This window comes from Schistocerca nitens, chromosome 8 (assembly GCF_023898315.1).
Source record: "Schistocerca nitens isolate TAMUIC-IGC-003100 chromosome 8, iqSchNite1.1, whole genome shotgun sequence".
Lineage (NCBI taxonomy): Eukaryota > Metazoa > Arthropoda > Insecta > Orthoptera > Acrididae > Schistocerca > Schistocerca nitens.
Genome location: NC_064621.1, coordinates 155,668,294 through 155,956,651, shown reverse-complemented (window position 1 = coordinate 155,956,651; position 288,358 = coordinate 155,668,294). Strand labels below are relative to the sequence as shown.

Genomic DNA, 288,358 nt, shown 5'->3' with positions numbered 1-288,358 from the left:
AACAAATTTTTCTTCTTCAGAAACGCTTTCCTTGCCATTGCCAGTCTACATTTTATATCCTCTCTACTTCGACCATCATCATTTATTTTGCTCCCCAAATAGCAAAACTCATTTACTACTTTAAGCGTCTCATTTCCTAATCTAATTCGTCCAACATCACCTGATTTAATTCCACTACATTCCATTATCCACGATTTGCTTTTGTTGATGTTCATCTTATACCCTCCTTTCAACACACTGTCCATTCCGTTCAACTGCTCCTCCAGGTCCTTTGCTTGCTCGGACAGAATTACAATATTATCGGCGAACCTCAAAGTTTTTATTAATTCTCCATGGATTTTAATTCCTACTCCTAATTTTTTTTTGTTTCCTTTACTGCTTGCTCAATATACAGATTGAATAACATCGGGGACAAGCGACAACCCTGTCTCACTCCCTTCCCAACCACGCTTCCCTTTCATGCCCCTCGACTCTTATAACTGCCATCTGGTTTCTGTACAAATTGTAAATAGCTTTTCTCTCCCTGTATTTTACCCCTGCCACCTTCAGAATTTGAAAGAGAGTATTCCAGTCAACATTGTCAAAAGCTTTCTCTAAGTCTACAAATGCTAGAAATGTAGGTTTGCCTTTTCTTAATCTATTTTCTAAAATAAGTCGTAGGGTCAGTATTGCATCACGTGTTCCAACATTTCTACGGAATCCAAACTGATCTTCCACGAGGTCGGCTTCTACCAGTTTTTCCATTCGTCTGTAAAGAATTCGCGTTAGTATTTTGCAACTGTGTCTTATTAAACTGATAGTTCGGTAATTTTCACATCTGTCAACACCTGCTTTCTTTGGGATTGGAATTATTATATTCTTCTTGACGTCTGAGGGTATTTCGCCTGTCTCATACATCTTGCTCACCAGATGGTAGAGTTTTGTCATGACTGGCTCTCCCAAGGCCATCAGTAGTTCTAATGGAATGTTGTTTACTCCCAGGGCCTTCTTTCGGCTTACGTCTTTCAGTGCTCTGTCAAACTCTTCACACAGTATCATATCTCCCATTTCATCTCCATCTACATTCTCTTCCATTTCTATAATACTGTCCTCAAGAACATCGGCATTGTATAAACCCTCTATATACTCCTTCCACCTTTCTGCTTTCCTTTCTTTGCTTAGAACTGGGTTTGCATCTGAGCTCTTGATATTCATGGAAGTGGTTCTCTTTTCTCCAAAGGTCTCTTTAATTTTCCTATAAGCAGTATCTATCTTACCCCTAGTGATATGCGCCTCTACATCTTATAGACCTGGATATGTTACAGAAATTTTTGATACCACACATCGATGAGGATGACGAAGAACGAAATGTTTACTTCATGCAGGATTGTGCACCACCTCAATGCCCCTGGCTGACGTCCGGGATTTTTTCGTGATCGCTTTCCAGGTTAATGGATTGTCGGTGAAGCGCCAATTGCATGCCCCGCCCCCCCCCCCCCCCCCCCCCCGTTCTCCAGACCTGACACCACTCGACTTTTTTTTATGGGGATTCATCAAGGTTATCGTGTTTGTATCTCCTGTTCCGGCTCCTCTATCTGAAATTAAGCAAGAATTTACGCCGCCACGGAGCAAGTTGCACCTGCAATGCTACAGCGAGTTTGTGAAGAAACACACTTATGATGGGATGTGCGCAGGGTAACCGACGGAAGCCACATGCGACATCTTTAGTTTAAGGCAAAAAATTCGATGTGTTTCCCTACAAAATAACACTATACCCTGCTCTATATCCTATTTCAATAAATTTATATGAATTTTTAATGTTGTAATGTCTTTTTTGAAACTCCCTGTATATGGTATCCCTTACAGACGACCAAAACTTTCTTAAAATTCTGCCAGTAAACCGAAGTCGACCAATTGTCTTCCCTATCACAGTCCTCACATGCTTGTTCTATTGCATATTGCTTTGTAACGTTGCGCCAAAATATTTAAACGGCTTGACTGTGTCAAGTGGGACACTAGTAATACTTTACTGAAATATTCCCACATTTAGGGCTAGCTGCCATTCATCACAGGAACTGGAAATTTTGTCTAAGTCGTCTCGTATCTTCCTACAGTCACTCAACTTCGGCACCTTACCGAACACCACTGCCTCATCAGCAAACAACGGCAGTTTGCTGCCCACACTGTCCGCCAAAGACATAGAGAACCACAGCCGTCCTATCACACTTCCCTGGGGTACTCCTGACGATGCCCTTGTCTCTGATGAAGACACACTGTCGAGGACAACATACTGGATTCTATTACTTAAGAAGTCTTCGAGCCACTCACATATCTGTGAACTTATTCCACACTCTCGTACCTTTGTTAACAGCCTGTAATGGGGCACCATGTCATATGATTTCGGGAAATCTAGAAATATGGAATCCAATTTTTTCTTCATCAGTATTTCATTTGAGAAAAGGTCAAGCTGAGTTTTGCACGACCGATGCTTTCTAAAACGATGCTGATCCATGGACGCAAACTTCTAGTTCTCAAGAAAATTTATTAAATTCGAACTGAGAATGTGCTCAAGGATTCTCCAGCATACTGACGTTACGTACTGGTCTGTAATTTTAGGGACCGTTCTGTTGTCCTTCTCATATACGGGAGACACCTGCGCTTTTTTCAGTCGCTTGGGGCTTTGCAATGGGCGAGAGATAATACTCAAAGTGTTAGAGGGGAACAATACATACTATTCATCGGAGTGCTACCCCTGAAACGGATACTACACTGCACAATAAAAATTGGCCAATCCCAGCAAAAATTTATTAAATAGTGTGAGAGGCACGACGAAGCCAGTGGGGAAATAAGGTAGGGTTGAGAGTTCCCCAGACGCAGCATGTGGCGGGAGACCGCCTATCCCAAACACGCGGCAATCTCCCCTCCCCCCTCCAACCCCCCTCTGATAGCAGCTCCAAACGTTATATCTGTAAATGAAAACCACTTTCGTAGAGAAAAAGGAGACTTATTTCAACTACACTCCTGGAAATGGAAAAAAGAACACATTGACACCGGTGTGTCAGACCCACCATACTTGCTCCGGAGACTGCGAGAGGGCTGTACAAGCAATGATCACACGCACGGCACAGCGGACACACCAGGAACCGCGGTGTTGGCCGTCGAATGGCGCTAGCTGCGCAGCATTTGTGCACCGCCGCCGTCAGTGTCAGCCAGTTTGCCGTGGCATACGGAGCTCCATCGCAGTCTTTAACACTGGTAGCATGCCGCGACAGCGTGGACGTGAACCGTATGTGCAGTTGACGGACTTTGAGCGAGGGCGTATAGTGGGCATGCGGGAGGCCGGGTGGACGTACCGCCGAATTGCTCAACACGTGGGGCGTGAGGTCTCCACAGTACATCGATGTTGTCGCCAGTGGTCGGCGGAAGGTGCACGTGCCCGTCGACCTGGGACCGGACCGCAGCGACGCACGGATGCACGCCAAGACCGTAGGATCCTACGCAGTGCCGTAGGGGACCGCACCGCCACTTCCCAGCAAATTAGGGACACTGTTGCTCCTGGGGTATCGGCGAGGACCATTCGCAACCGTCTCCATGAAGCTGGGCTACAGTCCCGCACACCGTTAGGCCGTCTTCCGCTCACGCCCCAACATCGTGCAGCCCGCCTCCAGTGGTGTCGCGACAGGCGTGAATGGAGGGACGAATGGAGACATGTCGTCTTCAGCGATGAGAGTCGCTTCTGCCTTGGTGCCAATGATGGTCGTATGCGTGTTTGGCGCCGTGCAGGTGAGCGCCACAATCAGGACTGCATACGACCGAGGCACACAGGGCCAACACCTGGCATCATGGTGTGGGGAGCGATCTCCTACACTGGCCGGACACCACTGGTGATCGTCGAGGGGACACTGAATAGTGCACGGTACATCCAAACCGTCATCGAACCCATCGTTCTACCATTCCTAGACCGGCAAGGGAACTTGCTGTTCCAACAGGACAATGCACGTCCGCATGTACCCCGTGCCACCCAACGTGCTCTAGAAGGTGTAAGTCAACTACCCTGGCCAGCAAGATCTCCGGATCTGTCCCCCATTGAGCATGTTTGGGACTGGATGAAGCGTCGTCTCACGCGGTCTGCACGTCCAGCACGAACGCTGGTCCAACTGAGGCGCCAGGTGGAAATGGCATGGCAAGCCGTTCCACAGGACTACATCCAGCATCTCTACGATCGTCTCCATGGGAGAATAGCAGCCTGCATTGCAGCGAAAGGTGGATATACACTGTACTAGTGCCGACATTGTGCATGCTCTGTTGCCTGTGCCGTGCGTGTGATCATTGCTTGTACAGCCCTCTCGCAGTCTCCGGAGCAAGTATGGTGGGTCTGACACACCGGTGTCAATGTGTTCTTTTTTCCATTTCCAGGAGTGTATAATTTATTCAATTCCGAAGACTACAACTATTTTTAAATTTTTTTTGAAATGTGTTCTACATGGGCGTGACCCACTGTGGCGCTGTTAAACTGCTGTCAAATGGTGTTATTACTAACGTCCGTGTTCATCAGGTACATTTTAGTGATGTGAGATAAAGTATGTTTTGTGGCTAACCTGTGATGGTTCAATATATATCGCTGGTGTGATTGTCGATTGTTTCATGTTTATTTACTCTGTCGTTATCTCGAAAATATTCGTAATTAATTCTGTTTCTTGAGTCTCTGTTTTGTTGAAGTATAATAAAGAGTAAATGTAAAGTTATTAGAAATCCTCTGAAGGCTTTTAAGAAAAGGAGAAATGTTGGAAAGCCAAAGGTATTTAGAAATATGGGAATGAAGATAGGTTCTAACATGGTACGAGCGATGCTTGCTTTAGACAAGGAACGCCTTCGGGCTGCAGACAGGCCTGTAAAGAGTCTAGAAATACAAGCAAGAGTAAACAGGAGGAGGAACAAGAGGAAGCTGGAGGAGGAGGTTGCAGAGAATGAAGATAATCCATCCTATGGACCTGGAATGCACTAAAAAGTTAATCCAATCTTTGTCGCTCGATTCCCAAAACTTTTATTTTCTCATACTAATTACATGTTTTCTAAGGATCTTCCAAACATATTTGTTTCAAACTTTCCGTAAATGTTACACAGTACCTTCTGCATAATTTAACACAGCCTTGTATATTTTTGAATATATAAATAAAAAATTGCAAAAAGTGTTGTGAATTTTCATTACAATTGAAAAAAAATCATCTTTAATAACTGAACTAAAATTTTGTAAAATCCCTGTGTTAAGTTGTAGCCCATATTCCAATAAATAATCTGTAAAAAGTTCAACTTCGTACCTCAAATACTTTGTGAGGAAAGATGTAATTTAGATGTAATTTATAAGCGTTATTTTAACATTGCAAGTATAGGGCGTTCCGGAGCCCCTTAAACTATGCTTCGTGGTTCCATAACAGCAATGCTGGCCTGCAGTTGTGCATACATTCTTTTACGTTATTTGTAAACAGGAGTGACCTGCGATCTTTTTCAGTCACGTGGGACGCTTTGGCTGCGCGCCGGCTACACGTCTTTCGGTCGCTGTCCTGAGGAAGTGTAGTGTGTCGGGGAAGAGGCGGCGCCTGCGCAGCTGTGGGCAAACTGGGGAGGGCCCTGAGGGAGTTATCTGACGCGCGGGCGCTTTCAAGGGTCACGTAGCGTCGCCCGCCGGCATCCAAAGTTACGTGCGAGCGGGCACGACGAAACAGTATCGCCAACTTGCCAACAGACTCAAATTTAGACCCATCGGCCTGCTGCTCATAGACAAGGTTACTCTAAATGATTGCTTTCCAATACATGTTGTTGAGTTTGAATTACAACTCCCAATTTTTTTTTACGCTCTGTTAAATGTTCTTTGTTTGTGGTCGAAACAATCTTGTGACACAGAACAGACTCTGCAGATGACATGACAGCGATCTATGCTGGTGGGCGGCCATAATCATGTCAAATATGCCGCCGGAACACCCTACTACTTCTCTTCTTGTTACACTACTGAGTTTTCCCTGAGGCTTCTCCAAATCTTCCCCTCACGTGACTAATTTTTGTGTCCTTTTTGACTAGAAAATCGGCATTTCATTACCAACTAAGTAGCAGTGACATGGTATCCACTGAACTGCAATCGTCTTGTTCTTCTGCTGAACTAATTTAATTACTTCTTACTCTTCTTTCAGTTGAATGCGTTTTTAAATCTCGTGTGTTGCTAACTGCTGATATTGTTCCTCTGTAAGAATAAAATATGACCTCCTTGTCGACTCTGAATAAAAAGTTACTTCGTTGAGTTATTTCAATTCCGATGTCATCATCTTCATCTCCAAAATTTGCGCGGTGTGGTCCTAAAGTTTGATAGAAGGAGAAAATTTGGCTGGATATTACTATGAAAACGTTCTCTTCTTTTTCTGTCCCCAATTCATGGTCTAGTGGCGCCGGCACGGTAGCTCAGCGTGTCAGAGAGTTGATTGGCCTCTGTAATAAAAAAAACTGAGTGGAAGGATCAACAAACGAACTTGACCGGATGTCATGTGACGTCCGCAACGACCAAACACAACGATCAAAAACGAACAAAATGCAGGGAAAAAAAGTGGCTAGCGTTGCCGCCTCTAGATCACGGGGTCCCGGGTTCGATTCCCGACCGGGTTGGGAATTTTCTCTGCCTGGGGACTGGGTGTTTGCGTTGTCATCATCATCATCATCATCATCATTTGTGACAGTGGCTCGACTGGACTGTGTAAAAAATTAGGACTTTGTACGGGCGCTGATGACCGCGCAGTTGAGCGCCCCATAAACCAAACATCATCATCCTCCTTTTCCTATCAATGGGGAATCTGTGTAGATGTGGTGCCACTGATCGTCAAGGTATCTCAGGTTTATTGTTTCCAATGCTGTAGCTCTCTGTTATTAATTTATCTGTTCCACGTTTCTTGTGATTATCCATGCAACTACGGCTAGTCACTTACAATTTTATTTACATGAACTACTTTTACATTTTCTGGTTCATGTTCAGATGAGGCATGCACAAGAATACATAAATTTCTGCATACTTCGTCTGAAGGTGATACTGAAATGGTTCGAAAAGTAGTTCATGGAAATAAGAAAATATTTCAGTAAGTCACAATTATCTGCACCTATATTGAAATAATTCACAGTGCAATTGATGTTATTTTATTGTGTACTAATTTCTAACGCATATATTATTTTATAAATTTTTATAAAATTTTTAGATGTATTACAAATGCAGTTGTTAGATCGGTTTCTGCTGCTACAATGCAGGCTATCAACATTTAAGTGAATTTGAACGTGGTGGTATTACAGTCAGGGCACGAGCGATGGGACACAGCACCTCTGAGACAGCGATGAAGTGCGGAGTTCCCCGTACGACCATTTCAAGAGTGGATCAGGTAAAACATCAAATCTCCGACATTGCTACGGCCGGAAAAGATCCTGCAAGAATGGGAGTAACGACGACTGAACAGAATCGTTCAGCGTGACAGAATTTCCGGAAGGGTTCCACATCTTTCCGCAAATTGCTGCAGGTTTCAATGCCGGGCCATCAACAAGTGTCAGTGTGCGAACCATTCAACGGAAGCGAAGGCTCGCTCGTTTACCCTTGATGACTGCACGACACAAAGCTATACGCCTCACCTGGGCGTATCATCACCGACATTGGACTGTTGATGACTGTAAACATGTTACATGATAGGACGAGTCTCGTTTCAAATTGCATCCGGCGGATGGACGTATATGGCTATAGAGCCAATCTCATGAATTCATGGACCCTGAATGTCGGCAGGGGACTTTTCAAGCTGGTGTAGCCTCCGTAATGGTGTGGGGCGTATGCGGTTGGAGTGATATGGGACACCTGATACGTCTAGATACGACTCTGAAGGGTGACACGTACGTAAGCATCCTGTCTGATCACTTGCATCCATAGATGTGCTTTGTGCATTCCGACGGACTTCGGCAATTCCAGCAGGACAATGCGATACCCCACACGTCCAGAATTGCTACAGAGTGGCTCCAGGAACACTCTTCTGAGTTTAAACACTTCTGCTGGCCATCATACTCCCCAGACATGAACATTATTGAGCATATCTAGGATGGCTTGCAACGTGCTGTTCAGAATAAATCTCCATCCACTCTTACTTTTAAGGGTTCATGGTGTAAATTCTCCCTAGCACTACTTCAGACATTAGTCGAGTCCATGCCACGTCGTGTTGCGGCACTTCTGCGTGTTCGCGGGGTCTCTACACGATATTAGGCAGGTGTAGCAAGTTCTTTGGTTCTTCAGTGTATAATACCAACAACACAAGCATCAGTTCACACTTTCAGCCTATTTTCCCCTACTTAAATCCTCAGTACTGTCGTGGCTCCTGTACAGCGTCTTAGAAGGAACACAGAGACTTTCATTCCAGAATAACTTTGTGGATGAAGGATCACTGTGGACTTGTAGTGGAGGCAATGAAGACATAGACACCCTGGCTGGGAAACCAATGGGCGGCGGATTATCAAAATACTACAAAGGACCACCTTACGACTTATTTTTCTTTTCATGCCCCAAATTAGGAATTATCGGAATTACACGATACCAAATATGAACGACCGTGATACGAAAGTAGGGGAAGAGATGATGCCGCTATGTCCACCACTGCCGAAACATGGTCAGTATGACAAAAGTAATTGCAACAGTAACTTCGAAGATAAAATATTGAACCTCAGATTTTATCAAAGGAAGCGACGGCAATACCCATATCAATTCAATGGGGTCCCAGTTCCGTACAGTGGCTGCAGCTTCTAGGGAAACCCCACCCGTATTTACTTCGATTGTCACCGAAGAATTCGGAGGACCACGAAATTCCTGCAGGCAGTGGAGGCATTGGGAAATGAATCCCAAGCGAACTTGAAAATCTTATTAACGACAAACAATATAGGCATGTACTCGTACAGACACCTATGCAGCTGTCTGCCTCGATAGGTGTGGCGTCAACGTGGCTGGATGCCCACCGAAGATACCCGCGTTCGATTCTTCGCCGAGTCGATGATTTTCTCCGCTCTGGGACTGAGTGACGTGTTGTCCTTATCAACATCTGATCGCAACCGACGTGCAAGTCGCCTAAATGGCGTCACCCAGAAGAGTTGCATCCTGTGGCGGGCCGCCTCACGATGCAGACAAACCTATTCGACTTCATAGTAGTGTCAGAAAACGATAAAGACAAAGTTTCAGCTACATTACTTAGGAAGTTGTTATAATGCAACAAAATAATCATACTAAACTATGATTTTATGTAATATTATTTTGCACTATGTACTGTCAGAGACACAATCAATGACACCTGAACAAAACGCACAATGACTGACCCGGAAGCCAATAAATAAAAAAAAATATAGCAAAAAAGAAAAAAGAACCGGCTAACACACCTGGGAACGCGCAGATGACATCACTATCTCGAAAGTGAAGTTGGTTTTCTGATGCATATCTACACTCCTGGAAATTGAAATAAGAACACCGTGAATTCATTGTCCCAGCAAGGGGAAACTTTATTGACACATTCCTGGGGTCAGATACATCACATGATCACACTGACAGAACCACAGGCACATAGACACAGGCAACAAAGCATGCACAATGTCGGCACTAGTACAGTGTATATCCACCTTTCGCAGCAATGCAGGCTGCTATTCTCCCATGGAGACGATCGTAGAGATGCTGGATGTAGTCCTGTGGAACGGCTTGCCATGCCATTTCCACCTGGCGCCTCAGTTGGACTAGCGTTCGTGCTGGACGTGCAGACCGCGTGAGACGACGCTTCATCCAGTCCCAAACATGCTCAATGGGGGACAGATCCGGAGATCTTGCTAGCCAGGGTAGTTGACTTACACCTTCTAGAGCACGTTGGGTGGCACGGGATACATGCGGACGTGCATTGTCCTGTTGGAACAGCAAGTTCCCTTGCCGGTCTAGGAATGGTAGAACGATGGGTTCGATGACGGTTTGTATGTACCGTGCACTATTCAGTGTCCCCTCGACGATCACCAGTGGTGTACGGCCAGTGTAGGAGATCGCTCCCCACACCATGATGCCGGGTGTTGGCCCTGTGTGCCTCGGTCGTATGCAGTCCTGATTGTGGCGCTCACCTGCACGGCGCCAAACACGCATACGACCATCATTGGCACCAAGGCAGAAGCGACTCTCATCGCTGAAGACGACACGTCTCCATTCGTCCCTCCATTCACGCCTGTCGCGACACCACTGGAGGCGGGCTGCACGATGTTGGGGCGTGAGCGGAAGACGGCCTAACGGTGTGCGGGACCGTAGCCCAGCTTCATGGAGACGGTTGCGAATGGTCCTCGCCGATACCCCAGGAGCAACAGTGTCCCTAATTTGCTGGGAAGTGGCGGTGCGGTCCCCTACGGCACTGCGTAGGATCCTACGGTCTTGGCGTGCATCCGTGCGTCGCTGCGGTCCGGTCCCAGGTCGACGGGCACGTGCACCTTCCGCCGACCACTGGCGACAACATCGATGTACTGTGGAGACCTCACGCCCCACGTGTTGAGCAATTCGGCGGTACGTCCACCCGGCCTCCCGCATGCCCACTATACGCCCTCGCTCAAAGTCCGTCAACTGCACATACGGTTCACGTCCACGCTGTCGCGGCATGCTACCAGTGTTAAAGACTGCGAAGGAGCTCCGTATGCCACGGCAAACTGGCTGACACTGACGGCGGCGGTGCACAAATGCTGCGCAGCTAGCGCCATTCGACGGCCAACACCGCGGTTCCTGGTGTGTCCGCTGTGCCGTGCGTGTGATCATTGCTTGTACAGCCCTCTCGCAGTGTCCGGAGCAAGTATGGTGGGTCTGACACACCGGTGTCAATGTGTTCTTTTTTCCATTTCCAGGAGTGTATTTTTTAAAAATGTGGAATCCATACTTACTGTGTGGACAAATAGAAAAGATGCACCATCTACTTATGGTTTCAGAAACACTATTTTAGTTCCACTTTACTTAGTTCCTATTGTTCAAAATGTGCCTGAAAAATGTTAGATGCTTCTGGTGGCAAGGAAGTCATAACAGTACTGTGAGGTTGTTCATAAAGTTCTTCTTTACGATTAGAAAGCTCTGAAATTGCTAGAAATTTGCCTCTACACATTTCGAGGCCGCAGGTAGATACCTCCAAGAGAAACACGGTACCGCGTTACATGCATTTCCTGACCATCAGGTATGCACGAGCCTGATAAGCGAGAACTACAACGTCGGTATGGTGACCCACAGAATGAAGACGTATCACACTGTTGTTGAACGTTGGTCCATCTGTTGTTAGCCTAAAAGACACGTACCTCTGCTGTCTTCTGACAGTTCTGAGCGACAAGCAAATCCCTGCCCAAGGCAGGTTGTTTGCTTCGGATCAGCTCTCAAGTAATTCCACAATTGTTGTTAAACAGCATAGGTACCTGCAACAAAAAATAGTAATTCTCAGCATTTTGAGCCAAACTTCATTTTTGTCCACATAATTCAAATCAAGGATTAATAATGATTACACAATCACTTCATAACAGTAGGACGGACAAAAATTCCTTAACTGTGTACAGTTTAAGATATTTACTCTTCTTTTATCTGTATTCCTAAGACAGCAATAATGAGCGACACACAAATCGTTCTGAAATCAGTCAGTTACAGAAATCGGAACAAAAGAACAAATAAATACTTTCCGGAATTAAATACAATGAAAATCAAATGTGGGAATAAAAGTTCACATACTGATTACATACTGAAAATAAAACAATTGCTGATTCTCTCATGTCAAGGAGAATGGAACGAAAATAAAAAAAAAAAACATGGGGTAAAAGCTATGCAAGTTTACAGTTGCCTTGTACCAAGACCGGCATGGTTTGGAAAGTACAGAAAAAACAAGAAAAGTAATTGCATCCATTGTGCGAATGCCTCTCAACCATGGATTTCTCCCCGGCCTTTTAAATAAAATCCATATATTGGACACACCCTACTGCCAATGTGACGACGTAACAATTGGTATAAATCACATATTATTCAGTGCAATCATTATGAGAAAATAAGAGTCAGTTTTTTAGTTTTTTAAAGGACCCTGTGGTCTAGGGGACAGTCTGCTTTAGGCAGTGGCGCGGCACGGACCTGCTGTCCCGGCCGCGGGCGCGCGTGAACGAGGAAGTGTTTACACCGCCGGTACTCGCGCGTGTTGTTGTCTGATTCGATCGCCATGGCACACAATTTTCGAAAGACTACGCTCCAATTTACGTTCGACAACGAATATGCCAGACCCAAAGCTTTCGAAATAGAGCGTTTTTTGAGGGACGAAGTTCGTTTACCTGCTGCAGACATAATTGGAATACACCTGTCCATTGTAAGCAGTACAATGTACATAAAGATGACTGATGAAGCTGCGTGTGAAAGAACTCTCTCCGCTGCTCAAAGAGGATTTAAATTTCGACACTCTGATGGCCATATCAGCGATGTAACAGTAGCTCCTTCAGGATTGGGTGTGAGGGTCGTTCGGATCTTTGAATTGCCGTTTCAGGTGCCAGAATCGATGGTTACTGAATCGCTGCGACCATATGGAACGGTACTTAGTCATACGCCTGAACGCTGGGCTAGTTTTAATACCTATCCTGTGCTAAACGGCGTGCGACAGGTGCGGATCGTCCTTACTAAACATATCCCGTCTTATTTATACATTGGCGGATGTCGAGCTATTGTGATCTACGATGGCCAGCCACGCACCTGTTCTGGCTGTGGTGGAGAAGGACATATCCGCTCGGAGTGCATACAACGCCGCGTCGTGCAACTGCCACATGGAGACGCGTCACAGCGAGAAGTTCCCACGCAACTGCCGATGACGTACGTGTCGGTGGCCCGCCGGGAAGTGTTGCCAAGTTCGGAGCGTGACAAGGACGTGTTTATGCAAGAGCAGACCGAGTTACGGGAGCATGGAGGTGACTCGGAGAATGTCCCTACACCCATGTCACGACAGTTGAGGGAGGAACCTTCCGAAAACTCACATGTAGCACGTGACGTGGAAGTGGAGGTCCAGACGGTGGCGCCGGCAACGGACCAACGAACGACCGACGAACACAGTGAGGCAGCAGAGGGCAGGGCACGCAAACAGCGATCGCCGAAGCGTCGCAAAAAGCGTCGCCATAGATCGGGCGACACGTCCCCCTCTAGCCTAGGGGACACGGAAGGTATCCTAGTGGAAGAACTGTCTGACACAGAACACATGCCTTTAGAGGACGCTGACAGGATTCCGTCCGATGGTGACCGGATGTCCTGCCCTTCAGATGGTCCCTCTTCATTGACACCGACTGACCCAGCGCTGCCGACGAAGGAGTCAGGGACACCAATGTCCCGGCAGCCACGTCGAAATACATCAGAGGACGTTTCTCGGATGGATGACCACTGCGACTGGGCGGAACCAGTCGAAGACCTACAGGAATTGCTACCCCCAAATGATGACCACTCACCTACAGGATGCACACCACGGAACGACAACGAAGGAGGGCAGCCCGTTGGTGGGCACCCCTCTGAGCACGAATAGTGGACTAAAGCCCTTGGAGTTCTCAATGACATGACACGAGCATGACAACGACAACGAACCAAGCATATAAGGTGGGCACAGTGAACATTAACACCGCACGTTCGCTTGCAAAGATGCAACTTCTCCGGGACATGATTTACGCCACAGACGTTGATATTCTGCTGATGCAGGAAACCTTCAATGCTGCTTTTCCCGACGTGCATGGATACACCACTTATCCAGCGCCGACTCCAGATGGAGGACGTGGCACAGCGATACTAGTCCGGGAAGGGATTCCGATGTGTGACCTCGATTACCTTCCTTCGGCTCGGGATTTGGCTATGACCGTGAACGGCATTCGTATCGTCAACATCTATGCACCCTCCGGATCTGACAATCGACAGGCGCGTGCACGATTCTACTCGGAGGAGATTGCCCCCCTATTCCGTGGGAGGTATGACCACATCTTGGTAGGGGGGGATTTTAACTGTGTACTCACACCGAAGGATCAAACTCCTAATTTCAGCTCCTGCCACGCATTGAACACGATCTGCCGGGACATGGCCCTTATGGACACGTGGGAAAAGATCCATGGGCAGCGAGAGGGCTACACGTATTTTACTAGCCACTCGGCGAGCAGGCTGGATCGGATTTATGTTTCTGACGGATTAAGAGATCACGTGTTGGCTGCTGAACGTTGGCCCACAGCTTTTACGGATCACCTTGCGTATTTATGCACGTTAACCCTCCCACGGCAGCGGGTCTGGCGGAGTCGTAGTTCCTGGAAACTTAATTCCTCCTTATTGGTGGATCTCGAATGTCGCCAGCGGATCGAAGAAACATGCCAGACTTGCACTCGCCGTCTGCCGCTGCACCGTACGGTTCTTTCGTGGTGGCTGCAGTGTGCAAAACCGGCGATACGAAGAGCTCTCATAACGTATGGCAAAGAAAAAGCGAAATGGCTCCGAGATACACTTGACTATTACTACATGGTGCTCCGCGACCTGTCCTCCAGGGCCCCATCGACTGAACGTCAAGCGGAAGTCCATCGCATTCAGGCCTGCATTTTATCGATCATGAGACGTCGACTGGAGGGACTTTCGATCCGTGCTCGGTGCTTGGACAACGTCGATGGAGAACGTATTGGCATGCATCATGTGTCCAAGGGACATGCGCGTAATCGCCGATCCCTAATCACAGTCCTCCATGATGACGATGGTCGGCCCTTGACGTCACAACAGGCCATTGCTGCTGAGTTTCTGGAGCATTACCGCCTCCTTTTCACTGGGACGCCGACGGACAATCGGACAGAAGAAGAAATTTTGCGACAGATGCAAACGGAGGTGGATGGTCCAGATGCAGAGGCGCTATTGGAACCCCTAACGGAAGATGACATCCGGGGCGCACTAGCGAAGGGTGCGGTGCATAAATCCCCTGGGCCAGATGGGTTGACACTCGAATTTTACCGCGCATTTGCGGATTTAATGATGTCCCAGTTGGTATTGATGTATAACGAGTTATTGAGCCCTGACCCGGACGTTCCGTCGCAGTTCATGGCGGGACTGCTAATACCAATACCGAAATCGACAGCGAGTGACAGCGCCCATCAATTTAGACCGCTCACGATGCTCAATACTGACTATAAGATCTTTGCGCGAATGTTGGCGGCAAGGCTCAAGATTGTAATATCCAAGACAATACCACCAGACCAGGCTTGTCTAGGGGTTCGGAGCAACATACATTCTATCCTCGGCGAATACCGTGACGTAATTTCCCTGACGGAAGCTTGTCGCATGCGAGCGGCGTTCGTATCGGTGGATTTTGATCGTGCCTTTGACAGGATCAACCATGATTTCCTTGACTCGACCATGAGACGTATGGCGATACCACAGGATTTTATTACCGTCCTCATGCGCCTCCTTCGCGGCGCTTCTTCGACGGTGAGAGTCAATGGCAGGGAGGTAGGAACGATTCCTGTTCGCAGCTCCGTTAGGCAAGGATGTCCCTTGTCGATGATACTGTTTACAATAGCGCTCGAACCATTGATGCAGACTCTTAGACAGACTCTAACAGGCGTCCGACTCCGTGCGAGCTCCTTCACGTGTCGTGCATATGCCGACGACTTGATGATACTCGTCCGGTCGGAGAACGAAGTCAGTCAGGTGGTTACCCTTCTTACTACGAACGGGGTAGCTGCGGGAAGCAGGGTCAACACGAATAAAACCAAGATCATGCACATCGGTAGAGGGCTGGACGCTCTGCGAAGTCCGTTTACGACGGTGGACATCTTGCGATGTTTAGGTGTCTTGTTCACCCGATCGCTACGGCAATCAGCGGCGGCGAGCTATCGACGTCTCCTCCAGAACGTCCGACTGCACATACGCAACAATTCACTCCGAACGCATGACCTGCTCCAAAGGGTGGACTACACTAATGTTCACCTGGCCTCGCGACTGCCGCACTTGGCACAGGTACTGCCAATGCCACATGGTATCGCTGACAGATTAATGGCGGCCTTTGGATACTATGTCAGCCAAGGAATGTTGTTTAAGATCAAATACGAGACTTTCACTCTCCCACACCATTCTGGAGGACTTAACCTCACGGATGTGCGGAACAAGGCTCTAGCTCTATACCTGCGAGCGACGCTACGAACTTGGAACCAGCGGCAACACGCCATCACGTCGGCCATCCTGGATGTGCTTCTTCCAACGTCCTTTGAACCACCGGTAGCAGTAGGCACCATCTCGCCCTCGTTTTCTCACGTCGCGCGATTTTTTGTTGATTTTAGTTATGTTCAGTTACAGATACCTTCTACCAGAATCCCCACTACCCGTGAGATATATCGATACTTGCGGCGTCATCATGGCAGCAATGTTGTCGAACTTAAATACCCAACAAGAAACTGGCGACAGATTTGGCGAGCTGTCCATACACCACTCCTCACCACAGCAGCGCGATCGTCATGGTATACATTAATCAACCGAAAGACGGTCAACCGCCAACGATTGTACGACATTCGCATGGTGGATTCCCCGCTCTGCCTTCGATGTGGCATGCAGGACACCGACGAACACTCTCTGCAGTGCGGTGAGGCAAAGGATGTTTGGCGGCTGACGCAACGCATTATGGCCCTCCTCCGACACACCGACGAATCAACGATCACGACGGACGCTTTATTTTTCCCTGACCCTGTCTTTTTCCCCTCACAAAAAACATCGGCAATCCGATGGATTGGAGGACACGCATCGCACTACGTGCTCTCGCGGACCTTGATATCGGTCATGGACTATTGGCATTATCTACTAGAACAACACGAAATCATCAGACGCCACTCTAAATATAAAACGCATTTTGCGAACTTTCTAGGCAGCATGTTTCATAACCCCCCGACGCGGTGGGGAGTCCCAGGTTTACGTTGTTTCGAGGGATAGGATTTACTCCCAGTGAAGTGACGAGGATGTCACTTCGGCCCTATATTTATTTCCCTTCTTTTTTATATATGATTTTTCTTTTGGGACATTAAAATTAAATGAATAACTAAAATATTATTGTTACTAAAAAAAATATCAATGTTTCCTTCCTGCTGCCTCTCCCTTATCCTGTCAGGAGACGGGGACACCGTGGCCAGGCCTCCAAGTACGACCCCTGCCCACTCTGCCCCCTGACCTACTCTAAAAAAAAAAAAAAAAAAAAAAAAGGGGTAGCGTCTTTGATTCATAATCAAAACGTCTTCGGTCCCGGGTTCGATCCCCGCCACTGCCTAAATTTTGATAAATAATCAGCATTGGCGGCCGAAGACATCCGGCATAAGACGTCAGCCTCATTCTGCCAACGGCCTTGTCAAAGAGGGCGGAGGAGCTGATAGAGGTTCAGGGCACTCTCTTGTCCTAGGGGTGGGAAATTGCCCCTAAAGGCGGAAGAATCAGCAATGATCAACGACATGAGGATGCAGAAGGCAATGGAAACCACTGCATTAAAGACAGGTAACGTGTATCCACAGGACATGTGGCCTGTAATTGAAGAAGTGTCATGATGATCTCTCCATTGGCAAAAGATTCCGGAATAGTCCCCCATTCGGATCTCCGGGAGGGGACTGCCAAGGGGGAGGTTACCACGAGAAAAAGATTGAATAACCAACGAAAGGATAACGTTCTACGAGCCTGGCGTGGAATGTCAGAAGCTTGAGCGTGGTAGGGAAACTAGAAAATCTGAAAAGGGAAATGCAAAGGCTCAATCTAGATATAGTAGGGGTCAGTGAAGTGAAGTGGAAGGAAGACAAGGATTTCTGGTCAGATGAGTATCGGGTAATATCAACAGCAGCAGAAAATGGTATAACAGGTGTAGGATTCATTATGATTAGGAAGGTAGGGCAGCGGGTGTGTTACTGTGAACAGTTCAGTGACCGGGTTGCTCTAATCAGAATCGACAGCAGACCAACACCGACAAAAATAGTACAGGTATACATGCCGACGTCGCAGCTGAAGATGAACAGATAGAGAAAGCGTATGAGGATATTGAAAGGGTAATGCAGTATGTAAAGGGGGACGAAAATCTAATAGTCATGGGCGACTGGAATGCAGTTGTAGGGGAAGGAGTAGAAGAAAAGGTTACAGGAGAATATGGGCTTGGGACAAGGAATGAAAGAGGAGAAAGACTAATTGAGTTCTGTAACAAGTTTCAGCTAGTAATAGCGAATACCCTGTTCAAGAATGACAAGAGGAGGAGGTATACTTGGAAAAGGCCGGGAGATACGGGAAGATTTCAATTAGATTACATCATGGTCAGACAGAGATTCCGAAATCAGATACTGGATTGTAAGGCGTACGCAGGAGCAGATATACACTCAGATCACAATATAGTAGTGATGAAGAGTAGGCTGAAGTTCAAGACATTAGTCAGGAAGAATCAATACGCAAAGAAGTGGGATACGGAAGTACTAAGGAATGACGAGATACGTTTGAAGTTCTCTAACGCTATAGATACAGCAATAAGGAATAGCGCAGTAGGCAGTACAGTTGAAGAGGAATGGACATCTCTAAAAAGGGCCATCACAGAAGTTGGGAAGGAAAACATAGGTACAAAGAAGGTAGCTGCGAAGAAACCAAGGGTAACAGAAGAAATACTTCAGTTGACTGATGAAAGGAGGAAGTACAAACATGTTCCGGGAAAATCACGAATACAGAAATACAAGTCGCTGAGGAATGAAATAAATAGGAAGAGCAGGGAAGCTAAGACGAAATGGCTGCAGGAAAAAATGTGAAGACATCGAAAAAGACATGATTGTTGGAAGGACAGACTCAGCATACAGGAAAGTCAAAACAACCTTTGGTGACATTAAAAGCAACAGTGGTAACATTAAGAGTGCAACGGGAATTCCACTGTTAAATGCAGAGGAGAGAGCAGATAGGTGGAAAGAATACATTGAAAGCCTCTATGAGGGTGAATATTTGTCTGATGTGATTGAAGAAGAAACAGGAGTCGATTTAGAAGAGATAGGGGCTCCAGTATTAGAATCGGAATTTAAAAGATCTTTGGAGGACTTACGGTGAAATAAGGCAGAAGGGATAGACAACATTCCATCAGAATTTCTAAAATCATTGGGGGAAGTGGCAACAAAACGACTATTCACGTTGGTGTGTAGAATATATGAGTCTGGCGACATACCATCTGACTTTCGGAAAAGCATCATCCACACAATTCCGAAGACGGCAAGAGCTGACAAGTGCTAGAATTATCGCACAATCAGCTTAACAGCTTATGCATCGAAGCTGGCCGGCCGCGGTGGTCTAGCGGTTCTAGGCGCTCAGTCCGGAACCGCGCGACTGCTACGGTCGCAGGTTCGAATCCTGCCTCGGGCATGGATGTGTGTGATGTCCTTAGATTAGTTAGGTTTAAGTAGTTCTAAGTTCTAGGGGACTGATGACCACAGATCTTAAGTCCCATAGTGCTCAGAGCCATTTGAACCATCGAAGCTGCTTACAAGAATAATATACAGAAGAATGGAAAAGAAAATTGAGAATGCGCTAGGTGACGATCAGTTTGGCTTTAGGAAAAGTAAAGGGACGAGAGCGGCAATTCTGACGTTACGGCTAATAATGGAAGCAAAGCTAAAGAAAAATCAAGACACTTTCATAGGATTTGTCGACCTGGAAAAAGCGTTCGACAATATAAAATGGTGCAAGCTGTTCGAGATTCTGAAAAAAAGTAGGGGTAAGCTATAGGGAGAGACGGGTCATATACAATATGTACAACAACCAAGAGGGAATAATAAGAGTGGACGATCAAGAACGAAGTGCTCGTATTAAGAAAGGTGTAAGACAAGGCTGTAGCCTTTCGCCCCTACTCTTCAATCTGTACATCGAGGAAGCAATGATGGAAATAAAAGAAAGGTTCAGGAGTGGAATTAAAATACAAGGTGAAAGGATGTCAATGATACGGTTCGCTGATGACATTGCTATCCTGAGTGAAAGTGAAGAAGAATTAAATGATCTGCTGAACGGAATGAACAGTCTAATGAGTACACAGTATGGTTTGAGAGTAAATCGGAGAAAGACGAAGGTAATGAGAAGTAGTAGAAATGAGAACAGCGAGAAACTTAACATCAGGATTGATGGTCACGAAATCAATGAAGTTAAGGAATTCCGCTACCTAGGCAGTAAAATAACCAATGACGGACGGAGCAAGGAGGACATCAAAAGCAGACTCGCTATGGCAAAAAAGGCATTTCTGGCCAAGAGAAGTCTACTAATATCAAATACCGGCCTTCATTTGAGGAAGAAATTTCTGAGGATGTACGTCTGGAGTACAGCATTGTATGGTAGTGAAACATGGACTGTGGGAAAACCGGAACATAAGAGAATCGAAGCATTTGAGATGTGGTGCTATAGACGAATGTTGAAAATTAAGTGGACTGATAAGGAATGAGGAGGTTCTATGCAGAATCGGAGAGGAAAGGAATATGTGGAAAACACTGATAAGGAGAAGGGACAGGATGATAGGACATCTGCTAAGACATGAGGGAATGACTTCCATGGTACTAGAGGGAGCTGTAGAGGGCAAAAACTGTAGAGGAAGACAGAGATTGGAATACGTCAAGCAAATATTGAGGACGTAGGTTGCAAGTGCTACTCTGAGATGAAGAGGTTAGCACAGGAAAGGAATCCGTGGCGGGCCGCATCAAACCAGTCAGTAGACTGATGACAAAAAAAAAAAAAAGGATCTCTCTTCACCTAGTCACTGCCTATCGCTTTGCACTGTCCTAGTGCTTGGAGATACAACGAGGCGTCCATACGACGCCGTAGCCAGATTTATACATAGCACAAGAAAAAATGGGTATCCACAAAGAACGATGGACGTCGAAATTAATGAAGTAATTGAAATAAATATTTTAATACAAAAAGGTTGCTAACAATCACTTTACATCTAATAACATAAATGTACGTGTATAACAATTTCAACCTGACGACAAATTTAAGAACGAGTGCCATAAAACGTATGAATGTAGATATTATTTTACAATATTTATCAACTCGAGATGGGAACATATTAGATATCTTGGCGACGACAAACAGACCTGATCTTTTCGAGGAAGTTAATCTAGAAGAAGGTATTAGCGACGATAATGTCGTTGTGGCTTCCATGCCAGTGGAAGTTGAAAAAAAAAAAAAAAGAAAAAGAAACAGCGTAGAGTTGGGAAAGCAAATAAAAGTGTCATTAAGGAATATCTTCATAGTCAGATCCAAGCATTCACCGCGGGACGCAAAGATATTGAGCATCTTTGGTCGGAATTTAAATGTATTGTCCACCATGTGCTAGAGAAGTATGTGCCCAGCAAAAGTACAGGGGGGGGGGGGGGGGGAGGATCCACCTTGGTACAACAAACATATTAGGAAGTTGCTGAGAAAGCAGAGAATTTTGCACAGTCGTTTTAAACGTAGTCACTGCCCCGGTGACAATCATAAATTATGTGAAATGAAAGCAGTTGTCAGAAGGACAATGAGAGACTCTTTTAACGAATTTGAAAGCAATATTTTATCTGCAGATTCTAAAAGTAACCCCAAAAAATTTTGGTCGAACGTAAAATCTATGAACGCCACAAATAATTCATTACCTTCTTTTGCTGACAGTACGGGTAATGTAACTGATGATAAACAGAAGGCCGAAATTCTAAACCTAGCTTTCAGAAACTCGTTTACGATAGAGGACTGCAGCACCATTCCCCCTTTCAATTATCGAACAAACGAAAGGATGGCTGACATAGTGTTTAGTGTATCTGGGATTGTAAAACAGTTAAGATCCTTCGACACCAGAAAGGCATCTGGCCCAGACGGTGTCCCCATAAGATTTTATGTTGACTGTGCTACAAATATATCCGTCATGTATCAGAGATCATTTGAACGGCGGAAGTTCCACGGGACTGGAAGAAGGCCGAGGTCATAGCAATGTATAAAAAGGGTAGAAAATCGGATGCACATAATTACCGGCCAATTTCACTTTCATTGGTTTGTTGTAGAATCATGGAACATATTTAGTGTTCAGACATAATGACCTTTCTAGACTCTTAAAAGCTCATCTGCAGAAACCAGCACGGTTTTAGGAAACAGCGGTCATGCGAGACACAGCTGGTCCTCTTTGTGTATGATTTAAAACAGGCTCTAGATACTGGCTCCCAGGTTGATGCCATATTTCTCGACTTTCGAAAGGCGTTCGACTCAGTTCCGCACTGCCGCTTGCTACAAAAAGTGCAAGCTTACGGTCTATCCAATGACATATGCGATTGGATAGAAAGTTTTCTAACAGACAGGGAGCAGTATGTCGTCCTGAAAGGGGTAACTTCAACAGAAACAAGAGTAAATTCAGGTGTGCCCCAGGGCAGCGTAACAGGTCCTCTGCTGTGATTCTTGAGTTTCTCCCGGCGTATTTGATAATCAAAATATCCACGGGTGTACTGCCGGTCTACAGTGTCCAACGGGCACAATATTTCGGCGATCATACATGTCGCCATCATCAGGTGAACTGACGGACTGGGCTCCTGTGAACGTGCCGGCACGGAGATCCGTACACTATGGCTGCTCAGGTGGAACTGGGTTCGGTCGCGGCGGCGGCGGATTTAAATACCCTCCGCCCGCGGCGCGCTCACTCCGCCGTCCGCGCCCCGCGCCACGGTCGCGCGGTGGAACAGATTGCGACGGCGTCTGAGATGACGTCGGTGTGATGGCTCCGTCCGCCGTGGTCGTCACAACTATACATTTGCTCGATTTACTCTTGATTAACCCAATCGCTGGTTCCCAAGCCTTGCTAAGATTATAGCCACAGTCACGATTTATGAGGTCGTCATTGGTGCGAATTTCGATGGCCTCTCTAACAACGCTGTCCCAGTATCTCGACGTCTGTACCAGAATCCTCGTGCGTTCATACTCCATAGCGTGATTTTCCGACAAACAATGTTCAGCGACCGCCGACTTGCTCGGATACATCAGTCGAGTGTGCCTCTGGTGTTCACGACATCGATCCTCGACGGTACGCATCGTCTGACCAATATACGACTTGCCACATTGACACGGAATCTGGTACACGCCGGCATTCCTCAAACCGAGGTCATCTTTGGCGCTCCCCACCAGTGCACGAGTTTTATTCGGAGGACAAAACACCGTTCCGACCCGGTGTTTCTTCAAAATGCGGGCGATCTTTCCCGAGAGTGCGCCTGTATATGGGATAAACGCAGTGCCTACCTCCTCCCTCGTGATTTCATCCATATCCACAGGTTGTGCTGTAGTGGTTGGGCGGAGAGTACGTTGAATCTGCCACTCTGAGTACCCATTTTTTCGAAATACAGTTCTCAGATGTTCCAATTCCTGGGGTAGAGGGCGCGCACTATCTCTGACGCAGAGAGTCTACCCCAGGAATTGGAACATCTGAGAACTGTATTTCGAAAAAATGGGTACTCAGAGTGGCAGATTCAACGTACTCTCCGCCCAACCACTACAGCACAACCTGTGGATATGGATGAAATCACGAGGGAGGAGGTAGGCACTGCGTTTATCCCATATACAGGCGCACTCTCGGGAAAGATCGCCCGCATTTTGAAGAAACACCGGGTCGGAACGGTGTTTTGTCCTCCGAATAAAACTCGTGCACTGATGGGGAGCGCCAAAGATGACCTCGGTTTGAGGAAGGCCGGCGTGTACCAGATTCCGTGTCAATGTGGCAAGTCGTATATTGGTCAGACGATGCGTACCGTCGAGGATCGATGTCGTGAACACCAGAGGCACACTCGACTGATGTATCCGAGCAAGTCGGCGGTCGCTGAACATTGTTTGTCGGAAAATCACGCTATGGAGTATGAACGCACGAGGATTCTGGTACAGACGTCGAGATACTGGGACAGCGTTGTTAGAGAGGCCATCGAAATTCGCACCAATGACGACCTCATAAATCGTGACTGTGGCTACAATCTTAGCAAGGCTTGGGAACCAGCGATTGGGTTAATCAAGAGTAAATCGAGCAAATGTATAGTTGTGACGACCACGGCGGACGGAGCCATCACACCGACGTCATCTCAGACGCCGTCGCAATCTGTTCCACCGCGCGACCGTGGCGCGGGGCGCGGACGGCGGAGTGAGCGCGCCGCGGGCGGAGGGTATTTAAATCCGCCGCCGCCGCGACCGAACCCAGTTCCACCTGAGCAGCCATAGTGTACGGATCTCCGTGCCGGCACGTTCACAGGAGCTCAGTCCGTCAGTTCACCTGATGATGGCGACATGTATGATCGCCGAAATATTGTGCCCGTTGGACACTGTAGACCGGCAGTACACCCGTGGATATTTTGATTAGGTCCTCTGCTTTTTACGACTTACATAAACGATCTGGTTGACGGTATTGTCAGCGGCCTTAGACTGTTAGCCGATGATGCTGTAGTCTACAGGAATGTAGTATCACACGAAGGTTGTGAACAAATCGATGAGGATGTGCAGGAAATAAATGCGTGGTGTAATGACTGGCAGCTATCTCTCAATATTAGTAAGCGTAACCTACTGCGTATAACAAGGCGAAAAACCCCATTCATGTACGAGTACAAAAGAAATGATCAGTCTTTGGAAGCGGTAACATCAGTCAAGTATCTGGGTGTGACTATTCCAAATGGAATGATCAGATTACACAAGTAACGGGTAAGGCGAACACTAGATTGCTGTTTATTGGTAGAATCCTGAAGCGATGCAGTCCTTCAACAAAGGAAATAGCTTACAATACGTTAATTCGTCCAGTCTTAGAGTATTGCTCGTCTGTATGGTACCCTTACCAGTTGGGTCTAATTCAAGAGATTGAGAAGGTCCAAAGAAGAGCGGCAAGTTTCGTGACTGGAACATTTAGCCATCGCGAGAGCGTTACAAATCTCATTGAAAGTTTGAAGTGGGACACACTTGCAGATAGACGACGCGCTAAACAGAAGGGAATGCTTACTAAATTCCGAAATCCAATCTTCACCGAGAATGTAGAGCATATATTATTACCACCAACTTTCAAACCGCGTAATGGTCATCATTCAAAGATAAGGGAAATAAGAGCTCGTACTGAGGCGTTCAGACAGTCGTTTTCCCTCGCGCGATCCGCGAGTGGAACAGAGGTGGGGGGGGGGGGGGGAAATGACTTTGGCGCGAATTGTGCCTACCGTATATATGTATGTATATATGTAGATGTAGATTTGTAAATCCTTATAATTTGTAAATCGGTAAAATGTATGTATGCTAGAAGTCATTAACGAATAAGTAAATAAATAAAATCATTTTTTTTGCTGGGAGCTACCGAAGCACATACAATTGTTTAGCCTGAACTGTTGTAGAAAATTCACTTCCTCTCCTGACCTCAAATGTTAGGTTGCGTATTTAAGAGAGAGAGAGAGAGAGATAGAGAGAGACAGAAATGGTAGGCGGGGGGGGGGGGGGGGGGAGAGGAGAGGTGTAGAGGGGAAAAAGAGAGAGTGAACATGAGATAATGCTCGAAGGTGGCAGATTAATCGGATGTTACAATAGACGTTTCTCCGTGAACACGTTTCCTCCAAATGGCCACAATAAATTTTGGTCTATGATGTAAATTTAAGTTTTTGGTAACGCGTGAGGCGTTGTTGTCGTTCCAGTTTGGCCAGTAAGTGGAGAATAACGCTGCCATTTAATTTTGGTTCTTAATTACACATCTCTCAGCAACGACCTTTCTTCACATTAAGGAGTTAACCTGAATATACCTAGCGATTTGAGCACCCTGTGATTGAATGGATACCATCGGGTAGCTGTTGCACACACGGCAGACTTCCACAAGAAAATTTAATCTCGGCCATTCATAAAACGCAACGTGCTAGAGGCATTAGTTGTACACAATTATTACCACCTACAAAATATCTCAATGAACAGAAACTGAATATAACAACTTGTGCCCGCTTGTGCAATACCGCAACAGTGATAAGTTAAAAGCACATAAAAAACCAACTGACTTAACAGAGTAGATCAATAGTAAAGCAATTTATATACAAATAAATGAAGTACTTTAGATTTTTATGTTACGGTTTTTAAGAAAAACCAAAGTATCATTAGTTTAGATCATATTAATAGTAATGAAACTGATATGCAAATAAATGAAGTATTTTTAGATTTTTGTGTAAAACTTTTTCAGGAAAACTTAAGTATTATCACTAACTGACAAACTATACTCACCATCCCTCGCCCACTATCTTCTGTGCCCTCTCTTTCTCGCTCTTCCCTTGGATCTCATATATGACTAATTCGAAAGATAGAATCCAAATACGTTGCAAAAATTGGTTTATTAATTGCTGTCTACTACTTGGGCAGGGTATGCAAAACCGATCGACATTTACAAATATCAAGAGAAACGGAGACCGGATGTTCCACTGATGCCGTGAAGGTGGCGTGATGCGGTCACTGGTACGGTCAGTGCTGAGGTTAAGGTCTGTAAGAGTGCAGTCTGTTTGTAAAAGCTGAAACGAACAATAGATCAGAATTTAACAAACATAGTTTACCTGTATGGACCAGCAAATGTAGACCGTATGGATGTGAGAGGGAATGCTGTTTTTGGGCAGTTTACGTCACAGATCGTGAATTCTCTGGACCTGCTCGAGCTTTTGATCGCTCTGCAATCTAGCGAACTTTATTGGTACTATCTTGACATTTCTTAGCGTTATTAGTGTACTGCTGATTTTAATAACGAAAATAACAGTGAAACACGGACTGTTGTATCACGTAGGGTACATGTCACAAACAAAAATGGTGATTAATTAATACATAAAGGATATAAATCACGATTCAGTCGAGTTCTCGAGCTTTCCCTTGTCCAGCCATCTAGCGACTTCTATTGCCACTATCTCCACGACGACCCTTGCTACTGCAATTTTATTGCGCGATCGCAATTACAATCTGTTTAACATGATTTATTTCGACTATTAAGTATTTAATTCTCGATTAATTTTCTTTGATGTTTCATTTTTATATTACCATGTTGTTTCCATGCTGATTAAAATTTAATCCACGCTGATTAAAATCTAATAAGTTTTATGTGTTATTCCTTTGCTTGTTTGTAACCCACTTACTGAATCAAAATTGTCGGTAATAATCGTATAAAATATTGTACTGGCTTTAAAGTCAAGTAATATCTTTTAAAGGAGAACATGTTCGCCTCTGTCTGATGTTTTTACTTAAAAATTACCAGACATGTTTTTATACTCATACACACTGTATGAGGTTCTTACAGAAAACTTATTCAAATACGACATGAGTTTTTACGATCGTTGTGGTTCCTCATGTTGCGTTTGCACTCAGCACTGCACAAGTCAGATGTCTCGTGGTTTTCGGGCAGCGCTTGATACCGCGCGGACCCCTGCAAAGTACAGGAAAATCTAGAGCTCCTTCGAAGGCGAGTTTCGTTTACCCAGCACTGCTGTCCGTCTACTTACTCCAAAATTTCCCAAATCTTGCTTCTTAAGCTACATCGGCGTGACGAAGTCGAGAATTCTGAACACATATCAGAGTGCACTGGCAGTGGTTCCGATCGCCATCTACAAAGCGCTGTAGTTGTAGATCGAAAACTTACATAATACTCACGATTTTTACAGAAAGAAGATGTCAAAACCAGCACCCAGATGAATGAGGCTCGTGTCGTACGCTGCAGCTGAAGCGCCGAGTAAGTTACGCATTAAAGTCTTGGCAGGAAGCCTTGGCAAGAAGCCTATCGCTGTGAAACATGAAGACAGACACCTGACGGCGGACAATGGCAACTGTCTGGGGATTCCTAACTACCAGTAGGTGTGTTACAGCAATGTCACCTACCCATGTCAGCTCTCTGGGGATGTCTACGACAGATTCACATTTTCTTTCAAACAGAGTTAAGCGTTTCACGTAAATAACTAATAAGAGCAGAGAGACAGACAGAGAGGTTGAAAGTGAAACAGAGTATATAAACCAGAAAAGAAAGAGAATATTTGCCATAGACTAGGAATATATATGGAGTCAGCATAGCGTAATGAGCAAGTGGCAAACGTCGAACCTAAATAATCAATTGACGTTAGTACAAATACATCGCTCTTGTTTATATTTTGCACCGAGGCCGAAACTTGAATATTACAGTTATTTGTACTAATTGTACGCCTCTATGCAGTGTGTTTCACACTAGGTCTTTTTCTGTGTAATTTACAAAATTATAACTGGATGGAATATTTATGTAGATAGGTAGGCGTAAGAAACGTTACTCTTTCTGAGGATATATTTAGTTATTTTCCAGAGAGCTCCCAGCAACGAGTTATAATTACATATTAATGTAACATTTTTCTATTATGTAGTTGATGTTTAGGGTCTCCACATCAAAACATCCCTGTTGTCCAAATTCAGTTCAAAAAGTACAATGAGGCATAGATACTTCCGGTTTGCGGCATCATTTAAGGTAATTCAAAAAGTTTTATTTACTTATTTTGAACGTTTCGTTTTGTTTTGTTTCTGGTGCTAAATCACTATCAGAAATGACTACGAGTCAAGAGGGAGCCTAATATGTGGTGTGGTATGTGAAAATGAAATCATGCGTTGCTGACAAGTCAACTTTTCGCATGAATTTCAAAGGGGACCAGTAGACGTCAAGACGAGTGAGGCTTGGTGCTACAACTTTCTAACCAATGGGAGTGTTTTCAGATGGTAAGGTTCTGGCAGAGAACGCATATCTGATGAAAATGTAGACGAGATCAGATACACCCTACAAAGAAGCCCTTCTTAGTTCTTCAAGCATCATTTGAGAGATGAAGATACGTCGCTCAACAGCTCACAAGGTGCTGCGTAAACGGCTTCGATTGCACGTCGAAGAAATTCAAATTGTGCAAACATTGAAGCGAAACGATTTGAAGCTTTGCCACGAATTTGCTTATGAAGTATTGAACCGGATCGGGAAAAGACCCAGTTATTTAGGAAATACCGTTTTCTCTGACGATGTAAACTTTTCGACATGTTGGAATGTTAATCAGCACAATATTCGCATCTGGGGGTTGGATGAAAACCACAGTTTCCGGTATCATGTGAGAGTCAGAGAGTTGATGAATGTCTGGTGCGCGATGATGAAAGACAGCATAGTTGGACCATTTTGCTTCAGCGAACAAACCAACAGGAACCGCTTATCTCAACATCTTGAGCAACATGCTGTCCCTCAGCTTCTTCCCCTTCCCAAATGTGATCCTTCATAAGGATGGTGCACCAGCACACTGGAATTTACACGTTCGTGGCTTCCTGGACTGAATATTTCCGCAGCGATGGACAGGACGTGATGGACCAACCAAGTGGTCATCGTGAACTTCTGATATAGCTCCTCCGGATTTCTTCCTATGGGGTTACGTGAAAGACATTATGTATGCCTCGCCTATAGTGACATTGGCGATCTCCGCAGAAGAATTGTGGATGTAATAACCTGCATCAGCTCTCACATGTTTGCGTGCACATCGGTTGAGATACAATATCGTCTAGGCATTAGACAGGTTACGAATGTAGCCCAAGTAATACAGATTTTTTTTGTACAAAACTTTTTAAGTTACATTACATGACGCCACCAACGGGAAGCACGTTGTTTCATAGTTTTTGTTCGTCGCATTTGGAAGTCAGGAATTTTATGTGTGGGCACCCTGTAATAAAACCAACTGTGAACAAATCAATTTAAATCATATTCCTGTCAATTACACGCGTTTAAAGTTTTAAGGGTGTATGAAGCATGATGTACATACTTGACTATGTTCAGATGGATGTTCGCGTTGCGGAACGTTCGTTTAAGCGAGGTGTTCAAGCGAGTGCCCATTTCCCTGAATGCACAAGTCAATACGCCTTGTCACTGAAGGTACGCGTTCACTGTGGCTCGCAAGAGTATAGTCGAGACTTGAGCTAGGGGTAGTTTGGGGGGAGGGGGGGGAAGGCAGTTCAGGTTCGTTTCGTGATTGAGATACACCAGCTATTAGTTCATTACATGTTCCATCTTTCTACAAACTGATACTGAATTAATACTTCTGTCTGTATTGCAGGATACGAGTTTCGCTTGCAAAGATTTTTTTTTTTTCTGCCGACTGTTACAGCGTCAACAACAGGAGTGCGTGCACCAGTCCGGGCCAAAATAAATGACCATCTAAAACAGCGGCCAGCATTGTTGATGAGACAACGCATTCGTCGTCCAAGTTTCGAGCGTAAGAAGTTGTGATATATGGACTGTGTTGAGTGCTTGAATGTTCAGACTGTACCGTGGAGTTTACCTGGAATTAAAGTACTTTCTAATGTGATTCTAATGTGAATGTTGTATTGTGATAGTGTATAGCAAATCTGTAGTCACTCACTTCTCTGGCTACATCGTTAATGCCAAAGGCCAATAAGTTATATTAAAAAAAAAAGAAAAAAACGCATTTGTCTTGTGCAGATGGTGTGGGTGACGTCACTGGCGAATTCCGCGTGCTGAACGTTAGGACAGGAATTACGAGCTGCGCGGCAATGCGGGGATTAGGTAACACGTAGAACAGGTGACATAACAGTTATCACTCTTGTACAAAATTATGAACAACTCTGTAATCCTAATAACACAGGAGTCTATAATCATCAATGACGAGGCTCGAAAGAGAGAGGAACAATGATGAGACCATCACTTAAGTTTGTCATTCTTCACACTATATAAAAAAGAGACACAAATTCACACTGATAATGTTAGTTATCCTTCACGATAAAGGATGACAGCCAAAAACAGTTGCAGGATAAAAATTTTATTAAAATTTCTTGACCAAGGTTTCGGTACATATAAATATACCTTCATCAGAAGTAAAAAATCCTGAACAGGAAGACACTTTCATTAGAAAAGCCATAGCATCGGAAGTGAGAAACAAAAGCTTAAGTAACAGTGAAATTACCAAAGTAATACAGGCACAAAATCTTTAGTTACTTACTGAAATTACATCACGTAATGGAGATTAATAAAACAATTATGCCAAAGGCGTCGTCAATAATTGAGACATCTTCTCCATTAGTACAACATGACTAAGGCACAGCGCCAAAGCGAACAGTTTAGCACCATTACTTCGCTTATGAACTATCGAGACAAGAGTGTGAAGGCACTAGGGCAGATGGTTTCGCCGAGAGAGGGCACTTGTATGTGCCAGACACTCGCGCATATTAAAATCCATGAATACATACATAAGCGCATAAAAAATTATTAAAAGTTGTGTTAATTCAAACTTTCTGTCATAATAAATAAAACGTATCAGGCCATTTAAAACATTTATGTAAAATAGAAAATATAGAACCAATTTACCTGTGTCCTAGTGTCAAACAGATAAAGCTTGCGCTATGGAACATCCAACGAGAGAGGGCACTAGTGTAATGCGCGAGAATCTCGCGTAACGTAGGCGGTGAAATACATACTAGCGAAAACAATCAAAATGTTATAATAAAACGAAACCATCTGTCGTTGTGAATAAAAACATACTAGTGAATTAACCACACATACACATCGAAAATCACAACCAACAAACATCGTGAAGAATTTCAATAGTTGCTATTGCAGCCATGTTTAAAATTTTGAAATGTTAGTTATCTATACATATTGTAAATTAAGGTTCGCCGCCGTGTTTTTCTTTCTGTATGTGGAGGTTAATCTCTCAGGAACCACTTCAGGGATTGTGATACAGTATTCACTGATAGTTACACTGATTCACGACTGAAGTTTGTGTCTATTATTAAATATTATACACATGTCGTCCGGCCGTAGATAGTGCTACCCGTGTGAGGCCATGGTGGATCGCTAGATTAGATATACTCGTACTTCGTAACATGGATTAATGTTGTCAGGAACCTAACGTGGCTCCATAATCGATGCCTATGTTACATGCATTAGATCTCGATGCATTTCTGATACTTCTTTGTCCTACAGCGTGAGTAAACTAGTTAGTCTTCAACAGTTATAAAAAATAAAAATTTTAAGACAGAAATGAACATATAACTTTAAATCAAATAAAAATTATTTCCTCACCACTACAAAAAAGGGAGAAAGGAAAAATTACATTTTTCTCTCCAAAAGAAAATTAGAAATAGATTTTTTAAAGCCACTAAACTTTGAAATTAAAACAATTTTATAATTAATAATTAAAATGGTGCTGTATAGTATTGTATTGTATGATTTGTCAACAGGGGGCCTAGAAACGGAGACGCTCTGTCCCTGCCGCAGCCGCGGTGGTCCACAACCCCATGACGACTACCGCAGTCCACTTCACCCCTCCACCGCACCATACCGAACCACTCTTTCAGGGTTATTGTGCGGTTCGGCCCCCAGTGGACCCTACCAGGGAACGTCTCACACCGGTCGAGCGTAATCCTGTGTTTGCGTGGTAGAGTAACGGTGGTGTACCCGTACGTGGAGAACTTGTTTGCGCAGCAATCGCCGACATAGTGTAGCTGAGACGGAATAAGGGGAACGAGCCCGCATTCGCCGAGGCAGATGGAAAACTGCCTAAGAACCATCCACAGACTGGCTGGTTCACCGGACCTCGAGACACGTCCGCCAGGCGGATTCGTGGCGGGGACCAGGCGCTCCTTCCCAGTCCGGAAAGCCGTGCGTTAGACCGCACGGCCAACCGGGAGGACTCAATGGTACTGTACCCCTCCTTCATACATCTCTGGTCAGATTTTAACATTGCAGACTAAAATATGTCTTGTCAGAGACCTAAGAACAGCGTTGTTATTCCTTGCTAGAATACTGTTAATGCTTGTATGAAATTGTACCCCAAGCTTTCTCATTTCTGAGAGGAATTGTTTTCCATGTTGCTGGAATTTGGAACAACCAAGATTAGACGATAAATATCTCCAACGCCTTAATTACTGAAATCACAAATGCCTGAACTTAAGCGATGCACACGAGCAATGAAACTACCGTCATTCAAATATCATCCTAATGATTATAGAGATAGCCCTGGAGTAGGTATACTGACACTTTATGAAAACAAATTAATCGAAGTGTGAGGAAATGAACGACATCTTTAATACTTTACTTTTTTACGTTTGCTGTTTCCGTTCCTCTTCCCACTGGGTCCTGACTTCCATTTTGACATTCTATAAGAAGTTGGTCAGTGGTAACTAGATACTTAGGTAAGCTCCAGATATAGCAGCTTCCTTATCCAGCTGATTTTATTCTACAAAATTTCTGTGTGAGGGTTCATCAAAAGCAGATAAAAATATTTATTTCTTCGAGATCATTCCCTTCCTACACGAGCAGTGTCGATAGTTTACTACTGTGTTTTCACCTGCTACTGCTACTATAACGATAGTTTACGAATAAGAAGCTCAAAAATGGCTCCGAGCACTGTGGACTTAACTTCTGAGGTCATCAGTCCCCTAGAACTTAGAACTACTTAAACCTAACTAACCTAAGGACATCACACACATCCATGGCCGAGGAAGGAATCGAACCTGCGACCGTAGCGGTCGCGCGGTTCCAGACTGTAGCGCCTAGAACCGCTCGGCCACCCCGGCCGGCCGAATAAGAAGCAATTCTACACCTACATCTACATGGATACTCTGCGAATCACATTTAAATGCCTGGCAGAAGGTTAATCGAATCACCTTCACCACTGCTTCCATTTTATAGGAAGAGGCTCATGATGGAAGTTTATAATGTTCATAGCGATCCTTTTTCGGTCACAAAAAAGCACACTCAGCTTTACCTTCTCACGCGAAATGAATTGTCTGTGTATATGAAGATCTTCGCTAATTTCGCTAATTTTTCATGGGGGCACGTGCTGGCTATCAAATTGAGACGCAAAGGAAATACAGACATTGGCTGCGAGTGGAAAAGTTAAACATTTGTGCTGGACCGGGTTTCGAACCCAGGCCTCTTGCTTACTTGGCAGATGCACTTAGCACTGCGACGACCGGTCACGGTCATCCAGGGACGGATGCGTGGACTACCCTAGCACGCCTCCTGTCAGACCCAATTTATCGACTTATCCACACAGTACCTCATTACTCGCAGCATTTCGCCGATTCCCGTAAGAATTCTCTTCAGTACAGATGCACACTGGGCTCGAAATCTTACGAGAATCGGCGAAATGCCCCGACTAAGGATGCTAATGAGCAAGGGGCACTATATAAGTAGTGTGTGGAAAAGTTAAGAATTTGGGCCCGACGGGAGGCTTGCTACGGTACTCCGTTCAGTTTCAGTCACCACTGTGCCAAGACGGCACAGCAAGTGAGCTGGAGATCCGGGTTCGAGTCCTAGTCCGGCACAAATTTTCAACTTTCGTCATTGATTTAAATCAATGCCACCTCGCAGTCAATGTCTGAAATTCTTTTGCGTCTTTATTCATAGTGCCTCCTGAACCAAAATGATTTCTGTTCTTTCCGACATGTCCGACAACTGAGGTGAAACGATAGACATGCAGAACCGGAAAGACCATTCATACATAGGAAGTCTCTTCGAAGAAATGGTACTGTAGACTTTTCAACGTCTGAAAACTTCCAAAGAAACTGAGGATAGATGTCAGATTCTGTTATCAAGAAGAGAGTAAAGTATTTCACATTTCTTAATGAATGGATGTGTCAGTGCTATCTTATGCGCTAGATATTTGCTGGTAAGCCACTGTTGCCTAAAAGGAATAGGCATTTTCAGTGTCTCTAGTAACATCGCGTTTGTGAGAGGTGACCTCATCGCACCAAAACAAGTACGCATACAGGTATACTGTAATGCATCTAATTTATGGATATACTGTAGCCCTCGAAACCAAGAGGGGGGACGGGGGACTTTATGCCGATATTTTGAAAATATTGTAATCCAGTCGTATGCTTTAAATAATTAAATTTTGAAAAATAATCATTTACGTTTTTAATTAATTATTCTACTTGATTCCATAAACGTTTTAAATTTTTCAGTAACGCTTAATCCAGAATTGTAAGTCTTACAAGGGCAGACCACAACGCTGGGATAATGGATTTCCTTAAAACTTTGTACTCCTTTAGTAAGCCATTAAAACAACATACTGTGCAAATAGTAAAGTGCACTACTCACGCAATTCCAAGAAATTCGCGAGAGAAGTTTTACACGTCTATTATGTGCTTTATGCTCCTGTGAATAGGTGCTAGAGGTTAGAGTTCATGGTGGTAAAGTAGTCAGCGTTCGAGGGTCATGAAAGGAACATGCCTGAGGCAACGAATCGACACCCAATCGAATTTAACTTTTAATCTAAACCATCGGAAGAAAGAGAAATTTCTCAAAATGTCAACGAAGTGTGTTTTCCCTTAGAAACCCTAAACATTCCCTGTAAATGCGGGAAAACTGCATTCGTTCCATTTAGTAGATGCCGTTTCAATTTATGCTTTCCATGTCTGTATGACAAAACCTCATTCACATCAGTATTTATCGAGGCTTGATTTGAGCTTTCCAAGCCCATCAATCGTCCTGGAAATTTTAATTAAAAATAATAAATAGGCAATAACACATGAAAATCACTACAACTTCATGAAAATGCACGTGGTTTTTTTTTACACCTTCAGTGTCATATAAATTACATAATGTGATCAGTGATGAAAGAATTTTTTTTCTGAGTCATCACTCTTTTGACTGGTTTGACTCGACCCGCAACGAATTCCTCTCCTGTGCCAACCTCTTCATCTCAGAGTAGCACTTGCAACCTACGTCCTCAATTATTTGCTGGATGTATTCCAGTCTCTGTCTTCCTCTACAGTTTTTCAGTTTTTGCCCTCTACAGCTCCCTCTACTACCATGGAAGTCATTCCCTGATGGCTTTAACACAGGGCTTAACAACTGGCCGGTTTTGAGCGCGAGTACTCGCGTCTGCTCAGGGACGTGCTCGCGAGCAGGTGCAAGGTCGAGGAGTACGGAGGGAGGGGAGGGAGGGGAAATGCGCGCGCACGTTTGAATAGGGCCGCAGCGTGCCTATTGAATTCGCGCCGACTGTGTAACGTTTAAAGTACTGCGATCAGCTCTTAACAGTCACTTCGCTGGTTAAGAATCATGTGAAGTCGCCGTTGTGTAACCCCAACCATGCTTTCGCAGTTCAACCCCCATTGGGAGGAATTGTATCTGTTTACTGAAAATGATGGTGTTGCAAAATATTTAGTATGTCACAAAACGCTGAATTCTTTTACGAAATTTAATTTGCAGCGACATTATATGTCATACCACGCGAAAGACTACGGACGTGGAAAATGTGATTGACCAGATCGTGCACAGGAAGTTATTAAACTTAAAAGGAAGCTACCCGAAGAAGATCTGAGGCAGCTCTCAGAGTGGGTTACAAAATTGCTTTGCTTTTAGCAAAATCCTTGCGCCCCTTAACTGATGGCGATTTAATAAAAGAATGTTTGGTAGTTGCAGCGGAACATTTGTGTCCATCTCAAGTTGAACAGTTTCGGATTGTGCCATTATCTAACATGACCATTATGCGTCGCATACAGGACATGGCAGACGACGTCCAGAGCCAGCTTGCAAATATCTGTTAAGATTTTATGGCGTATTCTCTAGCTCTGGACGAAAGTGTTGATATCACTGGAACAGCGCAGCTTGCCATGTTTATTAGAGGTGTTAACAGAGATATTCAGGTGAGGGAGGAGCTCCTCGATGTAGTAGCCATGAAGAACACTACAACCAGAGGTGATATTTTAAGTAGTGTTGAAGAAAGTGTTGAAAATATAGGATTGTCGTGGAATTCTTTAGTTTCAGTGTCTACAGATGGTAGAGGCATACACTAAGCTAACAAAATTATGCGGCACGTGTACATTCTCCTTTATTTGTTTCGTTTGTCGCAGTAATAATTCGTGAGTGATATCCCTGCAGGTGGCCGCGGATTTACATTGACTGGCGGCAGCTTTTTTGTACCCCACGTGACTCTCCCCACTCTCCGCTCTGGTCTGGTAGTGGGGGTAGAGTGCTCGCGCTGCTCCGTGCTCGCGCCTTGCTGCTCACAGCTTGCTCCGCGAGCACGTATGTTGTGAAGCCCTGCTTTAACACATGTCCTGTTCCTTCTTGTTGACAGTCTCCTTCTTTTGCTAGCTCCCTTGTCCCGCATCTTTGCGCAGGGTCGGCATGGTTAAATCGGGTTTGGCATGGATAATTTTAAGGGGTGTCCAGATGCCTTTCCTGCCGCCACACCATACCCCCCAGGATGGAAGTAGTGTACCCCAACAGTCTGCATCCAGTGCAAACAATGAAAGAGTGCGAACGTTTTTCAGATGTCTGTGAGGCGTGTAACTGAGGCGGAACGTGGGGACCAGCCCGGTTTTCACCTAGTGGGATGTGGAAAACCCCATAAAAACCACATCCAGGCCGGCCGGCAGTCCGGCCCTCGTCGTTAATCCGCCAGGCGGATTCGATTCAGGGACCGGCGCGCTTACCTGAGTCCAGAAAGCAGCGTATTAGCGCTCTTGGCTAACCTGGCGGGTGCCTTTCTCCTTGTCAGTGTTTTCCACATATTCCTTTACTCTCCGATTCTGACAGAACTTCCTAATTCCTTACCCTACCATTTCACCTAATTTTCAAATGGTTCAAATGGCTCTGAGCACTATGGGACTTAACTTCTGAGGTCATCAGTCCCCTAGAACTTAGAACTACTTAAACCTAACTAACCTAAGGACATCACACACATCCAAGCCCGAGGCAGGATTCGAACCAGCGACCGTAGCGGTCGCGCTGTTCCAGACTGTAGCGCCTAGAACCGCTCGGACACTCTGGCCGGCCGTAATTTTCAAGATTCGTCTGTAGCACCACATCTCAAATTCCTCGATTCTCTCCTTTTCCAGTTTCTCACAGTCCATGTTTCAATACCATACAATGCTATGCTACAAACGTACATTCTCAAAAACGTCTTCCTCGAATTAAGGCCTATCTTCGATACTAGTAGACTTTTCTTGGTCACGAATGGCCTTTTAGCCACTGTTGGTCTGCTTTTTTATGTCTTCCTAGCTCTGTCTATCATTGGTTATTTTGCTGTCTAGGTACTAGAATTCCTTAACTTGGTGTACGTTTCTCGCTGTTCTCATTTCTGCTACTTCTCATTACTTTCGCGTATCTTCAATTTACTCTCAATCCATATTCTGTATTCATTAGATTGTTAATACCATTCAGCAGATCATGTAATTCTTCTTCACTTTCACTCAGAATAGCAATGTCATCAGCGAATCTTATCCTTGGTATACTTTCACCTTGAATTTTAATTCCACTCCTGAACCTTTCTTTTATTTCCATCACTGCCTCTTCGATGTACAGATCGAACAGCAGGGACGAAAGACTACGTCCTTGACTTACACCCTTTTTAATCCATGCACTTCGTTCCTGGTCGTCCGCTCTTATTATTCCCTCTTGTGTCTCGTACATAATGTATATTAGCCGTCTGTCCCTATAGCTTACCCCTATTTTTCTCAGAAATTCGAATATCTTGAACGATTTTTCCAGGTCGACAATTCCTATGAACGTGTCTTGATGTTTCTTTACTCTTGCTTCCATCAGTCAGAATTGGCTCTACGATTCCTTTACCTATCCTAAATCGAACACATCGTCAGTTTCGTTTTCCATTCTTCTGTATGTTATCCTTGTCAGCAACTTGGATGCATGAGCTGTTAAGCTGATTGTACGATAACTCTTGTACTCGTGGGCTCTTGCAGTCTTCGGAATTGTGTGGACGACATTTTTTCGAAAGTCAGATTTTATGTCGCCAGACTCATACCTTCTACACACCAACGTGAATATTCGTTTTGTTGGAACTTCCTCCAATGAATTTAGAAATTCTGATGAAATGTTATCTATTCCTTCTGCCTTACTTGATCTTAAGTCCTACAAAGGTCTCTTAAATTCTGAGTCTAATATCGGATCCATTATCTCTTCTAAATCGACTCCTGGTTCAAATGGCTCTGAGCACTATGGGACTTAACATCTATGGTCATCAGTCCCCTAGAACTTAGAACTACTTAAACCTAACTAACCTAAGGACAGCACACAACACCCAGTCGTCACGAGGCAGAGAAAATCTCTGACCCCGCCGGGAATCGAACCCGGGACCCCGGGCGCGGGAAGCGAGAACGCTACCGCACGACCACGAGCTGCGGACATCGACTCCTGTTTCTTCTTCTATCACATCAGACAAATCTTCACCCTCATAGAGGCCTTCAATGTACTCTTTCTATCTGCTTTCTCCTCTGCTTTTAACTGTGGAATTCCCATTGCACTCTTAATATTACCACCCTTGCCTTTAATTTCACCAAAGGTGCTGAGTCAGTCCTTCCGACAATCATTTACTTTTCGATTTCTTTACATTTTTCCTGCAGCGATTTCGTCTTAGCTACCCTGTACTTCCTATTTACTTTATTCCTCAGCGACTTGTACTTCTGTATTCCTGAATTTCCCTGAACATGTTTGTACTTCCTTCTTTCATCGATCAACTAACGTATTTCTTCTCAGTATCCTTCTTTCTACCTATGTTTTTCTTTCCAACTTCTGTGATTGACCTTTTAAGAGATGTCCATTCCTCTTCAACTGTACTGTCTACTGAACTATTCCTTATTGCTGTATCTATGGCCTTAGAAAACTCGTCGTTCCTTAGTACTTCTGTATCCCACTTCTTTGCGTACTGATTCTTCCTGACTAATCACTTTAACTTCAGCCTAGTCTGAGTCTATATCTGCTTCTCGGTACACTTTACAATCCATTATTAGATTTTGGAATCTCTGTCTCACCATGGTGTAATCTAGCTGAAATCTTCCCGTAGCACCAGGACTTTTCCAAGTATACCTCCTCCTCTTGTGATTCTTGAACAGAGTATTCGCTATTACTAGGTGAAATTTGTGAAAGAATATAGACTAAAAAATAAATGTTAGGAAGACACGAACCAGCGCCTCACCGACGACTCCGTTGCTATGCGCAATCGCTAACCACCTTCTTTTTTAATCTCATTTTGTTGGTTGCACTTGTTCGGGGCGGACCTCCCCTGACACCCGTTGAAGTTTAATTGTTGATTCATTCACTCAGTTTTTTTAGTACAGAGGGCTGAGTTACCGTGCCAGCAGCACTTAACCACATTGACTTATGACAGCCTTCACACAGATACATCAGTTACATAATAGGCGCGTAAAGCTTCTCTTGCGAGTTTCTCGAAATTGCCAAAATATTGCAGCTTACTACTTACTCATTATGTTGTTTTAATGGCCCAGTAAAGGAGTACAAAGTTTGAAGTAAATCCGTGCTCCCAAGGGCGTAACCTCCCCTTGTTAGTAGTCCACAATGAATTTCGTATTCACTATTTTCAGGTTCATAACCTTACTTACAAATCAGTATCGCTTTAAAAAGTATGTTGTGAGAAAAATTCAACAGCAATTAACGAAATCTGCAATAATAAGATTTTTTAGGGTGGCATTAAAGTACTCCCTATTATCCACCCCCATCAGTACACCTTAATGAGATTACGCTGTTGTTTATAAGAGTGTGCTAAAATATTTTCATGTTCTGGACCTTACTAACACACCAGTATCTCTTTAAAAAGTATGTTGTTAACATAAATCAACAAAGTTAACGAATTTTGCTTTTTTAACCCCGCCCTTCTGATAATACACGTTATGGAAAATGCGTTGGTATTGCTAGGGTTAAGCTAGCATTAGCGTAAACAGTATAACCATATTCGATCCTGGTCATAATTAATTCCCGATATATGATCATTAGAGCACTGGTGTTGTCGATGCACCAGGCTCTGTCTTATGATATGAAGGTATTCATGATAGGGAGCCAAGTGTTAACAGTCAAATCAATGTGAGGAATATAGTAGAGCCTGGAACATAACGACATTCCCAAGAACTTGATTGTTTCTTAATCCGTCAGGCCGTCGATTTATTGAACCTCCTGATAAAATAAAAGAGACATCAGAGTCCATAATCAGGCCTACTGGTAGTTGTTCTTACTGCCCCACATTCACGAATGGAGCAGGAATGTGGAAGAAATGAAAATGGTCTCAGAAGTATCCTCCGATGTACACCGTAGGGTGGTTTGTGGAGTGGAGACGTAGAATTCAAAGCGTGTTTCATAACTTATTACTATGTTGGCAGCAATCAAATGAAATGTACATCTACTATATTTGATTATAACTTCAGTACGTGAGCAGGCAACGGAATCGGCATTCCTGAGGCATGCTTTATGAGAATGGCTGCTCTGTGTATTAAGCAGCCGGGCGGCGGAAGTAGGCACGTGGTCTCCTATTCAGGAGGGAGCCTACGCACGTCCTGTGAGCCTTTAATATTCCACGCTCAGAGAAAACCGGTTTTTAAATTAGAGAGCTTGACCGCCCGCGTGATATGCCGCCGTAATCGTTAAATTACCGACGGATTCAATAATAAGAAGCCCATCTCATAAGCGCTAAATGAGGTGTTAGGCGCGTCTCATTAATCACGCCACCGCGTTTCTGGTGAAGTGAAACATAAGCCAGGAATTTCATTTACATCTTAACGACCGCACATAAATTCTTGATAATATAACATCAGGGGAAAAATGCTCCTACTGGAGCACAAAGAAATGGAATGTACTCCTATTTAAGGGGCTCCGGAAAGGCTCAAAATCATGAAAAGTTCAATTTTTACTTCTCCTATTTAAGGGGCTCCGGAAAGGCTCAAAATCATGAAAAGTTCAATTTTTACTTTTTTGCGTTTTCTGAATCTGCAGACTATTACCTTTTAATAGATATATAATTTATTCAATTCCGAAGACTACTACTACTTTTAAATTTTTTTTGAAATGTGTTCTACATGGGCGTGACCCACTGTGGCGCTGTTAAACTGCTGTCAAATGGTGTTATTATTAACGTCCGTGTTCATCAGGTACATTTTCGTGATGTGAGATAAAGTATGTGTTGTGGCTAACCTGTGATGGTTCAATATATATCGCTGGTGTGATTGTCGATTGTTTCATGTTTATTTACTCTGTCGTTATCTCGAAAATATTCGTAATTAATTCTGTTTCTTGAGTCTCTGTTTTGTTGAAGTATAATAATGAGTAAAAGTAAAGTTATTGGAAATCATCTGAAGGCTTTTAAGAAAAGGAGAAATGTTGGAAAGCCAAAGGTATTTAGAAATATGGGAATGAAGATAGGTTCTAACATGGTTGCTTTAGACAAGGAACGCCTTCGGGCTGCAGACAGGGCTGTAAAGAGTCTAGAAATACAAGCAAGACTAAACAGGAGGAGGAACAAGAGGAAGCTGGAGGAGGAGTTTGCAGAGGATGAAGATAATCCATCATATGGACCTGGAATGCACTAAAAGGTTAATCCAATCTTTGTCGCTCGATTCCCAAAACTTTTATTTTCTCATACTAATTACATGTTTTCTAAGGATCTTCCAAACATATTTGTTTCAAACTTTCAGTAAATGTTACACAGTACCTTCTGCATAATTTAACACAGCCTTTTTCCAAAAAACTGTATATTTTTGAATATATAAATAAAAAATTGCAAAAAAATGTTGTGAATTTTCATTACAATTGAAAAAAAAATCATCTTTAATAACTGAACTAAAATTTTGTAAAATCCCTGTGTTAAGTTGTAGCCCATATTCCAATAAATAATCTGTAAAAAGTTCAACTTCCTACCTCAAATACTTTGTGAGGAAAGATGTAATTTATCAGCGTTATTTTAACATTGCAAGTATATGGCGTTCCAGAGCCCCTTAAAAGACTGGCCGAAAAGTGGGGTACGAGCTGCCTCATTCTATCTTCCTCAGCACCTTCTAAATGTTCCCAAAAATTTTAGCATGCGAACATATTCGCTCTCTTTTTAACTTGCAGCTCACCTCTCACACCTACGAGCTACCCTAACCGTATCACGACCACACCCACTAGTCGAACGCTGTTAAGTCGCTCATCCCCATCCCAATCTCTCGCTCACTCATTTAGCAAAAATCGGTCCCATTATCTCTTTGTGTCTCTCTCACGCTCATTGTTTCTTGTCTCACAACCACAGTCTCACTCGTTCTGTCCTAATACTAGTGTCTTCTCCCACTTTCACTGCGTCCCTCTTGCTACCTCTTACTGTTAATGTCTCACTCATTCCTTCCCACAGCTGCTGTCTCTTTTCACTCTCACTGCCTCCCTCGTTTTCACTGACATAGACTCTGTCTCTCATTATCACTGGCTCGGCCCCACTTCCACGATCTCCCTCTCTTTATTTCTCTCCCACTGGCACAGTGTCCTCCACTCTTTTCCTAGCACTGCTCTGTCACTCTGAATTATTTTCCGCTGCCGCTGTGTCCCTCTCTCTCTCACACAGTGCCATTCTCTCCTTCGCTCTTTCTATGTCACAACCACTGCCTACTATGAAATTATAACTAAATCAAGACACTACGCTGCCGACTGGCGTTGATATACATCAACGGGGACAGTTGAAAATGTTAGTTAACGCTAACCAGCCGTTGACCTTCTTCTTCTGTGCGGCTGCACACGTATTGCCCGAACTCTACGGGACTCACAAGGAGACGGCACGACCGTGGGGTCCGGGATTTGTCCGAAATTTTGTGTGGTGAAAGAGGACCCCTAACACCTCAAGTGGTTAAAATATTAGGACGCACTTCTCGGAAAATCCCTGGAAAAATCGATCCAAAGTTTCTTAGGTGTCTTATTTTTTTTCGATGTGTAAAGTGTACAACAAGTTGTGTCTGATGTTAAGTGTGTGTGAGACTCTACACAAATGGACCATTAGAAAACTTAAAATTCAACAAAATGAAGCAGACTCACACACACTGACAACATCAAAAGAAATCGCTTAATACACACCAAAAAAAGCACTTGAAAATGGGAATTATTTCTCGAAACGCGTCGTGCGAATAGTAAAATAAAGAAAAAATCGTGAGGGTAGCAGAAGATTTATTTATTTATAAACAAACCTATTGTATCTACAGTCGCAGGCTTTCAAAAACCATTTATAATGGATCAAATCTGGAAAATACTGGTAGCACATGCTCCCGAATGCGTACCGATTTCTAATTTCGTATTCACACTGGTGAATATTGTTACTCATCAGAGATTATTGTAAAAAGGCGACATGTACTTGGCCTTTTGTCGTGATTTGATTTTCAATTATTTAAACTTAACGGGTGGTGGTAAGTTCTATTTTAAATTTGTGGTAAGTTCTATGGGACCGAACTGCTGAGGTCATCGGTCCCTAGGCTTACACACTACTTAATCTAACGTAAACTAACTTACGCGAAGGACATCACACACACGCATGCCCGAGGGAGGACTCGAATCTCCGACAGGGGGAGTCGCACGGCTGCACCGTGCGGCTGAACGGGTTTTGGCATTTTGTGTGACCCCGACTTTTAGTACGTAAATGTAAGTGCGGTATTTGCTGCGTAGACTTGCATTAATAACACAAGGACGCACAAACTTAGGGTTTTCTTTTCCTTGTTTGAGTAAAATAAACATATTTTAACGATATTTAAATTCTTCTCGCTGAACATAATTCAGGGATTAGTTATATGGGGTGATTCAAAAAGAATACCACAACTTTAGGAAATTAAAACTCTGCAACGACAAAAGGCAGAGCTAAGCACTATCTGTCGGCGAATTAAGGGAGCTATAAAGTTTCATTTAGTTGTACATTTGTTCGCTTGAGGCGCTGTTGACTAGGCGTCAGCGTCAGTTGATGCTAAGATGGCGACCGCTCAACAGAAAGCTTTTTGTGTTATTGAGTACGGCAGAAGTGAATCGACGACAGTTGTTCAGCGTGCATTTCGAACGAAGTATGGTGTTAAACCTCCTGATATGTGGTGTATTAAACGTTGGTATAAACAGTTTACAGAGAATGGGTGTTTGTGCAAAGGGAAAAGTTCTGGACGGCCGAGAACGAGTGATGAAAATTTAGCACGCATCCAGCAAGCATTTGTTCGCAGCCCAGGAAAATCGACTCGCAGAGCTAGCAGAGAGCTGCAAATTCCACAATCAACTGTATGGAGAGTCCTACGAAAAAGGTTAGTTATGAAACCCTATCGTCTGAAATTGGTTCAAGCACTGTCTGCAGCTGATAAGATTAAAAGAATCGATTTCTGTGATTTTATCCTTGCTCAAATGGAAACAGATGAATCTTTCGTTTCAAAGATTGTGTTTAGTGATGAAGCAACTTTCCACACTAACGGGAAAGTCAACCGTCACAATGTCTGTATATGGGGCACTGAGAATCCGCGGGAAACAACTCAGTATGAACGTGACTCGCCTAAGGTGAACGTTTTCTGTGCCATTTCAGCCAATAAAGTTTTTGGTCCCTTTTTCTTCGGAGGTGCTACTGTAACTGGACTACAGTATCTGGAGATGTTAGAGAATTGGCTGTTCCCTCAGCTCGAACAATAAGCACAACAATTCATATTTCAGCAGGATGGAGCGCCACCACATTGGCACTTATCTGTCCATAACTACCTGAACGTCAACTACCCGAGGCGATGAATCGGCCGCCAGGCAGCCCGTGACAGAGCACTTCATCACTGGCCTCCAAGAAGCCCTGATCTTACGCCCTGCGATTTTTTCTTATGGGGGTATGTTAAGGATATGGTGTTTCGGCCACCTCTCCCAGCCACCATTGATGATTTGAAACGAGAAATAACAGCAGCTATCCAAACTGTTACGCCTGATATGCTACAGAGAGTGTGGAACGAGTTGGAGTATCGGGTTGATATTGCTCGAGTGTCTGGAGGGGGCCATATTGAACATCTCTGAACTTGTTTTTGAGTGAAAAAAACCTTTTTAAATACTCTTTGTAATGATGTATAACAGAAGGTTATATTATGTGTCTTTCATTAAATACACATTTTTAAAGTTGTGGTATTCTTTTTGAATCACCCTGTATTTACTATCTTATTACGGTAAACAGAAATCACAACCGAAGTACCAGAAGAATACAGTTTAATAGAGGAATATACCCTTAAACATTCTGTGAGCATACTGAGTGTTTAATCACTATAAAAACTTCCTTAGGCTGTGCAGTAAGATCCTACCTCAGAGACAGGATTGAGTAAATATTTTTGCGAATAAGTAATTTCTGAATTTAGGATATTTCTATGAACACTACTCACGGCTTTTACATTTCCCAAGCAACACACAGTGGTTACGAATAGCTATTTGCAACGAGCATTGTGGCATATTATTACAAACGTGGATCATTAGTACTTCCGCCTCACTATAAGATCAAAATTGACGAGCTGAATTTCCACTCATCACGTTGCTACTTTAAAGCTAACCTGAAACAGTCGTTTATGATTAACATCATCCATGTTATGTCCAATGTGTTTCGGGAACACTCATTACACACCGAGGTTCTTCGTTAACATTTATTTTCAGGACAGATGTTGCAGTGAGCAGTATTTCGAGCGGAGGTACATTTTTGTAAGGCGGTATCTGATCTTGGCTTTAACACGGAGAGTTAACCTGCTTTGTATCTGTCAGAACCACTACATCTTTATCGAAAGAGTGTTCATTAACAAAACAGTCGAAAAGAATTTGGGAATATTCCTTAAGTTATTATTTAATTGCATGACAGTACCGACAGTGTTTGGCATCCTTACACGTGTTAGGCAGATTGTACTCAGAGGAGCTTTGTTATACTGGTCGACTTAAGTGCTGCTAACAAGCAAAGCTTAATGCATTTAAATATCTTTACTGTGATATCTAGGACGACACTGGAACAAAGCTACCTTCATACCTTCTCATGAATATTGTAGTCATAAAATCAGTGCAGATGAGATAGCGTGTCTGTAAGAGTCACTCCCATCTAAGCCACACGGTACGAGACGGGGCACAGTGAAATCTCATAATTGTTCGATTGCATCGGACGAATAGGTGGATGACAACAGCTGAAATTCGGGCAGACGTCACAGGTAGTGTATCACCACCAATTTTCGCGAACAGACTACAGAAAGTAGTAAAGCTGAGCTGACACCATATCAGAGAAAACAGTCGCTTGCCTGTTATAGAGCCAGTAAACTGGGACTTTGATTGGCATTCTGCGGTCTTCATCAATGAGCCTCTGTTCTGTTTGTGGCGGTCCGATCGACGCCAACGTATCTGCATACGAGATGGTCGAGATCAATGTGATTATCGACATGCATACTTCTTCCAACCCTCGAATCATCGTGTGGGTAACTACTAGATAAGCCAGCAGGACTGATCTGGTAGTTGCTGAAGGGAGACTGAATGCTATATACAGCTACATCTACATGGATACTCTGCAAATCACATTTAAGTGCCTGACAGAGGGTTCATCGAACCACCTTCACATTTCTCTATTATTCCAATCTCGTATAGCGCGCGTAAAATACGAACACCTGTATCTTTCCGCACGAGATCTGATTTCCCTTATTTTATCGTTGTGATCGTTACTCCTTATGTAGGACGGTGTCAACAAAATATTTTTACATTCGGAGGAGAAAGTTGGTGATTGGAATTTGGTGAGAGGATTCCGTCGCAACGAAAACCGCCTTTCTTTTAATGATGTCCGGCCCAAATCCTGTATCATTTCTGTGAAACTCTCTGCCATATTTCGCGATAGTACAAAACGTGCTGCCTTTCTTTGAGCTTTTTCGATGTATTCCGTCAGTCCTATCTGGGAAGGATCCCACAACGCACAGCAGTATTCTAAAAGAGGAGGGACAGGTGTAGTGTAGGCAGTCTCCTTAGTAGGTCTGTTACATTTTCTAAGCGTCCTGCCAATAAAACACAATCTTTGGTTAGCCTTCCCCACAACATTTTCTATTTGTTCCTTCCAATTTGAGTTCTTCGTAATTGTAATACCTAGGTATTTAGATGAATTTACGGCTTTTAAGTTTGATTTATCGTGTAACTGAAGTTTAACGAATTCCTTTTAGCACTCATGTGAATGACCACACACTTTTCGTTATTTACGTTCAACTGCCAATTTTTGCACCATTCAGATCTCTTTTCTAAATCGTTTTGCTATTTGTTTTGATCTTCTGATGACTTTATTAGTCGATAAACGACAGCGTCATCTGAAAACAACCTAAGACTGCTGCTCAGATTGTCTCCCAAATCGTTTATACAGATAAGGAACAGCAAAGGGCCTATAACACTACCTTTCGGAACGCCGGAATTCACTTGTGTTTTACTCGACGACTTTTCGTCAATTACTACGAACTGTGACCTCTCTGACATGAAATCACAAATCCAGTCACATAACTGAGACGATATTCCATTAGCACGCAATTTCACTAGAAGCCGCTTGTGTGGTACAGTGTCAAAAGCCTTCCGGAAATCCAGACATACGGGATCGATCTGAAATCCTTTGTCAACAGCACTCAACACTTCATGTGAATAAAGAGTTAGTTGTGTTTCACAGGAACGATGTTTTCTAAACCCATGTTGACTGTGTATCAATAGACAATTTTTTTGGAGGTAATTCATAATGTTTGAACACAATATATGTTCCAAAATCCTGCTGCATATCGACGTTAACGATATGGGCCTGTAATTTAGTGGATTACTCCTACTACCTTTCTTGAATATTGGTGTGACCTGTGCAACTTTCCAGTCTTTTGGTACGGATCTTTCGTCGAGCGAACGGTTGTATATGATAGTTAAGTATGAAGCTAGTGCATCAGCATACTCCGAAAGGAACCTAATTGATATAGAGTCTGGACCAGAAGACTTGCTTTTATTAAGTGATCTAAGTTGCTTTACTACTCCTAGTATATTTACCTCTACGTTCCTCATGTTGGCAGTTGTTCTCGATTCTAATTCTGGAAAATTTACTTCGTCTCCTTTTGTGAAGGCATTTAGGAAAGCTATGTTTAGTAACTCTGCTTTGACAGCACTGACTTCGATAGTATCTCCATTGTTATCGTGCAGAGAAGGCATTGATTGTTTCTTGCCGCTAACATATTCCACATACGACCAGAATCTCTCTGGGTTTTCTTTTGATTTTCTGCCAAGTTTCTAGTATGTGGGTAGAATGGTAAATCCTTAATGACCAGCGTACGGAATAACGTATCCCAGCTGGGTGATAAAGCACCATGCAGAGCAGTTCACACCACAGATACCTTGAGGAATCTACAGGTCCTTGACTGGCTTGCTCAGTATCCTATTCTGTCACGTAATCTACATGCCTAGAATGCGGTAGGAAGACGTATATTTTTGTACCAGCAGTCTTCATGAAAATACAGATTATGACTTTCAGTCATGACAGTATTTTCCTTGAGATCATATTCAGAACTGTTTGCTTCCGTGTCACAGTCTGATGTTGAGGAACATCAATTCAGACTGGAATGTGAGTTTAACCATTTAATACCCTCTAAGTGATCAACACCTCCGCAGAGTTTGATAAATATCGCACTGGTATGTCACAGTGTAACACTTGACATTTCCGCTACCAGTGTATCACAGCATAAGCGTAAACAAGGGACAAAATCAATACGTTACAGATAAGGCGGTAAACAAATTCATGAAAAGAAGTGTTTACGCCGTCGAGCTGATGATGTTTTGTGCGGTCAGACGGCGTGGACTGGCGTGTGGGTTGCGGGCAGAGCGGAGCAGCATTTAGGCCGGCATTAGCCACGCCACGGCTCCAATTAGGACCGGCTATGCGCCGCCAACCCGTCATTACCAACCCGCGCATGCGCAGTCGCCAGCCGCCGGCCTCTGCGTCTCCATCAGCTACTGTGTTCCCCGCGCCGAGTGCAAAGCGGGCCGCAAAGGCACGGAAGGGCAACAACACAGAGCAGAGACAATGTGGACAGCACGCTGACGAACAACACGCACCAAGAGACTGCGGCACCGACAACGCCATGAGGGCAGCTCCGTACCATGTTGTGCATCCGAGATAAGTAGACTCCTACCAAGCTTTCCATTACAAACCACACAGGAGTGGCTGGCATTTAAGGGGACTTTTCGGCTACATCGGACCGACTGATACGGTACCTGTGACACCTCCCCCCTCCCCCCTAAACATGCGAGTCTTTTAAAGCATCGAACTCCTATGAATAAAACAGCTTCGGGCGTCAGATTACAGCTGAGTTAATTCATTAAATATCTGACATTAAGCATATATCTTCAGTGGTACAAGTGGATATTGTCTGCAAAATCAGTAGCGCACAGAGTTAAAAAATGGCTCTAAGCACTATGGGAACGATCACTTAAACCTAGACGTACCGTAGAAACTACACTCCTGGAAATTGAAATAAGAACACCGTGAATACATTGTCCCAGGAAGGGGAAACTTTATTGACACATTCCTGGGGTCAGATACATCACATGATCACACTGACAGAACCACAGGCACATAGACACAGGCAACAGAGCATGCACAATGTCGGCACTAGTACAGTGTATATCCACCTTTCGCAGCAATGCAGGCTGCTATTCTCCCATGGAGACGATCGTAGAGATGCTGGATGTAGTCCTGTGGAACGGCTTGCCATGCCATTTCCACCTGGCGCCTCAGTTGGACCAGCGTTCGTGCTGGACGTGCAGACCGCGTGAGACGACGCTTCATCCAGTCCCAAACATGCTCAATGGGGGACAGATCCGGAGATCTTGCTGGCCAGGGTAGTTGACTTACACCTTCTAGAGCACGTTGGGTGGCACGGGATACATGCGGACGTGCATTGTCCTGTTGGAACAGCAAGTTCCCTTGCCGGTCTAGGAATGGTAGAACGATGGGTTCGATGACGGTTTGGATGTACCGTGCACTATTCAGTGTCCCCTCGACGATCACCAGTGGTGTACGGCCAGTGTAGGAGATCGCTCCCCACACCATGATGCCGGGTGTTGGCCCTGTGTGCCTCGGTCGTATGCAGTCCTGATTGTGGCGCTCACCTGCACGGCGCCAAACACGCATACGACCATCATTGGCACCAAGGCAGAAGCGACTCTCATCGCTGAAGACGACACGTCTCCATTCGTCCCTCCATTCACGCCTGTCGCGACACCACTGGAGGTGGGCTGCACGGTGTTGGGGCGTGAGCGGAAGACGGCCTAACGGTGTGCGGGACCGTAGCCCAGCTTCATGGAGACGGTAGCGAATGGTCCTCGCCGATACCCCAGGAGCAACAGTGTCCCTAATTTGCTGGGAAGTGGCGGTGCGGTCCCCTACGGCACTGCGTAGGATCCTACGGTCTTGGCGTGCATCCGTGCGTCACTGCGGTCCGGTCCCAGGTCGACGGGCACGTGCACCTTCCGCCGACCACTGGCGACAACATCGATGTACTGTGGAGACCTCACGCCCCACGTGTTGAGCAATTCGGCGGTACGTCCACCCGGCCTCCCGCATGCCCACTATACGCCCTCGCTCAAAGTCCGTCAACTGCACATACGGTTCACGTCCACGCTGTCGCGGCATGCTACCAGTGTTAAAGACTGCGATGGAGCTCCGTATGCCACGGCAAACTGGCTGACACTGACGGCGGCGGTGCACAAATGCTGCGCAGCTAGCGCCATTCGACGGCCAACACCGCGGGTCCTGGTGTGTCCGCTGTGCCGTGCGTGTGATCATTGCTTGTACAGCCCTCACGCAGTGTCCGGAGCAAGTATGGTGGGTCTGACACACCGGTGTCAATGTGTTCTTTTTTCCATTTCCAGGAGTGTATAATCCACAGTCGGTCTTCCACATCTTCCAGATCATGAATATTGTTCTTTGGTGCAGGACTCTTACCATGTTGGATTAACGGCAAATATGGACGATATTCTAAGAAAAGCTGCGTTCTTTGTTACGCATTTCTTCAGTCAGTACGAGAATCTCGCACAAGTGTTCAGCCACCTTCGACCGGAGACGTTAAAACGAAGGCGTTGCGCGTTTCTGAAGTCCTCAATCTCAAAATTGTGGTAACTCACGTTCAGATGAGTCGAGAACAACACATCGTCTCCAGTTTATGTCTCAGGTGATGAAGTCAAGTGTGAAATCAGAACAAAATGGTTCAATGGCTCTAAGCGCTATGGGACTTAACATCTGAGGTCATCAGTCCCCTAGACTTAGAACTACTTAAGCCTAACTAACCTAAGGACATCACACACATCAACGCCCGAGGCAGGATTCAAACCTGCGACCGTAGCAGCAGCACGGTTCCGGACCAAAGCACCTAGAACCGCTCGGTCGCAGAGGCCGGCCGCATAGAGTTAGTATTAAAGAAATGCTTGATGCTAAAGTTTTTCTGCGTGAACAACAGACATTTGGTAATCGTTAACCTGTTTCACTTTCTTTACTTTGTGGGGCTGTAAGCGAGAAAAAGTTTGGAAAAGGTTGAAATTACGTTTAAAGTTATTTGTAAGTTTCTAAGCGTTCTCATTATGAAACACTGGATATAAATTGAAGGTGTACATGTCCGAAAGAACAGACACCACACATACTGTTGTGTACATAGTTCCGCGTAGTCAGCGCGTACACAACTTTCCCACTAGAGCGCGCCCCGCTAAGTACAACAGCGCAGGCGCAGCGCTCGTCCGTCTCCGCACTACGAGATGGCGCTGTCTTAGAGACGGACCAAATTCTGCTTCCGCCGATCCGCGTATTTATATGTAACGCAGCCAATGAGATTGCTGCTAATGTAGAACCTTTTCTCCTCGCGGATCACACTCGCGCAGTGATACATGAGAGCTCGAGGTATTATAACGAGTGTACAGACCTCCGATTAGTCAGTCTGCATTTGTCTGTACCAGTCTATAGTCAAGTTTCAGTCTGCGCCTAATAAGATTATCATATTCCTGTACATAGCCATGAAGAGAAATGTATAGACACTTTGTCAAGTATCAGAGAAATGTGAGAATAAGATTAACATACCAAGACCAAAGGAACTTCAGATTGTCAATTGTAAACAGCATCAAGAATCAAGTTACGTAATGTCTATGTTATTCATTATTTTAATAAATGTGTGTGAAAATTAATCAAGTTTAAAGTTGATGACCGTCAATCTGCTACTCTAAGCGTGCAAGTGGCGTTTCTATCGTCTGACCTAACGGCAGAAGATAAACACGCCACGATAAGACCACGAGACATATTGCTGACACTCGCCTACTTCGCTAGAGCGACAAGTCAAATAATCTGATGGTGTGTGTACCAAAGGTCTTACAGCACGCACACCACACATACATATGATCAGTTCACCTAGATCGGCAATATATCCTCGTTCTTCACTGCAGATGCACAAGTACATCCGACTTCCTGCGGGAATCTGAGTAGCGAGCATGAAGGAAGTGGACAGAGATTACAGATAGGTGGCGCTCTGTGCGAATGTGGGTTGACCGTGTGGCCTGAGGAGGTAGTCCATGCAATTTCCATGAACACTGTGTCTAGTAAGCAGGAGATGCCGGTTTCGAATCCCGGTCTGGCAGAGCCGGCTGGGGTGGCCAAGCGGTTCTAGGCGCTACAGTCTGCAACCGCGCGACCGCTACGGTCGCAGGTTCGAATCCTGCCTCGGGCATGGATGTGTGTGATGTCCTTAGGTTAGTTAGGTTTAAGTAGTTCTAAGTTCTAGGAGACTGATGACCTCAGAAGTTAAGTCAAATAGTTCTCAGAGGCATTTGAACCGGTCTGGCACAAATTTCAATTCTTCGCCTCTGGTTCTGCGTAACGTCCCGATGCTGCTGGAATCAGTAATCCCGTTCCTTACGTTTCTGCCTCCCCCCCCCCCCCCCACAATCTTCAATTTACATATAATGTATCACAGCTGCGGAGCCTGTTCTTTCGGACATGTCTGAAAGAGCAGACACCATGCTGCATTTATATAATTTATATAACTCTGGATCAGTATAGTGCGGGTAATTTGCGCTTTTATTTAAGAAACGCTAGTTTTTCACGCATCTCAGTGTTTATGAATTCATATCTCCTGAGCTATGCGTTGTACAATGATTAACTTTGAAGCGAAATTCAGTGGTACACATACTAAGGTGACAAAAGTCGTGGGATGGCGATGTGCAGATATACAGACGGCAATAGCGTCGCGTACACAAGGTATAAAAGGGAAGTACAGCTGTCATTTCTACGCAGGTGATTCATATGAGATTTCCGACGTTATTATGGCGGCACCATGTGAATCAACAAAATTTGAACGCAGAATGGTAGTTGGAGTTTGATGATTGGGATACTCCATTTCGGGATTCGTTAGGGAATTTAGTATTCTGAGATGCACAGTGTCAAGGGTGTGTCGAGAATACCAAATTTCGAGCATTACCTCTCATCATTGTAAAATTTCTGGCTTGGTCAGTCATCATATTAGTCTCCAAGAAGCTGTTCCCAGAGCAGTGGAGTTGCAAGAGGTATGTAGATGACGAGTTGTGGTGTGAGGTACCTGTGACAGATGTTAGATTCGGTACCATTCCCGTGAGAAAGACCGCCTGCATAACGCTACTGCTCTGTGATTGGCTGCTGTGTTCGGAGCAATGGCGCCAAAACGTTGAAGTATAGTTATTATTATTAGTTAAACTACTCATTGGAATGACTTCACTTTTTAATATATATATATCTCAACAGCTGACTATCAGTCAGTCATTTTAGAATTATTAAAAACAATTTGAATCAACATAAGACTGACAAAATTGCAGACGAAGCACTTCGGAAGCGTTCGGGTCATGCCTTTTCTGGTATGGCGCGCGAAGTGTTTCGGGCTGTTCGTCACTCTGGATTAGGCAGTCGAGAAGAACAGACATGTTGTCTGTAGTAGGATGTGTTTCCAAATTTTATTTAAGTTCCTATTCGTCACTCTGGATTAGACAGTCAAGAAGAGCAGACATATTGTCTGTCGTAGGATGTGTTTGCCAGTATTCAGTATTAAAATATTCACTCCGGTAGTCATGAGGCACAGACACGTGCCACAAATAGTGTAAAGATACATTTTCGTAAACATTGTGTTTGATCATGTACTTTGCTGTATCAGAAGGTATTAAGATCATGTAGTCTTCTCGTGTGGCTATATTAAAATACGCGAGTGGCATCCCAAAGAAGTGATACATTATTTCAGAACAGACCCTCGCTATAAGACAGTTTCAGCCTCAAGATACAGAACCGAAGACCTACGTGCTGTATTCTGCGCTGGGGACATCAACTCGAAGACAGCAGCTTAGTGAACTATAACAGAACCTTCGTATTCTACACAGTGCAGTGGAAACAACTAGGCGCCTCACGTGTACTGCATGCACAGAACAAATGTGCTCAGTGACACGTCATCTGCAGTAATGCAGAGGAGGTAAAGGAGGATGATCGTTATTAACACCAACAGTCAATTCATTCTTCCTTTCTTGCCGTATCATGGACAACACAGTGGCCGACGGCCCTCACTTAACCACCCACAGCAGTGGCGTTTGCACAGAGTTGTAGGTGATAACAGACAAGCAACACTGCGTGAAATAACCGCATAATCAATGTGGGGCATACCAGGGGGCGCAGAAAGCTATGCGCAGAAAGCAACGAGTTTTCTCAGTTGTGCGCATGACGTCACGGTGGAAGCAGCTGAGCCAAACAGTACACAGTTCGAATTGTGTGTGATTGTTTTTCTTGTGTTGTTTTGTGTTTGAAGGAGTATTTTGATTGAGTTCTTTCTTCTGAGGTACTCAGTCAACAGCGGAAACATTCGGAATTCGGGAGTATTAACGGTTTTTGCTGTAATTAATATTTGATTCGGAACTGAAATAGTTAGCGATAGTGGACAGCGGGATCAACATTGTGTTCGCCAGCTCTATAGTTTATGGTTCGTCCTGTGAAATTCTTATTGGAGAATCTACAAGTGAGTGAGAAAATTAATTTTTACAATGCCAGGCTGTGCTGTTACGGACTGTTTTTCTTACAACCGGAGCACAAAGGGAACTGACGTAATGTATCACAGTTTCCCGCGTAATGAAACATTACAAAAACTATGGTTGTCGAAATGTTGTACGAAAGACAGTGTAAATGTTGCGCATGCACGAATATGTTCTCGCCATTTCGCAGAAACAGATTACTTAAGGGATTTACAGTCTGAATTGCTTAATTTGCCCCGAAAAAGAATGCTCAAGCCAGATGCAGTTCCTTCGCGCAATTTGCCGTGCAGTAGTGCGACTGTCAATGTGTCACCCGCAACAGAAGACAGAACCAAACGGTATAAGAAACGAGAACTACATAGGATATCTCTGGAAACTCTGGAAAAGCTGTCACCAAATAAGAAACATCGAAATAAGAGCACATGTACCGATGACAGTTTCTTTCTTTCAGACACAGATAAAGTTACTTTGATGAATACTATAGCGGCTTTAGAAAGAAGGAATGCTGTCCTTAAAAACAAGTGTGTGCAACTTCGAGTTCTTAACTAAATTCATTTCAATGCAATTAAATGAATAGTTTCTGATTTATTTGAGCCGAGGTTTCGAATTTCAAGTGTGTGTCAGTGTGGTTGTGATCTGATATTTTACCGACGTGTGAGGCATAAGCTGCGAAAGAATATAACTCATCAGTTTTAACTGTAATATTTTAGCAGCAGAAAAGCAGTTTAGACATCTCAATTCTGGTATAAACAAAATCTTCCGCCAAAAACTTGACGTAAACGCGCATGCCGTGTCGTCTGCTTGTGAGCGCTTGCTTCCACGCTGACGTCACTAGGCCAGCCAATGGCAGAGCAGAGCGCTTACTGCCCAACCTTATTATTTAGTAACCTTGGGGCATACGAACTTGCCTGTTACGACAGTGAGGCGAAATGTGGCGTTAAAGGGCTGAGGCAGCAGACGATCGACGGGAGTGCCTTTGCTGACAGCACGATATTACCTGCAACGCCTCTCCTACGCTCGTCATCATATCAGTTGGACCCTAGACGAGTGGAAAACCGCGGCATGGTCAGATGAGTCCAAACAGCAGTTGGTGAGAGCTGTTGGTAGGGCTCGAATCTGGCGCAGGCGTCACGAAGCTTTGGACCCAAGTTGAGGCACTGTGCAAACTAGTGGTGCTTTCACAATGGCGTGGGTTGTGTTTACGTCCATTTGCAGCCATTCGTGCGCTTCATGTTCCCAAACAACGATGGAATATTTGTGAATGACAATGCGCCAAGTCACTAGGCCACAGCTGTTCGCGATTGGTTTGAAGAACATTCTCGAGAGTTCGAGGGAATGCTTTGGTCGCCCATATCGCTCGACATGAAACCCATCGAACATTTACGTGACTTAATCGACAGGTCAGTCTGTGCACTAAATCTTGCAGCGGCAACACTTACGCAATTACAGACGGCCATAGAGGCAACATGGATCAGCCTTTCTGCAGCGAGTTCCAGTGACTTATCGAATAGATGTCACGCCGAACTGCTGCACTAAGCCTGGCATAAGGAGGTCCGACACGATGTTTGGAGACATCACACGAGTTTTGTCACTTCAGTGTATGGCTACCGTCTGCCGAAAGTGCTGGTCTGCACCGCGCGGAGTGGCCGCGCGGTTTGAGGCGTCATGTCACGGACTGCGCGGCCCCTCCCGCAGGAGGTTCGAGTCCTCCCTCGGGCATGGGTGTGTGTGATGTTCTTAGTATAAGTTACTTTAATTAGTGTGTAAGTCTAAGAACCGATGACCTAAGCAGTTTGATCCCTTAGGAATTCACATACATTTGAACATTTTTTGTTCCGCTGCGAAATGTGTTGAGTATATAAGTAGTAAAGTAGTAATTAAATTAAAAATTGATGCCTGACGTTGAAATTTTAATGCACGAAAAGGGAAAATATAGTAGGCGAGAAACTTTTTTTGCATTCATTATTTTGTAGATGTTGTTAGATTGGTGGAGTGTCGGCGAGAAAAGTTTCGAGCACGTTTGAAATTGTGTCTGAAGCTTTTTGGAAGACGTTAAGTGCTCTCATTCTCAAATACTGTATGAGTAAAGTATGGGTATTCACGTCTTAGGCAACACTTTTGTTTCATCTTCCCTACACCCCTCTCCCCCAGCCCTCTTGCTGCCCTTCGTTCGATACGAGGGTCGTTCAATAAGTAATGCCCCACATTTTTTTTAAAAAGCCATCAATGTACGTAGACAGAAGACCTTGTTGGTGCTTCTCATTTGATATTTTTTCTGTGCGCCGGTGAAGTTTCGAACCGTTCTGGCAGATGGCAGAACCGTAGTACAGCGTCAAAAAGGCATATATACACGACTCATGTTACAAACAGTGTGCTGTTATTGAATTCTTGTGTACAGCAAAAGAAACCGTGGTGAACATTCATAAAAGTTTGTGCGTAGTGTACAGCGATGCTGCAGTGGACAGGAGTACAGTTGGGCGTTGGATAAAGAAAGTTACAGCCTCAGGAAATGCAGAAACAGAGCTCCATGATCAGCCACGCTCGGGACGTCCTGTCACAGCCACTGCTCCAGACACGCTGAATCGTGCGGGTGCCATTATTCGTGCCGACCACAGCATCACAACTCGAGAATTGGCTCTACAGTTGTCAGCCAGCATTGCAAGTGCGTCAGCAATGATAGAGACTCTCGGATATTGAAACAGGTGCTCACGATGGGCTCTACGAGGGCTCACAGTGGACCACAACATTCAAAGAAAGGCCATTTTATCTGAGTTGTTGGAGCGTTTTGAGACCGACGGAGAGGCCTTGTCAATGACCATCTCGGAGGAAGAAAGCTGGATGCACCACTTTGCGCCGGAAAAAAAGGGGGATTCCATGGAGTGGCATCATCGTCATCCACCACAAAAGAAGAAATTCAAGTCAATCCCCTCTGCCGGAAAAGTCATGGTGGCAGACTTCTGGGATTATGATTGCGTCATTCTCGTGGTTGTGATGCCGTAAGGGTCAACCATCAAAACATGGCTCTGAGCACTATGGGACTTAACATCTGAGGTCATCAGACCCCCTATAACTTAGAACTACTTAAACCTAACTAACCTAAGGACTTCACACACATCCATGCCCGAGGCAGGATTCGTACCTGCGACCGACCGTAGCTGTAGCGCGGTTCCAGACAACCGCTCGGCCACAGCGACCGACTGTCAACCATCAATTCAGACGCATACGTGAAGACTCTGTATAAAATTACAATGAGATCACTAAGCTTAGCTGCATACAGACGTCGATATACGTCAACGGGGACAGTCGAAAATATCTGCCCCGATCGGGACTCGAACCCGGGATCTCCTGCTTACATGGCAGATGCTCTATCCATATTTTTTTTCCATTTTGTTCGTTGTTGATCGTTGTGTTTGGTCGTTGCGGACGTCACATGACATGCGTTCAAGTTCGTTTGTTGATTCCTCCACTCAGTTTTCTTTTATTACAGAGGCCAACCGGCTCTTTGACCGAACACGCTGAGCTATCGTGCTGGCATCCATCTGAGCCACCGAGGACACAGAGGATAGTGCGACTGGCTCGCCTCCCGTGAGACCCACATTCCCAACTTACTGTCCCGTGCTATATTCATAGTGCTCCTGCCCATTGTACTCATTACTCGCGGCTTTTTGCCGATTCCCGTAAGAGTTCGGGCACTGTTTGTGCATCCGCACAGAAGAAGATGGTCAAATGGCCGGTGAGCCTTATACAGGGTGAGTCACCTAAAGTTACCGCTGGATATATTTCGTAAACCACATCAAATACTGACGAATCGATTCCACAGACCGAACGTGAGGAGAGGGGCTAGTGTAACTGGTTAATACAAACCATAAAAAAATGCACGAAGTATGTTTTTAACACAAACCTACGTTTTTTAAAATGGAACCCCGTTAGTTTTGTTAGCACATCTGAACATATAAACAAATACGTAATCAGGGCCGTTTGTTGCATTGTAAAATGTTAATTACATCCGGAGATATTGTAACCTAAAGTTGACGCTTGCGTACCACTCCTCTGCTGTTCGATCGTGTGTATCGGAGAGCACCGAATTACGTAGGGATCCAAAGGGAACGGTGATGAACCTTAGGTACAGAAGAGACTGGAACAGCACATTACGTCCACATGCTAACTCCTTTTTGTTGGTCTTTTTCACTGACGCACATGTACATTACCATCAGGGGTGAGGTACACGTACACACGTGGTTTCCGTTTGCAATTACGGAGTGGAATAGAGCGTGTCCCGACATGTCAGGCCACTAGATGTTCAATGTGGTGGCCGTCACTTGCTGCACACAATTGCAATCTCTGGCGTGTCGTACACGCCGCAGTACATCTGGTGTAATGTCGCCGCAGGCTGCCACAATACGTTGTTTCATATCCTCTGGGGTTGTAGGCACATCACGGTACACATTCTCCTTTAATGTACCCCACAGAAAGAAGTCCAGAGGTGTAAGATCAGGAGAACGGGCTGGCCAATTTATGCGTCCTCCACGTCCTATGAAACGCCCGTCGAACGTGTACCTCACCCCTCATGGTAATGTACATGTGCGTCAGTGAAAAAGACCAATAAAAAGGTGTTAGCATATGGACGTAATGTGCTGTTCCAGTCTCTTCTGTTCCTAAGGTCCATCACCGTTCCCTTTGGATCCCTACGTAATTCGGTGCTCTCCGATAACACGATCGAACAGTGGAGGAGTGGTACTCAAGCGTCAACTTTAGGTTACAATATCTCCGGATGTAATTAACATTTTACAATGCAACAAACGGCCCTTATTGCGTATTTCTTTATATGTTTAGATGTGCTAACAAAACTAACGGGGTTCCGTTTAAAAAAACGTAGGTTTGTGTTAAAAAACATACTTCGTGCATTTTTTTATGGTTTGTATTAAACCAATTACACTAGCCCCTCTCCTCACGTTCGGTCTGTGGAATCGATTCGTCAGTATTTGATGTGGTTTACGAAATATATCCAGCGGAAATGTTAGGTGACTCACCCTGTATATATGAAGATGGTATCTGCTTTTTCGGACATGTCGGAAAGAACAGATACCATCTTCATATACTCGTATGCTGTGAATAAACTCAAGAATCGTTTCCGACGTGCTCGATCGGACAAGAGTCCAGCAGAAATCTTCCTCCAACACGATAATGCACGCCCACACACAAGTTTGATTACCCGGAAATACATCGCCAAATTGGATGGGACATCATTGCCTCATCCCCCCCTACAGCGTAGACCTGGCACCCTCGGACTACCATCTCTTTGTGCCGCTTAAAGATTCTCTACGTGGGCCGCTTAAAGATTCTCTACGGGGAACACACTTTGAAGGTGTCGAGAGTGTCGGCGATGCAGTGAAAACCTGGCTACGCCTACAGGACAAGAGCTTTTACCAGCAGGGAATACATGCTCTTCCATAACGTTGGCGTACGGCCTTAGAACGTGATGGAAACTACATAGAAAAATAGGACATGGACAAGACATGTTTATGTATATTATCACAAAATTCTGACTCTTAACAATAAGTACGTTCTGAGAAAAAATGCGGGGCATTACTTATTGAACGAGACTCGTAGATAGGTGTTTCTTACCCCAAAGCGATTCTTTGCAGGCAGTGAGACCTATACACAGTTTCTGACTTTAATAGCAGACTTATAGTATGAAACTCTTTAATGCAAGATTAACTTCTTAATGAGTAGATTATGATCTAACTTTAAATTTTTTAATTCGGTCATTAATTATATGAAACGCTGAAAATCATTGATAGGTACAACTACAAACGGTTACATGGACAACCTGCAACTGTGAGTTAATGCCTGGGTGCCCCTTTTTAGCTTTTAGTAATTTATTTATTTATTTAATCGTATGGCTAGGGCCCCCCGTCGGGCAGACCGTTCTCCGGATGCTGGTCTTTCAATTTGACGCCACTTCGGCGACCTGCAGTCGATGAGGATGATAGGATGATGATGAGGACAGCACAACACCCATTCCCTGGGCGGAGAAAATTCCCCGACCCAGCCGGGAATCGAACCCGCGCCCAGAGGATTGACTATCCGTCACACACACTATTCAGCTATCGGGGGCAGACAGCCTTTAGTAATACAATGACTGTACTCCAAGCTGTCTCGGACATATTAGTTACATTCTACGATACGCTGACTGCTCTGAGTTGCGACTTCTGGCTCGTGCTGGCAGACGCAAACTCTTGGCTGTAGTTGGCGTGCTGTAACCAGTAACAACCAGCTCCTCTGTCACTACATGCTGACGCGAGAGCGCTAGATTAGCGCTTCACTTGTTAAACAGACAGATATACTGATGTACGCAATTTAGAGACACTTGAGAGCTCTTAATAAACTACTTGGCTTGCCGCCTGCTACTCAACTAAGTAACGCTGTAACCAGTGTCATACGATTCCCTTCCTTCATTTCTTACTTCCCCTAGTATGGCTACCGATTTGAAATTTCGTTTTTGAGCTCTGCAGGTAGATACACATGACGTATGGATTGTTTCATCATCTTCTAAATGAGACTCCGGCTGCCAGTCAGGAATATTCATTTTGTTTCTCATTACAGGCCAAATTACCTAATATTTCCTGAAAGATTAAAACAGTATGTCGTGTCCGCATTCGAACCTGAGTCATAGCATATGGCACCAATGCTATCACTGATTAATCTGTCCGCCCCCAGTAGCTGACGTTACAGCAATGGCGATTTTAGCTGAAAGACGGAAACATGAAAGGAAAAATAACATAGAAACTAAATATGCTGGAATAGCATGGAATGTGGTCTGGGAAAACATCAGTAGTGATGTTCTTTCCTCTGACGTGGTACAAGGTAGTCAATAACATCATCAGCACTAATGAGCGTCTCTTTTCCTTCGGTTTAAGTGACACTGACCTCTGCAGCAAATGCAACCTCGTTGATAGTGTGCCTCATCCTTGCATATGTGAAGATCGGATTATCAACTGGAGATGGACCAGGGAGAAAATTGCTCAAATAACATAAACTTCAGCAAACAATGTACCGACTAACATTTTCTTCAGACCAGAAGAAAGTTACTACCCTCAGGCAAAAAATAACGCAGTGATTTGGTTAATGGGCAAATATACAAGTTAGGTTTTTAACAAGATTGGGAGCGATGAACATATTGAATATTGAATACAAGATGTATATGGAAAATAAATTCGAGAAAACACTGAAGTATCAGAATCACAATAATAAATATGGTAACATGCTCCGAATTGTCTTCAATAGAATGAGTATAGGTTAGGAATTGGATTCCTCGTAGAGAGGGAATGGATTGGGTCACGTTACCGACCCTAACCTCACCTGCAAGTCACACATGAAAAATAAATCAGTAGTACAGCAGATACAAGAATATGACGGCAAACATCTGGTGTCTGATATAAAGGAAGATCTTGAAATCCCTATGGATGCGTTTAGAAGGCCGGAACTGACAAAAATAACAAGGCAGTGAAGGACTTTGCGATGTCGCTGCTCGGGACTGCTCTTCTGTCCACGTAATTTACCCTGGAAGGAACACACGTCAAGGATTTATTGAATGATTAATTTGGGTCTGGGAAATGATGACGAGGAACCTCAGGCCGCAGAAGAAGAAAGTGTACATGCTGAACTGCCGCCAGTTGAAGGTGACAGTGAAGGTGCTAAATGTTTGCTACTGCTAAAAACTGAATATGATTCCTCATTCTTAGAATGCTGTAATTTATGACTGCAACTGTCTGTCGCCTTATTTATGTCATTTCATTGTAGCCATTTTTGTTACTTTTTTGTGGAATAAAAAAAAAGGTGTTCAGCGCGAGAGAATGACAATCCTGAGAGCCCGTGTTCGATTCCCTGCGGGGTCGGAGATTTTTTCCGCTCAGGGACTGGGTATTGTGCTGTCCTAATCATTATGATTTCATCCCCATCGTCGCGCAAGTCGCCGAAGTGGCGTTAAATCGAAAGACCTGCTCCCGGCGAACGGACTACCCGACGGGAGGCCCTAGTCACACGAATTTACATTTTCACTGTTTGATCTGGCCACACACGATACATTGTTCGTCTTAGTCATTCCACCAAATACATGTTGAGTCGCCTACTTTAAAAAAAATGGAATACTAATGAATATTTATCTGGTTTCCAGTCGGTTGGTAGCGTTAAAATAAATTTTGGAGAATGTCGTACTTGCCATCATCGCCACTTAACCACAGTCTCGCAGCGGTTTCTCTTTTTCTTTTTTTCTTAGATTTACATCTGAAGGTGGCTGAGTTGGTACTATAACACACACCAAAATTATTAAATCACTTCATTGTGACCTGAACAAGGAGAAATACTTAACTTTTAAACAGTCGACTGCACAAGAATATGATATAATTTTGTTAGTATCACTGAACACTAACGATCACTTGATACAGTACTAGGAAATAGTCTCGTCTCTGAAAATACAATTGACTACAAAGCTTGCTGCATAGTCTTGACTAATACAAATCTCGCACTGCTGACTGTAGAAAGACGGTGTTGTCGTCTTCGACAATGATTGCAGACGGGGCTGAGCGGCACTCATCTCAGACTTAAGTAAACATGCTGTGGCGGTGGCGTGGGGGACTCCTGAGGCCGTGTCAGCTCCAACCTTTACCATTAGTATACTTGTATGGATATGGTGTCTGTTCTTTCGGACACCATATCCATATAAGTATGTATATCTGGCAATACCGATCATGATCTTCTTCTTCTGTGCGGATGCACACATACTACCCGAACTCTTACAGCACTTGGTAAGAACGTCTTCCACGAGTAATGAGTGTATTGGGAAGGGATACTACGAATATACGAGGTGCGGCTAGAAAAAAACCGGACTGATGCTGGAAAAAACATGTATTTACAATTATTTACAATTTCATGTTATCTCCTTGAATGTACTCTCCTCCTCGGTCTCTACACCGCTCCATACGAATTTTCCACTGTTCATAGCAATGCTGCAGATCATTTTCGGTAAGTCCATACATTACTTCCGTCGCTTTTTCTTTTACTGCTTCAGCAGTCTCAAATCTAGTTCCTTTCAAAGCTGACTTGACTTTAGGGAAAAGAAAAAAGTCACAGGGGGCCAAATCAAGTGAGTAGGGTGGATGATCTAAGATGGGAATGTTGTGTTTTGCCAAAAACGTCTTCACTGACAACGCACTGTGAGCTGGGGCATTGTCTTGGTGAAGGATCCATGACTTTTTTCTCCACAAATCGTTCCGTTTTCTCCGTACTCGCTCACGTAGGGTAGCCAGGACGCTAATTTAGTAATGCTGATTCACTGCTTGTCCCTCTGGTACCCAATCAATGTGCACAATCCCTTTGATGTCAAAAAAAAACAATCATCATTGCTTTGAATTTCGATTTTGACATTCGTGCTTTTTTTGTCGTGGAGAACCAGGAGTTTTCCAATGCATCGATTGGCGTTTAGTTTCGGGATCGTAAGTAAAAAACCACGATTCATCGCAAGTAATAACATTTTGTAAGAAGGTGGGATCACTTTCAATGTTTCCCAGGATGTCAGAACAAATCATTCTTCGGCGTTCCTTCTGTTCAATTGTGAGACACTTTGGAACCATTTTTGAACACACTTTGTTCATGTTGAAACTTTCATGAAGAATCTGCCTAACACTTTCCTTGTCAACTCCTGTTAACTCAGACACTGCTCTGATTGTTAAACGGCGATCTTGTCGAACAAGTTTACCGATTTTTTCAATGTTTGCATCAGTTTTTGCTGACAATGGTCTGCCAGTGCGAGTGTCATCACTGGTGTCTTCGCGGCCATCTTTAAATCGTTTAAACCACTCAAACACTTGTGTTCGCGATAAACAATCAACGCCGTACACTTGTTGTAACATTACAAACGTTTCACTTGCAGATTTTCCTAGTTTGAAACAAAATTTGATGTTAACACGCTGTTCTTTCTGTACACTCAACATTTTCCGACCCACAGACAAAACGTCAACTACTTAAAACAGACGCCACGGGCAGTGCAGGAGGCAGATGAAACTCGAGCAGTAGGCGGAGCGAGAGTCACGTGACCGGCCACGCGACTTTCAGCCTTATTGCATTCGTTTTATTGTTTCACCAGTACTAGTCCGTTTTTTTTCTAGCCACACCTCGTAGTGTGGTCATATAAGGTGAGAATGTGAGTCTCGCGGGAGGCGTGCGCGAGATATTTCCTGCAGTCGCGCTATCCTCTGTGCCCTCGGTGGCTCAGATGGATAGAGCGTCTGCCATGTAAGCAGGAGATCCCAGGTTCGCATACCGGTCGGGGCCCACATTTTCACCTGTCGCCGTTGATACATATCAATACCTGTCAGCAGCTGAAGGTATAAATATATAATTCTAATTTCTCATTAGTCGTTGCATCTGGCATCGACTATTCGTACTTATGATACTATGGTTCAGTCGCGAGGGACCACCCTTGCCACGCTACAGCGTTATTCGTGTAATTTCATCATGTCTTTGCCACTTTTTCCGTTTTAGCGCAAATACCTCTTCATAACTGCGCAAGTGGTGTGTATGGGTCAAAGACTCAGTACGACTGCCAAAGAATACTTCTGACTCGCGATATAAAAACTCTGTGTATATAATGTGGAACATTACGTGTACTATGAACTTAGTTATTTCTGATGTAGCAATTGCGGAGAGGAAATGGTTGGGATGATCGTAGCTGAACTGCAATCAGCGGCATTGATTGGAGCTGCCATTTTGAATCTGATACGTAATTTGATTAATTATGATAACATTTCATCTCCTACAAGAGTATGATGTATTCTGAACATAATTTCATGAATGGAAAACGCACATTTAATTCTTTGGTTAATTTCTCGCTTGTATGTGGCTCGCTAAATTATTTCGTGTGTCGTAACTCGCAGGATACTTCGCATCCTGGGAAATCTGTAAAGCCTGCACCACTGTCGCGTATGCTCTGTTTTGGGAGGTTAATTTCTGGACTTCATTTCTAGTCAGAGGTCTACTGCAGTTAGAGAATAATAGAGATACTCTTCTCTGCTGAAGAATCTCATGTCCAGAAACGTGCGCTGAACGGCGTGCTCCGATGCACTTGTGCCTACACCAGAGTTGTTCTCTTTTACCTAGGAAAAATCGCCAGACAGTCGCACGTTTGAGAGGTTATTTTATTTTTGACAGTGGATCAACAAAGATCGGATTGTTCTCTGTCGTCGGATCCTCCAGAATCACGGACTACCCTGCTTTACGGAGCGGCCAAGCATGCGTCCTTCATGTTCAGTGATTAGCATTGGACATCCAAAACCTCGCAGAATTGTTGCTTCGCCGTCCTTCAAGCGCTTCCAGTAATGTTCACTATAGCACCATGCGGACAGCCCATGAGATTTGCTGTTGTCAAGATGCTCGTTCGCAGGCGCCAGCTCATTAGGAATCTGCCCTTTGTCACAGACGCTTATATCAGTGAATTTTCCAACTTGTCTCGTCCTGGATCGTTGCTAGGACTATTACCAATTTCTGTTCGTTCTGTATATTCACTGAAGAGCCAAAGAAACTGGTACACCTGCTCAATATCGTGTAGGGTACCCGCGACCACGCAGAAGTGCCGCAACACGACGTGTCATGGACTCGACTAATGTCTGAAAAAGTGCTGGAGGGAATTGACGCCACGAATCCCCCAGGGCTGTCCATAAATCCGTAAGAGTACGAGGGAGTGGAGATCTCTTCTGAAGAGCACGTTGCAAGGCATCACAGATATGCTCAATAATGTTCATGTGTGGGGAGTTTGGTGGCCAGCGGAAGTGTTTAAGCTCAGAAGAGTGTTCCTGAAGCCACTATGTAGCAAATCTGGACGGGTGGGTGTCGCATTGTCCTGCTGGAATTACCCACGTTCGTCGGTATGCACAATAGACAAGAATGGCTGCAGGTGATCAGACAGAATGCTTCTGTAGTCACTTGTCAGAGTCGTATCTACGAGGGCAGTTCAATAAGTAATGCAACACATTTTTTTCTGAAACAGGGGTTGTTTTATTCAGCATTGAAATACACCAGGTTATTCCCCAATCTTTTAACTACACAACACTATTTTTCAACGTAATCTCCATTCAATGCTACGGCCTTACGCCACCTTGAAATGAGGGCCTGTATGCCTGCACGGTACCATTCCACTGGTCGATGTCGGAGCAAACGTCGTACTGCATCAATAACTTCATCATCCGCGTAGTGCGTCCCACGGATTGCGTCCTTCATTGGGCCAAACATATGGAAATCCGACGGTGCGAGATCGGGGCTGTAGGGTGCATGAGGAAGAACAGTCCACTGAAGTTTTGTGAGCTCCTCTTGCGTGCGAAGACTTGTGTAAGGTCTTGCGTTGTCATGAAGAAGGAGAAGTTCGTTCAGATTTTTGTGCCTACGAACACGCTGAAGTCGTTTCTTCAATTTCTGAAGAGTAGCACAATACACTTCAGAGTTGATCGTTTGACCATGGGGAAGGACATCGAACAGAATAACCCCTTCAGCGTCCCAGAAGACTGTAACCATGACTTTACCGGCTGAGGGTATGGCTTTAAACTTTTTCTTGGTAGGGGAGTGGGTGTGGCGCCATTGATTGCCGTTTTGTTTCAGTGATGAACCCATGTTTCATCGCCTGTAACAATCTTTGACAAGAAATTGTCACCCTCAGCCACATGACGAGCAAGCAATTCCGCACAGATGGTTCTCCTTTGCTTTTTATGGTGTTCGGTTAGACAACGAGGGACCCAGCGGGAACAAACCTTTGAATATCCCAACTGGTGAACAACTGTGACAGCACTACCAACAGAGATGTCAAGTTGAGCACTGAGTTGTTTGATGGTGATCCGTCGATCATCTCGAACGAGTGTGTTCGCACGCTCCGCCATTGCTGGAGTCACAGCTGTGTACGGCCGGCCCGCACGCGGGAGATCAGACAGTCTTGCTTGACCTTGCGGCGATGATGACACACGCTTTGCCCAACGACTCACCGTGCTTTTGTCCACTGCCAGATCACCGTAGACATTCTGCAAGCGCCTATGAATATCTGAGATGCCCTGGTTTTCCGCCAAAAGAAACTCGATCACTGCCCGTTGTTTGCAACGCACATCCGTTACAGACGCCATTTTAACAGCTCCGTACAGCGCTGCCACCTGTCGGAAGTCAATGAAACTATACGAGACGAAGCGGGAATGTTTGAAAATATTCCACAACAAATTTCCGGTTTTTTCAACCAAAATTGGCCGAGAAAAAAAATGTGTTGCATTACTTATTGAACTGCCCTCGTAGATGTATCAGGGGTCCCATATCACTCCAAATACACACGTTCCACACCATTACAGAGCCTCCACCAGCTTGAACAGTCCCCTACACACATGTAGGGTCCATGGATTCATGAAGTTGTCTCCATACCCTTCACGTCCATCTTCTCGATAATATTTGAAACGAGACTCGTCCGAGCAGGCAACATGTTTCCAGTCATGAACAGTCCAATGCCAGTGTTGACGGGCGCAGGCGAGGGGTAAAGCTTTGTGTCGTGCAGTCATCAAGGTTACACTAGTGGGCCTTCGACTCTGAAAGCCCATATCGATGATGTTTCGTTGAATGTTCGCACGCTGACACTTGTTGATGGCCTAGCATTGTAATCTGCAGCAATCTGCCGAAGGGTCGCACTTCCGTCACGTTGAGTGATTCCCTTCAGTCGTCGTTGATCCCATTCTTGCAGGATAATTTTCCAGCCGTAGCGATGTCGGCTATTTGATGTTTTACCGGATTCCTGATATTCACGGAACACACGTGAAATGTCGTACGGGGAAATAACTACTTTATCCATTCCTCGGAGATGCTGTGTCCCATCCCTCGTGCGGTGACTGTAACACCACGTTCTAACTCACTTAAATCTTGATAACCAACGATTGCAGCAGCAGTAACGGATCTAACAACGGCGCCAGACACTTGTCAGTGCATATACTGAACGACTGTCGGAATTATACATGGACTAGCGACCCGGCCCGGCTTTACACAGGTAACGTTAAGTGTTTACGGCCAAACGACTTGTGTGAGGTAGCGTATTTTGTTTGCGGGCCATTACGTAGACTTATGAATAAATTTCAGAGAATAATTTTAAGTAACTGAATACCATTACTTTCATACAACATACGCAATTTAAGCAGCGCACGGTAGGAAAGTGTCTGGAGGCAAGAATGTTCAATACTGAATTGGCTTTTGGTGTGACATCTCACGGCAAGTAATATTTTTATAACCAAAGTAAATACTGAAGTGTCGGCAGAAGTGCCAACACCGTGTTGTTTGAGGAAGCCTAAATGCACGCTATAAGCTCACGCAGGATGGCGTGAGGTCTGAAACAGGATACTTAATGAATGCTATAAAGAAAAGTACGTAGCTGCTGGAATACTTAACTTTAATCAACAATTGGTGAACATCGGTCTTGTTACTGTACATGCTTCATTAGATACATAGCAAAGGATAAATGGCGCCTTGCTAGGTCGTAGCAATTGACTTAGCTGAAGGCTATGCTAACTATCGTCTCGGCAAATGAGAGCGTAATTGTCAGTGAACCTTTCCTAGCAACGTCGGCTGTACAACTGGGGCGAGTGCTAGTAAGTCTCTCTAGACCTGCCGTGTGGCGGCGCTCGGTCTGCAATTACTGACAGTGGCGACACGCGGGTCCGACATGTACTAATGGACCGCGGCCGACTTAAAGCTACCACCTAGCAAGTGTGGTGTCTGGGGGTGACACCACAAATACTGTACGCGAATTATGGGTGTATATGAATGACTCGCTCGTTATGTACATGTCTAGCCCGTATCAGAGTACTCTACTTGTGAAATTTAGTACGCACTTTCATGCATTGTGGAGACTCTTGCTACACTTCGTAGTCAGGGGCTCTTTATGGAAGACTTCTTCACTGTGCCACCCAATGAATCGTGTCCATATCTAGTTTTGATTCAAATAAGGTACAAAACTGAAGATTGAGTCATCTGTTCTGCTCCTGAAGGAATGTAGTGTATGTAAAAGAAGTAAAGTTGCTAAGTAGTTTTTTGGAATACGTTTTACGTCGAGCGAGAAGAATAAAACAGCAAATATTCTGGATTCGCAAGCTTTTACGCTACGCAGTTTTTCTCAAACAACTGCAAGGAAACTATTGGTTAAAATATGCGGTTATTTCACATAGTAAGTTTCTAATCACAGGTTGAAGATGAGGTAATTCTCCATGTTTATTACGATACTTCAAAGTTCTGTTATTCACTGTCCATAGTTGGAAGAATTTTCAGCGAATGAAGAGTGTGAATTGTGACTGCTGATCTGAGGGAAGGAGAAACTTGCAGACTGAAGTTAATGCTAAGTTAAAAGGCACCGTGAAAACTGCTGTCCCAGCCAGAATTTCATCCCACAGTCTCTTAGTTCCTAGCCACACACTCTGCCGCTATACCACCACACCAGATGTGATTTACATCCTGCATGCTGCGTTTCTGAAGCACTGTTGTTCTCTCAACTTATGGCGGCTGTTCACTAGGTGACAATAGCATCGTTTACACAACTTAACTTTAATTCATCATAATGAGTACTATCTGCACGAAATATTCATAAATTATATATTTGAATTACTGCATCTATTAATCAAAACCTGATCGAAGTCCCTACAGTGTCTGAGATTGCCTGCATATTGTGGCACACACGAACAAGCGAATTCAGTTTATATACACGGTGATTCCGCTGTCCCTATTGATGTGTTTTATGCAACCATCGATGCCTTCAAAAACAACTAGCGAGATTGTCATATTCTCTCACTCGCTAGGTGCACACTACTAGTCCTGCAGAAAAAATGAACAGGACCTTTTTGTAGGAAATTTCATGCAGTTAAAATTTTCTAATGGGATATCTTTTCGCTGGAGGCCACGGTTTTCGAGTTATTCAAGAAAAACACGTTCAAAGGTCACTTTTGTACGTTTTTCTTGAATAATTCGAAGACTGAAGCCTCCACCGAAAATGAATCCCAGTACAAAAATTAACTATATTAATTTTTGCTACAAAAAGGTCTTATTCGTTTTTTCTTTAGGACTAATAGTTCGTAAGTAGTGAGTGAGACAATATGAAATTCTTGCAGCTGGTAGTCGAAGGCATTGTGAGTTGCATAAAACCCATCAGTAGTGGCACCCTGTACATAGTAATTTATTAATATGATACTTCTATTTCTTATCACATATTAATTTGTGTTTTCTTTTCAGTTATATATAAAACTAAATTTAATCACTTTTACCGATTTCCAACTAATTTCATTGCACAGTTTCTGAAATTTATCTACTTTGTGAGTTTTCTTCACATGCAAGAAAAAAACGTAAACAGATAAATAGTGACTTATCTTTAATAAGTCATTGTAATCAGTTTATAATTAAATGTAATGTTTTGTATTTCCCTCCTGGTTTTTCTGATAGAAAGTGAAATACTGTTAGAATTAGAAAGCTCCATTGTTATACCAAAAAAGATAGAAACTTTCCATTTTAATTTCTTGCACTCAGTTTAATGTTTAGCATATTTTCATTCAAGCTACAACAATACAATAGGTATGGTTGTCCATATTTACGTTGAAAACTATTAATGATATTTCAAAGACTTTAAATATTTAGCACTGGAATAAAATTCGGAAATTTATATCTGTTACAGAGGAATATAAAAATAGTACTTATTTTGAAATAAAAAAAACAACCCATTTCCTCTATAGTTATACGGAAATTAATTTTTACTGGCCTTACCACGAGCCCAAGGAACGACAATTATTCTCTGTTCGTGGGGAAGAGTGTCCCCAAATGAAATGCCACATGCTCGTAATCGATCGCTGATTCACGAGAAGAGTGGAGTGTTCAGCACAATTACATCACAAAGTTACTGTAAACGTCACTGCGAACATCCGTTAATAGTCTTTTCTATTTATAGGAGCATCATCTGCAGTTGTAGTTGATCAAGTAATATAGTAACATATCGTCTTTTGCCTTCCCCCATGAACCATGGACCTTGCCGTTGGTGGGGGGGCTTGCGTGCCTCAGCGATACAGATGGCCGTACCGTAGGTGCAACCACAACGGAGGGGTATCTGTTGAGAGGCCAGACAAACACGTGGTTCCTGAAGAGGGACAGCAGCCTTTTCAGTAGTTGCAGGGGCAACAGTCTGGATGATTGACTGATCTGGCCTTGTAACATTAACCAAAACGGCCTTGCTGTGCTGGTACTGCGAACGGCTGAAAGCAAGGGGAAACTACAGCCGTAATTTTTCCCGAGGACATGCAGCTTTACTGTATGATTAAATGATGATGGCGTCCTCTTGGGTAAAATATTCCGGAGGTAAAATAGACCCCCATTCGGATCTCCGGGCGGGGACTACTCAAGAGGACGTCGTTATCAGGAGAAAGAAAACTGGCATTCTACGGATCGGAGCGTGGAATGTCAGATCCCTTAATCGGGCAGGTAGGTTAGAAAATTTAAAAAGGGAAATGGATAGGTTAAAGTTAGATATAGTGGGAATTAGTGAAGTTCGGTGGCAGGAGGAACAAGACTTTTGGTCAGGTGATTACAGGGTTATAAATACAAAATCAAATAGGGGTAATGCAGGAGTAGGTGTAATAATGAATAAAAAAATAGGAGTGCGGGTTAGCTACTACAAACAGCATAGTGAACGCATTATTGTGGCCAAGATAGACACAAAGCCCATGCCTACTACAGTAGTACAAGTTTATATGCCAACTAGCTCTGCAGATGATGAAGAAATTGATGAAATGTATGACGAGATAAAAGAAATTATTCAGGTAGTGAAGGGAGACGAAAATTTAATAGTCATGGGTGACTGGAATTCGTCAGTAGGAAAAGGGAGGGAAGGAAACGTAGTAGGTGAATATGGATTGGGGGGAAGAAATGAAAGAGGAAGCCGCCTTGTAGAATTTTGCACAGAGCATAACTTAATCATAGCTAACACTTGGTTCAAGAATCATAAAAGAAGGTTGTATACCTGGAAGAATCCTGGAGATACTAATAGGTATCAGATAGATTATATAATGGTAAGACAGAGATTTAGGAACCAGGTTTTAAATTGTAAGACATTTCCAGGGGCAGATGTGGATTCTGACCACAATCTATTGGTTATGAACAGCAGATTGAAACTGAAGAAACTGCAAAAAGGTGGGAATTTAAGGAGATGGGACCTGGATAAACTGAAAGAACCAGAGGTTGTAGAGAGTTTCAGGGAGAGCATAAGGGAACAATTGACAGGAATGGGGGAAAGAAATACAGTAGAAGAAGAATGGGTAGCTCTGAGGGATGAAGTAGTGAAGGCAGCAGAGGATCAAGTAGGTAAACAGACGAGAGGTAATAGAAATCCTTGGGTAACAGAAGAAATATTGAATTTAATTGATGAAAGGAGAAAATATAAAAATGCAGTAAATGAAGCAGGCAAAAGGGAATACAAACGTCTCAAAAATGATATTGACAGAAAGCGCAAAATGGCTAAGCAGGGATGGCTAGAGGACAAATGTAAGGATGTAGAGGCTTGTCTCACTAGGGGTAAGATAGATACTGCCTACAGGAAAATTAAAGAGACCTTTGGAGAGAAGAAAACCACTTGTATGAATATCAAGAGCTCAGATGGCAACCCAGTTCTAAGCAAAGAAGGGAAGGCAGAAAGGTGGAAGGAGTATATAGAGGGTTTATACAAGGGCGATGTACTTGAGGACAATATTATGGAAATGGAAGAGAATGTAGATGAAGATGAAATGGGAGATAAGATACTGCGTGAAGAGTTTGACAGAGCACTGAAAGACCTGAGTCGAAACAAGGCCCCGGGAGTAGACAACATTCCATTAGAACTACTGATGGCCTTGGGAGAGCCAGTCATGACAAAACTCTACCATCTGGTGAGCAAGATGTATGAAACGGGCGAAATACCCTCAGACTTCAAGAAGAATATAATAATTCCAATACCAAAGAAAGCAGGTGTTGACAAATGTGAAAATTACCGAACTATCAGTTTAATAAGTCACAGCTGCAAAATACTAACGCGAATTCTTTGCAGACGAATGGAAAAACTGGCAGAAGCGGACCTCGGGGAAGATCAGTTTGGATTCCGTAGAAATGTTGGAACACGTGAGGCAATACTAACCTTACGACTTAAGGAAAGGCAAACCTACGTTTCTAGCATTTGTAGACTTAGAGAAGGCTTTTGACAACGTTAACTGGAATACTCTCTTTCAAATTCTGAAGGTGGCAGGGGTAAAATACAGGGAGCGAAAGGCTATTTACAATTTGTACAGAAACCAGATGGCAGTTATAAGAGTCGAGTGGCATGAAAGGGAAGCAGTGGTTGGGAAAGGAGTGAGACAGGGTTGTAGCCTCTCCCCGATGTTATTCAATCTGTATATTGAGCAAGCAGTAAAGGAAACAAAAGAAAAATTCGGAGTAGGTATTAAAATCCATGGAGAAGAAATAAAAACTTTGAGGTTCACCGATGACATTGTAATTCTGTCAGAGACAGCAAAGGACTTGGAGAGCAGTTGAACGGAATGGACAGTGTCTTGAAAGGAGGATATAAGATGAACATCAACAAAAGCAAAACGAGGATAATGGAATGTAGTCAAATTAAATCGGGTGATGCTGAGGGGATTAGATTAGGAAATGAGACACTTAAAGTAGTAAAGGAGTTTTGCTGTTTAGGGAGTAAAATAATTGATGATGGTCGAAGTAGAGAGGATATAAAATGTAGACTGGCAATGGCAAGGAAATCGTTTCTGAAGAAGAGAAATTTGTTAACATAGAGTATAGATTTAAGTGTCAGGAAGTCGTTTCTGATTGTATTTGTATGGAAGTGTAGCCATGTATGGAAGTGAAACATGGACGATAACTGGTTTGGACAAGAAGAGAATAGAAGCTTTCGAAATGTGGTGCTACAGAAGAATGCTGAAGATAAGGTGGGTAGATCACGTAACTACTGAGGAGGTATTGAATAGAATTGGGGAGAAGAGAAGTTTGTGGCACAACTTGACTAGAAGAAGGGATCGGTTGGTAGGACATGTTTTGAGGCATCAAGGGATCACAAATTTAGCATTGGAGGGCAGCGTGGAGGGTAAAAATCGTAGAGGGAGACCAAGAGATCAATACACTAAGCAGATTCAGAAGTATGTAGGTTGCAGTAGATACTGGGAGATGAAGAAGCTTGCACAGGATAGAGTAGCATGGAGAGCTGCATCAAACCAGTCTCAGGACTGAAGACCACAACAACAACAACAACAACATCGTCTTTTGCGACTGTAATAGAAGTCTTACCTACAGTTTCGCATTTCACTTTATTTCAACGCATCTTCAGTTCAAATGGTTCAAATGGCTCTGAGCACTATGCGACTTAACTTCTGAGGTCATCAGTCACCTAGAACTTAGAACTAATTAAACCTAACTAACCTAAGGACATCACACACATCCATGCCCGAGGCAGGATTCGAACCTGCGACCGTAGTGGTCGCTCGGTTCCAGACTGTAGCGCCTAGAACCACACGGCCACCTCGGCCGGCGCATCTTCAGTCGTTCATGAAGTAGTGTAGTGTTTCTTTTAAATCTGACTGCCAAGGACGTAAACAATTTACATGTTTTAAATTAACCCTACTAAAAAGTATTAAGTTGCTATCGTTACACACTAAATTTTGTTTCCTACTTCATCCCTAACTTTCTATATTGCTCTTCCCTGCCAGTGAACATATTTTCGTTTTCATTTTGTATTTAATGGCTCCACTTACACCTCGTGTACCTTGTTTTGATGTTGCAGAATGCGATCGTTTTTTGATATGTTACAGAGGAATGTGTGTGTGTGTGTGTGTGTGTGTGTGTGTGTGTGAGTGTGTGTTAATATTTTTCCACTGGTGTGTGTGTGTGTGTGTTTAAGGATAGAGAGATGACGTCGTTCACTCACAAATGCACATCCATCAGTCGAAAAATACACCACACATCCATATACATACACACACACACACACACACACACACACACACACACACACACACACACAAACATTGCCACAGCCGTAAAAACAAAACAAGAGACGATTGCATGCCCCAGCATTAAAACAAAGTATTTGAGGGGTAAGTGGTGCTACAGGACGTGAAAACGAAAATGTACTCCGTGTCAGTGAAGTGTAGTGAACAGAAATCTAAAACTTTTCTGTAAAAGTACATTAACAAAAAGTAGGAAAGACAAAAACATGATTAATAATAATAATTTCTGCCTGGTTAATAGCAGCAATTTAAAATGTGTGAACTGGCTTCGATCGTGATAAATAGTCACAACGTTTAAGTGGCAACTGAAGATGAAGTTAAGGCGAAACGCGTCTGCTCTGAATAAGACTTTTGTTACCGTTACGAAAGACGGTAAATGTCCTATTATTACTTGTATCCATTAGCAGACAGGAACACGAGATTTGGAGCCCGGCAGGAATCAAACGGTATCGAACGGAAGCGAGCGCCGGTGGCGTGTGCTGGGAAGAGACGCCGGCACGCGCGGTGTCGCATTGCAGGGAGCAGGGAGCAGCTGGGAGCTGCCCGCCGGCCGCCTTACGGCCAACACACGGCCGCCGCGGCCATCGACTTTCGCCGCGGCGGTGTTCCCGCTCACAGGAAATCCGACCCTGCCCTGCGGCCGCGCTGTCCGCCGGTGCTACGTGACAGGCGTTTAGTGAAAGCGGCGGCCGGCAGCCGCTCCTCTCGTCTTTGGGATCCCGCGCGCCGGGAACGCACCCAGCACAAACAAACACTGACGTCAAGAGGGACCGGACCTCCAGCGGTGGTGGGGCAGTTCTTACACGCTACTTCAGTCTACTGCGTATGATGCTGCAGTTCACACTGACGTGTTATTCGTAGCCAGACATTTTATACCCATATATGAAGATGGTGTCTGTTTCGGACATGTTACAATAAAATGAATACCCCTAGCTGCATACAGGCGTTTATATAAGTCAACGGGGACAGTTGAATATGTGTGCCCCGACCGGCACTCGAATCTGGGATCTCCTGCTTACATGGCGGACCCTCTATCCATCTGAGTCACCGAGGACACAAAGGATCGTGCGACGGCAGCGACTTGTCTCTGGCACGCCCCCCTTGAGACCCACATTCCAAACTTATTGGGTTGGGTTGTTTGGGGAAGGAGACCAGACAGCGAGGTCATCGGTCTCATCGGATTGGGGAAGGATGGGGAAGGAAGTCGGCCGTGCCCTTACAAAGGAACCATCCCGGCATTTGCCTGGAGCGATTTAAGGAAATCACGGAAAACCTAAATCAGGATGGCCGGACGCGGGATTGAACCGTCGTCCTCCTGCCCAACTTACTGTCCCGCACTATATTCATAGTGCCTCTGCCCATTGTATATCTTACATCAACGCCTGTATGCAGCTAGGGGTATTCATTTCATTGTAATTTCATTTAACGAGCTGGTCACCGATGATATCTGTTCTTTTGGACATGTCCGTAAGAACAGATACCATCTTCATATACATATATTTAAGGCTCACCGGCCATTTGGCCATCTTATTCTGTGCGGATGCACAAACAGTGTCCAAACTCTTACGGGAATCGGCAAAAAACCGCGAGTAATGCGTATAATGGGCAGGGGCACTATATAGTGTGGGACAATAAGTTGGCAATGTGGGCCTCAAGGGAGGCGTGCCAGAGATAAGTCCCTGTAGTGGCACTATCCTCTGTGTCCTCGGTGACTCAGATGGATTCCGGCACGGTAGCTGAGCGTATTCGGTCAGAAGGCTGTGCGCCCTCTGTAATAAAAAAAAAAAAAACTGGTTAAAGGAATCAACGATCAACTTGAACTGATGCCGCCCAGACCAAACGCAACGGAAAAAATAAATAAATAAATAAAAAGATGGATAGAGCGTTTGCCATGTAAGCAGGAGATCCCGGGTTCGAGTCCCGGTCGGGGCACACATTTTCAACTGTCCCCGTTGACTTATATCAACGCCTTATATGCAGCTATGGATATTCATTTCATTGTAATTTCATTTCATATTCGACGACTCAGCGCAAGGCTATGAAACCAGTCATATTTTAATAAAAATACTTATCGATCGAGAGGAAAAAACATACGGGTTGTTCGTTTTATCTTAAGACAACCTGGCATACCCCTCTCTCATTTTAACATTTTCAGTCAGATTAACGTTTATATTTTTGGTCATTATCTTGGTGTTCCCCAGTACTACATGTGGTATGTGTGGTTTATGATACTTTTACACGCGAAAACTATGCTCAGAACGTTCTTATAACTGCATGTGCAACCTGTAGAAAACTTGCACCCAAGGGGCCATAGTGAAGGTTATGGAGAACAGGGAGAGAGACGAGTTGGGGGCGATAAATGCTGCAAGTAGAGACCTGGCTGTGTGAGTGACTCTGGGAAGCAGCGTCCAGTGGATCGTGCCTGGCCGAAGTTCTCTCCTCCTTCCATATGGGGTCGGACAGACGGGCGTCAGTTCGCCAAATATTTTACCTGGCCCAGGTGGCAGCGTGTCGTGAAGACAGCCAGTTGTTGGGAAGTGGGTGGAGGAAGCCATTTAACAGAGACTACTAAAAACTGAGCTTTTGTGAAAGTCGAGGAAAGATCACAAAACTCTGTGTATTCTCATGTTAGAAGCTGGGACGATACCGACAGAGAGGCTGGTGCACGTGTTTAGTGTACCCCTTCATGCCAGGAAGTCGCCAGGTTCTTTTAGTGCGTGACAAAAACATACATTTCATGGGCACAATTGTCTGGGAAGTTTAACAACCTTCTTTGAGAAATTGGTAATGGTTGGCCCGGAAAGATTAAATCTTTCCGTAATCGAGCGACTGTTGTCCCATATAGGTAAATGTTTTTTGCCAATATATTGCCATGCTTACCATGAGAACGACGCCTCCCTAGTCTATGATCTTCCTTTTTCAGTCAAGAGAGATTTGCAGTCGCTGATTGGTTCCTCTCGGGATAAAAAAAAAGTGGAGGCTTGCTCCCCCAGCGTGGGAACCCTGGTGCTGTGTCTGGATTGGCTGCCAAAATATTGCCATGCTTACCATGAGAACGACGCCTCCCTAGTCTAAAATCTTCCTTTTTCAGTCAAGAGAGATTTGCGGACGCTGATTGGTTCCTCTCGGGATAAACAAAGTGGAGGCTTTCTCCCCCAGCGCTGAAACCCCGGTGCTGTGTCTGGATTGGCTACCAAAATATTGCCATGCTTACCATGATAACGACGCCTCCTTAGTCAAAAATTTTCTTTTTTCAGTCAAGAGAGATTTGGAATCGCTAATTTGTTCCTCTCGGGATAAACAAAGTGGAGGCTTGCTCACCCAGCGCTGGAACCCCAGTGCTGTGTCTGGATTGGCTACCAAAATATTGCCATGCTTACCGTGAGAACGACGCCTCCCTGGTGTAAAATCTTCCTTTTTCAGTCAAGAGAGATTTGCAGTCGCTGATCGACTCCTCTCAGGATAAACAAAGTGGAGGCATTTCCCCCCCCCCCCCCCCCCCCATGCGTGGGAACCCTGGTACTGTGTCTGGATTGGTTACCAGACCAATAGAATAATCAAGAGGGCAGATTCAATGAGTAGAGAATAGTTCCATTGGTTTGTGCAATGTCGGGGCGGTTTCGGGTTTGCTAAATCGGCTCCCGTAGCAAGAGTGGGGGAAAGTTGTTGTGATTCTTTGCCTGCTTCGTCTTCTGGTCGTCCACTGGTGGAGCACTTCAGGTCTTTCCATAGTGAGTGAGATTTACGGTCTATGTCTTGTGGTAGACAAAGAGCCAGTGTCAGTTTACAACTGTACCGACATTGGAACTGCATGTCATCTCGGACATACCGTGTGTCATGAGGGTGAACTTATTCGTCCTGAATCGGTCGTCTGACGTTTGACAATTCCAGCACGCACTGTCATGCTACGAGCCAAATTGGTCTGGTCAGACCAGTGAACGGGTGCACCTCACACTGAAATCTGCCAGATTTCGGGGCTCTGATAGGGAAGTTCCCCGCGTTCTGATAATCAGAACTCCAGACCGTGTAGTTTGAAAATTTTTGTGGACGCGTCAGAATATTACAGCTGCCGCAGCGCACCGCTTCTCGCCCACAGTGCGCCGTTTTCTGCTGCCACCAGTCGGCCGCTGTGGCCGAGCAGTTCTAGTTGCTTCAGTCTGGAACATCGCGACCGCTACGGTTGCAGGTTCGAATCCTGCCTTGGGCATGGATGTGTGTGATGTCCTTAGATTAGTTAGGTTTAAATAGTTCTAAGTTCTAGGGGACTGATGACCGCATATGTTAAGTCCCATAGTGATCAGAGCCATTTTTTTCTGCTGCCACCTGAATTAATGTGAAAAGGTAAAATACTGCTGTGCCAGCATAGGGTTGTTAAACGATGTTCACAGCTCCCAGTTCTCCGGTGAACCATACCTTATGGTATGGTAGTTGATTCCGTTTGAACAGTGTTGGGCCTCACAGTGGATTCATGTAAACAAAGTCAGATTGTAAAAGGGGTTAATACAGGGGAGAATTTGTATAGCTTAAACGCCAATGTATGTTTTACCAGTCAAACACCATTCCTATTTTTACCTGTGTTTGCCATTTCTGACTAGGGAACCTCCCCATCGCACCCCCCTCAGATTTAGTTATAAGTTGGCACAGTGGATAGGCCTTGAAAAACTGAACACAGATTAGTCGAGAAAGCAGGAAGAAGTTGTGTGGAACTATGAAAAAAATAAGCAAAATATACAAACTGAGTAGTCCATGTGTAAGATATGCAACATCAAGGATATCGTGAGTCGAGGAGCGCCGTGGTCCCGTGGTTAGCGTGAACACCTGCGAAACAAGAGGTCTTAGGTTCACGTCTTCCCTCGAGTGTAAGTTTTAATTTCTTTATTTTCGTAAAGTTATGATCAGTCCGTTCGTTCATTGACGTTTCTGTTCACTGTAATAAGTTTAGTGTTTGTGTTTTGCGAACGCACCGCAAAACCGTGCGATTAGTAGACGAAAGGACGTGCCTCTCCAATCGGAACCGAAAACATTTGATCGCAAGGTCATAGGTCAACCGATTCCTCCACAGGAAAACACGTCTGATATATTCTATACGACACTGGTGACGGCATATGCTTCACATGACAGGAATATGTTGTCGACCCACCTAACTTGTACACTTGGCGAATGGGTAAAAAGATTCTTCTACCTTGCCCGATTTAGGTTTTCTTGTGGACGTGATAATCACTCCCAAAAAAGTGGTGAAAACATGAGAGTTTGTCACATAAACTGCAACAAATGAATGCAACAGTTTCACAGTCGCACAGTTTTGCCTGTGCTCTATCAAAACATATGTTTTTAACGTTTTCAAATTTTTCCGTGTGTAGACCGTCCAAGCAAATCTGAACATGTCCTGGAATTTTGGAGAGCGAAGTTAATTATGTGTGAGTGCCTGAACTTTGATAATTGTCTGAAAACAAAAAATTAAACTTTTCACTCGAGGGTAGACTTGAACTAAGGACTTCTCGATCCGCAGGTACTCATGCTAACCACGGGACCACAGCGCTCCTGAGCTCACACTATCCTTGATGTTACCTATCCTTCGCATGGACTACTCACTTTGTATATTTTGCTTATTTTTTTCAGTTCCGCACAACTTCTTCCTGTTTTCTCGATTGATCTGTGTTCAGTTTTTCAAGGCCTATCCACTGTGCCAACGTATAACTAAATCTGAGGGGGGTGCGATGGGGAGGTTCCCTTGTGAGTAAGAGCTATCAGCTAGCTGTAGTTACAAAAGGATTAATACAACCTGTCATTATTTTGTAAACTTAAATACGCCACTGTCCTCATTCATACTCCCTCAACTATTCAAAAATTCAAATGGCTCTGAGCACTATGGGACTCAACTGCTGTGGTCATAAGTCCCCTAGAACTTAGAACTACTTAAACCTAACTAACCTAAGGACAGCACACAACACCCAGCCATCACGAGGCAGAGAAAATCCCTGACCCCGCCGGGAATCGAACCCGGGAACCCGGGCGTGGGAAGCGAGAACGCTACCGCACGACCACGAGATGCGGGCCCTCAACTATTCACTGTTTTTATTTTATTGTGGTGGTACATGGGCACACCAGCAATTTAGGGTCCAATCTTATTAAATTAATTAATTTGATTATTAATTTGAGTTCTAAAAGTGATCGCAGTCATAGGTAACAAAAGTTCCATGAGCAAATTCACTAATTCATTTACAAAAATTAAGGGTGCATTTTACGATTTGAAGGTTACTGAGAAGATAGACATATATTTATCAGACATATATTTAGAGCAAGATACGGCTTGCAAGGGGACCTCAGTCAGTGCTACAACTAACCACCTGCTAACCTAGGACAGACCGTCCTGCGTGGGAGTGTCAACTTCGTATTTTCAAATGGAAACCCGCCGTTTTTAATGCTATTCCGATTCTACGCCGAAAGATACGTGCTGTTTACTCAAACCATTGTTCGTGATGACTGGGTGTTGTGTGATGTCCTTAGGTTAGTTAGGTTTAAGTAGTTCTAAGTTCTAGGGGACTGATGACCATAGATGTTAAGTCCCATAGTGCTCAGAGCCATTTGAACCATTTTTTTCAAACCATTGTCCACCATTCGTGGTAGATGGTGCCGTAATTGACAAATATCAAGTGTGTTTATGTTTGCAATTAAGAGCTAGCGCATTTTATTCCACATTTCTTTAACGATATGAATTTAAAATTTTGTGTTTCAACGGTTGATGCTGATGTTCATACGTTACTTGAGTATTGAAAATGTGATTGTACACTACAGATAATATGGCTAGACATTGAAAATCATAGAAAATAACCTACTTTGTATGGTAACGTGGTTTTCTGTTCCCTACAGGGACCGCAAACCATCGGAATGCTTGATTTCGGTGGCCGTTCTCGAACCCGGCCACCAGGGTGACTGATTTCGGTGTGTGTTTCCATCCAACCACCGTAACTCTCGCGCTGGCCCTACGCGACTACCAGTGGAACACAAACCGCAGCTATCGTAATAAGGTAAAATGTCCACGAAGTGAGAGTGACAGGTGCTGCCATGGATACTCACATATCGTGTAAACACTCACACTCTCGCCCTATCGCTCAGAGCCACAACACAACACGCGACAACCCCCCGCTGCAGCGGGACGGCCTTTATAAGCGCGAGCACCGAACGTCTCAGTACCACTCCTATCTGGGATCTGTTCTGGCACAGCTGAGGCTATAATGTAAGTAGCCTGTTTATATGTTGGCAGCGTGATAGACTGCATTAATAAGTCTGACAGCACTGTGCGCCTTTTGTAAGAGACTCTGTGGCTGGTCGGACTCGCAATTGGAGGTGAATAGTCAGCAGTGATGTAGGTTGGAAGTTATTAGAGATGGAGGTTAAAAGTCTGACGTGTTAGCGTGAGCGGACGTTCTGGACGTGTCCGTCAGAGAGATTTAAAATTATTGACGATTATATAGCTTTTTGGGACTAAATGTCAGGGACGATTATAAAATTTTTTGAACTGGGTATTACATTATTAAGGTAAAATTTGCTAAATACATTGTTTGCTCTGCAACAAAATATTTCCTTTGCTAACCACATGCCTATTAGTAGTTAGAGCCTGCAGTAGTTAGAATATTTTATTTAGCTGCTGTATTAGTGCTTGCTGTATCGCTGTAGTTCGTGTAATGAAGATTTTCTGTGAGGTAAGTGACTTATGAATTGTATGGGTTATTGTTAGGATTTCTTCTAATTCAGAACCATTCTTTTGTGTTAAGTAATAGTCAGATTAGCCGGCCGGGGTGTCCGAGCGGTACTAGGCGCTACAGTCGGGAACCGCGTGACTGCTATGGTCGCAGGTTCGAATCCTGACTCGGGCATGGATGTGTGTGGTGTCCTTAGGTTAGTTAGGTTTAAGTACTTCTAAGTTCTAGGGGGCTGATGACCTCAGAAGTTAAGTCCCATAGTGCTCAGAGCTATTTGCACCATTTTTAATAGTGAGATTGCGTTGCGCAAGGATATTGTGGGACATTAATGAATAGAATAAGTTTGAGTTGTATTTATCAGGAATAATTCTGTAGGTCAGATATGAAAAGATAAAGAGAAGCAAAGTGACAGTACGTTCAGTTTCACTCAGCAGTTTAAATGCGTGTGAAATCTTATGGGACTTAATTGCTAAGGTCATCAGTAGCTAAGCTTACACACCACTTAGCCTAAATTATCCTAAGAACAAACACACACACCCATGCCCGAGGGAGGACTCGAACCTCCGCCGGGACCAGACGCACAGTCCATGACTGCAGCGCCTTAGAACGTCAGCAATTTAAGAACACTGAGCAAGCATTCAGCAGTTTAAGTAAAATCATATCAAGAAGTTTCAATGGATGTTGTGTAGGTTGCAGAAGCACCCCAGTGGCGAGACACAAGGAAACTCAAAATGGGTGTTCAAATGTGTGTGAATTCTTACGGCTCCAAACTGCTGAGGTCATCGGTCCCTACACATACACACTACTTAAACCTACTTAAACTAACTTACGGTAAGAACAACACACACACACACACACACACACACACACACACACACACACACACACACGTGCCCGAGGAAGGATTCGAACCTTCGGCGGGAGGGGCCACGCAATCCGTGACGTGGCGCCTCAAATCGCGGGGTCGCTCCTCGCGGCACAAGGGAACTCACGGAAATCAAGCACACCAACCGAGCGAGGTGGTGCAGTGGTTAGGACAAAGGACTCGCATTTGGGAGGATGACGGTTCAAAACCATGTCCGGCCATCAGTACGGTTTTCCATGATTTCCCTGAATCTCTGCAGGAAAACAGCGGGATGGTTCCTTTGAAATGGCACGGCCGACTTCATTCCCCATTCTTCCCTTACCCAATGGGACCGATGACGTCGCTGTTTGGTCCCTTCCCCAAATCAACCAACCACCCAATCACCCCAATGGCGAGAGGCGAGGGGGTTGATCGATATCAGGTGTCACGAAGGGAACAGAAAACTGATACATACGTCACATTGTTCCTGGGTCAGGCTCAACGTGAGCGGGGTAGCCACGTGGTCTAAATCGCCTTGCCACGGTTCGCGCGGCTACCCCCGTCGGAGGTTCGAGTCCTCCCTCGGGCATGGGTGCTTGTGTTGTCCTTAGTATAAGTTAGTTTAAGTCAGATTAAGTAGTGTGTAAGCCTAGGGACCGATGACCTCAGCAGTTTTGTCCCATAGGAACTTAAGCACATATTTCCCAATTTTTCAGGCTAAACGTAGTCCTAACAATACACTGAAACAGCTACCCATACTGTACTGTACAATCAAATTTGCGGCACGGAAGTAAATTTCTAACATCAGAATCACCCGTGAGAACACAAAGTTTCACAATTACACCTTAAACCAAATGTAGGATTAAATGCGTCGGTTATTAGTTGCAAAAGGAGGTACACTTAATATTCGTCGATTACAGCACCACCTACCACGAATAGAAAACAATGGTATGAGGAAGCTGTACGTATTTATAGCGTAGAATCCGAATGTGCAACACAAACTGGGATGGTGCTCTTTTGAAAATACAAAGATGATCCAACTCACGCAGGATGGGTGGTTAGGAGGTGACTAGTTGTAACACAGACAGATGTTCCCTTTATTAATATCAACTTTTCACCTGGATCACATTTTCCGTACGATGCTCCGTCTTCGAGATACGTAGTTGTCTCAAGTTAAAACAGCACGTATAAATCTCAGAAATTATCATAACACGAGTCGTAGGAGTAAGGCTGAACGTTATAAACAGATGAATATACAAAAAAAAGGAAAAAAAAAACATAATTGTTGACAGTTTTGCATGCAGATTGGTAATAGCATAAACATTAACTTCAGTTTGCACGAGATGCGTCATTGTATGCAAAGTAAATACGTTTTAGGTAAGCGGAGAGCGGCGGCTCTTTGAACCACAGGAAACCGCCGTTAAGCTGTACTGCAGTTACGATGTGTTAGTGGCTCACCACATGGACGGAAGAGGCATTTCTGTTCTGACACACCTCCTCCTTGAGGTTTCAGTTGACTACTTCTCATCTTTCTCATTCCCCCCTCCCCTCTCCCCAATCTGCCAACCTCCCTCCGTTGTTTTCGTTGGTATTGGTGACGGTGTGTGTGTGTGTGTGTGTGTGTGTGTGTGTGTGTGTGTGCGTTCGTGCGTGCATGACGTGCTCCTGAATCTTAATCTGCACGACTGCGGAAAAGACATTGCGCCAGTGAGACTAATGTAACACGGACCGGATACAAGCTTAGGAGGAGCAAGAGGGGGCACTTACCGCATACTGGAATCTAGGTGCAGCCTTTGTATTCACTACAGAATTCTCTAGAATTCCAACAAACAGCGGATTTAACATCGCCGACCACGACAAGAAATACTGCAGCTTTAGCAATAGCCGTATATCTTGGGTTTTCTTTGATGTCGTTCTGTTCATGGGAAATTATGCCAATTCCTTGCTGCAAGTACGGTTTCAGCGCTCATCTGCGGTTGAGATGGTTACGAACCTTTACAGAACCGTGCCGAAGTAATATCCTCAGTTTTTGTGCGTCTCTTCCTCGACCAGCCCTTACAAACATCATTCTAAAAAAGAAAATCTTCTGCGTTAGAAGGTAGGGAGGGAAGTGTGAAATTTCAACGTAAAGAAAAGTGCTCTCCAGGTCTGCGACCTCCCCAATGTTTGCAGGTGGAATACGACGAACCAGTAACAGTAATGTGACGATGATTACCCCGGTGCAAAATGGAAATGAGCGTACGGCATTGTGTGCGGGGAGTTGAGTTCTCCATTCTGGGAAATTCGGCCGCCGAGGTCAAGTACTTATTGCATTCGATAGCATATTGGGCGACTTGCGCGTCGGAGATGAGGATGAAATGATGATGATGACAACACAACACCCACTCCTTGAGTGGAGAAGATCTCCTGCCCCAGCCGGGAATCGAACTCGGGCCCCTTGGCGTGGCATTTTGCCGCCCTGACCACTCAGCTACCGGGGGCGGACATGGTGGTGCAGTTTTAGGTTACTTAGATTCCACTGGCCAGTTCGAGGGTGGTTTTGGGAGGGTTCCCACACTCATCTATCGGCTCTGGACTACACTTTACTTAACAAACCTAAAAAAAATAAGCTTTCAAGATACATTTTGTTCAACTTTAGTTATAACAGTCGACTGTAAAAAGTAGCAATAAATGTATCAATGGGAACGGACGTTTATATAAGCAAGCAAAGTGTTACAAATGGCATCAACATTGAATAAGCCTTATTTAACGTTTGCTCATTTTTTTACCACTTCGAGGGGTATTAATGTGGCATTTTTGTTGATATCCAGCAGGATTTTATCAGTCATTCTGATTTTTTTTCTAGTTCCGATTTTTCATTATTGGTTCCAATCTAACGCTGTAGTGAATATTTTCTGGCTTTAGTTCAGAAATCATTGGGTTTAACCGTATGTGGATAGAATCCGTTGAACCAGACAGATGGCACCTATATTATCGTGTAGGTACCAAGGCAATCTACCTTAAAAACGCTATGTGGGCAACTATCCATCTTTAGAAATACTGCCGGCCGCGGTGGCCGTGCGGTTCTGGCGCTGCAGTTCGGAACCGCGGGACTGCTACGGTCGCAGGTTCGAATCCTGCCGCGGGCATGGGTGTGTGTGATGTCCTTAGGTTAGTTAGGTTTAAGTTCTAGGGGACTTATGACCTAAGATGTTGAGTCCCATAGTGCTCAGAGCCATTTGAACCATTTAGAAATACTACAACTTTTATGTACTTCTTGTCAAATGTATTTCTTGAGTTACAACATGTTTTCAAACTCACCGAATCAGTAATATCGAAACTGCGAAACTTTGAATCTTGCTCAGTCTTGGAAAAATTTCTGCGGATCCACGTGGATACATGATAACATTTCTCTGGTGTTCCACTGGAAGACATTAGCATCACTTTCTACCGTCGGTGCCCTACAGCCCAGCTGAGAGGTATCCATAAAGTTTTAATTACAGTTCACCATAAATAGTCATCACAATTTGGGAAGAACAGTGATGTACAGTACATACTTAAAATTCTAGAGAGAAAAATGACCTTTACTACCATTGTTAAAACTGTCAGTGGCTCAGAGAGGAGTTCAATATGCAGCAACTATAATTTTTGATTATTTGCCTACTAACATAAAATGTCTGACATGTAGTGAAGCAGATTTAAAATTTAATTTGAAATCATTTTTCCTTGATAGCACCTCCTATTGCATTGACGAATGTCTACTCAAAAACTGGCTACCAGTAAAAATAAAAATGTAGTTGGAGAAGTAGGACTAAGAATACTAATGTGTTCATTAATATTAATGGTTCAAATGGCTCTGAGCACTATGGGACTCAACTGCTGAGGTCATTAGTCCCCTAGAACTTAGAACTAGTTAAACCTAACTAACCTAACGACATCACAAACATCCATGCCCGAGGCAGGATTCGAACCTGCGACCGTAGCGGTCCTGCGGTTCCAGACTGCAGCGCCTTTAACCGCACGGCCACTTCGGCCGGCTAATATTAATGCTAATCATATATACACACCCTGTAAACTGACTCGTCCAACATAATTTCGATAAAAGAATCGTTCAACTGATCTATGGAACATGTAACTGGCTAATTAACTAATTCACTTCGATAATATAAAGTTACGTACTTAATTTTTTTTGCCGCGCGGGATTAGCCGAGCGGTCTGAGGCGCTGCAGTCATGGACTGTGCGGCTGGTCCCGGCGGAGGTTCGAGTCCTCCCTCGGGCATGGGTGTGTGTGTTTGTCCTTAGGATAATTTAGGTTAAGTAGTGTGTAAGCTTAGGGACTGATGACCTTAGCAGTTAAGTCCCATAAGATTTAAAGAAAAAAAATTAATTTTTTGTCTGGTTGCACTACATGTCCGTAGACATTGAAATTCCTGTGCAACATTACCGTAGCCGCCACTCGGTAAGTCAAAGCAAAATGATAAAGCCCACTTATAAAGTGGAGTATCGCGAGGAAATCATTGTCTTGCATTTAAGGCGAACAGCACTGCAACAGTCCACGCTGACTTGGTGAAATTGTACGATAACAATGAGCCATCAAATGACACAGTGGTCGTATAACGCAAACGCTTTCAGTGTGGTCAAACAACGCTCAACGACGAAGACTGAAACGGCAGCCCACCTCTCTGCGGTAGACTGGGAATCACAAGGTAAGTGCAGGTTCTGTGGTTCGAAGCCCGGCGAATCACAGTCTAGGCGATGGTGGATAAAGTTAAAATCAGTCATAGACCAATTCTGAACATCTTCCCCGACATTATGACCACGCCACAGGTCGCTGCCCATTGGCTTCCGCGACTGCTCAACACTCTTTCGAATAGACCGTCGAACCGAGGCACCACTGTGGCCGAGTGCTGCATGTTATCACTACGACTCCGAGACACTGAAGCAAAGTAAGCAGTAGCAACAAGTATAAGGAGAGTTGGAATGAAAAGGTACGAAACGTCGTAACAGCCAATCCGGTAGAAACTTACATATGCCGTTTTGAGATGCCGTAGTGAGACGTCTAGGGACACGAATGGAGTTTCAGGCGTGTCTGTACGTATTTGTCACCTCCCCATAAAAGATTCATATCTGTGCCCTCACTACGACTCTTTTTCGACGACCTAATTCCTACGGACGAATGTGTATTGTGACACACTCCGTATCCTACGCAAGTCCATCAGGAGCAAACGGCCTGGGTGCTCAAGGAGTGAGTTATTCTGCTCCACGATGACGGGCGTCCACACGTCTCAAAGGTCACACAAAACGTACTGGTCAAGTTCAAACAGAAAGAGCTCAAGAATCCACCCTACAGCCCAGACATGTTGCCTGCGACTTCCATGTCTTTGGTCTGCTAGAAGAGCATGTCAAAAGGAAGTGCTTCAAGCCGGATGACGAACTGAAGGACACAGAGGAGGAGTGGCCCCTGTCACAATCATAGTAATTCTGAGAATAGGGAATCCAGTTCGTGAAACAGCAGGATAGTTGTACTCAGGCCTCTGCTGATTACTTTTGAATACAGACTTCAGTTATAGCCACAGTGCCGGCCGCTGTGGCCGAGCGGTTCTAGGCGCTTCAGTCCGGATCCGTGCGACTGCTACAGTCGTAGGTTCGAATCCTGCCTCGGGCATGGATGTGTGTGATGTCCTTAGGTTTAAGTAGTTCTAAGTTCTAGGGGACTGATGACCTCAGATGTTAAGTCCCACAGTGCTCAGGGCCATTTGAACCATTTTATAGGCACAGTGTCGTTTCGTACCTTTTCTTTTGAACACCCATCATAGATTCACCATCACCGAAACACAGGAAGAGCCATCATTCATCGTACAAGATAATACTCACTGTCTAGTGTGGCGCTAACATCTTATTCTCGTCAGCAGCAGACAGCCACAGAAGTATACTACCGAAAGGCCCGCCCGGTTGGTCGTGCGGTCTAACGCACAGCTTTCCGGGCGGGGAGGAGCGCCTGTTCCCCGGCACGAATCCGCCCGGCGGATTTGTGTCGAGGTCCGGTGAACCGGCCAGTCTGTGGATGGTTTTCCATCTGCCTCGGCGAATGCGGGCTAGTTCCCCTTGTTCCGCCTCAGTTACACTATGTCGGCGATTGCTGCGCAAACAAGTTCTCCACGTATGCGTACACCACCATTACTCTACCACGCAAACATAGGGGCTACACTCGTCTGCTGTTAGACGTTCCCTGGGGGGGGGGGGGGGGGGTCCTCCGGGGGCCGAACCGCACAATAACCCTGGGTTCGGTGTGGGGCGGCGGAGGGGTGAAGTGGACTGCGGTAGTCGTCGTGGGGTTGTGGACCACTGCGGCAGCGGCGGGGATGGAGCCTCTCCGTCGTTTCTAGGTCCCCGGTTAACATACAATACAATACTACCGAAATCTCCTGCAGGAAGCTATCCGAGAGGGTGTGTATGCTCCACGACAACGCCACAGCTCATTCGGCACAGGGCAGTTACGCATGCTGCTTCTTTGGGCTATCGCATTTGACTCACACTCGTATTCTCCTGACACGACATGCACTGATTTCTTTATCGTTTCTCGGATGAAGAAGTCACTACAAGGAAAGTCAAGCATTTTCATAACTACAATGGAGTGATATCCGAGGTGGAATACGTTTCCTGAACAGTGGAGATGGTGACTTATACAATCAAGATCTCCGCTACTCCATCCACCGTTGGGAAAACTGTCACGTTGAAGGTTAAAAATGTAGAGGAGGACTGAAAGCGTCAGCAAGTTTCATGGTAACAGCTGTCCGCCCCGATGGCTGGGTAAAGGAATCAACGATTAACTTGAACGGATGTCTTGTGACGTCCGCCCAGACCAAACGCAACGAAGAATACCGAACACAAAAGAAAGTGGTCAGCGTGACGTATTGCCGTCCTAAGGGCCCGGGTTCGAATCCCGGCTGGATCGGGGATTTTTCCGCTCAGGGACTGGGTGTTCATCATCATTTCATCCCCATCCGGCGCGCAGGTTTCCCAATGTGGCATCGAATGTAATAAGACCTGCACCAAGTCCGCTGGATCTGGCCCGCAAGGGGCCTCCCGACCAATGACGCCAAACGCTCATTTCCATTTCCGTGGTAAAGCTTCATTTTCTCTATGTAATAATTAAAACTTGATGACCACCTCTCGAAAAAAAAATTGTCAGAACATCTTTTGGGTGTTTTAAGATGCTGTTACTATAGCATTCAGCACCGACACAAACAAGAAAGGAGGGAAGTTGCAATGGCCGGTGGCAGGAATTCAAATTAATGGAACACTTTATTTCTAAAAAGTAAAAAAAAAAAAATACCAGAACTCGTTATGAAGTGGCTTTCTGTGCCTCCTACGTGCAGTTACTGTTACACTCTATTACTATTCGAAAGGCTCAGGATAAGAATCGTCTTACTGATGCTCTAGAAGTCCGTGACCAAAGTGAGGCCGACAAGCGATGGTCCGCTTGTTAAGTCAGCGTCGAAAGGGGTCGCTGAACTGTCTTCCTGGAGGTGTGGCGCTGGCCGCTCTTTCCTCTGGCGCGCGGGTCAGCGCCTTCTTGATGCCGTTTCGCGGCGCTGAGCTACGTGGTGTACAATCGTTGCTTTAGGACTGCACATAATCATTACAAGATATCTTGTCTTTTTACAGTGTCCTATCACATTATGCGACCCCCTGTAAAAACCTGAATACACAACTTTAGTAGCGCGGACCACTGTAAGAAGTGCAGGAAGAGAGGCAATGAGGTTGTGAAGGTACCGACATGGATATGGCACCATGGTGACTCCAGTGATGTGGCACGCTGCGCTAGGTTTCTCGACCGAGGATCCATGCCGCGATGGTTCCACAGAATCTCGATTGGGTTGAAATCCGGGGAGCTTGGCGGCCAGGGAAACGGGGTAAGCTCACCCTGGTTCTCTTCGAACCACGTACGTATATTGCGAGCTTGTTACACGTTGCAATGTCATGCTGATAGATGCCGTAGTGCCGAGGAAAAACAAACTACATGTAGGGGTCGACATCGTCCACAACGACAGCCGCATACTTGTGTCCATCCATTTTACCTTCTAGAATGAAGAGATCATCCAAGGAATGACACGAAAGCATTTCCGGGACCGTAACGTCCTCTCCTAGTTGCAGGTTGTTTGTTTTTCAGGCGTTTCATGCCGTACACGCCAGCGGCCATCTGTCGGACGGAGCATAAAACTTTATTTGTCTGAAAACGCCAACCGTCGCCAACCAGTGGACGTCCGGTTATGGATCGGCGTGCAAATTCCAGCCTTCGTCGCCAATGAGCAGCAGTCAGTGTGGGTGTTTGAACGAGGAAGCTGCTGCGGAAGCCGATGCGCAGCAACGTTTGCTGAACGGTCGTTGAGGGGTCTGTTGGTAGCCCTTGGTACATCTTGGCGGTCAATTACCCAGCATTTACACGTCTTTTCGCCCATACACGTGTCCGCACGTTGACATCGAACTTATGCGGTGGTGAGATTAACGTGTCTCATCGTGAATTTTACGTTAGACCTGTCCACTTTGTCGTACATTCGTCTCGGCTACAGTGGAATTGCCAGAAACACGTAGTTTTCCATAGAAAATCATCGTGCCTTTTACTGCGATAGCTATATATGTGTGAGTCTCGAAAAGGTCGGCGAATGAAGTAATGAAATGAACAATGGTATTACATTACTATTCGAGAGATCCATATGGAGATGTTCGGTCACGTGGTGGAAGTTTTTCTATTTGAACCCACTTCGGCTGCATGCCAGTAGGTGAAGATGGGATGAAGTGAAAAGGACAACACAAATATCCTGAAACCGACCGAAGAAAATCTCCGACTAGGTCGGAAATCGAACTTGCTAGTCTAAAGGCAGTGAAGTTAACTACAAGACCACGAGCCATTTACATGCCAACGAATATTGACATTGGCCACCTTCATAAAGAGACCAGCCGAGCGCCTCCGTAACTCGGAACATAAACTGATGATAGAGATATTTGACAGCTGCTGCTGAGCCAGTTGCGATGGTTAAGCCATACAATTATTATTGGTTTTTCCGTCTTAAGCATATTGTAATTAAAGTGTGTTTATCGCCAGATTCGTTTCTCTTTTATTTATGAGATGTCTTCTGTGGTCGGTGGAGTTCTCACATATTGACCACAATTTTTGAAGTTCACTGGTTTCTTCACCGTTGTTAGCAGAGGTTCATGCACAAAAAATAATGGTTGCACATATACTTTTCGCTTTTCGCATTGAACCCACGTTTCTTACGCTGCATTTGTGTTCAAAAATGGCTCTGAGCACTATGGGACTTAACTGCTAAGGTCATCAGTCCCCTAGAACTTAGAACTAATTAAACCTAACTAATCTAAGGACATCACACACATCCATGCCCGAAGATGGATTCGAACCTGCGACCGTAGCGGTCGCGCGGTTCCAGACTGTAGCGCCTAGAACCGCTCGGCCACCTCCGCCGGCTGCATTTGTGATTTTCTACTTCATCTCGCTCTCTTGTAAACTTCACAAGAGAAATGGTACTGTGGTTTGAAGTGTTCAACCACTCAGCACAGTGTTTATATCGTTCAATCATTTGCGCATTTCTGCATAACTGTAGCAACAAAGAAATCGATTACCTCCAAGCACGCAAGCCAGCTTTCGGACTTGACTTGGCTGAGGGTGGCAGGAAACTGTTTTAAGACGAGGACAGGGGTACATAGATATTGCCTGGCGATATTAAATATTCTCCACCCTTGGTTGTCAACACCGGCAACATCTTTGCCCCAACGGTATCTCGGCAACTACCTGCAGCAGCCCGCTATATCAGCAATAATGCCAAAGCTATGCCGCAAACTGCTGTGATAACAGCCATATAGCAGCAATTACAGTAACACTAATACGGCCAACGTTTGCCGTAAAATATTTCCCGTGTATACGCACTTCAGGAGCCCCGCACACGAGCAACGAATCGTCGGCTAAATCGGTGCAATCGGTAGCTCGCTTCGCCCCCGTCACACATAAGCAATTTACCAGGCAGGTGCGCAGAACCAGTATTACAGACGCAACTGTGCCGAATAGTTCTGCTATGAAAAGTGAACTGCCATGTTTTCCACCAGTGACAGTTGATATACTTACCTCTACGAAAAAAATAGAAATATTAATAGTAATAATAAAGTTGTCCAGGTGCGAATAGGACTCAGGCATTGAGGGTTCCGTGCAGACTTAATTCTGTATACCGACAGTCCATCCATTCCGGGAATGGAGAATCTCCATGATTTTTTACCGTTATAGGCCTTGATTACTGGTTTCATATCGGTCCCGCTGATTCCACGACTTTCGAGAATGTTTTAATTTCAAGTTTGAAGTCGGGTAATAAATAGTAAAAGAAATATTTTTTCGTGTAATATAATTACAGTTTAACAAATTTCTGATTTTTTTCTTTACTTGTGTCGTGAAACCATTCTTGCGAGATTTAACGATTCTACGCCAATAGGAGGTACCCTGCAGGTTGTGATGACTGAGTTTGCGAGTATCAAAATCTGTGACGTAAACGGCCCTATGTTTTGACTGCGTTGACTCAGAAGTTTAATATTTTTACATCACCAAGGGACTATAGAACTCAATACGTGAGACAAATTTTAAATTACTGCGTGTAACAGTTCCTGGAGGAGTCTTAAGATGGACGGACAAACAGACAGTCCGATAACAAAAGACAAAATTTTTTCTTGTGATATAATTACAGATTAACAATTTTCGGATTTTTTCCTTTGGTTGTAGTGCACAACCTTGCTTCTTGTCAAATCTAATGATTCTAGGTCAACGGGAAATATGGGAAGTAACTCGTAGGTTTTGATGTGTGAGTTTGCGAGATTCAAAATTTTATGACATAAATGGCAATATGTTTTGACTGCATTGACTTAGAAGCGTTACTATTTTACATCCGTAGATCATAATATCTGACATAAATTTCAACTTAATACGTCCATTAATTTATGAGAAAAAGGGTTTTTAACAGTCGTACAGAAAGATAAAGAGACATGCAAACAGAATGAGGTACAATAAAGTCATCCCATAAGGCTGCCTTTTTTACCGATTGAGGTATGAAACACTAAAAACAAGAACTGATATTTATTAAATCTCTTTTGAAACGCTTTTCTCAGAAACTGTAGTTTCTTAACAGAACATATTACAGTTTTCAACGACGCAGAATTGGTTGTGTATATCTTTCCAGCGTGCTAAGCCAATTAGTTTTTTATTTATTAGTCCCCAGTTCTCTTTCATTAACTGGTCTTATACGTTAATAGAAAGTATCTGCACGCTGGTTATCTACTCTCGATGACTTTATAGAAATGTTGTCAATAGTGTTGGCACAGCTGATTACCACAACTCTTGTTATACATTATTCGAGGAAGGGTTTGATTACATGAAATGACAAAGTACTTGAGTGTAATAGGTTTAATTGATACATTTAAATTACAATGTTAACTTCATATTGCGCTATGACACTTTGTTTATAAGTTATAAACTTTAATAATTGTTTCATAAAACTCAAAATTGCCAGACGGAGCCCTGTAATCCGTGGCATTACAAGAAGCTTCTCACTTCCAATATCATACTTCTGGAGTGCACTTTTGTCAGTATCCTCCACTGACATTTCGGAACTAGCAATATGTGTAACATCAGTCTTCTTCAATAAGTTTTCAATGAAGCAACCTGCATCAAACCCTATCGTAAGGTTCATGATTCTTCCACTGTTATCATCATTGAAAACCAGTCAAGCATCATTTGAGGACGTTTTAACAATAATAGATGAGAAAAATATTGGTTGTGGGCGTCTCTTCTAAATGAGATTATTAAAGCTTTCGTTTGGGTTTTGCGTTCCGTCACGTGTGCGTTTCTTTAGTAAATCATACTCAATAGCATCGCAAATGGTTCGTCTACGTATGTCTTCTGTGATGGCAGCAAATAATAAAATATCGCAAAAGTGGACAGAGATGTGTAGAAAAGGGGTCGTGGCACTGCGCATTCGTGGAAAAAACATGGCTTTTACGTCATCTGCAGTAAGAATTATAATGAGCAACTGGAGACAATATTTCTAACATGCTACAGAAATATCTGGTGGCAAAAAAAGCAATATTTTTGTTATTTTACCTACACATCCCTTTTATATACTACTGGCCATTAAAACTCCTACACCAGGAAGATGACATGCTACAGACGCGAAATTTAACCGACAGGAAGAAGATGCTGTGATATGCAAATCATTAGCTTTTCAGAGTATTCACACAAGGTTGGCGCCGGTGGCGACACCTACAACGTACTGACATGAGCAAAGCCGGCCGCGGTGGTCTCGCGTTTCTAGGCGCGCAGTCCGGAACCGTGCGACTGCTACGGTCGCAGGTTCGAATCCTGCCTCGGGCATGGATGTGTGTGATGTCCTCAGGTTAGTTAGGTTTAAGTAGTTCTAAGTTCTAGGGGACTAATGACCACAGCAGTTGAGTCCCATACTGCTCAGAGCCATTTGAACCCTTTTTGACATGAGCAAAGTTTCCAACCGATTTCTCATACACAAATAGCAGTTGACCGGCGTTGCCTGGTGAAAGATTGTTGTGATGCCCCGTGTAAGGAAAAGAAATGCGTACCATCAAGTTTCCGACTTTGATAAAGATAGGATTGTAGCCTATCGCCGTTGCGGTTTGTCGTAGCGCGACATTGCTAATCGCGTTGGTCGAGATCCAATGACTGTTAGCAGAATATGGAATCGGTGGGTTCAGGAGGGTAATACGGTACGCCGTGCTGAATCCCAACGGCCTCATATCACTAGCAGTCGAGATGACAGGCATCTTATCCGCATGGCTGTAACGTATGGTGCAGTCACGTATCGATCCCTGAGTCAACAGTTGGGAACGTTTGCAAGAGAACAACTATCTGCACGAACAGTTCGACGACGTTTGCAGCAGCATGGACTATCAGCTCGGAGACCATGGCTGCGGTTACCCTTGGCGCTGCATCACAGACAGGAGCGTCTGCGAACGTGTACTCAACGACGGACCTGGGAGCACGAACAGCAAAACGTAATTTTTTCGGATGAATCCTGGTTCTGTTTACAGCATCATGATGGTCCCATCCGTGTTTGGCGACAACGCGGTGAACGCACATTGGAAGGGTGTATTCGTCATCGCCATACTGGCATATCACCCGGCTTGATGGTATGAGGTGCCATTGGTCACACGTCCCGGTCACCTCCTGTTCGCATTTTGAACAGTAGACGTTACATTTCAGATGTGTTACGACCTGTGGCTGTACCCTTCATTCTATCCCTGGGAAACGCTACATTTCAGCAAGATTATGCACGACCGCATGTTGCAGGTCCAGTACGAGCCTTTCTGGATACAGAAAATGTTCGACTGCTGTCCTGGCCAGCACATTCTCCAGATCTCTCACCAATTGAAAATGTCTGGTCAATGGTGGCCGAGCAACTGGCTCGTGACAATACGCCAGTCACTACTCTTGGTGAACTGTGGTATCGGGCGGCCGTTGTGGCCGAGCGGTTCTAGGCGCTTCAGTCCGGAACTGCGCTGCTGCTACGGTCGCAGGTTCGAATCCTGCCTCGGGCATGGATGTGTGTGCTGTCCTTAGGTTAGTTAGGTTTAAGTAGTTCTAAGTGTAGGGGACTGATGACCTCAGATGTTAAGTCCGATAGTGCTCAGAGCCATTTGAACTGTGGTATCGTGTTAAAACAGCATGGACAGCTGTACCTGTACACGCCATCCAAGCTCTGTTTGACTCAATGCCCAGGCGTATCAGGGCCATTATTACGGCCAGAGGTGGTTGTTCTGTGTACTGATTTCTCAGGATCTATGCACCCAAATTGCGTGAAAATGTAATAACAAGTCAGTTCCAGTGTAATATATTTGTCCAATGAATACCCGTTTATTATCTGCATTTCTTCTTGGTGTAGCAGTGTTAATGGCCAGTAGTGTAGATAGATAAAGGAGTCCACCGCATGGCTCTGAGCACTATGGGACGCAACTGCTGTGGTCATAAGTCCCCTAGAACTTAGAACTAATTAAACCTAACTAACCTAAGGACAGCACACAACACCCAGCCATCACGAGGCAGAGAAAATCCCCGCCGGGAATCGAACCCGGGAACACGGGCGTGGGAAGCGAGAAGTCCACCGCATGGGACTTGTCAGATTGCGTGGGAATTCTGAGCGATTAGCGATCGTTCGCTACGATCCGCCATACGCCGACACACGTACGATCTGCGGACAGACCGGACGATCTGGCGACGGATGGCTGCGCCACGTGAAGAGAGAAAGTAAGGGCGCTGTGAGCTTGTGCAGTCGGGCCACGTCCGCCGCGGCTGCAGGCTAGGCGAATGCCAGGAAGCACTCTGCTTTAGGACTGCCGGCTGTTTACGTGCTTGCAGCCGCAGTACTATCGCTATCGCAGCCGGGGCCGCCTACCGCCGCTGCGATACCGTCGCTGATTTAGTGCGCTGCGGGCAGGCCACACACACACACACACACACACACACACACACACACACACACACACACACACACACACACGTGCTGCTAACCGTGCCTGCACAGGCACAGCAGTCATCTCAACCCTGGATGGACGTGAGTCGTCAATGGAAGTGTTGGTAACAGAGCGTGCAGCTTCTGGGCATATTCATCCTGCCGACCCGTCTACATTGACCATTGACGTCACCAAAATGATGTCGATATACACTGCGTACAACCTCAAGACGTTGGCACACCGGACGAAGCAGCTAACGGGATATGAAACGTCACAACACACTAAGCCATCCGCACACGCCACGAGCTCGCTAACGTGATTTTGCGCTCTCAGCTCTCTCCAGCGGCAGTTATCGGCTTTATCTGGCTCGCAAACAATACAGTTCTTCCCGAAAATGGACGAGTATAGAATTACTACACTCCTGGAAATTGAAATAAGAACACCGTGAATTCATTGTCCCAGGAAGGGGAAACTTTATTGACACATTCCTGGGGTAAGATACATCACATGATCACACTGACAGAACCACAGGCACATAGACACAGGCAACAGAGCATGCACAATGTCGGCACTAGTACAGTGTATATCCACCTTTCGCAGCAATGCAGGCTGCAATTCACCCATGGAGACGATCGTAGAGATGCTGGATGTAGTCCTGTGGAACGGCTTGCCATGCCATTTCCACCTGGCGCCTCAGTTGGACCAGCGTTCGTGCTGGACGTGCAGACCGCGTGAGACGACGCTTCATCCAGTCCCAAACATGCTCAATGGGGGACAGATCCGGAGATCTTGCTGGCCAGGGTAGTTGACTTACACCTTCTAGAGCACGTTGGGTGGCACGGGATACATGCGGACGTGCATTGTCCTGTTGGAACAGCAAGTTCCCTTGCCGGTCTAGGAATGGTAGAACGATGGGTTCGATGACGGTTTGGATGTACCGTGCACTATTCAGTGTCCCCTCGACGATCACCAGTGGTGTACGGTCAGTGTAGGAGATCGCTCCCCACACCATGATGCTGGGTGTTGGCCCTGTGTGCCTCGGTCGTATGCAGTCCTGATTGTGGCGCTCACCTGCACGGCGCCAAACACGCATACGACCATCATTGGCACCAAGGCAGAAGCGACTCTCATCGCTGAAGACGACACGTCTCCATTTGTCCCTCCATTCACGCCTGTCGCGACACCACTGGAGGCGGGCTGCACGATGTTGGGGCGTGAGCGGAAGACGGCCTAACGGTGTGCGGGACCGTAGTCCAGCTTCATGGAGACGGTTGCGAATGGTCCTCGCCGATACCCCAGGAGCAACAGTGTCCCTAATTTGCTGGGAAGTGGCGGTGCGGTCCCCTACGGCACTGCGTAGGATCCTACGGTCTTGGCGTGCATCCGTGCGTCGCTGCGGTCCGGTCCCAGGTCGACGGGCACGTGCACCTTCCGTCGACCACTGGCGACAACATCGATGTACTGTGGAGACCTCACGCACCACGTGTTGAGCAATTCGGCGGTACGTCCACCCGGCCTCCCGCATGCCCACTATACGCCCTCGCTCAAAGTCCGTCAACTGCACATACGGTTCACGTCCACGCTGTCGCGGCATGCTACCAGTGTTAAAGACTGCGATGGAGCTCCGTGTGCCACGGCAAACTGGCTGACACTGACGGCGGCGGTGCACAAATGCTGCGCAGCTAGCGCCATTCGACGGCCAACACCGCGGTTCCTGGTGTGTCCGCTGTGCCGTGCGTGTGATCATTGCTTGTACAGCCCTCTCGCAGTGTCTGGAGCAAGTATGGTGGGTCTGACACACCGGTGTCAATGTGTTCTTTTTTCCATTTCCAGGAGTGTAGTTAGGCTTTATTAGAAAGCACGTATACTATCTTGACCGTATGCTATTCAAGTTATTATACAGGGTGGTCCATTGATAGTGAGCAGGCCAAATATCTCACGAAATAAGCATCAAACGAAAAAACAACAAAGAACGAAACTTGTCTAGCTTGAAGGGGGAAACCAGATGGCGTTGTGGTTGGCCCACTAGATGGTGCTGCCATAGGTCAAACGGATATCAACTGCGTTTTTTTTAAATAGGAACCCCCATATTTTATTACATATTCGTGTAGTACGTAAAGAAATATGAATGGTTTAGTTGGACCACTTTTTTCGCTTTGTGATAGATGGAGCTTTAATAGTCACAAACGTATAAGTACGTGGTATCACGTAACATTCCGCCAATGCAGACGGTATTTGCTTCATGATACATTCCCCTTGTTAAAATGGACCGTTTACCAATTGCGGAAAAGGTCGATATCGTGTTGTTGTATGGCTATTGTGATCAAAATGCCAAACTGGCGTGTGCTATGTATGCTGCTCGTCATCCTTGACGACATCATCCAAGTCTCGGCACCGTTCGCCGGATAGTTACGTTATTTAAGGAAACAGGAAGTGTTCAGTCACATGGGAAACATCAACCACGACCTGAACAATTGATGCCCAAGTAAGTGTTTTAGCTGCTGTCGCGGCTAATCCGCACATTAGTAACAGACGAATTGCGCGATAATCGGGAATCTCAAAAACGTCGGTGCTGAGAATGCTACATCAACATCGATTGCACCCGTACCATATTTCTATGCACCATGAATTGCATGGCAACGACTTTGAACGTCGTGTACACTTTTGCCACTGCGCACAAGAGAAATTACGGGACGGTGACACATTTTTTTGCACGCGTTCTATTTAGGGACGAAGCGTCATTCACCAACAGCGGTAACGTGAACCGGCATAATATGCACTATTGGGCAACGTAAAATCCACGATGGCTGCGACAAGTGGAACATCAGCGCCCTTGGAGGGTTATTGTATGGTGCGGTATTATGGGAGGAAGGATAATTGGCCCCCATTTTATTGCTGGCAATCTAAATGGTGCAATGTATACTGATTTCCAACGTAATTCTCTACCGTTGTTACTACAAGATGTTTCACTGCATGGCAGAATGGTGATATACTTCCAACATGATGGATGTCCGGCACATAGCTCGCGTGCGGTTGGAGCGGTATTGAACAGCATATTTCATGACAGGTGAATTGGTCGTCGAAGAACCATACCAAGGCCCGCACGTTCACCGAATCTGACGTCCCCAGATTTCAAATGCATTGAGGTTGACGGACATCATTTTGAGCATTTATTGCATTAATGTAGTATTTACAGGTAATCAATCTCTAACAGCATGCGTTCTCAGAAATTATAAGTTCACGGTACATGTATCACATTGGAACAACCGAAATAAAATGTTCAAACGTACCCACGTTCTGTATTTTAATTTAAAAAACCTACCTGTTGCAACTGTTCGTCTAAAATTGTTAGCCATATGTTTGTGACTATTACAGCGCCATCTATCACAAAGCGAAAAAAGTGGTCCAACTAAAACATTCATGTGAATGTATGCTTTCCCGGCGTATACAGCTGGCGAAGAGTTCTCGGGCTTCCAGCCGGGTGGCGGTGTCTTCAGACTGCGACGTTTCGACGAGTGACATACTCATCATCTTCTGGCGAAGTGCCGAGACTTTGCAGATGCCGGTCCCTTTATACCTGCGGTGTGCCCCCCCACCACCTGGCCGCGGGAGGCTGGGTCCAGAGGAGCCGGCGGGCGAGGTGGAGGGGGAAGCGGGTACGCCGTTCGTGTCTCCGTCAGAGCATTCTGATCGCGTCTCGTGAGCTGGACGGTTCTTGTGGCGTTCCTGGCGTATTGCGGCTAATGCTGGATTCCAGGCCGCGCTCAGTTGATAGCCTTCGTCCCTGTTCACAAGATTCTCGTGGACCCGTATTTCTATTGATTCTTTAATGACGCTATCCCAATAGCTCCCGGCTCGGCACAGCACCCTGGTGTTTTCGAAGTCAAAGGTGTGGTTTTCTTTGATGCTATGTTCAGCTATAGCAGATTTCTCTATCTGTCCAAGTCGAACATGCCTGATTTGTTCCTCGCACCTAAAACATTCATATTTCTTCACATACTATACGAATATGTAATAAAAAATGGATGTTCCAATTAAAAAAAAACGCAGCTGATTCCGTTTGACCTATGGCAGCGCCATCTAGCAGGCCAACCATAGCGCCATCTGGTTTCCCCCTTCAAGCTAGATAAGTTTCGTTCTTTGTAGTTTTTTCGTTTGACGCTTATTTCGTGAGATATTTGGCCCGGTCACTATCAATGGACAACCCTATATATGTGGTATGCATAATTAAAGACTTCGCTATCTGCGAACGTGTAATTAGGCGAAAATGAAAGACACTTGTCCAGTCAGAATGGACATCTGCTTATAAAAGTTCACTAAATTGATCAAACTCACTTCTGAAAGAGAACGCCCTTATATTTACATAACATCTAGGAAAACCCCACAACCTCCTAGAAAACGCGAAGATAAAAAATAAATTGCATACAGCAGGTTAAGAATCCTCTGGTTTCGTAATGAGGAGCCCCTGCCATCAACTACGCTATGCTGTAATTCTGCTGCTAACGACCTCGTATTTTATATTAGTCTTGTAAAGGATTTCATCGCTGAAGTATCATTGTCACTTAAATAGAACCCATCCTAACACGAACGACACGTTTTCATGAATCTTCAATGGGCCGTGCATTAAAACGGTTTACTCATATAACACGCGAGTTATAGTGCGAAAATATGAAATACAAAAATTCTTTACCCACCAATATATCGTGTTCCGTCATTTTATTACAACCAATCCTACAAATAACGATTCGCTTTCGAGACATACAATGTCCTGGTGCTCAGAAACAGCATATATTCACATGGTGTAACGTATAACAAACAACCCATCTAATATGGGCGTTGCCCAAATATCGCAGAACTTATTTTGTGTTTCACGTGATGAAATGGCTGCTCAAAGAGAAATAACAGGAAGTGACGTCACAGAGCTCGTCGAGCACCACTTCGACGTTAGCAAACACATCCCGCGTACCGACGGCTTTACCGAGTGAGATGGAGCAGTAGTGAGAAGTCTCGAGTTGCATTTGGGAGGAGGATGGTTCAAATTGAAACTTCTTTATTAAAATTCTTTTCTTCTTCTGTTGCTGAATGAAATGGGAAGTTGAAGCTTCAACGTTGTTTAATTCTGAAACAGCTGAGTAAAACTGAACGTACGGAGCCTACTATCTCTTTACTTTTTCTTATCATGTCAACACTGACCCACAATATTCTAGCGCAACGCATTCTGACTGCTCAAAAAAAGATAACCTGACTTCAAATAATTAATTCAAAAGAATGGGCCTTGCTAAAAAGAAAGCTTAACAATAACCTACACATTTCATTAAGCACTTACCTCACAAATATCTCCATTACGCGAACTACTGCAATACATCGAGCGTCAATACTTCTAGCTAAATAAAAGATTCTAACTACTAAAGCCCCTAACTACTAATAGCCATGTGGTTAGCAAAGGAAAGATTTCGTTGCAAACCAAATAATGTATTTTTGTACCTAATAATGCGACATCCAGTTCAGACACGAAAATAAATCGTCATTGATATCTAGTACAAAGGAATATAATCATGAATAATATGCAATCTCCAAGTCTAACATGTACAGATCGTTAGCCTACGCTAACACTTCAGACCTCTACCCTCCATCAATGCTAACTTCTCACGTCTAACATCCATCACTGTTGGCTGTTCACCTCCAACTGCCTAACAGTACTTCTGTCACTGCTGGCGACTAACTTCCAACTTCCCAACAGAATTGGCGATTAACTTCCAACGAGTCCAACCAGCCACAGAGTCTCTTACAAAGAAAGCGCAGTCAGAGATCCAATGCATAGCGCTACACAGCGCTGCCAACACAGAAGTAGCCCACTTACAAAATCTCCGTTCGGCCGCCCAGGTTTCGTTTTCCGCGAATTCCTTAAATCGCTCCAGGCAAATGCCAGAATGGTTTCTTTGAAAAAGGCAAGGCCAATTTCCTTCACTGGATAGTGATCTGAGCTTGTGCTCTCTCACAGTTGACCTCGGTGTCGACGGGACGTTAAACTCTGATCTTGCTTCCCTCCTTCTTTTCTTTTGCGCACGCCATCATCTCTATCGTGTTCAGGTTTGAAAACAACGTTTAATTCAGATAACTGACGCCAAAAAGCCGTGTGTCTTGCCATTAAGCGCTACACAAGGTGGAGCCAACATTTACAGTTTCTCTCGTTTATAGCTGAAATCAAATACAGAGTTTAACAACAGAACGACTTGTTATGTTTTTGAAGGAACGTTACCTGTGAAACGATATATTAATACCTTTCACATATACTATGTGATTAAAAAAATCCGGATACCTGGCTGAAAATGACTTACAAGTTCGTGGCGCCCTCCATCGGTAATGCTGGAATTCAATATGGTGTTGGCCCACCCTTAGCCTTGATGACAGCATCCACTCTTGCAGGCATACGTTCAATCAGATGCTGGAACGTTTCTTGGGGAATGGCAGCCTATTCTTCACGGATTGCTGCACTGAGGATAGGTATCGATGTCGGTCGGTGAGGTCTGGCACGAAGTCGGCGTTCCAATACATCCCGGAGCTGTTCTACAGGATTCAGGTCAGGACTCTGTGGAGGCCCGTCAATTACAGGGATGTTATTGTCATGTAACCACACCGCCACAGACCGTGCATTATGAACAGGTATTGAAAGATACAATCGCCATCCCCGAATTGCTTTTCAACAGTGGCAAGCAAGAAGGTGCTTAAAACATCAATTTATCCCTGTGCTCTGATATTGCCACCCAAAACAACAAGGGGTGCACGCCCCCATCCACGGAAAACACACCATAGCACCACCACCTCCAAATTTTACTGTTGGCACTACGCACGCTGACAGATTACGTTCACTGGCATACTCCATAGCCACACCCTGCCATCGGATCGCCTCATTGTGTACAGTGATTCGTCACTACACACAACGTTTCTTCACTGTTCAATCGTCCAATGTTTACGCTCCTTATACCAAGCTAGGCGTCGTTTGGCATTTACCGGCGAGATGTGTAGCTTATGAGCAGCCGCTTGATCATGAAATCCAAGTTTTCTCACCTCCCGCCTAACTGTCATAGTACTTGCAGTGGATCGTGATGCAGTTTGGAATCTCTGTGTGATGATCTTGATAGACGTCTGCCTCTTACACATTACGACCCTCTTCAGCTGTCGGCGGTCTCTGTCAGTCAACAGACGAGGTCGTCCTTTTGTGCTGTACGTGTCCCTTCACGTTTCCACTTCACTATGACATCGGAAACAGTGGAACAAGGGATTTTTAGGAGTGTGGAAATCTGGCGTTCAGACGTATGACGCAAGTGACACACAATCACCTCTTCACGTTCGAAGTCCGTGAGGTCCGCGGAGCGCCCCATTCTGTTCTCTCACGATGTCTAATGACTACTGAGGTCGCTGATATGGAGTACCTGGCTGTAGGTGGCAGCACAATGCACCCAATATGAAAAACGTATACTTTTGGGGTGTCCGGATACTTTTGATCACATAGTGTATGTTTCACTGCAACCAAACGCTGCACAACGTTCCACTACTGTAAAAAAGAAACTTTGACCGAAAATACTAAAAATTAACATGAAAGTAAATGGAACAATATTCCATAAGTCGCCTGGAAATGAATGCTGGCATCAGTCAGCTGATTGATATGATAGTTTCAAAATAATGACGTCATATGCCGTCTATATCATCCATAGTCTAAGCCGTAAACCACATATCGACATGCAACAGGCGTAACACGCACCGCGACAAGAATCAATTATATTCTTATAAAACCACAGTCGTTTGATTCGCAGAGTCGTCGTCGAACTAGAAACTTCCAACTCAGCGTAAAATACCTCGGACTACGCTATATATCAGTCTGGTAGCACAACTAACTTTCCATAAAATAATATATAAGGAAAAAATATATAGTGAGTGTTGTGTTCTGTATCTGTTTCCGCTCGCGTAACGTCACATAACACGCCACCGTTACGTCACTGTCCAAAGCAGACGTCACTGTTGGTAGGCTGAACCAATTCCAACTCACTCACATGCAAATTTAGAAAGGAACCTGAATACACAGTCATGTTTCTAACTCTGGACCGCAAGCATACTCGTATCTATGATGCAGAAATGTAACAATCGTTCACGGAGGCCTGAGTGCGTACATATCACTTGGTTCTAACTAAAATTTCTCGATAAACCTTGTGACAGGACTACGTGGGCTCAACGTGTATAGAAGCTAATTTCCCCGTTGCCTTCAGCAGTGTCGCAGTATCCATGCGGCAAATCGATGTCGGCTAACGTTATAACCCCAGATCACTGAGAGTGCTGCGCTGTAACTGCTGAAAGCAAAGGATGCTGCCCTCTGCTACGCAGGGTCTAAGAAATCTCGTCAAGTATTGTTAGAGGAAGTGATACAAGGAACTGAGATGCGTGTTGCCTGTTGCTGGAGCTATAACCGGTCGGTTAAGTCAGGGAAAAACTGTTACGGATATGTCTGGGAAACTTCCGTGGGAAGCGTTAGAAGGAACACGTGTTATTTCCACGCGATGCTGCTGGATGAGTTTACAGAGCCAGTGTTTGAGGTAGGTTATAAAATTATTTATTGCCTAACTCGTACAAGTAGCGCAAAGGTGCGTTTATATGGCTCATGTTTTACTGCAATTTGTTGCAGTAATAGTGTTGTGCCGATATTGCAGAAAAGTATGGACATAATGACAAAATATACTGGCTGACAAGGAAACTGAACCGCCGAGAATGCATGGCCATGTGTCAGTGGAACTTGGAACACGTCCACGCCATGAGGAAAGTTGCAGTTCTCTGTACCAGGTAGAACGGCCACCAGAGCGCGTACTGTTATTCGTGTTTAGTGAAGTTACCAGGCCTATTAGAGGTATATAAGGAACGTGAACAGCGTCAGATATTAAGGGATAATTATGAAGGACGTACAGGTGCCATGTACCGGTGTGAGGCAGCGTTATCAGCACCTGACACAGTTTGAAAGAGGTCTCATTGTGGGGGTCTATTAGGCGGTAGCATCGAACTGCATAGTAACCAAATTTTTGGGGTATTCGGATGTGACAGTGCCGCATTGTTGAACTGCATGGGAACGTGGGGGCAGGCTTACCCGCGACCACAAGGGAGGATAGCTTTTTCCAAAGCTGTTTCACACAGGAAGGCTGCACTGTAGTTGCCTCTCTAGATTGTCGCACAGATGACAAAATGGTAGGTATCGAAATAGACGACAGAGGGATAGAGAAACAATTAAAATCGCTCCAAAGAGGAAAGGGATACCAGTTCGATTTTACACAGAGTACGGGAAGGAACTTGCCCCCCTTCTTGCAGCGGTGTACCGTAGGTCTCTAGAAGAGCGTAGGGTTCCAATGGATTGGAAAAGGGCACAGGTCATCCCCGTTTTCAAGAAGGGACGTCGAACAGATGTGCAGAACTATAGACCTATATCTCTAACGTCGATCAGTTGTAGAATTTTGGAATACGTATTACGTTCGAGTATAATGACTTTTCTGGAGACTAGAAATCTACTCTGTACGAATCAGCATGGGTTTCGAAAAAGACGGTCGTGTGAAACCCAGCTCGCGCTATTCGTCCACGATACTCAGAGGGCCATAGACACGGGTTCCCAGGTAGATGCCGTGTTTCTTGACTTCCGCAAGGCGTTTGAAACAGTTGCCCACAGTCATTTAATGAGCAAAGTAGGAGCATATGGACTATCAGACCAATAGTGTGATTGGGTTGTAGAGTTCCTAGATAACAGAACGCAGCACGTCATTCTCAATGGAGAGAAGTCTTCCGAAGTTAGAGTGATTTCAGGTGTGCCGCAGGGTAGTGTCGTAGGACAGTTGCTATTCACAATATACATAAATGACCTTGTGGATAACATCGGAAGATCATTGAGGCTTTTTGCGGGTGATGCTGTGGTATATCGAGAGGTTGTAACAATGGAAAATTGTACTGAAATGCACGAGGATCTGCAACGAATTGACGCATGGTGCAGGGAATGGCAATTGAATCTCAATGTAGACAAGTGTAATGCGCTGCGAATACCTAGAAAGGAAGATCCTTTATCATTTAGCTACAAAATAGCAGGTCAGCAACTGGAAGCAGTTAATTCCATAAATTATCTGGGAGTAGGCATTAAGAGTGATTTAAAATGGAATGATCATATTAAGTTGATCGTCGGTAAAGCAGATGCCAGACTGAGATTCACTGGAAGAATCCTAAGGAAATGCAATCCGAAAACAAAGGAAGTAGATTACAGTATACTTGTTCGCTCACTGCTTGAATATTGCTCACCAATGTGGGATCCGTACCAGATAGGGTCGATAGAAGAGATAGAGAAGATCCAACGGAGAGCAGCGCGGTTCGGTACAGGATCATTTAGTAATCGCGAAAGCGTTACGGAGATGATAGATAAACTAGACTTTGCAGAAGATACGCTCAGTAGCTCGGTAGGGGTTTTTGTTGAAGTTTCGAGAACATACCTTCACCGAGGAGTCAAGCAGTGTATTGCTCCTTCCTACGTATATCTCGCGAAGAGATCATGAGGATAAAATCAGAGAGATTAGAGCCCACGCAGAGGCATACCGACAATCTTTCTTTCCACGAACAATACGAGACTGGAATAGAAGGGAAAACCGATAGTGGTACTCAAAGTACCCTCCGTCACACACCGTCAGGTGGCTTGCGAAGTATTGATGTAGACGTAGATTTAGATAGCTTTAGTGTGTAAGAAGCACATAGCAAGCTCTTCACATATGCACCTGGACATCCTGCAACATTCTGTTTGATCCCGCAGCGTCAGTCGGAAACTAGCATAAACCGGACTATGAGTCGACTGTTGTTAGACTAAAGTCGACACCACTAGACGAACGGATACGGTTAGAGTAGGGCCGCAGCCGGGAAGCATGGACAATTGATCAATGGCGTCGCTCTGTATCCAGCTGTTCTGTACTAGCTCAAATGACAATCGGCGGCGAGTATGACGGGAACTTGTGGAAAAGTCTCATTCTTCCAATGTTTTGAAGAGGCGAAGCAGCGTGCCATTCCTGGCGTCGTGAAGGGGGGAGGGGGGGGGGAGAGACCCAATGGGGATGACTTCAGGTCACGGCTGATAGTGATTGAGGGAACCGCGACAGCACAACATCATTCACATCCTGCGTCCTCGCGCGTTACCTCTCATGGAACAGTACTGTGGTGACATTTTTCAACACGACAGTGCTCATCCATACATGGCACGTGTTTCTGTGAGTTGTCTGCCGCGATGCTGAGGTAGTCTCCTGGCCAGCAAGATCCCCAGATCTGTCCCTGATACAAGATGGCTCGTACGCCATATTCGACACTGTACCAGTATCCAGGATGTTAAGAACCAATTACAACTGTTGTGGGCAGGCTTACCTCTTGAGCGTATACAAAGGCTTTATGGCGCCCTTCCCACCCGAATAGGTACATGCATCGAGGCCAGGTTGAATTTAACGTCATGCTGGTAAGTGGGCTCATATTTTGCCTAGTTTGTTGTAAATTTGACCGAAATTCACTGAAATGACACCACCTACCCTCTCAAATTGTGAAATTTAATATCGATTCCCGCCCCCCTCCCCTCTTCCTGGGAGCTTCACTTATTTTAGCATTTCAATGTCTATACGACATTGTTCAAAAATGTGTGTGAAATCTTATGGGACTTAACTGCTAAGGTCATCAGTCCCTAAGCTTGCACACTACTTAACCTAAATTATCCTAAGGACGAACACACACACCCATGCCCGAGGGAGGAATCGAACCTCCGCCCGGACCAGCCGCTCAATCCATGACTGCAGCGCCTCATACCGCTCGGCTAATATTGTTAGTTAAAATATCATCCTTATGCGAGCTTATCGCCACAACAGAAAGACGTCATCCCCACAGGTGAAGAGTGGTGTGAGCACGTGATGGCTATTGGCTGTGTCTAACGTTCTTAGATAATTACAGATGAAGATCGCAACGCAGAATGCCCGAGCGACGTACATGTGCACGTGTAGACTACAACACAAATGCCTTGAGGAAAGTGCGGATTCTTGACTGACTGTCCGACGGAGGATGAGGCTGATAGCCTGGCTAGTGCTACGTAAGCATAATAAATCTGATTGTCGTCTCATCACATCAACGATCCATGTTGCCGATCCACAACACAGATGCTTGATAAGAGAGAATGAGGACCCCCGTGTGGACTCTTCCAAAGACATGCTCCCGTTGAAATTATCACTGTGGAGCGAAGTGTGCGCTGATACGAAATTTCTGGCAGATTAAAACTGTGTGCTGGACCGAGACTCGAACTTAAGACCTCCGCATTTTGCGGGCAAGTGCTCGTGCTACCCAAGCAGACTCACGACGCACCCTCGCAGCTTTACTTCCACCAGATGACTTGCTCCCGAAAGGCAAAGTTCCTGAGTTCGAATCTCGGTCCGGCGTACAGTTTTAATCTGCCAGGATTTTATAGATGTTCCAGTTGCTTATCACGGGTAAGTGAATTAGAGGTGAGTGAAGTGACTCGACCATCTATTATCCATTTGAGGAGATCGACACCGCTAACTCATTTTACTAAACTACACGACTAAATAACTAAATAACCATCTTCCAATGATTCGGAGAGGCACAGCAGTGTTATTCCCACCGTCATATTATTATGATCCATCGGGAATGACCTCAGGTTACAGTTGGTATTGACTGAGCGAACTTCGACGATACAATGGTGCGTCACAGAATTCTGCGTCCTCAAGCTTCCCGCTAATACAACAGTATCGTCGTGCCATTTTTCAACAGGATAATGCTCGTTCACAAGCTGCACGTGCCCCTATAAACTGTCTGCGAGATGTTGAGGGTACTCCCGCTGCGAACAAAATCGCCAGATCTGTCCCGATACAACACATGTGCCGCCAGCTCGGACGTCAATTCCGTTTCAGTGACAGTATACGGTGTAACAAGAAATACACTCCTGGAAATGGAAAAAAGAACACATTGACACCGGTGTGTCAGACCCACCATACTTGCTCCGGACACTGCGAGAGGGCTGTACAAGCAATGATCACACGCACGGCACAGCGGACACACCAGGAACCGCGGTGTTGGCCGTCGAATGGCGCTAGCTGCGCAGCATTTGTGCACCGCCGCCGTCAGTGTCAGCCAGTTTGCCGTGGCATACGGAGCTCCATCGCAGTCTTTAACACTGGTAGCATGCCGCGACAGCGTGGACGTGAACCGTATGTGCAGTTGACGGACTTTGAGCGAGGGCGTATAGTGGGCATGCGGGAGGCCGGGTGGACGTACCGCCGAATTGCTCAACACGTGGGGCGTGAGGTCTCCACAGTACATCGATGTTGTCGCCAGTGGTCGGCGGAAGGTACACGTGCCCGTCGACCTGGGACCGGACCGCAGCGACGCACGGATGCACGCCAAGACCGTAGGATCCTACGCAGTGCCGTAGGGGACCGCACCGCCACTTCCCAGCAAATTAGGGACACTGTTGCTCCTGGGGTATCGGCGAGGACCATTCGCAACCGTCTCCATGAAGCTGGGCTACGGTCCCGCACACCGTTAGGCCGTCTTCCGCTCACGCCCCAACATCGTGCAGCCCGCCTCCAGTGGTGTCGCGACAGGCGTGAATGGAGGGACGAATGGAGACGTGTCGTCTTCAGCGATGAGAGTCGCTTCTGCCTTGGTGCCAATGATGGTCGTATGCGTGTTTGGCGCCGTGCAGGTGAGCGCCACAATCAGGACTGCATACGACCGAGGCACACAGGGCCAACACCCGGCATCATGGTGTGGGGAGCGATCTCCTACACTGGCCGTACACCACTGGTGATCGTCGAGGGGACACTGAATAGTGCACGGTACATCCAAACCGTCATCGAACCCATCGTTCTACCATTCCTAGACCGGCAAGGGAACTTGCTGTTCCAACAGGACAATGCACGTCCGCATGTGTCCCGTGCCACCCAACGTGCTCTAGAAGGTGTAAGTCAACTACCCTGGCCAGCAAGATCTCCGGATCTGTCCCCCATTGAGCATGTTTGGGACTGGATGAAGCGTCGTCTCACGCGGTCTGCACGTCCAGCACGAACGCTGGTCCAACTGAGGCGCCAGGTGGAAATGGCATGGCAAGCCGTTCCACAGGACTACATCCAGCATCTCTACGATCGTCTCCATGGGAGAATAGCAGCCTGCATTGCTGCGAAAGGTGGATATACACTGTACTAGTGCCGACATTGTGCATGCTCTGTTGCCTGTGTCTATGTGCCTGTGGTTCTGTCAGTGTGATCATGTGATGTATCTGACCGCAGGAATGTGTCAATAAAGTTTCCCCTTCCTGGGACAATGAATTCACGGTGTTCTTATTTCAATTTCCAGGAGTGTAGTTGCGGAGCAACTGGCCTCAGTAGACGATAAACAACTTTATAGCACACTTACCAATAGAATCAGTGCATGCAAACAGGCCAGAGGCTGTCCAACGTTTTACTGTTGAGTGGTCTCATACTGTCAAAGTTTTTTGTAAATAAGTATCGACATTGTAATCACGGGAAGAAAATCACACACCCTTTCAACCTGCGAAGTTTCACTTCGTTTCCTGTATTCTTCTCGGTTATTCACTTTTTTTGAGAGGCAATGTATACGGGGAACATTTCGCTTGTTTAAAAGGAAACGCATCTACTACGCCCAAATTTTTTTTCTCACTTATGCTCTTTCATTGTGAGTTACAACAGTACGACAGCTGCACCTACTTGCCCTAGTTCGCTTTCGTCCCAAGTAGGGGCACTACTGAAACCTGCGTGGCGACTTCCGAACCGGAAATGTGTTGCCTTAAGTACTGCCCAGTAACAGTATCGATCAAAGCTTTCCGACATCTAGCTACAATTGGCGTTGGGCAAACACTGCCGGAAAGTGTTCCTGGGGTGTATTTTTAGCAGCTTGTACCGCATGTATACACACTGAGGTGACAAAGGTGAGAGACAGCGATATGCACAAATACAAATGGCGGTAGTATCTCGTAAACAATAATGGCAGTGCATAGGCACAGTTGTCGTTCGTACTCAGGCGATTAATGTGAAAAAGTTTCCAGCGTGATTGTGGCCGCACGGTGGGAATTAAGATTTAAACGCGGAAAGGTGGTTGGAGCTACACTACTGACCATTAAAATTGCTACACCACGAAGATGACGTGCTACAGACGCGAAATTTAACCGACAGTCAGAAGATGCTGTGATATGCAAATGATTAGCTTTTCAGAGCATTCACACCAGGTTGGCGCCGGTGGCGACATCTACAACGTGCTGACATAGGGGAAAGTTTCCAACCAATTTCTCATACACAAACAGCAGTTGGCCGGCGTTGCTTGGTGAAACGTTGTTGTGATACCTCGTGTAAGGAGGAGAAATGCGTACCATCACGTTTCCGACTTTCATAAAGGTCGGATTGTAGCCTACCCCGATTGCGGTTTATCGTATCGCGACATTGCTGCTCGCGCTGGTCGAGATCCACTGTTAGCAGAATATGGAACCGGTGGGTTCAGGAGGGTAATACGGGACGCTGTGCTGGATCCCAACGGCCTCGTATCATTAGCAGTCGAGATGACAGGCATCTTATCCGCATGGCTATAACGGATCGTGCAGCCACGTCTCGATGTCCGAGTCAACAGATGGGGACGTTTGCAAGACAACAACCATCTGCACGAACAGTTCGGCGACATTTGCAGCAGCATGGACTATCAGCTCGGAGACCATGGCTGCGGTTACCCTTGACGCTGCATCACAGACAGGAGCGCCTGCGATGGTGTACTCAACGACGACCCTGGCTGCACGAATGGCAAAACGTCATTTTTCGGATGAATCCAGGTTCTGTTTACAGCATCATAAAGGTCGCACCCGAGTTTGGCGACATCACGGTGAACGCACATTGGAAGCTTGTATTCGCCATCGCCATACTGGCGTATCACCCGGCGTGATGGTATGGGGTGCCATTGGTTACACGTCTCGACCACCTCTTGTTGGCATTGACGGCACTTTGAACAGTGGACGTTATATTTTAGATGTGTTATGACCCGTGGCTCTAGCCTTCATTCGATCCCTGCGAAACCCTACATTTCAGCAGGATAATGAACGACCGCATGTTGCAGGTCCTGTACGGGCCTTTCTGGATACAGAAAATGTTCGACTGATTCCCTGGCCAGCACATTCTCCAGATCTCTCACCAAATGAAAACGTCTGGTCAATGGTGGCCGAGCAACTGGCTCGTCACAATATGCCAGTCACTAATCTTGATGAACTGTGGTATCGTGTTGAAGGTGCATGGGCAGCTGTACCTGTACACACCTGTTTGACTCAATGCCCAGGAGTATCAAGGCCGTTATTACGGCCAGAGGTGGTTGTTCTGGATACTGATTTCTCGGGATCTGCCGGCCGGAGTGGCCGAGCGGTTCTAGGCCGTACAGTCTGGAACAGCGCGACCGCTATGGTCGTAGGTTCAAATCTTGCCTCTGGCATGGATGTGTGTGATGTCCTTAGCTTAGTCAGGTTTATGTAGTTCTAAGTTCTAGGGGACTGATGACCTCAAAAGTTAAGTCCCATAGTGCTCAGAGCAATTTTTTTCTCAGGATCTATGCACCCAAATTGCGCGAACATGTAATCACATGTCACTTCTAGTATAATATATTTGTCCAATGAATACCCGTTTATCATCTGCATTTCTTCTTGGTGTAGCAATTTTACTGGCCAGTAGTGTAGATGCATGGAACGTCCCATTTTGGAAATAGTTAGGGAATTCAGTATTCCGAGATCCACAGCGTCAAGAGTATGTCGAGAAAACCACGTTTCCGGAATTACCTCTCACCATGGACAATGCAGTCGCACAAGGCCTTTACTTCATGACCGAGAGCAGCGGCGTTGCGTAGCGTTGTCAGTGCTAACAAGCAAGCAACACTGTTTTAAATAGCAGCAGAAATCAATGTGAGATGTTCGACGAACCTATCCGTTAGGACAGTGCGGCGAAATTTGCCGTTAATGAGCCATGGCAGCAGACGACCGACGCTAATGCCTTTGCTTGACATCGCCTGCAGCGCCTCTCCTGGGCGAGTGACCATGTCGGTTGGACCCGAGACAAATATAAAACCGTGGCCCAGTCAGATGAGTCCCGATTTCAGTTGGTAAGAGCTGACGGTAAGGTTAAGAGTGTGGTGCAGATTTCACGAAGCCACTGACCCAAGTCGTCAGAAAGGCACTGTGCAAGCTGGTGGTGACGTCATAATGGTGTGTGCTGTGTACTTGCAGCCTTTCATTGGCATCATGTTCCCAAATGTTTGTGGATGACAATGCAACTTGTCACCAGACCTCAGATGTTCGCGAATGGTTTGAAGAACATTGCGGACCACTCGAGCCAATGATTTGGCCATCCATATCACCCGACATGAATCCCATTGAATATTTATGAAACTTAGTCGAGAAGTCGGTCCGTGCCCAAAATCCTGCACCGGAAACACTTTGGCAATTATGGGCGGCTATGTAGGCAGCATGGCTCAATATTCCCGCAGAGACCTTCCAAAGACTTGTTGAGTCCATGCCACGGCGAGTTACGGCACTACGCCCGGCAAAAGGAGGTCCGACAGGGTAATAGGAGGTAACACATGACTTTTGTCACCTCAGTATACACAACTTCAGGAACATGTAGCTTTCAGAGACTGTGGGGCGAAATTTACGCATTGTTTCTCATCTCCCGCGCTTCATTCACGAGCAGAGCAAGAAATCATGTGGAATTGTCCTTTGTCGCCTGCCGATGTGGCCAAGCGGTTCTAGGCGCTTCAGTCTGGAACCGCGCGACCGCTACGGTCGCAGGTTCGAATCCTGCCTCTGGCATGGATGTGTGTGCTGTCCTTACGTTAGTTAGGTTTAAGTAGTTCTAAGTTCTAGCAGACGGATGACCTCAGAAGTTAAGTCCCATAGTACTCAGAGCCATTTGAACCATTTTGTCTGTTGTCATACTCAGCTTGGTTCAAATGGTTCAAATGGCTCTGAGCACTATGGGACTTAACAGCTTTGGTCATCAGTCCCCTAGAACTTAGAACTACTTAAACCTAACTAACCTAAGGACATCACACACATCCATGCCCGAGGCAGGATTCGAACCTGCGACCGTAGCGGTCGCGCAGTTCCGGACTGAGCGCCTAGAACCGCTGGACCACCGCGGCCGGCCATACTCAGCTGTCCGAAGACTTGCTTGATGCATCACTCCATCCTAGCCTATCCTCCTCAAGTCTCTTCGTACTTATATAAGTGCTGTAACCTATGTTAATTTTATCCCCCTCCCACAAACACTTCCCTCCGTTGCCAAATTAAGTATTATTTTATGCCTCAGGACGTGTCCCACCAACGTAAACCAGTTTTTAGGCTAGTTACACCACAAAGCTCTTTGCTCCCGAATTAAATCCGCACCCCCTCATTGTTACTCGATGTAATTATACACTCCTGGAAATGGAAAAAAGAACACATTGACACCGGTGTGTCAGACCCACCATACTTGCTCCGGACACTGCGAGAGGGCTGTACAAGCAATGATCACACGCACGGCACAGCGGACACACCAGGAACCGCGGTGTTGGCCGTCGAATGGCGCTAGCTGCGCAGCATTTGTGCACCGCCGCCGTCAGTGTCAGCCAGTTTGCCGTGGCATACGGAGCTCCATCGCAGTCTTTAACACTGGTAGCATGCCGCGAGAGCGTGGACGTGAACCGTATGTGCAGTTGACGGACTTTGAGCGAGGGCGTATAGTGGGCATGCGGGAGGCCGGGTGGACGTACCGCCGAATTGCTCAACACGTGGGGCGTGAGGTCTCCACAGTACATCGATGTTGTCGCCAGTGGTCGGCGGAAGGTGCACGTGCCCGTCGACCTGGGACCGGACCGCAGCGACGCACGGATGCACGCCAAGACCGTAGGATCCTACGCAGTGCCGTAGGGGACCGCACCGCCACTTCCCAGCAAATTAGGGACACTGTTGCTCCTGGGGTATCGGCGAGGACCATTCGCAACCGTCTCCATGAAGCTGGGCTACGGTCCCGCACACCGTTAGGCCGTCTTCCGCTCACGCCCCAACATCGTGCAGCCCGCCTCCAGTGGTGTCGCGACAGGCGTGAATGGAGGGACGAATGGAGACGTGTCGTCTTCAGCGATGAGAGTCGCTTCTGCCTTGGTGCCAATGATGGTCGTATGCGTGTTTGGCGCCGTGCAGGTGAGCGCCACAATCAGGACTGCATACGACCGAGGCACACAGGGCCAACACCCGGCATCATGGAGTGGGGAGCGATCTCCTACACTGACCGTACACCACTGGTGATCGTCGAGGGGACACTGAATAGTGCACGGTACATCCAAACCGTCATCGAACCCATCGTTCTACCATTCCTAGACCGGCAAGGGAACTTGCTGTTCCAACAGGACAATGCACGTCCGCATGTATCCCGTGCCACCCAACGTGCTCTAGAAGGTGTAAGTCAACTACCCTGGCCAGCAAGATCTCCGGATCTGTCCCCCATTGAGCATGTTTGGGACTGGATGAAGCGTCGTCTCACGCGGTCTGCACGTCCAGCACGAACGCTGGTCCAACTGAGGCGCCAGGTGGAAATGGCATGGCAAGCCGTTCCACAGGACTACATCCAGCATCTCTACGATCGTCTCCATGGGAGAATAGCAGCCTGCATTGCTGCGAAAGGTGGATATACACTGTACTAGTGCCGACATTGTGCATGCTCTGTTGCCTGTGTCTATGTGCCTGTGGTTCTGTCAGTGTGATCATGTGATGTATCTGACCGCAGGAATGTGTCAATAAAGTTTCCCCTTCCTGGGACAATGAATTCACGGTGTTCTTATTTCAATTTCCAGGAGTGTAGATTCGCCGATGTTCGAGTCGCGGTTTTTTTCTTTATCCTTTTTTTTAAGATCCAGATAAGCATCAAAATGTATCCAATTTACACCTCCACAATGCGGTATCTTGTTCATATCATCTTGTGCATTTCTTTCTGTCACTGTTACCTTTATTTAAACATAAGATATAATATGAATTTCTTACAGCCCTCTCGCAGTGTCCGGAGCAAGTATGGTGGGTCTGACACACCGGTGTCAATGTGTTCTTTTTTCCATTTCCAGGAGTGTATTTATCCGTTCCCCCCAACATTGCCTCGTCTCACTGAGATATGGGACAAATCTGGCGCAGTGCAGAGTTCATACTGCCTGTTCTTGATCACGCTGCACGCAGTTATAGCGTTCCAGAGCCTCGTTATTTTTTTTTAATTTTATTGAAATGGGATGAGCAGCCGCATGCCGATCGCCAAGTGCGGGATTTTTCATTTACCCTACAAAAATTCAAAATGTTGCGGCACACTGCGACTTCAAGAGAATCGGTGACACGATGTTCCAGTCATCGTGCTGAAGGTAGGCAGCTGACGACACAGCCGACATACAGAACGCACCACACGTCCAGCCAGGCTCTCGTGACGAACCGTCAACGCAGCAATGCGCCAACCAGCGAACCATTCCTTCGACGTCAGAGAGCCAAACAGTCACCGCGGCGTTACATACAAACATCGATGGACTCACCCCCGAGCTGCCGAACCACTATTGCATCCGCTGGAAAGGCCCTCGTTGTCAACCCGCCACTTGTACGCCGCTGTTGTAGCAATGGCGGTTATCGCCGAAACAACTGGTTTACGGTTATTTCATTGTTTTTTCCAAGTCACTTTAACCTGAGTGTTAGAACCGTTCAAAATAACCGGTTTCTGAAATAACCGAATTTCGTTGAAAGATTGAAAAATCTGACTCTCAGTTTCACAGTAAATAGAATCAAAATATTAAATTAAATAGTCAAATAAAAGAAAACTTAGTCCGTTCATCGTTCGCTGCCTGCTTTTCTCTAAAAGTGACAAATGATTGAATACTACAAAATAGCGCAGTATTCTGCTATTGATTCTAATTTTTTGAACTCTGCTCAAAAATCATGTTGCAGTCGGAGATCATACCATTGTTTGGGCGTTGGGGACAGTCAGAACAAAATCGGGAAAACTACGTTTTTCTTGTGAATTTGTCCGTTTTCAAAGGCCACAAACAGATAAAGGCATATTATGTACACACAGGCATCAGTTCAACTACTATCTTAATAGTGTACTATTAATTTGTTAACTGTTTAATTTAATACTGTTACCATAATTCCCTTCCTCTTCTATTATTTCATAGAAATGGCAGACAAATCTAATCTCTTAAAGCATATGAAGCATTCTACTTCATTGCTACATCACTTGATAAAAATGCACACATCAAAAAAAGGTTTGCATCACCTTGGTTCCAAGAGTTCCGGAACCTGCACAGAAAATTGGAACAGAGATCGACATAAACATCATTTCCGCCCTTTTATTGCTCATGAAAACCACACATTGCATGTTGTACCACAATACAGCGAGACCTTCAAAGGTGGTGGTCCAGATTGCTGTACACACCGGTTCCGCTAATACCCAGTAGCACGTCCTCTTGCACTAATGCATGCCTGTATTGGTCGTGGCATACCAGCCTTCATTTGTAAACAATGAATTATGTGGCAGTCAGCATGAACAACATTCAGTCTTGATATTAATGCCTCATCACCAATAGTAAACTCATTGGACACAAATATAACGAGCCCTCTGTGTTTTATAGTCATTCCTGGCTTATTTTTAACATTCACGGTTACTGGCCGTCCTTCGACAATACGTTTCAAAATAGACGCGTAAGGACGCCACCTGAGCCACTCAAATTCCTCAAACACAATGACATTATGGACACGAGGATCGTAACCGCCAAAGCCAAACTCTGAACAAAATGGAAGATACACATGCTGCTTCCTAGACAAAATTTTTTCAACAAGAGTTGACTTCCCTATATTTGTGTCTCCATATAAATACAGCTGTTTTTTTACGAACCATTTGGGACCGAAAGGCCTCATTGTACCAACGGACCACACGCCCCACCCAGCCATTGTACTTCAAATGACACTCGCGAAGTGCACGGACAACAAACTTCTTCGCCTGGAAAGATTCGAAATATTTTTCTATAAACCTAACGCGTGACCAGTTATTCACTAAAAATGGATCAGTGTAATCAATGTAATTGGTGCGTTCTGCCCATCTACGAAGACGTACATTGAATGATAAGGCTGAGTCATTACAATTTGATATTGGTTCTGCATCTGATTTAGTAATATATATCAAAGCCGTCTTTCTACTCCTACACTTTTGCACATCAAAAACACCATTTATACTTCCAAACATAAATTCAAGTCCACTTCTAACATTCTGCTTAGATCCCTCAGAGTGGTTGGTGGGTCACATCGTCCGTAAACAGCCATTTTCAATCCATCCCAGGCATGTTCATTAGGGTTCATGTCTGTAGAACATGCTGGCCACTCTAGTCGAGCGATGTCGTTATCCTGAAGGAAGTCATTCACAAGATGTGGGCCATGGGGCCGCGAATTGTAGTCCATACCTCGCCAGTATGCTGCCGATATGGTTACACTATCGGTCGGAGGATAGCATTCACGTATCATGCAGCCGTTACAGCGCTTTCCATGACCACCAGCGGCTACGTCGGCCTCACATAATGCCACCCAAAAACAGCAGCAAACCTCCATCTTCTGGACTCACTGGAAAGTGTGTCTAAGGCGTTCAGCCTGACCGATTTGCCTCTAAACACTTCTCCGACGATTGTCTGGTTGAAGGCATATGCGACACTCATCGGTGATGCCAGTTCTGAGCGGTCCATTAGGCATGATGTTGGTCCAATCTGTAACGCGCTGCATTGTGTTTAGGTTGCAAAGACGGACCTCGCCATGGACGTCGGGGGTGAATTTGGGCATCATGCAGCGCATTGCGCACAGTTTGAGTCGTGACACGATGTCCTGTGGCTGCACGAAAAGCATTATTCAACATGGTGGCGTTGGTGTGAGGTTTCCTCCGAGACATAATCCGTAGGTAGCGGTCATCCATTGCAGTAGTAGCACTTGGGGGGCCTTTGCGAGGCATGTCATCGACAGTTCCTGTCTCTCTGTATCTCCTCCATGTCCGAACAACATCGCTTTGGTTCACTGCGAGACGCCTAGACACTTACCTTGTTGAGAGTCCTTCCTGGCACAAAGTAACAATGCGGACGCGATCGAACCGCGAGACTGACCGTCTAAGCATGGTTGAACTACACACAACACGAGCCGTGTACCTGATTCCTGGCGGAATGACTGGAACTGATCGGCTGTCGGACCCTGTCCGTCTAATAGGCGCTGCTCATACACATTTGTTTACATCTTTGGGTGGGTTTAGTGACACCTCTGAGCAGTCAAAGGGACCGTGTCTGTGATATATCCACAGTCAACGTCTATCTTCAGGAGCTCTGCGAACGTGGGTGATGCAAAACTTCTTTCGATGTGTGTGTTTCCAGACTAGGGTTCGTATCGTTTTGCAATAAAACTGATGTCAGGCGACTACAGCGATAAACTTCCGTATAGACCAGGTGGCGACAAGTCTTGAACACTGCCCGTACACGCGTATCTTAAGCCACGACACAATAAAGCCGGCCGGAGTGGCCGAGCGGCTCTAGGCGCTACAGTCTGGAACCGCGTGACCGCTACGGTCGCAGGTTCGACTCCTGCCTCGGGCATGGATGTGTGTGGTGTCCTTAGGTTAGGTTTAAGTAGTTCTAAGTTCTAGGGGACTGATGACCTCAGATGTTAAGTCCCATAATGCTCAGAGCCATTTGAACCATTTGACACAGAAAAAGGGACAATATTGTCTCAGCAGTACTGTACCAATTATGATACCATGTGTTTGTTACTCGTATCTGTCGTCATTGCTATTAAATGGCACTGATCGCTTTTGCCATTTTTATAATATTGCATTATTCCAAACCACTGCAAATTTTACAAATAAAAAGTACTGTTTTTTTTTAAAAAATAAAAGGTTGTTTAAAGACAAAACATTTTAGCACTGCTGTTATGGTTAACTGATATCTTTTTTTTTTTACTCGGCTATTAGTAAAAAATAAAAAGCTCCCCTTATAACCGAGACCAAATAAATACCGAAAAACACCGTTTATTCAAAACTATAATACTGGTGTCGGCTTTTCCATTCCTGCAGTGCGGAGACCGTGCCCGCCAGCAGCCGACTAAAGACTTGGTGCTCAGGACAGCTGAGCCACCACGCTGCCGCCCAGCCAACGCGGAGCTGCGCACGTCGCTTCGCCGTGGGCAGCAAGACCGACGCCTAACCACAACCATGGAACATGGACGTCGTGTTCACCCCGGGCAGGGCAACCGGATGAGCGCGCGTCTGTAACTGCTGTAGCTTGATGGAGCAATACGATGTTTACATGCAGGCCGTCTGCCATTTTCACCTCTAAAGGCTCTCGTAGCCTTGTCAACCCTTCGAACCCACAATGCGCGGGTGGCAGAGCCAACGCCGTCCTGACCACTAGAAGATCGGCTCTTCCACCACTCTGTAATGGTCACCACAACCCGAAACCTAGATTTTGGCGTTCACCGTGAGGCACATGCGACTGTCAACGACACACATGCGATCTTCCATGTTGCTGCACCGGTATAGTAAATTAAAGGTGGAGGGGGAAGAAAGGAAAGGAGAGGGAGAGGAAGGAACTATTTATGTCAGCTTCACCTATGCTTTATGCGGAAATAGTGGCGACGGGTAAAAATGTATGTCAGACCCGGATTCGAACCCAGGATCTGTCGCTTACTAGGTAGCTGCATTAACCACTGCGCCATCCAGACACTTTTCTTACCGCAATTGCACGGATTATCTCGGCACAGCTCCAGACGGACCCACAATCCCTCCGGGAGTGCCTCTTATTTTGAGAATACTGCTGTAATTCGTAGGTAATTATGCACCCTCTTTGAACGTAGTGGATTCATTGACCATCGAGACGAATCAGTCATCTGAATGTAAGGTGTCCATTCTTTAGTACATGCCCAAAGCCAGACACCACACATTCATATAATAAACATCAGTTCAGTAACAATAAGTACATATCATATCGTGAAACTTCCAGCATGAGATTTTCACTCTGCAGTGGAGTGTGCGCTGATAAGAAACTTCCTGGCAGATTAAAACTGAGTGCCGGACCGAGACTTGAACTCGGGACCTTTGCCTTTCGCGGTTAAGTGCTCTACCACCTGAGCTACCAAAGCACGACTCACGCCCCGTCCTCACAGCTTTACTTCTGGTAGTACCCTGCATGACAGGTGTGTTGTGCAGGTTGTATCCGAATGTGTTCCAGAAGTTATATGAGTGGATGGGCATGGCTGAGCGGACAGAAGGGGAGTAGGAGATGGGTAATGAGAGGGGGCAATGAGGCGAACAGAGGATGGAGGGAGGACATGGACAGACAGAGGTGGGAGGATGAGATGGATAGAAAAAAGGGAAGAGGATAGGAGCAGAGAAATCATGGGGAGGAGATGGACAGAAAGAGGGGTGACGAAAGGATGGGCAGAGAGAAGGGGAAGAGGAGATTACAAACAGAGGGGGGAGGAGAAGAGTGTCAGAGAGGGGGAGGGGAGGAGGTGCTGGTCAGAGAGAGGAGAGGGAAGAGATGAACAGACAGAGGGTGAAGGGGGAGATGCAGGAGGCAGGTGGAAGAGTCAGAGGATTGTGGAGAAAAGAAGAGAAAGAAGTGTAAGAGGGAGAGGAATAAGAGAGGAGGAGGAGATGGAGAGAGAGAGAGAGAGAGAGAGAGAGAGGTGGGACAAGGGTTTAAGGACAGAGAGATGGGAAAGGAGAAGATGAACAGAGAGTTGGGGGAGGAAGAGATGGACAGAAAGATGGGGGGGGGGGGCAGGAAACGGACAGAGAGACTTGGAGCAGGAAATGGGAGGAGATAGTAGGAGGAAGAGACGGACAGATATGCGGGAAGAAAGAGATGGAAAGGGAGAGAGAATGAGAGGATCTGGACAGAGAGGGGGGGGGGGGGAGGAGGAGATGTGAGCAATATATATGTGGGCGAAGCCACGGGTAAAATGCTGGTAATAAAATTAAATTTTTCAAATCCTGAATAAGCAGACTCCGTACTAGGCCCGATAAACGCTAGGGAAACGAAGGCTAGGGACTTCAGACACGACATCCAACAAAAACGGACAGAAAAGTCCGTTAATATTACGTTGGGTCTTCATGAAATAACGTGTACTAGAGAGAAGTTGAAATAAATTCGTCTTTTAATCGCTTCGCTCTCCATGTCTAGATAATAACACGGTATAATAAATTGACCATCGGGTCACTTACGCCTCACAGTCGTTGAGGTCACTCTTGGAACTTCGTGGACCGCGCGGCACTAGCGCCGATGCGAATCGGCGACCGCAGATCCGCGCTGGCGCCGCCGACATCAAAGCCCGCGTGGCCCCCGCGCCCAACAGGCAAATTAATTCATTTCAGCCGTGCGCTGCGCGCCTAATGGCTGCCGCTTGTTACGACATAATTGCGCCGCGCCGCGACATTTAAAGCGGTTCCGCTTTTGGCTGTGAAATTGCTATCGACAGCTGTGTCAGTTTACTTTTCCGCCGTCTAAAAATGCCCGCTCACGACCTGTGTTAACACCACTGTGTTCCAAGTACCCTTTCATGTTTAGAATTACGCACCCTCGGAGAGTAAAACTACTTTCGAGACTTGATTCTGTATTTCTACTTCTACGAGTGCCATTCAGAAAGGAAGGTCCGACAGGTCGCGCAATGGAAATGACAGTGAAAATCTGATGAAGCTTTGTATAGATGTGTTGGGCAGTGTCTCTAGCACGCCTGTCGATCGCACCACGTCGCTCTGTTCAGCTCTGAGCTCACAGCGAGCACGTAAAGATGGCTAGTACAATACACGGTGAGTCAAACAGGACTTTACAAAACTTCCTGGCAGATTAAAACTGTGTGCCGGACCGAGACTCGAACTCGGGACCTTCGCCTTTCGCGGGCAAGTGCTCTACCAACTGAGCTATCCAAGCACGGTTCACGCTCCGTCCTCACAGCTTTACTTCTGCCAGTACCTCGTCTCCTACCTTCCAAACTTAACAGAAGCTCTCCCAGGCTGTGGCTAAGCCATGTCTCCACAAATCCTTTCTGTCAGGAGTGCTAGTTCTGCAAGGTTCGCAGGAGAGCTTCTGTGAAGTTTGGAAGGTAGGAGACGAGGTACTGCCGGAATTAAGGCTGTGAGAAGGGGGCGTGAGTCGTGCTTGGGTAGCTCAGTTGGTAGAGCTCTTGCCCGCGAAAGGCAAAGGTCCCGAGTTCGAGTCTCGGTCCGGCACACAGTTTTAATCTGCCAGGAAGTTTCATATCATCGCACACTCCGCTGTAGAGTGAAAATCTCATTCAGGACTTTACAGCTTTGGAATGATATAGAAATTTATTGAGATAACTTACAGAATCGGTGCATGAGTCATTCTGTAGCAAACAAACTCAAATTCCACATAAAAGTGAGAAGCGTCATTTTGATTCCATGTGACTATCATTGGTGTTGCGGCAAACATCCGACAGGTAATCAGTTTCTTCCCACATTCGTTGCAGCAAATCGGGGGCAGCTTTTGCAACGGCAGCGTAGGTTCGATTTTTTAGCCTCGATTTTTCAGGCAGATAAATTTTTTGGTAGAAGAGGAACATACACACGGTCTTCACTAAAATCCCAGAGAATAAAATCCGGCGATGTCAGGTCTGAGGAGCGAGCACACTCTGCACCAGTGAAAGTAGCCATTTTAACTGTGAAGTATGCTGGCGCTCCTGGTGGCGGAATGGGGAACTGATGCACTGTGTGAATCAAACTTGAGCCTAAGTATGCTACAAAGTGACACATCTACCTTTTCTGTAAGTTATCTCAATAAATTTCTCTATCATTCCGAAGTTGTAAAATCCTTTTTGACTCACCCAGTAGAGTCTCCCACCAAACATGGGTGTCCACTGCGAGGTTGCGCCTGATTCCATGCAACCCCACCTAACGAACCTGTCACTCATTTCCTTCTTCATGACAATTCTCGGCCGCACCCTGCAGAGATAATGAGGACCCTCCCGCAGCATTTTCGATAGGATGCATTTGATCACCCATCCTGCGGCCCAGACTTGGCTTCCTCTGATGTTCGTCTCTGTTCACATGAACCGCTGGTATGGAGACATTTTAGCACAGACCACGAACTGCAGACCAGCGTAGAGAAACGGCAGAACGCACAGGCGGCTGCTTTCTATGACAAGGGACAAGGGTATTGGAAAGTTGGTAGAACGCTACGACCAATGTAGCAAGTTGGAGAGGCAGCTATCTAGTGAAGTAGCTGGGAGGTGTAGCAAAACGTAGCAAATACAACATTATGTGGCTTCCATTTGGCTATCGACCGGACATTACTTTCCGAATAGCCCTAGATCTTCCTACAAAGCCCCATGGCTCCAAATGCACTGAGCAGGTTGTGTCTTAAATACATTTACAAATTTTGGGGGACCGATTCTTCACACCAAAACACGAAAATATAAAGTGTAATTTATCCTATTAGTTTATTTCACCTCTCACAGATATTCTCTGTTTAAAATAACGTATTCGAGAAATTTGCTGGCTGAGAAATGAGTGATATATTAGTCTAATGGATAAGCATTAAACTGTAAACAGAAAAATTACATGTAACGCTCATGTGTGAAGCTGCAACAGACACGAGGAATATTTGAAAGTGTTTGTGAATCATAGTTCTTTGTGTGCTACGTGTGTGCTGTTTCCACTTCAGCCATAAGGACGAGAATGAGACAAATCGCCGTTCACTGGAACAAATATAATTATGTCACAGTTGGTGAAATATAAGGGCATATAACTGACTCACTTTATATGATACCAACTGTAACACATTAGCCGGCCGCTGTGGCCGAGCGGTTCTAGCCGCTTCAGTCCGGAACCGCGCTGCTGCTACGGTTGCAGGTTAGAATCCTGCCTTGGGCATGGATGTGTGTGGTGTAGTTAGGTTAGTTAGCTTTAAGTAGTTCTAAGTCTAGGGGACTGATGACCTCACATGTTAAGTCCCATAGTGCTTAGAGCCTTATGATTTGACATTAACTAAGCACATACTACACTCCTGGAAATGGAAAAAAGAACACATTGACACCGGTGTGTCAGACCCACCATACTTGCTCCGGACACTGCGAGAGGGCTGTACAAGCAATGATCACACCCACGGCACAGCGGACACACCAGGAACCGCGGTGTTGGCCGTCGAATGGCGCTAGCTGCGCAGCATTTGTGCACCGCCGCCGTCAGTGTCAGCCAGTTTGCCGTGGCATACGGAGCTCCATCGCAGTCTTTAACACTGGTAGCATGCCGCGACAGCGTGGACGTGAACCGTATGTGCAGTTGACGGACTTTGAGCGAGGGCGTATAGTGGGCATGCGGGTGCCAGGTGGACGTACCGCCGAATTGCTCAACACTTGGGGCGTGAGGTCTCCACAGTACATCGATGTTGTCGCCAGTGGTCGGCGGAAGGTGCACGTGCCCGTCGACCTGGGACCGGACCGCAGCGACGCACGGATGCACGCCAAGACCGTAGGATCCTACGCAGTGCCGTAGAGGACCGCACCGCCACTTCCCAGCAAATTAGGGACACTGTTGCTCCTGGGGTATCGGCGAGGACCATTCGCAACCGTCTCCATGAAGCTGGGCTACGGTCCCGCACACCGTTAGGCCGTCTTCCGCTCACGCCCCAACATCGTGCAGCCCGCCTCCAGTGGTGTCGCGACAGGCGTGAATGGAGGGACGAATGGAGACGTGTCGTCTTCAGCGATGAGAGTCGCTTCTGCCTTGGTGCCAATGATGGTCGTATGCGTCTTTGGCGCCGTGCAGGTGAGCGCCACAATCAGGACTGCATACGACGCGAGGCACACAGGGCCAACACCCGGCATCATGGTGTGGGGAGCGATCTCCTACACTGGCCGTACACCACTGGTGATCGTCGAGGGGACACTGAATAGTGCACGGTACATCCAAACCGTCATCGAACCCATCGTTCTACCATTCCTAGACCGGCAAGGGAACTTGCTGTTCCAACAGGACAATGCACGTCCGCATGTATCCCGTGCCACCCAACGTGCTCTAGAAGGTGTAAGTCAACTACCCTGGCCAGCAAGATCTCCGGATCTGTCCCCCATTGAGTATGTTTGGGACTGGATGAAGCGTCATCTCACGCGGTCTGCACGTCCAGCACGAACGCTGGTCCAACTGAGGCGCCAGGTGGAAATGGCATGGCAAGCCGTTCCACAGGACTACATCCAGCATCTCTACGATCGTCTCCATGGGAGAATAGCAGCCTGCATTGCTGCGAAAGGTGGATATACACTGTACTAGTGCCGACATTGTGCATGCTCTGTTGCCTGTGTCTATGTGCCTGTGGTTCTGTCAGTGTGATCATGTGATGTATCTGACCCCAGGAATGTGTCAATAAAGTTTCCCCTTCCTGGGACAATGAATTCACGGTGTTCTTATTTCAATTTCCAGGAGTGTATTACGTAGCGCATGAGTACATACTCAATGGGGGACAGATCCGGAGATCTTGCTGGCCAGGGTAGTTGACTTACACCTTCTAGAGCACGTTGGGTGGCACGGGATACATGCGGACGTGCATTGTCCTGTTGGAACAGCAAGTTCCCTTGCCGGTCTAGGAATGGTAGAACGATGGGTTCGATGACGGTTTGGATGTACCGTGCACTATTCAGTGTCCCCTCGACGATCACCAGTGGTGTACGGCCAGTGTAGGAGATCGCTCCCCACACCATGATGCCGGGTGTTGGCCCTGTGTGCCTCGGTCGTATGCAGTCCTGATTGTGGCGCTCACCTGCACGGCGCCAAACACGCATACGACCATCATTGGCACCAAGGCAGAAGCGACTCTCATCGCTGAAGACGACACGTCTCCATTCGTCCCTCCATTCACGCCTGTCGCGACACCACTGGAGGCGGGCTGCACGATGTTGGGGCGTGAGCGGAAGACGGCCTAACGGTGTGCGGGACCGTAGCCCAGCTTCATGGAGACGGTTGCGAATGGTCCTCGCCGATACCCCAGGAGCAACAGTGTCCCTAATTTGCTGGGAAGTGGCGGTGCGGTCCCCTACGGCACTGCGTAGGATCCTACGGTCTTGGCGTGCATCCGTGCGTCGCTGCGGTCCGGTCCCAGGTCGACGGGCACGTGCACCTTCCGCCGACCACTGGCGACAACATCGATGTACTGTGGAGACCTCACGCCCCACGTGTTGAGCAATTCGGCGGTACGTCCACCCGGCCTCCCGCATGCCCACTATACGCCCTCGCTCAAAGTCCGTCAACTGCACATACGGTTCACGTCCACGCTGTCGCGGCATGCTACCAGTGTTGAAGACTGCGATGGAGCTCCGTATGCCATGGCAAACTGGCTGATACTGACGGCGGCGGTGCACAAATGCTGCGCAGCTAGCGCCATTCGACGGCCAACACCGCGGTTCCTGGTGTGTCCGCTGTGCCGTGCGTGTGATCATTGCTTGTACAGCCCTCCCGCAGTGTCCGGAGCAAGTATGGTGGGTCTGACACACCGGTGTCAATGTGTTCTTTTTTCCATTTCCAGGAGTGTAGATTGCTTGCTGCTGACGAAACTAAAATTGTAATAAAACAAATGCAGCCATCTGAAGATGTGAATGAGCCTGCAACCGGTCACAGCCGTTAAGGAAATTAAAAGCATGAAACATGCGTCCAGAAGTCCTTCACCTGGTAAAGAAACAACGTTTTACAACATCCTTAACTTGGAAAATCATAACAAATATTAATTTTCACGAAAATTCTAAAGCACAATGTAACACACTCATAACTTTAAATTTAGAAGAGAAATGTAGGGTAAATATCGATTTATGGAGGTTCTCTTTGTGCTATTCTTTATCATCTTACATCGACTTGTACACAGAAACCGGATACACAGTCGCCAGAATCACACGAAATGGTAGAAAAGGACTATAATATACAGACGGAGTCAGCTGTACGTGTGTCTAAAAAAAATAGCTTCTCACAGAATAAGTGTAATTGTATAATAGCTTATGACTATATATTCATCCTACTTCTATGTCGAGTCGATATTTTGAAACATGTTTTGGTAGCTTGCAACACTAAATGCAGGACGCAGCACTAACTGTATCTTTGCTCTGATTTATATTTCATAACACAAATATATCGTCGTTTACTCTTTGATTTGTTTATACTTAGCTGATGATTGATTATAACTGTGCTTGCACGTCTGACACACCACCTCACGAGGACAGATACCTGTTTGTTATTTTGATGTTCAGTAGTTCTGACAGGACTGTATTAAAAAGTTGCCACATTTATATGACGTGACAGGAAGCGTAGGTAATGTATGAAGGTTTTAAAGTATTAGGTTATAAAAAATGGTTCAAATGGCTCTGAGCACTATGGGACTTAACTTCTGAGGTCATCAGTCCCCTAGAACTACTTAAACCTAACTAACCTAAGGACATCACACATATCCATGCCCCAGACACGATTCGAACCTAAGACCGTAGCGGTCGCGCGGTGCCAGACTGTAGCGCCTAGAACCGCTCGGCCACCCCGGCCGGCCCTGAACAGGTGAGATTAATGCTATTCTACGCGTTTATTTCCTTGATTGATGGGAGAAGCAACACTCCATGAGCCTACTTGTCATCAGCGGTTCTTTACGTTTTCTGCTTAAGCCTAATATGTGTTTTGCAGGAGACGTAATCGTGATCGTCTGAGTAAAACTTTTCTTATAAAATAATCTCTGCAGCATCAGTCACTTTTTACTAATATTTACACAGCACCATGTATTTGGCAGCATGGTGGTATCATAAGGTGTATAACAGTTACAAGACAATACATTAATCCAGAGCGCTATGAGGTTCATTTACTGGGTGTGCCAGTAAAGTCATGCGTCGAAATAAAATCATTCTTGTTGGAAATTTCGTTGTCTGGCACACACAGCGCAGTAACTAACGTATCACAATTAACACTTTCACTGTCATGTTTACGTCAGACAACTATATTTACAACAAAAATGGTTATTTTTCGATACATAACATCGGTAGCACACCAAGCAAATGAAACTCATCAGACACTGAGGTGGCATAAGTCACGGGATACATCCTAATACCGTGTCGAACCTCCTTTTTCCACTCGTGGTGCAGCAACTTTACGCACCATCGACTCAAAAAGTCGTTGGAAGTCCCCTGCAGACATATTGAGCCGTGATGCCTCTATAGACGTCCATAATTGTCGGTGCACGACGTTTTGCACGAACTGACCTCTCAATTATGTCCCATGTGGCCCAACCATTTGCTAGAATTGTCCAGAATGTTCTTCAAACCAGCCGCGAACACTTGTGGCCCGGTGACATGTCTGTTAGCATTGGCAGCTGCTCTCGGTCGTTAAGTGAAGACGGTCGGCCACTGCGTTGGCCTTGCTGAGAGGTAACGCCTGAAATTTTGTATCCCTGGCAAACTCTCCACAGCCGGCCGCGGTGGTCTAGCGGTTCTAGGCGCTCAGTCAGGAAACGCGCGACTGCTACGTTCGCAGGTTCGAATCCTGCCTCGGACATGGATGTGTGTGCTGTTCTTAGGTTAGTTAGGTTTAAGTAGTTCTAAGTTCTAGGGGACTTATGACCACAGACGTTGAGTCCCATAGTGCTCAGAGCCAAACTCTCCACACTGTGGATCTCGGAATATTCCTTTCTCTAATGATTTCCAAAACGGAAAAAAATGGTTCAAATGGCTCTGAGCACTATGGGACTCAACTGCTGAGGTCATAAGTCCCCTAGAACTTAGAACTACTTAAACCCAACCAACCCAAGGACAACACACACATCCATGCCCGAGGCAGGACTCGAACCCGCGACCGTAGCGGTCGCGCGATTTCAGACTGCAGCGCCAGAACCGCTCGGCCACCAGCGGCCGGCCCAAAACGGAATGTCCCATGCGTCTAGCTCCATTTACGATTTTACGTTCAAAGTCTGTTAATTCCTGTCGTGCGCCTTAATCACGTCGGAAACCTTATCACACCGCTACGGTCGCAGGTTCGAATCCTGCCTCGGGCATGGATGTGTGTGATGTCCTTAGGTTAGTTAGGTTTGATTAGTTCTAAGTTCTAGGCGACTCATGACCGCAGAAGTTAAGTCGCATAGTGCTCAGAGCCATTTGAACCAAACCTTATCACAGGAATCACCTAAGTGCAAATCACAGTTCCAGCAATGAACAGAGTTTTTATGCCTTCAGTACGCGATGCTACCGCCATTTGTATGTGTGATTTCTGTCTCCTCAGTGTACATGAGATTGATATGATGTACATGTAACTGCAATGCACCTGATGATGGCAGCATGCTGGCGAAACACTTTGTACTAATTATATTCCAGCAAAAAGTGACTGTAGTAGCAGATGTTATTTCATAAATTTACAATACAGACTTTTCCATATAACATAGAAAGATTTAAAACTCTGTTGTCTGGTCAACTTATTAAACTTAACTCCGTGTGAAGAGGCCACGGAGGTTGAAGGTACCGACCGGCCGCCGTATCACCCTCAGTCCACAGGCGCCACTGCATGTGAATACGGAGGGACTTGTGGTCAGCACACCGCTCTCCCGGCCGCATGTCAGTTTACGTGACCGGAGTCCTACTTCTGTCAAGTAGCTCTTCAGTTTGCCTCACAAGGACTGATTGCACCCCGCTTGCCAACAGCGTTCGGCAGACTGGATGGTCACCCATCCAAGTGTTAAACCCAGCCCTATAACGAATAACTCAGGTGATCTGATGGGAACTAGCGGGTCAACTTATTTCTAAAAGGAATTTTCTCGAAAAGTCGATTTGATGAACGGCGTGTCCAACTTGTCACATTTCCACGTCTGGTTTTGGCATGGAAGTTAACTTCGCAAGCTGCCGATATTTTGGTAGGTCTGAAATTCTCTGGACCTGTAGCAGCCTCGGTAACCCACTGCAACAGCAGTAATAGGACCGCCACGGCCAGTGGGTTGGCCAGCAGTGAAGTCACGGTGCTTGCAGTTGTACTGGCTGTGGGTGGGCACATCCTGCCGTTCTCAAGCAGCGCACACAGTCTCAAGCCGCAGGCGTATTGGAGCCCAGAGGAGGCCGTACACGTAACTGCAAGCATGACAAGCATGCCTGTGCAAGAACTCTTTGTTTTGCAAACATGCACAAACGTTCTTCTCCTGCACGCAGACCAAACGTGCTTGTACTAGCTTCATTTGCGCTTCCAATGTATTGAGCTCGGAAGAAGAAGACAGGTTCGTATAGGCCGGCTCTGATAGTGCGATGCGAGTGAAAATAATTAGCGAAGTGCGAGCAGGTCTCGCTCTCCGAGGGTTCCGTAGAAAATTAATTACGTATGCAGACAGTTCGTCCATCCAGGAAATCAAGAAAAGAAGCTAGACGATTTTTGCCTGTTATCGACAGTGATACTGCCAAGACATCGGTATCGGGAATTCCAATACTCTACCTCAAAGTCATCTTCAGTGGGATGTAGAACGATACAGTTTTATTATTTTTCGGTTATCAAACAGTTCCCGTCGCGTTTTTGTGTGTAAATAAGTAATTACTTACAGTTAGGTGACATTGCATTTCCGGCATTGGTCCGGGAAAAATAAATGAATTTTCAGCAAGAAAAGGCAGTTTTATTTACAAACAAATATTTCTGTACTTGCTGCGGAGGATGGCCACGCGAACAAACTTGTTAAACATTTTTTCGTGTGATATAGTTCCAAATTAACAATATTCTAATTTTGCTTACTTGTATTTTAAATCTTGCTTCTTCCTAAATGTCATGATACTTGGTCAACGGAAAGTGCCCTATCTGTTTTGACGAGGCGTTGCGAGATAACAATATGTGACATAAATGCCAGTATCTTGTGACTGCTTGACTTAGAAGGTTAAATGTTTCACATCACCAAGGGCCCACGGACTTTAATATGTAACATAAATTTCAGCTTGATAATAGGTCGTTAATAGAAGGGACTGACAGCAGAAAACAAATGACAAAAAATGTTTTAGTGTGTTATTGTTATAAACAAACAGTTATTGGATTTTTTCTTTTACTTGTGCTGTGAAATGTTACTTGTTGTCAAATTTCATAATTTTAGGTTAAAATGGCTCTGAGCACTATGGGACTTAACATCTGTGGTCATCAGTCCCCTAGAACTTAGAACTACTTAAACCTAACTAACCTAAGGACACCACACACATCCATGCCCGATGCAGGATTCGAACCTGCGACCGCAGAGGTCACGCGGTTCCAGACTGAAGCGCCTAAAACCGCACGGCCATACCAGCCGGCTCATAATTTTAGGCCAACGGGAAGTACTGACATGTTTTGATGACTGTGTACGCGAGAGCGAAAATGTCACAAAAATGGCCGATTCTTTTGATTGCATTCAGTTAAAGGTTCCGCCAAAGGACCGCAGACCTTAGTACGTGACCTAAATTTGAACTTTATACTACTAGCCGTTCCTGGCAAAATAGGTGTTTAACAGTCGGACAGATAGACTGACAGACAGCTAGACTGCACCGTCTGTGACTGTGTATACAGCAGTTGTGACTGAGGGACTACCAGAAAAACATTACCCCTTTTGATAGATGCCCTGCCGTCATCGCTGGCGTGGTTGTCCGTTGACCAGAATGCTACCTTCCGTGCAGAACACGATCGTACAGACATCTTTGACAGTTTGTATGATCATATCGTGAATTAGACACAGAACAGGGAAATAGCGGTTTGTTGCTTTAATTTTAGACAGCAATGCACTAAGAAGAGCTAATTTTAATTACAATAAATCCACTTTTCGGCTTCTCATTTAAATATGTGAATAATTTCAGTAAATATACTATCACAGTCCGATACAGTTCTACGAGATGTATCCATAGACACATCGCTTGTTGGAATCGCATAATGAGTTACCGAGATATTCATTTTTACAGTTCAGGAATTATTTATAACATTTAACTTAAAATAACGTATAACTAATGCGGATATCGAAGACGCATCTTCAGTCGCGCAATCGTCCATCTTCTCCGCTTCAGATGAGCAGTCTATTTCTTGAGTGACACATATGGTTCAATATTTATTAATTTTTGGGGTAAGCTTCAATTTTTCACTGAACGCGACAAGCGGCTGTAAGAAATGAGCAGACCGTTTTCCCGGTCACGCAGTCACATTAGCGGCCCATGGAAGTCCATACACAATCCCTACTGTGGAGCATAGTGTGGAACTGGCAATCCATGTGCTCCAGTCAAGTTGATTTCAACTGTCAACACGAATATGATCCAAAATGGTTCAAATGGTTCTGAGCACTATGGGACTCAACTGCTGTGGTCATCAGTCCCCTAGAACTTAGAACTACTTAAACCTAACTAACCTAAGGATAGCACACACATCCATGCCCGAGGCAGGATTCGAACCTGCGACCGTAGCAGTCGCACAGTTCCGGACTGCGCGCCTAGAACCGCGGCCGGCAATATAATCCAATGTTAGACGCTGCCTGTGTGTCCGCGGTCGCTTGTTTGTGACTGAATGAAGTGTCTCTTCCCTTTACAATAGGCTGTCGTGTTACAAACTGAAATCAATAGTAGAATGAGAGTTTTGTACCGTGATGAGCATGACAAGGCCAGACTTCACATAAGCGAAATCTGTAAAAATCCGACGCCTGGGGTGCGCTGTCATCGATTATACTCCGTACAATCCCGACTTGGCCGCACCCGATCTTCATCTGTTTCTAAAACTTAAATAACATCTACGAGGACGTCACTTGTATATTGATGAAGCGTTGCAATCAAAGGTGAGGTTGTGGCTCCATTAAGTGAGTCAGACATTCTACAGTACGATATCAGTAAACTAGTCACTCGTTAGGAGAAATGTGTTCGACACCAGCGTGAATATGTCGAGATATAGATATGTATAAATGAAGAGTAAAGATATGGACTGATAATAATATCTGTGTGATGTCGGTTCCATTTAAAAAGCCTTAAGAGTTTCACACAAAATATTCAGAGGCATTAATTTCCAGCACGCCCTCGTATTAACACGTTGTTGATTCTAACTTTGTCAGTTTGTTTTTCTCCCAAAATACCTTTGTCACCGTAGCACATGAGAAGTTCATAGCCATTCTGATAGCCAAGATACAGAGTTCCATGCGTCTCTTACGATTGTATCCTGCTTTTTAATCAAACGTCTTATGAGTGACAGTAGATTCAATTATACCCAAGGGCCCCCCGCGAGCACGCAGAAGTTCCGCAACACGACGTGACATGGACTCGACTAATGGTTCAAATGGCTCTGAGCACTATGGGACTTAACATCTGTGGTCATTAGCCCCTAAAACTTAGAACTACTTAAACCTAACTAACCTAAGGACAGCGCACACATCCATGCCCGAGGCAGGATTCGAACCTGCGACCGTAGCGGTCACGCGGTTCCAGACGGAAGCGCCTAGAACCGCAAGGCCACACCGGCCAGCCGACTCGACTAATGTCTAAAGTAGTGCTGGAGAGAACTGACACCATGAATCCTGCAGGGCTGTCCATAAATACGTAAGAGTACGAGGGCTGGAGATCTCTTCTGAACAGCAGGTTGCAAGACATCCCAGATACGCTCAATAATGTTCATGTCTGGAGAGTCTGGAGACCAGCGGAAGTGTCTAAACTCAGAACAGTGTTCCTGGAGGCACTCTGTAGCAATTCTGAACGTGTGGGGTGTCGCACTGTCGTGCTGGAACTGCCCGTCAGACTGCCAATGGACATGAATGGATGCAGGTGTTGAGACAGGATGCTTACGTACATGTCACCTGACGTATTTAGACGTATCACGGGTCACATATCACTCCAACTGCACACGCCCCACACCATTACAGAGCCTCTAATAGTATACACGGTCGCCTGCTGACATGCAGTGTCCATGGGTTAGTCAGGCTGTCTCCATACCCTTATACGTCCATTCGCTCGATACAATTTGAAACGAGACTCATCCGAGCAGGCAACCTGCTTCCAGTCATCAACAGTCCAATGTCGGTGTTGACAGGCCCAGGTGAGGCTAAAGCTTTGTGTCGTGCAGTCATCAAGGGTACACGAGAGGGCCTTCGGCTCCGAAAGCCCAAATCGATGATGTTTCCTTGAATGGTTAGCACTCTGACACTTGTTGGTGGCCCAGCGTTGAAATCTACAGTGATTTGCGAAAGGGTTGCACTTCTGCCATGTTGAACGACACTCTTCAGTCGTTGTTGGTCCCGTTCTTACAGGGTCTTTCTCCGGCCGTAGCAATGTCGGAGATTTGATGTTTTACCGGATTCCTGATATTCACAGTACATCCGTGGAATGATCGCACGCGATAATCCCCACATCTTCGCTACCTCGGAAATGTGTGTTTCCCGTCACTCGTGCGGCGACTGTAAAACAACGTTTAAACTTACTTACATTTTGATAACGAGCCATTGTAACAGCAGTAACCGATTTAACAACTGCGCCAGACGCTTGTTATATAGGCGTTGCCTGCCGCTGCGCCATAATCTGCCTGTTTACATATCTCTGTACGAGGTGCATTCAAGTTCTAAGGCCTCCGATTTTTTTTCCAATTAACTACTCACCCGAAATCGATGAAACTGGCGTTACTTCTCAACGTAATCGCCCTGCAGACGTACACATTTTTCACAACGCTGACGCCATGATTCCATGGCAGCGACGAAGGCTTCTTTAGGAGTCTGTTTTGACCACTGGAAAATCGCTGAGGCAATAGCAGCACGGCTGGTGAATGTGCGGCCACGGAGAGTGTCTTTCATTGTTGGAAAAAGGCAAAAGTCACTAGGAGCCAGGTCAGGTGAGTAGGGAGCATGAGGAATCACTTCAAAGTTGTTATCATGAAGAAGCTGTTGCGTAACGTTAGCTCGATGTGCGGGTGCGTTGTCTTGGTTCAAATGGTTGGTTCAAATGGCTCTGAGCACTATGGGACTCAACTGCTGAGGTTATTAGACCCCTAGAACTTAGAACTAGTTAAACCTAACTAACCTAAGGACATCACAAACATCCATGCCCAAGGCAGGATTCGAACCTGCGACCGTAGCGGTCTTGTGGTTCCAGACTGCAGCGCCTTTAACCGCACGGCCACTTCGGCCGGCCGTTGTCTTGGTGAAACAGCACACACGCAGCCCTTCCCGGACGTTTTTGTTGCAGTGCAGGAAGGAATTTGTTCTTCAAAACATTTTCGTAGGATGCACCTGTTACCGTAGTGCCCTTTGGAACGCAATGGGTAAGGATTACGCCCTCGCTGTCCCAGAACATGGACACCATCATTTTTTCAGCACTGGCGGTTACCCGAAATTTTTTTGGTGGCGGTGAATCTGTGTGCTTCCATTGAGCTGACTGGCGCTTTGTTTCTGGATTGAAAAATGGCATCCACGTCTCATCCATTGTCACAACCGACGAAAAGAAAGTACCATTCATGCTGTCGTTGCGCGTCAACATTGCTTGGCAACATGCCACACGGGCACCCATGTGGTCGTCCATCAGTATTCGTGGCACCCACCTGGATGGTACTTTTCGCATTTTCAGGTCGTCATGCAGGATTGTGTGCACAGAACCCACAAAATTGCCAACTCTGGAGGCGATCTGTTCAACAGTCATTCGGCGATCCCCCAAAACAATTCTCTCCACTTTCTCGATCATGTCGTCAGACCGGCTTGTGCGAGCCCGAGGTTGTTTTGGTTTGCTGTCACACGATGTTCTGCCTTCATTAAACAGTCGCACCCACGAACGCACTTTCGACACATCCATAACTCCATCACCACATGTCTCCTTCAACTGTTGATGAATTTCAATTGGTTTTACACCACGCAAATTCAGAAAACGAATGATTGCACGCTGTTCAAGTAAGGAAAACGTCGCCATTTTAAGTATTTGAAACAGTTCTCATTCTCGCCGCTGGCGGTAAAATTCCATCTGCCATACGGTGCTGCCATCTCTGGGACGTATTGACAATGAACGCGGCCTCATTTTAAAACAATGCGCATGTTTCTATCTCTTTCCAGTCCGGAGAAAAAAAATCGGAGGCCTTAGAACTTGAATGCACCTCGTATTTGAATACGCATGCTAATTCTTTGGCGCTTCAGTGTAGGTCTCTCTATTGGCGTTCATGCATACCCATCACTTGGATTTGTCTTTAGCTCATACAGTAATTTAATGTTAGAATAAATTACTTTCATTTACCAGCCTCTCCACCACATTGCACGTTTCCTCTTTCGTTGATGGCAACGATTCCAGCAGACAGGAAACGTGTCGAGGTGCTATAGTACAGGACTTCCACAGTGTACAACACCACAAGAAGACCGATAACTCACCATCAGAGCCCGCACACGGCCACAGAGTACTGCAGATAGGCTTGCTCGGGATCCTACCGCACGCACTGGAACAGTTGTCTCCAGACACATAATCTACAGACGACTGAACAGATATGGTTGGTTGGTTTGGGGAAGGAGACCAGACAGCGAGGTCATCGGTCTCATCGGATTAGGGAAGGATGGGGAAGGAAGTCGGCCGTGCCCTTTGAAAGGAACCATCTCGGCATTTGCCTGGAGCGATTTAGGGAAATCACGGAAAACCTAAATCAGGATGGCCGGACGTGAACAGATATGGTTTATTCTTCCGGAGACCTGCGAGATGCATTGCACTGACCCCTGCTCACAGGAGAGCCCGTAAAGCATGGTGTCAAAACACAGTACAGTGATTCTCGCCGGGTTTTCATCTGGTGTGAACCAGGAACCAGATACCAACGCCTTAATTTCCTTGAAAGTGACCTGTATGGAGCCGCGCGGGATTAGCCGAGCGGTCTCAGGCGGTGCAGTCATGGACTGTGCGGCTGGTCTGTGTGTTTGTCTTTAGGATAATTTAGGTTAAGTAGTGTGTAAGCTTAGGCACTGATAACTTTAGCAGTTAAGTCCCATAACATTTCACCCACACCTGTATGGAGGTCGCGGTTTGATGGTGTGGGATGCGATTATGATTGGTGCACGTACATCCCCGCATGTTTTTGACAGAGGAACTGTAATAGGTCAGGTGTATCGGGACGTCATTTTGCACCAGTATGTCCGCCTTTTCAGGGGTGCAGTGGGTCGCACCTTCCTCCTTATAGATGATAACGCACGGCCCACCGAGCTGCCATCGTGGAGGAGTACCGTGAAACAGAAGATATCAGGCGAATGGAGTGGCCTGCGTCTTCTGCAGACCTAAACCCCATCGAGCACGTCTGGGATGCTCTCGGTCGACGTATTGCTGCCCGTCTTCAATCTCCTACGACACTTCAGGAGCTACGGCAGGCATACAGGCATGGGAGGCTACAAAAAAATGGTTCAAATGACTCTGAGCACCATGGAACTTAACTTCTAATGTCATGAGTCCCCTAGAACTTAGAACTACTTAAACCTAACTAACCTAAAGACACCACACACACCCATGCCCGAGGCAGGATTCGAACCTGCGACCGTAGCGGTCGCGCGGTTCCAGAATGTAGCGCCTAGAACCGCTCGGCCACCCCGGCCGGCGGGCGGCTACACTCCAGCAGCTGCTCGACCACCTAATCCAGAGTATGGCAACCCGGTGTGCGGCCTGTGTACCTGTGCATGGTGATCATATCCCATATTGATGTTTGGGTACATGCACAGGAAACAGTGGCGATTTGTAGCACATGTGTTTCGGGACCGTTGTCTCAACTATCACCAATACCGTGGACTTACAGATCTGTGTCGTGTGTGTTCCCTATGTGCCTATGCTATTAGCGCCAGTTTTGTGTAGTGCCACGTTGTGTGGCACCACATTCCGCAATTATCCCTAATTTATGAGTATGAGTGTATAATACACATGACGGAAGTCATGGGATACCTCCAGATATCGAGTCGGACCTCCTTCTGCGCGAAATAGTGCAGCGACTCGACGTGGCGTGGACTCACCAAGTCTTTGGAAGTCCTCTGCAGAAATACTGAGCCATGCTGCCTCTATAGCAGCCCATTATTCAGAGGCATTAATTTCCAGCACGCCCTCGTATTAACACGTTGTTAATTCTTTGTCAGTTTGTTTTTCTCCCAAAATACCTTTGTCACCGTAGCACATGAGAAGTTCATAGCCATTCTGATAGCCAAGATACAGAGTTCCATGCGTCTCTTACGACTGTATCCTGCTTTTTAATCAAAGGTCTTATGAGTGACAGTAGATTCAATTATACCCAAGGGCCCCCCGCGAGCACGCAGAAGTTCCGCAACACGACGTGACATGGACTCGACTAATGGTTCAAATGGCTCTGAGCACTATGGGACTTAACATCTGTGATCTTTAGTCCCCTAAAACTTTGAACTACTTAAACCTAACTAACCTAAGGACATCACACACATCCATGCCCGAGGCAGGATTCGAACCTGCGACCGTAGCGGTCACGCGGTTCCAGACGGAAGCGCCTAGAACCGCAAGGCCACACCGGCCAGCCGACTCGACTAATGTCTGAAGTAGTGCTGGAGAGAACTGACACCATGAATCCTGCAGGGCTGTCCATAAATACGTAAGAGTACGAGGGCTGGAGATCTCTTCTGAACAGCAGGTTGCAAGACATCCCAGATACGCTCAATAATGTTCATGTCTGGAGAGTCTGGAGACCAGCGGAAGTGTCTAAACTCAGAACAGTGTTCCTGGAGGCACTCTGTAGCAATTCTGAACGTGTGGGGTGTCGCACTGTCGTGCTGGAACTGCCCGTCAGACTGCCAATGGACATGAATGGATGCAGGTGTTGAGACAGGATGCTTACGTACATGTCACCTGACGTATTTAGACGTATCACGGGTCACATATCACTCCAACTGCACACGCCCCACACCATTACAGAGCCTCTAATAGTATACACGGTCGCCTGCTGACATGCAGTGTCCATGGGTTAGTCAGGCTGTCTCCATACCCTTATACGTCCATTCGCTCGATACAATTTGAAACGAGACTCATCCTAGCAGGCAACATGCTTCCAGCCATCAACAGGCCAATGTCGGTGTTGACAGGCCCAGGTGAGGCGTAAAGCTTTGTGTCGTGCAGTCATCAAGGGTACACGAGAGGGCCTTCGGCTCCGAAAGCCCAAATCGATGATGTTTCCTTGAATGGTTAGCACTCTGACATTTGTTGGTGGCCCAGCGTTGAAATCTGCAGTGATTTGCGAAAGGGTTGCACTTCTGCCATGTTGAACGACACTCTTCAGTCGTTGTTGGTCCCGTTCTTACAGGGTCTTTCTCCGGTCGTAGCAATGTCGGAGATTTGATGTTTTACCGGATTCCTGATATTCACAGTACTTCCGTGGAATGATCGCACGCGATAATCCCCACATCTTTGCTACCTCGGAAATGTGTGTGTCCCGTCACTCGTGCGGCGACTGTAACACAACGTTTAAACTTACTTCAATCTTGATAACGAGCCATTGTAACAGCAGTAACCGATTTAACAACTGCGCCCGACGCTTGTTATATAGGCGTTTCCAGCCGCTGCGCCATAATCTGCCTGTTTAAATATCTCTGTACGAGGTGCATTCAAGTTCTAAGGCCTCCGATTTTTTTTCCAATTAACTACTCACCCGAAATCGATGAAACTGCCGTTACTTCTCGACGTAATAGCCCTGCAGACGTACACATTTTTCACAACGCTGACGCCATGATTCCATGGCAGCGGCGAAGGCTTCTTTAGGAGTCTGTTTTGACCACTGGAAAATCGTTGAGGCAATAGCAGCACGGCTGGTGAATGTGCGGCCACGGAGAGTGTCTTTCATTGTTGGAAAAAGCCAAAAGTCACTAGGAGCCAAGTCAGGTGAGTAGGGAGCATGAGGAATCACTTCAAAGTTGTTATCATGAAGAAGCTGTTGCGTAACGTTAGCTCGATGTGCGGGTGCGTTGTCTTGGTGAAACAGCACACACGCAGCCCTTCCAGGACGTTTTTGTTGCAGTGCAGGAAGGAATTTGTTCTTCAAAACATTTTCGTAGGATGCACCTGTTACCGTAGTGCCCTTTGGAACGCAATGGGTAAGGATTACTCCCTCGCTGTCCTAGAACATGGACACCATCATTTTTTCAGCACTGGCGGGTACCCGAAATTTTTTTGGTGGCGGTGAATCTGTGTGCTTCCATTGAGCTGACTGGCGCTTTGTTTCTGGATTGAAAAATGGCATCCACGTCTCATCCATTGTCACAACCGACGAAAAGAAAGTCCCATTCATGCTGTCGTTGCGCGTCAACATTGCTTGGCAACATGCCACACGGGCAGCCATGTGGTCGTCCGTCAGCATTCGTGGCACCCACCTGGATGACACTTTCTGCATTTTCAGGTCGTCATGCAGGATTGTGTGCACAGAACCCACAGAAATGCCACCTCTGGAAGCGATCTGTTGAACAGTCATTCGGCGATCCCCCAAAACAATTCTCTCCACTTTCTCGATCATGTCGTCAGGCCGGCTTGTGCGAGCCCGAGGTTGTTTCGGTTTGCTGTCACACGATGTTCTGCCTTCATTAAACTGTCGCACCCACGAACGCACTTTCGACACATCCATAACTCCAACACCACATGTCTCCTTCAACTGTTGATGAATTTCAATTGGTTTTACACCACGCAAATTCAGAAAACGAATGATTGCACGCTGTTCAAGTAAGGAAAAGTCGCCATTTTAAGTATTTAAAACAGTTCTCATTCTCGCCGCTGGCGGTAAAATTCCATCTGCCATACGGTGCTGCCATCTCTGGGACGTATTGACAATGAACGCGGCCTCATTTTAAAACAACGCGCATGTTTCTATCTCTTTCCAGTCCGGAGAAAAAAAAATCGGAGGCCTTAGAACTTGAATGAACCTCGTATTTGAATACGCATGCTAATTCTTTGGCGCTTCAGTGTAGGTCTCTCTATTGGCGTTCAAGCATACCCATCACTTGGATTTGTCTTTAGGTCATACAGTAATTTAATTTTAGAATAAATTACTTTCATTTACCAGCCTCTCCACCACATAGCACGTTTCCTCTTTCGTTGATGGCAACGATTCCAGCAGACAGGAAACGTGTCCAGGTGCTATAGTACGGGACTTCCACAGTGTACAACACCACAAGAAGACCGATAACTCACCATCAGAGCCCGCACACGGCCACAGAGTACTGCAGATAGTCTTGTTCGGGATCCTACCGCACGCACTGGAACAGTTGTCTCCAGACACATAATCTACAGACGACTGAACAGATATGGTTTATTCTCCCGGAGACCTGCAAGATGCATTGCACTGACCCCTGCTCACAGGAGAGCACGTAAAGCCTGGTGTCAAAACACAGTACATGGTCATAGGAACAGTGGTCTCAGGTTATGTTCACGGACAGTCCAGGTGCAGTCTGAACAGTGATTATCGCCGGGTTTTCATCTGGTGTGAACCAGGAACCAGATACCAACGCCTTAATTTCCTTGAAAGTGACCTGTATGGAGCCGCGCGGGATTAGCCGAGCGGTCTCAGGCGGTGCAGTCATGGACTGTGCGGCTGGTCTGTGTGTTTGTCTTTGGGATAATTTAGGTTAAGTAGTGTGTAAGCTTAGGCACTGATAACTTTAGCAGTTAAGTCCCATAACATTTCACACACACCTGTATGGAGGTCGCGGTTTGATGGTGTGGGATGCGATTATGATTGGTGCACGTACATCCCCGCATGTTTTTGACAGAGGAACTGTAATAGGTCAGGTGTATCGGGACGTCATTTTGCACCAGTACGTCCGCCTTTTCAGGGGTGCAGTGGGTCGCACCTTCCTCCTTATAGATGATAACGCACGGCCCCACCGAGCTGCCATCGTGGAGGAGTACCTTGAAACAGAAGATATCAGGTGAATGGAGTGGCCTGCCTCTTCTGCAGACCTAAACCCCATCGAGCACGTCTGGGATGCTCTCGGTCGACGTATCGCTGCCCGTCTTCAATCTCCTACGACACTTCAGGAGCTACGGCAGGCATACAGGCATGGAAGGCTACAAAAAAATGGTTCAAATTACTCTGAGCACCATGGGACTTAACTTCTAATGTCATGAGTCCCCTAGAACTTAGAACTACTTAAACCTAACTAACCTAAAGACACCACACACACTCATGCCCGAGGCAGGATTCGAACCTGCGACCGTAGCGGTCGCGCGGTTCCAGAATGTAGCGCCTAGAACCGCTCGGCCACCCCGGCCGGCGGGCGGCTACACTCCAGCAGCTGCTCGACCACCTAATCCAGAGTATGGCAACCCGGTGTGCGGCCAGTGTACCTGTGCATGGTGATCATATCCCATACTGATGTTTGGGTACATGCACAGGAAACAGTGGCGATTTGTAGCACATGTGTTTCGGGACCGTTGCCTCAACTTATCACCAATACCGTGGACTTACAGATCTGTGTCGTGTGTGTTCCCTATGTGCCTATGCTATTAGCGCCAGTTTTGTGTAGTGCCACGTTGTGTGGCACCACATTCCGCAATTATCCCTAATTTATGAGTATGAATGTATAATACACATGACGGAAGTCATGGGATACTTCCAGATATCGAGTCGGACCTCCTTCTGCGCGAAATAGTGCAGCGACTCGACGTGGCGTGGACTCACCAAGTCTTTGGAAGTCCTCTGCAGAAATACTGAGCCATGCTGCCTCTATAGCAGCCCATAATTGCGAAAGTGTTGCCGGTGCAGGATTTTGTGCATGAACTGACGTTCGATAAATGTTCGATGGGATTCATGTCGGGCGATCTGGATGGTCAAAGCACTCCCTCGCATAGTTCAGCATTTTCTTCAAACCACTACGAACAACTACGAGCTGGTGACATGGCACATTAGCATTTATAAAAATTTCATCGTTGTTTGAGAACATAAAGTCCATGAATCGCTGCAAATGGTCTCCAAGTAACAGAACATAATCATTTCCAGTCAACAGTCGACTTACCCAGAGGACACAGACCACTCAACGTAAACACAGGTCACACCATTAGGGGGTCATAACCAGCTTGCACAGTGCCTTGTTGACAACTTGGGTCCATGGTTTTGTTACGTTTACTCCAATCTCATCAGCTCTTTTTTTTTTTGGTCACCAGTCTACTGACTGGTTTGATGCGGCCCGCCAGGAATTCCTTTCCTGTGCCAGCCTCTTCATCTCAGAGTATCACTTGCAACCTACGTCCTCAATTATTTGCTTGACGTATTCCAATCTCTGTCTTCCTCTACAGTTTTTGCCCTCTACAGCTCCCTCTAGTACCATGGAAGTCATTCCCTCATGTCTTAGCAGATGTCCTATAATCCTGTCCCTTCTCCTTATCAGTGTTTTCCACATATTCCTTTCCTCTCCGATTCTGCATAGAACCTCCTCATTCCTTACCTTATCAGTCCACCTAATTTTCAACATTCGTCTATAGCACCACATCTCAAATGCTTCGATTCTCTTCTCTTCCGGTTTTCCCACAGTCCATGTTTCACTACCATACAATGCTGTACTCCAGACGTACATCCTCAGAAATTTCTTCCTCAAATTAAGGCCGGTATTTGATATTAGTAGACTTCTCTTGGCCAGAAATGCCTTTTTTGCCATAGCGAGTCTGCTTTTGATGTCCTCCTTGCTCCGTCCGTCATTGGTTATTTTACTGCCTAGGTAGCAGAATTCCTTAACTTCACTGACTTCGTGACCATCAATCCTGATGTTAAGTTTCTCGCTGTTCTCATTTCTACTACTTCTCATTACCTTCGTCTTCCTCCGATTTACTCTCAAACCATACTGTGTACTCATTAGACTGTTCATACCGTTCAGCAGATCATTTAATTCTTCTTCACTTTCACTCAGGATAGCAATGTCATCAACGAATCGTATCATTGATATCCTTTCACCTTGTATTTTAATTCCACTCCTGAACCTTTCTTTTATTTTCATCATTGCTTCCTCGATGTACAGATTGAAGAGTAGGGGCGAAAGGCTACAGCCTTGTCTTACACCCTTCTTAATACGAGCACTTCGTTCTTGATCGTCCACTCTTATTATTCCCTCTGGGTTGTTGTACATATTGTATATGACTCGTCTCTCCCTATAGCTTACCCCTACTTTTTTCAGAATCTCGAACAGCTTGCACCATTTTATATTGTCGAACGCTTTTTCCAGGTCGACAAATGCTATGAAAGTGTCTTGGTTTTTCTTTAGCCTTGCTTCCATTATTAGCCGTAACGTCAGAATTGCCTCTCTCGTCCCTTTACTTTTCCTAAAGCCAAACTGATCGTCACCTAGCGCATTCTCAATTTTCTTTTCCATTCTTCTATATATTGTTCTTGTAAGCAGCTTCGATGCATGAGCTGTTAAGCTAATTGTGCTATAATTCTCGCACTTGTCAGCTCTTGCCGTCTTCGGAATTGTGTGGATGATGCTTTTCCGAAAGTCAGATGGTACGTCGCCAGACTCATATATTCTACACACCAACGTGAATAGTCGTTTTGTTGCCACTTCCCCCAATGATTTTAGAAATTCTGATGGAATGTTATCTATCCCTTCTGCCTTATTTGACGGTAAGTCCTCCAAAGCTCTTTTAAATTCCGATTCTACTACTGGATCCCCTATCTCTTCTAAATCGACTCCTGTTTCTTCTTCTATCCCATCAGACAAATCTACACCCTCATAGAGGCTTTCAATGTATTCTTTCCACCTATCTGCTCTCTCCTCTGCATTTAACAGTGGAATTCCCGTTGCACTCTTAATGTTACCACCGTTGCTTTTAATGTCACCAAAGGTTGAGCATCAGCTCTTACCAACTGAAATCGGGATTCATGAGACCAGGCCATGATTTCCCCGGCCTCTAGGGTCCAACCGACATAGTCACGAGCCCAGGAGAGGCGCTGCAGGCGATGTCGCGCTGTTAAAAAGGCACTCGCATCGGTCGTCTGCTGCCATTCGCCATTAACGCCAAATTTTGCGCCACTGTCCTCACGGGTACGATCGCCGTACGTCCCACATTGATTTCTGTAGCTATTTCACGCAGCGTTGCTTCGCACTTTGCATTGACAACTGTACGCAAACTCCGCAGCTCTCACTCGTTAAGTGAAGACCATCACCCGCTGCGATGTCAGCGGAGAGACGAATGCCTGAAATGTGATATTCTCGGCACACTCTTGACACTGTGTATATCGGGATACTGAATTCTCTAACGATTTCCGAAATGGTATGACCCATGCGTCTAGCTCCAACTGCCATTCCGCGTTCGAAGGTTGTTAAATGCAGTGGTGCAATCATAATAACGTCGGTCACCTTCTCACGTGAATCACTTGAGTACAAATGACAGCTCCGCCAATGCACTGCCCCTTTATGCCTTGTGTACGCAACATTCCCGTCATCTGTGTAAATGCCTATCCCTACCTGTTGTGTACATAGTTCCGCGTAGTCAGCCCGTACACAACTTTCCCACTAGAGCGCGTCCTGCTATGCACAACAGCGCAGGCGCAGCGCTCGTCCGTCTCCGCACTACGAGATGGCGCTGTCTTAGAGACGGACCAAATTCTGCTTCCGCCGATCCGCGTATTAATATAGAACGCAGCCAATGACATTGCTGCTAACATAGAACCTTTTCTCCTCGCGGATCACACTCGCGCAGTGATACCTGAACGCGAGTGTACAGACCTCCGATTAGTCAGTCTGCATGTGTCTGCACCAGTCTGTTCAAAAATGGCTCTGAGCACTATGGGACTTAACATCTAATGTCATCAGTCCCCTAGAACTTAGAACTACTTAAACCTAACTAACCTAAGGACATCACACACATCCATGCCCAAGGCAGGATTTGAACCTGCGACCGTAGTGGTCGCGCGGTTCCAGACTGACGCGCCTAGAACCGCTCGGCCACCAGTGGCCGGCCCACCAGTCTGTACCAGTCTGCATTAGTCTGTAGTCAAGTTTCAGTCTGCGCCTAATAAGATTATCATATTCCTGTACATAGCCATGAAGAGAAATGTATAGACACTTTGTCAAGTATCAGAGATATGTGAGAATAAGATTAACGTACCAATACCAAAGGAACTTCAGATTGTCAATTGTAAGTAGCATCCAGAACCAAGTTATTTCTATGCTTTTTATTATTTTCATAAATGTGTGTGAAAATTAATCAAGTTCTGTTTAAAGTTGGTCACCGTCAATCTGCTACTCTAAGCGTGCAAGTGGCATTTCTATCGTCTGACCTAACGGCAAAAGATAAACACGCCACGATAAGACCACGAGACATATTGCTGACACTCGCCTACTTCGCTAGAGCGACAAGTCAAATAATCTGATGGTGTGTGTACCGAAGGTCTTACAGTACGCACACAACACTACCCCATGACTGTTGTCAGTCGAGTGAGTCACGGAAGACGGGACTGCAATACGCACGCGGTCGATGCAGCCGGCGGTGCTTGCTCAGAAGGCGGCGCCATCGGCCACTCCTTTTAGGACGACTCCGGCAATGGAGGAAGGACTCGCAGAGTACAACGACCCAGTCAGTGGCGGGAAGACAACCGTTTATAACGACACAGGCTATGGTGGAAGCACAACAGAATATGTCTACCACTGCTTCGGATACGGCACACTCTGGCGTCGCTACGGAAGTAAAGAACGGTGGGCCCAAGCCTCGGCCGCGGCTGATAACTCCGCCTCCTCCAAAGCAAAGGTCGAGGTCTGGAATGAGGAACAGCTCCGCGGGTACAACTGTTGCATTAGGAAAGTACAGCCTGCCGTTTATCAACATCCCACCAAAAGAACTGGACCGTGACCAGCCGATCACCAATGAAGACAGACGAAGGAGGAGCCAACTAGCACGAGACAGGGCGGCCAGACGCGGTCAGGTAATTCTTTAGAGGACAAGGCACTAGAATCGGCCTCAGAATCCGAACCAACGTTTACCAGCAGCCAAAACACGAAGAATAAGGTGACTTTCAATTCGTCTGCCGCAAAGGAGCCAGAAGGAAACGAAGGAACTGACAAGATCGTACCGACGCCACCAAGAGGTAACTACCATTCCCAACTTCTAACCAAGCCCCTCCAACCACAGGGTTAACAAACGGATGTCACACCAGCATCCGGACCTCAAAAAAAAAAAAAAAAAAAAGGTTCAAATGCCTCTGAGCACTGTGGGACTCAACTGCTGAGGTCATTAGTCCCCTAGAACTTAGAACTAGTTAAACCTAACTAACCTAAGGACATCACAAACATCCATGCCCGAGGCAGGATTCGGACCTCAAAAAGCACATCCCAACACCGCACCAGGCATTTTGCAGGACGTCAACAAGCCATCGACTAAAATGTTTCCCATTACCATACAGTACACGGGAAAATACCTATCACTGAACGCTGAACCGAAGAAACATGTGGCCGGCCCCATTAAGGCCACATATATGGGCAAAACTAAAAAATACCATTTTGAAATACTATCTGATCGACGAACAGGATTTCGCTCCTTCCGCGAAGCAAAGATCCCATTCTATACACACCAATCACATACAGAGAACACACTTAACGTCGTAGTCGGACTCTTACCAGCTGAGATACCATGGGAAAGGCAGGAGAAAGAGCTCCACGCCATTGGATTTCCGACTGCATCAGTTCAAATCACGCGATGAAAAGACCATCAAACTAATTCCACAGCCAATTTATTGCGTCACGCTACCGGCTGGGACAAGCAGTGAATCCATTTATGATATCAAACACTTGACGGACACCAAGTTTCAAATCGAATCTTACAGGCCAAAATGTCACCCATGGTCTAGGGCTGGCGTCTTTGATTAGTAATCGGAACGTCCTCAGTCCTAAGTTTGAACCACGCCACCGTTTAAACTTCGAATAAAAGTCATCAGCAAAGGCAGCCAGTTACTTCCGACAAGGGATAAGAAGTCATCCTCATGCTGCCAACGGTCTTGTCAAAGAGAGCGGAAGAGCGGACAGGTTCAGCGAACTCTCGTGTCCTTGGGGTGGGCAACTGCCCCAAACGGCGGAAGAATCAGCAGTGATCAATGGCTTGGAAGGCAATGGAAACCACTGCATTAAGGACACGTATTCTGTATTTACAGGACATGTGGCCTGTAATTGAAAAGTGTCATAATGATCTCTCCATTGCCAAAAGATTCTGAAATAGTCTCCAATTCGGATCTCCAGGAGGGGTCTGCCAGACCATGAGAAAAAGATTGAATAACCAACGAAAGGATAACGTTCTACGAGTCGGGGTGTGATGTGTCAGAAGTATGAATGTACACAACTAGATATAATTGGTGTCAGTGAAGTTAAATGGAAATAACGCAAGGATTTCTGGTCAGATGAGTAACGGGTAATATCAACAGCAGCAGACAAAGGCAAAATGGGAGTAGGAGTCGTTTATGAATAAGAAGGAAAGGCAGAGAGTGGGTTACTGTAAACAGTTCAGTGGAGGTGCTGTTCTCATCAGTATCGACAGCAAACCAACAACGACAACAGTAGTGCAAGTATACAAGCCGACGTCTCAAGCAGAAGATGACCAGATACAGAAAGTGTATGAGGATATTGAATGGGTAATTCACTACGTAAAGGGAGATGAAAATCTAATAGCCAAGGAAGCTTGGAATGCGGTTGTAGGGGCCGTAGTAGACAAAAGGTGTACGGGAGAATATGGGCTTTGTAGTAAGAATGAGAGAGTAGAAAGACTTTCTGCAATATATTTCAGATGGTAATTGTAGTGGACTGATTAGGCAGCCAGTCCACAGTGACGGGTAGCCGAAAGGCACACGTACACACACGCCGACTTGCGTGAAGTCTGAAACAGGATACGTGATGAAAGCTATAAAGAAAAGAACGGAGCTTCTCATATACTTAACTTTAATTTCTTGTTGTACATTGCTCTTGATAATACAAGTGAGATTCTCTCCAGATATGGTTAATGGCGGCTTGCTAGGTCGTAGCCATGGACTTAGCTGAAGGCTATTCTGTCTCTCGGCAATTGAGAGAAAGGCTTCGTACGTGTAGTCGCTAGCAATGTCGTCCGTACAACTGGGGCGAGTGCTCGTACGTCTCTCTAGAACTGCCGTGTGGTGGCGCTCGATCTGCGATCCTGACAGTGGCGACACGCGGGTCCGACATGTACTAATGGACCGCGGCCGATTTAAGCTACCACCTAGCAAGTGTGGTGTCTGGCGGTGACACCACAGTAATAGCGAATACTCTGTTCAAGAATATCAAGAGGAGGAGGTGTATTTGGAAAAGACAAGGAGATACAGGAAGATTTCAGTTGGATTGCCTCATCCTCAGGCAGAGATTCCAAAATCAGACATTGAACTGTAAGGCGTACCCACAGGCAGATCACATTTTGGTGATGATGAAGACTAGGCTGAAGCCTAAGAGACTATTCAAGAAAAATCAAAGTGCAAAGAAGTCAGATACGGAAGGACTAAGCAATGAGGGGATACGTTTGAAGTTCTCTGGGGCTACTGACACTGCAACAATGAATAGCTCACTAGGCATTTCAGATGAATGGGAATGGACGTCTCTAGAAACGGCAATCATTGAAGCTGGAGAGCAAAACGTAGGTACAAGAAAGGTAAATGCGAAGAAACCATGGTTAACAGAAGAAATACTTCAGTTGATCGACTAAAGGAGGACGTACAAAAACGTTCAGGGAAGTTCAGGAATACAGAAATACAAGACACCGAGGAATAAAAGATATAGCAAGTGAAGGGAAACTAAGACGAAAAGGCTGCATGCAAAATGTGAAGAAATTGAAAAATAAATGATTGTCGGAAGGATTGACTCAGAATACACAAAAAGAGCCTTCCGTGAAATTAAGAGCTATGGCGGTAATATCAAGAGTTCAGTGGGAATTCGACTGTTAAAGGCAGAGGAAAGAGCGGTTAGGTGGAAAGAGTAAATTGAAGGCCTCTATGTGGGTGAAGACTTGTATAATGACGTGATAGAAAAGGAAATTAGAGTCGATATAGAAGAGATAGGGGATGAGTATTAGAATCAGAATTTAAAAGAGTTTTGGAAGACTTAGCATCAAATAAGGCAGAAGGGATAGATAACATTCCATCAGACTACCTAAAATCATTGGGGGAAGTGGCAACAACACGACTATTCACGTTGGTGTGTAGACTGTAGGAGTTTGGCGACATACCATCTGACTTTCAGAAAAATATCATGCACGCGATTCCGAAGACTGCAAGAGCAGCCAAGTGCGAGGATTATCGCACAATCAGCTTAACAGCTCATGCATCAAAGTTGCTGACAAGAATAATATACAGAACAATGGGAAAGAAAATTGAGGATTTATAGACGACGATCAGTTTGGCTTTAGGAAAGGAGAAAGGCACCAGAGAAGCAATTCTGTCGCTGATGTTGATAATGGAAGCAAGAGTAAGGAAAAATCAACGCACATTCATAGGATTTGTCGACCTAGAAAATGCGTTCGTCAATATATAATAGTACAAGAAGTTCGAAATTCTGCGAAAAATAGGGATAAGCTACAGGTAAAGACAGGTAATATGCAATGTGTACAAGAACTAAGAGGGAACAATAAGACGAAGAACGAAGTGTTCGAATTGAAAACGGTGTAAGACAGGGATGCTACACATCGAAGGAACAATGCCGGTAGTAAAAGAAAGGTTCATGTCTGGAATCAGAATTCAGGGTGAAATGATATCAATGTTAAGATTCGGTGATGACATTGTTATCCTCAGTGAAAGTGAAGAAGGATCACAGTATATGTTGAATGGAATGAACAGCCTAATGAGTACAGAATATGGATTGGGTAAATCGAAGAAAGACGAATGTAATGAGAAGTAGCAGAAATGAAAACGGCGAGAAACTTAACATCAGGATTGGTGATCACGAAGTAGATAAAATCAAGGAATTCTGCTACCTAGCCAGCTCTTAAAAACAGAATCCGCAAAGAAAACGCCGATCAAGAAAAATACACTATCATGTTGTGGAACACAGATTAGAAGTCTCGATGGACAAAATGGCTTCACTGACACTTCATTGTAAGAATGAGTGGAAAGTAGTACAAGCACTCCGCAACCGACGACCAGCCAATCTAGCCATTCAGGACCCAACAGGTCACATGTACGACTCTTTGGGACAGGCAGAACTATTCGCCTCAACCTACATAGCACAAAGACAACCGGACATCATGGAGGAAGAGAGAGAAAGTAACAGGTTTACCCAACAGGCGGAGGACATTCGAAAAGCTTCACGGGGAGACGACCCTCTTCTAACAACATCAGCGGAAGTCAGGGCTATCATTCGCAACCTCGGATCACATTCGGCCCCAGGACCTGATGCGATCACGAACTAACAATCGACACAACTGCCGCGGACGACACCGCATTATTAACAAGTAGTCGTCACATCACCACGGCAATCTGACGCCTACAGCAGCAGTTGAACATCACAGAACAATGGGCAACGCCACATCGTATAAAACTTAATGCAGAGAGGACGAGGGAAATTCTCTCCACCAGACGGAGACCTGACCTTCGTCACAGCCTGGTTTTAAACAACGTTCCAGTCCCTTGGATTGACCACGTCCGTTATTTCGGGAACATGAATGATAAAAAAATTGCTCTTGAAGGAAGGTGTCAACGCTGAAAGGGCTAAAACGTTGCACCTGGTATACTACGTGTACCCCATCCTCGGTAGCTCTCATATGTATATTAGCATATACCGAGCACCTCAAGCAACACAAACATTAAGCAACTACAGGTGTTGGAAAATCGCTGGCTTCAGCTCATTCTCAAAGCGCCTCTGAGGGCTAGGGCGAGTGACCTTCAACAAGAATTGACATTGACTCCATCCCAGACCAGGAAGACAATATGGCAGCTCCTGGACACCAATGAACACCTCCAACGGACCACGCGCCATGTGCGCTACCTCGGATCTGTTGCCCCACAACGTTAGCATTGGATTCAGGTGCCACAGGCCATCATCCAACACCTGAGTGACCTACAAAAGCATATAGAACCCACTATCATAGAAGGGCTCATGGACTGAGAGGCACAGTCCTTACAAGTAAATAAAGAGGACAATACATATTTACCTTCTTGTCCAGGAAAACCAGCCACACTGCAGGAACACCTCTCTTAGCACTCCGTCTACAGGCCACAAGTGGCCCATCGGGTCCATCCGACGGCCGTGTCATCCTCAGGGGAGGATGCGGATAGGAGGGGCTCTCCCGGTCGTAATGATGGTATTCTTGACCGAAGCCGCTACTATTCGGTCGAGTAGCTCCTCAATTGGCATAAAGAGGCTGAGTACACCCCGAAAAATGGCACCAGCGCAAGGCGGCTCGGATGGTCACCCATCCAAGAGCCGGCCAAGTCAGACAGTGCTTAACTTTGGTGATCTGACGGGAACCGGCGTATCTACTGCGGCAAGGCCGTTGCACAACACATCTCTTACACCACAGAAAATGATTAATGTCACTTCAGTTTACACTGATCAGCCAGAAAATTATGACCACTGACCTACTATCGATATAATCCCGTCCAAGCGATAGCAGCGTCAATTGTCGAGGAATGACAACTAATCAGACACAAGCACTTGTATGAAGTATCAGTGAGCTTGCTGTCTGACAAGGGAACCTCCCCATCGCACCCCACTCAGATTTAGTTATAAGTTGGCACAGTGGATAGGCCTTGAAAAACTGAACACAGATCAATCGAGAAAACAGGAAGAAGTTGTGTGGAACTATGAAAAAAATTTGTAAAATATACAAACTGAGTAGTCCATCCAAAGATAGGCAACATCAAGGACAATGGCAGTTAAGGAGCGCCGTGGGCCCGTGGTTAACGAGATCAGCTACGGAACGAGAGGTTCTAGGTTCAAGTCTTCCCTCGAGTGAAAATTTTAATTTTTTATTTTCACTTTATGTGACAAACTCTTATGTTTTCATCACTTTTTTGGGAGTGATTATCACATCCACAAGAAAACCTAAATCGGGCAAGGTAGAAGAATCTTTTTACCCATTCGCTAAGTGTACAAGTTAGGTGGGCCGACAACATATTCCTGTCATGTGACGCACATGACGTCACCAGTGTCGTATAGAATATATCAGACGTGTTTTCCTGTGGAGGAATCGGTTGACCTATGACCTTGCGATCAAATGTTTTCGGTTCCCATTGGAGAGGCACGTCCTTTCGTCTACTAATCGCACGGTTTTGCGGTGCGGTCGCAAAACACAGACACTAAACTTATTACAGTGAACAGAGACCTCAATGAACGAACGGACAGATCATAACTTTGCGAAAATAAAGACCTATCGTTCCGCAGCTACTCACGCTAACCACGGGACCACGACGCTCCTGAGCTGACTTTTTCCTTGTTGTTGCCTATGTTCGCATGGACTACTCAGTTTGTATATTTTATTAATTTTTTTCATAGTTCCATACAACTTATTCCTGAAACTTCCTGGCAGATTAAAACTGTGTGCCCGACCGAGACTCGAACTCGGGACCTTTGCCTTTCGTGGGCAAGTGCTCTACCATCTGAGCTACCGAAGCACGACTCACGCCCGGCCCCACAGCTTTACTTCTGCCAGTATCTCGTCTCCTGCCTTCCAAACTTTACAGAAGCTCTCCTGCCCACGAAAGGCAAAGGTCCCGAGTTCGAGTCTCGGTCGGGCACACAGTTTTAATCTGCCAGGAAGTTTCATATCAGCGCACACTCCGCTGCAGAGTGAAAATCTCATTCTGGAAACTTATTCCTGTTTTCTCGATTGATCTGTGTTCAGTTTTTCAAGGCCTATCCACTGTGCCAACTTATAACTAAATCTGAGGGGGGTGCGATGGGGAGGTTCCCTTGTGAGTATAGTATGGGGAAGGCGCGCGAACTATCTGAGTTCGACCGAGGGCAAAATGTGATGTCCCAGAGCCTCAGCACGAGCATTTCGGAAACTGCACGACTTGTCGAGTATTCCAGGAGTGCTGTGGTGAGTGTCTTCAACACGTGGCGAAAACATGGTGAAACCATGTCCACACGTCTTGCAGCCGGGCGGCCACCAACCCGTTACAGATGACGGCGAACTGTGGCGGAACAAAATCAGTCTTCAAAGCTGGACAGAATACAAGTGTGTCTGAACACGCAGTGCACCGAACACTTCTAAGGATGGGCAACTGCAGCCGACAACCCATGCATGTGCCAATATTAACACCACGACATCGGCAAGTACGACCGAAGTGGGAACGTGACCACAGGCACTGTACGTTGGCGCAGTGGCGGGCCGTTGCAAGGTCTGATGAATCCCGATACCTTCTTCATCATGCCGACGGGAGGACGCGAATCCGTCGTCTTCCAGGGGAACAGCTCTTTGGCACCTGTACTACGGGAGAGAGACGAGGTTGCGGCGGCTCTGTTATACCAGTTAGATTCCTTTCAGAGTATGCTGATGCATTAGCTCCATACTTAACAAGCATATACAACCGTTAGCTAGACGAAAGATCCGTACCCAAAGACAGGTCACACTAATATTTAAGAAAAGTAGTAGGAGTAATCCACTGAATTACAGGCCAATATCGTTAACGTCGACATGCAGCAGGATTTAAGAACATTTACCTCGAAGAAAACAGTCTATTGACACACAGTCAACATGGGTTTAGAAAACATCGTTCCTGTGAAACACAACTAGCTCTTTATTCACATGCAGTGTTCAGTGCTATTGACAAGGGATTTCAGATCGATTCCGTATTTCTGGATTTCAGGAAGGCTTTTGACATTCTACTACACAAGCGGCTCGTAGTGAAATTGCATGCTTATGGAATATCGTCTCAGTTATGTGACTGGATTTGTGATTTCCTGTCAGAGAGATCACAGTTCATAGTAACTGACGGAAAGTCGTCGAGTAAAAGTGAAGTGATTTCAGGCGTTCGCCAAGGTAGTGCTATAGGCCCTTTGCTGTTCCTTATCTATATAACTGATTTGGGAGACAATCTGAGCAGCCGTCTTCGGTTGTTTGCAGATGACGCTATCGTTTGTCGACTAATAAAGTCATCAGAAGATCAAAACAAACTGCAAAACGATTTAGAAAAGATATCTGAATGGTGCGAAAAGTGGCAGTTGACCCTAAATAACGAAAAGTGTGACGTCATCCACATGAGTGCTAAAAGGAACTCGTTCAACTTCGGTTACACGAAAAATCAGTCTAATCTAAAAGCCGTAAATTCAACTAAATACCTAGGTATTACAATTACGAACAACTTCAATTGGAAGGAACACATAGAAAATGTTGTGGGGAAGGCTTACCAAAGACTGCGTTTTATTGGCAGGACACTTAGAAAATGTAACAGACCTACTAAGGAGACTGCCTACACTACACTTGTCCGTCCTCTTTTAGAATACTGCTCCGCGGTGTGGGATCCTTACCAGATAGGACTGACGGAGTACATCGAGAAAGTTCAAAGAGAGGCAGCACGTTTTGTATTATCGCGAAATATGGGAGAGAACGTCACTGAAATGATACAAGATTTTGGCTGGACATCATTAGAAGAAAGGCGTTTTTCGTTGTGACGGACTCTTCTCACGAAACTCCAATCACCAACTTTCTCCTCCGAATGCGAAAATATTTTGTTGACACCGATCTACATTGGGAGAAACGATCACCATGATAAAATAAGGGTAATCAGAGTTCGTACGGAAAGATTTCCGCGCGCTATACGAGATTGGAATAATAGAGAATTGTGAAGGTGGTTCGATGAACCCTCTGCCAGGCAATTCTTCAGAGTATCCCTGTATATGTAGATGTTATGCAATGGGGAATATTCACGTACGCATCTATGGATCCAGTAGAGCTCATGTAAGGCACCATGACGGCCAAGGAGTATCGTACACTGGTTGAAGACCACGTACAGCCCTTCATGACGATCATGTTTCCCGACGGCAGTGGCATTTTACAACAAAATAATGCGCCGTGCCACAAGAACAGGAGCGTGATGGAGTGGTTCGAGGAACACGTTGGTGAGCTCCAATTGACGTGCAGGTCTCCCAGCTCGCCAGATTTGAATCTGATCGAACACATCTGGGATGTGACTGAACATAGCGTTAAAGCTCAGTGCTCCTCCCCACCCCCTCCCCGGAATTTACGGTAATTAGGTGACTTGCGTGTGCAGATGTAGTGCCAACTCCGTCCAGCGACCTATCACGGCCTCATTTTCCACCACGCCACGACGCGTCGCCGGTGTTATCCCTGCCAAAGATGTGTATACTAGTAATATCTAAGCCTTGACGGCGTTTCATGATATCTTCAGCGTCGATACGTCCTACGTACGACCTCGTGCGGGATCGTGCGTAATACTGTGAAAAATTAGGAAAACGGAGAGGGGGGCTCCACGGACTTACAAGGGGATCCTCCATACTGTAAATAATGGATTTTGATGCGCTCCAAATTTGTTGTAGAGGCACTTACCCTGAGTACCTGGCTATCCGATTTTTTAGCGTCGGGCCTTAGTTTTTGAGAAAACCGATTTTGAAGTTCATTGCGTGCTTTGCATATTCGTAGCATTACATATCTTTCGATCAAGTCAGCGTAGCGCAGCGGTAAAGGTTCACGGCTACCGCGCTGGAGGTACCGTGTTCGAATCCCGTTCCTGTTTATTTCAAAGAATATTAACAAACAGTGTAAGGTGTACAAAATTATAAAGATGTTTTCAGTAATTAATTTTTTCAAATATTCATTCCGCTTGTGGTTCGCAGTTGGAGTTCCAAATGTTCGTACAACGATCGCTTCTTGTATTACCTGAAATCGATCTCCGCCCATTATCGTCCCCTCTCCCGTGAATACCGTTAGCCGTAACGGGAACCCCGGCTCCTAGTTGCAGCCAATGAGGATGCGAGTTACAATCCTTTACGGTCGCATCTAACTACAGCGTCTGTTGCTCGCAAAGCGTCTCTAGTGCCGTGTGTTAGAAAAATTCTGTGAAATGGAAGAACCAAGTGTTTCTGCAGTAGTACAGCCAGAATAAGATCCTCAGGTAGAGGAGTTGAACGAAGAATCAAAAGGCGAAATCACAAATGCCATTAAATACCCCGAAAATCTACTCCGGGATTTGAATCTCGTAACGAATACACCGCCTAGCGTGGTCTCTGCCAATTCCGTTGCAATTGGCGATGACATATGTATCGCAATACAGGATCTCTTGGTCGAAAGACAGATCATTATTGATGATGAATTGATAGATTTCACCGAAGAAGATTAATTGGGAGAATATGATGCGAACCACACTCAATGAATGAATATTTGAAAAAATTAATAACTGAATATATCTTTATAATTTCGCACACCTTACACTGTATGTTGATATTCTTTGAAATAAAATTGAAAAATGTGGTCGATTTTGGAAAAAAAAGTACACGAGCAAGGTTAGAACGCTGTACCTCCGGTGCGGTAGCCCAGAAGTTATACCGATGCGCTACGCTGACTAGCTGGACATACCTGTAATGTTACGGATATGCAAAGCGCGCAATGAACTTCAAAATCGATTTCCTAAAAAACCAAGGCCTGTCACTAAAGAACCGGATAGCCAGTTACTCAGGGCAATTGCCTCCACAACATGTTTGAAGCGCATCAAAATGTGTGATTTACAGTATGGAGGGTCCCCTTGTTAGTGTGCGAGAAGTTGGGAATTTGGGTTGGACGTGAAGCGTGCTCGGACAGCCGAAGCAGTTACGACGACTGCTCGCGTAAAATGGGAAATCCGGATTCGGGTCCCGCTCTGGCAGAAACTTTCATTTGTCTCCATTCAACTATTTGTGTCGTAATGTGGCTGACGTCGCTATTTCTCTTTCACCACGTAACGTATTTCACTTAAATAGGCGGAAAGACCAATTATTTTACGATTACTCGATTGATGAACAATCACTGTTCCATTAAATATCTGGGACGATACGTACCGAGCGATTCCAAGTGGAGCGACCGCATAAAACTAATCGCAGCAAAGGCAGATGCCAGATTCGTTGGAAGAAACTTCTGGAAGGGTAACCTAGCAAAGGAAGGAAGCAGCTTACGGAACTCTCTTTCGAGCTACACATGAAAACTGCGACGTGAACCACGAAGGACGAAACAAAAGAGATTCAAAGAACAGCAGTGCATTTCATCACAGGTACATCTACATCTACATCTATATCCATACTCCGCAAGCCACCTGACGGTGTGTGGCGGAGGGTACTTTGAGTACCTCTATCGGTTCTCCCTTCTATTCCAGTCTCGTATTGTTCGTGGAACGAAAGATTGTCGGCATGCTTCTGTGTGGGCTCTAATCTCTCTGATTTTATCCTCATGGTCTCTTCGCGAGATATACGTAGGAGGGAGCAATATACTGCTTGACTCTTCGGTGAAGGTATGTTCTCGAAACTTCAACAAAAGCCCGTGCCGACCTACTGAGCGTCTCTCCTGCAGAGTCTTCCACTGGAGTTTATCTATCATTTCCGTAACGCTTTCGCGATTACTAAATGATCCTGTAACGAAGCGCGCTGCTCTCCGTTGGATCTTCTCTATCTCTTCTATCAACCCCATCTGGTACGGATCCCACACTAGTGAGCAGTATTCAAGCAGTGGGCGCACAAGTGTACTGTAACCTACTTCCTTTGTTTTCGGATTGCATTTCCTTAGGATTCTTCCAATGAATCTCAGTCTGGCATCTGCTTTACCGACGATTAATTTTATAAGGTCATACCATTTTAAATCACTCCTAATGCCTACTCCCAGATAATTTATGGAATTAACTGCTTCCAGTTGCTGACCTGCTATATTGTAGCTAAATGATAGAGGATCTTTCTTTCTATGTATTCGCAGCACATTACACTTTACGTTTAATAAGCGCGAGAGAATTACGGAAATGCGTACCGATATCCAACTCCTTTGGCAGAATTTATAAGAGAAGCACTGTGCATCACGGTGTGGCTTACTGTTAAAATTCCATGAGTTTACTTTCCTAGAAGTGTTAACCAATATATTGCATCTTTCTAGAAAACACAGTTAACTAGATAGGTTCGGATTCACACGGGCACTTACAAACATTCGTGACTGGAACAAAAAAGGAGGATGTGATAGTGGTGCACAAAGTACCCTTCGCCACACACCACAAGTTGGCTTGCGGATTATGAATGAACAACCGGTGAGGCCGTCAGAATAATTCTGGACATGGAGAGCTACGCAGATAATAAAAGGCAGATAACGCTGAGTGTGCAAGTACTTGTTTCTCGCTGTGGATGTCAGTCCTTAGCTTTGTAAGATGAGAGACAACATACAAACATGGGGCAAAGTTTATCTGTGGCTGGAATTCTAGGTCACCGCCTCCTAGTCGTGGTTACTGGCTGAAAAGCGATAATACCTTTTGCCGGCCGAAGTGGCCGCGCGGTTCTGGCGCTGCAGTCTGGAACCGCGAGACCACTCCGGTCGCAGGTTCGAATCCTGCCTCGGGCATGGATGTGTGTGATGTCCTTAGGTTAGTTAGGTTTAACTAGTTCTAAGTTCTAGGGGACTAATGACCTCAGCAGTTGAGTCCCATAGTGCTCAGAGCCATTTGAACCATTTTGATAATACCTTTTCGCAAGAACATCGGATCGCCTGTGATAAAACAGAAAACGGATCATGCAGGCGTAAGTGGCTTTTCGAACAGTGACAATAATCCTTTTACGACACAAAGGAAGAAACACGTTCCCTAAGTGCAAACATTTCTTTCAGGCCATCGAATAATGAAATTACGGTTGACGTCAAGTTAGCTGAAATTCAGCTGTGGTGAAATTATTACTGATATTACTTTTCACTTCTCTTTCAATTTATTGTTTTGGAGCTACAGCCTGTTTCGGTAACTGTTTACTGAGGAAGGTGCCAGTCAATCGGTAATCTGAAAAGGCATTCAGGAATTGCTAACCAGTCACAAGAAGAAAGAGAGGAGGGCAGACAAAGATTGGAATCACGATCGAAAATTTTGCAATTACTGAAGTTTCCTGCTCTGTTAACCCAAGACCAGATGGATTTTATTCATAATGCGAACTTTTCGTCTCCCATCCGCGCAGAATATTTTCGGGCTTCGAATCGCTGCACACAGTGCGAAAGTTCAGACACTAGAAAGCCCATGACGTTCCTGAAGAAGTCCTCCTCAAAAGGAAACGGGACACTGAGTAATAAATTCGATCAAGGTATAATGACGAGGAGAATTTTAAAAGATTGTAGTTTGTAGCATGTAAAACAAAGCGAGGATGTTTGGATGTTGGGTATAGTTAGAAGAAAAGACTAGAAGGGGAGGAGTAGAACAAAAGACTACTTGGAGGAATAATAACTTTAAGTAAAGACTGTTTTGAAGCACTGTGAAGCTATTATCACATCTACGTATTTCCTTTTGTGCTATCCGTACTAGCATTTTTCTCACTTACACAAAATACTGTACATACTTAATGTCTTCGTTATTTTCATGTGACTTGTTACGATGCAGTGTTGTGGCAATACGTGTGTACATCCTAAAAAGGCGTACCTGATTTTCCAGCGACGCAGAGAAAGTCCCGAGCGGCCAAAATGGCTCTGAGCAATGAGTAACGACCTTCAATACGTCTCGCGGGTAAAAATTTGGGCGTTTCATTTATCTTCCCGCGCACATATCCGCAGAAGGATTACACCTGTCACTAAAATTAATGACGCCGTCTGCCGACTTGTTGCCTCTCATTCCATTTTTCTTTTTCTTTTAAGTCCGTGAAAGTGCGTTCTAGCACTCTCTCGCTCAGAGCTCGAATAGCCTGATTTTTAACTGTGTACGGATTCCTGTGGAGCGCCAAGAAATAACTATAACTCATATGGCACGTTACTGGTAATCGTACGAGATGTCCAAGAATGGTGCAATATAAGGGCAAACTTGAAAGCATGCTTGTCTGGACCTGGCGAATGTAACACAGTTGTCTGACGTACAAGGAGGGTGCCCAGAAAGTCCCTTTGCATGCTAATTTGAAAACACAGTTATTTGTCCAGACAATCTGTAGGTGAACCATCATTAACACTGCACAGCTTGATCTCTGAGATATCTAACTACCTAGCACCATTAGTAATCGATTCTGGTACGTCTGTAAGCTCTTTGCATAACTACTGGTCTTTGGTGGACCGTTGGCTCTCAGCCAAATACAGGCCTTGGCGGCAGTGTTTGCCATGTGCTTCTTGTTTGAAGCGTAAGTCAGCCATTAGATTACCGAGCGGACTGGTGTAAGAAGTGCTTGTACCAGAGCCGTATTAGGAGTAACGGGATTTCACATGAAGCATTTTTGCTCGAGGAGTATCAAGATTTTTGAATAATATGTACTGTGCACCAGAGTAACGGTAAGAACTTTCCAGGTTAGTTTGTTGTGCTAAATTCTACGTAACCGTTTGCGGTAAGTTACGACGCGACTTTGCATTCATCTCGTGCCAATATACCGTGTGATCAAAAAGTCAGTATAAATTTGAAAACTGAATAAATCACGGAATAATGTAGATAGAGAGGTACAAACTGACACACATGCTTGTAATGACATGGGGTTTTATTAGAACCAAAAAAAATACAAAGTTCAAAAAGTGTCCGACAGATGGCGCTTCATTTGATCAGAATATCAAAGTAAGACAAAGCAAAGATGATGTTCTTTACAGTAAATGCTCAACATTTCCACCATCATTCCTCAACAATGGCTGTAGTCGAGGAATAATGTTGTGAACAGCACTGTAAAGCATGTCCAGAGATATGGTGAGGCATTAGGTCGGATGTTGTCTTTCAGCATCCCTAGAGATGTCGGTCGATCACGATACACTTGCAACTTCAGGTAACCCCAAAGTCAATAATCGCACGGACTGAGGTCTGGGGACCTGGGAGGCCAAGCATGACGAAAGTGGCGGCTGAGCACACGATCATCACCAAACGACGCGCGCAAGAGATGTTTCACGCGTCTAGCAATACTTTTTTTTTGTTCTAATAAAATCCCATGTCATTCCAAGCATGTATGTCAATTTTTACCTCTCTACCTAGATTATTCCGTGGTTTATTAAGTTTTCAAATTTATACTGACTTTTTGATCACCCGGTGTTTACACGAGATCAGGTGCAGTGGACAAAGCTTAGGGTATGAGCGAATTATTAAGTGTTGGGATGCTGGTTAGCGCATTCATTCTTTTATGTTGTCTGAAATTCAATATATATATTCATCTTAACTGCACGTGTTGAAATGTCATTTCTAATCTTTACCCATGTTTGCTCAAATACGCTGCACATAGAGTACAGCTAACTTGTTGAAAGAAGGTAAGGCGAGCGGTGCCCAAGCAGGAAGTTCTTTTGTGTACGTAAGAAAGATCTTGGATATCAATTGGATAGTTACCATTCACATGCTTAGCTTTTTAATCCAGTCGCGTACAGATGGGTGCATAGTTGGGGAAACAGTCGCATAGCATTGTCGATAGCTACTAACGTGAAGGTAACGCAAATTAGACGTGCCTTTTACAATCATGAAGTTGTTTACTCACGTATTCTCTAGCGCACTGAGTTATACTGGTCCCTTACTACCCGTTGCGTCCAACTGTATGAAAATGAGTGATGTGTGATGATTACAGAGCTATTATTTCGGATCAGATAGTGTCAGTAATCTTTGTATTGGCATTAGAATTTTTATTGTTTCGTATCACTATAAAATGTTCAAATGTTCAAATGTGTGTGAAATCTTATGGGACTTAACTGTTAAGGTCATCAGCCCCTAAGCTTACGCACTACTTAATCTAAATTATCCTAAGGACAAACACACACTCCCATGCCCGAGGGAGGACTCGAACCTCCGCCGGGATCAGCCGCACAGTCCATGTCTGCACCGCCCCAGACCGCTCGGCTAATCCCGCGCGGCGTATCACTACACTATCAGGCCTTGCAGACTAGTATTTATAAGAGTAGTTGAGGCTTTTCAACAAAATACACCTATCATGCGGTATTAATGATCAAGATGAGAGGTTCATATCTTAAATCTCTTACCATCCTACGCTGTTACAAGCATTTAGTTAAGATTTAAAGGGATTTTCTCGTCACATCGTAGATGATACACTTTCATATCTTCCTGAAAACACTTCTCTTACAATTAGATACATTCTTAGGTCCGGTTCCGGTAATAAACACTGGATTCGCGAAGACTTGTGCAGCGTAATTACAAGATTGATCTGTCAAAATGTACCCTATGCGACAGCACGCGGAAGCAAAAACTTTGACCGACTTTATCAAGTCCGGGGTTACCTCCTGTATAACAGAAATATTTAATCTAAATTAGGCAGAAAAAGTATACATTACAGTAATTTCCTAACCATCTAAAAAGACCTCTGTTGTTCTCGACTCGGTAAAGAGTGCTGTGGGTTTGTACGAAGCTGGAGTCTACAGAACACGGTGTCACTGGGGCAAAGTCTTCATAGGCCAGGCAACACAGAGGATACATTAAATGTGCGAGGAAAATGATCGTTGCACTGGCCTTTCGAAGCCCAGTAAGACAGCCATAGAGGAGAATTGTATTCCCATGGGATAGTTCGATATTCTTAGCCGTGGCGAGACCCTTTCGGGAAAGGATCATTAAAGAATTTGTGGAAGCGACTTTGGCAGAAAATCTTATTAATCATATAAGGCTTTAAACTTGGTAAGCCTTGGGATCCATTAATTCCTATAATTTATTCACAAAGAAAAATATACGCCTAGTTCCATGATCCACAGCAATTAAGTTTATGTATTTGACTACCGAATTGTAAGTCTGCGGATCCAGAACATCGATGTTGCCGCACCAGAAGTTGAATTACGTACTGGATAGCAGCAGGACCATCGTGATATTATTGGAAATCTGGCTTGAAGTCTCGTCGCTAATGGATGTGATGACACTGAGCTGTGAATTGCAGAAAGCAAGCCAAATGTGCTGTATTGTCACTGAATATTTGAAAATCGCACTGATGGTTTTATCGAAGTACACTATTGACTATTGAAATTGCTACACCAAGAAGAAATGCAGATGATATACGGGTATTCATCGGGCATATATATTATACTAGAACTGACATGTGATTACATTTTCACGTAATTTAGGTGCATAGATCCTGAGAAATCAGTACCCAGAACAACCACCTCTGGCCGTAATAACGGCCTTGATACGCCCGGTGGTGGTGGTTGTTGGGATGTTTAAGGGGGACTAAACAGCTAAGGTCATCAGTCCCCCAGATACGCCCGAGCATTGAGTCAAACAGAGCTTGGATGGCGTGTACAGGTACAGCTGCCCATGCAGCTTCAACACGATACCACAGTTCATCAAGAGTAGTGACTGGCTTATTGTGACGAGCCAGTTGCTCGGCCACCATTGACCAGACGTTTTCAGTTGGTGAGAGACCTGGAGAATGTGCTGGCCAGGGCAGCAGTCGTACATTTTCTGTATCTAGAAAGGCCCGTACAGGACCTGCAACATGCGGTCGTGCATTATCCTGCTGAAATTTAGAGTTCCGCAGGGATCGAATGAGGGGTAGAGCCACGGGTCGTAACACATCTGAAATGTAACGTCCACTGTTCAAAGTGCCGTCAATGCGAACAAGAGGTGACCCAGACTTGTAACCAATGGCACCCCATACCATCACGCCGGGTGATACGCTAGTATGGCGATGAAGAATACACGCTTCCAATGAGCGTTCACCGCGATGTCGCCAAACACGGATGCGACCGTCATGATGCTGTAAACAGAAGCTGGATTCATCCGAAAAAATGACGTTTTGCCACTCGTGCACCCAGGTTCGTAGTTGAGTACACCATCGCAGGCGCTCCTGTTTGTGATGCAGCATCAAGGGTAACCGCAGCCATTGTCTCCGAGCTGATAGTCCATGCTTCAAACGCGAGCACCAATGTCACGATACCATAAACCGCAATCGCGATAGGCTACAATCCGACCTTTATTAAAGTCGGAAACATGATGGTACGCATGTCTCCACCTTACACGAGGCATCACAACAACGTTTCACCAGGCAACGCCGGTCAACTGATGTTTGTGTACGAGAAATCGGTTGGAAGCTTTCCTCAAGTCAGCACTCGTAGGTGTCGCCACCGGCGCCAACCTTGTGTGAATGTTCTGAAAAGCTAATCATTGCATATCAGAGCATCTCCTTCCTGTCGGTTAAATTTCGCGTCCGTAGCACGTCATCTTCGTGGTGTAGCAATTTTAATGGCCAGTAGTGTATATTACGAGGGCGTCCCTCTAATTTTTTAATGTGAAAACTCTTAAAGCTTTTTAAATAAAACCAACGTTATTAGCATTCTGCATCTTTATTCCTCATGTCGAGACATTTGCAGACCTTTGCCGTTAAAAGGCTGCGAATTATTGCGTGTAACATGGTGGTGTGTAACGTAATTATGTAAGTGCGTGAGAAAACAAGGTGCTACAATTGAGTTTCGAATTCAGAGAGTTCGCCCACTCATGTAGCGCCGTCTCCTTCAGCACGACAGTGCCAGATCATATAGGAGCGCTGTGACGTCTGCAACAATCCGACGCCTTGGGTTCTCTGTCATCCATCAACCTCCATACAGCCCCACCTGGTCCCAACCGATTTTCATTACAGTGCCGGTATCAACAAACTGGTCTTTGAAACTTCCTGGCAGATTAAAACTTTGTGCCGGACCGAGACCGAACTCGGGACCTTTGCCCTTCGCGGGCAGGTGCTCTGGAGCAAGTGTGGCGGTAGGCAATGATCCCGAGCTCGAGTCTCGGTCCGGCACACAGTTTTAAATTTCCAGGAAGTTTCATATCAGCGCACACTCCACTGCAGAGTGAAAATCTCATTCTGGAAACTGGTCTCTCGTTGGGAGAAATGTGTGCGCCGCCAGGATGACTTCACCAATAGATATGTAGACATGAAGAATAAAGATGTAGAATATTAATAAAGTTTGTTTTAGTTAAAAAGGTTTAAGACTTTTCACATAAAAAGTTCTATCGCATTACTGTTTAGCAATGTCCTAGTATTTGTCGATGTCGATCATTTCTAGAAGAGATACTTTGAAGATTAGTTTTGATTGTGACTGTGTGAAGCCTAAAGCATTTCAGTTTTATAGTTTTGTTGTTGATGAGGTTAGAATTTTTTTAGATGATATTACTGGTGTTCACCTTTCACAGTTCACTACTTTGCTTACGTGAAAATTAAAGTTGCGCGAATTTACAGTTATAGGAATTGAAGAGACAGGAGATACTATGAAATTTGAGCATACTAATCGTAGTATAAGCGAGTTTTAGATAACATGTGTTGGTGTAGGTTTGTGCGCCGTAAAAGTATTATGAGCCGTGCGTGGCTCGTGTTCGTGCCATATCTCATTTGACATCCTGTTTATACTGTACTACCACCTCGTTATGTTAATTTCAGTTACTGGTGTCACTGAGTTGCCGCCTTGCCTGCCCGTAAGCGGCAGCAGCGGCCCTTATAGATATACGCCCTGGCGTATTATCTTTGCTGACTGCTATTACTTCCCGGTTGTAGTGTGTTCGGAGTTAGTTCGAATCTGCCAGTAAGTTGGGAGGCGCTAGCAGTGCAGTTCGGACCTGGCAGTGTTTGACTTAGGACGCTGCAGAAGTTCGGGCGGGGCGCGGCTGCAGTGAGGTTCAGACAGCCATGACTCGCCAGACGGTTGCCGAGACATATCACTTGAGTGGGGACCACCTTGGTTCGTCGTCGGTCGGTCGTCTTGTCGGACGACGAGTATGTTGGCCGGCCATCGCTTATGGGTTGCCTGCATGTTCAAAATGGTTCAAATTGCTGTGAGCACTATGGGACTTAACTTCTGAGGTCATCAGTCTCCTAGAACTTAGAAGTACTTAAACCCAACTAACCTAAGGACATCACACACATCCATGCCCGAGGCAGGATTCGAACCTGCGACCGTATCTGTCTCGCGGTTCCAGACCGTAGCGCCTAGAACCGCTCGGCCACCCCGGCCGGCGCCTGCGTGTGTCGACTCGTGATTCGTCCTGGTTATTGCACAGTCGCTGACGTTAGTATTGTCTAGTCCTTCGTGAAAGTGTTCGTGAAACTGTTTGTAGCTTGTGATGTCGACTGCTCATTGATTTTAATGCTGTCTCCGTGCTGATATGTGGCAGTCGGTGGGTTGGTGTGGATTAGCGGCGAAATCTCCGTGCGGCGCAGTGGGCTGGGCCCGCTGACGGTATCTACGCAGTGTCGGGGTGTGTGGGATTTCTACGAGGTTCGTGGCTCACCGACCCAGGACATCAAAGTTGAGTGGTGATTTAATTACCGAAGCCAGACTGTTCACATTGTGCCGTTGGTTTTCATGGTTGGCTGTTGGGGGTATTCCCGTCAGCAATAGTGAGTGTTCGAGTTGGCGAAGGATTGGCCACCATCCGGTGGAGTTTAACTGCATTTTGGTTAGTTGACGTCCAAGTGCACCAGCGGAATTTTCTGCCTTGTGGCCGTTAGCGTTCCGGTTACCTGCCCTGGCTGCTGACGCAAAATTCAGACAGTGTCCGTTCCTCACCGTGTTGTCGCTGTCCAACACGTGTGTGTAGTTTTGACAGCTTATGCGTACTTGGTTGTGGGCGGCTACGCCTTTTACGTTTCGGCTTTGAAGTTCCTTGTGCACTGGTCGGGTGGAAAGCAAGTCGTCTTGTCGGTGGGTCCGTTGTGGGTCTCTTCGTTCGGTTGCCGGCGGAACGGATATAGCTGGGCCGACTAACTATCTCCCCTAAGCGAACGTTAATATTTCTGGTGCAGACTGACCACCAGAAACGTCTGAGTAGCACTGGCTGTACTGTCTTATCTTATTGGTTTTTGATTGTGTATTTTAATGGCTTATAGCCGAAGGTTTGAATTTGTTGGGTTTTAAATAATGGGCCTTCAGCCACTTTAAAATTTAAATTCCTTACTTTTTAAATCTTAGATTGTTTGGACCTTCAGCCTGTGTAAAATAGTGTTTAAAGATAAAGCTTTGGGCCTTCTGCCTACTAAAAATTATTTTAATTGTTTTAAGTTATCGCCGGCTGGTGTGGCGGTGCGGTTCTAGGCGCTTCAGTCTGGAACCGCGTGACCGCTACGGTCGCAGGTTCGAATCCTGCTACGGGCATGGATGTGTGTGATGTCCTTAGGTTAGTTAGGTTTAAGTAGTTCTAAGTTCCGGGAGACTGATTACCTCAGATGTTAAGTCCCATAGTGCTCAGAGGCATTTGAACCATTTTTTTAAGTCATCGGCCTTCAGCCGTTTTTAAATTAAAGTTCTTGTGTTTCAAGTATCGGACTGTGTGGGACCTTCCGCCTAATTGAAGATAAGGCCTTCTGCTTTGTGTTTTTCAAATTAATTTTACCTGCAGTCTAAAATCATGGGCCTTCAGCCGTCTTTAAATTAAACTTGTTTGCTTTTCAAGTGTTAGAACTTACTTTTGTGAGGCCTTCTGCCTCCTAAATATTCTGTTTTGAGTATGAATTTTAATGGCTTTCAGCCGTTTTTAAATTTAAGTGGTTCTGCCCCGGCATTAGATAGTGTGGCCTATTCAGCTAATAACTAAGTTCAAAAATTTTTGCTGTATTGGTTCGACAACTCAATCAAGTTATGTGTTTGAGTGCAACTGACAGGCCCCTTTTGGCTCCTATCCCCAATTCCAGCTACCTGCTCTGTCCTGCGGACTTAAGCAGGGCGTTTCATATTCGAAGTGCACTTTGAAATCCTATGTGACTGTGTGACAAGTTTTAAGTGAATATGGACGAGTAATTACTGTGTATGTAGAGAGATACGGTAATGCATTTCCCGTGTCTCTTGTCGATAGAGTTAGACAACTTTTGATTTAACACGTTCCGTCATTCGTAAATGCATCCGGCTACTGCCCATTAGTCTTCTACAGCAGCCGAGGACGTGTGCAGCCTGCGATTCCAGTGAGCATGCGCATGGCGTGTGTGCGCGTCGGCGCGTGGCCCAGCTGGTGCCCTGGGACGCGGTCCAACGCACGCGCGCCGTTGTCACCGTGCTGCTCACGATCCGCCAGCTCAGCGCGACCCCCACCAGTGGCGACAAACGGTATCCCGGAAACGGAAAGCGAGAAAGTCGCACAAACTCATTTGGATGCACTGAACTATCTAGGATTTATTTACATATTTTTGGCTTTGCGCAACGAACGTATAGCCAACAGTTCAAATGGTTCAAATGGCTTTGAGCACTATGGGACTTAACATCTGTGGTCATCAGTCCCCTAGAACTTAGAACTACTTAAACCTAACTAACCTAAGGACATCACACACATCCATGCCCGAGGCAGGATTCGAACCCGCGACCGTAGCAGTCGCGCGGTAGCCAACAGTAGTTACAAAAATACCATATTAACAGAATTAAAAATTCGGAGTCAGCCATAGTAGAATTCACAAAAGTTGTACTTGATGCTCTTGATAAAGATGAGTGTGTCACAGGCGTATTTTTGGATCTTTCTAAGGCCTCTGATACAATCGACCACAAGATTCTATTAAATAAATCAGAAGCATTACGAATATGAGGGGTTGCTGGTTTCGATCATACCTAACAGATAGGGTACAAAGAGTAGAGAGAACAAATAGATCCAAACATTTAGTAAAACACTTAATATAGGGGTTCCGCAAGGTAGCATATTAGGACCAATACTGTTCATGACATACATTAATGACTTTCCCAGTAGTGTTACTCATGGGCAAAAAATCCTCTTCGCTGATGACAGCAATATTATAGTCACTGAGAAAACAAGAGAACTCCTTCCGAGAAAGCAAATGAAACTCTCAAATAAGTTAATGATTGGTCAATAAGTAACAAAGTGACATTGAACTAATGCCATGAATTTCAGTTTGAAGAGGAAAAATGACAGTGTTAAATTAAATGTAAATGACACCTCTATAGACTGTGTAACAAATGCAAAATTTCTAGGAATGAATACTGATTCTCAGTTGAAGTGGTGTGAACACACAAAGGTACTTGCAAACATAATGTCATCAGCATGTTATGCCCTTGGAATCCTATCATCAGTGTGTAACATGCAGTGTCTATTAGTTACATATTATTCATATGTACACTCAATTCATAGCTATGGAATTCTTTTTTGGGGAACAAATGCCCAAAATATGAACACAATTTTCAAACTCCAGAAAAGAGCCGTAAGAATCATAACCAAAAATGATAGTCGAGCTCATTGTAAAGATCTGTTCAGAACACTGGGGATTTTAACTGCTCCATGTGAATATATTTACCAGTCAGTTGCACACATCAAAAATAACACTGGTAATTACTGCACAAACAGCTCTGTCCATGACCATGCAACAAGAGAAAGCTGGGTCAGGGATTTTCTCTGCCTCGTGATGACTGGGTGTTGTGTGATGTCCTTAGGTTAGTTAGGTTTAAGTAGTTCTAAGTTCCAGGGGACTGATGACCATAGATGTTAAGTCCCATAGTGCTCAGAGCCATTTGAACAAGAGAAAGACTCAAATTTACCAAGAAAAAATAAACATAAAACTCAAAACAGCATTTTCTACCAAGGGATAAAACTGTACAATAAATTACCACAAGAGATTAAAGAAATTGCAAAAATACACTTATTTAAAAAGGCAGATAAAAAGTACCTGTTATGCAATACATTTTATACATTGAAGGATTACTTAGCTAAAACAGAGGAGGGGTTTGTTAAAATGTTAAACAAATAAATAATAATAATAATGATTATAAAATATCGTATATTCCACATAACACCTCCACATAATGTTTTTTTTTCCTTCTGTTATTTCTTTTCTAGAAATACTTACTCCCAAGCTATGCATGGCACAATAATAACACCTTTTCCTCTTTCTGAGCTCAACATGTCACTCATTATGAAGGGATGCTGTCAGTTTTTCAGGATAGCAAATGGGAAGTTGCGGTACAGAAACTGGCCCAGAGATCACCAGTGTGTGTGTGTGTGTGTGTGTGTGTAGTGAGTGAAGTGTTATGAAACAATGTGTGTATAGTATGTACAGTGATTGATAGTGAGATATGAGTGAACAATGTGGGATTACATTATTAAATAAGTTATTTGTAAAAAGTATTGTATACAAGGAGTAAATATAATGATTGTCTCTAACTAGAAGTCTGTAAGTATATGTGTATACGAATTAGCTTATTTCAAATTGATCTAAATTTGTAAATACTCTGACATATCCTATATCCTTGTAAAAAGAGATCTACAGATGAATAAAGCTACTACTACTACTACTACTACTACTATTACAATTTACACAGCAGCACGACAAAAAAGTTCGATGTACTAACGTTGGTTAGTAATGTAAAATAAAATCACTAAAAGGCGAACACCAGACAGGCATCAGAGATTACAACAGTGCCCATTTACCATTAGTGTCCTTGTCACAATAGAACAATCGTAAGAGTGTGAAGTACAAAGATGAGTTCGTTATATAAATTAAAAGAAGAAAACACCTATGCTTCGAACCGGGGCGGTTCCAGAAGAGAATGACGTCCGTAGCAACTTGTAATTGAAAACTGGACAACGGCGTCGTTTACAAAGATAAGTCATTACTGCAATATGAAAACACAAACGGACGTCCAAGTTTGCGAACGGGTTTATTCCATGGGAAGACAAGATCCACGCATCTTGTGGATCATAGCTGGATACCGGCGTCTTGTTAATAGTTCGCAAACATAAAACTGTTACACTTTTTATTTATTATTTTATTTATCGTATGGAATACATCACAATCTTTATACATTTTATACATAGGTTAGTTACAGATTAACACCAAGACATTTCATATAATCAATTGCCTCCTCTGTTGCAGCGAGGAAATCCTTGAAGGTTCCCTTGTAGGCTCGAACCGGGCATTCTTCCACTATGTGCCGGATTTTTTCAGCGCCGCAGTCGCAATTTGGTGTTGGTATCGTTCCCCATTTGTAGAGGGCGTCAGCACATCTTCCTTGGCCAGTACTTATGCGGTTTGGAGTTGCCCAACTTTGAGTGCCTGTTTTAAGGCAGGAGGTTTCTCAGCTGTCATGAACTCTCCTCCCGAACAGGCCATGAAGGCCCAAAGGTACCGACCGACCGCCGTGTCATCCTCAGACTGCAGGTGTCACTGGATCCGAATATGAAGGGGCATGTGGTCAGCGCACCGCTCTCCCGCCCGTATGTCAGTTTCCGAGACCAGAGCCGCTACTTCTCAATCAAATAGCTCGTCAGATTGCCTCAGTTTGCCTGCACCCCGCTTGCCAACAGCGCTCGGCAGACCGGATGGTCACCCATCCAAGTGCTATCCCAGTCCGACACCGCTTCACTTCGGTGATATGACGGGAACCGGTGTTACCACTTCGGCAAGGCCGTTGGCCAGCTGTCCTGAAACTTTGGCAGTTAGGTGGGTAGTGTTCTTGCCAGTGTTGTTTCCACAGATTGTTGACATCGAAGTTGGAGTTCGAGCAGAGAGTAATGCTAGTCTTCTCGATTTTAGTCTTCTTGGCACCAAGTCAGCTATGTCGCTGTGTATGGGCAGCTGTGGGTTATTTGTTATCTTGTTGAACTCACTGAGAAGAGCGTTTTTTCGTCACATTTCTGGGGGTGGTATGTGGCTCAGGGTTGACAGACATACAGTAGGCGTTGATTTTATTGTGCCACTGATAATGCGCATGGTGTCATTTAATACCACATCAACTGTTACACTTGTAGCGAGGGAGGTAGTACCTCGCAACCAGTTGTTTGTACAAGGCCACCTGTGCGGCACAGTACTTAGTACATACCAATATGACGCAGTTAAGATCCGCCACCACCGTTGCGTCTGATCACAGTGTCCAGCAGGAATTACTTTCAACCGGTATAGGTGGGCAGGGTAACACCAGGTCCCAATCTCATGCAGATGACAAACGTCTCACAATATCTACTGATCTTACCGAGGTGAACTTTTGTGTTAGCAGAAGAGCCAACACCGTGTTACGAGTGGAGGCCGAAATGCACGCGTTTTAGCTCACGCAGGCTGGCGTGAGGAGGGAAGAACTATACTGACGTGAGGTATGGAACATGACAAGGAATGAGAATTCAGGAAGCGGACGTAATTAGTTTGATACTTAACTTTAATCCATTAATGATGAACGTCGCTCTTGACGGTACATGAGTCACAATATTATCTGTTCAGAATACATTCTTGAAGTAATTATAGTAACTGAATATGGCGCCTTGCTAGGTCGTAGCAAATCACGTAGTTAAAGGCTATGCTAAACTGTCGTCTCTGCAAATAAGAGCGTATGTATACAGTGAACCATCGCTAGCAAAGTCGGCTGTACAACTGGGGCGAGTGCTAGGGAGTCTCTCTAGACTAGACCTGCCGTGTGGCGGCGCTCGGTCTGCAGTCACTGATAGTGGCGACACGCGGGTCCGACGTATACTAACGGACCGCGGCCGATTTAAAGACTACCACCTAGCAAGTGTGGTGTCTGGCGATGACACCATACGAACCATGGCCGAGAAGACACGTCCAGTTGTATGGCCGCCAGATGGACGTTATTTTAGTAAATTTAACGTATTTGCAGTTCCGAATACGTACTACCGTTAGCTGTAAAATGGTATGACGACAATAAAAGAATTTGTGCCGGACCAGAACTCGACCACGGATTTCTTCGCTTCGTCTTACCATTTGGCTATCCGCGCAAGAGTCACGGCCAAACCCAAACCTTGTCACCCAACAGCTTCTACAACATGTACCCGTACATCCATTATGTATATTCCCGCACAGGTGAGACATTTTACTTGAAAGTCGCTTGCCCGGTGTCGACTGATAAATACGATACTGCAGTGCCTGTCTTGTTTTGAACTACAATGTAAAGTTCCTTTTAAGACGTATGTATATCCAAAGGAACAGTTTATAATGGTCGCCCAATCTTTGATATTCCTATATTCGCACTATATCACTCCAATATACGAAGCTTGTTAGCACTTGATGTAGAGAATTGGGTTGGCGGCATTAAATTGTATTGTAGTAGTTGCTGCTGCTGCTGGCTGGTTCACTGCTGTATCTTGATGTTAATGTTGGCTCTATATGTATTCCTCTAGGGGTAAAAGGATGAGGTCCCGTGTTGTTGATGTGCTTGTTGATAAATAACGAACGACAGCATAAGTGAACTTCAACTATTTATTGGCATGGCAGCCATCTTAACTCCGCTGACCACCCAAAGACGTTGTCACAGTACAGAGTAACACTTCTTTTACAACATCTTTGCATTGTTTTTCCACATAAGACAATAACATACACACTTTACAAAAGTTCTATCAAGACTGAGCTGACATGGCTTCTTGCTGCTTGTATTTATAACATCGTCAAAGAAGTACTAAGAAGAGATGTGGTTTATAAGTCAGGTATCAATCTGTTATCGTCATTTTGTGGAAAAAAGTTATTAATTTACATCGAGTGACATAATTTAAAAGGTCATTAAAATGACAGACAGATTTGTCAACTTGTCGGAACAATTATTTGTTGCAAAAAGGCCGTTTTTCAGAGGTACACCTATTGACTTCTCTCATTTGCATACATAAGTACATAACGTGAATTATTAAAAATTACAGTGGTTCTCGCCGGCCGCGGTGGCCGTGCGGTTCTAGGCGCTCCAGTCCGGAGCCGCGCTGCTGCTACGGTCGCAGGTTCGAATCCTGCCTCGGGCATGGGTATGTGTGATGTCCTTAGGTTAGTTAGGTTTAAGTAGTTCTAAGTTCTAGGGGACTAATGACCACAGCAGTTGAGTCCCATAGTGCTCAGAGCCATTTACAGTGGTTCTCGTTTAAAATAGATGTTTTTACGCGAATAGTGAGTGAAAACTGTCGTAGTGAACAAATAGGTCTCACTGGGTAATTTTTATTTAAGGAGATCTAAAATAGGTAAGTTGACCAATATTATCCGTATTTCATATTAATTATTTCAGTTGAATATAGTGTCTTTACATAATGACATCTGCTGTATCAGTGTTCAAGTGATGTTAACTTTTGTGTGGGTCAGTTATTGGTTGGTTGGTTGGTTTGGGGAAGGAGACCAGACAGCGAGGTCATCGGTCTCATCGGATTAGGGAAGGAAGTCGGCCGTGCCCTTTGAAAGGAACCATCCCGGCATTCGCCTGGAGCGATTTAGGGAAATCACGGAAAACCTAAATCAGGATGGCCGGACGCGGGATTGAACCGTCGTCCTCCCGAATGCGAGTCCAGTGTCTAACCACTGCGCCACCTCGCTCGGTGTGTGGGTCAGTTATTAATTATATTTTAATGGGTTGACTGTTTATGTAGACATGTTATGCAATCATTGCTAACATACACAAATACTTTTCTATCATCATAAATGCTAATTAAACTGGTTGAATTAGGGGGGTATCGCATACTTCGTTATAATAAAGCCTTTAATAAGTTCCGTTACAAGGCACTTTGGCGACTACAGCCGTTACGAAATACATTAAATGTATTCGCAGTTGCGAATGTGAACTACCATCAGCTATGCAATGGGCTGACGACTGTGAAAATTTATGCCGGACCAAGACTCGAACACGGATTTCTCGCTTATCGCGAGCGGTCGTTAAGTACAGACTAACTTTGCGTCGTGATTAAGAATAACACAGGCACTGTGGTGCTGGGACACGTGCCGTTCACAGTTCCAGACCTGATAAGCAGCTTTCTTGACCGTCCAGTTGAAATCCGTATAAGGAATTATTGCTCGGCTGAACTGTCCTTCCATAAAGCTCCTCTTACCGAAGCTACAGTATGGAGAGTACCTTGATGCCCTTTCATCCACAGTACGCGGACGTCAATGCCCAAAGTCCTCGCCTCTATTATGACCTCCATGATATATCTCTTTGTCTGTCTATCAAACACCGGATGTTGTAGCTTTTACAACATGCTCTGGGAGACCATGAGGATCAAACGGGTCGGAAACCCTGTGTGCCACAAAAACTGCCTACCTGATCGCCAGAAACTCCGCCGTTTATTTAGACGATTCAGGCGGCAATGCAAACATTTGGTATGTGACGTTAGAGGGACTGAAGAAGGAGTATCACGCACACCCGCCTCACTTTTAGAGCCATCTCTATTTAACAAGCACACTGTGGTCAATGATGGGTCCGGAAGTGCTCTAGGTCAAGATTAATGTTCCTCCCGTTCTTCTGAAATCGGATGGCAAGTACGATGCCGGGCTTAGGATGAAGAAAGTACCACGCCGAGAACAAAGCAAAGCAGTTTCGACTCTTGCAAGACTATAGCGGTAAGAGATGTTTCCACTTCTCATAGCTGCGAATTAGTAAGGGAGATCGGTCCGAAATTCGTCTATGATGTGCCTGTGAGAGCCTCCAGAACTGCATCACATCTGTGATGGCGACACAATCAAATATGTAAGACAGACTAGAGAGAAAATTATCAGACAACATCTGCCTATATCTGTTATTGGCCATCAGCATAATTTAAATTTACACAGTGCTTAATTTGAGACAACACATGTCGTAATTCTGACTTAGGGCTTATCTGACAACATGGAAATGAAGTCACAGCAGCAACCTCACCTATAGAGGGAAGGGGGTTCGTTTTGGCAATGGGATTTGCGTGGGCGGTTGTTGTGCGTGAAGGTGGCTCCACTGACTTACAAGTCGTTCATAGCAGCGAGTGTCACGTTGTTTATGAACGTAAGAGAAATAACACAAAGTCAGACACTTCTCACAATCTTTACTATTTATAAAACTTAATGACCACCGCAGACATATATGCGTAGCCGTGGACCTACGCTCTGGACAACGATTGCATTCTAAAATATCTTCCACTCCATTCGGCCATCTGGTACAGCAACCGTACGTAGAATATTTGAATTAAAAACAATCGCGGTTTCCATTTATTCTTTTATTAACGACATGTTGCACCTTTGTGGAGCATCTTCCGATTATCTTAAAATTTTGCTTTTTCAACATATTAAAAACCATAAAACGGCTCTGTGCTAGACAATGGTGCATCTAAACAGATGAACTCGCAGAGACCTTAACAAAGTCGTACCAGCAGGCCAGAATGGCGCAGTGGTAGGACCACATTTAAACATAATCCGCAGAGATGCCGCCGTAACTTCATATCAGAAGCGTCAAGCGTCATCTCTGCGGATTATGTCTAAATGCGTTTACTTCTTTGTGACTATGGTTCCGACCACTGCACCATTCTGGCCTGCTGGTACGACTTTATTAAGGTCTCTGCGAGTTCATCTCTTCAGATGCGCGATTGTCTAGCACAGAGCCGTTTTATGGTTTCGAAATGTTGGAAAAGGAAAAGATCTTTGAAGGTTCATCTGATTCGACGCGTGCTTCTGTCTAGAACAGTGCCGGTTTATGATTTTTAACATGTTATAAAAGGAAAATTTTAAGGTAATCCGAGGATTCCCCACGGAGGCGAAATGCGTTCTTAGAGGGTGAGTCAAGTGAAAACCTTAAATTTGTAATAACAAATCGAAATTTCGCGCCGTTATCCTGTAAGTTGGTAAGCGTGCTACAAACAGCGTGCAGAATGGCCTTTAGGTGGCAGTATATTGCAGATGCACACGTTCCGTCGCAGTATCAGTATAAAGATTGTCGCCACACTTTCGACTTGCACCAGGGAAGAACAGCGTTCTGTTATTCGGTTTTTCCGTAGTGAAGGTGTGAAACCTATTGAAATTCATCGACGAATGAAGGTTCAGTACGGTGATGCATGTTTGTCACAGCAGCAAGTCTACGACTGGAGTTGGAAGTTCGCAAATAGTGTGACTTCAATGTCAGGCACAACGAGTTGTGACTCCACAGAACATTGCAGCAGTTGAAGCCATAGCGAAGGAATACCGCCGAGTGACACTGGATGACACTGCAGCATGTTTACAGATTAGTCATGGGTCAGCACAACACATTGTGCATGATGTGCTCCAGTTTCACAAAGTGTATGCAAGATGGGTGTCACGGCAGCTGACTCCTGAAACGAGAGAACGACGTCTTGATGCTTGTGAAGAAATTCTTCTTCGCTTTGAACGAGAAAGTGATGGCTTCCTTGCAAGAATCGTTACTGCGGACGAAATCTGGGTTCACTTCCACCAACCGGAAACGAAGAGAGCGAGCAAGGAATGGCGCCATTCTTCATCACCAAAACCAAAGAAGTTCGAACAGAACCATCAGCAAGGAAAGCTACGCTGACTCTCTTTTGGGACGAAAAAGGCGTCATTTTGGAGCATTACATGCCTAGAGGGACCACTGTCACCAGTGCATCATACACAGATCTCCTAAAAAATCATCTGCGGCCTGCAATCAAATCAAAGCGACTGTGGATTGCTGTCAGCAGGTGTCCTTTTGCAACATGACAATGCAAGGCCCCACACTGCCCGTACAACAGTTGCAACAATCACAGACCTGCATTTTGAGTGTCTTCCTCATCCACCATACTCACCAGACCTTGCCCCAAGTGATTTACATATGTTTGGACCACTCAAAGACGCAGTGGGAGGAAAGAAGTTCCGTTCTGATGAAGAGGTACGCCACGCAGTGCGTAGGTGGTTGCGCAGACTACCAAAAGAATTCTTTTATAAAGGAATTTATGCACTTTGTAAGCGCTGGAGGACTTGCATTGAGCGCGGGGGAGATTATGTTGTAAAGTGATACAGCTTTGTACCACTTCTCCACAATAAATAATATTTAAAAAATATTTAAAGTTTTCATTTGACTGCCGAGCGGTTCTAGGCGCTACAGTCTGGAACCGCGCGACCGCTACGGTAGCAGGTTCGAGTCCTGCCTCGGGCGTGGATGTGCGTGATATCCTTAGGTTAGTTAGGTTTAAGTAGTTCTAAGTTCTAGGGGACTGATGACCTCAGAAGTTAAATCCCATAGTGCTCAGAGCCATTTCTTTTTATCATTTGACTCATCCTCGTATTTTCCTCAGCGTTTTCTATTGTCTTTCTCCAGTTGTTCTGCATCGCTTCTTCCTCGTGTTATCGTCTCAACGCATATACGGTTCAATCCCGTCTCCAACCATCCTGATTTACGTTTTCCGTGATTTCCCTAAATCGTTTCAGGCAAATGCCGGGATGGTTCCTTTGAAAGGGCACGGCCGATTTCCTTCCCAATCTTTCCCTAACCCGAGCTTGCGCTCCGTCTCTAATGACCTCGTTGTCGACGGGACGTTAAACACTAACCACCACCACCACCTCAACGCGTATAGCACCACAATACTCGCCGTTTTCTTGTAGTGTCTGATGGTTGTGCTGTAGATATACTTTATCTATTGTATATATCTTGGGTCATATAGAAAGGAATCCTCATCTTGTTCATCCTCTCTATTATTGCCTCATTGTTCCCTTTTCTTCTTGTCTTACGTTCTACAGGTATTTAAATTGGTCCACGTTACCTTCTTTCTCTTTCTTTTCTTTTAAGGTGCCTTCTCATGATTTCCAGTCCCTAACGGTAATAAGTGCCTTTGTCTTGTTGTAGGTTCAAGTGTGCCAGTATTTCCTGGCGGGGAGGGAGACACTTAGATGATTTAATTAACTGTAACTATTTTGCATAGTTGTTTACTAGCTTACGTCAAAATTCTACACCAGTGATCGAAATCCCGTAACCAATTAGTGCAGCACGTAGAGTCATCATTGTTTTCATCACAGTACTTGAAACAATATACCTGAGGTTTTATGACTTCACATACAGTAAAATACATTTTTAAACAAGCCATCTAAACACACGGTGGCAACTGGAGTTCCCTTGCGCCACTCCTCGCTGTGTTTCCGTCATCCCGGCTTATTTTGACAATTACATTTTTCCTGCAGCACTGACGTATGCCGGCAAATTTTTTTGGCCGTAGTGAACAGTTCCAAAAATCTGAAAATTCGTCGCACTGAGGCTGTTTCTCGTTGATAAAAATTTCGATGCACCGATTAATACAGTGGTATTGAGCTGTTGCAGTACAGATGTATGGTTTAAACAATCTTGTAGTTATAATTTCGTAGGCTTTCCCTGTGATTCGTTGTCATCTCGTATGATCGAGGGTACTGCTGGTGGTTCTAATCTTCCAACCTGGTATTACGACGTCGTAACTCGGTGTCTTTATTAGGTGTTTCATGAGACTTGAAAATAAGGAAACACCTGATGGATTCACCAAGCTACTACGTCGATATATCGTTTTGGGAAGACGCGGACCACCAGCTGTACACCCGACTCTACGAGATGACAATTCGATTTCGTCAGCGCGAACCGCATCCATCCATTTCTGCAAACAAATTTCAAAACCTATCGATTTTTTTTCTTTTTTCACTCACTATAGTGCGAGTGAGTCGACAGACAGGAATAATAGGCCTATTTCCAACATTATGCACTAGCAAAGCCATCTGCTGCAGAATACTGCGTTCGTTTCCTTTTAATTGCAATAATACTGCCACAGTATACATAAATTTTCTCTTCTTCATCGACATAAAAACCTAAGAATATTACTCTTTATTTTTTGTTCTTAAATAAAACTATCCATCCAGTATGTTGCTGTTATTAAATTTTGCATCATTACAAGCGAATTTTTAACGATACTGCTAACAAAGAGAGGTCCCCAGCAGGAATCGACTTTTTGAAACAACCTATACGTTGATGTAGGTTAAAGTCGAAGGAATCACACCCGGCAGCCATGCAACCTGGTTGACCCTCGTTTGCGAATAATTAACGAAAAAAAATTTTTGGAACTTCGCATGATGCTCTATATGGCGCCGTTTTACAGTTTGGTTGTATAGTGTAATGGTTAAGGTATTAGCCCATTGTGCAAGAGGTTGTTGGTTCGACTCTCATCAGGTACACCCTGATTTTTTGTTTTGTTTTGTTTTTAAATCTTTATCGAATCGAGTTTGTTGTGCATCCCTATTCAGTTAATTTGTTTAAATGTATTTCTTTCTATTTCTTTTCACGTGATATCAGTCATCATATGAAATACATCATTTTCTCTCATTTTTCTTAGTATCAGTCTTTTTCCGCTTGGAATCCTTGTTCATGTGATTTTGATCATTTTTATGTATTAACTTCGATTTAATTGCTTCCATTCTGTCATCTGACATTTTCGTCCATGTTACTGCATTCATTATTTCTACTTCTCATTTGCTTGGATTTCACGTTACTGATATTCCTTGTTTTCATTTAAATCATCACCCGTGTTGTTTTGACCATACTGCAATAACAATCTATGTTTCAAACGTTTGTATGACGATCGCCATCCAAAAAGATGTGAAACTCGTAACGAAAAATGCATTTTTGTCACCAATGCACAGTCAATTAAAATAGATTATTTCATCTTTTGTTTTTTAACTGATAATTTGATATTTTCAAATGTTTAAACATTATGAGAAATAAAAATAATTAGATTCAGATGCACAAAGATTCAAAGTACTGAAAGAGTGATAGGATGGAAAAAATAAGAACAATTGAAGAAGTTAAAATGTTAATTAAAGCCATGTGACAAAGGAAAGTAAATAATAAATGTGTGTAAAACAATTAATTGGATGAAAATAATGATGAAGGTCATTTCGATAAAGGTTTGAAAATAAGAAACTTTATGCTTGATGAGATTCGAGCCGATATCATCTTGCATGTGATGTCAGTACCTTAACCATTACACTACGGGACCATTTGGTAAATTGTTGCCATTTTTAAGTTTATTGACCATCACACAAAATCCAAAAAATTTTTTTCGGCCATTAACTCGCAAACGAGGACCCACCTCGGTGAATAGTTTCCGGATCCGATTAACCTACGTCACTGTACAGATTGTTTCAAAAAATCGATCTCATCGCTAGGGACCTCTTCTTGTAAGAAACAAAAACTTTTAACTCACTCTACATTAAAAACCTCCCATATGTTGAGTCTGAAACAAGACCAGCCCACAAATACTCAACAATGCGACCCGCAGGTGCTAAAATATTGACGATCCCTGCTCCCGGACAGTGCAGCTCTTCCTTTAGGATTCACTCTGATGTACACGCTGGTGATTCGGTTAGACTGGTGCACTACTCTTTTGTGGATCTTTATGGAAATGCCTTACTTTACAATTCAAGGCGCCCGCGTATCAGAAGCCACATACCGCCACTAATGTGATGAACGCGATACTCCTGAGGCCTTTCAACCTAAAACTTCCCTTCCCCCTTTGCGGGTGGCTTTGTCGCCGACACGGCGAACTTGCGCGCCAGAGGGGGCCGCACGGGCAAGACGCGCCGAAATGCCGGCGTGGCATTTGCGTCACTGGCGCCAACTTTGGCTCCTCTCCCCACTGGCACCCTGAGGACGAGTTTCGGGAAACTCGGCAACCGCAACTGAGTTAGCGACGGCCGCCGCTGCAAGTAGTACTATCACTACGCTGTAGCTCCAACACTCTAGTATTGCTTACACAATAATAGGCACTCCGCTCAAAAAGAATAGTCACCCCGGGGGAAATCACGCCAGCAACGATAACGTCACCCACAGCTTCGACAATGACGTCAAATAGACGACAGTGAGAGTTCACAAATTTCTTCAGGTATGCCATAACTACATTATCTGATCAACAATAATCGTATACCCATTATTGGGATGTATCCACGCTTTACCTTTATGATGGTTTGAATTCTGTTGGAGGCGCTCTGAATGACGTGTCAAAATATCTGTGAAGAAATGGCAACTCATTATACCTCAAGAGCTGGAAAATGGTTCAAATAGCTCTGACCACTATGGGACTTAACTTCTAAGGTCATCAGTCCCCTAGACTTAGAACTACTTAAACCCAACTAACCTAAGGACATCACACACATCCATGCCCGAGGCAGGATTCGAACCTGCGAACGTAGCTGTCGCGCAGTTCCAGACTGTAGCGTCTAGAACCGCTCGGCCACTCCGGCCGGCTCTAGAGCCGAATCCAGAGTAGGTAGTGATCTTGGAAGCTGAGGTCTGTAGCAAAGTCGACATTCTAACCCATTCCAAAGGATTGAATTCTGTTGGAGACAGTTTGAATGACGTGTCAAAATATCTGTGAAGAAATGGCAACCCATTATACCTCAAGAGCCGAAACCAGAGTAAGTAGTGATCTTGGACGCTGGGGTCTGAAGCAAAGTCGACATTCTAGCCCATTCCAAAGGTCACTTCATAAGTTTCAGGTCAGGATTGTGGGCAGGCCAGGCTATTTCAAGAGCACTACCGTCACTACTTCACAGATGCCGCTTTGGCAGGATGCATTTTCATGCTGATACAGTTATCGTCTTCGGACTGTCCCTCTACTGTACGCAGTACACAATGCTTTAAAGTGCCTTCACACCTTTCCGCGGTTTCTAACGGAGACACCTAGAGGATGAGTTAAACATCGACTCTGCTTCAGATGACAGATTCCACCATTATTACCTTCTCGGGTTTCGGCTTTAAGGGTATAATGCGTTGCCATTTCTGCACGAAAAACTGTCCCACATTGTAAAACCAGCTCTTCCGTACTTCCCTGTTCCCACTGCACGTGATGGGAGGTAACGTTCTGCAGGCATTCGCAAATCAAATACCCTTCCATCGGACTGTCAAGGCTATAGCATAATTCGTCACTCCAAATTACTCATTTCCACTTATCCACTGTCCAATGGCGTCGCTCTTTACGTCACCTCAACCGTCGTTTAACATTCCCTACAGAAATTTGTGGCTTGTGAGGAGCTCCTCGTCCACTGTATACCATTCTATTTAACTCCCTGTGAACAGACATTGCGCTAGCTGGACTGTTGGTAGCACTTTGAAGCTCATGAGTGGTTCCTTCTGCTGATTCATTGCGATTGTTTACAATCACCCTACGCAACTCTCAACAACCCAGTCCGTTAGGACAATAGGTCTGCTTGGTCTTGGTTGGTACTTTGCTTTTCCAGTTCCCAGCCACACCACTAACAGTCCACTTGAGTAGCTTTGGTCAGTATTTCACAATACGAAGTCACATCCCGTTTTGCGGGAATGTGCACAGACTGGAGTTATGTAGTTTATCGTGATGTAATGTACTCCACTTTGGACTTGGAGATATCTGGCAGATTTAGATTTATCGACGTATCGGAATTTCGCGGTTTATTAGTTGGGCTGACGACGAATGTTCTAATCCATGTAACAGTATTGTGTAGTTACATGTCACCTGAGAATGTGGTTTTCAGTGTCACGAAACCAGTTGTGATCTGATAAAAGATTACATACAGTTAAGGGGCTCCGGAACGCCCTATACTTGCAATGTTACAATAACGCTTATAAATTACATCTTTCCTCACAAAGTATTTGAGGTAGGAAGTTGAACTTTTTACAGATTATTTATTGGAATATGGGCTACAACTTAACACAGGGATTTTACAAAATTTTAGTTCAGTTATTAAAGATGATTTTTTTTCAATTGTAATGAAAATTCACAACATTATTTTGCAATTTTTTATTTATATATTCAAAAATATACAGTTTTTTGGAAAAAGGCTGTGTTAAATTATGCAGAAGGTACTGTGTAACATTTACTGAAAAGTTTGAAACAAATATGTTTGGAAGATCCTTAGAAAACATGTAATTAGTATGAGAAAATAAAAGTTTTGGGAATCGAGCGACAAAGATTGGATTAACTTTTTAGTGCATTCCAGGTCCATAGGATGGATTATCTTCATCCTCTGCAAACTCCTCCACCAGCTTCCTCTTGTTCCTCCTCCTGTTTACTCTTGCTTGTATTTCTAGACTCTTTACAGCCCTGTCTGCAGCCCGAAGGTGTTCCTTGTCTAAAGCAAGTATCGCTCGTACCATGTTAGAACCTATCTTCATTCCCATATTTCTAAATACCTTGCACCTTACAATGTTGCCATCATTGAAAGTCGCAACAGCATCATACATGCCAAAGTGAAGTGTTTCTATTCCAACAAATACAGTCTTGGGGATTCTCGACCATATAACACTATTTACACTTTCATTGGGGTTTTGAGTTTTTCCGTGAATACACTTTTTCAACAGTTCAGGTGCTGCTAAGTCTCTGAAAATAGGTTTTATCACCTCCATTATTGCATGAGGCAGACTATGCTTATGAGTGTACACTTCACCAGTTAGCAATCCTTTGTTATATTTACACCAACTGTCTTCATCTTTGGGACACAAGCTATGTTGGGGATTTTCATCGGTTGAAGAAGTATGAAAAAAAGAGCCCAAACAGCCTTCTTCATTTCGTCGACACTTTGTGTATTTTGCCTAATAGCCATTCCATAATAGTTCTGTATTTTGTAAATTACACTGTCAGTTAAGCTTCCCTTCCCATCCAACCCTTTACCATCACTGAGTTTTTGTTTTTTTGTACGAAGCTTTCAGTCGCCGAAGTCTTGTTCCCATTCGCTTCTGTACGTGTCCAATACACTCAAATTTCTGCACTACAACATCATCACCATAGGGCTTCAGTCCTTGAACATGTTTGAAACTTTTAGAATCACCGTCACCAAGGTAATTAACATATCGCACTTTATCACACGCCTCAGAACGCTGGAATATACTGGCAACACCAGCCACTTCCATTCCTCCACTACTGCCACTATAGTTAGCTTTGCAATTATTTTCATGTGTACCTTTATATTTTTGTGGACATCTACAATACTTTGATATTACTGCTACATCTAAAACTTTCCCTGTATACATACTGGTGGCAGATACTACACCATGAAGAGATGTGTGTCCCCGTTTATGCCAGGTACCATCGAACGCTGCAGTCAAATCTCTGTTACCATTATTTTCCATTACTGCCTCTTCCACAGCGTTCTTCATAGATTCTATACAGACATCTTCTACTTTAGACCCTATTAATTTATTATAGGTCGTAGACTTGGTCGGGGGATTTGGAAGATTCATGATGCCACAGAAAATTGCACCTGCAGTAGCACCCTTACCAACTCAACGCAAGGAATAAACAAATCTAATGTTGTGTTCGTAGATTTTGCTACCATTTTCTTCAGTTGCAGTTACTGCAACACTGTTCCAAAAGGTGGTCATGTATGAACACTTATCACATTTCAGTTGTATTTCACTAGCAAGTCCAACGTGCTTTATTATAGAGAGTTCCAGACCAACTTCACTACAATGAATATATCTTACACAGTTTGAAAAAATTCCTTTGAGAACCGACATATCAAATATTTCATTCACATCCGATTCGCCCATAAAACATTCATAGTTTTCACTCATTGAACCAAGCTTCTTCTGTGAAGTATTTTCTTTCCCACTTTGACTGCTATGGGCAGGTGTACTTGAGAGGTTAGGTTCACTCACTCGGTTATCGTCTTTATTGTTTACAGTAATAACACATACCTTTGGCTTTCCAACATTTCTCCTTTTCTTAAAAGCCTTCAGAGGATTTCTAATAACTTTACTTTTACTCATTATTATACTTCAACAAAACAGAGATTCAAGAAACAGAATTAATTACGAATATTTTCGAGATAACGACAGAGTAAATAAACGTGAAACAAATCGACAATCACACCAGCGATATATATTGAACCATCACAGGTTAGCCACAACACATACTTTATCTCACATCACTAAAATGTACCTGATGAACACGGACGTTAATAATAACACCATTTGACAGCAGTTTAACAGCGCCACAGTGGGTCACGCCCATGTAGAACACATTTCAAAAAAATTTAAAAATAGTTGTAGTCTTCGGAATTGAATAAATTATATATCTATTAAAAGGTAATAGTCTGCAGATTCAGAAAACGCAAAAAAGTAAAAATTGAACTTTTCATGATTTTGAGCCTTTCCGGAGCCCCTTAAGTCAACTTCTTATTCGCCAAGCTGTAGGATGGTTGAAATCTCCCTTATGGATTTGTTGCCCGGATGACAGGCAATGATGAGTTCAAGTTTGAGGTTACTGAACTCTCCTGACCCATCCAGGCTGCCATTATTGTTCCTCTATCGACAACTCAATATCCCCCTCCCCCCCGCCTCCTTTTACCCTGGAGGGTCCACCTCTCGTGACATCTAGTGGCCAACCTAGCATCACACTGGGTTGTCCGAATACTCTCCATCAAATAATGTAACTGAAACTACCCATCGATGATCAGATCCTGTAGAGATTCCAAACGAGACATTTCCTATGAAATTAAGATGGCCTATTGTAGCAGGCCAGTCTAGGTGTGATAGGACGTCAGTGTCTACGTCGAATCACCGAATTATGCTGTAGCCCTGTCAACATGACGGTTGTTATCTTGAAACACTAGAGCGTCCTCAGCCTACTCACGATGAAGATGTAGAATTAAGAGCAACAATAGGTCACTGGAAATATCGTAATACACCGAGCGAGGCGGCGCAATGGTTTGTACTCTGGACTCGTATTCGAGACGACTGTTCAAACCCGTGTCCGGCCATCCAGGTTTTCAGTCATTTCCCTAAATCGCTTCAGGAAAATTCTGGGATGGTTCCTCCGGAAGGACGCCGCCGACTTCCTTCCCCATCCTTCCCGATGAACTCGCTGTTTGGTTCCATTCCCCAAATCAATCAACCAACCAACCAAGTGTCGTAACAAACATCCAGGTTTGTGCTCAAAATACCCTCAGTGAGTGCTCACAAGTAATGTTAGAAAAAGCACTCCAAAAGCATCACACAACAAACTGAACTACACTCCACACACTGCGGACTAAACACCTCGGTACACTCGATCGCTTGTATCATTCAAAAGAAAGCAAATCTCGACCCGTCGTACCACACTTAAAGTCGACTGGTGTCCAGATTCTCAGCTGTTTGATCCTCTGAAGGCGTACTTCTTTATGTTATGCTGTATATAATGGCCTTTTTGCAAAGAACCCAACTGCAAATGTCCTATAGCAGGATGCTGTAACTTAGGAAATGGTGGAGCGACTGATTGAGTTTGGATGACAACATATTTATTGTAAAGCAATAAATATAACGTGGCTACGTAAACTTTCCCAGCGTAGTAATTGGTCGTATTCATACCAGGTCTCCAGCTGGAACATCTCATCATCTGGACACGATATTTCGGTGGTCCACCTCGCCATCGCACTATCTCGCCGGAACTGAAAACAAATACCCCGCGGCATTCCTTTATACACCAATCCTACGTCCACCGCGCTTGCGTGAGCATAACTGCCCTCTAGCGACAGGCACAACGACACGGAAACGATAAATCGATATCAGAACTACTGACAGTTTTCGAAGACCGAGACGTGGATCGTTGTTTCTTAATGTCAAGCAGAACAGGGTTCCAGCTCTTACTTAAATGATATCCCTTATCTCTGTTTAAAATATTGTCAGACAGACGAATTTCAATTGCTTCTTTCACTAAACAGACGTAATACCGCGATGCAGAGGATATACACTTGTGTCTCATCATACAACATTTTATGTCCTTCAGTAAGAGAATGTTCCACCACTGCAGATTTTACTGGCTGAAATAAACGCGTGTGGCGATGGTGCTCCATGCAACGATCCTGGACCGTAAGAATCATATGTCATATACAGACCTTCCCGCAATGGCAGGGAATCTTGTAGACCCTGGGCTTTCTCAAACACAAATTATCCTTCACTGAGCCCAGCGGGGGACTTGTATTAGATGACGGACGGAATACACTTTTAATATTAAATTTCTTTAAAATTCTACCTATTTTTGAAGATACGGTCCCCGCAAAAAGTAGGAATGCCACAGATTTGCTTTATTTTCTGTTGGTTCCATCGAAGGTCCAATCTGTAGAGCAAGATGGATCTGATTGTCAGTATAGCTACTCTGCTTGAAGACAGCTTTTAGGTGGTCCAGTTCTTGTGTCAAACTATCTGCAAACCTTGTTCTGTTTGACATTAAGAAACAACGATCCTTGTCTCGGTTTTCGAAAACTGTCAGAAGTGTTCGATATCGATTTATCGTTTCCATGAGCTTTCACCACCTGTCGCTAGAGGGCAGTTATGCTCGCGCACGCGCTCTGGACCGACGGTTGGTGTATAAAGAGCGCCGCGGCGTGTTTGATTTCAATCCCTCCAAAACCTAGGCGATCATTGTAGGCAAAACCACCCCTTCCTTCCGCCTCCTTGATTTCTATCTTACCATCTCTGGCCGTCCTATCGCCCTCACTCCCACCCTTAAGTACCTTGGCGTCACCCTCGACCGTCGCCTCTCCTGGACTCCCCATCTCCGGACAATCCAAGCCAAGGCACGCTCCCGACTCCGTCTCCTCAAGCTCCTTTCCGGCCGTACGTGGGGTCTGGACCCCTCCACCATCCTCCACACCTATAAATTCCTCATCCGCCCTATCCTTTGTTACGCCCATCCGGCCTGGATCTCCGCCCCCCCTACCTTTTATAAATCCCTCCAAATCCGTGAACGCCATGCTCTCTGCCTCGCCTATCGTATCCGTCTCCCCTGCCCCACGCAGATCCTGTACGATCTCATCCCCTTCCCCCACCTCCTCCTTTTCCTTGAAAGGATACGGATCCTGTACACCTCCCGCAAACTCGATCCTCCTCATCCGCTTGTCTCACCCATCCTCTCCCACCCCCGACCGCTGCCGCGCCTGTATTCCCACGTCCCACCTGGTCTCCATCTCTCCACCCTCCTCACCCCCTCCCAAGGTGGTTTCCGCCAGCTCCCCTCCCTGATGATGTCCTCCTCCCCTCCATCTACCCCTCCTATCAACTTTGATCCTCCCCCCACTTCCTGTGTCCTTTCCTTTAGGCACCCTCCCTCCCTTCTCTTTCCTTTTCTCCCATCCCCTCACTCCTTCCCTCTTCCCCCAGGCTTCCCCTCCCCCTTCCTCCCTTCCCCCTATCTCCCCCTTCCCATGGAATCTGCTCTCCCCTCTCCCTCTCCCACCCCCCCTCCTCCTCTCTTGGCAGGTCCCCGGACTCGTACACAGTTTGTGAACATTCGCGCGCCGGAGATCAACGCCTCGTGTTCTGTGTGTGCCGTCGTTTTGTGCTTAAGTGATTCAGTGTTATTCGTTTTGTGCACCTACGTTCACGTGTGACAATTTTCGTCTCTGTCTGTGTCCAAGTGTCTGAACAATTTTATCTTGGACTCTACGCCCGTGAAAGGCACCTTGTATTTTAAACAGTGTTTGTCTCCGTTTATATGTCCACCATGTTTTTTCTCTAAATGTCTTCATTTGTATATTTGTGTTTCTCTGCGGCCAAAGAGCGGCGTCGTACGCTGCTGCAGGCCTGCCTGTAATACAGGTTTCAAAATAACAATAAAGAAAAAAATGTTTGATTTCCGTTCCGGCGATATAGTGCGACAACATGCTAACCTCAAGATGGCCGCCAGTGGACCGCCGAAATATTGTGTCCAGATGACGAGATATTCTGGCTGGAGAACTGAAATGAATACAACCAGATAAATATAAAATTTTTCAAATTTAACCACTAAAAGAAATACTGATACATTTATTCCAGAATCATAACTGGATGTCAACTCCGAATATATAGTCAACGTCACAATTTGAAAGCCGTAAAAGATGGTCGTTACAAATCTGTGTTATGGCGTCACAAACCTAAGCAAATGTATGCAACAGATACGTTTACATGAGCAAACAATTTGCAGGATGATTACAAGTCACATCCATGATAACGCTTTGTAATCAATGACACAACTCACAATCACGCTCTACTTAGTTCTCGCACATGCATTCCAAATGAAAATAATCGCTTAAATGAAGCAAAATATTTTTTTTAATCCCCAGGTGAGGTTTACCTCAGCCCAATCTTCAGAGATAGAAAGCAGGAAACAATGGATAGCTTAGCAATCACCTAATGCAATTAGATCTTGCCTACGAGTCAAGTTTGTAACAACTCACTAGTTTCAAATCTTGAAGGTGATCGATGTCCAAATATATATTAACGCGAACACTGTTGTAATACACTCCTGGAAATTGAAATAAGAACACCGTGAATTCATTGTCCCAGGAAGGGGAAACTTTATTGACACATTACTGGGGTCAGATACACCACATGATCACACTGACAGAACCACAGGCACATAAACACAGGCAACAGAGCATGCACAATGTCGGCACTAGTACAGTGTATATCCACCTTTCGCAGCAATGCAGGCTGCTATTCTCCCATGGAGACGATCGTAGAGATGCTGGATGTAGTCCTGTGGAACGGCTTGCCATGCCATTTCCACCTGGCGCCTCAGTTGGACCAGCGTTCGTGCTGGACGTGCAGACCGCGTGAGACGACGCTTCATCCAGTCCCAAACATGCTCAATGGGGGACAGATCCGGAGATCTTGCTGGCCAGGGTAGTTGACTTACACCTTCTAGAGCACGTTGGGTGGCACGGGATACATGCGGACGTGCATTGTCCTGTTGGAACAGCAAGTTCCCTTGCCGGTCTAGGAATGGTAGAACGATAGGTTCGATGACGGTTTGGATGTACCGTGCACTATTCAGTGTCCCCTCGACGATCACCAGTGGTGTACGGCCAGTGTAGGAGATCGCTCCCCACACCATGATGCCGGGTGTTGGCCCTCTGTGCCTCGGTCGTATGCACTCCTGATTGTGGCGCTCACCTGCACGGCGCCAAACACGCATACGACCATCATTGGCACCAAGGCAGAAGCGACTCTGATCGCTGAAGACGACACGTCTCCATTCGTCCCTCCATTCACGCCTGTCGCGACACCACTGGAGGCGGGCTGCACGATGTTGGGGCGTGAGCGGAAGACGGCCTAACGGTGGGCGGGACCGTAGCCCAGCCTCATGAGGACGGTTGCGAATGGTCCTCGCCGATACCCCAGGAGCAACAGTGTCCCTAATTTGCTGGGAAGTGGCGGTGCGGTCCCCTACGGCACTGCGTAGGATCCTACGGTCTTGGCGTGCATCCGTGCGTCGCTGCGGTCCGGTCCCAGGTCGACGGGCACGTGCACCTTCCGCCGACCACTGGCGACAACATCGATGTACTGTGGAGACCTCACGCCCCACGTGTTGAGCAATTCGGCGGTACGTCCACCCGGCCTCCCGCATGCCCACTATACGCCCTCGCTCAAAGTCCGTCAACTGCACATACGGTTCACGTCCACGCTGTCGCGGCATGCTACCAGTGTTAAAGACTGCGATGGAGCTCCGTATGCCACGGCAAACTGGCTGACACTGACGGCGGCGGTGCACAAATGCTGCGCAGCTAGCGCCATTCGACGGCCAACACCGCGGTTCCTGGTGTGTCCGCTGTGCCGTGCGTGTGATCATTGCTTGTACAGCCCTCTCGCAGTGTCCGGAGCAAGTATGGTGGGTCTGACACACCGGTGTCAATGTGTTCTTTTTTCCATTTCCAGGAGTGTATATTAACGCGAACACTGTTGAAATAGATAACTTAGCAAAGCAGAAGTTAGAGAAGGATTAGATGAATTTTATCAAGACAATACCTTTAGTAACTGTATTCTCGAATGTTGTCGTGATAAATTGGCCTGTTTAGCTAAATGTCACCATATAACATTACATCGGCTCCAACATGATATGACCATTTGATACATGACAAAACCACAGTAAAATACATGAGCTAAAGTAGACTAAAATTCAGAACATTGTGGAGAGCCTAACACATCAGCATTAGTGGAATCTGACGCGTCCAGGAAACAATTTTGGCAACACCTCAGAGTATCATTTTCGCAACGGCTTCTACTTTCTGCTTATTCCACAACCTATAAAATAATATTATTACGGAGCACCATCGGAGCACAGTCACTTGCACAGTATATCTATAGAACAATCTTCCGCCAGGAAATCTGTTGTTATTGTGGTTGCCTTATCATATAACAAGTCAGCCAGGGCTCCAAAGCCACGCGTCGGATCGGCCGCGAATGGCACACTGATGCGATAACCACAACATGTCCGCCGACTCCGGTCCCTAGCTGTCACTCCTTACTTACTGCTTCGCGCTCGCTAGATAAACACCTTACTCGCTAGACATTTATGATGACTCAAGTGGCGTGCCAACCACGGCACAGCCCAAGCATGCACTTCCCTTTGCAGTTGCATTTCCTGTCGGGTTTGAGTCATTGATAAGCCGTTCAACTCGTCTCTGGCCACTATCAAAAATGGTTCAAATGGCTCTGAGCACTATGGGACTCAACTGCTGTGGTCATAAGTCCCCTAGAACTTAGAACTACTTAAACCTAACTAATCTAAGGACAGCACACAACACCCAGCCATCACGAGGCAGAGAAAATCCCTGACCCCGTGGCCACTATCGGCCAGGATCTTTCTACGAGCACTGTTCTGTGTTACATGGCTACGAGTGGTACACCATTTCCTGTAGGGACGTTACAGTCCGCGCTGATACGTCACCAAATCTAGCAGCTTTATTTGCCGTGTTGTCATGGACACGTCCAAACCCAGTAGCTTATTTCTGTTGGTCTGTCACATCTGCACATCAATCCTACTCTCTTCTTGTACTGACACAGAAATGATGCGCCTCACTTATTCATCATTGATCAGTCTTGAAAACGAACATAGACCATCCGCCCAGATAGCAGTGCACGTTAAAGCGTCAACGTCCAGGACCAGGACTGGGTTGCGTGCAGGCCCCGGTTCGTATCCGCCTGGATGATTGACCACGAGGGCCAGCGTATCGTTCAGCCTATATGTGGTTTATTGGCCATTTACCCGCATCCCACTTGAATATCGGGCTGGCATCCACATGCTGCCTCAGGTACATGCTACGCAAGCATTTGGAATACTTTCTCATTTGGACACAGAATTTAATTTAGACGCAGACAGATGGGGTAAACTGATTTCGTTCTGGAGGCGGTGAATAGGAGACTGATGACCTCAGAGTTTGGTTTCTTTAAATCCATAATGAGCAGCAGCACGGACCTAAAACACGGGCCATTTGTAATGAAAGATATCGCAGTTATCAGAGAAAGCATTTCCTGTGCAAAGCCGGCCGCGGTGGTCTCGCGGTTCTAGGCGCGCAGTCCGGAACCGTGCGACCGCTACGGTCGCAGGTTCGAATCCTGCCTCGGGCATGGCTGTGTGTGATGTCCTTAGGTTAGTTAGGTTTAAGTAGTTCTAAGTTCTAGGGGACTGATGACCACAGCAGTTGAGTCCCATAGTGCTCAGAGCCATTGCCTGTGCAAACTACACCGTAGCAACTTCAGTATGGTTGACGTCTACTGGTCCATCACCAGACTTAAAATAGAACAGTCCACCATGTCGGAGTCAGCTAACTCCTACAGTTTAGTGCCCTTCACAGAACTGCAACTTGAACTGTTTCCAAACACTCACAAGGGAGCTCCGACCGTGGTGCACGCAGCACGTGCCGTGCGTGCATGTAATGTGATCGCCCCAGATTTCCGCTCCTCTCTTCTCGGAAACCACGTCTGTGAGGGAACCACGCAGTATCTCTGTGCCTCTCCCGTTCTCTGAAAGTCTTCTGCTGTCAGCGAGGAGAAGTGACGCTGTAATCAATAACCTAGTCTTGTTTTTGAGAGAAGCGACTTATAATTTCATTCGGCAATCTATGTTTGTAAATGTGTTTTTTTATGGCTTTTGTTTGGGCTCCACTTTAAATAATGATACTTTTGTCAGCTCCACGATGTGAAGCTAGTTTACGCTGAGCAGTCAGAACATTATGACCACGGACCTACTATCGAAGTAAACAGGTCCAGGCAGGACCAGCGTCACTTGGCGAGGAATGACTGCTTGTCGGACACAAAACAGCTTTTTCTACCAAGGAATAAAACTGTACAATAAATTACCAAAAGAGATTAAAGAAATTGCAAAAATACACTTACTTAAAAAGGCAGCTAAAAAGTACTTGTTACGCAATACATTTTATATATTGAAGGCCCGCATCTCGTGGTCGTGCGGTAGCGTTCTCGCTTCCCACGCCCGGGTTCCCGGGTTCGATTCCCGGCGGGGTCAGGGATTTTCTCTGCCTCGTGATGGCTGGGTGTTGTGTGCTGTCCTTAGGTTAGTTAGGTTTAAGTAGTTCTAAGTTCTAGGGGACTTATGACCACAGCAGTTGAGTCCCATAGTGCTCAGAGCCATTTGAACCATATATTGAAGGGTTACTTAGATAAAACAGAGTAGGGGTTTGATAAAAAAATGTTATCCAAATAAATAATAATAATAATGATTACAAAACATTCAATATTCCACATATCACCTTCACTTTATGTTTTTTCTCCTTCTTCTTTCTTTTCTAGAAATACTTACTCCCAAGCTATGCATGGCACAATAATAACACCTTTTCCTCTTTCTGAGCTCAACATCTCACTCATTCTGAAGGGATGCTGTCAGTTTTTCAGGATAACAAATGGGAAGTTGCGGTACAGAAACTGGCCCAGAGATCACCAGTGTGTGTGTGTGTGTGTGTGTGTGTATGTGTATGTGTGTGTGTGTGTGTGTGTGTGTGTGTGTGTGTGTGTGTGTGTGTGTAGTGAGTGAAGTATTATGAAACAATGTGTGTATAGTGTGACTGACAGTGAGTTATGAGTGAACAGTGAGGCATTACATTATTTAATAAGTTATTTGTAAGAAAAGTATTGTATACCAGGAGTAAATCTAATGATTGTCTCTAACTAGAATTCTGTAAATATATTTGTACACCAGTTAGCTTATTTTAAATTGATCTAAACTTGTAAATACTTTGACATGTCCTCTACCCTTCTAAAAAGAGATCTACGGATGAATAAAGGTACTACTACAACACACTAGGTGCATGTAGTATCAGCGAGCGAGCTGTTCGTGCATAGAATAGGGAAGGTGCGCGATCTATTTTAGTTTGACCGAGGGCAGATTGTAATGGCCTGGAGGTTCAGTAGGACCATTTCGGAAACTGCACGACTTGTCGTGTATTGGAGGAGTACTGTGGGGAGTGTCTTCAACAACTGGCGAAATAACGTCCAGACGCCGTGGGGTTCAGTGGCCACTTCTCATTACAGACGTCGGACGTCGTAGGTTGGGCGGACTGGTAAAACAGGACATGTGGTGAGCTGTGGCGGAACTAACATCAGACTCTAATGCTGTGCAGATTACAAGTGTGCCTGAACACACAGTGTACTGAACACTCCTAACGATCGGCCTCCGCAGCCGACGACCCATGCAATGCCATTGTTAACTCCACGACAACAGCAACTACGACTGAAATGGGCACGTGACAGTTGGCACTGGACGTTGACGCAGTGGCACAGCGTTGAACAGTCCGACAAATACCGATACCTTCTTTATCATGCCCATGGGAGGGAGCGAATTCGCCACGTTCAAGAAAACAGCTCCATGACACCTACTACTGCGGAAACGAAACAAGCTAGCGGCGGCTCCATTATGCTCCGAGGAACATTCACGTGGGCAACCATGGGTCCAGCGGAGCTCATGTAAGGCACCATGAGGATATTATACAGGGTGTTACAAAAAGGTACGGCCAAACTTTCAGGAAACATTCCTCACACGCAAAGAAAGAAAATACAAGGGCAGTTCAATAAGTAATGCAACACATTTTTTTTCTGAAACAGGGGTTGTTTTATTCAGCATTGAAATACACCAGGTTATTCCCCAATCTTTTAGCTACACAACACTATTTTTCAACGTAATCTCCATTCAATGCTACGGCCTTACGCCACCTTGAAATGAGGGCCTGTATGCCTGCACGGTACCATTCCACTGGTCGATGTCGGAGCCAACGTCGTACTACATCAATAACTTCTTCATCATCCGCGTAGTGCGTCCCACGGATTGCGTCCTTCATTGGGCCAAACATATGGAAATCCGACGGTGCGAGATCGGGGCTGTAGGGTGAATGAGGAAGAACAGTCCACTGATGTTTTGTGAGCTCCTCTCGGGTGCGAAGACTTGTGTGAGGTCTTGCGTTGTCATGAAGAAGGAGAAGTTCGTTCTGATTTTTGTGCCTACGAACACGCTGAAGTCGTTTCTTCAATTTCTGAAGAGTAGCACAATACACTTCAGAGTTGATCGTTTGACCATGGGGAAGGACATCGAACACAATAACCCCTTCAGCGTCCCAGAAGACTGTAACCATGACTTTACCGGCTGAGGGTATGGCTTTAAACTTTTTCTTGGTAGGGGAGTGGGTGTGGCGCCACTCCATTGATTGCCGTTTTCTTTCAGGTTCGAAGTGATGAACCCATGTTTCATCGCCTGTAACAATCTTTGACAAGAAACTGTCACCCTCAGCCACATGACGAGCAAGCAATTCCACACAGATGGTTCCCCTTTGCTCTATATGGTGTTCGGTTAGACAACGAGGGACCCAGTGGGAACAAACCTTTGAATATCCCAGCTGGTGAACAATTGTGACAGCACTACCAACAGAGATGTCAAGTTGAGCACTGAGTTGTTTGATGGTGATCCGTCGATCATCTCGAACGAGTGTGTTCGCACGCTCCGCCATTGCAGGAGTCACAGCTGTGCACGGCCGGCCCGCACGCGGGAGGTCAGACAGTCTTGCTTGACCTTGCAGCGATGATGACACACTCTTTGCCCAACGACTCACCGTGCTTTTGTCCACTGCCAGATCACCGTAGACATTCTGCAAGCGCCTATGAATATCTGAGATGCCCTAGTTTTCCGCCAAAAGAAACTCGATCACTGCCCGTTGTTTGCAACGCACATCCATTACAGACGCCATTTTAACAGCTCCGTACAGCGCTGCCACCTGTTGGAAGTCAATGAAACTATACCAGACGAAGCGGGAATGTTTGAAAATATTCCACAGGAAATTTCCGGTTTTTTCAACCAAAATTGGCCGAGAAAAAAAATGTGTTGCATTACTTATTGAACTGCCCTCGTATGTTATGTGGACGTGTGTCCGGAAACGCTTACTTTCCATGTTAGACCTCATTTTATTACTTCTCTTCAAATCACATTAATCATGGAATGGAAACACACAGCAACAGAACGTACCAGCGTGACTTCAAACACTTTGTTCTAGCAGATGTTCAAAATGTCCTCCGTTAGCGAGGATACATGCATCCACCCTCCGTCGCATGGAATCCCTGATGCGCTGATGCAGCCCTGGAGAATGGCGTATTGTATCACAGCCGTCCACAATACGAGCACGAAGAGTCTCTACATTTGGTACCGGGGTTGCGTAGACAAGAGCTTTCAAATGCCCCCATAAATGAAAGTCAAGAGGGTTGAGGTCAGGAGAGCGTGGAGGCCACGGAATTGGTCCGCCTCTACCAATCCATCGGTCACCGGATCTGTTGTTGAGAAGCGTACGAACACTTCGACTGAAATGTGTAGGAGCTCCATCGTGCATGAACCACATTTTGTGTCGTACTTGTAAAGGCACATGTTCTAGCAGCACAGGTAGAGTATCCCGTATGAAATCATGATAACGTGCTCCATTGAGCGTAGCTGGAAGAACATGGGGCCCAATCAAGACATCACCAACAATGCCTGCCCAAACGTTCACAGAAAATCTGTGTTGATGACGTGATTGCACAATTGTGTGCGGATTCTCGTCAGCCCACACATGTTGATTGTGAAAATTTACTATTTGATCACGTTGGAGTACATACTGACGAAACTAAAATGAGCTCTAACATGGAAATTAAGCTTTTCCGGACACATGTCCACATAACATCTTTTCTTTATTTGTATGTGAGGAATGTTTCCTGAAAGTTTGGCCGTACCTTTTTGTAACACCCTGTATACTCACTTTTGGCACGAGGAAATTTTAAGTTGATGGGCTCCAAAGAATGATGTGTATATGCTACGACTCTAAGCACGTCAAAAAACTGCTCTCATAATTGCTAAGTGGGCGGGGTTTGGAAGGGAGTGACACAGGGTTGTAGCCTCTCCCAGATGGTATTCAATACGTATATTGAGCAAGCAGTAAAGGAAACAAAAGAAAAATTCGGAGTAGGTATTAAAATCCATGGTGAAGAAATAAAAACTTTAAGGTTCGCCGATGACATGGTAATTCTGTCAGAGACAGCAAAGGACTTGGAATAGCAGTTGAACGCAATGGACAACGTCCTGAGAGGAGGATATAAGATGAACATCAACAAAAGCAAAACGAGAATAATGGAATGTAGTCGAGTTAACTCGGGTGATGCGAATTAGATTAGGAAATGAGACACTTAAAGTAGTAAAGGAGTTTTGCTATTTGGGGAGCAAAGTAACTGATGATGGTCGAAGTAGAGAGGATATAAAATGTAGACTGGCAATGGCAAGGAAAGCGTTTCTCAAGAAGAGAAATTTGTTAACATCGAGTATAGATTAATGTGTCAGGAAGTCGTTTCTGAAAGTATTTGTATGGAGTGTAGCCATGTATGGAAGTGAAACATGGACGATTAATAGTTTGGACGAGAAGAGAAGAGAAGCTTTTGACATGTGGTGTTACAGAAAAATGCTGAAAATTAGATGGGTAGATCACATAACTAATGAGGAGGTATTGAACAGAACTGGGGAGGAGTTTGTGGCACAACTTGAAGAAGGGATCGGTTGATAGGACATGTTCTGAGGCATCAAGGGATCACCAATTTAGTATTGCAGGGCAGCTTGGAGGGTAAAGATCGTAAAGGGAGACCAAGAGATGAATACACTAAGCAGATTCGGAAGGATGTAGGTTGCAGTAGGTACTGGGAGCTGGGAGATGAAGAAGCATGTGCAGGATAGAGTAGCATGGAGGGCGGCATCAAACCAGTCTCAGGACTGAAGACCACAACAACAACAACAATTTACTTTTACCGGAAAAACTAGTAATCACAAACTTAATATTAAAACTAGACACTCAGATTAATAGGTAGTATGACAGAAATAATGTGTTATATTAATTAACTATGAACGATGCAATCCCTTATTTTGTTCGCTTGGTGACGACTTTTCTGCGATGATCGACTAACCTGAATAGGAATTGCTTTTGTTGTTCATCAATGAAGTTTTCGTTAAACTTTTTTATCTGCACGATTGCTCTGTTTGTGGTATGAATGAGCACCAGAAGAGCATTCACATGACTTCTTTGAGAATCACTGCAGCATTAAGTCACGTCTTTAATCCCTAACAATTCGCAGAACGTCTTTGATTGATTAGTAAGAAACAGCTCAGGTCATTTCCTTCAGAAACTACGTATTGACCCTCTAATTTAATTTTTATTTCCAGGTTTGGTTTCTAATTTTTAAACTATTTTCCTTAACAGCCTGAAAAATACATCTGTCCAAAAAAGCCAAACCTAAATTTGTTCCTGACAAATACCAAAAATCTCTATTAGCAACCGTGAGAGCACTTTCTTGACGTCTTAAGAATCTGCAGCATATAAAATTACCTTGTGCCAAAAGCGAATATATGCATACTTTCACTCTTTGCTCTTCTAGAAAGCCTTAAACGAAACTTTCTTCATCCAGCATTCTCGTAAATGACTTCCTATCAAGTGGAGAAAAATCTTTATGGAAGGACCACTTGATGCTGTGCCACAACACTCCTCAAACACTCATTTCAGTATTAGTTCATGGGTGTGATGACGGCAAGCCAACCACAATGATGTTCGTCCGAATTCCCTTTCAATTCTGGTGCATCCCCCTTGGATCAGTCCTGTATTAGCTGCTGTAGTATCACAAGATATACCGACGATATTACCATGTAGCCCAGATCGGTCCTTTGTTGCAACCCTTTGCCAGTCACTTGAAGAGCAACACTGCCTTTCAAAGTACCGACATTCCAACGGGTAACTGAGTGTAACAGTTTACTATTCCAGTTCAAGACCAAATGAGGAGGATTTTCAGAAAGTAACTGGTCGATTTTCTTATGTGATCCTTCTATTGATCGCCCGAACACAGTAAACGGTATCTGGAATACATAAATTTTTGAAACAGAGTGGCCAAGGGTCTTTGTAGTTGCTATAAATGAAGTACTTCCTTGTGGAATAAAGAACTGTTCTCGATCCCAAGTAGACGTAAGTCTAATGTAGGACTTGAACTTAATTTTTTTGTTGCAGGAGACAAAATCTCGGCCTCTTTGCAATTAGGCTTTGTTGATGTCGAAGATGAGTCTTCCAGTACAAATGTCTTATTGATTCCAGCCATACCTTTGTAATATTTATTCATATATGGGTCTTTTTCCCTTCTTTTATACACTTAGTTATTTTCGAGGCGAAAACTTGTCTAGTCCTCTCATTGATGAATTCATACGAACTTCTCTTTGTGACTAAGAAATTCTTTACGTTGTAGTGATACGCTGGTCTTGTCCATCACATTTTTTCTGGAAATGTCTAGTCCTCTCATTGATGAATTCATACGATCTTCTCTTTGTGACTAAGAAATTCTTTACGTTGTTGTGATACGCTGGTCTTGTCCATCACATTTTTTCTGGAAATGTCAATTAAGTCGACGAAATCATCATTACAAATCTGCTGTCTCACATTTGCTGTTTCCGTACTCTTCGATCTCTCTTTATCCAGATTTTGGTGCTCTTTGGTTCAAATGGCTCTGAGCACTATGGGACTCAACTGCTGAGGTCATAAGTCCCCTAGAACTTAGAACTACTGAAACCTAACTAACCTAAGGACAACACACACATCCATGCCCGAGGCAGGATTCGAACCTGCGACCGTAGCGGTCGCGCGGTTCCAGACTGTAGCGCCAGAACCGCACGGCCACCAGCGGCCGGCCAAAGCTGGCTGGTGCTCTTGTACAGCTTCTGTATACCAGCACGGATATTCGCCTCGGTCTTAGTACGAATATTTGATTTCCTCTGCGCTTCATGTAGTTTAGTGCTAATAGATTTATCAGCGTCCGAAAGTGTTTCTTTCATTTCGTTATGATGGTAGAAAAACTAAAACTACTTGCTCTTAAAAACTCACCACTAGGCACCTTTCCGATCAGCCAAATTTCTCTTTTGGTTCCCATTACCTGCAAAAGATGAAACAAATATAAGAGACTCACATTCGTGAAAAATGCTTCAATGTTTACTTTAATGAGACTTGCGACGTAAGCAAAGTCGTATAAGATCACATCTTTGAAAAAATGATACATGCTGATGCTGAATACCGTTTCAGTGTTCGGTGTTTTTGTACATAGTGAAATAACGCACTCCCATTCACAAATACCGTAAGCAACCGCGGAAGCAACTTGAAACGGAGACCATAAGAATTTTTCTCAATTGCAGATTACTCAAATTCAGCGTTAAGCAATACTTTTTAAACTTATAGCATGAACGTTCAAATAACACATTTTCCATCGCGTTTCTATAGTGTTTCAAAAACCATCAAACGGTATTTTACTGGAGGACTGATTCACGAACCAATGAATAACGGAAATAAAATGTCACAATCATGATGCATAAAAGTCTTGAGTGAAAAAAAAAGAAACAAAAAAAATTGAGTTTGCTCCAGACAACATTCTAGAATTACTACCGACTGATTAGTTAGACACCATGGCGGCGCATATACACAATGTGTCCCAGTTCCGTTAGATTAGATTAGATTAGATTTACTTTCATTTCAATTGATCGGTAGTGAGGAGGTCCTCCAGGATGTAGAACATGTCAGAAAAACAATAATACATGACAAATATTTACAAATGAAACATATAGGCTAATGCACCTTCCACAGGTCTCGAGTGGGATGATCGTCATTTTTTATTGAACGCTATATGAAAGGATCCTTTTACAAGCACTAACGCACTGAATTTAAAATAAAAAATGTTTTTTATTTATAAGATAATAAACATGTAATAGAACTACTATAATACTTATTTGCAATGAACACATTACTGCACTGAAATAGTGCGGAAGTTAGATTGTACGTACACACACACACACACACACACACACACACACACACACACACACACACACAAACAAACACACACATACTTATTTACAATGAACACATTACTGCACTGAAATTGTGCAGAAGTTATACTGTACTTACATACATACAAACATACACAAACAAATCAGTTGGTTCTACTGAGTAATTCATCAATGAAGTAGGAGTTAGCCACCAATAAATCCTTTAGGCGTCTCTTAAACTGAATTTCATTGGTTTTTCAGCTTTTTATGGCTGCTGGCAAGTTATTGAAAATGTGTGTTCCTGAAGAATGCACACCATTTTGTAGAAGAGTAAGTGACTTTAAATCCTTGTGAAGATTATTCTTATTTCTACTATTGATTCCATGAATTGAGCTGTTCGTTTGAAAATGTGATATATTTTTAACGACAAATTTCATTAAGGAATAAATATATTGGGAAGCAGTAGTTGGAATGAAAGTATGCATAGTATGCCAGCTTTTTCATTTTCATATCCCGTATGTCTGACACACTTCGCATTACAAATAGAGATTTGTTAAGACGCTTCAGCAGTTCTGTGGTGTTCTCCTCCCAGTTGAATTTATTATCAAGCTGTAATCCCAAGAATTTAACACTGTCCACTTCTTTCTGCTTGTCATCGTATGTTAAGCATATACTCGTGGAACACCCCTTACAAGTTCTGAACGGCATGTAGTGTGTTTTTCAAAGTTTAGTGACAAAGAATTGGCTAGAAAACAGTGACTAATGTCCACAAATATTTTATTAGCCGATCTTTCTAGCTATTTATTGCAATGTTTGTATCATCGGCAAACAAAAGGAACTTGGCATCTGGTAATGTTACAGATGAAAGGTCATTGATATACACAAGAAGAAGGAAGGGGCCTAAAATTGAACCTTGTGGGACCCCACATGTAATTAGTTCCCAGTTGGATGATGCCTGATAGCTTAATACATGTCTCTTTCCTAATAACACCCTTTGTTTCCTGCCAGAGATATAAGATTTGAACCATTTTGCAGCATTTACTGATACACCATAATACAGGACTGCTTGTTTGAAATTCCGAACTGCTATGCTATGTCGCGGCGAATTGCGGTGTTACGATCCTTGAATTTTCAACGACAGCTGTGTAGAACAGTGCAGCAGGCGCTCTGGCCACCAGTGTAATAGTATGTGTCCTACACTTGTCGGAAAATAACAGTGGAGCGCTACGGTCGCAGGTTCGAATCCTGCCTCGGGCATGGATGTGTGTGATGTCCTTAGGTTAGTTAGGTTTAAGTAGTTCTAAGTTCTAGGGGTCTTATGACCACAGCGGTTTAGTCCCATAGTGCTCAGAGCCATTTTGAACCATTTTTTTAACAGTGGAGCAGCGAGGCGACATCAAGCTTGCTATTAAGTTTCGTGTTTGAGAGCGAATATTCGTCAAACCAGACCGAAATATCGAGAGACTGGTCCCTGGTTGCTCCTCTACGACAACGCCCCAGCCCACGAAGCGAAGATCGTGCGCTAGTTTTTGGTCAGCAAACGGACCACTGTCCTGGATCACCCGCCGTATTCACCGGATTTGACCCCATCCGATTTTTGGTGCTTCCTCAAATTGAAGCGTGAAATGAAGGACAACATTACAACCCGATTAAGGGCATTCCACAAAATTGTACTGCAGTACTCAATGCAATTCCAAAAAAGGACTGCAGTGACTGTTTCACAACACTTTTAAAACGATTGTTATGCTGTGTATTGGTTTAGGTGGAGAACATTTTGAAAAAATACAGTGATTTTGTGAAGATAACTTATCGCTTTTATTTTTCATAACCACAGTTCTAAAGGCACTAGGACCACTAAGATTCGTTCGGTAAATATGAGCTGCACAAATTACATTTTAATTAGACATATCTTAACTAAATATGTGCGTTTGGGCGCAACATCTCATTTAAATACATAAAAATGGAAGTTAAATACATGATAGCGGCTTTTAGGTTTATGGATTAATTCTGTTGGTCACAGAAAGGTTTTATTCGTCCAACTACGATAGTACATTTTCTTTAACCACCACAACATCAACGACCAATTTTCCTTTCCTACGCTTGTATCATATACTAAACAAGAACGACATTTCTTTGTGGGTTTTGCCTTCAAGACGTCCTATTGGAGGGTAGACTGTAGAGCACGACTTCAATGAAAGGTCCTCCCCCCCCCCCAAAAAAAAACCCGTCAATATACACTCCTGGAAATGGAAAAAAGAACACATTGACACAGGTGTGTCAGACCCACCATACCTGCTCCGGACACTGCGAGAGGGCTGTACAAGCAATGATCACACGCACGGCACAGCGGACACACCAGGAACCGTGGTGTTGGCCGTCGAATGGCGCTAGCTGCGCAGCATTTGTGCACCGCCGCCGTCAGTGTCAGCCAGTTTGCCGTGGCATACGGAGCTCCATCGCAGTCTTTAACACTGGTAGCATGCCGCGACAGCGTGGACGTGAACCGTATGTGCAGTTGACGGACTTTGAGCGAGGGCGTATAGTGGGCATGCGGGAGGCCGGGTGGACGTACCGCCGAATTGCTCAACACGTGGGGCGTGAGGTCTCCACAGTACATCGATGTTGTCGCCAGTGGTCGGCGGAAGGTGCACGTGCCCGTCGACCTGGGACCGGACCGCAGCGACGCACGGATGCACGCCAAGACCGTAGGATCCTACGCAGTGCCGTAGGGGACCGCACCGCCACTTCCCAGCAAATTAGGGACACTGTTGCTCCTGGGGTATCGTCGAGGACCATTCGCAACCGTCTCCATGAAGCTGGGCTACGGTCCCGCACACCGTTAGGCCATCTTCCGCTCACGCCCCAACATCGTGCAGCCCACCTCCAGTGGTGTCGCGACAGGCGTGAATGGAGGGACGAATGGAGACGTGTCGACCTCAGCGATGAGAGTCGCTTCTGCCTTGGTGCCAATGATGGTCGTATGCGTGTTTGGCGCCGTGCAGGTGAGCGCCACAATCAGGACTGCATACGACCGAGGCACACAGGGCCAACACCCGGCATCATGGTGTGGGGAGCGAGCTCCTACACTGGCCGTACACCACTGGTGATCGTCGAGGGAACACTGAATAGTGCACGGTACATCCAAACCGTCATCGAACCCATCGTTCTACCATTCCTAGACCGGCAAGGGAACTTGCTGTTCCAACAGGACAATGCACGTCCGCATGTATCCCGTGCCACCCAACGTGCTCTAGAAGGTGTAAGTCAACTACCCTGGCCAGCAAGATCTCCGGATCTGTCCCCCATTGAGCATGTTTGGGACTGGATGAAGCGTCGTCTCACGCGGTCTGCACGTCCAGCACGAACGCTGGTCCAACTGAGGCGCCAGGTGGAAATGGCATGGCAAGCCGTTCCACAGGACTACATCCAGCATCTCTACGATCGTCTCCATGGGAGAATAGCAGCCTGCATTGCTGCGAAAGGTGGATATACACTGTACTAGTGCAGACATTGTGCATGCTCTGTTGCCTGTGTCTATGTGCCTGTGGTTCTGTCAGTGTGATCATGTGATGTATCTGACCCCAGGAATGTGTCAATAAAGTTTCCCCTTCCTGGGACAATGAATTCACGGTGTTCTTATTTCAATTTCCAGGAGTGTAGTTATGAAGCATCGCTTTCTGAAGTATCGATTGCAGAGTGCTTCATTACTAACCGAGTAAGAGTGCCACCGTCTACGAATGCCATTTCTTCAATTTTCTTCACCCATTTCAATAACGAAATAGCATCCTTAGTAATGTCCATGAATTTAGACCTACCGAAACGATATGTCGGCAAAATACTGATTTGCAATAAGTCGACTCCACGTTAAATCAACTTCATCATCATCATCTGTGCAGTATAATTTTGTTTTTCTCTAACTGCATGCAACACACTGACCCCTAATACCAGACCAGTTTTTAAAGCAACAATGAAAAATGTCCAGCCCTCAGCACTCTTCTGTCGGAATGCGGGAACTAAAAAGAGAAGCGTTGTTACATGCCTGGAGGAACACTAAAGTCTTTTCCTAATAGGGAAAGTAGAAAAATCAGCTGTAATTAGAAAACCACGAAATGAAGGTTTCCGAAAGCAATTTTTTGTCTACTATCAAGAACTACGCAGCGACCTCAGGAAGTAAGTTACACACGTTGCCCCGCGCTAAGGTCATTGCGCAACAAGACTGTCGCATTGTGAGAAGAGAGTGTGAGTTCCGAGTTTTCTGCAGTCACAGTTTTTGCTCCTGCGCGGATAACACGCATCGCAGAGTGCGAGCGAAATGGAAAGGCAACTGGAAACGTTCTCCAAAGTTGAAGTATGCGAGATGTGGGAATCTTGTGCATAATACGTTAAAATTGGACACAGATTCACCGTCAAATTACGGTGGTATAAGGTCAAATGCAATATCGCAGTCCAGCCGTAGTGAAAGGGTGACGATTTGAACAGGGCGGCACAGACGTTGGTGATACTGGTCCACAATACAGTCCAGATCTTTCACTACACGATTACTATCACTTCCTGAATTTGAAAGAACATCTGGGTGGGAAGTGACTTTCTAACGATTAGGACGTTCACACAATGGTTCGCGAAATAAGCTCTGTGAACAAGAAGCGGATTTTTGCTGTCGAGGAATTTAATGTTTTGTAGAACGTCCCGACCGTTGTTTACACAGACTTGGTGACTGTTCAAAAATAATCTTACTTTGCGTAATTTTCAAGTGTCCTGCGATATTCAGTAAGACTTACTTGGCTTGGCATAATAATGTGTAACTTAGTTTCTCACTTTTTCAAGTCACCTCAGATTAATGACGCCCGTGTAGAGAAGCCGTCGAAATACACGATGTTAGGGGAATACGTGCAGATCTTGTGATCATTGACTCCTTAACATGTACCCACTTCAGTGTGTTAATTGTTTTTCAACGGGTCTAACAGTCTTCCCGCAAACATGTCACATAATTTACTATCTGATGTTTTCCGCACAGTCGTAATTGCACCACTAAGTATAGACTGACCGTTTTGCGTCGTCCAACTTCAACCTCTGACCTGCTGCACAGGGGAAAACATTAATGGTTTGCTCTTGCCGCAAGTACCTGGAGGTACTAACCAACCCAAAAACATACTACGCCTGATAGCTGTAGTTACTAGTCTCCAGACGAAGTAAATACTGATGTAATGCTGTTCAGTACACTGTCCTCAGTCACCAATAAAAATATCTGCTCTTATACCCCTAACATCTTGTATAGCCGGCCGCGGTGGTCTAGCGGTTCTAGGCGCTCAGTCCGGAACCGCGCGACTGCTACGGTCGCAGGTTCGAATCCTGCCTCGGGCATGGTTGTGTGTGATGTCTTTAGGTTAGTTAGGTTTAAGTAGTTCTAAGTTCTAGGGGACTGATGACCAAAGATGTTAAGTCCCATAGTGCTCAGAGCCATTTGAACCATTTGACCCATCTTGTATATAAACAAGGTGACTTTTTTAACAGAATATAAAAAGCCATGAAACTGAAGGATGTATAGATAGTAGCTCTACAGAATCGACAGATGAGTATCCATCTTTGACAGACGACAGTTCAGTAGCTAAGTTTCATCTTTGGCAAAAACTGTCTCTGCTAATTATGTGTAAACTTCTACCACGCCCCATTTTTCCTCTATTTATGACAATCTCCAATGTCCGAACCGTCCTTTGGTAAGACATAGCGTAACCAGGAGCGCCTCTGAAGACGTCCAATGCAGCTCTGGACGAAAAGTCAGGAGCGATAAAGTGTCATGGACCACGAGCATACAACCCAGAAGACTTTCCAGCAGCTTTGTGCCATAGCTTCTCTGCCACGGAACGAATCATTTAATACACATTATACACAAAGGTGACCTTGGAAAACCAGACGTCCGTTCCGACCTACGACGACATCTTGGGCTTTATAGGACCTCCGCACTGAACTGTGAGCCTGGTGGTCCAGTGAGAAACATGCACACACGAACGCGTTGAAGGACATCTGTACAAACGCCGTAAGAGAGCCCTGTGAGCTGTGAATACTCTGCAGTTCAACCTCTCCTCTTTGAGCACCTGACGCCGGCCACGAATGAACAAATAAAGTCTACAGAAGAAGCGACTTGTCTTTGCTCATACAACAAGCAGTTGCACAACAGACTTTTTAGCACCTCCGCTACGCCGACAGATGTTTACGTGGCCTTCCCAGGCTCGCTACATCTGATATGATGTCCCTGCACCGTGCAAGTCTGACTGTACCAGTACTTTACAACGTTTGCCTTTAGTCTTACACTTAGCTCAGGTTACCGTTAGACGGGCCTTAGTAATTCAGTGGTACTACAGGTTGAGCAGATCATCAGCTTTTCCCTGTTACACACACTATTGGATAAATGTATGTACGGATTTCAGAAAGTAAATTACAAATTTCGTCCCACGACAAGACTACTGCGCACATTGTCAGAAGAGAGTACATGTTGATTGGTTCCTGCGAACACAGTTCAGCTGCGGTACGGATAACAGGTGAATCACAGTGTTCCAGTGAAATACCACAGCAACTGGAAACGTACTCCAAAGTTGAAGTATGCGGGGCAGTACGATTGTTGTGTGCAAAACGTCTAAATTGCGCACAGATTCGCCGTGAAATTCTGGCGGTCTGTGGACAAAATGTAATGTCGCGTCTCGCGGTAGTGAAATGGCGCCGACAATTTGGCTAATGCCGCGCGTACCTGGGTGGTGCTGACCGGGAAAGAGGACCATCGACATCGGCCACAGACGGCAATGTCCAGGGAATAGACGAACTGATTCAAGGAAATCTCAGAGTGTAAACACATAAAACCGCAACCAGTCACTTTTTTTTTAATAATTATTTATTGTTCCACGAACCGGTTTTCGAACCTTTTCAGGTTAATCTCCAAGTGATTTCTGGAAGTTACATCACTATTTCTAGCATAATGCTGGGTGCTGACTCTGTGACAATAAGATGGATCACGCTGTAATGTATCACCATGACTATTGTTTATCTGTCGATATAGATGCATATTTTGTTCTTGATTTTAAATATTAAGTGTACGGTCATACAAACAGCTTTAGTCCATTAAAATACTATAACTTTTACATATATTATCTTTAGCTAAAATAAACAGAATCTACTCTTACTAAATTCCAGATCATGTCAACATAAGAACGGAAATAAGTGCCGGCCGCGGTGGCCGAGCGGTTCTAGGTGCTTCAGTCAGGAACCACGCGGCTGCTACGGTAGCAGGCTCGAATCCTGCCTCGGGGATGGATATGTGTGATGTCCTTAAGTTAGTTAGGTTTAAGTAGTTCTAAGTCTAGGGGACTGATGACCTCAGATGTTAAGTCCCTTAGAGCCATTTGAACGGAAATAAGTCAACAGTTCATTTGAAGGTTTGTTACTGTTTTACATTTTAAATGTAAATATAAAGGTCATGGTCATACAAATAGCTGTGTCTCGAGTGCAAATAACACAACTCCGTTTTGAAATAGAAAATAAACAACTTTTTCAGCCTTCAGTTGCAAGGTAATTTTTACTCGTTTACCTAGGTTTCGATTCCAGTAATGGAATCTTCTTCAGAACAAAAATTAAATTATTTTGAGAGCCAAACACTGGCCATGTTCTGAAGAAGATTCCATTACTAGAATCGAAACCTAGGTAAACGAGTAAAAATTACCTTGCAACTGTAGGCTGAAAAAAATTGTTTATTTTCTATACATATACGGTTGCTGACGCGCTGCATTATGTTAAAGATTTGTAAACAACTCCGTTTTATTTTATTCCTGGGCATTCATGTTAATGCCAATCTTGATTAAAATATTTGCTCATAAACTAACAGTGTTATACGTTAATACACGAGTGGAAATAAGACATCAGATCACTTGAATTTAGTTCTTGTAGTAATTCATTCATTTATTTATTTTATTTTGTGTCCTCATGTTATCGCTAGCCTGATTAATATATTTACCCTTATATCGACTTTAATACACGTAAACAAGAACAAATTACCTCTCTGAGCAAAGTAGGACTATGCCATATCTTTTTGTCAAGATTTTTGTTACAGGCAGCAGTTGTATAGTAAATACTGGATGCTGGCAAAGTTTCCCCGGCACATTGTAAATGAATATAGATTGTGGGAAAGTGTATGAAGTGATATACCAACTGGCCATCAAAATGGAAGCTAACAGATGGACACGAACGCAAAAAGCTGCCCATAGCGCCGCAGCAACTAAAAAAATAAATTTGCATCCGTATCGACAGATAAACAGTAGTCATGACACTACTTTAAAGCATGTTCCACCTTCTTGTGACAGAGCCAGCACACAGCATTATGCTAGAAATAGTGATGTAATTTCCAGAAACCATGTGAAGATGAACCTGAAAAGGTTCGAAAACCGGTTCATGGCATAATACATAATTATTAAAAAAGTGACTGGTTGCAGTTTTCTGTATTTACATACAAGTAACAGTCACGGGTTCTAAAAATCCGTAATGGATAAGCTTAATAAATCGCAGAGTTCCTATTGCGGACACTGCTCAGCAGATGTGCATCACAATACGCAGCGCTCATTCCTTCATTCGAAATCGGATATTCTGCTCACGCTGCGTTTTGCAATTACTGTCACCTTGAAAGAATCGCCCCCCCCCCACCCCTCCCACTTGTACTGAACCTCCAGAAATGTCTCAGATCAGCCAGTGAGTCCGCAGAGGATGGTATATGAGGCGACTGACCGTGCTTCTCTATCCGACATTTGCGGAGGTTAAGACAATCCGTCCTTGGACTATCTTACTGAGTCGTCGTTTTGGATTCTTTCCACATGGTTTGACGAAAAGCTCTCGAAATTTGTGGTCCTCGTAGAAACAGTATTAGCGCCGTCGGCGTCTCTGTAAAGCGCAATTCTACTTCCTGTGATTCTAAGTGACGAAGGGGGAAGCTATATTATTCGGAATAACGTTCAGAAGACATGCCATTGTAATGTATTTACTTAATTAACACCATATACTGATAATATCGATGTAATTAATAACGATTAAGTGCAAACTAACAGTCTGCTGAGAGCAGGTTCTTACGACAGATCTTCACGGAAGCGCCAAAGAAACTGGTAAAGGTATGCGTATACAAATACAGAGATATATAAACAGGCAGAATACGGCACTGCGGTCGGCAACGAATATATACGCCAAAAAATGCCTGGCGCAGCTGTTAAAACGGTTACTGTTGCTGCAATGGTAGATTATCAAGATTTAAGTGAACGTGGTGTTACAGTCGACCAACGGGCGATGGGACACAGCATCTTCGAGGCGGCGATGAAGTGGGGACTTTCCCGTGCAGCTATTTCACGAGTGAACCGTGAATATCAGGAATCCGGTTATCACCAAGTGTCAGCTTGCGAACCATTCAACGAATCATCATCGATGTGGCCTTTCGGAGCCGAGGGCCCACTCGTGTACCCTTGATGACTTCAAGACACAAAGCTTTACGACTCGCCTGGGCCTGTGAACACCGACTTTGGACTGTTGATGACTGGAAACATGTTTCCTGGTCGGAGGACTCTGGTTTTAAATTTTATTGGGAGGATGGACGTGTTCGGGTATGGAGACAACCTCATGAATATACGGATCCTGCATGACAGCAAGAGACTGTTCAAGATCGTGGAGGCTCTGTAATGGTGTGGGGCGTGTGCATTTGGAATGATATGAGACCCCTGATACGTTTAGATACGACTCTGACAGGTGACACGTATGTAAGCATCCTATCTGATCACCTGCATCCATTCATGTCCATTGTGAACTCCGAGGGACTTGAGCAATTCCAGCAGGACAATACGACACCTCACATGTCCAGAATTGCTACAGAGCGGCTCCAGGAACACTCTTCTGAGTTTGAACACTGCCGGTGGCCCCCAAACTCCCCAGACATGCACATTATTGAGCATATCTTGGATTCCTTGCAACGCGCTGTTCACAAGAGATCTCCATCCCCTAGTACTCTTACGGATTTATGGACAGCCCTGCAGGATTCATAGTGTCAGCTCCCTTCGGCGATACTTCACACATTAGTCCATGTCACGTCGTGCTGCGGCACTTCTGCATGCTCGCGGGGGCCCTACACGATATTAGCCAGGTCTACCAGTTTCTTTGGCTCTTCAGTGTAAATCGGAAAGCATTCCGTCGGCGACTGGCTACTATGGCACTCAGTTTGTACCTCGTAAATACATTCATTATACACTCCTGGAAATGGAAAAAAGAACACATTGACACCGGTGTGTCAGACCCACCATACTTGCTCCGGACACTGCGAGAGGGCTGTACAAGCAATGATCACACGCACGGCACAGCGGACACACCAGGAACCGCGGTGTTGGCCGTCGAATGGCGCTAGCTGCGCAGCATTTGTGCACCGCCGCCGTCAGTGTCAGCCAGTTTGCCGTGGCATACGGAGCTCCATCGCAGTCTTTAACACTGGTAGCATGCCGCGACAGCGTGGACGTGAACCGTATGTGCAGTTGACGGACTTTGAGCGAGGGCGTATAGTGGGCATGCGGGAGGCCGGGTGGACGTACCGCCGAATTGCTCAACACGTGGGGCGTGAGGTCTCCACAGTACATCGATGTTGTCGCCAGTGGTCGGCGGAAGGTGCACGTGCCCGTCGACCTGGGACCGGACCGTAGCGACGGACGGATGCACGCCAAGACCGTAGGATCCTACGCAGTGCCGTAGGGGACCGCACCGCCACTTCCCAGCAAATTAGGGACACTGTTGTTCCTGGGGTATCGGCGAGGACCATTCGCAACCGTCTCCATGAAGCTGGGCTACGGTCCCGCACACCGTTAGGCCGTCTTCCACTCACGCCCCAACATCGTGCAGCCCGCCTCCAGTGGTGTCGCGACAGGCGTGAATGGAGGGACGAATGGAGACGTGTCGTCTTCAGCGATGAGAGTCGCTTCTGCCTTGGTGCCAATGATGGTCGTATGCGTGTTTGGCGCCGTGCAGGTGAGCGCCACAATCAGGACTGCATACGACCGAGGCACACAGGGCCAACACCCGGCATCATGGTGTGGGGAGCGATCTCCTACACTGGCCGTACACCACTGGTGATCGTCGAGGGGACACTGAATAGTGCACGGTACATCCAAACCGTCATCGAACCCATCGTTCTACCATTCCTAGACCGGCAAGGGAACTTGCTGTTCCAACAGGACAATGCACGTCCGCATGTATCCCGTGCCACCCAACGTGCTCTAGAAGGTGTAAGTCAACTACCCTGGCCAGCAAGATCTCCGGATCTGTCCCCCATTGAGCATGTTTGGGACTGGATGAAGCGTCGTCTCACGCGGTCTGCACGTCCAGCACGAACGCTGGTCCAACTGAGGCGCCAGGTGGAAATGGCATGGCAAGCCGTTCCACAGGACTACATCCAGCATCTCTACGATCGTCTCCACGGGAGAATAGCAGCCTGCATTGCTGCGAATGGTGGATATACACTGTACTAGTGCCGACATTGTGCATGCTCTGTTGCCTGTGTCTATGTGCCTGTGGTTCTGTCAGTGTGATCATGTGATGTGTCTGACCCCAGGAATGTGTCAATAAAGTTTCCCCTTCCTGGGACAATGAATTCACGGTGTTCTTATTTCAATTTCCAGGAGTGTATGTCATAATAGTACGTTCATTTTCGTTATCTCAAAAACTTATTACGATGATCGGTTTCCGGTGTTGTGAAATTGTTGTAAGAAGGTACTTATGACCGGTAGGCTACTCCTAATATCTGTATTGGAAAAAGAGACTTTTATTAGCAAATAGTTACTGAGCGAGATCACATGCTTCGCGTCACAATAACTGTGCATTCCGTACGTACCTCGCTGCTGACGCAACGGGCGTCTTCATGTCTAGCCACAGCGCCTCACAGCACCGTGCACTGACAACGCCAAATGGTCCATCGGCTCCTTCAGCCAGCGTGGGAACTGAAATCTTACTCCCAGTTGTGTGCGTACCGTAGGACTGCTTTACTCACTGAATACTACACGATATTTGTAGACGCGATACAAAATTTTAAAACTGGAAAATAAAGAAATAGAATGTGACCGTTACTCCTCCGAAGACCTGACACATGACTAGCCGGTATGGAACTAACGCGACGTGCCTGGAAAACAATTAATCGGATCCGCACAGGCCACGGCATCTGTGCTGAAAACCTCTAACGATGGGGAAGGGCTTCATCTTCTTAGTGTGACTGTGGAAATGAACATCAGACGATCCATCATATTGTAACAAACTGTAGCAGAAGAGCCTACCATGGGAACTTGGAAGAGTTCTTTGAAGTGACAGAGGCAGAAAAATGGCTCAAATGGCTCTGAGCACTATGGGACTTAACTTCTGTGGTCATCAGTCCCCTAGAACTTAGAACTACTTAAACCATGCCCGAGGCAGGATTCCAACCTGTGACCGTAGCGGTCGCACGGTTCCAGACTGTAGCGCCTAGAACCGCTCGGCCATTCGCGCGCGGCGAAGTGAGAGAGAGGCAGCTCTTGAATGGATCGACAAATTAGCTATTAATTTATAGACTTATTTTTTAAATTATAAATTATGAAATTGATATACCTTTGTAAAATTTTGTAAAACTATGTAACCCACAATTGTAAGTCGCTGTTCATATGTAATGCCATACGCTAAATAAATAAATAAATTTGCTAGGCCTCATCATCACGGGCGATGAGAGATTGAGTCCATCTTTTCTCACCTGTAAGAAAGAGAGGTTCTAGGGATTGGAGACACATCTCCTTGCCACCGCGGGAGAAATACAGAACTGCGCGATCAGCGGGGAAGGTCATGGCCACTGTTTCCTTCGACTGTGAAGGAGTTGTATACACAGAGTTTACGGCAAACGCCACGGGCATTAAAGTCGGTGCTTACTGCGCAGCACTACCGTAAAGAAAAAGAGGCGTCGACAATTTAGCAAAGGCATTATTCTCCTGCACGACAAGGCCATATCCCACAGCGCTCGCAGAACAAGAACTTTGATTCAGCGTTTCCTATGGGAGGTTTGTAATCATCCGCCATACGGTGCAGATCTTGCACCATGAGATTTCCATCTTTTCGGCAAGCTGATCTGGGATAAATATTTTTCCAACGATGAGAATGCTCACACAGCGGTTCTCGAATGCTTCCGTGACCAAGGAGTGGATTTATATCGTCCAAGAACTGAACGATTGCTGGAACGTTCCGGCCTTTGTTTACAGAGCCTTGGTGACTGTTGAAAAATACTGACATGTATCTGTGGCACTTTGAAGCGTAGTGCGTCACTCAATAAAACTTACTTGGTCTGCCACAAGGTGCAACTTTCTTTTTGTGCACGCTTCAGATCGATGTCTCGAACATACTGACCTACAAACAAAAATAGTTTTAATCCCCTAGTTTCGACCATGCTCAGAATGTTTTAACTGGTTTTAAATCAAATGCTGAAACTGGTAACCTCCGCTAATGCTCACCATACTTGAGACACCCTTCGTCCCATTCCCAGCTGAGAAGAACCACATTCTACATCGTAGAAATGTTACGGAGATGCTTTGGGAACTGAAGTGGGAACGCTGGAGGTTGAGAACCGGGATCTCAAACTGACTGCAGAACGATTCTACTGCCGCCAACGTAGATTTCCCTCGAGGACGGTAGAGTACCCTCCGCCACGCACAGTACGCTGGCTTGCGGAGTATCTATGTAGATGCAGATGTAGATAAAAGTGGATGGTGTCCTACGATACTCGTAGATTGTCCCAAGCATCTTGCACCTTTTGTTCCGACTCGAAACTTTAGTCGAAATTCGTGAAGCATTTGATGTTATTTTCAAGAGGGTTAAGATCATCTTATTGCTGTCCATATCTTACAGGAAATTCAAAGTGTCACATGAGTGTATTTTAATTTCAGCCTGTAGTGTGGCATTCATTAACGTTAGCATTTTCCGTAAGGAACATTACCGGAGGACCTTCTACGTTATTTCAATCACAAAAAAAGTTAATTTCTTGATGCAATAATTTACCAACAGCCGTACGTAATGTAGAAATTTATTTTATTTTATGACCTTGTATGTGCTACCAGTTTCGGCATTATATTGATGCCATCTTCAGGCCCCACTCGTCAGAGTCGTAAAATCACTATACACGGAAGGAGCCATATAACTCGACCCGTGAATCAATTCGTCCTGCAACAGCTCTTGGTGACTGGGCGACACAGACTCAGTCACCAAGAGCTGTTGCAGGACGAATTGATTCACGGATCCAGTCATATCGCTCCTTCCGTGTATAGTGATTTTACGACTATGACGAGTGGGGCCTGAAGATGGCATCAATATAATGGCGAAACTGGTAGCACATAGAAGTTCATAAAATAAAATAAATTTCTACAATACGTACGGCTGTTGGTAAATTATTGCATCAAAAAGTTCATGCAGCCGCCGTCCCACGATCCATAATAGATCAACGAAGATTAATTCGTTAATTGTTGTTGATTTATATTGTAACATACTTTTTATAGAGTTGGTGATGTGTAAGTAAGGTTGTGAATCTGAAAATTAGCTTAGCGGCCGCTGCTTTGTCCGTGTAGACTGCATGGTCTGCACAGATTTTTTTTTCTTTAATAGAATTCTTATGTTGTTCACAAACTGCTACATCTTCTAAAGTTTGCAAGCTAAATAAGGTCATGGAAGCATTGTTATTTGCCAAGTGTACTTCTCACCAAAAAAGGATTGTGGTAGCTGGAGTCCAAGGTTTTTGTTCATCCTGACTTTTGTGTTCTCGTGGAAGTACTTGTATTTGCATAAAAACTTCATCTCCGAACACATGTTTCTTTACATCTAACGGGGAAGTGAAATACCAATTTTCATAGATTTCTCTTTAAAAAAATTTTAATGTAACGGAATATTTTCTTAAAAATTTTCATTCCATATTTTACTCCTTTAGCGGTTGAACTTCCAAAGATGCAGAAACACTTACTTTTTTCATTTCTGACTGAGAAACCAAATACTCATTTTCGTAGGTCTAGCTTCAAAATTGCCTTAGTAGAGACATGTTTTCAAACAACCTATCAGCCCTTATCTCACTCCTGTAGGGGTGCAATTTCGTAGAAGTCCTTTCTCAAACGACTCCTACAGTGTAAGATCAACACCCTCTACAAATTTCAAGCTTCTTTCCTTAGTGGTTTAGGCTGGGCGATGACGAGGCAGTCACATAGTGAGTCAGTCAGGATACTGCCTTTTGTATACAGAGATTACATTCATTGTGAAAAGCGGCAACACTTTTAAGACTTACATTTTAGGTTACAGCTCAGTAGTATGTAGCGGGGCATTTGGCTGCAAAACAGCCGATTATCAACTGCCCTAAAAAATAAGTGAGTGATATATTAAAAGATTTATGATGGGCTTGTAAGGAATAAATTGCAATAGATGGAACGTATTGCTTTGACATCAGATAATCGGATATCAGGCAATAAAAAAAGTATTTTCAGTCTCATCGTCGATTTCATATAAGAAACAAAATTGCAATAAAAAGGATATGCACACTGCGTAGACGCTAACGAGAGAAATGAGCATTAGAAAAAAATTCCTATCAGTTCGGTTTGCTACCGAGTTACAATCCGAACAGATGCGAACGTGGCAAACGAGATCGAACGTTAGTTTAGCTTTTCCTGCCAACTCGGAATGAACGAGCTTAGGGTCAGCTCGGTTTATGCAACGGGCTAAGTTTGATTGGGTTATTACTAACTTGAGTGGACCGCGTTGCACTGCAGGCAGCACTGAGTTAAGGTTTGTTTCGCACTAGTTCGGAACTGACCGCCGCTTTCGCACTGACCGAAACCAAGTTTATCCGAGTCAGATTACACCTTCATTAAGGCGCGCAAACTGAACGTTGTCACAAGTCTATCTTCAACATTTCAAGCCGAAAGACCACAAATTACGCCCTATGCAGTATCTATGAAGCTCGTGACTAGTGTATACAGGGTGTTACAAAAAGGTACGGCCAAACTTTCAGGAAACATTCCTCACACTCAAAGAAAGAAAATATGTTATGTGGACATGTGTCCGGAAACGCTTACTTTCCATGTTAGAGCTCATTTTATTACTTCTCTTCAAATCACATTAATCAGGAATGGAAACACACAGCAACAGAACGTACCAGCGTGACTTCAAACACTTTGTTACAGGAAATGTTCAGAATGTCCTCCGTTAGCGAGGATACATGCATCCACCCTCCGTCGCATGGAATCCCTGATGCGCTAATGCAGCCCTGAAGAATGGCGTATTGTATCACAGCCGTCCACAATACGAGCACGAAGAGTCTCTACATTTGGTACCGGGATTGCGTAGACAAGAGCTTTCAAATGCCCCCATAAAAGAAAGTCAAGAGGGTTGAGGTCAGGAGAGCGTGGAGGCCATGGAATTGGTCCGCCTCTACCAATCCATCGGTCACCGGATCTGTTGTTGAGAAGCGTACGAACACTTCGACTGAAATGTGTAGGAGCTCCATCGTGCATGAACCACATGTTGTGTCGTACTTGTAAAGGCACATGTTCTAGCAGCACAGGTAGAGTATCCCATATGAAATCATGATCACGTGCTCCATTGAGCGTAGCTGGAAGAACATGGGGCCCAATCAAGACATCACCAACAATGCCTGCCCAAACGTTCACAGAAAATCTGTCTTGATGACGTGATTGCACAATTGCGTGCGGATTCTCGTCAGCCCACACATGTTGATTGTGAAAATTTACAATTTGATCACGTTGGAATGAAGCCTCATCCGTAAAGAGAACATTTGCACTTAAATGAGGATTGACACATTGTTGGATGAACCATTCGCAGAAGTGTACCCGTGGAGGCCGATCAGCTGCTGACAGTGCTAGCACACGGTGTACATGGTACGAAAACAACTGGTTCTCCCGTAGCACTCTCCTTACAGTGACGTGGTCAACGTTACCTTGTACAGCAGCAACTTCTCTGACGCTGACATTAGGGTTATCGTCAACTGCACGAAGAATTGCCTCGTCCATTGCACGTGTCCTCGTCGTTCTAGGTCTTCCCCAATCGCGAGTCATAGGTTGGAATGTTCCGCGCTCCCTAAGACGCCGATCAATCGCTTCGAACGTCTTCCTGTCGGAACACCTTCGTTCTGGAAATCTGTCTCGATACAAACATACCGCGCCACGGCTATTGCCCCGTGCTAATCCATACATCAAATGGGCATCTGCCAACTCCGCATTTGTAAACATTGCACTGACTGCAAAACGACGTTCGTGATGAACACAAACCTGTTGATGCTACGTACTGATGTGCTTGATGCTAGTACTGTAGAGCAATGAGTCGCATGTCAACACAAGCACCGAAGTCAACATTACCTTCCTTCAATTGTGCCAACTGGCGGTGAATCGAGGAAGTACAGTACATACTGACGAACAAAAATGAGCTCTAACATGGAAATTAAGCATTTCCGGACACATGTCCACATAACATCTTTTCTTTATTTGTGTGGGAGGAATGTTTCCTGAAAGTTTGGCCGTACTTCTTTGTAACACCCTGTATATATAATCATCAATTGGGAAACCGCGAAATTTGCGAAATTGGCTAACTGAAATGAATCGTGATGCGAAACGGAGGGGGCGTTAATGTTATCTCACTCTTTTTTTTTTCGTCCCAACTCGGTTTAACTCAGTTTGAACTAGGTATACGCAGACGTTCAACTCGGTTTGGCATAAAACCGTGATAGTCCATCACTAGTTTGTGCACCACGAAGAGCACAGTGCGTCGCAGCAGCCCTATGTGAACGTGCATTGTCTTGCTGAAATGGTGCTCATCTTCCTGTCGAACAGATGGCAACAGCAATCGCACAATAGTCTGTGCATTGAAGCGGGCACCAGTTACTTTACCCCGCAGAAACAGCAAATGTGACTGCCCAACACCATGAGGCCTGCGCTGCGATTGGACCTGTATGTCGCGGGCGAATGCACCCTGGAACAGGCAGCTCACCAAGTGTTCGCCATACAAGACTGCGACCATTACTAGCATCCAGACAGAACCCATTCTCATCACTGAAAATAACAGAGCGCCTTTCCAGCCTCCAGTCAACACTTTCACGACCACAGAAGAACCATACTTGGTGTTGTTGAGGTGACAGTGGTAGCCTGGTCAGAAGCAGACGTAATCTTAATCGTGCTGCAGGCAGACGAATCCCAGCAGGCGCACCATGAGCCCATATTTCGTCTCTGAACGATTTCTGGACGGCCACCGCTGCTCGCACAATGCATCGATCTCGACGTGCGTCTGTTCTATGCGGACGTACAGAGTCTGTTCTATAGGTGTGGGAATGTTCTACGGACCGCTGTTGAAAGCAACGACTACCACCTGTAAACTGTGCCCAACCAGGTGCAACACTCGGTCGACACATCCATCAAGATTCACTCAGGCTCACAATGCGACCACGTTCAATTGGCTGACGCTGTTAAACAGGATTACGTACCTTGGCGGGGTATGGCTGTACCCTTAAATGAACGTTGCAAAAACTGTTCGCCTCCAAACTGAGCACAATTACTGGCTGTAGAGTCAAAACAGGGGGTAAACAGACAGGCCTTCCGTGCGGCATCTGATCGCCGATCATCGTGACCAGTCACTAACACTACAACCTCTCAGAATGCGTCTATAATATCCTGGTGCCACTGAACAGAGTGTCTAAGGGTGTCGCATTTTTTTATACATTTACATCTAAATATATACTCCGCTAGCCACCGAGCGGTGCGTGGCGGAGGGCACTATTCCCGCCATATATTTCCCCCCTTCTGTTCCTCTCGTGGATCGCGCGAGGGAAAAACGACTGTCTGAACGCCTCAGTACGAGCTCTAATTTCCCTTATCTTTGAATGGTGATCATTGCGCGATGTGAAAGTTGATAGTAATAATACAGGGTGTTTCAAAAATGACCGGTATATTTGAAACGGCAATAAAAACTAAACGAGCAGCGATAGAAATACACCGTTTGTTGCAATATGCTTGGGACAACAGTACATTTTCAGGCGGACAAACTTTCGAAATTACAGTAGTTACAATTTTCAACAACAGATGGCGCTGCAAGTGATGTGAAAGATATAGAAGACAACGCAGTCTGTGGGTGCGCCATTCTGTACGTCGTCTTTGTGCTGTAAGCGTGTGCTGTTCACAACGTGCAAGTGTGCTGTAGACAACATGGTTTATTCCTTAGAACAAAGGATTTTTCTGGTGTTGGAATTCCACCGCCTAGAACACAGTGTTGTTGCAACAAGACGAAGTTTTCAACGGAGGTTTAATGTAACCAAAGGACCGAAAAGCGATACAATAAAGGATCTGTTTTAAAAATTTCAACGGACTGGGAACGTGACGGATGAACGTGCTGGAAAGGTAGGGCGACCGCGTGCGGCAACCACAGAGGGCAACGCGCAGCTAGTGCAGCAGGTGATCCAACAGCGGCCTCGGGTTTCCGTTCGCCGTGTTGCAGCTGCGGTCCAAATGACGCCAACGTCCACGTATCGTCTCATGCGCCAGAGTTTACACCTCTATCCATACAAAATTCAAACGCGGCAACCCCTCAGCGCCGCTACCATTGCTGCACGAGAGACATTCGCTAACGATATAGTGCACAGGATTGATGACGGCGATATGTATGTGGGCAGCATTTGGTTTACTGACGAAGCTTATTTTTACCTGGACGGCTTCGTCAATAAACAGAACTGGCGCATATGGGGAACCGAAAAGCCCCATGTTGCAGTCCCATCGTCCCTGCATCCTCAAAAAGTACTGGTCTGGGCCGCCATTTCGTCCAAAGGAATCATTGGCCCATTTTTCAGATCCGAAACGATTACTGCATCACGCTATCTGGACATTCTTCGTGAATTTGTGGCGGTACAAACTGCCTTAGACGACACTGCGAACACCTCGTGGTTTATGCAAGATGGTGCCCGGCCACATCGCACGGCCGACGTCTTTAATTTCCTGAATGAATATTTCGATGATCGTGTGATTGCTTTGGGCTATCCGAAACATACCGGAAGCGGCGTGGATTGGCCTCCCTATTCGCCAGACATGAACCCCTGTGACTTCTTTCTGTGGGGACACTTGAAAGACCAGGTGTACCGCCAGAATCCAGAAACAATTGAACAGCTGAAGCAGTACATCTCATCTGCATGTGAAGCCATTCCGCCAGACACGTTGTCAAAGGTTTCGGGTAATTTCATTCAGAGACTACGCCATATTATTGCTACGCATGGTGGATATGTGGAAAATATCGTACTATAGAGTTTCCCAGACCGCAGCGCCATCTGTTGTTGAAAATTGTAACTAATGTAATTTCGAAAGTTTGTCTGCCTGAAAATGTACTGTTGTCCCAAGCATATTGCAACAAACGGTGTATTTCTATCGCTGCTCGTTTAGTTTTTATTGCCGTTTCAAATATACCGGTCATTTTTGAAACACCCTGTATATGCTCTACATCCTCGCAGAAGATCAGATTTCGGAATTTAGTGAGCAGCCCCTTCCATTTAGCGCGTCATCTATCAGCATAGGTGTCCCACTTCAAACTTTCTATGAGATCTGTAACGCTCTCGCGATGGCTAAATGTACCGGTCACGAATTTTGCCGCTCTTCTTTGGACCTTCTCAAACTCTTGAATCAGACCCAACTGGTAAGGGTCCATACAGACGAACAGTAAGACTGGACAAACTAAAGCATTGTAAGCAATTTGTTTTGTTGAAGGACTCCATCGCTTCAGGACTCTACCAATAAGCCGCAATCTAGAGTTCGCCTTACCCGTTACTTGTGTAATCTAATCGTTCCATTTGAGATCATTTCGAATAGTCACACCCAGATACTTAACGGATGTTACCGCTTCCAAGGACTGGGCATTTAATTAGTACTCGTACATTAATGGGCACTTTCGCTTTGTTATACGCAGTAGATTACACTTACTAATATTGAGAAATAGCTATCAGTCATTACACCACGCATTTATTTTCTGCAAATCCTCATTGATTTGTTCACAACTTTCACATGATACTACTTTCCTGTAGACTATAGCATCATCGCCGAACAGTCTAATGCCGCTGTAAATACCATCAACCATATCGTTTATATAAATCGTAAAAAGCAGCGGACCTATTACGCTGCCCTGGGGCACAGCTGATGTTACGCTTGTTTCTGCTGAAGTCTCCCCATTCAGGACGACATACTGTTCTCTGTCTGTTAGAAAGCTTTCTATCCAGCCGCATATGTCATCGGATAGACCGTAAGCGCGCACTTTTAGGAGCAAGTGACAGTGCGGAACTGAGTCGAACGCCTTTCTAAAGTCGAGGAATATGTCATCAACCTGGGAACCGGTATCTAGAGCCTGTTGTATATCATGCCCAAAGAGGGCCAGCTGTGTCTACCATGACCGCTGTTTCCTAAAACCGTGCTGGTTTCTGCAGATGAGCTTCTCAGAGTCTAGAAAGGTCATTATGTCTGAACACAAAATATGTTCCATGATTCTACAACAAACTAATATCAGTGAAATTGGCCGGTAATTATGTGCATCCGATTTTCTACTGTTTTTATAGGTTGCTATGACCTGGGCCTTCTTCCAGTCCCGTGGAACTTTTCGCTGTTCCGATTATCTCTGATAGGTGATGGATAAGAATACTTCTATATTTGTAGCATTGTCAACATAAAATCTTACTGGGATACCGTCTGGGCCAAATGCCTTCCTGGCGTCTAACGATCTTAACTGTTTGAGAACACTATGTCATCCATCCTCGCGTTTGTTCGACAATTGAAAGGGGGAAAGGTGCAGTCCTTTACCGTAAACGACATTATGGTTGCTAATACCTTCTTCTAGATTAACTTCCACAAAAAGATCATGTCTGTTTGTCGCCAAGATATCTAATATGTACTCATACGAGTTGGTTTTCTAACCAATCGTTCAAGGTTGTATGTTGAGAGCGCTCGTAGAATAAGTTCACACGAGTCTTTGCTTCTGCCCCCTGTGATAGACGTGTAATTTTCCCAGCAATAGACGCCAGATTAAAGTCTCCACCTATAACTAATGGATAATTTGGGTATTTATTTCCTATGTATTCAAGGTTTTCCCTGAAACGTTCAGGGACGTTTGTTGCGGATGCTGGTGGTCTATAAAAACACGTTAATACAATGGTGACTCCTTGTTTGATTGACAGATTTATCCAGACTATTTCACAGTCCGACCCAGTATCGATCTCAACTGCTTTTAAATGGCTTTTAACTGCAATGAACACACCACCTCCCATAGCATCAGTCCTATCCTTTCTGAACATTGTCCAATCCGAGTTCAAAATTTCACTGCTATTTAAGCCTGATTTCAATCAGCCTTCGGTACCTAATGCAATATTATCATTAGTAATGTTTATTTCGGAGAATAACTCGGAGATCTTGCTACAGATACTTCGAAAATTTTCTAACATGACATTTAGCATGTTTAAATCCTTTGGAATGACCTGTTTAGGTGAACTAACAAGTTTTACAGTTGGCACACGCACATCAATGTCATGAACTGGTAGTTTATCAGGCCAACGGTTTGTTTCCTATGGGAAGGAACCTGATCTAAAAAACCCCTATGTGTACGCCGAAAGTGTTGTGCTACCCATGTAGCTGCTTCCTGTGTGTAGTGCACCCCTGATTAATCGAGAGGCGTCCTACAACCTTCCCATAGCATAGGTCGGGGAATCTACAACCATTTTCGTCACAGCGGCGACGTAGCCTCTGGTTTAGATTCTCCACTCGACTCCAAACCAGAGGACCCCAGTCCATCCTGGATACGATGTTGCAAACCGTCAGCTCGGCTTCCACTCCTCGAGAGATGGAGGCCGCCTTCGCCAATTTAGTCAGCCGTCGATAGGACCCCAGGATTTCCTCGGAACCCCGACAACTGGCATCGTTGGTGCCGACATGTGCAACAATCTGCAGCTGGCTGCACCCCGCACGCTCCATAGCCGCCGGAAGAACATCTTCCACATCCCAGACAAGGCCCCCCGGCAAGCGCATTGAGTGAACGTTGGATTTCTTCCCCGCCCTAGCCGCTATCTTCCTGAGGGGCTCCATGAACCGTCTAACATTGGAGCTCCCAATAACTAACAAACCCCTATCCCCACGTGCCTGTCCGGACCTTGCTGAAGGAGTGGCCACTATCCTGGCAGAAGGTGAATTCTGATCCGGCTCAGCCACCCCCACAGCATCAGATAGCACACTGAATCTATTAGCAAAGTGCATGGGACTTGGCAAGAGCCTGCGTCCCCCATGCAGCCTTTGCCTTGAGGCTCGCGACCTCGACTCAGTCCACCACCCACACTGAGGTGAGAGTGGGCCGGCCGGCTCAGTCGCACCTGAGGTCGTCTCAGTGACAGAGATCTGTGACATCAACCCCCCACCCCCTCGCACATCTAGTACAGCAGAGGCTGCCTCAGGCACCCCATCCACACCGCACCTCAAGGTGGCACTCTGGAGCCTGTTGACTGTGGCCAACAAAGCTTCCAGCTGCATTTGGACTGTGGCCAACTACTGCTGCATCCGCACACAACAGACACAGTCCCTATCCATCTAGCTAATACGTGATTTACTATAAGAAAATTAAGGAAAAGTACTATCACACAAGGTTAACAGCTACACTCTAGTTGGCAGAAAGGACACTCAACAATGAAAAACTATAACAATGCATGGTAGAAGCTAGATCTGGTGCTTATTTTCCTGCTAGGGGCTATCTAGTGAAGACTAAAGAAAAAAAACTGTGACCTACAGTAAACTGCTAGGAGCTGTCTAGTGAGTATTATGAAAGAATTAAACAGTAACCTACAGTAAGCTACACCTTCTGATTATCCGTCGTATTTATAATGTAAACAAACATTTACGTACACGCGAAAATGACCTAATAAAACAATACAAACTGCTACCTTCAATGTATCGAGTCGAAATGACATTAATAAAAGTAAATACTGAGTATTGTAAGCTGACAGATGCAGGTAGAAAACAAGACCTTTAGGTAACAATAAGAGTTCAGAATGTAAAGCACAAATACGAACTTTATAGGACCCGATGGGCTTACAGTACACGATCACTAAAGCCCACAACAACCTAAGGAATTTAAGCAGACGGCTAGGTGAGTTTTAGCTTTCTGATAACTAAACCTTATGTAAGAAGAGCTCAGAACTTGTATTATAACACTGAATTACTCGTGTGTTGTATTGTAACACTAATTTACCACGTATTTTACGTTTTCTTAACTGTTAACACTCGCAGGTTGCGCTAGTCAAATGTATACAACTGAGGTTAGAATTCACTGTCAGTATCACTTTTCCTAATAAAACGTATAAAAACTGCTAACTTCAACGTTCGAATCTAAATGACACTAATAAACGTGAATACTGAGTATTGTACAGTAACTCAAACTGATTAACTCTCGTATTTATAATGTAAACAAACATTTACATATAAAACGAATAAAATCTGCTACCTACAATTTTCCGGCACTGTAGTTCAATTAAAAGAAACCAGTCTCAGTGACATAATAATTCTGCAGCTATAAACTTCAAAATTACAAGCGTATGTTGGAAATTTCATCCGCAGTTGAGAATCGTTAAGACACACACACACACACACATCCACAATATACAGGGCTATTACAAATGATTGAAGTGATTTCATAAATTCACTGTAGCTCCATTCATTGATATATGGTCATGACACACTACAGATACGTAGAAAAACTCATAAAGTTTTGTTCGGCTGAAGCCGCACTTCAGGTTTCTGCCACCAGAGCTCTCGAGAGCGCAGTGAGACAAAATGGCGACAGGAGCCGAAAAAGCGTACGTCGTACTTGAAATGCACTCACATCAGTCAGTCATAACAGTGCAACGACACTTCAGGACGAAGTTCAACAAAGATCCACCAACTGCTAACTCCATTCGGCGATGGTATGCGCAGTTTAAAGCTTCTGGATGCCTCTGTAAGGGGAAATCAACGGGTGGGCCTTCAGTGAGCGAAGAAACGGTTGAACGCGTGCAGGCAAGTTTCACACGTAGCCCGCGGAAGTCGACCAATAAAGCAAGCAGGGAGCTAAACGTACCACAGCCGACGGTTTGGAAAATCTTACGGAAAAGGCTAAAGCAGAAGCCTTACCGTTTACAATTGCTACAAGCCCTGACACCAGATGACAAAGTCAAACGCTTTGAATTTTCGGCGCGGTTGCAACAGCTCATGGAAGAGGATGCTTTCAGAGCGAAACTTGTTTTCAGTGATGAAGCAACATTTTTTCTTAATGGTGAAGTGAACAGACACAATGTGCAAATCTGGGCGGTAGAGAATCCTCACGCATTCGTGCAGCAAATTCGCAATTCACCAAAAGTTAACGTGTTTTGTGCAATCTCACAGTTTAAAGTTTACGGCCCCTTTTTCTTCTGCGAAAAAAACGTTACAGGACACGTGTATCTGATCTGGACATGCTGGAAAATTGGCTCATGCCACAACTGGAGACCGACAGCGCCGACTTCATCTTTCAACAGGATGGTGCTCCACCGCACTTCCATCATGATGTTCGGCATTTCTTAAACAGGAGATTGGAAAACCGATGGATCGGTCGCGGTGGAGATCATGATCAGCAATTCATGTCATGGCCTCCACGCTCTCCCGACTTAACCCCATGCGATTTCTTTCTGTGGGGTTATGTGAAAGATTCAGTGTTTAAACCTCCTCTACCAAGAAACTTGCCAGAACTGCGAGCTCGCATCAACGATGCTTTCGAACTCATTGATGGGGACATGCTGCGCCGAGTGTGGAAGGAACTTGATTATCAAATGGTTCAAATGGCTCTGAGCACTATGGGACTTAACATCTATGGTCATCAGTCCCCTAGAACTCAGAACTACTTAAACCTAATCTAAGGACAGCACACACATCCATGCCCAAGGCAGGATTCGAACCTGCGACCGTAGCAGTCGCGCAGTAACTTGATTATCGGCTTGATGTCTGCCGAATCACTAAAGGGGCACATATCGAACATTTGTGAATGCCTAAAAAAACTTTTTGAGTTTTTGTATGTGTGTGCAAAGCATTGTGAAAATATCTCAAATAATAAAGTTATTGTAGAGCTGTGAAATCGCTTCAATCATTTGTAATAACCCTGTATGTAAGACCACTCAACTACGGAGTTGTTACTGCCCTTACTAAAACAGTTACTGACGAATATGGCTCTAACTTCTAAACGTTATTTAGAAAAATCGTCATGTATTATCTCAGTTAACATCATACTTTTTGCAAACCCTCGTCGCCAGTTTTGCAAAGGCCTCGTCGCTATTGCTGTGGAGGCCGAGTTGCCACTATTATGACGGTAGGCCGAGTTTGTGAGTTCGTAAAACGTCTTCTGGTGCAGTACACCGATAAGGCAATCTCTCCCTGCCACTATCACACAGCTATGCCCCAGGATCAGGTAACAAGATAGGAGAACGACGGTACTACAACACTTCAACAAATTAGTAACAAAGTCACAAAAATGAGTTTAAAATGTTTACTTGTCTTTGAGACTTGTCGAATAATGAAGTTTGCAACGCTGCGTGTAATATAACACAAAAAATGCCCTTAATAGCTAAGTGCAGATAATCGTAGGTTAACTTCAAATTGCATAGAAAATGCAATATACAACAACTGTATGTTTATTTCAGAGAGTTCCTAAACGACTTTCACTGTCTAAGTCAACCATGAAAGACGATCTATGCCCATATGGGCGAGAAGTACTCTTTTATCTTCCGAGAAGTCTTCTGTCCGTTTCGTCCGGTCACTGGGGGACTGTACTCGGCCGGCAACTGACCGAGGCGAAGTCGATATCTTCATCCTCAGCGCCGCCCCTGGCGCTGGTGGAACATGCTCAAGTGGCGAGTCTCTATAGCACTGGCACCAGCTCGCATCTTTGCGCCTGTGGTTCTTTTGCCCTGACTGTGTCTTGTTCGGACGACACAGCAATACTGTCTCCCATTTCCAATGGCGTTCACATACACGCTCACAGTGTCCTCAAACTGTACAAAACTGCTCAAATATTATCATTTTAATATCTTCCTAAAACACTGGTATAGCAACAGACAGGAGGAAGAGGTAATAATTCGTGAAATGATAATTAAATAGACACCCTAGCTGCAAGCAGGCGTTGATACACTTAATTGGGGACATGTTGAAAATGTGTGCCCCGACCGGGACTCGAACCCGGGATCTCCTGCTTACATGGCAGACGCTCTATCCATTTGAGCCACCGCGGGCACAGAGGATAGTGCGTCTGCAGGGACTTATACCTTGCACGCTCCCCGTGAGATCCACATTCCCATGTCCACAACACTACATTCGTAGTGCGCCTAATAGATGTTTGCCCATCATCTGTGCCTATCCTCTGTGCCCGCGGTGGCTCAGATGGATAGAGCGTCTGCCATGTAAGCGGGAGATCCCGGGTTCGAGTCCCGGTCGGGGCACACATTTTCAACATGTCCCCAATGAAGTGTATCAACGCCTGCTTGCAGCTAGGGTGTCTATTTAATTATCATTTCATTTCTAGCAAAGCTGCATGGTCATCCACGGTAACTGTTCTTTCGGGAACAGATACTACCGTCATATATATAGTAATAATTCGTGGTTTTGACTCTATACACTTAATGAAGCAGCTGTCCTGTCAACGCATTAAATGCATGCCCTAAGAAATCAGGGACCAAGAAAGTCTCTTCGGGTTTGCTCCCGCCCGCGGTGGTCTCGCGGTTCTAGGCGCGCAGTCCGGAACCGTGCGACTGCTACGGTCGCAGGTTCGAATCCTGCCTCGGGCATGGATGTGTGTGATGTCCTTAGGTTAGTTAGGTTTAAGTAGTTCTAAGTTCTAGGGGACTGATGACCACAGCAGTTGAGTCCCATAGTGCTCAGAGCCATTTCGGGTTTGCTGCCGGATCCTAAAATCAACTTGACTCGATATTTCGGCGATCCAACTGGTCGCCATCTTGGATGAAGAGCTGGTGAAGCTTTGTGGTCATGTGCTGACCTCCACGTATTTTTTATTTAACGGTAACATTTTTGAACAGAATGACGGAGTGGCTATGGGTAGTCCTTTGTCACCCATAGTCGCCAATTTATTTATGGAAGACTTCGAGGCTATGGCACTGAGGACTTCAGCTTTGCAACCAATGTGCTTCTGGAGATACGTGGACGATACCTTCTTCGTCTGGCCGCATGGACGTGATGCTCTTAACAGGTTTTTGGACCACTTCAACTGTCTTCATCCCCGTATCAAATTTACTATGGAGGTAGAAAATGATGGGATGCTTCCATTTTTAGACGTAATGGTTTATAAAAAAACAGATGGAACTTTGGGACACAGTGTTCACCGAAAGCCGACACACACAGATTTGTATCTGCACCCTCAGAGTTGTCATCCACCACACCAACGTAGTGGCGCCCTTAGGACTTTGGTACGGAGAGCATATGCCATTTCCGACGCAGACAGCTTAACTCAAGAACTTGAGCATTTGATGACTGTTTTTCGGGAAAATGGATACACCCAGAAGCAGATTCGTCGGGTTATGGAGTTTGGACCATCTCCGGAGGTGTACGAAGAGGAACATAGATCTGTGGCCTTTCTTCCTTATGCTGGAGGCTTATCGTTTAAGATTGGACGAATTTTGAGCAATTTTAACATTAAGAGTGTGTTCCGTCCACCTTCTAAGATTAGGGCTCTGCTCGGCTCTGTGAAGGAAGATTTGGGGCTTAGGAAACCCGGGGTGTACAAAATTACGTGTCAATGTGGGAAATCTTACGTTGGCCGTTCTATTCGCACAGTGCATGACAGGTGTGTGGAACATCGCCGTCATACGAGGCTACAACAGCCGGAAAAATCGGCGGTAGCAGAACACTGCCTAAATGAGGGACACAAAATGAAATTTGAGGAAACTGTTGTGGTTGCCAACATTTCCGGTTTTTGGAACAGTGTCTATAAAGAGGCGATTGAAATTAGGTTGGCTGATAATTTAATCAACAGACACGAAGGGGTTTCCTCTTAGCAAAACATGGAATCCTGTATTGTCTCGCATCAAAACTGAACGTTCTTCGGTGCGGCCTTGATTGCGATATATCGTTGCCAGTAGTGTTTCACTAAGGGCGGCGCCACCTCCCTGATTTGTAAGGCAGAAACTGTGATGGGCGGCGCATGCGCCGTGTACTGAACGGTGGCCTATATAGGACGTCGATTTGCAACCTAGCGTCAGTTCTCAGCGGGACTCATCAGCAGAAGCAGCATTTTCCTGAAGATGGCGACCAGTTGAATCGCAGAAATATAGAGTCAAGTTGATTTTAGGATCCGGCAGCAAACCCGAAGAGACTTTCATGACTTACTACGGCGAGAAAGCCTACGTAATCACACAAATTAGGGACCAACTTAGACCTTCACAGAAACAAAAACGTCAGATCACATTTGCCTCTTCTTCTAAAGTTGAGTGCTTATCTGCTGGTAAAGCACCCCTTTCCACTTCAGATATACGAGGGCAGTTCAATAAGTAATGCAACACATTTTTTTTCTGAAACAGGGGTTGTTTTATTCAGCATTGAAATACACCAGGTTATTCCCCAATCTTTTAGCTACACAACACTATTTTTCAACGTAATCTCCATTCAATGCTACGGCCTTACGCCACCTTGAAATGAGGGCCTGTATGCCTGCACGGTACCATTCCACTGGTCGATGTCGGAGCCAACGTCGTACTGCATCAATAACTTCTTCACCATCCGCGTAGTGCCTCCCACGGATTGCGTCCTTCATTGGGCCAAACATATGGAAATCCGACGGTGCGAGATCGGGGCTGTAGGGTGCGTGAGGAAGAACAGTCCACTGAAGTTTTGTGAGCTCCTCTCGGGTGTGAAGACTTGTGTGAGGTCTTGCGTTGTCATGAAGAAGGAGAAGTTCGTTCAGATTTTTGTGCCTACGAACACGCTGAAGTCGTTTCATCAATTTCTGAAGAGTAGCACAATACACTTCAGAGTTGATCGTTTGACCATGGGGAAGGACATCGAACAGAATAACACCTTCAGCGTCCCAGAAGACTGTAACCATGACTTTACCGGCTGAGGGTATGGCTTTAAACTTTTTCTTGGTAGGTGAGTGGGTGTGGCGCCACTCCATTGATTGCCGTTTTGTTTCAGGTTCGAAGTGATGAACCCATGTTTCATCGCCTGTAACAATCTTTGACAAGAAATTGTCACCCTCAGCCACATGACGAGCAAGCAATTCCGCACAGATGGTTGTCCTTTGCTCTTTATGGTGTTCGGTTAGACAACGAGGGACCCAGCGGGAACAAACCTTTGAATATCCCAGCTGGTGAACAATTGTGACAGCACTACCAACAGAGATGTCAAGTTGAGCACTGAGTTGTTTGATGGTGATCCGTCGATCATCTCGAACGAGTGTGTTCGCACGCTCCGCCATTGCAGGAGTCACAGCTGTGCACGGCCGGCCCGCACGCGGGAGATCAGACAGTCTTGCTTGACCTTGCGGCGATGATGACACACGCTTTGTCCAACGACTCACCGTGCTTTTGTCCACTGCCAGATCACCGTAGACATTCTGCAAGCGCCTATGAATATCTGAGATGCCCTGGTTTTCCGCCAAAAGAAACTCGATCACTGCCCGTTGTTTGCAACGCACATCCGTTACAGACGCCATTTTAACAGCTCCGTACAGCGCTGCCACCTGTCGGAAGTCAATGAAACTATACGAGACGAAGCGGGAATGTTTGAAAATATTCCACAAGAAATTTCCGGTTTTTTCAACCAAAATTGGCCGAGAAAAAAAATGTGTTGCATTACTTATTGAACTGCCCTTGTAAGTTAAAATGTGACATTCATAGCCTTCAAGCCACAGGCACCACAGGCTAATGTTACAGCAGTAAGAAACCATTTATCATCCAGCTATGCCCTATTCGAAGCGGAGACGAGTGAGTAGGATCAACCAAGACGAAGCTGACCTCGCATACAGTCGTATCTTACGGCCAATCAGGTTTTACGATTGTGAAAAGCCTCGTACACTTTCATTTGCCTTCCTGCCGAAGCCGTACAGCGGTTTCGCTTGTGAAGAGATTAGACGCGGACCTTGCATTGCGTACAATGAAGACGTGACAGCCTGCCGCGTGTTCAAACACGTCAGAAACGTGGCATGCTTTGTTGCCCGGCTACCTTTACGACGCGTCTGGTCTTCATAGGTACTCTTTTTCTTCATTCTGCCTTTTTTTGCCGCGGCTGTTATTCGCGCAGCGTTTCGTAACAGCTTTTCCGAGACTCAGCTGCCGACGGAAACAGGATATCCCTGCGGTAACGAGTTATCGTGCCTTAATAAGCAGCTATTCTAGAACACCTCTGGCCCTAGCTACGGTCTTTCCTTCTGTATCTACGCAGTTAATTTGAATAACGCGGACTGAGTGGAGAGAGGGGATTCTCAAACGCGCGAGAAACTGTAGCTTCCGTTATCTTTTTATCTTTGTTTACGTTTCTATCTATTAGAGGACTGCTAGTATAGTTTGCATATTTTTAGTCAATACTGTCATACGACGTAATCTTTCGGATCAATGCAGCTAAGGTGAAAAAAGTATTTGTTCTACATAGGGGACGAATAACAATAATGTGTAAAGTTGAAAATCTCACACAAACCTGTTTACGGACGAATGAATTCTTATACTTACGTGGCAATATATGTACCGGGTGATCAAAAAGTCAGTATAAATTTGAAAACTTAATAAACCACGGAATAATGTAGATAGAGAGGTAAAAATTGACACACATGCTTGGAATGACATGGGGTTTTAATAGAACAAAAAAAACAACAAAGTTCACAAAATGTCTGACAGATGGCGGTGGACAGCAAACCGTCAGTGACTGCGCATGACAATCGTGTATAAAAGGAGCTGTAATGAGAGAGAGAATCAGATGCGCCAGCAGTCGCAGCATCTTGTTACCTGAAAAGTCGCTTTTAGTGAAGCTGTATTATCAGAATGGGGAATGTGCTAGTTCAGTGTTACGATCCTATCGCCATAGGAAGGGGGTTCGAACGGGTAAAGGTCCGTTGACAAATGCAGCTGTGACGAGAATGATTTCGAAGTTTGAAACCACGGGTTGTTTAGACGATAGACCCCGTAGTCGCCTTCCGAGCACAACGCGTAATGCTGCTGAGACAGTTCAGGAAGAAATGGAGACTGTAGCGGGTTCGTCTATGCACGCGGATGTCAGCGCTCGTGCAGTCGCACGTCGCACCGACATTCCATGCACTACTGTTTTGTTGGCACTGAGGCGTACCCTCCTATGCTATCCGTACAAAATCAATCGGCATCATGAACTGTTACCTGGCTATTTAGTGAAGCGGAGGGCATTTGCGGTGTGGGCGTTTCAAAAGATGGCGGAAGATGACGATTGGTTGAGTAACATGTTGTGGACCGACGAAGCCCATTTCACGCTCCGAGGGTCTGTCAACGCCCACAACTGCAGAATTTGGGCTACCGAAAATCCTAGAACTGTCGTGGAAACTCCATTGCACGACGAGAAAGTCACGGTATGGGCTGGATTTACCACATCTACCCTTATCGGGCCTTTTTTATTCGAGGAAATGCGTGATTCTGGTCTTGTAACTGCTACCGTAACGGATGGAAGGTACGCCGATATGTTACAGAATCGCATCATCCCCAGCCTGGCTGATAAACCTGCTGGAACGTATGATGTTTATGCAGGATGGCGCTCCACCCCATATAGCTAGACGCGTGAAAGATCTCTTGCGCGCGTCGTTTGGTGATGATCGTGTGCTCAGCCGCCACTTTCGTCATGCTTGGCCTCCCAGGTGCCCAGACCTAAGTCCGTGCGTTTATTGGCTTTGGGGTTACCTGAAGTCGCAAGTGTATCGTGATCGACCGACATCTCTAGGGATGCTGAAAGGCAACATCCGACGCCTATGGCTCACCATAACTCCGCACATGCTTTACAGTGCTGTTCACAACATTATTCCTCGACTACAGCTATTGTTGACGAATGATGGTGGACACTGAGCATTTACTATAAGAACATCATCTTTGCTTTATCTTACTTTGTTATGCTAATTATTGCTATTCTGATCAGATGAAACGACATCTGTCGGAAATTTTTTGAAATTTTGTATTTTTTTTTTTTTTTTGGTTCTAATAAAACCCGATGTCATTCCAAGCAAGTGTGTCAACTTGTACCTCTCTATCTACATTATTCCGTGATTTATTCAGTTCTCAAATTTATACTGACTTTTCGATCACCCGGTACTTCTTAAAGGCAATAGCGTATTTAGGATAAAATCTGCGATATACAACCACAGTATTAAAAATACGGAGATGCTTTACAGTGCTGTTCACAACATTATTCCTCGACTGCAGCTATTGTTGAGGAATGATGGTGGACACTGAGCATTTACTATAAAAAACATCATCTTTGCTTTATCTTACTTTGTTATGCTAATTATTGCTATTCTGATCAGATGAAACGACATCTGTCGGAAATTTTTTGTACTTTTGTATTTTTTTGGTTCTAATAAAACCCCATGTCATTCCAAGCAAGTGTGTCAACTTGTACCTCTCTATCTACATTATTCCGTGATTTATTCAGTTCTCAAATTTATACTGACTTTTTGATCACCCAGTAGTATCAGTGAGTGTGTCCTCCATGTGCAGAATGGGGAAGGAGCGCCAACTGTCTGAACTTACCGAGGGTCGACCGTGTCGGTCCGGAAGCTTGGCACGAACATTTCGGAAACTGCGCGACTTGTCGGGAACATGGCAAAACCAAGGTGAAACCATGTCCAGACGCTGTGTGGGGTTGGGCGGCCACTCCTCATTACAGAAGTCGGACATCGTGGGCTGCGCAGACTGGTTACACAGGACAGGTGGCGAACTATGGTGCAACCAACTCCAGACTTTAATGTTGCGCACTGTACAACTGTGCCTGAACACGCAGTGCACCGAACACTTCCGACGATGGAACTTTACACCCGACGACCCATGCATGTTCCAATCTTAACCCCACGACATCGGCAACTACGACTGAAATGGGCACGTGACCATAGGAACTGGACGTTGGCGCAGTGGCAGAGCGTTGCACGGTCTGATGTATCCCGATACCCTCTTCATCATGCCGATAGGAGGGCGCGAATCTGTCATCTTCCAGAAAGCTCCTTGCCTTCTGTACTTTGGGACGGAGACAACTCTGCGGCGGTTCCATTATGCTGTGTGAGACATCCACGTGGGCATCCGTGCGTCCACTGTAGTTCGTCCAATGCACCATGACGCCCATGGAGTATTGTGCACATGTCGCAGACCACGTACACCCCTTCATGATGGTAATGTTTCCTGACGGCAGTGGCAATTTTCAAAAAGATAATGCGCTATGTTACAAGGCCAGGAGTGGTTCGGAGTCACAGTGGCGAATTTCAGTTGATGTGCTGGTCGCCCAACTTGTCAGATCTGAAACCGATCGAACACATCTTGGATGTGACTGAATGAAGCTTCACAGCTCAGCGTCCACCTCCCCAGAATTTACCGGAATTAGGTGACTTGTGTGTGCAAATGTAGTGCCAACACCTTCCAGCGATTTACCAAGGCTTTAGCGCAGTGGCTAGCACACTGGACTCGCATTCTGGAGGACCACCGTTCAACCTCGCGTCCGGCCATCCTGACTTATGTTTTCCGTGATTTCCCTAAATCGCTCCAGGCAAATGCCGGGACGGTTTCTTTCAAAGGGCACGACCGACTTCCTTCCCCGTCCTTCCCTAATCCGATGAGACCGATGACCTCGCTGTCTGGTCTCCTCCTCCAAACAACCCAAGCAAGGCTTCCACGCGACGACGCATAGCCGCTCTTATCCGCGCCAACGGCCGACATACCGGCTGTTAGTTAGGTGATCATGATATTCTGGTTAATGTATATAGCTGCAGAATATTAATAAGACAATATTGTTCACAGTTTGAAGCTATATGTTCGTGAAGTTGACACATTATATACCGTACTCACATTACTTACTTTTTTCGCCTAAGATAAAGTACAGGGTGATTCAAAAAGAATACCACAACTTTAAAAATGTGTATTTAATGAAAGAAACATAATATAACCTTCTGTTATACATCATTACAAAGAGTATTTAAAAAGGTTTTTTTCACTCAAAAACAAGTTCAGAGATGTTCAATATGGCCCCCTCCAGACACACGAGCAATATCAACCCGATACTCCAACTCGTTCCACACTCTCTGTAGCATATCAGGCGTAACAGTTTGGATAGCTGCTGTTATTTCTCGTTTCAAATCATCAATGGTGGCTGGGAGAGGTGGCCGAAACACCATATCCTTAACATACCCCCATAAGAAAAAATCGCAGGGGGTAAGTTCAGGGCTTCTTGGAGGCCAGTGATGAAGTACTCTGTCACGGGCTGCCTGGCGGCCGAACCATCGCCTCGGGTAGTTGACGTTCAGGTTTCATAACTAACCTTTTTCGTAGGACTTTCCATACAGTTGATTATGGAATTTGCAGCTCTCTGCTAGCTCTGCGAGTCGATTTTCCTGGGCTGCGAACAAATGCTTGCTGGATGCGTGCTACATTTTCATCACTCGTTCTCGGCCGTCCAGAACTTTTCCCTTTGCACAAACACCCATTCTCTGTAAACTGTTTATACCAACGTTTAATACACCACCTATCAGGAGGTTTAACACCATACTTCGTTCGAAATGCACGCTGAACAACTGTCGTCGATTCACTTCTGCCGTACTCAATAACACAAAAAGCTTTCTGTTGAGCGGTCGCCATCTTAGCATCAACTGACGCTGACGCCTAGTCAACAGCGCCTCAAGCGAACAAATGTACAACTTAATGAAACTTTATAGCTCCCTTAATTCGCCGACAGATAGTGCTTAGCTCTGCCTTTTGTCGTTGCAGAGTTTTAAATTCCTAAAGTTGTGGTATTCTTTTTGAATCACCCTGTATTATATTTATGTATTAATACCTTCAGTAGCTGACGGGCGTTGATATATATCAACGGGGACAGATGAAAATGTGTGCCCCGACCGGGACTCGAAACCGGGATCTCCTGCTTACATGGAAAACGCTCTATCCATCTGAGCCACCGAGGGTACAGACGATAGCGCGACTGCAGGGACTATCTCGCGCACGCCTCCCGCGGGGCCCACATTCTCACCTTGTATGTCCACACACTACATTCGTAGTGTCCCTACCCAACACACTAATTACTCGTAGAAGACATTCTTACCAAGTCCCGTAAGAGTTCGGGTAATAAGTGTGCATCCGCACAGAAGAGGAAGGTCATGGCCTGTATCTCCAGAACTATAAACTTATATGGATATGATATCTGTTCTTCTGTGCGGATGCACACATACTACCCGAACTGTTACGGGACTGGGTAAGAATAACTTCCACGAGTAATGAGTGTGTTGGGTAGGGACACTACGAATGTAGTGCGTGGACATATAAGGTGGGTCTCGCGGGATGTGTGCGCGAGATAGTCCCTGCAGTCGTGCTATCCTCCGTGCCCTCGGTGGATCAGATGGAGAGCGTCTGCCATGTAAGCAGGAGATCCCGGGTTCGAGTCCCGGTCGAGGCACACATTTTCACCTGTCTCCGTGGATATATATCAACGCCCGTCAGCAGCTGAAGGTATAATTTCGTTCGACACCTCAGGTCATCAATGCTGTCTGTTTTTTCGGACACGTCCGAAAGAACACACACCATATCCATATAAGATAAAGTACGTTCTCGAACAAGATTTCGTAACCCGTTTGACAGATACGTCCATCTCCTCTTCGTCTTCGCTGGTCGGGTGGCCAGCGGTTCTAGGCGCTACAGTCTGGAACCGCGCGACCGCTACGGTCGTAGGTTCGCATCCTGCCTCGGGCATGGATGTGTGTGACGTCCTTAGGCTAGTTAGGCTTAAGTAGTTGACTGATGACCTCAGATGTTAAGTCCCGTAGTGCTCAGAGCAATTTGAACCATTTGAACCTTCGTCTTACCTCGCCTTCAAGATCTCGCGAATTGCAGGACTCTGGTTGTCATTCAGGCGTACAGTTATTTCCCGCTCGAGCTTTAGGCGGCGGCGGAAGGGCGAAGCAGGTGACTAACAACGGGTGCGCACGAATTTTAAAAATTGTGGATTCAGAAGGTCATAACTGTGTAGTGTCAGAATTAAGGCCAAAATTTTCGCTCGCGATCGATTGCTGGGGCTGTTACCCTGAAAGTGTACATTTTTCCTGCTTAAAGTATGAGGTCGAGTTGTAATATTGCCTTGTAAGAAGGTAGATAACACCGCCCTTGACGGCTTTGCCCAATGTTACATTGGTGTTCACGTAAGAAGGCGGGTGGTGGGGCTATGCGCAGTTGGAAGGGGCAGTGTACCACGACATTCTCCAGTCAATAGCGTCACTCTCCCGCGTCGGTCTGTAGCATGCGCTTCGTGATTGGCGTAGAACATTTTAGCGCTCATGTTGGTTTCGGTATGGTGACGCTGCTACCACTATTGTATTCTCTATGTGTGGCATAAAGGAAAAGCGACTGGTAATGTGTTAGGAAGAGACAGTGTTGATTGCCGATGTTATTACATAGGTCAAAGTGGCAGAGCTATAGCAGTAAGGTTTAAAGAATATCTTTCAATAAAGGGCGTAGGAACATCTGGTGCAAATGGCTCATACAGCTAAACCTTTACGTGACATAGAGCTACTAAATCATGAAGTTAAGGGATGTAGACTCGACACGCTTGAGGAACTACAAATTTATGCACACCTAATTACAGATAGAGGCAATTTACTGAACGATCAACTGTATCTAAAAAATAGGGCATACTTTGAAGGCTTCCAGCCTATATTAGTTTTACAATAATTCATAATGCATGTGACCATTTTTTTCTTCTTTATTGATTTTCAATTCCCCCCGAAGGGGGCGGGCTGGCAGCAGCTTACTACGCTGCTCTACAACCTACAGACTTTTTTTTAAATAAAGGAAGAAGAAAGAAACAAGGAAAAACAGGCGATAAAATGGTGATTTAAAGTGTAAAATGGCGTAAAATTGCGGAATGTTAAAACAGAAAGCAAAAGGGGTTGGCAATGTAGATAAAAGACACAGGAATCAGACAAGTAACATAGTAGACACACAATTAAAAAACATGGCGACAGTCTGGTTTCTGTTCACAAGAGATAAAAGGCACACCCAGCGACAGTATGATGGCCGTTCGCAACAAGTCCCAAAAAACACAACACGGAACACTCACTGTAGAACGCTGCACGAAAGTGACAGCACAAAGACGACACTCCCGAGCCAAAGGCAGATGGGGAGGGGGGGGGGAGACCTACAGGAGGGGGAAAAACAAGGAGGGAGGAGAGGAAAAAAACGAAAGGGGGGGGGGAGATGTGACCATTACAGTTTCTGTAATAATAGAACCTTTCCTACAGATGTTCATACGAGATTTGTTGGTCAGTTTATAAGGCTCTGTAGTATAATGTGAAACGTAGTCATGCTGGATACTGTAGTTAACATACAATAGTAAAATATAAAATTACTTCATAGCAAAAAGGTTATCTGATGCGTGCGTAATAAGTGTTTGATTCTATACGTCTCGCGCATGCGCGCCGCCCTCTATGAGGCAGACCGCGAAGCCCTCGCGGTCCGCAGTCTCTAGTCACTCGATGAGGTCCATACAACAGGCTTAAAGTGAATTTGCTACAGCTTGTTTAATAGAAGTGACAAAACCTTATGGTGATGCATCAAGTTTTATAAAGTTTACTTAGGACATGGCCTGTTTTAGGCACACATTTAAATAATATTTTATGTAAGTACTACATGGTGCATCCTGTAGGATGACCATATCTAATATAATTTACGAGCGCGTTATAATATTAACTTGTTGCAGGTTCTGATCCCCCTCCTTTCCTCTGTCCTTTTCCCGAGCTCCCTCTCCCCCCCTTCCATCCTCTTTCTTCCACACCTCCCCTCTCTTTGCCCCCTTCTCTCCCCCGAGTCCTTTTACATTTCCCTCCTCTGCCTCCTCTCATTCCGTCTCGTGTCTGCCCTTCTCCCCCTTTATTAGTCCTCTCCCTCCTTGGTTCCCCCCCCTTTTCGTTTTTTCCTCTCCTCCTTCCTTGTTTGTCCCTCTACTCCAGGTCCCCCCCCCCCCCCAATCTGCCTTGGATCGGGAGTGCCGTCTTTGGCCCGCCTTTTTGGTGCAGTGTTTTACAGTGTGTTTTTCCAGTGCGTGCTCCGTGTTGTGTCTTTTGGGAAGTGTAACGAACAGCCCTCGTACTGTCGCTGGGTGTGCTTTTTTTTATCACTTGCGAACAGAAACCAGACTGTCGCCATGTTTTTTAATTGTGTGTCTACTATGTTACTTGTCTGATTCCTGTGTATTTTATCAACATTGTCGACCCCTTTTGCTTTCTGTTTTAACTTTCCGCATTTTTACGCCATTTTACACTTTACATCACCATTTTATCACCTGTTTTTCCTTGTTTCTTTCTTCTTCCTTTTTTAAACAAAAGTCTGTAGGCTGTAGAGCAGTGTAGTAAGCTGCTGCCAGCCCGCCCCCTTCGGGGGGAATTGAAAATCAATAAAGAAAGAAAAAAAAACAGGTTCTGAAGAAGACGTTATTACTAACGTTGAAACCTAGGTAAACGATAAAGTTAACCTGCAACTGTAAGCTGTATATTCTTATACAAACAATATCAGTTGCTGTCTCTGCATAAAAATGTTAAAAATTATGAAAAGACAGTGATATTTTTGCAAGCAAGCAAATTTTTGGTGGCGCGAGTCACAATCAGAAACAACGGTCCACTGTAGTGCTACCAGTTACCAGGGTAGGCGGCGGCTAGTGCGGGTGGCGTGGGACAGAGAGATTACACTGGTGACGCCCAGAAATTATTCTTTATTTGCGGTGAACGCATTACGCACCCCACCTTCTTACACGTACGCCTCCTTACAAGTATGCCTGCGCAGCTCTATAGCTGCTGTTGAAACCTGGTCTCATTGCTCGCAAATGCCGGGCAAACCTGGGACCCAAATAGACGGCAGTCGCTGCCAGCCGCAGTAGCATCCACACCTGTCACGCGGAAGCCAGCAGCCAACTCCGGCGCCGCGGCACTGCCCTGAACAAGTGCTGCACACACACACACACACACACACACACACACACACACACTAGCGGAAATCGACTATGACCGCAATACGCCTATCATAATGTATCCCAACGTGCAATGTCGCGGCTATATGTCCAAGAGGAAAATGAAAAAAATGGTTCAAATGGCTCTAAGTACTATGCGACTTAACATCTGAGGTCATCAGTCCCCTAGACTTAGAACTACACTAATGGCCATTAAAATTGCTACACCACGAAGATGACGTGCTACGGACGCCAAATTTAACCGACAGGAAGAAGATGCTGTGATATACAAATGAATAACTTTTCAGATTATTCACACAAGGTTGTCGCCGGTGGCGACACCTACAAGTTGACCGGCGTTGCCTGGTGAAACGTTGTTGTGATACCTCGTGTAAGGAGGAGAAATGCGTACCATTACGTTTCCGAATTTGATAAAGGTCGGATTGTAGCGTATCGCGACTGCGGTTTATCGTATCGTGACATTGCTGTTCGCGTTGGCCGAGATCCAATGACTGTTAGCAGAACAAGGAATCGGTGGGTTCAGGAGGGTGATATGGAACGCCGTACTGGATCCCAACGGCCTCGTATCACTAGCAGTCGAGATGACAGGCATCTTATCCGCATGGCAGATAACGGATCGTGCAGCCACGTCTCGATCCCTGAGTCAACAGATGGGGACCTTTGCAAGACAACAACCATCTGCCGAACAGTTCGACGACGTCTGCAGCAGCATGGACTATAAGCTCTGAGACCGTGGCTGCGGTTACCCTTGACGGTGCATCACAGACAGGAGCGCCTGCGACGGTGTACTCAACGACGAACCTGTGTGCTCGAATGCCAAAACGTCATTCTTTCGGATGAATCCAGGTTCTGATTACAGCATCGTGATGGTCGCATCCGTGTTTGGCGACATCGCAGTGAACGCACATTGGAAGCGAGTATTCGTCATCGCCATACTGGCGTACCACCCGGGGTCATGGTATGGGGTGCCATTGGTTACACGTCTCGGTCACCTGTTGTTCGCATTGACGGCACTTTGAACAGTGGACGCTACATTTCAGATGTGCTACGACCCGTTGCTCTATCCTTCATTCGATCGCTGCGAAACCCTACATTTCAGCAGGATAATGCACGACTGCATGTTTCAGGTCCTGTACAGGCCTTTCTGCATACAGAAAATGTTCGACGCCGCCCTGACCAGCAGATTCTGCAGATCTCTCACCAATTGAAAACGTCTGGTCAATGGTGGCCGAGCAACTGGCTCGTCACAATACTCCAGTCACTACTCTTGATGAACTGTGGTATCGTGTTAAAGCTGCATGGGCAGCTGTACCTGTGTACACGCCATCCAAGCTCTGTTTGACTCGATGACCAAGCGTATCAAGGCCCTTATTACGGCCAGAAATGGTTGTTCCGGGTACTGATTTCTCAGGATCTATGCACCCAAATTGCGTGCAAATGTGATCACATGTCAGTTCTAGTATAATATACACTCCTGGAAATGGAAAAAAGAACACATTGAAACCGGTGTGTCAGACCCACCATACTTGCTCCGGACACTGCGAGAGGGCTGTACAAGCAATGATCACACGCACGGCACAGCGGACACACCAGGAACCGCGGTGTTGGCCGTCGAATGGCGCTAGCTGCGCAGCATTTGTGTACCGCCGCCGTCAGTGTCAGCCAGTTTGCCGTGGCATACGGAGCTCCATCGCAGTCTTTAACACTGGTAGCATGCCGCGACAGCGTGGACGTGAACCGTATGTGCAGTTGACGGACTTTGAGCGAGGGCGTATAGTGGGCATGCGGGAGGCCGGGTGGACGTACCGCCGAATTGCTCAACACGTGGGGCGTGGGGTCTCCACAGTACATCGATGTTGTCGCCAGTGGTCGGCGGAAGGTGCACGTGCCCGTCGACCTGGGACCGGACCGCAGCGACGCACGGATGCACGCCAACACCGTAGGATCCTACGCAGTGCCGTAGGGGACCGCACCGCCACTTCCCAGCAAATTAGGGACACTGTTGCTCCTGGGGTATCGGCGAGGATCATTCGCAACCGTCTCCATGAAGCTGGGCTACGGTCCCGCACACCGTTAGGCCGTCTTCCGCTCACGCCCCAACATCGTGCAGCCCGCCTCCAGTGGTGTCGCGACAGGCGTGAATGGAGGGACGAATGGAGACGTGTCGTCTTCAGCGATGAGAGTCGCTTCTGCCTTGGTGCCAATGATGGTCGTATGCGTGTTTGGCGCCGTGCAGGTGAGAGCCACAATCAGGACTGCATACGACCGAGGCACACAGGGCCAACACCCGGCATCATGGTATGGGAAGCGATCTCCTACACTGGCCGTACACCACTGGTGATCGTCGAGGGGCACTGAATAGTGCACGGTACATCCAAACCGTCATCGAACCCATCGTTCTACCATTCCTAGACCGGCAAGGGAACTTGCTGTTCCAACAGGACAATGCACGTCCGCATGTATCCCGTGCCACCCAACGTGCTCTAGAAGGTGTAAGTCAACTACCCTGGCCAGCAAGGTCTCCGGATCTGTCCCCCATTGAGCATGTTTGGGACTGGATGAAGCGTCGTCTCACGCGGTCTGCACGTCCAGCACGAACGCTGGTCCAACTGAGGCGCCAGGTGGAAATGGCATGGCAAGCCGTTCCACAGGACTACATCCAGCATCTCTACGATCGTCTCCATGGGAGAATAGCAGCCTGCATTGCTGCGAAAGGTGGATATACACTGTACTAGTGCCGACATTGTGCATGCTCTGTTGCCTGTGTCTATGTGCCTGTGGTTCTGTCAGTGTGATCATGTGATGTATCTGACCCCAGGAATGTGTCAATAAAGTTTCCCCTTCCTGGGACAATGAATTCACGGTGTTCTTATTTCAATTTCCAGGAGTGTATTTGTCCAATGAATACCCGTTTATCATCTGCATTTCTTCTTGGCGTAGCAATTTTAATGGCCAGTAGTGAATATAAACCTAACTAAGCTAAGGACATCACACGCATCCATGCCCGATTCAGGATTCGAACCTCCGACCGTAGCAGCATCGCGGTTCCGGACTGAAGCGTCTAGAATCGCTCGGCCACAGTGGCCGGCACGTAAAATGAAAAGTGAGCATCATGGCGAAATGAATTAAATTCCTATTACACATGCTTCCAGGACAAATTATTAGCCACGGTCCTTACTTAATACAAGACACCGCTTTGGAGCGCTGCACACGGAGCAGAACGGTACCATGCTGTCATGTAAACGTCCGCTGCTGACGTGAGGTATGGCAGTGAAGTGCCGTGTATCTGTCACTCTGCTGTGAGGAGCCAGCGTAGCAAGGCGGTCGACATCGAGACGTGACAGAATGGCACGAACGAGCTATCACCTTCGGACAAACAAATGACTACATCGTGAGTGAAGTCGTCCGATTTGTTGGTGTATCTGTACCAACTGTCCATCAAGTCAGCGCAGAGTTGTGTACCATTCGCAAACATGTAACACAGCTTAAGAATAGTGTAAATAAGTATCTGTCCGATAGGAACGATAGATAAGTATCACGCGTTGTCAAACACGGTCGCTTTCAAACTCGACAGGAATAGCTGGTGTCAGTGAATGCAGATCCATGTCAGCCAGTTTCCGAGCGCACACTACGAAGAGAATTGCATGCAATGAAACTGATACTGTTGTCAGGTCTGCTGCAGGATCGTGCAATTTTCTGGCCTCCACCTTCACATGAGAACGCTGAATGCTAATCTCGGCGGAACTGATTCATACCGTGAACGACGGCCTTTTTATATTCCGCAGAGGACGTACAGCACCTGCGCTAGAAGTCGTCGCTGCCGTTCCCGAGCGCAGGTGAAGCTACAGTGCCAGAGATGATGAAATCTGGCAGAAAACTATGAATCGCTGTCGAGTACCACAGTCGATACATTCTGCGAGACAACCCCGTTGTTTTTTAATGTTATATTTGGCTTTTGATTGTGTAAATGATGGGATACTTATAGATACGAGGTGTGGCTAGAAAAAAACGGACTAGTACTGGTGAAACAATAAAACGAATGCAATAAGGTTGAAAGTCGCGTGGCCTGTCACGTGACTCTCGCTCCGCCTACTGCTCGAGTTTCATCTGCCTCCTGCACTCAGTCTGCCCGTGGCGTCTGTTTTAAGTACTTGACGTTTTGTCTGTGCGTCGGAAAATGTTGAGTGTACAGAAAGAACAGCGTGTTAACATCAAATTTTGTTTCAAACTAGGAAAATCTGCAAGTGAAACGTTTGTAATGTTACAACAAGTGTACGGCGATGATTGTTTATCGCGAACACAAGTGTTTGAGTGGTTTAAACGATTTAAAGATGGCCGCGAAGACACCAGTGATGACACTCGCACTGGCAGACCATTGTCAGCAAAAACTGATGCAAACATTGAAAAAATCGGTAAACTTGTTCGACAAGATCGCCGTTTAACAATCAGAGCAGTGTCTGAGTTAACAGGAGTTGACAAGGAAAGTTTCAACATGAACAAAGTGTGTTAAAAAATGGTTCCAAAGTGTCTCACAATTGAACAGAAGGAACGCCGAAGAATGATTTGTTCTGAAATCCTGGAAAACATTGAAAGTGATCCCACCTTGTTACAAAATGTTTTTACTTGCGATGAATCGTGGTTTTTTACTTACGATCCCGAAACTAAACGCCAATCGATGCATTGGAAAACTCCTGGTTCTCCACGACAAAAAAAAGCACGAATGTCAAAATCGAAATTCAAGGCAATGATGACTGTTTTTTTTTGACATCAAAGGGATTGTGCACATTGATTGGGTACCAGAGGGACAAACAGTGAATCAGCATTACTACATTAGCGTCCTGGCTACCCTACGTGAGCGAGTACGGAGAAAACGGAACGATTTGTGGAGAAAAAAGTCATGGATCCTTCACCAAGACAATGCCCCAGCTCACAGTGCGTTATCAGTGAAGACGTTTTTGGCAAAACACAACATTCCCATCTTAGATCATCCACCCTACTCACCTGATTTGGCCCCCTGTGATTTTTTTCTTTTCCCTAAAGTCAAGTCAGCTTTGAAAGGAACTCGATTTGAGACTGTTGAAGCAGTAAAAGAAAAAGCGACGGAAGTAATGTATGGACTTACCGAAAATGATCTGCAGCATTGCTATGAACAGTGGAAAATTCGTATGGAGCGGTGTAGAGACCGAGGAGGAGAGTACATTGAAGGAGATAACATGAAATTGTAAATAATTGTAAATAAATGTTTTTTCCAGCATCAGTCCGGTTTTTTTCTAGCCGCACCTCGTAAGCTCAAGTACTGTGGTATGAATGGGACAGTGCTCAAATGGTTTAAATCATACCTAACTGGAAGAGACCAGAAATTTGAAATAAGCAGTTCAAATAATATGCAAAAAACTGGTGATTTCTCAAACTGGGGAACAATCAAGAATGGGGTGCAGCAAGGTTCGGTCTTGGGTCCTCTGCAGTTCTTAATATATATTAATGGCTTTCACGAAAATGCAAAGCTGGTACTTTTTGCGATGATACAAGTATAGTTATCACACCCAACAGACAAGAATTAACTGGTGAAATTGTAAACGATGTTTTTCAGAAAATCATTAAGTGATTCTCTTCAAATGGGCTCTCATTAAACTTTGACAAACCACAGTATATACAGTTCCACACAGTAAATGGAATGCCACTATTAATAAATATAGACTCCGATCAGAAATTTGTAGCTAAGGTAGAATATTCAAAATCTCTAGGTGTATGCATTGATGAGGGTTTGAACTGGAAAAAACACACCAAGAATCTGCTGAAACGTTTGAGTTCAGATACTTGTGCTATTAGGGTCACTGCAAGTTTTGGCGATATACATCAGAGTAAATTAGCTTACCACGCCTATTTTCATTCTCTGCTTTCGTATGGCATCATATTCTGGGGTAACTCATCATTGAGTAAAAGAGTGTTCATTGCACAAAAGCGTGTAATCAGAATAATTGCTGGAGCTCATCCAAGATCATCCTGCAGACACTGCCTCACTATATTATATTCACTTACGAAATTTGTTATTAACAATCCGAATGAATTCAAAAGTAATAGCAGTGTACATGGCTACAACACTAGGAGAAAGGATGATCTTCACTACTCAAGGTTACATCTAACTTTGCCTCAGAAGAGGGTCTCTTTTTGAGTTCCCGAAGCATCGCGGTAACACTAGCATGTTGTTCGAACCTACCGGTAACATATCTAGCAACCCGGCCCTGAATTGCCTCGGTATCTTCCTTCAATACGACCTGGTACGGATCCCAAACACTCGAGCAGTATTCAAGAACCGGTCGCACCAGCATCTAATGTGCGGTCTCCTTTACAAGTGAACCACTCTTTCCTAAAATTCTTCCAACAAACCGAAGTCGACCATTTGCCTTCCCTACCAGTTCCGATTGTTACTAATCTTCAACAGGCGCAAAGCAAAGAGAGCTTCACTCTAAGTTTAAATGCAGCCAAAACTTCTCAGACAAACAGAAGCTAAACGATGTCAAAGTTAGCGTAAGGAGGGCTATGCGTGAAGCGTTCAGTGAATTCGAAAGTAAAATTCTATGTACCGACTTGACAGAAAATCCTAGGAAGTTCTGGTCTTACGTTAAATCAGTAAGTGGCTCGGAACAGCATATCCAGACACTCCGGGATGATGATGGCATTGAAACAGAGGATGACACGCGTAAAGCTGAAATACTAAACACCTTTTTCCAAAGCTGTTTCACAGAGGAAGACCGCACTGCAGTTCCTTCTCTAAATCCTCGCACAAACGAAAAAATGGCTAACGTCGAAATAAGTGTCCAAGGAATAGAAAAGCAACTGGAATCACTCAACAGAGGAAAGTCCACTGGACCTGACGGGATACCAATTCGATTCTACACAGAGTACGCGAAAGAACTTGCCCCCCCTTCTAACAGCCGTGTACCGCAAGTCTCTAGAGGAACGGAAGGTTCCAAATGATTGGAAAAGAGCACAGGTAGTCCCAGTCTTCAAGAAGGGTCGTCGAGCAGATGTGCAAAACTATAGACCTATATCTCTGACGTCGATCTGTTGTAGAATTTTAGAACATGTTTTTTGCTCGAGTATCATGTCGTTTTTGGAAACCCAGAATCTACTGTGTAGGAATCAACATGGATTCCGGAAACAGCGATCGTGTGAGACCCAACTCGCTTTATTTGTTCATGAGGCCCAGAAAATATTAGATACAGGCTCCCAGGTAGATGCTATTTTTCTTGACTTCCGGAAGGCGTTCGATACAGTTCCGCACTGTCGCCTGATAAACAAAGTAAGAGCCTACGGAATATCACACCAGCTGTGTGGCTGGATTGAAGAGTTTTTAGCAAACAGAACACAGCATGTTGTTATCAATGGAGAGACGTCTACAGACGTTAAAGTAACCTCTGGCGTGCCACAGGGGAGTGTTATGGGATCATTGCTTTTCACAATATATATAAATGACCTAGTAGATAGTGTCGGAAGTCCCATGCGGCTTTTCGCGGACGATGCTGTAGTATACAGAGAAGTTGCAGCATTAGAAAATTGTAGCGAAATGCAGGAAGATCTGCAGCGGATAGGCACTTGGTGCAGGGAGTGGCAACTGACCCTTAACATAGACAAATGTAATGTATTGCGAATACATAGAAAGAAGGATCCTTTATTGTATGATTATATGATAGCGGAACAAACACTGGTAGCAGTTACTTCTGTAAAATATCTGGGAGTATGCGTGCGGAACGATTTGAAGTGGAATGATCATATAAAATTAATTGTTGGTAAGGCGGGTACCAGGTTGAGATTCATTGGGAGAGTCCTTAGAAAATGTAGTCCATCATCAAAGGAAGTGGCTTACAAAACACTCGTTCGACCTATACTTGAGTATTGCTCATCAGTGTGGGATCCGTACCAGATCGGGTTGACGGAGGAGATAGAGAAGATCCAAAGAAGAGTGGCGCGTTTCGTCACAGGGTTATTTGGTAACCGTGATAGCGTTACGGAGATGTTTAATAAACTCAAGTGGCAGACTCTGCAAGAGAGGCGCTCGGCATCGCGGTGTAGCTTGCTCGCCAGGTTTCGAGAGGGTGCGTTTCTGGATGAGGTATCGAATATATTGCTTCCCCCTACTTATACCTCCCGAGGAGATCACGAATGTAAAATTAGAGAGATTAGAGCGCGCACGGAGGCTTTCAGACAGTCGTTCTTCCCGCGAACCATACGCGACTGGAACAGGAAAGGGAGGTAATGACAGTGGCACGTAAAGTGCCCTCCGCCACACACCGTTGGGTGGCTTGCGGAGTATAAATGTAGATGTAGATGTAGAAGTTCCTGTGTGTGCAGGACGATTTTGCTAAATAGGGACTAATTGCAGGAAACGATGTCGGCGAAGATAAGGACCAAAAAACATTAGATTGACATACGACGGTAAATGCGTTCGAAAGGAAATACACTCATTCTCAGGTCGAGATAAAAGGTCTTTGACAGTGTAAGCATCAATCATTGAAACCACATATAAAAACACGCCAGGCAAGTAGAAATGTCCTGTCTCTATTAGTGCTTTCGCTCCACACTCAAGAGGGTAGTAACATTGTTCACGACGGCGACGCGCTCAGACATGGGTACTAGGTGACATCCGCTGGACCGCTGATGCCGACTCACTTTGGTGTGGACGTGTGTGTTGTAGCCCGGCGCTGAAGCACGATGGCCCGCTAGGTCTTCACATAAGGACAGGCAAATGGCAATGGGCGGGCGGCAGCACAACACTACCGGGAAAAGTATCTTCGCCGACAGCAACCGCACCATAAACCGTTCATAACAGTAGTTAGTCATTTGTGTAAGACAGGCTCGTTTACGGGGATGGATAGCCATGAAAGGCGGGTGCACTCGATACATACACAGACCTTGGAGGAACAGGTGATGAATACTGAAATATGACCCCAGTATCAGCAACAGGCAGGGGGCCCGCCCACACGGGGTAAGCCAGACGACCGTGTGGAACAGTCACCACGGCAGCTGCCACTATACGTATAACGTACAACGGGTGCAGGCCTTATTGCCTACGGACTTGCCTCTGCGGCGACGGTGTCATCGCTGTTTGTCGCACAGCCAACCACGGTGCTGGGATATCTGTCACCCGTCCTATTTACAGATGAGGCTACTCTTCGAGGGATGATACCGTCAACCTTCACAACACAAGAGTGTGGGCTACGGACAGCCCCCAAGATATGGTGACAGTGAACCATCAGCATTGGTTCAGCCTCAATGTGTGGGCGGGGATTATCGACTACCACTACGTGGAACCAGTCAGCCTTCCACAATGCTTGGGTGTCTCCATTTCTTGCGGGGTGTCCCTGCCTCCCCTCCTGGAAGACGTGCCTTTGGTGGTGTGAAGGGTTATATGGCTACTACACGACGGTCCGACAGCTTATTTTCGTGTTCCTGGCCGATGGATCAGACGGGACGGTCCATGTGTGCGTCAGTCGATGGCGCGTCTAGCTCGTGCAAGTTTATAGGCCTGTGTGAATCACTTCGAAAACCTTGGCTGGCGGTGGTCTTATCAGAGCATATCGTCCACTCCATTCCACTGCACAAGCGTGATCAATTAATAAATATCCTGTAGCATAGACACCGTGCACTTCCGGCCATATATCCGTATGAGTTCATTTGCCCTTTATCCTTCTAAGGATCGTTTTCTGCAGTTTCTCTATGTTTAGAAAAGTCACTCTGTAAGCATACATGACGCCATATCCATACAGATTCTACAACTGAAAAGTAAACATTTATTTTATCTGATGACGATTGCTAACATCTGAAAATGGTAGCAATAAAGATTTGCATAGCAGCTGAGGACCGTACAACATAATCACCACCTCTTCACTTATTCTACCTGTTTAGCGTCCCAGCTGACGAGCAGTTCCCAATAACTGATGGAGCAAATGTTTAAGAATCCATTTAATTCGAAGATAAATTACGTTTTATTATGATCTCAGTGTGGCATATGCTTTTTCTATAAATTTTATCTCAAACTTCCTAGCAGATTAAATCCATGCTCAGGATCGAGACTCGAACTCGGGAGCTTTTCCTTCCATGAGCAAGTGCTCTACTGACTGAGATACCCAAGCACGACTCACGACACGTCCTCAAAGCTTCACTTCAGCCAGTATCTTATCTCCCAACTTCCAAACTTTACAGAAACTCTCTTGCGAAACGTGTGGGATAACGAAGTGGAAGAAAGAATAGTGCGAAGATCTGGCTTAGCCAAAGCCTGGGCGATGTTTACAGAATGAAATTTTCACTCTGCACCGGAGTGTGCGCTGATATGGAACTTCGGGGTCCCGAATTCGAATCCCGGTCCGGCACACAGTTTTAAACTGCAGTGCGAAAATTTCATTCTGGAGTTTTATGCGGTTATTCCACTTCAGGTAGATCTGGACGGATAGTCATAGTTATTTTACGGTTGTTAGTGTTTGTAGACATTTATCTTCATTTGCGTAACTAGACTGCCTATTTACCTGCAGTACAGTAAATTTATTTAGGTTCTGTGTCAACTGCAAGTCCCTGCACCATTCGTCGTTCCTCTGCAAGTCTTCCTGCACTTAAGTACATTCTTCTGGCGTTACAACGTCCCTGTAGAAAACAGCATCAGCCGAAAACAACCTTATGGGGCTTCCGATGTTATCCTATAGTATTTATGCGTACTGTAAACACTTCTTTGTAGAACTCCCGAAATTAAACTTACGTTTGTCGTTTCTGTTCCATTGGAGGTGACGCATTCAGTTCTATTCGCTAGGAAATCATAAGTCCATACAAAATCCCTGTTCAATACCTGGTAAACTCGTATTTATTTTCTACACTATGTGACAGTTGCCGATTTGTATCGAATATCTTCCGGAAGTCGAGGCGCACAGCATCAACCTTGGCGTCGCTGTCTACGGTGCACTGGATTGCAGGAATGGAGAGAGAAAGTTGCGTTTCTGAAGATCTGGCGGCTAAAAAATTCTGTAGTTGTGGCCCTCAGGTAATTGATGTTTCAATAACACGATACTGGAATCACAGCCCTGACTTAATTTTTCGATGATAAAACCATTTTAAATATCCATCGTCGGCTGTAAAATTCTATATACAAGATGACCTTTATCACATCACTCATTACGTTACATAACATTACACACCAGTTACGGCCTGTGGCGATTTTCAGATCTTTCAAGTTACACATTCCGCATTTCGCTGTTAAAATGTCTACGTTCAATAACTACGCTAAACCTATGGACCCAGTCAGCATTAAAATTATCGGTGCTATGTGTGTCATATTTAGAAATTATTTAGTGCTATGTAGTAACAGAGTCGACAGGTAGAAACCGGACAGTAATATAATGTAATACACTACTGGCCATTAAAATTGCTATACCAAGAAGAAATGCAGATGATAAACGGGTATTCATTGGACAAATATATTATACTAGAACTGACATGTGATTACATTTTCACGCAATTTGGGTGCATAGATCCTGAGAAATCAGTACCCAGAACAACCACCTCTGGCCGTAATAACGGCCTTGATACGTCTGGGCATTGAGTCAAACAGACCTTGGATGGCCTGTACAGGTACAGCTGCCCATACAGCTTCAGCACAATAACACAGTTCATCAAGAGTAGTGACTGGCGTATTGTGACAGGCCAGTTGCTCAGCCACCATTGACCAGATGTTTTCAGTTGGTGAGAGATCTGCATCAAACATTTTCTGTATCCAGAAAGGCCCGTACAGGACCTGAAACGTGCGGTCGTGCATTATCCTGCTGAAATGTAGGGCTTTGCAGAGATCGAATGAAGCGTAGAGCCACGGGTCGCAACACATCTGAAATGTAACGTCCACTGTTCAAAGTGCCGTCAATGCGAACAAGAGGTGACCGGGACGTGTAACCAATGGCACCCCATACCATCACACCGGGCCATATGCCAGTATGGCGATCACGAATACACTCTTTCAATGTGCGTTCACCGCGATGTCGCCAAACACGGATGCGACAATCATGATGCTGTAAACAAAACGTGAATTCATCCGAAAAATGACGTTTTGCCATTCTTGCACCCAGGTTCGTCGTTGAGTACACCATCGCAGGCGCTCCTGTCTGTGATGCAGTGTCAAGGGTAACCGCAGCCATGGTCTCCGAGCTGATAGTCCATGCTGCTGCAAACGTCGGCCGGCTGGAGTGGCCGAGCGGTTCTAGGCGCTACAGTCTGGAACCACGCGACCGCTACGATCGCAGGTTCGAATCCTGCCTCTGGCATGGATGTCTGTGATGTCCTTATGTTAATTGGGTTTAAGTAGTTCTAAGTTCTAGGAGACTGATGACCTCAGTAGTTCCATAGTGCTCAGAGCCATTTGAACCATTTGCAAACGTCGTCAAACTGTTCGTGGAGATGGTTGTTGTCTTGCAAACATCCCCATCTGTTGACTCAGGGATCGAGACCTGACTGCACGATCCGTTACAGACATGCGGATAAGATGCCTGTCATCTCGACTGCTAGTGATACGAGGCCGTTGGGATCCAGCACGGCGTTCCGTATTACCCTCCTGAACCCACCGATTCCATATTCTGGTAGCAGTCTTTGGATCTCGAGCAATGTCGCAATACGATAAACCGCAATCGCGACAGGCTACATTCCGACCTTTATCAAAGTCGGAAACGTGATGGTACGCATTTCTCCTCCTTACACGAGGCATCACAATAACGTTTCACCAGGCAACGCCGGTCAGCTTCTCTTTGTGTATGAGAAATCGGTTGGAAACTTTCCTCATGTTAGCACGTTGTAGGTGTCGCCACCGGCGCCAACCTTGTGTGAAAGCTCTGAATAGCTAATGATTTGCATATCACAGCATCTTCGTCCTGTCGGTTAAATTTCGCGTCTGTAGCACGTAATCTTCGTGTTGTAGCAACTTTAATGGTCAGTAGTGTACATTATGTAATAAAGGTCATCTTACACAGAAAAAAATTGATAGGAAAGCCTACGGTGATGGTTTTATCATTCACTACTGCACCCATTGTTGAGCGTAAAATTGAGGATTTCGATTCTATGTGCGTCCTTAACTCCATCACTTCCTGTGTCTCGTCGCAGCAGCTTGAAACATTGACTGTGCCCACGTGGTTCATCTCCGCTTGCGCCATCTCATATCTCGTTCTAATTTTAGCCTCTAAGCTCACAACGAAAAAAGTTATTTACGAGGGCGTACTCCAACACCGCAATATTGGCGAGAGAGACTTTCCGTGTAGAGGCCGTAGTGCTTCTGACGACAGGACTTGACGGTACTTGATATAGGAGCGAAGATAATCCAACCTTTTTTCTGTAATTGAAGAAATTCACTACGATGTAGCTAACGGTAAAAGCTGCGGAACTTCAGTAGCTCTCTATTTCTTCGAACTAGTTTCGGAAACGATGTGAAGGAAATTTACCTACTTGTCGAAGAATGCAAATATCTCCTGATTATATATTTAAATAAGTACATTCACCGAAACTTAGAAAAAATAAAAAAAAAGCATCTCTGATAATTTCCGGAGAATTTAGAGATAGCAAAAGTAATGGCAAAGCTGTTTTCGCTTGCCTGTGTCCAAGCAGTGGTTACAAAAAATTGATTTCGTTTCTTAGTGAGACCTGACGAAGCTGTAGCTGTACTTATAACTTTAAATAACATACGGAACCTAAAAAAATGTTTTGACTATAACGAATTACAGAAAGTTGCTCCAAGATGTGCAGTCTCCAGCCCACCTCAAGAAAATTAATCCACAGGCAAGAGACATTCTGAAAGGAACAAGGAAAAAGAAAATCTCATGAAGAAGGCGAAATTTATGTGGATCAAAGGACATGCTGAAATTATATATAACGAAAAAGCCGATGCCTTAGCGAAAAGCCACTTTTAAAAACATCAATCTACTGCCAACACACCCGGAGACTACATTATATAGAAGACTAAGATGCCAATGGAAAGACGAACATCAACCATCGAGATGTAGTAAAGGGAAAAATACAGCCAAATAGTTCCTTGAAGCACCTGTTCCATACAGTTAAATTTGCAGTTTGGGCCTCTGAGTTCCATAGTCTGCACGAGATAATCCATGGCTCGTTCACCAATCATATTCGACGAATACACGTACCAAGTAACCATTACTGTGAATAATATGTAGCAACAATAGGAGATATGAATCATATTTGCTTCGCGTGTGGGCTGTATGCAAATTACCAAACGGATTTCCTATAACAGTTCATCAATTATTTTAATTTTTGGCTAGGATAACATGCTCAATTCAGGACAATTTCCAAATCCTCCATGCTCTGACCAAGGTTTTCGGGAGGCTTCCTTGCAGGGTTCAACCAACCAACAATTCTCCATCAAAATAGGAAAAAATCGCAACACAAAAAAAATTAATGAAGAGTATAGTAATTTCAGGAATACATTTGTCAAAGTAACATATTTGAGTGATTAACAATGCAAGATCATAAGTTAATGTAAGCACAAGATTAGCCATTCCAAATGAGAAATGCTGGTACATTAATAACCGAAGTAGCCGCCAGAAAGTTGAATGCAAGCATAAAACTAGCATGCATTGTGTTGTACAGGTGCAGGGTGTCAGTTTATGGGAAGGAGTTCCCTTTCCGTTGTACTTCGGCGGTCGGTACACGGTCGGATAATACTGGTTGTGGGTGATAGTGAAGTTGTCCGGTAACTTCTCTTATGTAATCGATTGGGGACTGGTCGGGTGATCGAGCAGGCCAAGACAACATGTCAGCATGTTGGGTTATAACAGTGGTAAGTGGGCGAGCGTTATCTTGTTGGAACACACCGCCTGGAATGCTGTTCACGAATGGTAGCACAAAAGGTCGAACCACCAGACTGACGTACAATTTTTCAGTCAGGATGCGTGGAATAACCATGAGAGTGTTCCTGCTATCATACGGAATCGCATCCTAGACCACAACTCCAGGTGTAGGACCAGTGTGTCAAGCACGCAGTCCAGTTGGTTGAAGGCACACATTTGCTCTACTTGGCACTTTGGCACAGAGGCAGAACCAGAAAACACAACGGACTTCCACCCTGCCCTCCAATGAGCTCTCGCTTTACACCACTAGAGTCGCAAATGGCGGTGGTTTGGTGTCAGTGGAATGCACACTACAGTGCGCTGGCTAGGAGCTGTCCTTCAAGTAATCTATTTGTAGCTTCGTTGTTTCACTATAGTCCCAACTGCTGCTCAATCTGCTGCTGCAGATGCAGCAGGATGCGCCAGATCCATAAGCCGAATACGACCCTTATCTTCTTGCGACTGTGCATTCTCGTGATGACCGCTGTCAGCAATCATCTATATCTACATCTACATCGATACTCTGCAAATCAACTTTAAGTGCCTGGGAGAGGATTCTTCGAACTACCTTCACAATTCTCTATTATTCCAATCTCGTATAGCGCGCGAAAAGAATAAACACCTATATATTTTAGAACGAGCTCTGATTTCCCTTATTTTGTCGTTGTGATCGTTCATCCCTATGTAGGTCGGTGTCAAGAACATATATTCGCATCCGGAGGAGAAAGTTGGTGACTGGAATTTCCTGAGAAGATTCCGTCGCAATGAAAAACACCTTTCTTTTAACGATGTCCAGCCCAAATCCTGTATCATTTCTGTGACACTCTCTCCCATATTTAGCGATAATGAACCATGGACCTTTCCGTTGATGGGAAGGCTTGCGTGCCTCAGCGATACAGATGGCCGTACCGTAGGTGCAACCACAACGGAGGGGTATCTGTTGAGAGGCCAGACAAACATGTGGTTCCTGAAGAGGGGCAGCAGCCTTTTCAGTAGTTGCAGGGGCAACAGTCTGGATGATTGACTGATCTGGCCTTGTAACATTAACCAAAACGGCCTTGCTGTGCTGGTACTGCGAACGGCTGAAAGCAAGGGGAAACTACAGCCGTAATTTTTCCCGAGGACATGCAGCTCTACTGTATGATTAAATGATGATGGCGTCCTCTTGGGTAAAATATTCCGGAGGTAAAATAGTCCCCCATTCGGATCTCCGGGCGGGGACTACTCAAGAGGACGTCGTTATCAGGAGAAAGAAAACTGGCATTCTATGGATCGGAGCGTGGAATGTCAGATCCCTTAATCGGGCAGGTAGGTTAGAAAATTTAAAAAGGGAAATGGATAGGTTAAAGTTAGATATAGTGGGAATTAGTGAAGTTCGGTGGCAGGAGGAACAAGACTTTTGGTCTGGTGATTACAGGGTTATAAATACAAAATCAAATAGGGGTAATGCAGGAGTAGGTTTAATAACGAATAAAAAAAATAGGAGTGCGGGTTAGCTACTACAAACAGCATAGTGAACGCATTATTGTGGCCAAGATAGACACAAAGCCCATGCCTACTACAGTAGTACAAGTTTATATGCCAACTAGCTCTGCAGATGATGAAGAAATTGATGAAATGTATGACGAGATAAAAGAAATTATTCAGGTAGTGAAGGGAGACGAAAATTTAATAGTCATGGGTGACTGGAATTCGTCTGTAGGAAAAGGGAGAGAAGGAAACATAGTAGGTGAATATGGATTGGGGGGAAGAAATGAAAGAGGAAGCCGCCTTGTAGAATTTTGCACAGAGCATAACTTAATCATAGCTAACACTTGGTTCAAGAATCATAAAAGAAAGTTGTATACCTGGAAGAATCCTGGAGATACTAATAGGTATCAGATAGATTATATAATGGTAAGACAGAGATTTAGGAACCAGGTTTTAAATTGTAAGACATTTCCAGGGGCAGTTGTGGATTCTGACCACAATCTATTGGTTATGAACTGCAGATTGAAACTGAAGAAACTGCAAAAAGGTGGGAATTTAAGGAGATGGGACCTGGATAAACTGAAAGAACCAGAGGTTGTAGAGAGTTTCAGGGAGAGCATAAGGGAACAATTGACAGGAATGGGGGAAAGAAATACAGTAGAAGAAGAATGGGTAGCTCTGAGGGATGAAGTAGTGAAGGCAGCAGAGGATCAAGTAGGTAAAAAGACGAGGGCTAATAGAAATCCTTGGGTAACAGAAGAAATATTGAATTTAATTGATGAAAGGAGAAAATATAAAAATGCAGTAAATGAAGCAGGCAAAAGGGAATACAAACGTCTCAAAAATGAGATCGACAGAAAGTGCAAAATGGCTAAGCAGGGATGGCTAGAGGACAAATGTTAGGATGTAGAGGCTTGTCTCACTAGGGGTAAGATAGATACTGCCTACAGGAAAATTAAAGAGACCTTTGGAGAGAAGAGAACCACTTGTATGAATATCAAGAGCTCAGATGGCAACCCAGTTCTAAGCAAAGAAGGGAAGGCAGAAAGGTGGAAGGAGTATATAGAGGGTTTATACAAGGGCGATGTACTTGAGGACAGTATTATGGAAATGGAAGAGGATGTAGATGAAGATGAAATGGGAGATAAGATACTGCGTGAAGAGTTTGACAGAGCACTGAAAGACCTGAGTCGAAACAAGGCCCCGGGAGTAGACAACATTCCATTAGAACTACTGATGGCCTTGGGAGAGCCAGTCATGACAAAACTCTACCATCTGGTGAGCAAGATGTATGAGACAGGCGAAATACCCACAGACTTCAAGAAGAATATAATAATTCCAATACCAAAGAAAGCAGGTGTTGACAGATGTGAAAATTACCAAACTATCAGTTTAATAAGTCACAGCTGCAAAATACTAACGCGAATTCTTTACAGACGAATGGAAAAACTGGTAGAAGCCGACCTCGGGGAAAATCAGTTTGGATTCCGTAGAAATGTTGGAACACGTGAGGCAATACTAACCGTACGACTTATCTTAGAAGAAAGATTAAGAAAAGGCAAACCTACGTTTCTAGCATTTGTAGACTTAGAGAAAGCTTTTGACAACGTTAACTGGAATACTCTCTTTCAAATTCTGAAGGTGGCAGGGGTAAAATACAGGGAGCGAAAGGCTATTTACAATTTGTACAGAAACCAGATGGCAGTTATAAGAGTCGAGGGACATCAAAGGGAAGCAGTGGTTGGGAAAGGAGTGAGACAGGGTTGTAGCCTCTCCCCGATGTTATTCAATCTGTATATTGAGCAAGCAGTAAAGGAAACAAAAGAAAAATTTGGAATAGGTATTAAAATCCTTGGAGAAGAAATAAAAACCTTGAGGTTCGCCGATGACATTGTAATTCTGTCAGAGACAGCAAAGGACTTGGAAGAGCAGTTGAACGGAATGGACAGTGTCTTGAAAGGAGGATAAAAGATGAACATCAACAAAAACAAAACGAGGATAATGGAATGTAGTCAAATTAAATCGGGTGATGCTGAGGGGATTAGATTAGGAAATGAGACACTTAAAGTAGTAAAGGAGTTTTGCTGTTTGGGGAGTAAAATAACTGATGATGGTCGAAGTAGAGAGGATATAAAATGTAGACTGGCAATGGCAAGGAAATCGTTTCTGAAGAAGAGAAATTTGTTAACATCGAGTATAGATTTAAGTGTCAGGAAGTCGTTTCTGAAAGTATTTGTATGGAGTGTAGCCATGTATGGAAGTGAAACATGGACGATAACCAGTTTGGACAAGAAGAGAATAGAAGCTTTCGAAATGTGGTGCTACAGAAGAATGCTGAAGATAAGGTGGGTAGATCACGTAACTAATGAGGAGGTACTGAATAGGATTGGGGAGAAGAGAAGTTTGTGGCACAACTTGACTAGAAGAAGGGATCGGTTGGTAGGACATGTTTTGAGGCATCAAGGGATCACAAATTTAGCATTGGAGGGCAGCGTGGAGGGTAAAAATCGTAGAGGGAGACCAAGAGATGAATACACTAAGCAGATTCAGAAGGATGTAGGTTGCAGTGGGTACTGGGAGATGAAGAAGCTTGCACAGGATAGAGTAGCATGGAGAGCCGCATCAAACCAGTCTCAGGACTGAAGACCACAACACAACAGTTATTTAGTTAAGTTTACGGCTTTTAGATTAGACTGATTTATCGTGTAACTGACGTTTGACGAGTTCCTTTTAGCACTCATGTGGATGACCTGACACTTTTCGTTATTTAGGGTCAATTGCCACTTTTCACACCATTCAGATATCTTTTCTAAATCGTTTTGCAGTTTGTTTTTATCTTCTGGTGACCTTATTAGTCTATAAACAATAGCGTCATCTGCAAACAACCGAAGACGGCTGCTCAGATTGTCTCCCAAATCGTTTATATAGTGGCTACTTCCCTTCCAAGTCTTTCAGCAGTATTGCAGAAGAAGCATCTATCTTCTCGTAGCCATATTACACGGCCTCGTTCAAACTCAGTGAGGCATTTATAGTGGCATCTTTGTCGTCTTAAGGGCATTGTTGACTAACATCAACTCACCATGTCTAACCTCAAAGGTAACCAATGCTCATGAGCGTTACAGCGCATGTTTAAATGGCTCAAATGGCTCTGAGCACTATGGGACTTAACATCTGTGGTCATCAGTCCCCTAGAACTTAGAACTACTTAAACCTAACTAACCTAAGGACATCACACACATCCATGCCCGAGGCAGGATTCGAACCTGCGACCGGAGCGGTCGAAAATGGCTCTGAGCACTATGGGACTCAACTGCTGTGGTCATCAGTCCCCTAGAACTTAGAACTACTTAAACCTAACTAACCTAAGGACATCACACACATCCATGCCCGAGGCAGGATTCGAACCTGCGACCGTAGCAGTCGCACGGTTCCGGACTGCGCGCCCAGAACCGCGAGACCACCGCGGCCGGCCCGGAGCGGTCACGCGGTTCCAGACTGAAGCGCCTTTAACCGCACGGCCACACCGGCCGGCGTATGTTTAAAGCAAACCTGATTTCCATCCTTGTAGACTCTTATGTGACCGCTGCGGAACTGGAATAGACATCACCTTTCAGATGCAGAAACAAATCGCAACACCAAGAAGGAGTTGGGTGACATAAACAAAAGTTGGTAGCCACCAACTGTCGTTTATGTTGCCAAACTGTCGTCGGTGTTGCGACTTTTTTCCGACAGTGTAGCATACTAATTTTAAAAATAATCATGAAAACACTGAATAAATGTAATCTTATCCTGTAATGTCCAAGAAAATTCCTACACCACTGAAAGAGTGCTAATGTGGGGCACTCAGTTCATTATCAGCGCAAAAGAAAAAATATTCTAATTGTGTTGCGGAACAAACACAAGGCGTGTTTCAGGATTCATATATTTTAAGTTCTAAGATGACTGGTCTGAGACGGTGTTTGGACACCTTACCAATCGCAGAAATACCTGAAAAATGTGAAAACAAACAACACTTCCAGGTGTAAGAGGAAATCAGATAAAAATACTATAAATAAATATCACTATTCAACATATACATATTTTCTAACGAACTGCTTTGGATCTAGAAATCAAACCAAAATTGTAAACACCTTTTATTAACTAAACATTTTTTTGCCTTGTTTCGCAAAGCTTTATTATTGTCGTGCGACTTAGTTTTCAGTTGTAAGCCCATTTTCCAGTACACAAATGATTCCAAAGATGGCAACGAAGCAAATACAAACAGTTGTCAACTTCTTAATCTACCAGTTCTCGACATAAGCACTAAAAATTGTCTCTCTTGACTATACTTACACAGTTACATTTGTATTATACTATCTTCTGAGATTCATTCCGATGCGTTTACTCCAACTATGAGTAAACATGCAGTGGAGTGGAGTCATGTCCACAGGAATGGGTATTTATGTGACGACCTGTTTATGAATGAAGACGCGAAGCTTCACTCCTATGCAGAAGTTGTGACATCGTGTGAAAAGGGTGAATAGCTGTACAGAGTTTGCTCATTTAGTAGTATAAGGGTAGTCAAATCAGAAAGAGACAGATGAAAATAAATAAATAAACTGTTTATTTTTTCAAAAGTAATCACCCTGTTAAAACGTTTATCCCATTGTGAGACATGCCGCTCAATGTCTTTCCGGAAAAATATTTTGGCTTGCCTACGGAATCATGACCGTTCCAAGGCGTGCACCTTTTCGTCCGAAGCAAATCGGCGTCTACGATTGTCTTTTTGCAAGGCTCCATAAATATGGAAATTGCTTGGGAGAGATCGGGACTGTACGGAGTACATTTCGAGATACAGCGTAGTTGGCAATATGTAGACGGGATCCGGCAACAGAATGATTCCGTCGTCAACATTCCTGTGTGTTAGTACTATGTGGCGCGTTTTAGTTTTTGCAAACCGTCCACCTACTGCAGTGAGTTAATTAATTTCCATATTTTTGGAGGCATGAAGAAAGACATCCGCGGCAGTCGATTTGCTTCGTCAGAACGTGGTGTTATAGTCGGCCCACGAGCGATGGGACACAGCATATCCGACGTAGCGATGGAGATTTTCTCGTAAGACCATTTCACGAGTGTACCGTGAATATTAGGAATCCGCTAAAACATCAGATCTCCGACATTGCTGCAGCCGGAAAAAGATCCTGCAAACACTGGACCAACGACAACTTAAGAGAATCGTTCAACGTGACAGAAGTGCAACCTTATCGCAAATTGCTGCAGATTTCAATGCTGAGGCATCAACAAGTGTCAGCGCGAATCATTCAACGAAACATCATCGATATGGGCTTTCGGAGCCGAAGGCCCACTAGTGTAACTTTGATGACTGCACGATACAAACCTTTACCCATCGTCTGCGCCCGTCAACACCGACATTGGACTGTTCATGACCTGAAACATGTCGTCTTGTCGGACGAGTTTCGTTTCAAATTGTATCTAGCGGGTGGACGTGGACGGGTATGGAGACAACGTCATAAATACATGGACACTGGATGTCAGGAGGGGACTGTTCAAGCTGGTGGAGGCTCTGTAATCTACATGATTACTCTGCAATTCACATTTAAGTGCTTGGCAGAGGGTTCATCGAACCACAATCATACTATATCCCTACCATTCCACTCCCGAACAGCGCGCTGGAAAAACGAACACCTAAACCTTTCTGATCGAGCTCTGATTTCTCTTATTTTATTTTGATGATCATTCCTACCTATGTAGGTTGGGCTCAACAAAATATTTTCGCATTCGGAAGAGAAAGTTGGTGACTGAAATTTCGTAAATAGATCTCGCCGCGACGAAAAACGTCTTTGCTTTAATGACTTCCATCCCAACTCGCGTATCATATCTGCCACACTCTCTCCCCTATTACGTGATAATACGAAACGAGCTGCCCTTTTTTGCACCCTTTCGATGTCCTCCGTCAGTCCCACCTGGTAAGGATCCCACACCGCGCAGCAATATTCTAACAGAGTACGAACGAGTGTAGTGTAAGCTGTCTCTTTAGTGGACTTGTTGCATCTTCTAAGCGTCCTGCCAATGAAACGCAACCTTTGGCTCGCCTTCCCCACAATATTGTCTATGTGGTCTTTCCAACTGAAGTTGTTCGTAATTTTTATACCCAGGTACTTAGTTGAATTGACAGCCCTGAGAATTGTACTATTTATCGAGTAATCGAATTCCAACGGATTTCTTTTGGAACTCATGTGGATCACCTAACACTTTTCGTTATTTAGCGTCAACTGCCACCTGTCACACCATACAGCAATCTTTTCTAAATCGCTTTGCAACTGATACTGGTCTTCGGATGACCTTACTAGACGGCAAATTACAGCATCATCTGCGAACAACCTAAGAGAACTGCTCAGATTGTCACCCAGGTCATTTATATAGATCAGGAACAGCAGAGGTCCCAGGACGCTTCCCTGGGGAACACCTGATATCACTTCGGTTTTACTCAATGATTTGCCGTCTATTACTACGAACTGCGACCTTCCTGACAGGAAATTACGAATCCAGTCGCACAACTGAGACGATACCCCATAGGCCCGCAGCTTGATTAGAAGTCGCTTGTGAGGAACGGTGTCAAAACCTTTCCGGAAATCTAGAAATACGGAATCAGCTTGAGATCCCCTGTCGATAGCGGCCATTACTTCGTGCGAATAAATAGCTAGCTGCGTTGTACAAGAACGATGTTTTCTGAAACCATGCTGATTACGTATCAATAGATCGTTCCCTTCGAGGTGATTCATAATGTTTGAATACAGTATATGCTCCAAAACACTACTGCAAATCGACGTCAATGATATAGGTCTATAGTTCGATGGATTACTCCTAATACCCTTCTTAAACACTGGTGCGACCTGCGCAAAATACGACCAGAATTTCTTCGGATTTTCTACCAAATTTCGAGACAATGTTTCGTTGTGGAACCTATTAAAGGCATCTCGCATTGAAGTCCGTGCCAAATTTCGCGCGTCTGTAAATTTTAGCCAATCTTCGGGATTTCGCGTTCTTCTGAACCTCGCATGCTTTTTCCGTTGCCTCTGCAACAGCGTTCGGACCTGTTTTGTGTACCATGAGGGATCAGTTCCATCTCTTACCAATTTATGAGGTATGAATCTCTCAATTGCTGCTGCTACTATATCTTTGAATTTGAGCCACATCTCGTCTACGTTTGCATAGTCAGTTCGGAAGGAATGGAGATTGTCTCTTAGGAAGGCTTCTAGTGACGCTTATATCCGCGTGCATTTGGAGTGATATGAGACCCCTAATACGTTTAGAGACGACTCTGACAGGTGAAATGTACGTAAGCATCCTGTCTGATCACTTGCATCCATTCATGTCCATTGTGCATTCTGACGGACTTGGGCAATTCCAGCAGGACAGTGCGACACCACACACGTCCAGAACGGCTACAGAGTGGCTCCAGGAACACTCTTCTGAGTTTAAACACTTCCACTAGCCACCAAACTCCCCAAACATGAACAATGAGCATATCTGGGATGCCTTGATGCCTTGCAACGTGCTGTTCAGAAGATATCTCCACTCCAAGAATTAATGGACAGCCCTGCAGGATTCCCTCCAGCACTACTTCAGACATTGGTCGAGTATTGCGGCACTGATGCGTTCTCGCGGAAGCCCTACACGATACTAGGCAGGTGTACCAGTTTCTTTGGCTCTTCGGTTTATTAGTGGTCTTCATTAACCAATGCTCAGCAAAGGATGAACCTGGCTCCTTTAATCTCCAGCTTCTATGGTGTTCTCTAAGCATGATAGAATCTGACCGTCCAGTCTTTCATATACAGCATGACTGATACTCTTGGATGGTCTTATAAACCGCACTTTTCGTGATGGCACGCTCTTATGGTATGTTTTCCATGCATTCATCAGCGCGATGACAACTGCTGGATGGTCGTTGATGAATGCGTATGAGATGCAGTACATCTCCCCAATGCATCCCACCCCGAGCTCGATTGGATGTAAGTCGGGGAACGGGCAGGGCCATCCACTCACCGAAAATCCTGTCATTCCAAGGGCTTTTCCACCTGCGCTGTTCCATGTGGTGCTGTAACAAGGTTATAAATGGCGGAACTTGACACCTTTGTCAATATTAGCGCAGATACGTCATTATCACAAAATTATACGTCATAAAAGGATAAAATTATAGGTTTATAATCATCATACGTCATAAAAGGATAAAATTATAGGTTTATAATCAGCTTAACCCCCCATGAACCATGGACCTTGCCGTTGGTGGGGAGGCTTGCGTGCCTCAGCGATACAGATGGCCGTACCGTAGGTGCAACCACAACGGAGGGGTATCTGTTGAGAGGCCAGACAAACATGTGGTTCCTGAAGAGGGGCAGCAGCCTTTTCAGTAGTTGCAGGGGCAACAGTCTGGATGATTGACTGATCAGGCCTTGTAACATTAACCAAAACGGCCTTGCTGTGCTGGTACTGCGAACGGCTGAAAGCAAGGGGAAACTACAGCCGTAATTTTTCCCGAGGACATGCAGCTCTACTGTATGATTAAATGATGATGGCGTCCTCTTGGGTAAAATATTCCGGAGGTAAAATAGTCCCCCATTCGGATCTCCGGGCGGGGACTACTCAAGAGGACGTCGTTATCAGGAGAAAGAAAACTGGCGTTCTACGGATCGGAGCGTGGAATGTCAGATCACTTAATCGGGCAGGTAGGTTAGAAAATTTGAAAAGGGAAATGGATAGGTTAAAGTTAGATATAGTGGGAATTAGTGAAGTTCGGTGGCAGGAGGAACAAGACTTTTGGTCTGGTGATTACAGGGTTATAAATACAAAATCAAATAGGGGTAATGCAGGAGTAGGTTTAATAACGAATAAAAAAAATAGGAGTGCGGGTTAGCTACTACAAACAGCATAGTGAACGCATTATTGTGGCCAAGATAGACACAAAGCCCATGCCTACTACAGTAGTACAAGTTTATATGCCAACTAGCTCTGCAGATGATGAAGAAATTGATGAAATGTATGACGAGATAAAAGAAATTATTCAGGTAGTGAAGGGAGACGAAAATTTAATAGTCATGGGTGACTGGAATTCGTCTGTAGGAAAAGGGAGAGAAGGAAACATAGTAGGTGAATATGGATTGGGGGGAAGGAATGAAAGAGGAAGCCGCCTTGTAGAATTTTGCACAGAGCATAGCTTAATCATAGCTAACACTTGGTTCAAGAATCATGAAAGGAGGCTGTATACATGGAAGAAGCCTGGAGATACTGACAGGTTTCAGATAGATTATATAATGGTAAGACAGAGATTTAGGAACCAGGTTTTAAATTGTAAGACATTTCCTGGGGCAGATGTGGATTCTGACCACAATCTATTGGTTATGAACTGCAGATTGAAACTGAAGAAACTGCAAAAAGGTGGGAATTTAAGGAGATGGGACCTGGATAAACTGAAAGAACCAGAGGTTGTAGAGAGTTTCAGGGAGAGCATAAGGGAACAATTGACAGGAATGGGGGAAAGAAATACAGTAGAAGAAGAATGGGTAGCTCTGAGGGATGAAGTGGTGAAGGCAGCAGATGATCAAGTAGGTAAAAAGACGAGGGCTAATAGAAATCCTTGGGTAACAGAAGAAATATTGAATTTAATTGATGAAAGGAGAAAATATAAAAATGCAGTAAATGAAGCAGGCAAAAAGGAATACAAACGTCTCAAAAATGAAATCGACAGGAAGTGTAAAATGGCTAAGCAGGGATGGCTAGAGGACAAATGTAAGGATGTAGAGGCTTGTCTCACTAGGGGTAAGATAGATACTGCCTACAGGAAAATTAAAGAGACCTTTGGAGAGAAGAGAATCACTTGTATGAATATCAAGAGCTCAGATGGCAACCCAGTTCTAAGCAAAGAGGGGAAGGCAGAAAGGTGGAAGGAGTATATAGAGGGTTTATACGAGGGCGATGTACTTGAGGACAATATTATGGAAATGGAAGAAGATGTAGATGAAGACGAAATGGGAGATAAGATACTGCGTGAAGAGTTTGACAGAGCACTGAAAGACCTGAGTCGAAACAAGGCCCCGGGAGTAGACAACATTCCATTAGAACTACTGATAGCCTCGGGAGAGCCAGTCATGACAAAACTCTACCATCTGGTGAGCACGATGCATGAGACAGGCGAAATACCCTCAGACTTCAAGAAGAATATAATAATTCCAATCCCAAAGAAAGCAGGTGTTGACAGATGTGAAAATTACCGAACTATCAGTTTAATAAGTCACAGCTGCAAAATACTAACGCGAATTTTTTACAGACGAATGGAAAAACTGGTAGAAGCGGACCTCGGGGAAGATCAGTTTGGATTCCGTAGAAATGTTGGAACACGTGAGGCAATACTGACCTTACGACTTATCTTGGAAGAAAGATTAAGAAAAGGCAAACCTACGTTTCTAGCATTTGTAGACTTAGAGAAAGCTTTTGACAATGTTGACTGGAATACTCTCTTTCAAATTCTGAAGGTGGCAGGGGTAAAATACAGGGAGCGAAAGGCTATTTACAATTTGTACAGAAACCAGATGGCAGTTATAAGAGTCGAGGGGCATGAAAGGGAAGCAGTGGTTGGGAAAGGAGTGAGACAGGGTTGTAGCCTCTCCCCGATGTTATTCAATCTGTATATTGAGCAAGCAGTAAAGGAAACAAAAGAAAAATTCGGAGTAGGTATTAAAATTCATGGAGAAGAAGTAAAAACTTTGAGGTTCGCCGATGACATTGTAATTCTGTCAGAGACAGCAAAGGACTTGGAAGAGCAGTTGAACGGAATGGACAGTGTCTTGAAAGGAGGATATAAGATGAACATCAACAAAAGCAAAACAAGGATAATGGAATGTGGTCGAATTAAGTCGGGTGATGCTGAGGGAATTAGATTAGGAAATGAGACACTTAAAGTAGTAAAGGAGTTTTGCTATTTAGGGAGTAAAATAACCGATGATGGTCGAAGTAGAGAGGATATAAAATGTAGACTGGCAATGGCAAGGAAAGCGTTTCTCAAGAAGAGAAATTTGTTAACATCGAGTATAGATTTAGGTGTCAGGAAGTCGTTTCTGAAAGCATTCGTATGGAGTGTAGCCATGTATGGAAGTGAGACATGGACGATAACTAGTTTGGACAAGAAGAGAATAGAAGCTTTCGAAATGTGGTGCTACAGAAGAATGCTGAAGATAAGATGGGTAGATCACGTAACTAATGAGGAGGTATTGAATAGGATTGGGGAGAAGAGAAGTTTGTGGCACAACTTGACTAGAAGAAGGGATCGGTTGGTAGGACATGTTTTGAGGCATCAAGGGATCACAAATTTAGCATTGGAGGGCAGCGTGGAGGGTAAAAATCGTAGAGGGAGACCAAGAGATGAATACACTAAGCAGATTCAGAAGGATGTAGGTTGCAGTAGGTACTGGGAGATGAAGAAGCTTACACAGGATAGAGTAGCATGGAGAGCTGCATCAAACCAGTCTCAGGACTGAAGACCACAACAACAACAATCAGCTTAAAATTACGTTTTGTTCTAAAACCTGTTCACAAGAAATTGTCTGTGTCGGGTTAGACATAGTATAGGTTCTAATACCGGCAACAGGATGCTAATGAAAGTGTATGGTGATTGGTGGGAAACAGGTGCCTGATACCGCTATGGCAAAGTACAAAACTGACATCAAAAATAGATCGTCGCAGTGAGAATAAGACGCTATTTTCATGACAACCGCCGACATATCTATGCAAATAGTGTATCGTGGTCGAATTGTCAACCTTTGAGATATCTTTCACAGTACACAATAATTTCTGTTCATCTGATGCATGCCTAACCGGGCTAGGACGCTGTCTCCACGGCAACTATCGATGCACTTTAGTAACATCGTTCCGCTGTTATTACAGAAATGGTGGTGTGGTTCCGCCATAGTAGAGTTATTTTCATGGCGGTAACATCAGAAGAGAGCAAAATTAACCGTATTTCTATGTCATCACATAACCGTAACATACGACGTATCTCCACCTAGTACAATCTTTGAGAGCACCACTAACGTTCGCAGCGGAACAGGACGCCATTTCCGTGGTAACCCTCGGTTATACACGTAAGCTCTGGGGCAATGACAATCTTTGGTACAGATTTTGTGGTTCTGAGTTTAGAGGGCAGCATACTCTAAGCCTTATTTCATATCAATGAACCATTTTAATAGTATAATTTATATTCGTTGACGAACAATGATCAATAATTGACATTACGATGTATTCCAATTGTAACTCTTCCTTCTAATCACGAACGTGTTTTCTGATTGGCTACTTATGATGTCATACTCAGAAGGGTGGGTGTGACCAGCCCTATTAATACCCCTTCCCTCCATACACAGTCAGCAGTTACACGAGCGTCGAGCGTCGAGCGTCGATGGAACTCGTCTACCAGTGTCCCTTCACCGCTCCTGAGTCTGAAGATAACTCTTTCATAGAGTCGAAACCGGTCACTCACTGCAATAAAAAATTATTTTAACAAGATTGCGATCAAGACTGTTTTAAATTTTAATTTTAACTACTTTTAAGATCGCTGACTATGTTTTCAAAAATCTTCACCGATCAACGATATTATAAAACTGTACTGCTTCCTTTTTGCGCAGGTGGAGGAACTGCTGGAACGAGAGTATATTCCGTGAATGGATACCATCGAACCCGTGTGGAATGCGTTGGGGAGAAACACGGCACCATGTCCACATACACCGCCGGTTATCGAGCAGATGTCATCGTGCTGGTGAATTAATGGCAATCCCTTCTACAAGAACTCCTTACTAAACTTGTGGCCAAGACGTGTTTTGCGGTCTGCAATAATCACACCATATTAAGACCTATGTCCAGCCTTTTAAAGTGTCAAGGCCACCATCCAGAACCTGGCTGACGTGCATGCAATTACAGCCTTGAATAAATGAGTTATTTCTGCTCGCCACATTACGCATTTCTTTCTGTTATCGTCTTATACTACAGGTCTTTCCGTGTATAGTCCTAGTTTCACCGAGCTACATTCCTTGGCAGTGACGCATCATGCGCAAGATACTTTCGTCCTTTACTTTTGGACACCAGAGTACAATGTTTCAACAAGAGCCCTCAGTTTAACTAGTTAAAATGCAAATTTCTTCTTCGATATTACTACAGGAATATTCTATATACCGACACCAACACTCACCGTCATCCTTCCTGCCTTTACGAGTTCCCTTCGCGACCTGTTCTTCGTACTGCGGCTTACCAATGGTCGCGTTACAACTCTTAGAACGCATCTGTCAAAATGTTCAAATGTTTGTGAAATCTTACGGGACTTAACTGCTAAGGTCATCAGTCCCTAAGCTTACACACTACTTAACCTAAATTATCCTAACGACCAAGACACACACCCATGCCCGAGGGAGGACTCAAACCTCCGCCGGTATCAGCCGCACAGTCCATGAGTGCAGCGCCTTAAGGCCCGTCCACACGCAACGATCTGTCTGCGCACATCACATCTGCGCACACAGATCGTTGCGTGTGGACAGAAGATTTGCACCAACCTGAGGTGTGTGCAAAACTGGAAGTTGGAGTTGGAGGTTTGAGCGAAACCTCTCAAATCTGTGGGTTCAAACCACATCTGCGCAGACAAGTTGGAGCGTGTGGACAGGATATCGCCGCAAATCTGGCACCAAACAGCTGTTTGCTCAGTATTTGTACGCACAGGACATTAAAATGGCTGATACTAGTCAGTGTTCTCGAGAGTTTGTAAGTGAATTCATTGAAATATATACACTCCTGGAAATTGAAATAAGAACACTGTGAATTCATTGTCCCAGGAAGGGGAAACTTTATTGACACATTCCTGGGGTCAGATACATCACATGATCACACTGACAGAACCACAGGCACATAGACACAGGCAACAGAGCATGCACAATGTCGGCACTAGTACAGTGTATATCCACCTTTCGCAGCAATGCAGGCTGCTATTCTCCCATGGAGACGATCGTAGAGATGCTGGATGTAGTCCTGTGGAACGGCTTGCCATGCCATTTCCACCTGGCGCCTCAGATGGACCAGCGTTCGTGCTGGACGTGCAGACCGCGTGAGACGACGCTTCATCCAGTCCCAAACATGCTCAATGGGGGACAGATCCGGAGATCTTGCTGGCCAGGGTAGTTGACTTACACCTTCTAGAGCACGTTGGGTGGCACGGGATACATGCGGACGTGCATTGTCCTGTTGGAACAGCAAGTTCCCTTGCCGGTCTAGGAATGGTAGAACGATGGGTTCGATGACGGTTTGGATGTACCGTGCACTATTCAGTGTCCCCTCGACGATCACCAGTGGTGTACGGCCAGTGTAGGAGATCGCTCCCCACACCATGATGCCGGGTGTTGGCCCTGTGTGCCTCGGTCGTATGCAGTCCTGATTGTGGCGCTCACCTGCACGGCGCCAAACACGCATACGACCATCATTGGCACCAAGGCAGAAGCGACTCTCATCGCTGAAGACGACACGTCTCCATTCGTCCCTCCATTCACGCCTGTCGCGACACCACTGGAGGCGGGCTGCACGATGTTGGGGCGTGAGCGGAAGACGGCCTAACGGTGTGCGGGACCGTAGCCCAGCTTCATGGAGACGGTTGCGAATGGTCCTCGCCGATACCCCAGGAGCAACAGTGTCCCTAATTTGCTGGGAAGTGGCGGTGCGGTCCCCTACGGCACTGCGTAGGATCCTACGGTCTTGGCGTGCCTCCGTGCGTCGATGCGGTCCGGTCCCAGGTCGACGGGCACGTGCACCTTCCGCCGACCACTGGCGACAACATCGATGTACTGTGGAGACCTCACGCCCCACGTGTTGAGCAATTCGGCGGTACGTCCACCCGGCGTCCCGCATGCCCACTATACGCCCTCGCTCAAAGTCCGTCAACTGCACATACGGTTCAGGTCCACGCTGTCGCGGCATGCTACCAGTGTTAAAGACTGCGATGGAGCTCCGTATGCCACGGCAAACTGGCTGACACTGACGGCGGCGGTGCACAAATGCTGCGCAGCTAGCGCCATTCGACGGACAACACCGCGGTTCCTGGTGTGTCCGCTGTGCCGTGCGTGTGATCATTGCTTGTACAGCCCTCTCGCAGTGTCCGGAGCAAGTATGGTGGGTCTGACACACCGGTGTCAATGTGTTCTTTTTTCCATTTCCAGGAGTGTAGAAACCACACATGTTTGTGGAAGATTAAAAGTAAAGAATATAGTGACCGAGACAAAAAGACAGCAGCATACAATCCTCTAATTGAAAAATTGCGGGCAGTTGACGCCTCGGAAAAAAAAAAAGAAAATCGTTGCGAACTCTGTCTAGAATTCTGAGTGGAGTTTTGTATCCTGTAACAAAAGTTTGTAACAGGTTGCTTCTACACAGTAGCGAACTGAAAATACCTACTCAGAAACAAAGTAAACCGTAGCTCATTGGCCATGTACGTATATAACCTCTAATAATATAGACCTACTGTGTTTCAAACACGTCTACAACACCAAAAATATTATCTGTAACTTGGCAGACTTAATTTACTTGACTTGCCTTCATGAACTCATCCTTCAGGACAGCGTAAATAGCTTCACATGTGTTCGGTATTATTTCGCTCAACGCTTGTTTCGATATTGCAGTTGAAAATTTCAGATCCTTGTATCTCCTTCCTGTTGCTAGGAATCTTAATGTTACCGCCAGCCGTTCATGAGGAGAAATTGTCATTCACATACAAGTATTTTTTCTCATAATATGAGCGGTTACAAGCTGTAAGAGATAATTATAAGTTTCGACATCAATCCGCAAGTAATTTCGCCAGTCGTCAGGTTCGCCCTGCAACTCTCGCAGTAAATTTACGTGCGAAAACTGCTTTCGCTTTAGCAGCCATTGTCTACACCATTTATACCGCTTTCTCTGTTTCCTGCGGTTTGTCTGAATGTTTTTGCAACACAAGTTGCGAACACAGACAACAAGAGAACTTCCTCCATTTCTATATTTCAAAATAACTGAATTAAATTTTTGACGTTTACGGGGAGCGTAGACGCTTGCCATTGATATTTCTTTTCTACAGCGACAGATGGTGCGCGAGTAGTAGATTGGGGTTTGTATCGTGTGAACACACCACATTTGCAGCGATCTTTTGCATGTACAGACATCTGCGCCGATGTCTGCGCAGACAGATCGTTGCGTGTGGACCGGGCTTTAGACCGCTCGAACGCGTCTGTCACTTTCCTGGAGTGGGTAGCCCAGCCGTCGAATTATGACCGGTCTTCACGTATCGTGCGAGCCGGAGGAGAATGGACGCACTGCCGTGCTCCGCTTTCTACGCACAGCAGGGGACAGAAGGCCGGCTGGCTTTCTCTTGTAGGCCGAGACGTCTTAAGCGTTGTCTGCAGGCCACGTCGAGGGCGTGGTTCTCACGGCGTTCCCAGGATATGTGTCCGTCACGACATTTCCGAAAAGACTGAGCTGGTGATGTGTTTACTGCGTAGCGTTACTTACTACTGGTGTTGTAGACTGAAGTGCCAAAGAAATTGGCATAGGCATGGCGTATTCAAATAAAGAGATATGTAAATATTCAGTTGACGGCACTGCGGCCGGCAACGTCTCTATAAGACTTATTTGCTGCGCTTAGCTTTTAAATAGTTTTTCTGGGAAAACCTAGCGTAGTTTTCGCGTCTCGTATTTCAGTGAATGTTTCTTGATTATCAGAGTAGCTCATCAGAAGATTATCTTGGGAATTTGTCACCGTATAGAGTAGGGTAAACATAGTCATGTGTAGGGACTGTGGTTGTTGTGAGCGGACGCAAGGAGAATTGGCCACTCTTCGGGGGCAGGTGGAGGCTTTGTCTGTTAGGCTCATCGAGCTCGAGGCGCAGGCGTCGGCTCGTAGTGGCGTTGGGGCAACTGTGGTGAGACCTATGCCTACTTCGGTGGCCTTGGAATCACATGGAACCCCTGATGTCGCTGCGTCTTCCGGCAGTGAGCATCTTACCGGTCAGCCATCACTCCAGGGTGAATGGCGGACAGTGGTGGGCTCGCGCGTGCCTGGCCGAAAGGCGAAGGTGGGATCTGGCCGCGTGGCAGCTGCCTTACCCCTTTCCAACAGGTACGGGGTGCTTCCTAGTGGTGATGACATCGTTTCCGAGCCACCACAGGATGCCTCGCCTGTTGGGCCAGTGGCCGATTCTCCGGCAAGGTCCCGACAGTCACAGAGGGCGGGCCTATTAGTTATAGGGAGCTCCAACGTTAGGCGGGTTATGGAGCCCCTCAGGAAAATAGCGGGTAGGTCGGGGAAGAATGCCAGTGTGCACTCGGTGTGCTTGCCGGGGGGTCTCGTCCGTAATGTGGAGGAGGCCCTTCCGGCAGCTATTGAACGCACTGGGTGTGACCGGCTGCAGATAGTAGCACATGTCGGAACGAATGACGCCTGCCGCTTGGGTTCTGAGGCCATCCTTGGTTCCTTCCGGCGGCTGGCTGATTTGGTGAAGACAACCAGCATCGCACGCGGAGTGCAAGCTGAGCTTAATATCTGCAGCATAGTGCCCAGAGTCGATCGCGGTCCTCTGGTTTGGAGCCGTGTGGAGGGTCTAAACCAGAGGCTCAGACGACTCTGCGACTATAATGGTTGCAAATTCATCGACCTCCGTTATTGGGTGGAGAACTGTAGGGCCCCCCTAGACAGGTCAGGCGTGCACTACACACCGGAAGCAGCTACTAGGGTAGCAGAGTACGTGTGGCGTGCACACGGGGGTTTTTTAGGTTAGAGGGACCCCCCCTTGGGCGAAACGATAAAATACCTGACGGCTTACCAGAGAGAACATCATCATCGTTGATAAAGAACGTCCGTCCTCAGAGACCAAAAACAGGAAAAGTTAACGTAATATTGGTAAACTGCAGGAGTATCCAGGGCAAGGTTCCTGAATTAGTATCTCTTATTGAAGGAAATAGTGCGCATATAGTATTAGGAACGGAAAGTTGGTTAAAACCGGAAGTGAACAGTAACGAAATCCTAGACACAGAATGGAATATATACCGCAAGGATAGGATAAACGCCAATGGTGGAGGAGTATTTATAGCAGTAAAGAATTCAATAATATCCAGTGAAGTTATTAGCGAATGCGAATGTGAAATAATCTGGGTTAAGTTAAGTATCAAAGGTGGGTCAGATATGATAGTCGGATGCTTCTATAGACCACCTGCATCAGCAACCGTAGTAGTTGAGCGCCTCAGAGAGAACCTGCAGAACGTCGTGAAGAAGTTTCGTGATCATACTATTGTAATAGGGGGAGACTTCAATCTACCAGGTATAGAATGGGATAGTCACACAATCAGAACTGGAGCCAGGGACAGAGACTCTTGTGACATTATCCTGACTGCCTTGTCCGAGAATTACTTCGAGCAGATAGTTAGAGAACCAACTCGTGAAGCTAACGTATTAGACCTCATAGCAACAAATAGACCGGAACTTTTCGACTCCGTGAATGTAGAAGAGGGTATCAGTGATCATAAGTCAGTGGTTGCATCAATGACTACAAGTGTAATAAGAAATGCCAAGAAAGGAAGGAAAATATATTTGCTTAACAAGAGTGATAGGGCACAAATCGCAGAATATCTGAGTGACCACCATCAAACGTTCATTTCTGAGGAAGAGGATGTGGAACAAAAATGGAAAAAATTCAGAAACATCGTCCAGTACGCCTTAGATAAGTTCGTACCGACTAAGGTTCAAAGCGAGGGGAAAGATCCACCGCGGTATAACAATCATGTACGAAAGGTACTACGGAAACAAAGAAAGCTTCATCATAGGTTTAAGAGTAGTCGAATCATAGCTGATAAGGAAAAGCTGAACGAAGCGAAAAAGAGCGTAAAGAGAGCAATGAGAGAAGCATTCAACGAATTCGAACATAAAACATTGGCAAACAATCTAAACAAGAACCCTAAAAAGTTTTGGTCATATGTAAAATCGGTAAGCGGATCTAAATCCCCTATTCAGTCACTCGTTGACCACGATGGCACCGAAACAGAGGACGACCGAAGAAAGGCAGAAATACTGAATTCAGTGTTCCGAAACTGTTTCACTGCGGAAAATCGTAACACGGTCCCTGACTTCAGCCGTCGCACGGACGCCAAAATGGAAAATATTGAAATAAACGATATCGGAATTGAAAAACAACTGCTATCACTTAGTAGCGGAAAAGCATCCGGACCAGACGAGATACCCTTAAGATTCTACAGTGATTATGCTAAAGAACTTGCCCCCTTTCTATCAGCAATTTATCGTAGATCTCTGGAAGAACGTAAAGTACCTAGCGACTGGAAGAAAGCGCAGGTCGTTCCCATTTTCAAGAAGGGTCATAAATCAGATGCGAATAATTATAGGCCTATTTCGCTTACGTCAATCTGTTGTAGAATAATGGAACATGTTTTATGTTCTCGTATTATGACGTTCTTAGATAATACAAATCTCCTTCATCATAACCAACATGGATTCCGCAAACAGAGATCATGTGAAACTCAGCTCACCCTATTTGTCCAAGAAATTCACAGTGCCGTAGACACTGGCGAGCAGATTGATGCCGTATTCCTGGACTTCAGGAAGGCATTTGATACGGTTCCGCACTTACGTTTAGTGAAAAAAATACGAGCTTACGGAATATCGGACCAGGTTTGTGATTGGATTCAGGATTTCCTAGAAGAAAGAACACAACATGTCATTCTTAACGGTTCAAAATCTGCAGATGTAGAGGTAATTTCGGGAGTACCGCAAGGAAGCGTGATAGGACCTTTATTGTTTACAATATACATAAATGACTTAGTTGACAACATCGGTAGCTCCGTGAGGCTATTTGCAGATGACACGGTTGTCTACAAGAAAGTAGCAACATCAGAAGACTCGTACGTACTCCAGGAAGACCTGCAGAGTATTAATGAATGGTGCGACAGCTGGCAGCTTTCCCTAAACGTAGATAAATGTAATATAATGCGCATACATAGGGGCAGAAATCCATTACAGTACGATTATGCCATAGGTGGTAAATCATTGGAAGCGGTAACGACCGTAAAATACTTAGGAGTTACTATCCGGAGCGATCTGAAGTGGAATGATCACATAAAACAAATAGTGGGAAAAGCAGGCGCCAGGTTGAGATTCATAGGAAGAGTTCTAAGAAAATGTGACTCATCGACGAAAGAAGTAGCTTACAAAACGCTTGTTCGTCCGATTCTTGAGTATTGCTCATCAGTATGGGACCCTTACCAGGTTGGATTAATAGAAGAGATAGACATGATCCAGCGAAAAGCAGCGCGATTCGTCATGGGGACATTTAGTCAGCGCGAGAGCGTTACGGAGATGCTGAACAAGCTCCAGTGGCGGACACTTCATGAAAGGCGTTACGCAATACGGAGAGGTTTATTATCGAAATTACGAGAGAGCACATTCCGGGAAGAGATGGGCAACATATTACTACCGCCCACATATATCTCGCGTAATGATCACAACGAAAAGATCCGAGAAATTAGAGCAAATACGGAGACTTACAAGCAGTCGTTCTTCCCACGCACAATTCGTGAATGGAACAGGGAAGGGGGGATCAGATAGTGGTACAATAAGTACCCTCCGCCACACACCGTAAGGTGGCTCGCGGAGTATAGATGTAGATGTAGATGTAGATGTAGAGTGTCTGGCGCAGATGTTAGATCTGCCTACGTCCGTGGCGCGCTGCACGTTTCGAAATGCCGTTCACCTCTATGACGGCGTTTGTGGAGACGACCAGCGTCATAGTGCAGCAAAACAGTGATTCATTCGAAGAGCCGACATGTTGCCATTGATCGTCGGATCGTCGGTCGAATCCCCATGGTCCCGTACCCACTGCAATCGTAATTGACAATGTCGTTGAGTAGGAGAGGAGCTCCACGTTCAACAATGTACGATAAACGGTGTGCTTCGAAGCATTTGTGCTTGCACCAGCATTGTGCTCTTTCAACAGAGATGGCACGGATCACTATCTGTCCTACCTTACTGTGCAGACAAGCCTCCAAACCCCACGTTCTGTGAAGAGTCGGGGAGGCACAACGCCTAGTGGTAGTTTCACTGTCCTTCTAACCGCTGTCTGTAGATGTTGACGTCAGTAGCACGTGAACATTCGACCAGCTTCGCCGTTTTCCAGATACTCGTTCACAGGTTTTGCGTATAATAATTATCCCTCTGTCAAAGCCGCTTATTTCCTCATTTGCAGCCCATATCTTCACTACAAATAAAATATAAATACAAAGTCAAATAGGGGTAATGCAGGAGTAGGATTAATAATGAATAAAAAAATAGGAACTCGGGTAAGCTACTACAAACAGCATAGTGAACGCATTATTGTAGCCAAGATAGACACGAAGCCCAAGCCTACTACAGTAGTACAAGTTTATATGTCAACTAGCTCTGCAGATGACGAAGAAATTAAAGAAATGTATGACGAAATAAAAGAAATTATTCAGATAGTGAAGGGAGACGAAAATTTAATAGTCATGGGTGACTGGAATTCGGTAGTAGGAAATGTGAGAGAAGGAAACTTAGTAGGTGAATATGGATTGGGGCTAAGAAATGAAAGAGGAAGCCGCCTGGTAGAAGTTTGCACAGAGCATAACTTAATCATAGCTAACACTTGGTTTAAGAATCATGAAAGAAGGTTGTGTACATGGAAGAACCCTGGAGATACTAAAAGGTATCAGATAGATTATATAATGGTAAGACAGAGATTTAGGAACCAGGTTTTAAATTGTAAGACATTTTCAGGGGCAGATGTGGACTCTGACCACAATCTATTGGTTGTGAACTGTAGATTACAACTGAAGAAACTGCAAAAAGGTGGGAATTTTTAAGGAGATGGGATCTGGATAAGCTGACTATACCAGAGGTTGTACAGAGTTTCAGGGAGAGCGTAAGGGAACAAATGACAGGAATGGGGGAAAGAAATACAGTAGAAGAAGAATGGGTAGCTTTGAGGGATGAAGTAGTGAAGGCAGCAGAGGATCAAGTAGGTAAAAAGACGAGGGCTAGTAGAAATCCTTGGGTAACAGAACAGATATTGAATTTGATTGCTGGAAGGAGAAAATATAAAAATGCAGTAAATGAAGCAGGCAAAAAGGAATACAAACGTCTCAAAAATTAGATCGACAGGAAGTGTAAAATGGCTAAGGAGGGATGGCTAGAGGACAAATGTAAGGATGTAGAGGCTTATCTCACTAGGGGCAATATAGATACTGCCTACAGGAAAATTAAAGAGACCTTTGGAGAAAAGAGAACCACTTGCATGAACATCAAGAGCTCAGATGGAAACCCAGTTCCATGCAATGAAGGGAAAGCAGAAAGGTGGAAGGAGTATATAGAGGGTCTATACTTGAGGAAAATATTATGGAAATGGAAGAGGATGTAGATGAAGATGAAATGGGAGATATAATACTGCGTGAAGAGTTTGACAGAGCACTGAAAGACCTGATTCGAAACAAGGCCCCGGGAGTAGACAGCATTCCATTAGAACTACTGACGGCCTTGGGAGAGCCAGTCCTGACAAAACTCTACCATCTGGTGAGCAAAATGTATGAGACAGGCGAAATACCCTCAGACTTCAAGAAGAATATAATAATTCCAATCCCAAAGAAAGCAGGCGTTGACAGATGTGAAAATTACCGAACTCTCAGTTTAATAAGTCACAGCTGCAAAATACTAACGCGAATTCTTTACAGACGAATGGAAAAACTAGTAGAAGCTGACCTCGGGGAAGATCAGTTTGGATTCCGTAGAAATGTTGGAACACGTGAGGCAATCCTGACCCTACGACTTATCTTAGAAGCTAGATTAAGGAAAGGCAAACCTACGTTTCTAGCATTTGTAGACTTAGAGAAAGCTTTTGACAATGTTGACTGGAATACTCTCTTTCAAATTCTGAAGGTGGCAGGGGTAAAATATAGGGAGCGAAAGGCTATTTACAATTAGTATAGAAACCAAATGGCAGTTATAAGAGTTGAGGGGCATGAAAGGGAAGCAATGGTTGGGAAGGGGGTGAGACAGGGTTGTAGCCTCTCCCCGATGTTATTCAATCTGTATATTGGGCAAGCAGTGAAAGAAAAAAAAAGAAAAATTCGGAGTAGGTATTAAATTCCATGGAGAAGAAATAAAAATGTTGAGGTTCGCCGATGACATTGTAATTCTGTTAGAGACAGCAAAGGACTTGGAAGAGCAGTTGAACGGAATGGACAGTCTCTTGAAAGGAGGATATAAGATGAACATCAACAAAAGCAAAACGAGGATAATGGAATGTAGTCGAATTAAGTCGGGTGATGCTGAGGGTATTAGATTAGGAGACACTTAAAGTAGTAAAAGAGTTTTGCTATTTGGGGAGCAAAATAACTGATAATGGTCGAAGTAGAGAGGATATAAAATGTAGACTGGCAATGGGAAGGAAAGCGTTTCTGAAGAAGAGATATTTGTTAACATCGAGTATAGATTGAAGAGTCAGGAAGTCGTTTCTGAAAGTATTTGTATGGAGTGTAGCCATGAATGGATGTGACACATGGACGATAAATAGTTTAGACAAGAAGAGAATAGAAGCTTTCGAAATGTGGTGCTGCAGACGAATGCTGAAGATTAGATGGGTAGATCACATAACTAATGAGGAGGTGTTGAATAGGATTGGGGAGAAGAGAAGTTTGTGGCACAACTTGACTAGAAGAAGGGATCGGTTGGTAGGACATGTTCTGAGACATCGAGGGATCACCAATATAGTATTGGAGGGCAGCGTGGAGGATGAAAATCGTAGAGGGAGACGAAGAGATGAATACACCAAGCAGATTCAGAGGGATTTAGGTTGCAGTAGGTACTGGGAGATGAAGAAGCTTGCACAGGATAGAGCAGCATGGAGAGCTGCATCAAACCAGTCTCAGGACTGAAGACCACAACAACAACAACAACAATCTTCACTAGGCTGATCCCCCGTCCATGGTTCTGAGCACTA

The 288,358-nt window shown here is 45.1% G+C and overlaps 1 non-coding gene across 1 annotated transcript; it reads right to left on the bottom strand.

The window, feature by feature from the left end:
• Positions 1 to 234,960: 234,960 nt before the first annotated feature.
• Trnat-ugu (transfer RNA threonine (anticodon UGU)) lies at positions 234,961 to 235,035 on the bottom strand. Its single transcript has one exon. It is a non-coding gene; the product is annotated as a tRNA-Thr (tRNA).
• Positions 235,036 to 288,358: the final 53,323 nt, after the last annotated feature.